This window comes from Patagioenas fasciata, chromosome 15 (genome assembly GCF_037038585.1).
Source record: "Patagioenas fasciata isolate bPatFas1 chromosome 15, bPatFas1.hap1, whole genome shotgun sequence".
NCBI classification, from domain to species: domain Eukaryota; kingdom Metazoa; phylum Chordata; class Aves; order Columbiformes; family Columbidae; genus Patagioenas; species Patagioenas fasciata.
Window position 1 is genome coordinate 16,366,900 of NC_092534.1, and position 287,210 is coordinate 16,654,109.

The 287,210-nt window shown below is 46.2% G+C and overlaps 3 protein-coding genes across 11 annotated transcripts; 2 read left to right on the top strand and 1 right to left on the bottom strand.

The window, feature by feature from the left end:
* Window positions 1–881: 881 nt before the first annotated feature.
* On the bottom strand, window positions 882–24,754 carry DNAAF5 (dynein axonemal assembly factor 5). Of its 2 annotated transcripts, none has more exons than XM_065851151.2 (13): window positions 24,221–24,754; window positions 23,163–23,347; window positions 22,213–22,337; window positions 21,684–21,799; window positions 17,540–17,772; window positions 15,978–16,190; window positions 13,725–13,868; window positions 9,966–10,134; window positions 8,593–8,740; window positions 5,410–5,560; window positions 3,899–4,055; window positions 2,268–2,459; window positions 882–1,880 (listed from the first exon to the last, which is right to left on the bottom strand). In XM_065851151.2, the coding sequence occupies exons 1-13, from the start codon at window positions 24,741–24,743 to the stop codon at window positions 1,741–1,743; spliced, it is 2,496 nt and encodes an 831-aa protein (XP_065707223.2). In that variant the 5' UTR covers window positions 24,744–24,754; the 3' UTR covers window positions 882–1,740. The 2 variants fall into 2 exon arrangements, with proteins under 2 accessions (XP_065707223.2, XP_065707222.2); XM_065851150.2 differs by having other exon boundaries at window positions 24,253–24,411.
* Window positions 24,755–26,885: 2,131 nt separating this feature from the next.
* PRKAR1B (protein kinase cAMP-dependent type I regulatory subunit beta) lies at window positions 26,886–115,053 on the top strand. Of its 3 annotated transcripts, none has more exons than XM_071815049.1 (11): window positions 26,886–26,958; window positions 27,891–28,094; window positions 36,788–36,958; window positions 39,465–39,556; window positions 75,888–75,949; window positions 76,651–76,697; window positions 83,758–83,916; window positions 91,547–91,607; window positions 95,005–95,126; window positions 112,233–112,314; window positions 112,743–115,053. In XM_071815049.1, exons 2-11 carry the CDS (start codon window positions 27,918–27,920, stop codon window positions 112,913–112,915), a joined length of 1,146 nt encoding a protein of 381 aa, XP_071671150.1. In that variant the 5' UTR covers window positions 26,886–26,958; window positions 27,891–27,917; the 3' UTR covers window positions 112,916–115,053. The 3 variants fall into 3 exon arrangements, with proteins under 3 accessions (XP_071671150.1, XP_065706787.1, XP_065706786.1); XM_065850715.2 differs by lacking the exon at window positions 26,886–26,958 and adding an exon at window positions 26,965–27,123; XM_065850714.2 differs by lacking the exon at window positions 26,886–26,958 and adding an exon at window positions 26,993–27,123 and having other exon boundaries at window positions 27,911–28,094.
* Window positions 115,054–138,148: 23,095 nt separating this feature from the next.
* On the top strand, window positions 138,149–174,823 carry PDGFA (platelet derived growth factor subunit A). 6 transcript variants are annotated; one of them, XR_010652407.2, is made up of 8 exons: window positions 138,164–139,148; window positions 140,263–140,359; window positions 147,602–147,706; window positions 149,511–149,698; window positions 157,432–157,558; window positions 159,112–159,194; window positions 160,112–160,225; window positions 160,330–163,427. XR_010652407.2 is itself a non-coding variant. In XM_065850482.2 (7 exons), the coding sequence occupies exons 1-6, from the start codon at window positions 139,086–139,088 to the stop codon at window positions 165,191–165,193; spliced, it is 714 nt and encodes a 237-aa protein (XP_065706554.1). In that variant the 5' UTR covers window positions 138,163–139,085; the 3' UTR covers window positions 165,194–165,233; window positions 172,094–174,823. The 6 variants fall into 6 exon arrangements, 3 of the variants coding, with proteins under 3 accessions (XP_065706554.1, XP_065706556.1, XP_065706557.1); XM_065850482.2 differs by lacking the exons at window positions 159,112–159,194; window positions 160,112–160,225; window positions 160,330–163,427 and adding exons at window positions 165,060–165,233; window positions 172,094–174,823 and having other exon boundaries at window positions 138,163–139,148; XM_065850484.2 differs by lacking the exon at window positions 160,112–160,225.
* The last annotated feature ends 112,387 nt before the right edge of the window (window positions 174,824–287,210 follow it).

The window sequence follows — 287,210 nt, forward strand, 5'->3', positions numbered from 1 at the left end:
AATAGTAATGTCATTGAGCAGGATTTATTTGGTGGACTTTCGAGGGAACTTCACAGTAAGAACTGGGTTTAGGTCACTAATAGGTTTAGATGAACCTGCTGCTCTGCAGCGCTTTGAAACAGAACAGCATTGAATGAGAACTCCAAGGGCTCTGCCAGGATGGTCTATTTCCAGTCTAATTAAGTTAGCTTCTTAATAATTGATTAGACTAAGGAAACAGTCTGATGGAATCACAGAATGGTCGAGGCTGGAGAGACACGCAGGGGATGCTGCAGCCCAGGGCCCGGCCCAGGCAGTGGGCAGCACAGACCTCAGGCTCCGCTGACTCGGCTTCCAAACATCTCCAAGGCTGGAGACTCCAAAACCTCTTCATTCCACAGCTTCTAGGGATTTCTGTTCCACTCACATTGTGCTCTCTATGAATTCCAGCTGACTCTCCAGCTATAGCGAGTTAACAGTTAATAGTTCCTGATGCACTAAAATTCTGCTTAATAGAGGAATGGCCAGGAGTTTGCATGGCTTTGCTTTTAAGCAGGGAATCAGACTTGTTGTGCGCGTGTAACCTCTGTCAAATGGTTCTCTGAGAACACAAGCAGATTTTGCTGTAGAAGAGATGGTGCTTTGGTTAACAATCCCATCACAGGTCTGAGAAAGTGGAGATAGGTAGGAAGGATAAAGAAACACAAGGATTGGTACAGCATAAGGAGAATTAGCAAACCCCACTGAGCCCGGGTTTGGGCTTGATACAAAATCAAGGCATTTGGAATCAGAAGCCAAAGAGCACTTTGCCTGTAATACAGATAATTAAAAAAAGAAAAGCAGCAGCAGGATGCTGATTTTCCATGGTTTGTGTGTGCAATAAACAGCACACTGCCCCACAGTGACAAGAATCCAGGAGTTCGCTTTATTCCATAGCTGAGAGCAGGAGATGACACTAAAACTCACACACCACAAAGGCCTTTTAAACAAATAAATCAATAACCTAATGTTGGAGAGTTTAATTTCTAAGCAATATGCAAACAAATGTTGCTTGTTTTCCAAGGCACAACAGTGTAAACACAAAAACTGCGGCTGCAATATATTTAATACAAAAATATACACACTGTTCATATAAATGACAAACCAGCACATTCCCTCCCATGTATAAACCTTAATTTAAAAAAGTTAGCTTTGTTCTCAGTCATGAGATGTAACACAATGACAATAAAAGTTATTCCCTTAGTGACAGCCACTCGGAACACGTCCCTGTTACACCAGCATCGTGAGTACTCAGAACATCATAACAATTCTGCTGCGTTATGCGAGAGAATTCGGTTTTGTTTTCCTGATAACGCTGACCCTCACTGAGCCGACACCGCAAAGCCCGAACAGCTTCAGAGTCCGAAATGTTCCTGACAGACCGAGTCCTCACCGAATTACATTAAGAACTTTGACATGAGACTGTTACTTTGTTAAATAAATTCTCTTTCTCTATTAATAGTGTCAAAAACCACTCCTCCTTTCAACTGTGTATCTGAAAAACTTTCAATGCAAAGTGAATCGAAACATTGTTTTATTGCTAATAACTGTTCAAACACAAAGAACTGTGCCCATTTGACTTTTCAATAAGCTAATAGTGAACTTACAAAGAAAAACCAATCTATTTATTGCTCAGCCTTTCTTAAGCAAATGAAAATGGGAAAGTAATCCAGATCAGACAGATTTCACCTTCAGTTCACTACAGGGAATTTCAGCATCGATTCATGAACCCGGTTCTGGGGCAGACTGAATGTGGCGCAGCAGCTGGTTACAATAGGCTGGTGTTCGATGCTTGTGCACAACCGCCCCGATCTCTCTCACGAGCAGGTCTGGATGTAGAACGCTTCCTTCCTTTAGAACTTCTGTAAAACAAATAATGTTTTATAAATCCTCAGCCGCTCTGCATCTCTCTAAGGTCCCTGAAAGCAGCTGAAACCAAACCTGGGAGTTGTTGTTCTACAAGGCGTGCAGTCACGACAACCCGGTTCCTGTCTCATTTGTACGTTGACATTTCTGTGCTTGAACACGGACCAGCACACCAATAAATCCTAAAGAATCCACCAAGCAAGCTGGGATACGGTCACACCCTGCAATGGGCAGTGCCTGGGCTCCCTATCCCCGTTACCATCTATAAGGTGCTCTGATACACCTGATGCCAATATTCCCACTCGGGAACGCTGGATAAAGCGTATTTTCATATTACACTTGACGACATGATTGTTAAAAATACATAAGTCTGAAAGTCTTACCTAGGATTGCATTTTGGGTGTTTTCATCTGGGTCATCGAGATGCACCAACAGTTCTTGGTACAGGAACTCAATGTGATTTTCCATTCCGGATTTCACATCGCTGTCCTTAAGGCATTGAAACCAACTGGTTAAGGCGTGAGCGGCTGCCAGTCGAACGTCACAGGACGCGTCATCCAGACACTTCAAAACCTCTGAAAAGGAGCAGGTAGGCAAACAAATAACAATGTGAAGAGTGGAGTTACCTTTTGCATTTCAAAAATCCCAAAACCTATTTTGTCAACGCTGAAATTACTGCTGCATTTGAGACGTGTTTCTGTCTTCTGAACGCTGCGAATACACGTCGCATATTGTTCCTAAAAGCGCACGGTGTGCTGTTATTAGATTGTTACGTTGTCAGTAACATCAAATGTACAAAATTTAGATGAGTTGTGCATTCTCTAGCACTCTTCCCAACAAGGTGCTATCAATGTCTGTTAACGCATTACAAAAGTGTGGAGATTAAGTATTGTTATGCTCTATAAAGCACAGTATTTCTATAAAATACTTCTGCTTCAGGAAATGAGCACGTTGCAGACTCTTTGAACATGCAAGATGCAAAGATACACTTTGACAATTGTCTGATGGCGTACTTCTCCTGAATAAAAATGTTTATTGTTAGATTTGTACGTAAGGAACAGTATCAGTCCGATTTATAACCTCAGAGAACACAAATCCTGTTACACAGCATAGGCTGTACTTCTCCTGATTCATAGTTTAGCATTTAAACATCACCCTTAGGAACATTACAGATAACAGCTCTATTTGGCATTACAGCACTCTAGATTAGTGTTTTCTTCTTCCCTTTTTTTAAATCAAACCCCCAGCCCGCTCCCTATTCAGGTCTATTTATGGCACAATGGTTTGCTCTTGGCACTCTGGAACACAGCAAGGGGAACAATGTGACTACCATTTATATAATGCATTACTGCTCTGCTTTCGCTATAGTTAGAACATTATTTCACGTCGTCTAAACTGGGAAGCAATGCAGATGAAATCCTGGCAAGCCTTGCGAATACCGTAATATTGAGTGAAGTTCCATCTAGTGGCCTAATGCATAATAACGATGGGATGCTGAGTTCTGCCCGTTCGGGAGCGAGGGCATTTCCAATGAACATTAACTTGCCTGCCACAAAACACCTTAACGAAATGTGTTAGAATGTTAAAAAGCTGCTACAGAAAGGCCTTGCGAGAAGCCGCCACTGCTGGAGCCCCATCCGACAGCACCCACTCGGCTGTTTAACACCTTGATTTTCTAAAATGTGCATGTGTACTTTGTACACCTTGAGCAATCCCACCTGCCGGTTTAAGACCACATCTTAGTCTCTGCAGGATTACGATGTTAAATTGCCTCTCATACGCAAAAATGCTGCCCACAGTGTGATTTTGTGCAGGGTTTTTTCCATTTCCTTACTATCTCTAAAATTACCCTGGGGGAGCGTTACCCAAACAGTTACAACACAGAATCACATCCTGCTCCAGCAGGATGCTTTTCATCTGTAAAAACTCAGCTCTGATACTTCAGGTAACAAAGCAACTGTAATTCTTCAACATGGAGATCTTGATTAAAACAAAATTCAACTTTTACACCTACCTGTGTACGTTTTGGTAAATTTATCTTCATCAAAATGCCTCCCACAGGTTTTTATAAGAACACCAACAATACGACAAGCCATCAGTCGAGTAATTTTAGAGTCTTCATCCATGGCGGCAATAATTTGGGGCATTAGCTCATCTTTGACTTTTAAGATCTGCAATTAACAGGGAAAGCACAGAAAACACACAGCTTTTCTGTCACTAATCCAAGATGCTCATTGGTTCCATGGGTTACCATCAGGTTTGGCTGATACTGCACTGCTTAATTCAAAAAGAACAAGTTAACTGTAGAAGTTCACCTAAAATTCTTGAAGTTACACAACTCTATTTTTGCCTCTAAGCAAATTTGGGCAATGAAAATCCACCAGTGGATCATCCAGTTCATGAATGCTCACTACATACGCAGCTGAGCTTTATGTAACTTGTAAAAGCTGCAAATTCACTTGGCTTTTTATTTTTAAAGAGTTATTGGCAAGAGTGTAAGCAATTTGGAGATGAGGATTATGTGTATGTACCAGTAGGTGGTGCTCTTACTCCAAAAGGAAACTTCGCAGTACAGACTGTTGTAATACAATGTTCTAGCAAGTTTCATAGTTTGACTTTAATATGTGCATTTTGTACACCTGAATTACAAGGTATTAAGGCACTGATTCAGAAAAAGTGTTTTACTAGATTAGTTCTCTCTGATATAAATGTTTTTGTATATGTGAAATCAACCAGTTCCATGTGTTTAAGCACTTTGTTCAATTAAGGGCTGTTAAAAAGACTATGAACATCTAAAAACACTTCATTCCATTCATTTTTAAAAATTCCCTTATATTTATCATATTCCCAATGTATCATTCCAAAATGACATTTTTTGTTAAAAAACAAGCTTCAAAACCCCAAGATTCAATGAATCCCTAATGGCTGTGTTGGGTAACATTTCATTAAGTGTACCCCTTGTTAGCTCTGTTTCTCCAGATGTCCTTCGAGTTCCATCTCAAGTTCTCTTGTCCTTTTCAGCAATCTTTTAGGTTTTTTGTCTGAAATGGCCCTGTGGGCTCAAGGCAACCAGCCAACTTGTCCTCAGCACATCACACAACAGCACGTCCTGGCCAGTGCGGTGCTGCTGCTCACACGGGATCACACACGTTAGGGACTGGAAGGGACCTCCAAAGATGAGGTTCCACTAACGTCACGAACCCACGCTGCTGCGCTCACAGCGGTTCGTACTCCGTGTCACAGAACTGATGTTGTGCTAGAACAAAGATCTGCAACGTTTGGCGATGGTGAATCCTACGTCTCACCGTGCTGCAGGCCGCAGGTCTCTCAGCTGGACATCATCATCCCTCCACTATTGATTGTTTCAATTATTAATACTTGATTACAATTAATACATTTTATCATGAAAACTACACCTCCACCTGAACATATTACTTTTAATAAAGATATTTTTCCCCCTTTACATTTATTTTGTCTTCCTAGCCAAGACTTCAAAGTACATTTGGTGAGCAAGAGAGCATTTACCTCTTGTGGTGAAAGCATTTGGGAGCAAACGAGAGCCCCCAGGCAGGACACAGCTGCGGTGCGGATGGCAGCCGCTGTTCTTCCCGCGTGCCACTGCAGGTTGGGAGCCAGGACGTGTTTTACCAGCGTCTCGAGGTGGCTGGGGAACAGCCTGAAGCCAGAAACAGGAAAGCAAAATAAAGGTTCACGGGAAAGTGATAGAGACACTGACAGGAGCAAAAGGAGAATTTTCTTTTATAGAAACACAGGGAGAAAAGGGGAAAAAGAAGACTTAAGCCAACGTGGTTATCATGTACGTGATAAGCTTCTTATAACTTGATTTTTCTAGATAATATTTAAGCAAATACCTAACATTCACGGAAAGGGGAGGTTACACTTTCTCCCATTCCAAACGATGCCCATGACCCAATGTGTTATCTTAGCAAACTACTTACCTTCTCTCTGTCTCATGTTCTCCATCTGTGAAAAGGAAAGAACACCCCATACAAACGCTGTGAGGATTCATTAATATCTGTAAAGCCCTTTGAGACTGTCCAGTGAAAAGCATTTATAACGTGAAAAGTACGAATGCTATTGATGAGACCCCAACTGCTGATATTGCAGGAGTCTACACGGAACACTTGAGCTCACCCTTAGCTCAGAAACTCGTCCCCCTCAAGGCTGAGAGGTGCACAGGATTTTCTGATGGTGCCAGTCCCAATACTACTTTATCTTCATTACGAACACACAAATCTGTTCTATTTTTGCTGACGTTTCTTCCTCCTCCTCTACTGAATGGGCTGTTATGATGCTAAAAGTTGTTGCGAGAGTCAGCAATCGCAAGCGGCGGTATTCCCTCACACCCATTTCATGTCAGTTCAAATAATTTTCAATTAAAAATTAATACAGAAATTAAAAAATACTTCTCTGCATCAAGAAGCCATGTGCCTGGCCTGTGACTATAACTAAGGCTCGGGTTATTCACTGTGCCTTGAAAAAGCAGCTGGCAGCGTGCAAACAGATGGACAAATAACAGGCTCAATCTACCTTGAGTCGTGTGCCCCCTGGTCAAACGTCCCGCAGAGTTGGACTGAGCGCAATCCATCCCATCCCATCCCATCCCATCCCATCCCATCCCATCCCATCCCATCCCATCCCATCCCATCCCATCCGGAAGGAGCTGTCGCTGGCTCTTTTCTGCAAGTCCCACATTTCCAGGGTGATAAGTGGCTGCCATGGAGCTGTGTCCAACCCCAGGAGGAGCAGAATGGGAAGACGTTAACAAACAGTTGTCACTAAGTGCTTTTTAAAAAAAAGGTATCAGTTTAATAAGAAATGCAACTGGCCAAGGCTGCGCGGTGCCCAAGCCAGAGCTCATCGCTGCCTGTCCAGCAGATGGCACCTCGGACCCAGCAATAAACAGGAACCTGCCCTCCCATTAGAGACATCCAAACTGCTCAAAACCCTTCAGATTCACTATTTTAAACCTGTTTTCGAGAATGATTTGATATTCAAAAAGCTGCCAGAAAAAAACACAACTAATGGTCACCACCATTCCAAATTCTCTTTTAGCTCCAAAGCTAAAGAAAGGCTTTGTGCTATCCGATCAGCTGCTTCCAGTTGTAATCAAGCTTTCTGTCAAACTACGAAGAAAAAACACTATCAAAAGATAAAGGTAGATTCCATCAGCATTATGTTAACCATAATGCTATGCTATTTGTGAGAGTATTTGTTCTAGCGCCTTGAAATAGAATCAGTAAAGCAATATCTGGCATTTATCTGACTCAATCACGTCAGACTCAAACACAATCAGATGACCACACAATTGTGTATTGCATAATAACTGAAAACCTTCCTATCCAAACTGTTCGAATGCTTTTCAGGAGCGACATAAATTACTGACAGCAGTGAATGTGATCGTGTAACCAGAACTTAGTACTACTCCACTACACTGCCTCTTATTACCATTAATTTTTGCTGTTGCTGATGCAATTAAATTCTTCCTCTTCCCATTTTCAAATGTTACTGCTCTAAATCTACGTAACTTAATTGTCAAAGCGAGTCACTTCCATGAGAGAACATCCCTCGTGCTATTTGTATTTACAAAGCAGAGTGTTTCAGCTGGATATGATATAACGTAATCTGTGCATACAATACCAGCTCCTATGCAGATTTAAGAGCAGACCTTGGGTTTACATTAAAACTGCTATCGCCATTTTACGGACTTATACACTCAAACTTTTGTTCCATGTTAATTATATTTTACACCTTTTTGTTCTGGCTTGGCTCCTTTACTGCTCGCATGGCACCGCTGCCCTTGGCTCTATACGTTTGTGGATTGATTGAGGTTTTTTGTGTGTATGTTTTTGGTTTTTTCCTAACTTAATATCCTAAATCCAGGTGACTTGACACAAAATCGGATTTGCTTTTACAAATCAAAACGTCCAAAAGTGTTTTGCAAATAACTCTTTGAACACAAGAAGCTTAGGCGTAACTTCGCACATTAAAGCATTTGTTGTGACCACAGAAGGATCACAAATTCAAAGGCTCCTTTAGCTCCCTCTACTGCTTTTTAGTTTCTGAAAATAAATCTACCGGTAGAATTCACAGAATTGCTGCTGTTCTCAGAGGAGAGAGCACCCCATGATGCGCCCGACTGGCCCACCCTTAACCAGCGCTTGTTCTTCTCTTCCTGCAAACAGGTCCATTAAGCTCGCTGGATGTATTTAATCTCGACAAAAGGCCGTTCAGCCCACAGCTGACCAGTTCCCATGCTGCTGCCTGCGGAGAGCCTGTGTGATGTGTGCCTGTATTTGCTGAGTGTAGCACTTCGAAACATATTCTACCCTTTCCACACAGGTAATTTCCCTTTCCTGGGAATCCCAGTGCATGTGGGATAGTTGAAAACCATCCAGATCTGCATGACATCCATTTGGAGCCTCCATAGCGGCAGAGGTAGAAAGACTACAGTGGAGAAAGTCCAAACTTCAATTCATTTCTATTTTTTAAAAATTATTACACTCTGTCCTTCTAATGTTAAAAAAACAGAGAAAAAAAAAGCCACAGAAGATGGTGGGAAAGTCTTTCTTCTTCCAGACACGCTACCATGGACACAATTCTAGGAGTTAAATAACTACCATGCTCATTACCCTCTAATGCCACTGTAGCGTTCAAATAACTGTGTGAAATTAGCACTCTGCTTACCCCTGGGAATCGACGGTTTCACTTGCTCGCTGGAGCAGCTCCGATAAAACAGTGAAAAGTTTTAACCGCATCTGGGGATCTTTGTTTGGCTGAAGACACGTCTTCAGAATGAGAATAAAGCTATTTAGAGCTTCACCTATGACGGGACCTAGAAAACAAACATGTCAGACTTATTCCAGAGTACTGGTAAGTTCTATTTAGACGTTTAATATGCGAGTGCGTTAATATTTGTAATATGCCCGGTATTAAAACAGTACTTAACTTTCCACTCTTGCACAGCAGCTGTTGATGTGTCCATGTTACACCGTATTTCGCGGTGTACAAACACCCAAGCAACCTCTCCGTGGGCTCGGGTACCCACACGGGGCACCGTGGTGCCCCCCAAAGTCCGGTTTGTCCCCACACCTCAGTATTGCTGGGACCAGCAGGACATTTGACATTTTGGGTGGACTAATGCACTTGGAGGGGGATGAACGCTGTTCACTGTGCAGCTCTGCAAGCTCGAGGCTACGCAAAGTTCTGGTTATATCGAACTCCATGAAAAATTCCACTGACTCTGGTGTGACTGTGACACCGCTCGGAACAGCGCCGTTAACTCTGCTTTTTCTTTGTTCAAGTTCGTACAGAACCACAGAATCCCAGAGTGTCAGGGGCCGAAGGGCCCTGGAAAGCTCATCCAGTGCAATCCCCCCATGGAGCAGGAACACCCAGCTGAGGTTCCACAGGAAGGTGTCCAGGCGGGTTTGAATGTCTGCAGAGAAGGAGACTCCACAACCCCCCTGGGCAGCCTGGGCCAGGCTCTGCCACCCTCACCGGGAAGAAGTTGCTTCTCACATTTAAGTGGAACCTCCTGTGTTCCAGTTTGAACCCATTCCCCTTGTCCTAAGTACTGTCACTGCATCCCTTGTGCGTAGATGCGACCTGGAGAGCTGTGCCAGAGGAATGGGATCTGCAGATCCCAATTTTGGTGGAACGTGTGCCAAAGTGTTTCAGTAATCTATACACAGTGATGTGCTGAAGAACGTGAGTGAGGAAATGTTCGTACAGACAGTGTCTGTGAGACTGGCCAATAGATGGAAAACAAATATTTGGACACGTAAGCTGCATCAGTTCATCTCCCCATAATCCTTACTGGTTTCATTTACTGAAAGCCTACTCTTACATAAGATCTTTCCATATGCTCCTTGCAGCCAAGGAGTCTTATGGAATTTGAGCTGCTTCAACATTTTCAGCTTTACTTTCCATCCCATTCGTGTGAAGTTTCTGAAAATGGCATCATTCGTTACAAACCACAGTGTGTCTGCAGGCTCTGGGCACCCTGACTCCGCTCTTGTAGAGCCGGGTGAGCTGTCACACCACTAAACAGATCGTACCTGAGTGGGTTGCGATGACATCGAACTGTAACACTTCTGGAGAATAGCACGTCCAGCCGTCACAGGACACCGAGAGCCATTCCATAAGCTGAATTATGTGCTGTTTGTAGAGATCAACAAAACTATCCAACCGCTGCACTTCGGCTAATGAAGACATTGCTTCCTCTACCTGTTAAAACAGACAGAATACTTGATCTTAACTGAAACAATATGAAAAATAACTAAAAACTTTAAGAACTCATAATTCTACTATAAGAACAGGAAGGACACAAGAAGATCACCATGGTTTCCACTTGGACAATGCAGATTGTCACTTCACGTCTGCCTATTCTGCACCCATTAACTTCAAATCAAAGTAAAACACTTGTCCTGATTTCAAAATGAAATCATAAGGAACACAGCAACGTGACAGCAAAATGAAACAATCGCTAATTGATGTGAAAACCTATCCCAAAACTAACCACATCATAAAAAAGCTCTTATTAGTTTCAGAGACATAGTGATTTCTCTCCTTATTTTAAGAAGGCTTTAAAACGTTAACATGGACGGAATTTCTCACAATCCCACCTGCAGGCTACGGCAGCTTCCAAAACTATTGCTGTTGCAGCTCACAGGAGACGCAGCATTCCCCTCGCCCCCAGTGTTAATACTGCAAGATACTCTCTTTAATGTAGCTGGGCATGTTCCTCTTGACATTCTCAGCTTAGAAGTACCTAAATTCGCTGTTGCATTTGAAACACCTTCTTCATATTTACATTGAGACTGTTCCACGAGTCAGACACATAAAAGGACAAAGGTTATTGTTAAAGGAGATTTGTCTGCTCAGGCACAACAGACTCCTCCTTTCTAGAAGCATCCTACCGGCCAGCCAAAACAACTCAGAATAACTTATCTATAAATTGTTCATTTATCTGTAAATTAATCAGAACATTTTACATGACAGAATGTATCGAGACAGACATTGTGCCCCATTATTAACCCCCCCACAATCCGCAAGATGTTTTTTTCCATTGAAAAAAAGAGATACAAAATAACACGTTGTTCATAAAATCTTTAAGTGGTTTCAAGAATGCAATTAAAAAACAGAGAGAATAAATGAATATGCCAATAGACCGATGCATGTCTTCTCATTAAGAAGCGTCTCATGGCTAAAAAAGCCCCCCAAAAACATATGAAGCATCATTTTCTTTCCTATATTTGAAAGCTAATGAGCTTAATAATGCATTATTTTCAGGCTAATAGCCATCAACTGTGAAAGAAGAGCCGAGATAGCACAGGGCACTGATAATAAACCCCAACGTTATCTTTAGGTCAGCAGTGAAACCACTGAGAAGCTCAACCCATGCTGAACGGACTCTGATCCGGCCTCAGTGTGTTCGGGGCTGTAAACCACCCTGCGAAAGGCTCCGCTGGCGGTCTCGATATTGTCCCTTAGCCCCAAGCAACCAGGAACAGCGATGAACACAATGCCAAGGGGCCGAAAACCAAGCAAGCAGGAGGAGCAGCAACACTCTCAATCAGGTCACATCACATGCGGTCTCCCATACCTCTGTGATCCTCTGTTCCCTTTAGTAAAGCCTGAATTGAAGCTCTATAATGCAAATTTTTGATTAATTTCTGTTTATACTCAAAATCTTTTATCCTGAATACAGATGTCTTCCCTGAACAAAAATTTATACTTGGCAAGCTAGTTGTAAAATAGTTGTTCTATATGATCTCAAGCTATTTGAACAGGGACTCCCTGCTTTCCGCACGCTCTGCAGCTCATTTCGATGTTCTGGAATAGTCGGTAACCAGGGGAAAACATAAAATCAAGCTGTATTTGTCTTTGTGGCAAATCTGAAATATTGCAATGATGTAATCTCCTTGCCAGATTCTCTGTCTTCCTAGCTGAAAGAAAGGCTAATGAGAAAAGGATCCTCATCCAAAGTACTGTCAACTTTAAAAATCGTCTGGAACTGCAGGAACATCTTAAAGGTTTCATAATCTTGGGAGATTAACTTTTCCATTTATGAAAATCGGGCTTTATCTCCATGAAACTGTTTTCTTTGTAGCAGCATTAACTTGTAATTTTTTAAATGGACATTGCTGACTTTACAGACCACCGCAGGGCTAAACGGACAAGGTACTGCAAACCACGGCAGATCCGTCTGTCCGAGGCTTGGATGGGCTGATTGCTGAAAACAAACCAAACCGAATCCCCAAAACCCCACTTTCCCCTGCCCCTCTCTGAGCAGGCTCTTCACGCCATACATCAACCAGCCAAGCCTTTTCAAGATTTGTTTCAAGCTTTGTTCTATTTTACTTCTTTGGGAATAGTTCTGTAAGCGGCAGCCTGTCAGCTCCGGGCCATAAATAGCGGTGCTGAGGAATGCCATGCCCGCGAGCTACAGAACAGGGAGCAGAAAAGCCACCGCATTCAAGGTGTACGCTTGAAAAAAGACAACTTGGATAGGTCACAATTGTGGCACATGAGGACGGCTTCCTGATTTATTTGATATTTAGCCTGGGGAAGAAAGAGGAAGGGAGAAATAAGGGGGTGAGATAATGCTTAGCCAAAAAAGCTCATCTATTATCAGGGTATCTACAGATGTCTTTGATTTTAAAGCATTCCTGCAACTTTTAAACTTTTGGGTCTGGTGGGGAGGTAAAAAGGTCAAATACTGTAAAATCAGTCTGATCTTTGTCTAAAGGTAAAAGAATTGATCGTGAAAGGATCATTTTAAGGTTTGTAGTGCTCTTGATCTATAGGCAAATTGTTCTTTAATAGTCAGGAAATGAATCTGAGTGTTCTCCTGGCCTCTTGTGTGCTCCTGTGTATAAACTGACATTAACAATAATCCAGTGACTTTAATCTACCTGAAACATAAGCATCAACCAGCACAAACTCTTGAACACTTTCTGTCCCAAAATGTTACCTGAACCAAGGCCCAGTAATTAAAACCCACCCAAGTAAAATGTTTTCCCAGACCAACGGCAGCCGTGGTCCAACTGTGAGCTCCCCGTGCTCCAGAAATGCATTTCAAGCCATCTGTTCTGAAAACTCATGTAAATACACTGCTCCCCACTGGCACAGCTCACAGCTGGTGAACAAGCCTTACACGATGCAGCAATAAGGGCAACTCTTAAGTTTCCTACCTGAGGAACATCCTTTCCTATTATGTCAGCCAAACTCAGACATTAACCAGATTTCTGCAGACCACACTTACGTAAGAGTCAGTATTTGCCTTAGAAATGTCAGTGGCCATTCTAGACTTCATAGTGCTTGCAAGACACAACAGACCATTCAGCTCTTCTGGCATCACTGTTGCCCCAGACTTTAACCTCAGCTTTAGTCCCAGCCTAACCCTATCACAGAATCCCAGAGTGTCAGGGGTTGAAGGGCCCTGGAAAGCTCATCCAGTGCAATCCCCCCATGGAGCAGGAACACCCAGCTGAGGTTCCACAGGAAGGGGTCCAGGCGGGTTTGAATGTCTGCAGAGAAGGAGACTCCACAACCTCCCTGGGCAGCCTGGGCCAGGCTCTGGAACTCTCACTGGGGAAGAAGTTTCTTCTCAAATTCAAGTGGAACCTCTTGTGTTCCAGTTTGAACCCATCACCCCTTGTCCTACCATTGGTTGTCACTGAGAAGAGCCTGGCTCCATCCTCCTGACACTCACCCTTTATATATCTGTAAACATTAATCAGGTTTGGATAAAATGTCTTATCAATAGTGAAAAATAGAAACAGAACAAAATATTAAACCAGCTCATACTTTACCTTTTCTTTAAGGTGCTGAGCACACGGTGTTGCCATTACTGTCACCAACACTTTCATTAGCTGCAAGCTGATTTCTTTGCAGTCCTCCTGGCAGACTTCAATCAGTGCTTGTACACAGCAAAGCAACTGCTCCATGTAAAGGGCCTGGTTTTTAATACAAGCACACATTTATTTTTATTTTTTTTTAGAAAAGATAACTTCAAGGGAGAAATACGGGAAGCGACATTAATAAAATCTGAACACTGTATAATCATCTAAATTGGTATTAGTGAAATAATGTTAGTTCTGACTTCCTGCGTTTGACTTTTTATAGAATACAGAGTCTTCCTCCCGCACCGTTTGTATTTACCTTGTCCTGTTACAAAAAGAAATGACCCTGCTCTTACTCACACAACTGCTCCACTGTGAATAAAAACTTCAAAGCATTTTGGAATGCTTACTGATAGTATTTTCTCTTTCTGAAGTGCCATTTGTTAATTAATAACATATTTGCTACAACTCTTTCAAATATTATTCCATGTTTGACTATTTTGAATGGAACAATAATGGTTAAATACATAAACCAAGAAAACTCGATGGCTGCTTTTATCTCAGCCAGTTTATCTCATTTGATGCAGTATAATGCACGTTATCTTGATCCAGCTGATACCAGTTGAAGCCAGTATTGTTGCCAGTCAGTTTGCAAGAACTTTTATGATAAAGTGCAGCAGATATTCCATGAAGTTGTCAGACTGCATTCAGTGAACAGAAGGGGCCATTGTTACAAATTTACTCCAGAAAAAGAAATCCAGTCTAGGAATAGGTTAGCTATAAGCGTTATTAATCTCATGGACATGCTCAATCCTTAGCTAAACAGTGTCTACGCAGCATTCACTGTCTAAAATAGAGAGAGGTTGTTTTCCAAGACCAAATGCTAGTCCAATTCTGACAAACGCTTCGGCTGCAGATGGATGTGTCACTGTACCCAATGCCAAATGGAAGCGGTAAGCTTAAGACCTCAGCAATTTTGCAGATGTACTTCAGGGAATTGTGATTTGAACAATCAGGTTACAGCGCTTCCAGTTAGACGAGTTCCTCATCATCACAGGCTTTGTGAGGATTAAGGTTAATTCCTGCATCACTGGTACTTTTAGGGGAGAAACCTAATGAAGGAAGAACTTCAAACGTGTATCTTACATTGGCTCAAGAAGACAATTACACTAGATTCAGTCTACACACGTGAATGACTGTTTCAAAGGGAAGCCTGTATGGGACATGAAGTCAGATTTCCACGGGCACAGCGCTGGTCCTTCGTTGGTCATCTTAAGAGCAGAGGCTTGATGAGTTTCGGTGGAAGGAAAGCTGGGATTTCATTTTGGGGTGCAGGGAAATTGTAGGGATTCTTGCACATCTCTAACAGATCTATTTCCACATCTCAGCAATTGGAGGGGAAACAAAAAAAGCCCCAAAGTTAAAACACTCCATTGCACATTGAAGAGACTCTCTTGTCTCCTCCTACAACAACTGATGAATATTCTTCAAATGCTGAAATGGAAACAGTCTTCAGGCTCAGCTAATTGGTACACGCACACTGGGAAGCAAATTTCTAATTTATAAAGGTCTTCCTCCTCAATTCTCACTTAAAGAAAAGCAAGCAGGCCCAATAGTTTACAAATGATAATCCTAATGTACACATAAGCGCACTGCCATCTTCCTTTTAAAATGGAAAACAAGAATAATGCCAAAACAAAAAGACAATTATACTAAGAGGGAACCTTTATTGGGAAACCTGACGTGCCAATTACAACGGATTGTGAAAAGCTTTCAATCATTTTTACTCACGAAGATCAAAATACATGATCTTGCTTGGATTGTGAACACAAGGCATTTCAAAACCTGGGTTACATTCTGGCAGCCAAGCCGGTCCTCTATCAGTACAGTGCATACTAAACGGATTCTCCTCCCCATTATGCCTTTTCATTTTCTTTCCACTCTCTGAAGACTTACACAGCAGGTCTCAAACTCAAACCCACAGAGGATGGACTGGTAGGCAAGATTTTGAGAACAGCAGTTTTGACCAAGAGAGCACAACACAGCTCAGGGAGGGCAGGGAAGCTCCTGTTTTGTCTCAGACACACATCCACAAATGTATCCTGAGATAGGGAGGGTTAGGTGTGCAAGGGAGGGATAGGAATGGGACCACTTAGGGAGAACAAGGGAAAAAATAAGTTGGAGAACCATGGGTCTAAAACTTCGGTCTGTTGTGTATTTTACCTCTTCAGATGGTTGACAAACCGCAGCTTGTGACAGTGTGTTGCCAAGTTCGGTCACATGAGGCTGTAAGATTTCCTTTGGGCTGCCCCAAATCACTGCGCTCAGAACCATCAGACAAGACGGCTTCGGCGTCCTCCCGAAGGCTGACGTGATTAATGTCATCCACACCTTGGGGCTGACAAACGTTCCAATCAATTCTGCTGCTTTCACACACTGAAAAAAAGAACAGGAATAACTTGAGGATTTTCCTGGAAACACCAAGACCATTCAATATATCATGGGCTTTTTCTTTTTATGATTCCAGCTGTTATTTTAAATTCTTCAGCAGTTGCCTTGTAGGCCTTTTCCACTCACTCAGTAATGATTATATGCATGAAGAAATTTTCTTGACATGTGTTCAGTAAGCACATAATAAGCCATGCAAGCACTCTTCCCAGCATCAGACAAACTGCCATGAGAAAGTAACGCACAGGAACGACGAGTACAACTTCCAGGGTAATAAAGGCTCCAGCTCAGAATAACCAGATGTTGCAGATTTACTGGTTTAGCATTTTGTCCTCCAAATGCTGTTCCAAGAAATGCTCTCAATGCACCCAGCACCCAACTATTGAAAGCAACAATTAAACCCTGGAAGAGAAATTTGTTTGTTCTTGTACTATATTTTGACACCAATGTTAGAGATGTGGCTTAGTGTGGAAGCACTGCCATGGGGGAACTGTTCCAACCTCTTGCTTCAACTGAAAATGCTTAAATTACGGTGTATTCCCCATGATACTCATGCCCTCTGATCCCACCTCTGCCTTGCACACATATTGGTGCTTTGTATTCCACATGAAACACGGTCACACCAGAGCTGATCCCCGACTGACGGCAATGGTTTACAATCAGGTGCACGAATAAAGTCAACTCCTGTGCCATTACCTGCGCAACAGCAACATTTCTTCCTAACCCCTTATTTAATGGTTGGGTCGTTTCCCCTAACAGGAAAGTTTATTTCCCCTTGTATATAATTTTTAGTCTAGTGATTTAGCCATGGATTTTTAATTGCACCTAGTTAATACTTGCATCATCTTAGTCTTTTATTCTCAATGGAAGCACGCAGCCATGAATTCTATAGTTTAAACTCGCACTATATAAGGCTGTTTCGTTTTGCAGGGGTGAAGACTCCAAACAGTTATAACACAGTCTATGTAGGGAGGAGCACAAGGTTCACATCTATTTGCCTTGTTGCCCCAAGGCTTTTCTACTTTAATCCATTGCTTATGATTTTTTAAGAGATCATTATCAATGCTTCATGGAGTTGACATATAAACTAAATGGTGTTTAAATAACTGAACCATTGGTCTTCATACCAGTAATACTTACTATGTTGAAATAAATGTATTCTTGTAAGTTAATGTTTCCATGTTTTTCACATTCATAAAAACCTGAGCCTGATCCTTCAGTCATGGGCAATTCCCAGAGACCTAAGGTCAGGTCAGTCCCCACGAGACGGACTCAGGAGTACGAAGGACAGGGTCTTTATTCAGTGTACAACAGACACTTGAACAGATCAAACTCACATTTTTAACCACGCTGCTTTCTTCATCCAAGCACGCTTGGTACAAAGTTCTAAGCAGCAGCTCCATGTGTTGGGTTATGTGATCCTCCGCATGCAGCAGTAACGTGTACAGAAGCTGGGACGCTTTTATTCTCGTGCTTTCAACCCAGTCTGTTATATCATGACACAGACCTGGCAGAATTTTGGAAAGGTTTCTTGACACGAGCTCCCGGCAGCCCAGTCCTGGCCGAGCCACTGCAAGGGAAAGAAGAAACAACAGAGAAACAGAAATATCAACGGAAAATCCAGTGCACATTCGTCCTTCCAAAGGTTTAAAGCTCTGAGATAAGAGCTACAGGCGCCTGCTTCAGCGTGGAACAAAATATTCCAAATGCTGCTGAGGAATTGACCTGTGTGAGCTGCATTTCTTTAATACATACTGCACAATTTAAACTCCACATGGGTCTCTGAAAATCTATATATCACTGGATGGTGACTTAAATCTTGTGTTTTGAGATGGTTACAGGAGGGGAAGAGAAAGAGAACTGAATATGGGACATTATCCACGCAGGAAAACACAGTTTCACAATTTCCGTTTCATTTTTACAGCAAAACAAATCCCATCACAAAACTAAACTGAAACACACAAAGGTAAAACAGAAGTAAGACTTTTGCATACAAACATTGCAGTAGCACTGAGTTAAATGTAATTTGGAAGAGGAAAGAAAGGTGGAAGTCACAAATAGTACGGGGGACACACAGTAAAACAGACAATGCCAATTGTGCCCTCTAAAGGAAAAGGTTACAAGTGTATCTAGTAAATTAAAAGTAGAAAGGGAACTGTGACTTGTACAAGTGCTGTTTAATGGATCAAGCCAACAAAACTGACATTCGTTTAAAAATCACAGCTATTACACCAACTCTTTACTAAGGCCTTTTCAGGACAAGTGGCTGCCGCAGACACAGCTCTTCAATCTCTGATTTTTACATCAAATAACACATTTCAAAATTAAGTGGAAGACTATACAGGAGTTGGGGGGAGTGAGGGGGCACTTTTTCCCCAGATTAAGTTTCATTTGTAAAGATCTTGTGGAAAGTGGGTTTTTGTTGTTACTTTTTGTTTTTACACAAATATATATTCCCTACCTCAAGAGAGGCTGCAGATTTCTGGAGGACTAATAAACTTATGTTCCCCAACAAACGCCTACTGTCCTGTCTGATAATCATCACATTTACATCTAAATTCATTTATAAATCACTGAGTCTCAGAAGAGCAACTTGACCAATATCACGAGCAACTGTCAAACCTCTGCTTCTGTACTTCACACGTAAGTTACGGGACCGCTTTCCAAACAACTGCAAGAAATGGTTCTTAGTGATTCTTTCTACAGCAGATTTTCCTTTACACTGCACATCCTCACACAAAATCTGAACATTTGTTCTTTAAGAACCACCAACTTATTATTGCTACACATAATGGTCACATACTGTTTTAAGAGAGAAATGTTACTCATTATGAGGTGTCAAAAACATTGAATGCACAAGTACGATTGTTATTTCTCTACAGTCCTCCTGCAAATGCTGAGACAGGAAATGACAGAGTCGTCTCAGTATGATTTTCCTGCATGGGTCTGTGTAACTACAAATGCTAAAAGGAAAACAGACTGAAGTAAATGGCCTGAAGAATATGAAAGGCTTATAAATACCTAAGAAATACTTAGAGCGGGAAAAAAACAAAAATTCAAGCATCAGGACATGAGCTGCTGCTTCTTTTGTCAGTGGAAGGTAACATTTTGGATTATGAAAACTGACACCGAATAGCAAAAGGTCAAATAAAGAAATCAACCTGAGACAGCAAATGCAGACTGGCATTCTATGCAACCCGAGGCGGAATTTTGTGGGAAGAATTTAGACCGTTCTTTATCAGCAGTTCCTTCATTTCAGATGTTCAAATGCAGGCATTTATCCCTGTAGCTACTCCTGTCAAAGGCTTCCCTGCTGTAAACTCTGCACCTGTGTCCCGAGGCGATGACTGCTGGGGCTCAATGAAAAGCTGCTCGTTGGCTGGATGACACCAGGTATGAGCTCTAACCCTGCTCTTCCTGCAAGATCTGTCATCCCGAGATCAAAGCACGGAGGGCTCATACATCAGGTCCATTATCCTGACAGCCGGGCAAAGATAGTTAAGGAAAACGCACTATAAAAATCACAGTTGTAAAAGGATATCCCAGCATATAAGTCAGAAGAAATGGCAATAAAATGTCTAAATATGTCACGATCATATTAAAAAACATGTGGAGGGGAAACAGAGAGGAAGGACACACATACTAATAACTCACCCATATAGAGTCTGTGGTAAGACACCACAAATTATTACTTGAAACTAAGTTATACTAACGTCTTTGATAAAGTATCTGTAAGGTGAAGTAGCCAATCATCCTTTGATTTTTCTTTTGTCTTTTGCCTGACCTTTAATAAGACACACAATTTGAAAGTAAAGATAAGCAGCAGGAAAATGCATCCCAAAGTCATCATTAAGTTGGGACTTGAGTTGAAAATGATGAGGTCACTTTTTAAAATGTTCTTTCGTTATGTATATGTATACGTGTATGTGTGTGTGTGTACGTCACGCTCAAGCCTTAACTGCATCACTCCACCACGTAAAATGCATGAAAAGTCAATTAAGTGCAGGGCTGGAACGTTGCCCAAGTTTGTGAAGCACATTTATTGTGCTAAGAAGATGATTTCAGGAAATATATATCATTTAATTATGAAGTAATTGATCGATGTCCCTTCCTAAAAAAAAAACACAACAAAAAACCCTCACCAGCGTGCACACACACTAAACGCAACACACATCTAGAGAAAACAGAACAAGACAACAGCATTAGCAATACAAATGGTAACGACTGCTTCAAAGCCCAGCACACGAAGCCTTTTATGACCTTCACTATATCATGGTCATTACAAAGTAAGGGACTGGAGCTCGGACACTCAACTTCAGCAGTTTATCTATGTTAAAAAATTCTCTGACTGCAAAAAAAGAACCATGTTTCTGCCACCAGTGCTGGAAGGAAAAGCATTCTGCACCGTCTACAAACGCCTCAGGTAACACTACACATAAAACAAGGAGGAGAAAAAAGGGAAAGGATAACAGATCAACCTGACTGTCTTCAAAGCTAAACAGCGCTGTCAAAGCAGTCAGCATTATGAAGCACTTCCCCTTTCATTCAAGCATTACTGAGTAAAACAGCTTTAAAAAAAAAAAAGGTATAATTTCAAAGAAGAAAGGACTCCGGAACCCACTGTCATGGAAAGGATTTTGCTGCTGGGTATTCTGTGATGTGCTTGTCAGGTAAGCACAAGTCAAGCACGAACCTGTTCTTTCACACCGAGAGGTTTTGTTCTGTTAAATGTGAGTGTAGAAATCAATAAATGACCCATTTAAATCCTCTCTCTCACCAACACCCGTATGCGTATTTTTAAACATTAACTTTATGAACCTGAGACAGGAAACAAGCTTCAAGCTACTGCAAACATATAGTTTTAAAGCTACCTATAAATCACACAGTACTAAGAAATAATCTACCCAGGCTACATATTTTGGGGTTTTGTGTATAATAAAGGGAATTATTGTTCCTGTTCCCACATTCTTCATGCACACTGGCGGATTTCAGTTCACATGCCAGTGTCTCGCAGGAAGTTTGAAATCATTTCACTTCAAATTTTTCTTCCACGTCAATCCTGTGTGCCATTAATGCTGTGTCTGGCTGTCAGTATTCACAGGCTCTTCCATCCTGCCTTCCTTTCTGCTCTGCTCTATGCCCACTCTTTCATTGTTCACCTGCTTGCTGGCTAATGTGGAACTTTCTGCTGCTTCTGCATCACTGCTTTACCTCTATTCAGCACGGGCATTTTCATTTACTCTTTCTCCAAAATGGATTTTGAGATTAACGGAAAAAATGAATGTAGTTACTGAACAAATTTAAAAAAATAGAAACTATTTAAACAATTTAAATAATTTTATATACATACGCGTTGTATATTATATATATGCTACCCCTATACATTAACTAATATTACACACCCTGCTCTGCTGTCATGACTGCACCGCAGCTCTCAGGGATTATTCAGGAAGCAGAAACCACTTTCAGTGCACCACTTACCGCCTTTGGGATAACGAGAGGGCGGGACACTGAAATCCATCTTATCTTTCAGATCTTCTTCATTCTCTTTCTCCCACTGCAAGCCTATCTTCTCCCAGTAAGTGCAAGCCAGTTTCCTAGATACAAAATAGAAGTCTTGTACCATCATGTCCCCAAAAGAAAAACATTCTAAAATGAGACTTCTGGAAATTCTGACTTCTTAAAATCAGCTGGAGGGAGGGGAAGCATTCCTGCCATTGAACCTGGGCACATTCAGAGTTTATGCTTCTTTGTACTCAGTGGACAGAGGTCACCTCTTCCAAAGGATAATTCTACTTCCAGCTCTGTCTTAATCTCTCTTACTTGGTTGAATGTAGTGTAAAAGGACAATGTAACAAAAGATACTGAAGATATTCCTGACATTTTAAAGTTAAAGAAAAAGAAGAAGTGGGTTTTTTCCCCTCCAAGCAATACATTGTGAGAATAGAAACACTTCCATGTATGACAACTATTTAGGGAGAAAAAAGACAAGAAAAGGTGTTCTGCTTACATATTTTCAGGAATTTCATCAGTAAAGCTGCCAAGTAGCAAAGGGATCAACTTGTGAAAATATGAGTATCTATCTCGCAGGTGCAACAACCATTCTCCAACGACAGCTGTTACGGCATGCCGAACCTGCACAGATACAAGAAGATTATTTTGAATACGTCAGAAAAATACAAAACCAAAAAACAAGTCTTTGCTTTTGGTGTACATATATATCACTTGGTAAAGTGCATCAATAGTCCCAGATGAAATGACAAGAACCCAGGACTTCCTCGCTTGCAGCAAGCATCTCAGGCAGCATGCAAGCTATCAAGCTCCCTCTTGTGTTCTCACTCTGGCTTAGTTAGTCTTAGACTATTTGCTGCACAAAAGCACATCTCTGATGGGAAGACAAGATGTAGATCTGAACAAATCCTCGTGATTAAAACCTCCCTGAGAATGTGAGAACTGTACATTTCTCTGGAATTTGAAGCCTTCCAAGCACACCTCCAGAAGCCAAGTTCTGCTTCTCACTGTAAAGGCAGCCTAAGTTAAATAATGGGAATACATCCACTCAAAAATTAAAATACTTTAGTGAAGTTGCAGATTTTAAAATTACTGCCTGAATCGCATCTTATGAAGGGATTAATACCATAAGTGTTTGCTAAACATGAGAAAGCCACAGAATCAAGTCCCAGAGAGAGCTGACAGAAGAATTTTAGACAAAATTGAAGGCACCCATTAAAATAAAAAGGTGCCTACAAGCTTCAAGAGCCTGCAGAATTAGACAGCAGCTGAACAGGTCAGCCACCTTCACTTTGGATAGCTTACAACTGATGGAGCCTGTATGAGACCTATTTACATGGCTCAATGAAATGACTGGAATTTGAAAATTTGTGGGGAAGGGAAAAGACCAAACCCAAACCAACCAGATTTTAAATAAATCCAGAAATAAAAAAAAGAAGAAAAACACACCTTGGGAATCTCATCAAATAATCTCTGTGCCAGATGAGACAGAACATCATCCACGGACTTTCCATTTCCATACTGTATCACTGTTCCAGTAGCCTGAATTACATCAACACGAACTCTGTAGTGCTGGTGTGAAATTGTCTGCATTAAGGGTTTTATCAGAGATTCTGACTGCATATGGAAGTGCTCTGTTAGGGCAGAGAGACAAACACACCTTCAAACATGCACTTTTTGTGGGTGATTCAGCAACACAATGTCAGCAATACTAATCAGGCTGCTGTTCATAGTGTTACAACATTTACGTAGCATGCAGATTTAATTTTATACTATATTAGAGCCGAACACTAGCACAGATGGACTCCACTAGCCCTGGCCTGGTTCTTCTCTAACACATACTCCAAGGCCTGCAAAGTGCACTCTTAGTCTGTGTGCAACTTCTCATAGAATCATAGAATAGTTTGGGTTGGAAGGGACCTTCCAAGCTCCCACCCCTGCCATCAGCAGGGACATCCTGACCAGCTCAGGCTGCTCAGAGCCCGGTCCAGCCTGGCCTGGGATGTCTCCAGGGATGGGGCATCCACCACCTCTCTGGGCAATCTGGGCCAGTATTTCAACACCTTCATCATAAAGAGTTTCTCCCTCACGTCTAGCCTGAATTTCTGCTCTATTAGTCTGAAACCATTACCCCTTGTCCTGTTGTAACACACCCTTCTAAAACATCTGTCCCCATCTTTCTTATTAAGTGTCTTTTAAGTACTGAAATGATATAATGTCTTCTCGGAGCCTTTTCTTCTCCAGGCTGACCAAGCTCAACTCTCTCAGCCTGTCCTCACAGCAGAGATGTTCCAGCCCTCTGATGATCTTGGTGGCCTCCTCTGGTCCCTCTCCAAGAGGTCTATGTCCTTCCTGCACTGAGAGCTCCAGATCTAGATCTCCCATCCTCTCTCCTGGTTGCATCCCTGTTACCTCCTGCCACCCCCAGCTCGGGCCCTGTCCCCCCAGGAGCCTGCAGGCCCATATCAGCCCCACCACTCCCCTCTTTGCCCAGCCCTGGGCCCCACCTGGCATGGCCTGGGCGCAGGCTGTGGCGCACCTGCAACTTTCGCGCCTGACCTCGGCATAGCTGTCGAGGAGGGTGGCCTGGAGGATGCGGATCACCTCGCTGAGGTAGGGGACCATGGAGGCCCCGCAGCGCCGCAGCAGCAGGCCCAGGAGCTGGACCAGGCCGAGGCGCAGCTCCTCGCTGGGCTCAGCGCCCTGCGGCGGGCACAGGCGCTGGGCCAGGGCCGGCAGGAGGACGGGCAGCGCCTCGCCGGGCCGGTCGCCGTGGCTGAGCCCGTGGCAGAGGAGCTGGAGAGCGAGCTCCCGGCAGCGCTCCGCCGCGTCCCCCGCCAGGCAGCGCGCCAGCGGCCGCAGCAGCTGCGCCCCGAAAACCTCCTGCACCACGGCGGCCGAGAGCGGCCGCTCCTGCACCTGGGCCCGGATGGCCTCCAGCGCCCGCAGCCGCGCCGCCCGGCCGCAGTCGGGCTCCTGCAGACAGCTGAGGGGCCGGCTCAGGGCCTGCGCCACCTCGGCCGCCGCCATGCTTTCGCCGTCGCCGCGGAAGTACGGCGCCGTTACTAAGGACGCGCGAGGCTTTTACGACGGCGGGCGGGCGCTTTACGGTGAGGTGGGGCGGGGTCTTGTGGCGGGTCCGACAGCAAAGCAGCGGGAGATGGGCGGGAGTTCCAGCAGGAGAGCGACCGGTTATTTGTATCACACGGGGAAAAAAACAGATGCAAACGCGAGAGAAACACACGAGTGGCTGTAGATGGTGGAAAGTCTGAGGGGAAAAAACCGGACCCCACAGAGCAGCCCAGCTGCTGGGATAAGCGTGTCACTGTGTGGAAACTTCCACATGCTACCTGTATTGCTTTTCCCTTCTGTTTTTTTCTCTGGAGGGATTAATACTGCAGTGACCACTGGTTTCTGTAACAGCATTATATATTTTTAGTGTTCATTTGTGTCAGTTAATGCATATTTATACTGGTTCCATATTGCACTTACATGTGCTTTACACAACAGTGGTTTGTGTGCTGTTCTGGTGACTGCAGCCAACACACATCAAACCAAAAGGGTCGTCAGGGTCTTTTTCTTGACTAATCATTCCTTAATTTAAAAAAGCAGTAAACCACAGAACTAATTCAAATTATTCTTCTAAAATATTTACCAACGAGTTTTAAAGTATTTACCACCAAGGAGTTTATCCTCTTGTTATGCTGCTTGTAGCTTGACTGTGAAGCTTTGAACTCTTTATTCACCCTTTATTCCGTGGGGACCGCGAGTGTGAATTCCCTGGGCACAGAGGAGACATCAAACATCCGTCAGAGCGTTCCTGGCAGCGCGCTGGCACCCGGCCCAGCACAGGCGCTGTGGCTCGGTCCCAGCTGAGACCACGCTCCTCACCAGCCCTGCAGAGCGATGCTCTGGGTACGACGGCGTCCCTTTAATCACCCAAGTGACCGAGCTGACAAGCTGCCCTGCCCAGCCCCGTAGGATGCAACAGGTGCCAGAGAGCGCGGGGGCCACTGCGCTCCTGCCTCGCCTCAGCAGCTCGTCCTTCGTGGTCAGAACACCTGTTGTGTCCTGGTGGATCAATGTGGCCAGGCCATCCTTCCTGGCCAGCCCCATCCTTCACAGTCGGGCTGTTGTCCTGCAAAGCCAGCACATGCTTTGTAGCCATGTCCATCCTTCATGGTCAGACCAGCTTTCATGGCCAGCCTCTCCTTTGTTACCAGGTTGTTGTACTTCATAAAATCATAGAGTTGTTTAGGTGTGCAAAGAACTTTAAGATCATGGAATCCAACCGTTAACCTAACATTGCCAAGTCTACTACTAAACCACATCCCTAAGCACCTCCAGTGATGGAGACTCAACTGCTTCCCTGGGCAGCCTGCTCCAGTGCCTGACAACCATTTCCATGAAGAAATTTTTCTCAGTATCCAATCTAAACCTCTCCTGGTGCAACTTGAGGCCATTTCTTCTCGTCCTGTCACTTGTTACATGGGAGAAGAGACCAACTCCCACTTGCTCCAACCTCAGGTTGTTGTAGAATCATAGAATGTGCTGGGTTGGAAGGACCCACAGGATCATGGAGTCCAACTGCTGTCCCTGCGCAGGACACCCCACAGGTCACCCCGTGTGTCTGAGGACGTTGTCCAGTCTCCTCTTGAACACTGTCAGGTTGGGCCGTGACACCTCCCTGGGAGCCTGTTCAGTGTCCAGCACCTCTGGGTGAAGAACCTTCTCCTCATGTCCAACCTGAACCTTCCCTGGCACATCTTCCTTGTAGAGAGTGACAATGTCTCCCCTCAGCCTCTTTTCCTCCAGGCTAAACAGCCCCAGGTCCCTCAGCCGCTCCTCACAGGGCTGGTCCTCCAGCCCCTTCCCCAGCTCCATTCCCTTCTCTGAACTCACTCCAGCACCTCACGGTCTTTCTTGTCATGAGAGGCCTCAAACTATCTGTCCTTCATGGCCAGGGCTGTCCAATGTGGTGAGAGACACCCGCAGTGGCCAGGCCCTTGCCCTTTCTGGCCACCCGTCCTCGGCGCGGGGCAGCGGGGCCGTTCGGGGCAGCGGGGCCGTGCGGGGCAGCGGGGCCGTGTGGGGCAGCCGGGCCGTGCGGGTCGCTCCGGTCGCTCGGGCCGGCCCCGGGGCTCCTTTCCCGCGGAGGCGGCGGGGAGGCCGCGCCCGCCGCTGAGTGACGGCGGCGGGACTTCCTGCGGCGGAGGGGCCGGAGCCTTCGTGCGGGAGCGGCGGGGTACGGAGGGGGGATCGGGGGGAGGGTCCCCGCGGCGCCCCGCGGCCCCGAGGGGAGGAGGCGGCGGCTGCAGTGCGGATACCGGCAGGGGAGCCCCTTCCTCCGCCTTCACCGCCGGGTAACGAGAGAGAAGCCGCCGCCGCTCAGCCGGCTCCAGCCGCCCAGGTATTTACGGGCCCTCCCCAGCAGCGCGGAGCCCGGTGGGCGCGGGAAGGGCCGACCCGCCAGCCCGGGCCCGGGGGATGCGCCGCCTCGGGCCGCGGGGTCGCCCGGCCGGCCCGGGGCCGCCTCCCTGGTGCTCTCCCAGGGCCGGCACCCGCTCCCCGCCGCCCCGGGGTTCAGCGGCCCGGGCAGCGCTGGCTGGGGACCCGCGCTAGAGCTGCCCGCGCCGGTTGTGGTGTGGAAAGCAGCGCTGTATGCTCGCTGAGGGAAACCAAGGGGGATTTGGGGTTGTTTTCTCCCAATTACCAAACTTCCCCTTTGCGCAGCTCAGCCCTCTCCTTCTCATCTCCCCCGGGACCGGGAAGGCTGCTCCCTGTAAAAAGGTTGGATGTTAAAATTGACCCAAAATCCTTCTGTTGTAGAAAACCGGGTTTGTGGTGATGGGGAGAGAGTCCCCAGGGGAATAGGAAGGCAAGGCTTTGCGCCGTCATTTAATAGCTGTCTTTGGAACTCATGGCCTTGAGTGATTAATTGCACCGTTATTTCCGAAGCCTGACTGTTGTCTAGGAGTTAAAATGTTCTTTCTGTGTCTTGATTGTACAAAGATGACACAGCTCAGCGTTTCCACATACAACCCCACATCATTAAAATGTTCAGGATCAATAGTTCTTGAATAGGCAACATTACAATGTCTTTGCTCGTTGAGATCTCTCTGACACGGGATTTGGGAACTGTCTCTTATCTCTTTCTTGCACCATTTTCTTACCTAGGTCTGTTTTCTGTTTACAAGCCTGAAGATGGCTGCTGCTTCTTCCTGCAGCGTGGAAGAAGACGAGAGCCTGAAGGGGTGCGAACTCTACGTTCAGAAGCACAACATCCAGCAGATTTTGAAAGAGTGCATTGTAAATCTTTGCATAGCAAAGCCAGATCGACCCATGAAGTTCCTCAGAGAACACTTTGAAAAATTAGAAAAGGTCAGTGATTTTCAGGTGACTTATAGTTTTCCATTTTTAAACTGAAAAAGGTGGATTTGAAAGTTTCAAATATTTTGGTACATTTTTCCTTTTAAATTTTAAATTATCAGGCCACCATTAAAAACCAGGCTATTAGAAGAAAAACCCCAACCCTTTATTTGCTGATGCCTACTATAATATTGGCTATTGTATCGAATTTTTGTGCGTAACACCAAGATTATAATTTCTCATCCAACTGCACTTGTTAAAAATGACCCAAAGAATTATGAGCATGCTTTGTGTGATGATGAATGCTGTCCTGAAGTTTCATCTATGGGAAGAACCTGTCTGTAAGAGCAGAACATGCTTTTCCCTGTTTTTTCCAGTGTTGCATGATTTCAATAACTTTTAGCCTGTTTTTATAAGATATTTGTCATATATAGGTACTCTGAAGAATCTTTAATTGAGTTGTGAATTTAGCAATTGCCCGTTACAGATTTTTGTATGTGGATGAGCAATACACTGATACGGCACGTTTGCTATTAGCTGCTTTAATTTTGGTCCTGTGTAGGGAGAGGAGTGAAAATCTTTGGGTTTAAGCACGATTTTCTAAAGAGTGTCATGTGTTTTTCCACCAAAGTGTGGTATTTTGGAGTTATTTTCCAAAGTCATTAAAATAGACAACACGTTCCACGGAGGAGAGGAGTAGAATGGCAGTGTATCTGTCAGAAATCATGTGGGCAGTTTAGAGATGAACTGTGGGGTATTTTTCAAGTGGTTGGAAAAGGATCTTATGGAAAGCGTAGACCTCCATCCACACCAATGCGCTGCAGCTTGCTCAGCGGCAAATTAAAAAGAGGAAAAAAAGGTTATTTCATTTTCTAATTCTTAATTACATCTTATAAAATCAAGCCAGAAAAATCAAGATTTATTATCATATTCAGGATCAGACCAGATCATAACTACTTTTTGCCTTCTGATGGCATCAGGATGAGGGATGTGGGCTGTATTGGGCTTGTACTCAGGTCCATAGCTGGGCCATTTTTCATTTCACAGGGCAGACATGGCCTGAGAGGGCTGCAGAGTGAGAACTTGAGTAAATACTTAGGAATAAAGTGCTGGAGACTGAGGTTTGAGGTTCGATTCCGCAGTGATTTTCAGCTGGAGAAGTGCCAAGGTTAAAAGAGCCACCTGATGCCTTTTTAAGTTTGCATCTTACTTGTAGCAAGTACAATATAAAAAACCATAAATCTGAAAATATTTGTAGGAGAACTTTAATAGATATTTTTCTGTTCATGTAGTACTGGCAGGGCCTGCTTGAGACGTCAGTAATTGCTAGGAATCAGCCAGGTTTCTATACTGGGAAGTTTGCACATCGGTTTTCAGATGCCGTGAGCTACCAACTTGCAGGTGGCATCTACTCTGATGACATTAGCAGGTACTGCGTAAAATCTCCAACATTCCGTTGAGCACAGAAGACAGTTGAAAACAGTTCAGATACCTGAGATTTTTAAAATGATGTAATGTTGTCTTTTGAATAATTTGTTTTACATTTCCCTGTCACTGTATAGAACTTGGTGGTGTTGGTTGGGGTCCTGTTTACTTGAGGACCAAAGGAAGCAGAGCAGAAAAAACCCAGGGAACCCATCTTTTATCTTCAGTTCTTGTTTTATGTAAAGAAGTTTATTACTAAGAAGTTATAGGCAAAGCTTTGTATTTTCAGCCATACTGAGACTGTTTCAGAACAGCCTTTGCTGGCTGAGCCGGGTGTTTTTTGCAGGTACCTTGTGGACCTGGGCTCCCTCCTGGTCCCTTGTGTTGCTGGTGCACACTATAAATACTGTCTTGCACGTGCTGAACTTGCTCACTGGGATTGCTGTGGACTGGCAGTGGTTTTATGGACACAGGCTAATGCTGTGTGTCTTAAGGTACCATCCGAAAAGAGAGTTTTAGAAAAACCTGGGCCCTACCTATTGTAATTAAATGGAGCAAAATGAGATTATCTGTGTAGCTCCACCTGGTGATATGAGACAGCATCGCACACAGACCCGACCAGAAAAACAGAGGCATTTGTGTGACAGGTTTGCTGTAAACTAGTACCGAAAAGAAAGTGTGTAGTAAACTACAAATTCATTCACTGCTAGTAAAATACAGTGTATTTATTTATCATAAAGACTTTCAGGACCGAAGGTATTTGAGCATCAAAATTTGAGCATCAGGCTTTTCTTCTGCAATAACCGTCTCTCCTAGTACTTACATTTTGTCACAACAGATTTTTCAATCAATGACTTCCACCAGAGCCTGGCCAAGACAATGGCCTTCATTCTTTTTAGTGAATATGCTAAGTATAACTTCTTCCTTTAAGATAACCTGGGAGGGGTTTTCTTGGGACAGGTGGATTTGTAAGACCCCTCAGGCAGCTTTGCCAAACTCAGGAGGTTTAGGGAAAGGTGGAGGATGAAGGGATAAGAGTGGAGTTGTTTTCCTAAGAAGTCAAATCAGCTGCAAGTGAAGCTGTGCTCTTACAAGCTTGTGCAGAACATGTTAGAGTGGTGCTGAGCTCCCTGCTTGCTTTGTGAGTCCGCAAGTGTGAGCAGCTTTCCCAGTCTCGAGGTCAGAAACTAGAGAAAGGTGGAGCGCAGTGGTGGAATGAGAAGGGAGGTGTGTTTGGTGTCATCCTTGTTTCACATCTCAAGCTATCATGTTTTACATTGATCGGGATACTTAATCCATGTTAATCTTTAAGCATCTAAGTGGCTTTAAAGAAGCAGGTTCATAGGTGGCTTTAAACATGGATGAAATACCTTGCCACATTTCAGTTCACAATGGGACCGGGTCAGGTGCTGTCTGGTGGCAGATTTCACTCCATCACGATGGACTTTGGGAAAGCTCTTGAAACTGATGGACATTTATAGCTGGGAACAGGTACATACACATATTTGCCCCCAGCTGACTGCAGCCTTTTATAGGCTCCCAAACATACGTAGGGGCCCTTAAGCCTGATTTTGCTAACTGGTTTTTGAAAAAGAGTTTGTTCAGGCTTAACCCTGTCTGTGTTGGAGCCCTTGGGTGCAGAACTGGCTGCGTACCTGCCCCCTGCTCGTCTGCAGCTCAGCGAATCCCTCACCCGTCTTCTGAGAGGCCGTTAGGACTGCATAGCAACTCATCCCAGATGAAGCAGAGCTCCACATTCAGGGATGGGAGGATTTTGAGCTGCGCTTCTGTGATTCCTCCTCACTCTTCTGTTTTCAACTGTCAGAGCATGGGATGGAGCGCTCTGGCAGCTGCTGACCCTTTCCATTGCTGCTGATTGCTCAGCCAAGGTGGGGCAGGAGCTTTTCTCAAAGGCATTGAATTATCTTCAAAATCGTTCCTTTTATTCTCTTTCAGTTGTAGGAGGTGACTTAAGGCACAGAGTCTGTCTTCCCACGGTAGTTATGTTAAGCTGAGGGGCATATCGAATAGGAATGAGAGCAAGGAAAAAGACTGTGTAAAAAATGATACAAATCAAACCAGCTTTCCGCTATGAAGATGAACCTTGATTTTGTTCTTCAGGTTAGTTTTCCAGTAGTTTCTCATCAATATTCTCCTAAGTGCAGGAAAGGATGCCTCCTTATTGTTAAAAACCTTTTTAATGCTGCAGACCTTCATTTGAATTAGGCACGCAGGGTGAGGGGCTGAGACTATCCAACTGGACACCAATAAGACTGGGTGGAGAACTACATTTTTTGTGGCTGATTTGAGATTATTTGGGATTTGCCCTTGTTTTGATTCAGAAAAGGACCTCAGATTTGGCAATGCTGGGCAGGGGAATGGATTAATGGATTGAGCGCTCCGTGGTTGCCGGCTCGGCAGCCGCGTTGGAGCTGCACCCTGGCAGCTGGGTGAGCTCAAGCTGTCGAGGTTACGCAGCTCCCGGCACTCAGCCCGCCAGCTCCATCAGGAAAACACGTCCATAATTATTTTAGTTGGGATTTTTTGGCAAATTGTGAAGAAAAAAATACTAAATGAGTTCTGAGCATCCCACCAAAGGGTTAAAGGGAACACACGGACTCTTGCCAAAGAGTGCAGTTCAAGTTGCTATCCAGCCTTAGTACCCCTGTTCCAATGAAGGCACTTGAAGCACACAGAGGTTGTTTTGGGTTTCAAAAGGGAAATGCACATGTAAGAGAGGAGGATAAAAGAGAGAAAAAAATTGGGTGCCTACTTAAGGTGGGCAGCCCAGCACACATATTTTTGTATTTGTATTAACATCAGATAATTTCCTAGAAGAGAGAATAAATTCAGTAGAGTTTTCTTGAAGAGTGGAAAATGTAGAGATGTCTTAGGGAGCATTTCCACTCTGAAGTGACCGAGGGAATACAAGATTTTGAATAACCCATCCTTGCCGTCAGCAGCACGTTTGGTTTAAGGCTATCAGTATGCTTCTAAATGTTAAGTGGGCCTACACAACACAAGTATTTTAAGGAGCAAAATGGCATTCTTGATTGCCTCTTTGTTGATAACCTCCTTTATCAACTATCTGTTTTAAAAACCAGAAGTGTTGGCTATGGTTCTCTTTGATTATACAAGCTTTTAAGTACCAAAAATATGGTCTGTGTTTCGTAACATAACCTCTCTTATTTCTCGGTGAGGCGTATGTAAGAGAGTAGGGGAGAGATGGTGGTGGGTTGAAATGCTGCAAGACAGGAAGCGTTGATTATAACGTGTTGCAGGAGGTAAAAGGACGCCGGGAAAGGGACACAGCGAGGCCAGCAATGCAGTCAGGGTGGAACAAGAGCGGGCACATTTTTGGCAGGAGAATTTTGCCTAGATTGGAAATTGGGAATGAACTGATCAACCCAGCAGATAACTGCAGAGTGAATAAATATGTTAGCAGGATGGGTGGATGTTAAAGATATTTCTTAGTGATGCTGTAGAAGAGGAGGTGGCGTTTCATGTTGGGAAGGCAGTGGAACCGTGGCTCGGAATGTGTGAGAAGTCTTTGATTACAAGGCTGGACAGTCATCCAAATAGTAGAGTTGTGCAGTGTGACAAAGACAGGACTGGAAAGGACATTAAGACCTCCCAGATTCCTCCAACTTTCAGCAATGGCATCAGTCAGTCCTGCACTGCCAACAAGCAGAGTGCTTCGCCTTGGGCTTTTATTAGTTGCTATAAATCATTGTGTCAGCCTCCAGGAGTGATGGGGCGGTGTTAGAAACCTTCCTGTATTGAGAGCATCTCCTCTGGGTCAGTTCGAGTGCAAAGACACATTAGTTATGTGCACGTGAAGTGCCCTGCACATTTTCCGTGGATAAATAGAAAGCGGATTCCAGGTCTGTCAATTCAAAAACTTTGAGTGAGCCTGAGGAAAAAATAAGAAGACAAAATATTTCATTGAGAGTGTACTTTGTGTTGTTGCTTTTGAATGCAATGAATAAATTGTAGGAGGAAGAGCAGAGGTAGTGAGCAGTGATACTGAACGGCTGACCTGCTTTTAAAAGTCTCCTTGGAATGTTGTGGTAAAGCTGCACTGTGATTTGGAGCCTCTGAGCTGCTGTCCTTCCTGCAACTGGAACACCTGAGTTTCGGGCGGTGACAAAGCCTGGAAGGAGAGAGCGGGAGGGGAGGTGCTGGAGGCGAATTCTGGTTGGAGATGCTCTGGCTGCTGGAGAACGTCTCTGGGTCAGGAAGCGTGCGTGCTCTTAGTGCTCTGAGGGGACGGGAAACCTCAAAACTGTCTCGGCATTGTGGCTGCTTCACCTGCAGTGTTTAAACTCATTACAGACTCGTGGAAGCACTAATCAGGAAAGGCGGTGACCCCATACGCTGAGGACGGGGTGCTGAATTCCTGTGTTTTCTACCTCAGCCTCTTGTAGCACAGATGTCTTAGCCGAAGGTGAACATTCAAAAGATAAGTGGGTCACTGCAGTTGTATTCATTGGCTCTTCTTTCTTTTAATTTGAGGCAACGATGGTATATTTTCTTTCATTTCCAGTTTATTATCACTGAAGTCAGTGATGGTATTCTAGCTTCACCATCCCACTCCTCCAGATATCCCAGGAAAGACCTTTGTTCACAACTTTTGTTAGGTTTTTGACACTTACAGCATAGTTTCAATAGAAGTAGGATTAGATTATGTATATATGAAATAGGGTGTTACGGTTACACAGCAATATTGGTTTGTAGATTTGGGGGGTGTTGATATATCATTGCATTGGACTGTGGCAGTGACACTGGAGGCTTCATTCAGCGGTGCACACGTGGTCCCCACTGCTGTTTAAGACTAAATGACATGCGATGTCAAGCCGAGCAAGGTCACCCAACAGAGCACTGGCCTTTGGACAACTGGACCAGGCCCTACGTGTCCTACAAGTCAGGAGCGTCTCCACCGAAGCCAGTGCAGATAGTGGTGTGAAGGGAAGAACAAGGTGCTCCCTGGGGCGCGTTGCTCAAAGGCAGTTGCGCTGTTCTGCAGTTGTGTCTTCCATGCGTTTTCTCATTTTAAGGTGGACATAATTGGGCAATGTGATTGTGAATTATCTCTGCCATCCGACTGGGGAGTGCGATCGCTTGTTGTCATGACAACAAAAGATGGTGAGGTGTTTACTTGAAAGTGAGTTCTGCACAAGCGTTCACATCAAGCTGTGTCTGAAGAACTATTCTTCAGACAGTCCATTCCTCCTTTAAAGCCTTTGCTGTGTTTGTGCGGTTTTACCCCAGGATATAAGGAAGATGTCTTTTTGAAAGCTTAACCCAGAACAGAGCATACGCTTTTCTTTTCAAAAGGCACTCTCTAGGTCAGTAATGGAAATCCTACCTAGACTACAAATAGCAGCATATGGAAAAGCCAGCCAGTCAACTATCTGCTGTTTATATAAAAGGAGTTTGTAGCGAAGAGACTTCCTTTTAAAATGAATCATATGGTAACTCACTTTTATAATCCTTTAATATCTTTGTGGCTTTAAAAGGTATTTGGGTTTAAGAGCATGCTTTGTGATATTCATTTTACCTCGCTGAGCTTGCTTTCTTGTATAAATCAGTGCTGGGGCAGAGGAGATGTTATTTATTAGTTCCTTGGAAGTGCCTTTTCTACAATGTGTGCTGAAAAATAAGTGTATATTTGATATTCAAATGGGACCGACTCCTGCTCTTGTCTATTGGTAAATATACTGTCTATAAAAAGAACAGTGGAAGTGCTGCATACCATTAAATAGTTACCTGGCTGCTTGTTGTAGTTACCTGTTAGTATACTTTCTGCTTAATGTCCAGAAAGGTGAAGCTTTTGAACAAGGTGCATTTGGTTGTGTTTCTTTAATATAACCAGAGAACGTTATCACTATTAAAGAGGTACATAAGCTGCAATAGCCAGTAATATTATTTGGAATTCTTCAGTCATAGCTTTGGTTTTGATGACTAGGTATTAAGTATAATGCTAATATGTAGCACACATACTTTTATGTTAAATATTTGTATTTCTATAAGTGCATAACTGTAATTAAGGGAGCTAGAGGCAGTTGGAGAGGAATCGCATGTGGGGAAGAAGTTTATGAGAATGCTGAATAGGACTTGCAGTTCTTGCACAATAGGAAATGTAGCTGAGTCATTTTTTACATGTCCAGTGCTGCTATTTGAAATTTGAATTGGAAATGAAGAAGTTGCAGGAAGGATTTAAGGCACGTGAACTCAGGGTTTTGTCAGGTTTCGTTGCAGCCGCCAGCTCAGCCGTGCTGCAGCCCAGGAGCTGCGCTGCTCTGATCCCGGTTTTAAACAGTCCCAGTCTGGGAGGAACGCGGCACTTTTGGAGGCAGGTCAGGACCTTCCAGAGCTCAATCTTTAGCCAGCCCTCTGCATTTTATCTCTTTGCTCGTCTCTTAAATATTTCAGTAGTCCCTTAATCAAAACAAGAATGTGCGGCTTGTTGCTTTGGATTCTGCAGCATGGGAAATACTATTTAGTTATTTATTTCAAATAGCAATAACACATCAGAGATTGGTGTCAAAGGCTCCTTAGGTTAATGAGCGGGGCAATGTCAGTTATGGTGAGGAAAGAAACTGGAATAAGACCAGAAAAGACAAGTGGCACGACTGGATTTGTCAGACATTTGTAAACATCAGTGGCAAAACATACCTTAATCATCTGTTTTTCTTGCAAGCTTAGAAATGGTGAACTTGAGCCAGTTTTCTGTGCCGCTGTTTTCTGGTGTCGTACCTGATGAGTTAACGATAACTCATTTCCTCTCTCCATGAGACCAACTGGTTATGTTGGGCACCTGCCACGTGGCTGGTGCTCGCAGATCCTCCCTCCTCCTCTGGATCCACGCTTGGCTCTGCTGGGAGAGTCTCCTTGGAAATCAATTGTGTAAGACGGAGGCCGGGTTGGAGCATGGAGGGGGTTGGTCTCTTCTCCCAAGTAGCAAGGCTTGTTCTTTTGCTTTTCTTTTAGCCATGAGCAACTGCAGAGATGTCTGCAGTTTATGATACATTGGTTTCCATTCTGTGTAAGAAAGAATTGAGCAGGTCAAGTAATGGAGTGACGATATCTGTACACATATTGTAGTTAACATCACCCTTCACGCTGCTCACGTGACATTTCAGCAGTGGACATGTGTAGATTGACAGTTGTGTAAATGTAGAAAGGAAGGGGTTGCTGAGAGTTGGAAAATAAGAGTGAAGTGTATCCCGTTAGCTACATGGGTAAGAGATGTTTCATTGTCTCTTTTTGCCTTGCAGGAGGAATGCAAGCAAATCCTGGCGCGGCAGAAATCCAGTTCCCAGTCCGACTCTCACGACGATGAGATTTCCCCTCCTCCTCCCAACCCGGTGGTGAAAGCCCGGCGCAGGAGGGGCGGCGTCAGCGCAGAGGTGTACACGGAGGAGGACGCCGTTTCTTATGTCAGAAAGGTAACGCGTCGCCGTCCATCGATTCTGAGATGTGCAGGACAGCTGAGCAACTCACAATTTGAATTCATGGGTTAGCCCGTAGGATGGTGTCCTTGTGCAGCATGTGCGCAGCCTGACCATCTTCATGCTCAAGTTGTTTTGCTGCCTCCTTGACTAAGCACCTTCCCCATCAATGTTGCTTCAGCATTCTCTGTTCTCCCCCTTTCTGAGATGTGCTGCTGCTCTGTTTCCCCCGTTAACAGGGTGGGTCATTCTCAGCCATTTTCTTGATATTGACAGCTTCTGAGTTGTGTCAGAGCCTCGCAGTTTTGGGAAGCAGCCTTTTCTCTTGCTGTGTTTTCTGCTTATTTTCCCAAAGGTCACTTCTAGTTCAAGTTTTCTTCCAACCTACGTCACTGAGGTTCAGGCTCACGTTGGTTTGGTACCACTTTGGTTTTCAGAATTCTGTTGACCGTACTTGGGCAATTTTATGTGACATTGTCTTTGAAGAAATGCCAATCCTAAATTAGGTCATTTCTTCAGTAGGAGCACTAATTTGAGCTTATTTTTTTTAGGTGCCCTTTTCACAGCAATATCTAACGATGTTATATCTTTGGTATCTCTTAATAACTCCGCATTTTTTTGTAAACTGGCCAAAGCCTTCAAAGGTTATTAAAAGACAGACATGACAATAGTGTATGCCATGTTAGTTTAGGGAGCTAGACTACAAATGCATTTCAGAAGGTTGACAATGCTACTGATGTGATTTTGTGCATGCCTGGAGTGGCTCGAACCCAAAGAGCTTGTTCTTTATGGGAATACACTTTGTCAGTCACTGGTTTTTGGCAGAATACTTTGTGCCTCTGCAGTCAGATGTGCTGTTGTCATCTGCTCACGATACAAACTCTCCGGCTGCTCTGGGGATTTCTTTCCCAAGAAAGAATTAAGACAGTTTCTCATCCTGAAAACAAGTATGGAAGAGTTTTCTTGTGGCAGTTAAATAATGCTTGCAAGTATACGGTGAATTTTAACACCGCTGTGGTCCAGCTATTAATGCACTGCCCTGCGAAAAAATGTGCATGATATTTTAAAAGCCACTTCCAAGTCCTTTTGTCTGTGCAGTTTGCAATATCCCCCTTAAAAACTTCCACAAAGATCACATTTGTCTCCGCTTAATATGGGCTCCATCTGACTCTTCTGGAAACCAAAGGAAATATTCCTTCCCACACCCCTGAGTAATTCTTTGATGTTTATGATGGATCCTGGGGTTAACTCTGTTTTCTTCCTCTTTCAGCAGCGATGCCAATAAGCCCTGACAGTAGCATGGGTAGGCAGGAGCCACAAGAAGCAGCACTGATCATATTCTGTGTGTTCTATGACTAGGGCTGTTATGATTTTAATTTATTTGGAACTGACTGGGCATAAATAATAATAATTTGGGGGATGGTTTCTCATCAGGCTACAGATGCTGCAGGGAATGTAGAACTAGCACTGGGAGGGTTGGTGTCAGTGCTTTGTCTTCTGCCATCAGCAAATAAATCCCCTGGTGAAGCCCATGGATGCATTTGTGACAGAGGTTTCTAGAATACGGAAACAAAGGGCGACTCTGAAAGGACAAATTATTAAAGTAATTTGAAAGCGTAAAAAGCAAGGCAAGGGTTGTGTTCAACTATTGCAGACAGATGGGTTTCCACATAGTAGCCAGGAAGAGCCGCTGGCTTGAATTCAGCGTAGGATAGAAACACATTTGGGTCATAAGCCAATGTAAAGGATCCGTGGGAGGGGCGGGCTGCAGGATTAGTGCCACAGGCAGTGCCATGAGCTGTGTCACCGGAGGGGAAATCAAAGGAGGTTTAGCTCTGTGGTTTGAGCAAGCGCCTGGCACCGCTCCGTGCTGAGGAGCACAGGGAGGATCTGCGGAAGGCTGCTCTGTTGCTTCATTCCCCACACCAGAGAGAGCAGTATTTGTCAACACGTCTGACATAGCATGCCGTCGCCAGCTAACAGAGTAAGAGTCCTGCTGAAAAGAGGGCTATTGGCTGGAATTCAGTGATTGCCTGGAAGCGTGGTGTAAGAAATGGCCAAGTGGTTCTTCCTGACATGCAATTTTAGTCGGATGCCTGGTCACTGTGACACCTGAAGACGCTGCCGTGTCCCTGCCCCAGCAGAGCCACTGCGGTCTCTGCCTCGCGCCTTTTGTTTCCTCAGTCCAGGAGATTGAAAAGGAGACTACGCGGCTGCCAGTACCTGCTAACTGTAGTATTTTATGGCTATCCTTCTCCCCACTCATCCCAAATCTTCTATTTATTTTCTGGTTGTCATATTGGGAACGTAAATTCTTACCCTCACGTTATCAAAACTGTGATTTATTACTTTCTTGGTGGCTTCATGTTACAGCCTAAACATTTCTCAGTGTTTGAAATCAAATTGCATCCGTTATCTTGAATAGTGGCATTTTCTATAGATGTCAAGATCTATAAAGAAATACAACCAGTCGTGTAATTACCCTTCATTCTTTTCTCTACAGGTTATTCCGAAGGACTATAAAACTATGACTGCCCTGGCGAAGGCCATCTCCAAGAACGTGCTGTTTGCTCATCTTGATGACAATGAACGAAGGTATGAGGTGCTTTATGATCTAAAGGAATCTGTAGCTTGACCTGAGGACAAGAAATTATATTCAGTTTTATCTCTGAGATCAGAACTACTCTCACCGATGCATTTGAGTCTTACTGGATGCACCCTGACACACACTTATGGTTTTATGGCAGAGGATAAGATCACAAGCTAAAAAAGGGCAAGAAACAGTTGGAATGTGTTCGGACCTATTTAATATTTTCAAATCAGCTGTGCCTGATGAACTTAATTCCTTAAGAAACTGGCTAAAGCAGTGTCAGAAGCATTTGTAGTTATGTCTGGGAACTCAAGGGAGACAGGTCAAGTGCTGGAAGAGTGGGAAGGAAAAGGCGTAATGTCTATAAAGAGGTAAAAGAGAATTACAGGTTAATTGTTTTGTTCTTTGAAAAACTGGAACAAACAAATGACGTGTAAGCACCTGAAAGAGACCAAGGAGTTCAGTAAAGCCAATGTGACTTTGAAAAACGTGAAAATATCTTCCTGCAACTGAGTAGCAAGTCTTGTAGCTAGGGGAGGCTCAACAGAGGGCAAGCAGCTTGACTTCTAGTGGTGTTTTTGACAATAATGTGTATGGAATCTGTGCAAAACCGATTGGATCGCCATCCAAATAACAGTTATCAATGGTCCATCATTCTAATGGAAAGGTACATTGAAGTGTGGGAAGGGTTGGTCTGTTTTTCATCGTTGTTGTCACCTCACTGGTGGAATAGGGTATGAGTGCTGAATTTTCAGATGACCTGAAGATGGGAAGGGCTGCTAAGGCACTGGGAGACACAGCTAGAATTGAGAAGTGTGCTGACAGGCTCAAGAGGTGTTGTGGTAAAAGCACGATGGGTTGTCACTGAGCCAAGTGCAGAGAGCTATACTCAGGCGGGGAGAACACCTTGGTAACTGTAAGAGCATTTTGCAGTTTTGATAGTGAAGACAGCGTCATTGTTTCATTTAATTTCATGGTTGACCATTTGCTGAGATGTAGAAGGTGTTCAGGTGGGGAAGGATGGATGAGCAGGGCTTAATTCCTCATTTATGTTGGATGACTCTTAGATTTTTTCTTCTCCTCTCAAAGATACTTACATTAGTTTGCTGTGCGTGACTTGTGCTGCGTTTGCTGCTTGAGAGCTGTGAAGTTCCTTATGTCTGACATAAACTCTTACTTATAAAGGCAGTGTGTAGCATATTGTATGTGTCACATATTCCATACGAATGATTAATTGCATGACAAGTAATGCTGAAGTTAAGGTGAACCTTTTGCACTGGTGTCTGAAATGGTTTTGTTCAAGTCTTATTTTAGAGAGCGTCTTTTCACGCGCCATGCTTAAAACAGCGTTGCCATCTATCTCAGGCGTGCACACACACATGTGCACAGTCTCTGGTGTAATATTAGACTGAAAAGTGTAATAAAAGCAAAACTAACTGCATCAGTACTAAAAGTAGAGCTGGTTAAGAGCAACTTTTGCCAACATTTTCATTTCAAGTGTTGCTAATATTATAAAAGCAGTGCGGCTCTGCAGAGCGGTGTGGCCGTCCACTGCTTCCCCATGGGACTGTTCCACTGGCTTCAACAGCACTTTGGTTAAACTCTGGAGTAGGCTCTTGTTTCTCTCAAAGCCAGTGGCAAAACGCCCGTTACCTGAAGTGGAGATGTGTGTTTAACTGTTAGAGACCTGTTCTTCTCATTCACAAAATAAGGAATGTGTGGCTTTTTAGTCGTGATTCTGCACTGTGCACCCGATGTATATTTCCTATGCGTCCTCCTTTGCCTGGAGCTGGTCTGTTACCTGCTCGCTGGCAGCAAACCCTCCAGTTTACATGGGTGTATCACATACTCATGACCCCCCATTTTTTTGAATTGGTGAGAAAATAGTTGTAAAAAAGTTGAAACAACATCAGGGCTTCACGAAATTAATTTATTTCTGTGTTTTAATAGCTGTAGTTTGATTTTGATTGTTTATTACAGTATTGCACGTCTAACAAAACTGCCGGACTAGCTTAAAAATGTCTGTGGAGTAGACACAGGCAGGTTAGGTAGGAGCTGTGGGGAACAGAGGATGTTAAGGGGTGATGGGTTGTGAACTAAACAGCTTGGTGAGTTGCAGAAAGTACACAAATGTGTGTCCATGTCCCTCCCTTTGTTTCTTGTCTCATTATGAACCCGAACTCAATTACAGTCTTCTCCGAGTAGCGTTATCTTGTGTGCTTTGATGGGCTTTGCCTCCCTGGTTGGGATGTGTGGCAAAGCCATTTCACTTTGCTCAGGCTGGGTGTATCTACTTTGTGGTTGGGTTGTATTTAATTTCTGGGTAGCTGAGCTTGGATTTTGGTAGTGCTGTTGTATCACCCCACAGGTCCCCAGGCACGCGTGCTCTAACTTCTCTCTGCTTTCCCCCACCCCATATGATGACATCTTGGCTGGCTTATGTCCACATGGGGGTTTTCCCTTTGTTCTGTGTTTCCTCTGTGCTCCGCTTCCTTCGTGACTCCGCTCGACAGCCCTCGGAAGAGTCGGCTCAGAGGGCTGCAGTAAGTGAGCAGGGGAGGTTGTTAGGCAAGCTGAGGGCAGCAGGGTGTTTTGGAAGAGCACAGTTCATGCTGCTGTGCAAACATCCTGCAGAAGCTATGGAGATGTCCACCCAGAGGACAGTTTCCCAGGTAGAGCATGCTCTGAAGACCCACAGCTTACGGTCACTGCACGATGAGCAGCGCTGTGCCTGTCTGCTGTGACCTGCTGCTACCAAAGCCTCACGGACACACCACAGTCCTTCAGAACAGCTGCTCGTGTGACAGCGTTGAAAGAGCTCCTTGCAGCACAGGATCCCGTCTGGTATGGAGACAGCACTGTGCAGGCTGTGCGCCCACAGGGACGAGGAGGTGCTCTGCAGTCTGTTCAGGGCTGGTCGGTGAAGCTGGATCTGCAGCCAGGTAAGGGTCGTTCTCCCTCTCCTTCGTTGTACCTGGGAAAAGTGAAATGGCAGCATTACCTGTGAGGGATTTTTGCGTTATGAACATAAACTTATTCTTTACAGATGATGTTCTTTGCAACAGCTTCTCTTTGATGTCAGCTGAGGGCAGAAGCCCTCTTGTTTTTCTGCTCTTCATTCCAAGGGGAGGTCCTAGGAGAAAAAAAAGCCTTGATTATGGCATTTATACCTAATAAAAAGAACTCAAAGATGAAATTACAGGCTTTGCAGAAGTGCATGTTTCAGAAAGTGCATCTGCCTTTGTAATGTCCCTCCAGAATGCTGGTGGGAAGTTACACTTAATAACATTCAAGCATTAGGTGGCTTGGGCTATAGATTCTAATGGCTGAATCAAAGAGTTCCTTGCTGACCTTATTCCTCCCGATTCCAACTGATCCCATGCTTCAAATCCATTCTGAAGGCGATTAAGAGTTTGCATAAACGTTCCCCTTTCTTTTGGCCGGTGACACTGAGGGTTTTGCCCCCGGGGGAGATGAGGCGGGGGGGCGCGTGGTGCTGCTGCCCTCTCCGCTGCTTCGGTTTCCTTCACTCAGCAGACACTGAATGATTTCTGGCTCTGCAAAGATAGAATTACACCCATACCCTGGCAGCGTTTTATTTCCTCTCCCACTCTAGGATTTCCAGCAGATTAACATCCTCTAAGGCTTCCTAGTTGTGAAATAGTGCATAAAGTCAAAATTGGTGACAAGGGCTTAGTCTGGTTGTCCTAATCTCTTCTAACCTGGCAATGTAGTAGTAAGAACTTTTATCAGTTCAGCACGTAACACTGGAGCAGAAGTACACCCCCTTGGCTCGGCCACGTTGTTGAATAGTAAAGGGGGAAAAAAAAAGGAAGAGATTGTTCATTTTCCTTCTGTGGATAAAAATAAAGGATATCTTTTCATCATGTCGTTGACAGGATGTTCTGTCTCTGCTTGACGGGAGCGACCACCGAGAGGGAGACACAGAGAAGGCTCAGAGGGGACCTGCTCTGGGAATGAAGCTGAACCCAAAGCAGATGATTGTCCAGGAGGAGAAGGAGACAGAAGTGAAGCGCAGCCCGTGGGTAGGACAGCGGGACTGAGAGCAGCAGGAGGGTCATTCTGGTGCAGGGTGTCAGCAGTGCCCGCCCGCTCTGCTGGGCGTCGGAGCCACGTCCGTCTGTCCCTCATCAGAACCTTGGTGGCCTCCTGACCACATCAAGAAGTGGTTAAATGTTCACCATATCTGTATGTAAATGCTACATTAAAGCTTTGTAAAGCTTGTTGGTCAAGGAGTAAAGAGAGTGAATAAATATTAAACATGCACTTCCAGACTCCATTATTGACAGTTGAGCTAATATCATAATGTTTACAAGCGTTTATTCTTTATTGCTAATGTACAGGCAGCTGTAATGCCTGCAACAGCTTTCAGAATACTGTGTACCTTATTACTTGGATTAATAATAAATCGGTTTGTTTGAACAGTATAGTGGTGTGAAACTGCTTTGGAAATGAGTCAGGAAATTGTATTTAATGGATTTACTAAGATATTGATCTCTTACAAAGGCACAAACCAACAGCAAATGAACTAAACAGTAGATCAAACTGCTGCAGCATACAGTGTTCCATTTACTCCTGTGTGTCGCCTGCATAGCAAAAGTATGAGAATAAAGGACATTTTTAATTTCCTATGCTTGATGAGGCCAACATGTAACCCATGTTCTGCAGCTCGGGCAGTTCTGTAGCCGTGGTTGGTGGCAAAGTGGGGCCCTATAGGGACAAACATCCGCTGTTTGAAAGACATTAGTGTCCAAAATGCAACTTCTCAGCATCGAGACACCATCGTGTTCTTAAAATGTATTAAGGGCTGTCACAGAGGACGTGAGTCACCATGTACCTGAAACCCCTGAACACAAACCATCAGAATTAGGCCTAAATCGTACAAGATGGATGTAAACTAGACGCGTGGTAACGATTTCTAGCGGTAAGGCTACTTAGGGAGATTGCAGAATCTCTAATTGTTAAGAACAGGTTTGGCAGGTCTCTTCGAACACAGTTTAGTTTGTTCTTTGTGTGGATGGGAGAGGTGCCTTAGCACTATTTTTGCAGTTCTTGGATCCTCAGTAGCGAGAAACCAGTATGTTCTTTCTGTATATGTTTTGATTTTCTCTCTTTTTTATCTATATGAAGGGCTATTTTTATTGTACACGTCTTCTGTTTCCTCAGTGAATCTCATTCTTCCATCTTCCTTTGCAGACCGGTTCCTCAGACCACTGACCAGTTTGTTGTTCTCAACTTTCCACCTCTTTCTTTATCTTTTCCACAGCAACAGGATCTTGTTGCCTCCGATTGAACATGTAATCACTGCAATAATGGGATTCTCTCCTGCAGAAATGCTGCCTTGGCAGTGAATCTTCACCATGGATTTATGCTGTTGTGTCTTTATTGAAAGTATATCTATTATCTCAAATAATTTCTTCCATTTTTAATCACTTTACATCCTGGTTTTTTAAGTGCTTGCAGCTCCTTTGCGGCTGGATATTGTCTTCAAATTCAGAATCCACACTCCTTATCCAGGCCAATAATGACTTGGGTGCTTTTTTCACTACAGGCATAATCAAACATGAGAAAAGAAACTAACAGATGAATTTGAATTATTGTCCTGTTGATCTCATATTAAAATATTCTTGAAACTTTTGGTGATCAGTGGATTTCAAGGATGTTATTATTGCTACAAGCTTTATTCATCTCTGCATAATACCACGTTTTATTAAAGCACTGGCTGCAGGCCAGCTGGAAAGCCTCCTATATGTGGAAGAAACCTAAGACGGCACCATTCAGGAGCAAGATATTTTCGAAGCAGGATGCCACAGCGGTGACATATGCCTTACACATCCTGTATTTTCCTTGCATTTGTAACTTAACTCTGTTGTTAAGAAACAAACACAGATCTGGCTTCTCCCTGTGCTTCCTATGTGCCTACAGTGTGCAGAACAGCGCAACAAAAACGCCCTTCCCGTGATCCTGTGGCAGTATTTTGGTATCTCCAAGCGCCCACGTTGTGCTAAAACCACAAGGGTGTTAAGGGAGCATATTTACTGTGCCCGCCGTAGGTGTCTGAGTTAGCTGGGGCTCATGACACCTCAGTTTGGAGCCTTAGGATGTGGTTTCACTGTTGATTTAACTCAAATTCTGAGTTGGTACCAAAGGAAGAAGTAACATAGTGAGTGTCTGACCTCAGCTGTTGCTCTCGTGTCCGCATTTATCAGGTGAGCTCTCTGAAGAGCGATGGTGCTCCCCCTGGTCACTCAGATCAGGTTCTTCCGCCACCCTGTACATCTACGTCCTACATCTGCATCTACATCTACATCTACATCTACATCTACATCTACATCTACATCTACATCTACATCTACATCTACATCTACATCTACCATCTGCAGTGATATTTTTGCTGAGCAAAGGGAGGTGGTGGAGCTGGGAGAAGAGGACAGGGCAGGACCTTCCCTTCTGGCAACATCAAGGACCAAAGTCAAATTACATGATGGCGAAGCTGTACCTTAATTTCCCATAGTAATCGTTGGAGAAAGAGGATGGAAATAGATGACACGAATACCCATGTTATGAGCAATTGTTCCTTGCCAAGAATGCTCTGCTTAGAAGATGAGAGATGAGAAGGAAGAATAAGAGATGAGAAGTTGCCCAGCGGGGCACGGCAGCGTTGGGACAGAGGGCTTCAGTGGGTCAATGTCACGGCTTCTTGGGGTTATTTTAGAGTTTTTTGTGACCAGAGAGTTGGACGAGTTTCTTCCCCCTCCGTTTTGGGAGTAGCAATGGAGGAGGATGCGCTCTGTGGGTGCACGGTGGGACGGGCTGTGTCCATGGGGGTTCATAGAGGTGTGAGTGTCCCTCCTGTGCTGGACCCAGGAGGTGGCCAGCAGGCCGTGGTAACTGGGGCAGAGGAGATGTGTGCGTGCAAGTTCCGTGTATGCAGAACAGCTTTGGTACCCAAGAGCCTGGTGCAAAACCTTGCTGTGTATTTTTGTGAGATTTTTTTCTGGTGATCACTCGTATTGAATGATGAGCCTGGCCTTTGAATTCTACTTGTAAGCAACTAGGAAGAGGAGACTGTCTCTCAGAACAACCAAGGCCCGTTAAACAAAGCTTTCTCCCTTTGGATAACAGCAAGGGCTTTTCCAGGTAAGCTGCCTGGCAATCCAGCTTTTCTTTGTGCCTTTTACACCTTGTTCATGGCCTTGGTCCCTCGTGGTGTTTGAAGGAGCATCTGAGTTGTTCCATTGACTTGCTATGGGTACTGAAGGAACAATTCGTGTGTTTAAATGGAAGCACATTCGCTCCTGCTGACTCGGAGCTTGCCAGCGAGGAATGCTGCTTCAACCAGAAAAAGCTATGATTTTGGAGACAACAGCCATCTGGCAGCAGAGCTGGAAATGAAACCAGGTAGAATTGCCCAGCCTTTTGGAAAAGAAATGTTCCAATTCTCCATTCAAGGATTAGCCCTGAATTTAACAGCGACTTTATTTTCCAGTACATCCAGCTCGTTTATCCGAGAAGCGTTGGTTTTAATTACCACTGTGGTGCTTGCAGGCAGCAGGCTCTCAGTTATTCGAGGTTCAGCTCTCAGCAGTCGTCGGGAGATCGTATCTGCTTTGGGATCAGTCTGTACAACAGCCCGACAGCCACAGCCTTCGTATAGTGATGCACATTTGTGGTGTCAGTTTTTGGCGTGCTAGATAGGTTATTCTCTTAAACATAACTAAAAGCACACACACTTGGTATTGATGGATATTTTTATCTTGGAGAAACAAATGCTGTCGGTTCTTAGCTTTTTAGAGGTTGTGATTCACCCGCAGTGTTTTGTTAGACGGTTTATATCCTTCGGCACAAATGCGAGCGGCGCCATTCCCGATGGCAGTTATTTTTAATTCTCCATAAAGTGGTGGTTCACATATGGGCAGTGTGTCACCCGTTCTGGAAACAGGGCTGAAGCGGAGACGTAATTGACATAAATCCTTTTTAGATCTAGGAGAAAAAGAAAGCCAAATAGTATTCATGCATGCTCATGAAAAAATCTGCAGTCTAAACTTATCTCTCTATATATAAAATAGAAAAATCAAGACCACCGCTGAATTGAAGCGACCTTGTAAAATGTTTCTGCTACTACAAGTCTGCATGGCCGTGACTTCGTGAGCTTCTTTACACAACGATTCGCTGGCAGCGGCGCCGAAAATGTGTTGCTCAATGCTAAGGCTTTCCAGAATTAAACTCAAAGATTGAATGAAGGAACATCCACTCTTCTCCTCAAGCCTTTGTCTTCTGCTCCAGAGCAACAGGAAGCTTGTTGGGGGCAGTGATTTGTCTTCGTGCATGGACGAGCAAGGGTGCAATTCAACTAAAGCGCTTTAAAATGATGCTTCCTTTTGTTTTGTTTTGTTTTTCGCAGCGGGAGGGCTGTGGGGCACCTGTCAGCAGACACTGCTGCTCTCATACGTCTTCATTAGGCGGCTGATTCTGCAGCCTTGCGTGGCTCTGGAAGTCTGCGTCTCTTCCAGTGGGAGAATCAGTACTGGAGGATCAACTGCATGATTAAGTGGCTTAGTTATGCATTTAGAAGAGGATGTTCAGAGAGCTTAAAGGAACTAGATATTCATGTTGATTGATATGGAGTGGGAAGTGAACGTTTAACTCCTATAAGGTTCTCTTGAAAATCCCCAATTTATATTCTGAATGGTTAGAGCTGTGTTTTTCCATTATGAGATGACATCTGCTTAGTAACACGGTGTTTGGAAAGACAGGAAGAAATCGACCTTCAAGCAAAAGATAATCTATAATACTACAAGGGCTAGTGGTGGGTTTTTTCCTTGTAGAAAGAGATGATTCAGCTCAACAACCAGATGAAATTTCTCTTTCATTCCAGTGCACTTAATGGAAATACCAAGTCTAAGTTATTTGGCTGTTAAGCCGCTAACTCTGTTTTAATGAAGCAAAATCTGACAAACCCAAACAATGATTTAGTTCTTGTTTTACAAGTTTCTTCCTAAAGACTTTGACCCGGAGTGCATGGCGTCCCGTGAGGTGACAGCTGGTCTGACATTGGCCTCGGAAAATGCAACGGTTGCTACCATTGCAAGAAACAAAGCTGGTCTTTGAATCTACGGGAGCAGCTGTAAGAGGCTGACACACCATGCGCTGTCAGCTGCTGCATTCGGATATCCAGGCTGCCCAAAGGCGATACTTTAACCCTTTGGCACCGTCAGGTTCCTCTTCTCTCTTCTTTATTTTTATGTTATTTATTTGTAAGCCAGAAAAAATCAATTGGCTTTCCCTGTTGCCTTTTGCTTCCAGAAATTCAAAAAACAACCTCACAAACCCATCACTTTCTTTGTAGAGGTTTTATTTTTTATGTCTATTCGACTTCTGATTTTTCAGCAATATGAAGACGTGCTTGTCGAGAGGTGAAATTTGCATTACAAAGGTATAACGCCTTCCTCCGTGTGGCGCGTTAAATAGAAAATATCATAGCGCACATCCAGGAAACTGCATCGGATGCTGTTTTAAGGCACTCGGCATCTTCCAGGCTTTGTATGTGTAGAGTGTGTTTGGTTTAATGAAGCAGAAGAAGGTGAATGGATCATGTCTGGAAGAGGAGGGTGGGTGACAGCGGTGTCTGTAACAGGGGCCTGTGACATGCAGGGCTGGTGGCTGCACTTGGGCACGCTCAGACTGGAAAAGCTTCGGTTTTTGTCTTATAGAGTACTCAGGGAGCTGATCCATAATCTAAATTAGCTCGGGATGTGGCAGATTTTCCATAGGGTGAGGTCTCCAGCTCACGCTTGGCTCTGCGCTCTCCATCGTTCTTGCAGCGTTTGCTGGAAACTCCTCCAGAATGGTATGGGTTTGGTTTTTCAAAGATGGCAAAATGCGATGACATGAACATTTATTTCGCTTAATGAAGATTCAGCAGCCGTCTCTCGTGAGCAGAGCGCCGGCGTGGCTTTGGTAGGCCTGAAAGCCACGCTGGTACAGCTTGGAGCCCAACTGATTTCTGGAGGCCTGAAATAGGCACATAGTGGGTCTCTTGCTAAACTATTGTTTGAGTTCAATTACAAAGGATGGGATATTACTCTGAGGTTTTGTAGTCTGTGTTAGATGGTATCAGGAAAGCTGCCTTAGCATCTCTCCATGGGTGAAGTCTCGGTGCTGCTGATCCTGCTGCTCATCCACATATGACCCGCTGTCTTGTACCTTGTGTTCCCAGGTCCCGATCCTCTGCCATCCGAGTAACCGAAAGGGTGGCAATTATCAGCACCGTTTGCAGAACCAGGCTCAGTTTATTCTGTTTGGGGACATGACAGCCTGAATAAAGCAGATTTGTATCCTGACCCCAGAGGATTTGGGAGTTGTTTGCTCACGTGAATGAAAGTCCTGGATAAAGGCTGAGAAAAACAGAATGATTTTCCAGATGTAGTGACTGAGTTAGGCAGAAAATCTGTGCAATCTAAAGCTTTGAATCTTACTAGCAGGAGAGCACTTTACTGTCCTGGTGGTCTGTTTTATCTTTACAGTTACAACAAGGTCCGTGTGAAGGCTGAACCTCCTGACATCCCTCTCTCCACTTCCAATGAAAGACCAAATTTGCCATCATTAAGCCAAATTCCAGCTAAGGTTTCCACGTCTTTGTATTTTTCATATAGTCTGTAAGATCTATTTGTCGTGGTCAGTCAGGGAGAAACAAAACTACAGGTTTACATATTTTCTTAATTAATTTCTGTCTTTTGTTCTTTATTTAAAAGACTTGCAAGGAGGCTGCTGCTGCCTTTGAAGCTCTCACTCCTCCCTAACGGAGCCATATCATGGTCTTATGAGGTGAACGGTAATTACTATTTCATATCCAGAAACAGGCCTTGGCCTTTTGGCATCCCAGTAATTCCCAGAGTAGCCGACTGAACCTTCACCACATAGGCTGGATTTGCTGTGTTCAAACACTGTTACTATCCCTGGATTCCAAGCCCTGGCAGTTTCATCACCGCACTCGACCCATGTTCCTTGTGGAGCTGCTTCTGCAACGTGGTTACAACATCAATGTACATTTTTCTTTGCTTTTAGAAGTTTGGTTTAAAACAGTGGTTTGGCATAAGTCGCGTTTCGTGCAAGTTGACTTGCTGTTCCTTAATGGCATGGCCTGTCATGTCTCCTCTCTTAGTTAATAAGTCCCATGCTTTTACTAGAACTTATTTCCAAGAATATGAAATTATTGTTCTATTATTAGAACACAGGGTTTGATTCCTTGACAGGTTGACAAGAGCTTTGCAGCACTTTGTGAGAACAGCCCTTCCTGATCAAAACTGTCCTTGGCAACCTCGAGTCAGTTTACCCTGGTACTAAAATATACCTGAAATAAAGCTGAAATAAAGCTGCTCAACCACTTGGGCAGGGTGTTGTGGCAGCTGGGACTCAGTGGTCTCATTTCACACTCACCTCACCCTCTGCTACCAACATCTTCAGAGCAGGAGCCATCAGCACCCACCTTTTAATGTCTGATCCCGTCCTAATGGAGCTCTTCACAGATGCCAACATCTGTTGGGTGTTCTTGGCCATCGTATAGCATATTAGTAAAGGCTCATGGTTATCTGACTCCTGCCATTTTTTGGTAATAAGTAAATTGCATTTAGACTAGAAAGACGATAAACCTACTGATTTGGTGCACCTTGGGATCTTCCTTACAGTGAAGGGTTTTTTTCTGTGCCTTCAGAGTGTTTTTATTTACTGTGCTTTTTTGGCTGTGGGGCCTCCTTCCTCAGCACTTGAGATCTGATCTTCAGTGTGTTGAATGTAGATTCTTTTTAATTACCTGGGCTACCTCTCATTATGTCAGAAAATTCTGACCTGTTTTGCTGTGGCTTCTTGTTAAAAGAGTTGTCTGACGAATGTGGTTATTGTGCATGTGGATGGTGCGCATTGAGAATAGTTTAATTTTTAAGGAAAGCTCTCATGGAGAACAAGGTTAAATTGTGTTGGAACAGTAGACATTCTGCAAACAGCTCTACTAGGTTGTTTCTTTCTTCTTTCCAATACTTGTTAGAAATCTTATTAGAGCTCCAGAACCACGTTCTGAAAGCCGGCGGGTGAAGTGGTGAACATGTGAAGGTTACATAGGGCTTATTTCCACTAAACTTCTGCACCTTTCTTCTTAATCTTGTGTTAGTTTTGTTGCTCTGCTCTTGTGCCGCGGTGACACCGTCTGGCAGCGGCAGGGCAGGTTCGGTGCCACTGGGCAGATCCGCGAGCTCGCTGCAGAGAATTTGGCGTTCCCTGCGCTGCCTTCCCTCCCCAGACTAAAATCACACGCGTAAAGTCAATTAACGGTGTGCACAAACACAATGGTTAATTGATACGAGTTAAAGTACCATAGCGTTGGGCAGCTTTTTTGTTTTGCTTTTTGGTGAGCAGCTGGAAAAGCCTCACTTTATACTGAAATTAATTTGATGACACCAGCTCCGAATCAGGTTTTCCCCTTTCCGCAGTGCAGCCTCTGAGCTGAGGACAGGGGGACTCACCGGTCCGTTCCACCTGCAAAATAAAGCAGGTTTTTAAAGATGGAAAAGCTCTGCTGAATTGTCTGCCCGCTGTTAATTTTGTATTTTGCACGGATAATGCTTTTTGTTTGTGCTGGTTTACCCCATGGGTCACAAAATGCAAACCGATTGCAGCTGAGCTTTTTTCCAGGCAGTATAATGAGAAAAACCAGGGAGCTGGTGAGGCAGTTAACAGCAAAGTGGGCCTGGAGGAAGCCATTGAGATGCCCAAGTCCTATTAAAATGGAGGTGTTGAAGAACAATTAGTTTGATCTAGATCAATGTCTCGTTTTGAATCATAGAATGTGCTGGGTTGGAAGGACCTGCAGGATCATGGAGTCCAACTGCTGTCCCTGCACAGGACACCCCCCAGGTCACCCCGTGTGTCTGAGGACGTTGTCCAGTCTCTTCTTGAACACTGTCAGGTTGGGCTGTGACCCCTCCCTGGGAGCCTGTTCAGTGTCCAGCACCTCTGGGTGAAGAACCTTCTCCTCATGTCCCACTGACCCTCCCTGGCACATCTGCTGCCATTCCCGGGGCTCTGTCACTGTCACAGAGAGAAGAGTTTGGCACCTGCCCCTCTGCTCCCCTTGTGAGGAAGCTGCAGACCATGGGGTCCCCTCTCAGTCTCCTCCAGGCTGAACAATCCCAGTTAAAAATGGGCCCGGACTAAGATGTTACATAAGAAGTTTTTCCAATAATTGTTATTAAAAATACACCACACTGGTGTTATGTTTGTTTCAGTTCCGTTCCCACTCATTCACAGACCAGGCCCAACGACATTCACACATCATACCTATGGGGACAGTTTTCCAACTCATATTGTGTATAATCTGTGCGAGACCCTTTAGCTGGAGCTGCTATTCCCACGGGTCAGGGCAAAGCGGCCGCCTGGCTGCAGCAACATGGGGATCCAACACTTCGGGCTGCGATGGTAGAGAAACCTCCACGCATAAATAGGGGATAATGGCTCTGAGATGAAAACCGTAGCAGGACGTATTGAGTGACCCCCTGCCCAGTCCTATAGCAGGGACCGAGCCGCCCTGGGCTGGCGCTGGGGACGTGGGTCAGGCCACCAACGCCGCTCAGCCTGGATGAACGCGGAGGTCTGGCGCAGCTTCCCAAAGCAGCCGTGGATTTGTCTGCCACCTGGGGTCACTGTGATCAAGGTTATTAAAAACCAGAAGTGTAAAGTGACAAAATATAAGCAGCAAAAACCAGACTTCCAAACCCTGACCTGGCGGCTAAAATGGATGTTGCCATAAGGGTACACATTGCTTGACATTTTATTGTGTGGGAAAAAACATATCAGTGTATGAGCAGAAGTCTGCTTTAACAAATCGAGAGATAAACCAACACAAGAAAAGCATTATCTCCCGTAGGCCTTTTCTTATTGCATTTTCTCTTAGCTCTTCTACCTGTTGGTTCATCGAGTGTATTACACCCGACTTTACAGATCTTTGTAGCAGTGAAGTTGCTTCAGAAATCTGCAGTGGTCTTGATGCTAATCTTTTTTTACACTGGAATTACTGCACGTATCTCAGTGGCTTTTCGTATTATTTACACATGTGAGATTATAGGTAAGTCTAATACGTGTTTGGAGTTTCACCCATCTTACGGGATTTCCTAAGTGTGCTGTTATTTAATCCTTCGTCTCAGTTAACCCCACATGATGTATTATGGACCTGCAGCACTTCTTAAAAGCGCTTTAGCTGAATTTTCAAGCTGGCTGGGCTTAAAGTTGTCAAAATATGTATTTATGTTAAAAATCCTCAGAACGCTGCATGGATGTGAATCTTGCTCTCGCGGTGCTGCATCGTAAGAGAGAACAGGCTGGGAAAAGAGCAGCTCCAGAAGCCCTTTTCCCACTCTCTTCTGTTCGCAAATCCTTTTGTAAAGACCTATGGGCACCCAGAGCACGTGTGGCTACTGGGTGGCCGTCATTAGAGCTGAAGAAGGTAACGTACATCTATTTAGTGCATGTTTTTTATCCTCAGCTAAATATTGGTGAAGCTTTTAGATCATGGGACTGTACAAGACATAGCATGGAATTCAGACCGTTCTTCAGTATGAAAAATGTATAAACCATTTGACCCTTCTTTGTCATTACTAATTAGAAATGGTGTGTATAATGAATGCTTTTGTTGACGGGGTGACCTGTGGGGTGTCCTGCGCAGGGACAGGGGTTGGACTCCATGATCCTTTTGGGTCCCTTCCAACACAGGGCATTCTGTGATTCTGTGACATATCTGTGCATTTAATGAGATAAGTACTTTAGGTACATGTATAGTTAAAGGAGAGTAGGATGGTGAAACAGCATCGCACGTAGCACTGTTTCTTCTATAGCTCTTTGCAGATGGAAATCATCCATTCTCTGCAGTACCGAAAGGTTATGTAGTTAGAATTGCCTTACACCTCTGCCTTTCCTAATGAGCTTTGCATCACTGGCACCACCTCCAGATAATATTATTTAGCATCTTTGGTAATTACCTGATCTTTAAAGCACCTCTAAGGACCCCATTTTAGTCCTGTTACAATCAGTATTCTTTGGAGTAATTCACTACTTATATCACCATGAGGTCAGCATCAGAACATCATCTTTTCCTCTCTGGTAGTGAGATAGCTCCTCATACGGGGTGTCACGCTGCCGTACACGTAATTACTGCTATATGAAGAATATAAATTAACATGTTAGTTTTGATGGGAACGTTGATGAGCTTGGAGTGGTATCATTAATATTCTCAATAGTGCAAAATAATACTTTTCATTTTCGCTTCCTTTGCTTTTCCTTTCAACTGGTGGAGCTAAAAATCCGGCACAGCTGCTTTCCCTTTACACACGTGGAAACGTGTGGAGTGGGAAGTGAGGGAGGGAGCTGCAACCCTTTGGGTGCGAAAACACGACGTTTGGTGCTGAGACACCAGCTCCAATGTCCCATCAGCCGGTGGCGAGAGACAGGGCCTGGCGGGGCCGCCGTTGGGCTGGGACCCATTGATTATGTCCAAGATTAATTGCCAAGTCCACCCGGAGTTGCCAACCGCACCTTTTCCTTCTCCGTGGCCTGAGCTGTTTTAAGCGCCGTTGAACCTGAGCAGGCCCTCGGAAGCACAACGCCCGGTCCTCAGTTTGGTGGATCAGATAGAGGATTAAGGCAGGAGTGGAGGATCCTTCTGGATGTAAATCAAGACTTAGCAATGACATCCGACTGCGTGAGGTCTCAGGAGAAAGGAGAATCGAGCCCTAGGATCTGATCTGGAGCTCAATGGAAAGTCTGCAGGAGACCATTAGAAAGGATGAATGGCAGTGGAAAGCGAATGATGGAAAGCTCTGTGAGGTATATTTATGTTAATAACAACTTACTCTTAAAAGGTGCCCTTTGCCCGTTGCGCTTTGTTTTCTTTATTAAGAGGGGTAGGTCAGCATTATCTGTGTTGAACACTTTTTGGATGTCCTTTGTGGTTGTGGTTGGTGAATACAATTACAGAGTGAGTATCTGATCCTGCAGGTGGGTCTGTGCAGACGAGCTCTCACTACCTGGAGCAGCTCTGGGGACACCAGTGGGAGCTGCTACAGGCAGGAGGATTAATTGATATTAAATTGACGGCAAAGGAACATTGAGTAAACGAGCTGCGGGCTGGGAGCAAAGCAACAGAAAATAATGGTAGGAGAGAATTGAATTGTGCTCGTAGATAAATCTTTTCTAAAACTAACTCAATCAGAAAGTCACTGATTAGTTTTTACCAATTCTGGGATCGGTTTAAAATAAGCTGCAGTTGCAGGAAGTCTCACATAAAATAAAGCGTAGCTCTAATATGATCAAACTCATGTTTTCTTGTTACTGCCTTTTCCTTTTCTTATTTCTGTTGATTTAATATGCAGGAGTACAATATTTCATCAGCGCGACGCTGCATAGATGGCAAGTGTACGACCTTAATATCAGTACGTTTTCCTAACGGTCAGTTTGGAAAGTTTCTGCATTTCTTTTAGTTTTTTAGTGGTTTTTGGTTCTTTGCTCCCCGATTCAGGCTCTGGGTAGTGAGGTGACCCAGCGGCATGAAAGATTACCATCCTAAAAAGTCATCTATTAAAGCAACTTTGGAACAGTTTGCTTTTAAAAAAATATTTGCTGCATATGTTGCTTGGCAAAACCCATCTATTGAACTTGGAGGTTGGGTGATTGGTGGGATATTGTGTTATTTTTGACTCACCGGACATCTGTAGGTCCTGACTTATATTATTGATGGTATTTCTGCTCGGCTTGGCCTCTCCTCCTGTCTGTGCCCCCTGGTCCCAGCGATGCCGTTTTGCCTTGCGCTCTTAAACCATCAGTTCAGGTCATTTCCACCCCTCCCGCTCCGCAATTTCTGACTTATTGCTGGCACCTGATCAGAAGCAATGATTCTGTCCATCCCATGGATCTTGAAAGACAATAGAAATTCAAATTTTATCAACATTTCTTGATTAAAATCTGATATTATGGAGCCTGTTTATAAAGAACTTGGCTATCCCAAATTTATGTTGGTGTTACCTTATGCCATTCAATCCATATATTAAACCCTCTCCTATGGCAGAGGAGGAGAGATGGTTCTATGGCACTGTATATTTACAAGTACAGGAATAAAACGCATTGAGTGTCCCACTCGCTGTGTGTTCGCTCACACTTGTGTGTGTAAGTTGCTTTGCAAGGTGAACTTGTGTATGGATGTCTGATAAGACAGAAACCCGGAGGCTGAAATCGGGGCTGATCTCTTGAGTTTTGGTCCAAGCCCAGATTCTGGAAAATGATTTGAGTTCTGATTCAGGCAAAATCCCTTGAATATGTTTGTCTGGCAATATTTTTGAGAACAGCTGATCTTTTCACATTTTTTCCATTGGGTTAGGAACCTTAAGAGAGTAACCAAGACGCCACTGAAATTCTGCTGCTTGCTGCTCTGAGAAAGGAGAATGCAGCCCGTGTACACGGTGCCATCATTGTGGCCCTTTCCTCTGGTGTGTCTCAGAGCTCTGGGTGATAGATAATGGCATTAAGGAGAGCGAGTTCAAGTTAATTGCAAAGCATTGCTTATTAGGTTTGAAAGAGATATAATCACAGGGCATTCTAATTTCTTAAGACGCTGATTAATGTAGCAGCTACAGAGGAAAAACTGGCAGTGAATATGTTTCTAGGGAGTTTGCAGGATTGCTGGTTTATGCATTTTCTTTTACAGCCTACACAGTTGGAGATAATTCAGAATCTTACTGTGGAAGAGGAAGCCAAGTATCTGAAATCTTGTGACCATATTTAGGGGTGGATGAAATGTTTTGGTTAAAATAGCTCACGCTCCCTTACACATGCCCGTGCCTGTCTGGTCCTCAGGCCGGTGAAAGGAAGAACCAGGAGACCTTTGCTTGTCTCCTGGAAGAACAGGGGGATAATTCGGAAGATATGGGAATCACAGCGTTATTTGGGTTTGCACTTCTTGCCTTGCTGCCCACTGGTGCCGACCTTTCCCGGTGACTGTGGTTCCCCGTCCATCTGGCGTGTTTGGCTGCATAGCGGCTCGGCTGCATCTCCGGTGGGGATGTGCAAGATATGGATAAAAATAACATTGATTAGCAGATAGATTAAAGGGTGGAGAAGGACGCTTGGTGGAACAGCGAGAAAGGCGGTCCCAACCTACATCTGTGATAATGAAGTTCTTACAGTAGTCTCGGACAATCTGTTCCCTGTATGTACCAGGACACCCAGCTTTACCCATGTGCCAAGAGACTGAACTCCGCACATCTGATCCTCAGTAATTCAGCACAACACGTGCAGTTCGACGGATCCTGCGGCTCTGATTGAAATCTAGGGGATGCTCAAATGACTCCTAAAGCAGGCAGAGTTAAACGGGCTCCTGCTATGTAGGAGGTGCATTCTGAACGCTGCCGGTGGCAAAATGGAAGATTGTTTGTGAAGAAGGAGATGTCCCATTGCTGACCCCGTCACCCTCGGCGCGAGCCAGGGCAGAGCACGGGTGCCAGTGCAGCCGGCGTGCGCAGCACATGGCCAAGGCTCTGCTTTATATCCAGCGATACTAAAGCTTGTTTATAAAGGCAAGACGTTATTGTTTTGAGTGTTTGGCACTGCCTCTCATCTTTTAAAAAGTTGAGAGGAACAAATCTGATGAGGTTTCCAGCTATTTCATCTGGGTTGCCAGAGCAGTGCGTCTTCTCTGACACCGATCCTCTGCTTGGTTTATTCTTCGTTGACCTGCTAGGAAGCATCTTTTTGCTTGTCTATGGGAATACAAACCAAAAAGGTTCTTTTGAATCATTGAGTCCAGCCATCCGATACTGTAGAAAACCAGGCCATAGGATCCCTGGATCAAGATGTTTTTATTATCTCCAGTTTATTGGGCTGCAGTTGTTGGGAAGCTGCTCCGTAACACTGCGGTTCCCATGGCAAGAGAGCATCTCGTTTCCAGACTAAATGCTTAGATGTGTTGATTTTTCATGCCCTCCTTGTCCATCTGTTAAAATAACTCTTTCGCAGCTCTGATGTTCACCCTTGCCTCTCATCTCTATGTATTAATACATTTAAATGGTATCTGTTCTCTACTTATTTTACTACTGTAAATGGTTCGAACTCTTTTCTTCTCTATAGAAGATAGGCTCTCTGCTACGCTTATCACCGCAGAATACGTTTTTGAATCAAATGGATCTTGTTTCTTTGTTTCTTTAGGACGTGGTTGGTTAGAATCATGCACAATATTGAAGGGAGATCATTTACAGAAGCCGTTTTTACAGTGGCATTAACACTTCCTCGTCACTTGGAAGCGTCCCAGGTTATGCTGATATTGGGTGGGTTTGCTTTTTTTCCTGGCCAAGGGTGATTTAATAAATTCAGATTAAAGTAGAAATGGTTGCTCTAACTTCGACATGCATGGCCTTTCATGTTAGATTGCTGAATTTCATTCCAGCTTTATTACTTCAGTCATCAAAAGGATCCATTTTTATCCCGATCCTTTGTGCAATGCCTCCCAACACAGCATCTCCGCCTCTTAAGACCGGGACCTGAAATATTGCTGCTTAAACTACCTTTGGGCTTTTTCTTCCACTTCCAATATCAACTGTTGTTAATCTGCCTTAAATTATCACCTTAAACGCATTATGGTTCTTCTTCCTGATCAACTTGCCCGTTTTAACCAGCAGTGTAGCTCATGGCACTGAACATGCTTCCCTGAAGAACTGATTGGATTATTTAATCTAGAATATTGGTTATCAAATAGAAGGAGAAAGGAGACATTGCAGTGCGTCTCGTTTTCCAATCCCCTCTATGACTTTCGTTAGTCTTGCCTTCAAAGTTTGTTTTTAAGCCTCGCATTGCTGAGCTTGGACTAATGGCGGATCTATAGCTGCACAGTTACCCTGGATGGCATCGATCTGTAGCCATCAAAGTGCCTTTTAGTTCGGTCTTTTCTGAGTCGATTAAGGAAAGGTCAGATGTTCCCACTGCAACCCGGGTTCCACATCAGGAAAAATACACTTTCCTGAGCCTTTTGGAATGAGAATTTCAGAGTGTGGCTTGTCGAACAGGTTTAGTTTTCAGCTGCATGGGAAATAACCACTCGGCTGCCTCCCCCTCAAATGCTGGTGGAGTAGGCGGTGTTTGTGGAGATCCATTGCTAATTAAAAAACGTAAAACGGAAAGAGATTGATGTTTGTCCATTTCCCCCCAGGTCACCGAGTCACTGCCGCTCTCCACATCTCATCCAAAACCTTCGTTATTTCCTCATAGTTTTGCATGCTGTGAAATAATTACCATATAAATGCTTCACCATGTAAATGAATTCACCATATAAAATATACACTGTATTGCGTGAAGAATACATAGTGGGTCTTCACAGCAGCCAAAGGAAGTTCGATTTTAACGTTTGGCACCGTTTCAAAGTGAAAGTGACGTGAAATGTGAATATTGTGGATATTGTAATTGTTCTTCGCTGACAGCCCCTTCTCTGAGCATCCTCACGGGGTAAACGGTTCACAAGAACCCAGATCCACCTGTTGAGGACACAGCTTCTCCCCAAAGGCCACGCCGATCCTTTCACCGAGCATTGCAAAGTTGTGCCTATCACTCGAGTCTAATTTGGCACCATATTTTCATGAGCAGGACTGTCCTGAAATTACCAGTTCTTCTGAAAACCCATAAATGTGGATTTTTGGCTTCTAATTTTAAAAATCTTGGCAATAAGTTTTATGTAGCGATTTCGAGAGAACACTTAACCTGAGACCTCATCTGGGTTTAGAAGACAGAGTACAAAGGCGTTTTGTCTTTGGATGTCAGTTTATTATCTTCCTTCCACCTTCTAATTCTTGTGTGGTTGAAAATCACTTCTCCTTTCTTTGTGAGCTGAGAAATACATCCAGCTTAGGAGTGGAGCCGTTCTGCCATCCCTCCAATTACTGACATTAATAAAATGTAATGAAATGCAAAGCGTTCGTATTAATGAGACTTCAGAGGCTTCTAAAATATTAGGAGCAATAATATTTCATGGATTGTTTTGGAGTTCTCTCCGTAGAGGTCACGTGCGGTGTGATCTCTGGGACCTGTGGCTGTACTGCAGCCTTGGGAAATGTGTGTAAAATAAACCACATCGCTTGGATAAACCAGAACGGGCAGGAGGAAGCGAGGGCAGCACGACGCGCCACCCAACACCAGTGCCATAAGAGGGGCCACTCAGACAAATAGTGTCAATGAGCCTATAAGACCGGCACGGTGATTAATGCCTGTGGTGACAAGTTGGAGGCACAGGGGGAGATTGAAGATCGAGTTAAAGGTAACAGTGCTAACAGGCCTTTTCCTGCCCAGCGCTTCTGATTGCCCTTCCTTCCCGCACACCGGGCAGCGGGGCCTGCGCCACGTTGCTCCGGAGACCTGGGGGGTTTTCAGAGCACTTTTTCTGCCTTTTCTTCCTTTTTTAAATTTTTTGTCTCTTTTTTTATCTTTCTTCCGTGTCCTGTCATCCGCTGCGTGCGGAGGAGGAAAAGCAGCGGTCACGTAGAAGCCGTCCCCGTTGGCTTCAGGCAGCATCCTGCACTGGGACGTAGGTAAATGCTGGTCCACAGCAGCCTCCACGCGGGTGCTGTTTGCGAAGGAGAGGCCCCCAGGAGGCACAGGGCGGGATCACACGTTGCTCTCACCCAGCTTTCCAAAAGCTCAAAGAACAAGGAAAACCGAGAGCATCAAAAAAGCGCGGTCTCCCGAAGCATTAAGGCTTAGTCGGAGCGTATCTACTGCCTTATTTGCAGAAGGTTTTAACACTTGACCCGAAAAGTCAACAAAAGAATCACCATCTCCCATCTTAATAAATTAAGTTCTATCTTCTCTAATCACTTCCTACAAACACACAAAGTCATCTGTTTCCTTTTGGCTTAGATCTGGTGTACTGTTTGGAGGAAGAAGGTCTACTTTTGTCAGCACTCCTGGTAAATTTATTTGCTTTTCTAGTTCAAGGAAAAAGCCTATAACTCTGAAAGTCACCCCGTGCTTTTATTTATTTATTTGGCTCCGTTTGATTGATCCGTCTTTGTTCTGAGCCCGTACGGTCCTGACCACAAGGACGGTAAAAGCGCCTTTGCTACGGCACTTGCAGCGCATCCGCGCGTTCCCCGCCGCGCTCGCCCCGCGTGGGAGGAAACTCAACCTTAGACGAGGGTGCGTTGAATTCCGGGTGCTCCATCGGGAATCTTGCTGGCTGATAAGCCCAGAGCTTGACAGTTATTCAGACTCCTTTGCTGTGTGTCACTGCTTCTGAAGCCGCAAGCCTGGGTTCTCAAGCTAAGAGGGAAACAGGGCAGGGAATTTGCGAATAAAGGTCCCGGGTTCGCTTTGTGACTTGGAAACCTTTCCCCAGCTCAGGGGCAAAGGGAGGCACCCGGACAAGGAGAAACGTCACCCTGAGATACCATCAGTACCAACATACACAAATAGATGTATCCAACACCAGCACGTCATTGTTAGTTGATTCTTTCTAGCATAATTAAGAAAACACGCTGGAAAAAATGATGCTGATAACCATTCTTCCAAATAATTTGTGTAAATATCTCTAGATATACTTGTATCTCTCAATGTATATATACATATATATTTATTTACTTTGTGTTTTCTAGACCACCAAGATTTATTGTCCTTGGTAGTAAATATTGACCTTGGATTTATCTCAGTCAATGTTTACCTCTCAGGCCAATAAATCTTGAGGTTCACCTCAACACAAGTCAATATCTGCTTAGTGTCCAGCTCCATCATTAATATAAATATTTTAGCGACCTTTGCATGGATTAGTCTATTTTTTAAAGTCAACTTCACGTCACAAATCCTGTGGCACGTTGGCAGTTGATTTTTCAGATCTGTTTATTCATTTAAGGTTGTTTTCTTTTGATATTCGCACCGAGGTGTTGCAAAGCCGGGCAGTGCGTTTGTTGAGGGGAATCTCAGGAATGTGAGCCCATGGAACCAGGGTAGATTTGTGCGGTTCGCCATGGGTTCATCCACTCCAGGGTACGCGTGATGCATTGATAGCCGGCTCCTTTTGGTCCTTTCTCAAGACTTTCTTTGTCCAAGCAGATCTTCCTGAGATCGAGTGTTTGCTTTGCTGTATCTCTCACTGAGTTTGGGGTCAGCAGGGACCACCGAGTCTGACCTTTTATCCCCCGCCACCTTTATCTCCTCTATTTAAGAACCACTTTTTGCTGCCTTCCTCCTCCCGTCTTTCGACCCTCACCACGCTGAGATTTCTCTGCAGTGTTCTTATTGAAGTTTTCTTTTGAAACAGCGCTTGATTTGGTGTGATAACATCTCAGTCTAGACCCAAACCGGAGTGTCCCATAGTCTGGAGTGTGGCTTTGTGCGTGTCCCCCGGCTCTCACCCCTGGACTCAGATGTTGCCCTTTCCTCACTGTCTTCTTAGATATCTGAATGTTGGTCGAGCTCTTCAGTCACGGGTATGGTCTCTCTCCATGTCCTCCCCCTAAAAAGTGAGATGCAAAGTGGGGTTTAAACACCTTCCACCTCCTCTGCCTGGTGGAACATGCAAAGGAAGCAAATGATGTGGGTCCACACGTTGTGCAACCCTCTCTTTAAAACCAAGCAGCCTGAAGGATCCAGGACGGTTACTCAATGCAGGCACTGAGCTCAGGATTGTCCTTGTTGTTATTATTATTGCATAACAAAGCACAAATACTGAACTCATGATTACAAGCCCCTCACCAGCACAGGTAAGAGAGATGTTCTTCATCCCAGGATGTTCTCGCTCCAGAACCCCGATTCTACCACCCCCTTTTCATTGCATTACTCCTTTTATTTCAAGTGCTGACTGTTCGCATGGATAGCAGCTTGCAGGGTTAACCCCTTTGTGATCCTATAGAAAACATACTGTGAACGTGCAGAGGTTTCCATTACTCGTTATAAAGGTGCTGTCGGGGTAAATGGTTTAAAAACATTGTGCCGTGGAGAATTCTGATCCCTGTCACGTGAAACGGCATCAGTGTCAGCCCAGGGATTTGTATGAGTATTCCTTGAAGAGAAGGAAAGAGAAGGAATTAGTTGTTCTCTTGTCCTATTTATTCCCTTTAATTGGATTTATTTTTAAGTGGGCTTTAGTATAGAAATTTCTTCTTCATTTCTTTACTGTATTTGGGAATTTCATGTCAACACATAAAAAGCCTGCTTGCCCTACATTAAGAATATACTTCAGCCACAGAATCACAGAATCCCAGAGTGCCAGGGGTTGGAGGGCCCTGGAAAGCTCATCCAGTGCAATCCCCCCATGGAGCAGGAACACCCAGCTGAGGTTCCACAGGAAGGTGTCCAGGCGGGTTTGAATGTCTGCACAGAAGGAAACTCCACAACCTCCCTGGGCAGCCTGGGCCAGGCTCTGACACCCTCCCCGGTGGAGTTTCTTAAACAGCAAAATCTTCTGGTTTGTTTTAAATGTAAGGTGAATGAGTTCTCAGCTTGCAGAGTGTTCAGAGCAGCACGCTCAGTGGGATTCAGGACTCGGAGGAGTTCACCCTGCTGCTCCATCGGGTCTTTGGGGGAGGACGGTGGAGCGCTGGTGTCCGGAGGGGTCCGTGCGCCACAGGCCATAGCATCGCTGCTTTGTGCACGAGACCTGGGGAGGGAGCAGAGCGCTCGCCTGCTCCTCACTGCACGCTCCAAGCCAGACCGAGAGCAGCTCGCTGCTGTCAGCGCTTGATTCATACGGTTGTGTAAATGGGCAAAAAATTCCTTTCTGTCATGCCAGGGGCCAAATTAAACAGAAATCTGTGAGCCGGGAGGGTTGTTTGGTTGGGAGGAAGCAACATGAGTCGTGTGATCATGTACTCCTGCAAGTTTTTTCACAGTTTGTTTCGGGGCTGAGTTTGTCCTGGTTTATTTAAAGCCATAAAATGCAGTTCTCCCTGTTGAGAAATTGCTTGGAAATGATGCCGGCGTGAAGGCAAACATGGAGTTAGCAGAGCCAAGCGAAAAGCACTTGAAGGCTGGGACCGAGCGACCGCAAACGTCGGCGTTAATACCGATCCAGCGGCCTGCCCGAGAATTCTTCATGTTCCCTTTCAACCAGGCATGTAAAAAATGCACGGCAGATATGCAGGAAGGCATATAGCACATCGCTTTCCCTCTCCCATTGCAGCAATGCTAATGAACCCCGGCATAGCTGAGATTTCCAGATTTGCTATCAGTGTGGAGAGATAAAAGCGGACCTGTGCACCTTACATTGCCTTTTAGCTCTTGATTCTTTCCGTGTTTGCGGCAGAATGCAGAAGGAGATCAGTGCCGTGTTTGCGGGCAGGTTTGGTGAGACACAGCGAACTGCTGAGGAATTAGCGCCGCGAGGTTTGAGTTGGCAGGTGTTGCTGCCAGGAGCATTGCTGGGCGTCTTCGAGGCGCCTTTGATGTGCATTTTAGTGGTTAGCGAAGAGTCGGAAAGAGAATTACTGAGAAAGACGGAACAAAGTAATATAACCGCGTCTGAACTTATTTATATAGGTATGAAGAAAGCACGCCCTTAGGCCTGTGTTTGCATAGATTTAAACAGCTCTTCGTACTAAAAGCTCCTTTTCCTTCAGAGCCCTGCAAATACAGATCACTTAAGACAAAATGCGGGTATCATCTGATCTGGGCGACCTCTGTTTTCTTCTCCCTTGAATTAGTGGAGCTGTAAAAAATGAAGCTGCTTAATTGCGATAGTTTGCTAAAAAGCTCCTAGAAAAGGAGGATTTGTTGTCCAGGGAAATTTTATCTCTGGTTTGTTTTGTTGTAAAAGATTCTATCTCAGAAATGCTGTGAATCAGAGATGAAGGGGAGTAATGATGAACTTAGGGGAAACAGAAGGAAAACGTGTGGGTGTAGGAGTTTGCACGTCTGTAAGCCATAATAGACATGCAAATAGAAAAGCAAGTGCTTGTGGACATTTTATTCATCAGCTGTTTAACACTAGATTTACACACTTCAAAGAAATCATTCTGACTCATTCTAGAGAACCTTTATCAGCTATTTTATAAGCATTTCGTTTACTGATCCAATTATAAACCGAACGGAATGCTATCCGCTAACACAGGTTGAAATGTTTTCATTACACGCAGCTGTTTGGTGTCTCCAGGTGTGGGAGGGCACACAGCAGGGATGGGGATTAACGAAGCATTAATGAGGCGAGATGCAGGAGGTGCTCACAGCCGTGTGGTCTGCGCTGGTCAGCGCAGGGGACGGGTGTCCAACGTGATGGGGCGCACAGCCACAGCCCCGCATCCCGCTTTACAGCCAGCCACCCATAGGTACACACAGCACCACAGGTACCCCAGGAGCTCCCTGCCGTACCGAACTATTTTACGTGAACACAATAAAAAAATCCCCCTCTAACTGCATTTATGTCGAGCGCCGTATTCTTTAGCATCGTGTCATTCTGCAGCATTGGCATCTTAAGCGTTTCAGCATCCTGATTTTTATGATAACGGCAAGGGCCACCAGGCACGGAACGGAAAACATTTTAACCTAATTCCTGGTAATTCTGATCTATTTTTGTGCTGATGTAGCTGCTCCATGCAGGTGCTGTCTGGTGGTGCTCAGGCCTTTCTTGTAGGTGCAGAAGCTGTAGTCATGAAGATAGTGCGTAGGAGCAGTAAGTATATGATGCGAAGGAACAATCATAATTATCTAATACAATTTAGTTTTCCCGTATTTATAGAAAACTGCTCGAAGCGATTCTTGCACAGAATTAAAAAAAGTAAAATTAAAGCAAATAATGATAATAAATTGCTCTCCTTAGTGTCCTGGTCCTGCGGGACGGGTGAGGAGCGGCCGGAGCGGCTCTGGAGCTTCGTTGGGAGAGTCCAGAAGAGGGAGCTTGGAATTAAAGAGTGAAGAGATTTAAAAGTACCAGAAGGAATAAATTGTTCAAATATGGGAACTTTGTTATGATCGCCCTTTATCACTGGTGGAATTGGCTTCACATTAATAACAGCAGAGGCTCGTTTTAGGGATGATAATTATTCTTGTCCTGGGGTGTTTCTGCTGCAGTTTTCTTTCAGCTATTAGGTTAAAATACTTATTTTTGCAGCGTGGTGTCCACCGTTGCTTTTGCAGAATGTTTGAGAAAATGACAAGTAATTAATTGCATGGAAAATATAAGTCATATATGCTCATCTGTGGCTTAAAGGGCCATCCGTCTCTCTTGTCAGCTCAGCTGCACTGACCCGGTTTGGTGCCGCCGGGATGGATCTGTCCCACTTTGGGGCACACGGTTCCTCGTTGTGCCAGGTGCTTCCCCAGGTCACTTCTGCAGTGCCAACACATGCGAGTGATGCCTTTGACTTTGTTACTTCTGGTGCTTCTCATAATAATGTGTGTGGAGCTTTCTCAAAGTAGAAGTTCAGTAGAGTATGTGTGCAGCAACCTGTGTTCTTACGGTAAATAACCTCCTGAAACCTTTGCGTTAGAGTCCGGTACCTGCTGGCTGAGAAGAGCCCGTAATCGCTATCCTGTACCTACAAAACCAGAAGGCAGCCTGGGCAGTTTAGAATATGTGCTTCTCTATGTGTCTGTGTATATATAGAAATAGATTTGTACATCATAGCCAGGTAGAAAGTGTATTTTATTGACCAAGTTGCTCTTTTTGGTTCGCTCGTTTGTTTTTCTTCTGGTATTTTTACCCATCTTGACTCTTTGTCCCCAGATCGAAATCTCTTGATCTCTGCTCTCAAACAGAAAACAGACAAACGTAATTAATTGTCATTGAAATATAATTTTCAACAACGTCTTATTTTGGTTTTAACCTTTTACTAAGAAACTTAATTCTGAAGTAATTTCATAGTGTGAAGTAGACCCTCTGAAGATATCACAGCAGGACATTTAGATGGGTTTCAGAACTTTAAAAAGCATTTTAAGTGGGAAATGAGCCGTTTTCCAGAGAAATCTTCAGTTGATTAAACTATTGTTTTTCTGCAAAACAAAGTTCCCTAATTTCTAATCAAAGCCTTCTGATCTGCATAGACTTTGTTGATGAGCAGGGTTTACAAGCGAAGCTGGGACGCGGTTATTCGTGCAGAGGAGCGTGGATACTCCTCCCCAGTGCTCGGCCGGCACATTTTCCATGCGTTACCAGTGGGATCGCGTCCAGCTGGCTCCTGACTCACTCCCCGGTGTCTGCGGCGCAGGGCAGGACCAGCTCATGGCTCCAGGACCAGCTCATGGCTCCAGGACCACCTCGTGGCTCCAGGACCAGCTCATCTCTCCAGGACCAGCTCGTGGCTCCAGGACCACCTCACGTCTCCTTGGGAGGAGCTCGGTGCCAAACCCGTGGTCCCAGTGGGTGGAGGCGGCTTCCAGAGATCCCAGCTCAAAGCAGGTCCGCTCAGAGCTGGCTGCTCTAAGCAAGAGCCTTGCCCAGTTGAGTTTTGGAACAACCTCCCTTCCCTGGGCCCCTCTTCCAGTATTTGACCACCCTCATAGTGAAACTTTTTCCTTCATATCAGATGGGAATTTCCTCTGTTCCCATTTGTGCCTGTTGCCTTAACATCTTAAGGAGAGCCTGGCTGTGTCTTCTCTACACCCTCCCATTAAGCACAGCAATAGGATCTCCCCTGTCTTCTCCCACCCTCTCTGATCTGTGTGCTCCAGGCCCTGGACCACTTTGGTGTCCACTGTTGACTGGCTCCAGTTTGTCAATGTCTTTCTTGTATCGGGGAGCCCAAAAGTGGCCATGGTGCTCCAGGCTGTCTTACAAAGGCTGAACAAAGGGAAATAATTGATTTCTTCAACCTGCTGGCTACCCCCCTGTTGATACAGCCCAGTCTGCAGTTGTCCTTGAACTGCAAGCTACAAAAATGCATGAACTGGTCTGCAGTGATTGACTGTGAGAGCTGCGGTGCGTGCAGCTGACTCTGCTGGAAGAGCTGCTGCGGGGCAGCGGGTCGGTGTTGGCACAGCGGGACGCGCGGGTCGGTGTTGGCACAGCGGGACGCGCGGGTCGGTGTTGGCACAGCGGGACGCGCGGGTCGGTGTTGGCACAGCGGGACGCGCGGGTCGGTGTTGGCACAGCGGGACGCGCGGGTCGGTGTTGGCACAGCGGGACGCGCGGGTCGGTGTTGGCACAGCGGGACGCGCGGGTCGGTGTTGGCACAGCGGGACGCGCGGCTCAGCGTGGGCACTGCGTGGTGTTTTCCTCTACCTCCTATCGCGTGTTGCCACAGGGCTCCTTACACACAGGCTGATGGGTCACAGAGTCACAGTGTCGGGTGGGAAGGGCCCTGGAAAGCTCATCCAGTGCAATCCCCCCATGGAGCAGGAACACCCAGCTGAGGTTCCACAGGAAGGGGTCCAGGCGGGTTTGAATGTCTGCAGAGAAGGAGACTCCACAACCTCCCTGGGCAGCCTGGGCCAGGCTCTGCCACCCTCACCATGAAGAAGTTTCTTCTCAAATTTAAGTGGAACCTCTTGTGTTCCAGTTTGCACCCATTGCCCATTGTCCTATCATTGGTGTCACCGAGAAGAGCCTGGCTCCATCCTCCTGACACTGCCACTTTCCATATTGATCCCCAGGAATGAGTCCCCCCTCAGTCTCCTCTCCTCCAGCTCCAGAGCCCCAGCTCCCTCAGCCTTTCTGGAACTGGTCTTTCTGGTCTGGAACTGGGATGAGCTGAAGGAAGACTGGCTCTTCCTCAGCCTTGGCAAAGCTTGGCTGGAGGTGGCAATAAGAAGTGGACCAGAGTTGCATTTCCACAGGGCCCAGCCTCGCGGGCAGGCGTGGGACAACCAAAGCCTCGGCAGCATGACCTCAATGAACTGATGCTTAGGAGGGGTGGGCAGGAGGAAAAGAGGCCCTGGTGGAAGCGTTGGGTAGGGTGTGGGTTGAACCTCGTCACTCCTGAGCCACAAGGCTTGGCCCCTTTCTCAGGGTCACCCTCTTGTGCCAGTTGGCCGTGGCAGGTGGTTTTCCACATGATCTCCGCACGTGCTCTTTCATTTTCAAAGCTATTGTTAACTTGTTGAAGATGGTGTGAACCATTGACGGGTAGATGTGTAGAGTCTGTAACGTGAATTGATGCTCTGCTCATAAAGTTTCATTCAGCGTAATAAGTCAGAAACCTATAAAAGGACTTCATAAAACAGTAAAAACGGGAATGCTTCGCAGAAATAGGAGTCGACAATTTTCTGTTTCACATGCCTGTTACTTATGTGGACTCGTGACTTAATAAATGTTATGGAATTAGTCATGGACGTTAATTTCGACCTGCCATTCAGAATGTCTTCACAGGTCTGATTTCAAAGACTTATATGGCCATTATAGTAAAATTAATGTATGTCTTAATTGCAGTAACACCTAAACGTTGGCCACTATACTGAAGTAATTAAATATTCTCAAGTGTTAATAGCTTTGTATGCTGCTGTAATTAATTTGTTGGTGTCCTAACAGGAAAAAAGAATTAGAGAAGTAGATTGGAGATGTTTTCATTAAGGCTTTGGTACCGACTCTCCCTCTTGGGTACGCGCCTGTGACTCCGTATGTTTGGTTATAGCCATTGTAAGCTTCGGGCTGTTAGTTTTAAATACCTCTAAAAGGGAGTCTTTTATCTTACCTGTGTGCATTCCCTTTATTCTCAATGGTCAGCAAACAGCAGGGACGGTTTGGTGGTGGTTTCGGTGTTGTACATCGGTGGTCCTGGGAGTGAGCAGGACGCCTGGTGCACAGCACAGGCCCTCGCGTTCATTCAGCGCTGAAGTACCGCGTTTGTTCCTTCACTGCGTACATGTCAATTGAAGCCAGTTGTCTTGTTTAAATTCTGTGCTCCTCATCCGGACCTTAGAACGATTGCTAGAAAGTCGTTATCTTTTCAGGAAATGAATCATAAGAAAATGTCAGACATACACAAGAGGAGACACCTCCCCCCCGACTTTAGGAGCCTTAAAATAGTACCCAGCTATAGGAGCTGCAGCAGGGCTGCTATCAACCATCTTTACTGAACTTTAAAGGTGTGTGAGTAGGAAAGGTTTAAAACACTGGAGCCCTGCTGGGGCAGCCTTGCTCTGAGAAACGCTCAGTGTCATTTGTTGAATTATGGCAGAGCAGCTACATATCTGTAAAGCCGTGCTCAACAACACAGCCTGGCTTTGTTGTGCTAGACATAGCCAAAGAAGAACAAACTCGGTGTGGTGCACACACGAGGGCTTTCCGAGCCTGCCCGCACAGTGAAGCTGTTCCGATTGAACTCTGACAGATTATAACCTGCAGGTATAACAAGGATTTTCCATTTTTGCCTAACACGTATACATTTTGTCTCTTCCATTTTTCCTTTCCTGCAATGCATTCAGCACAGCAAGGGCTGGAAAGAAATCTGATTGTGAAACTGATAAATTGTTTTACATAGTTTCCCTATTTTGGCCATTGCCATGGTCTGGGTTTGAAAGTGCTTGGAATCCTCCTTCTCTCGCTTTGTTTTAACAAGCTGCTTCTTGGTTGCCCATTGCCGGTGCTGTATAACCTACGGTGCACGTTATATTTTTGTCTATCTCGTGTTCTCCGTCAACTCCGAGCAGCCTCGGTGTAAAAGCAGATGAGATGATGTATTTTTATCCCTCATTTTCTCTGGTGAGAAGGAGAACCCCGTGGCCCTGCCCTCTCTCCTGGCTTCCTCTTAGCACAGTCCCTTACATCTTGGCAAAAGGGGCCTAGAAAACACTACTGAATTAAATCTGCAAAGTGTTTCATCGTATCTATTTCGTAACCTCTGTGGCAGACTCTTTTCTGGTCTAAATAGACCCGGTCTCATTGATTCGAATGGAGTTTTCCTTCTTTGCCTGTTCCCCATCTGATTGCAGTCGTTTGCAATTCTCCGGTACACTCATAGAAGACACTTCATGTGTTAAAACTTGCTGCGAGCCTTTGATATCTCTGACCTTTAAAAAAAAGCCTTTTAAATTTTTATATTCCCTAAGAAGACAGATGGGGTTTTTTTTGATTGAATAGATAGAGATTTCGTGTCGAAACGCATTTCTTGGTTTCACTTTGTTGGACTGGTTCACTGCTCTGTGTGTTTTGTGCTGCTCCCAATCTTGTCTTATAATTCGTTTTTGAATGACACTGTAAAAAAGTTACAAAGAGTTAAATGTGCAGAAATCCCCTGGAAAGCATTAGCAGCGTCCTGCCAGTGTCTCCCTTTGGATCCACGTGTGAATATCCAGGTACATCCAGTCCCACCTGCAGCAAACCTTCCAAGCCAAGGTGCCCTTGGGACCTTCTGATTGGAACCAGTGTTTAACCGTGAGTAACCAGACACGGATCCTCTGTGAACAAATGGTGAAGCGTGTCGAAAGCCTTGACCTTGGCGAGGGTGGGAGGGAGCCCTGGAGCCCCGCGGGATGCGCCGGGTGCGCCTCCTGCAGTCCCGTGGAGCAACACCCGAGATGCCAACACCCGTGCGGGTTTCTTCTTCCATCACCCGAGTGAGCCAGCTGGAAAGAGGGAGAACGATGTATTTTCAACAAAATAAGTCAACCCCTCTGAGCAGCCCTCGTTTACAGCGCAGCCACTGAGATGCTGGCACTGGGAGGATGGCGGTTGGGCGCGCGGCGTCGCTGGCACGGCCGCTCTGGAGTTCAGCGCTGGCGCGAGGGCCCGACAGAGGCTGCTGTGTTCTGCTCGTGCCGAGCTCCCCAGATGAAATCATGGCGGTTCAGCATTGGGTCAACACTTAACCAGTGATTTTCTGCCTTTGTGTTTATACTGGAATCAAACCTGCTCGCGCAGGAAAATCATTTGTGATTGTTAGGAATCTGTGTGTGTATGTGGCACTAATTACTTAACAAAACCTTCCAAGCCGAGAAATACACCTGCCTGCTTTTGCAGAGCTGCGGAAGAACGTGGCTTGGCCTTTGCCCGATGGTGAGATGGGTGCAGCGCTCTATTTGTAAGGGGTTTTTTTAACCATAATGGTCAGAGGGTGATTTTGAATGGCTTAGAACCAGGTGCATGGTACAGGAAAAACCAACAGGCCGTATTTTTGGCCCTGGCCGTATTATTTTTGCCTTTAGCAAGTGCTGCTTCTTAACTTGTTCAGTATTTAAAGATCTACTTGCATTCCCTGTCTACATAGACAGACCCAGCACACATGGCTGAGCTGAATATGGAACATAGGACCTTTATTGAGGAGGTGGAAAATATGCTCGCTTATTGTAGTTTGAGATTTTGGCTTAGGTTAGGAACAAATTTTTCAAATTTTTGAAGTATTTTGGCATGTTGATCCTTGGCACATTTGAGTGTTTGTTTCAGAGGCTGCGAGTAAAGACAGTACGAGAATTCTGCTCTTAGTCTGAATTAAATCAAAAGGCAGATTTCACACAGGGACCTTAAGCATGTGGTACTTCAGGAGCTGATGTTTTGCAGAGGGGTGGTTTTCTTTGGTGGTGTTCTCACTGTCCCAGTTTTTGGCTGCCGGACGTGTGGGTTGAGACGCTTTCTGCCTGCTGATCCGTATCGTCTGAGATCTGAGCCTGTTCATGGGGCTCAGTCGCATCATCCGAAAACAAAACCACTCCGAACCATTAATCACTGTGAGAGATCTTGGCCTGACTGTATCAATCAAGACCAGTAGTTCCCCAGTGGAGGAGAATCACGATGCCGTGTTTCCAGTGACAGTTGTGAGATTATTGGTCACTCGCTTTAATTTATGAAAGATAAGCCCTTGTTTCACTTTGGAGTGTAAATCAGCATCTCCATGACTTTGCATCCCGTGTGTGTTTGTGTGTGTTTTAGGTTGATGTTTGATGACATGTCCTTCAGAGCTCGCTCTAAAGGTCCAAGTCTTGGTCTAATAAGATGGAGACTTTGCTGAAACACAGTGGTAGAATATTTACACCAATAGTAGTGTAAAAGTGCCGATGGTGCTCAGGGCTCTTTGTTCCTTGCAGTGCCCGCTGGAAGTTTTAGTCTGTAAGATGTAAAGAGGTTTTTGAAAGAACCTAAAAGGTGGTGTAGAAATGAGAGGTGCAACATCTTGGAGAAGGGTGCAGTGCTATACATAATTTATTAGGCACTCTTTGTACGGTCAATTGTTAAGTTATAAATAAAATACAGCCTTAAAACAAAGGTGAAAGGCTGGAACTGTGGGCAGTTATTTCCTCTGTATTTCTATTAAAAAAAGCCAAACGTTTCCAAGTTTGTTCAGACAGTCACATTTTGGTTTGGTTCTTGATATTCACAGTGTTGTGCCTTTTCTGGATGTACCTCACTGAGGACCTTCATCTTTGCCATGTGGAGGGATGTTTTCTCCAGTAGATCCTCCGCGGGCTGCAGGACAAGTTCCGAAGCTTGGGGAGGTGTGGAGGGCAAAGCACGGGGAGGCACGTGAGCCCCTGTCACCGCGGGTTTCCACGTCCCAGAGCTGCTGGGGAGCAGTGAGACTCGCCTCATCCATACAAGGTCCCTCAACCGCTTTCCCTTTTGATTCATTGCGTTTGGCACCGACCCTCGCCGGACGTTCCCCCAGCCCATCTGAGCCTCGGCTCCCGGCTCCTTAGGCTGGGTCTGCACAGGGCCCAGCGCCGCAGCCCGCCCGGCACTCGCTGCTTCTGCACCCACAGCAAAGCCCCTCGGGCTCCAGAGGTGCGGAATGCATGAGTTCAGTGGATTGAAGAATACAACCCACATACTTTTCGGAATGATTTATTAAATATCTTTGCATTGGTCTTCAGAATGAGGTGAGAAAGAGGTTTCTCCGTAATACCCGCTGAGCAGGTGTGGGTATTTTCTGAGTGTGAGCAGGAACAGCACGGGTGGGCCTGATGGAACAACAGGGGTAGAATGTAGGATGTTATGACAGGTGGCGGTCTGAGCATCCCTTACAGGTACTGCGGAGCACCTTGGAAAAGGGGTTTGAAACCTCCCCATTCTCCTACAAGTGGTGCTGACGCAGACCCACGACACCGAGCAAAACCATTCTGGCTGCCGAAAAGGAAAGACATGAGCAATTCGAACTTAGGAGTGAAACATTTCCTAGAACTAAGCCTGAATAAATTCTGGAACAGCTGAACAGGAAATAAGCTAATAATGGGATTTTACAATATGCATTTCCCATATAAGGCATTGAAATGTAGCATGGGTTTGTTTGCTGATTCTCTGGCTATTTTGCTGTAAATTTTAGGCTTCTTCTCTGCCTGCACTCAGTTACAAGAGTGAGGACTTTGCTGTGTGCAGGCTGAAGTGTTTCATCTCGCTGCTGTCGTCAGTGGTCGCTGCACGGACCATTCCTGGACCCGGCCACGGAACAGACTCGTTAACAGGCCCCCCTTGCTGCCTTTTGTTTGCGTCGGGGAGCTGCTTCCTTTAGCCCTTGAGGCTGATGCATGGGAAGGGGAAGAGAGGTGGGCAGCGCCCGTCTCGCTGCGGTTCGTGCTTCTGAAAATAAGCTCCCCAAAATGCAATGTGGGGAAAGGAAGCCCTGGCTCCAGGGAGCCTGCTGTCTCCCTCAATAAACAAAGGACTGCATTTGGGCAAGTTGCCCACGGTGTTGGTGCAGGGTGCGTTCGCGGCCGCGCCGCTCTGCCTGGCCTTTTAAGGATATGTGACAGTATGCCGGAGAGCACGGTAAGGTGTGTAATTCAGCGGTGATTAATGAGCGCAAAGCTCCTCTGCAGCTTCGGTGTTTCTGTAGCATCGGTCAGATTCCCTTCTCACGAGTAACTCGCGAAGGTTTTCAGCCTCTGGCCTGTTCCGCGAGTGCGATCTCTCGCCAGCTCTTACGCTGCGTTATTGTAGAGCCGTCTACCTCCCCAAACGTGCTCTGTATTGCGGAACAGGTTTTGCTTGTGAATGCGAGGCCAGATGTGCAGGAGAGGAGAGCGAGCTCCTGTTTGGACATCTCGCAGTTCCAGCTGTGGCACACACCGCTCACAGCTGGAAACCTCAGATCTGTCTGCTCAGACAATGAAACACTCAAGCTGGCTAGTTTGTGCCGTGCTATAAGAAGCGATCTATATGCGCTATATATAAGAAGTGGCCCATATGTGTATAATTCAGGAGTTCTTTCAAAATAGCATGCACTGAATCACGGTCTCAGTTTAAACCACAGCTTGTGCCAAACGAGTTGTTTTGATTTCTTGCCCAGCAGGGTCTCACTGTCCGGTTGCACCTGACATTACACCCAGCGTTTGCCTTGGCTTTTTCTGCAAAAAGCTGTTCCTGAAGGCCGAGTGAAACAATGCAGGTGGGTCTGCTGGCCGGGTAGAAATAGATCTGATTCACCAACCGATGTTTCTTTTCTTTTGCAGTGACATATTTGATGCCATGTTCCCCGTCACACACATCGCAGGAGAAACGGTCATACAACAGGGTAATTCTTCCCCTCGTTTTTGCTCTTGTATGTTTGCTAAAAATGTACAGTTCGCATCTCTGTCTGAGGTTTTACCCTCTTTGCTTAGCAAGAGGAATAACCATATTCCAGAAGCTTCTGAGGGTGCAGTTCTATTACACGTTCATAGAGGCAGATCTTGTGCTACTTGTGCAGAGATCTACAAAACCACAGCAGTACATCTCCAGGGTTTCAAGGTGCTACGGTTAGATGTGGATAGATAGAATATTCATTCCTTACCTGAAGATAGAAAGTAAAGTGCAGCTCGGAATGCAGGAGGGTGGCACAGGCCAGCTGGGAGCAATGAGAGATGGGAAGCGTTTTTGTAGCTGTTGGCAGTATGGAAGGCTGCGTTGCGCTGTATCGCAGGTATCGCTCTTGGCAGCTCACCTGCCCACCTCCTGTGTTGTGCAGAACTTCATCGCCCTCGGGCTGTATTAAAGCCTCTCGCGTGTTTACACTGAATGCAGCATTGAATCAATCGAAAGAGATAAATTAATGCCATTGAAAGATATTAATAGGAAGAAATCATAGTGATATTTTGATTGCAAAGGCAAAGAGGCAAGGCTGTTTCAGAAAATGAATCTCTGTGTGGGTAATCTGGAGTACAAACCCGTGCAAATATGGGGCCAGGAAATTATTGAACCTTCGGGAAACAATCACCTTTTGTATTTTGCTTCCAGGTGATGAAGGAGACAACTTCTATGTCATTGACCAAGGCGAGGTGGATGTAAGTACACTCCTATGGTATAATATTTAGTTTGAAGCTCCACTGTAAATCCCCAGGGCTCAATCCAGCCCTGTGCTGCGGTTCTGCCTCCTTCCTTCTTGAAGCAAACTTCGCGGGGTTGCTCTCATTACTGCGCCTTTGTTGTGTTAAGTCATTTGCGCGTAATTTTGTAATTGGCGTGTTTTACATCCCCGCTTATTTGCCTGTTCCAAGCAGGAAGATCTGGTCTCGAAGCCAAGCAGATGACATGATGTTCAGAGCCCTAGCGCGCCTGGGGCTGTGCGGTGTTTGCAGAGCAGGGCGCCGCGCTGGGGCGCCCGCGGCAGCTCTAGGCACTCAGCTCATGTGCTGCTTTGGGTCTGGTTTGCTTCGCTTCGTTTTGTTTTTCCAAATCGAGATACAGCCCGAGGCAATGAGTTTAATCTCAGAAACCTTAATTTGCTTTTAAAATTAGGACCAAGTATATGAACAATGGTGCGTATTAATAAAGCAAGGATTATTGTAAGTGGAAAGTGATCTGTTAGACCACAAAGTGTTTACAGGAGTATGTGGCAAAACTTTGAAGAGAAGCTTCTTTCTGAACCTGCTTTCCAAGTCGCAATCTGTTCACCTCTTATCTTGTAGTCCCATATGGAACTCACCCTTTTGCAGTTTTGCTACGAATTCCTCATTTGACTGCGTTTTCTCCATTTACCTTACACATCCACAGCTGTCAGACAGAAGCCTGCTCATTAGCAACATTGCTCTCCAGGTGCCCAGATGAGTTTTGTTTGGCGTATTTAAAGAAGAAAGTGCTTTATTTTAAACCTGGGCAGGAGGCACACGGTTATTTCAGTGAAAGTTGGCTGGTTTAGCAGCCTGTTTGTGTGGGGAGACCATCTAATTGGTATTGTTGGGAACCGAAACCTCACCCGGTGCCGCTGCCTCTGGAAGCTGCTCCGCAGGAAATCCTCTGACTCACTGTTCCTATCAGGCGAGGCTCTCAGGAGCAAACGTCGCCACATCCACGGGGCCCGAGGAGAAAAGAGCTGTATTTATAGAACAGGGCTACAATTTCGTTTTAAAATAATCGCTTAGGGCCTGATACCGAGCTTAATGAGTTCACTGGCTTTGACTCAGACCCACAAACACGCGCAAATGCGCACACTGAAGTTATAGAGTAATAGTTTTTAAAAATAATTTGTCCTCGCTGAGAACCTTCAGGAAAGCGTCTCCAGCCTTTGGCTCAGGGGTGGCGGGGGACCAAGTGACATCAGGAAAGACTCTGTAAAACCCTTTGCAACTAATCACAAAAAATACAATCTTCCATGTGCACATATTGCAGTTACAAAGCAGTGATAAGAAAAAAGGCAGTTTGTGTATTTTTTGCCAGTGTCGGTTGCCACTAATGGCCAAAGTGGCTGTGGCTCTGCAGGCGTTGAGGAGGGCTGGTTCAGGCCACCCGTTGCTGTGTTCTCTGTTGGGTAAGAGCATCTCATTTACTCATCACATTACGGTGTATCAGACGTTCTGCTTGTGTTTTTATGGGAAGCTGGAATTCTTTCCTCTTGCCCACAAAGAGCCCCAGAAGAGACAAGCGTCCAGATCACTTTGCACTGATGGTTTCTTGGGTTCATTAAAGTCTTATGCAGAATAATCGTACATTTCCCAGAGCGTTTCAAGGGCCTTTGAGGTTTCTGAGATGGGATATGGGGTAGATTCTGAAAACTGCCACAGTGACTAAATGCCCTCAGTGTCACTGCAGTGCAGTTACACACAGGCTCCTAAGCTGTATAAGTGGTTTTGAACATTTTATCCCAAATCCCTGATTTGACACGCTGCATAAGCACCAGTGGGCCTTGAAGCATTAGAGCAATTCTGTAGAATTCAGTGGAACCCACTAAAGGCAAAGCACAGTGCACAGCTTTGTTTGACGCTGTTAGAGTTGAAGGCAGAGGTTTTCTTTGTATTCCGAGTAGTTCGCAGTCCTCCAACCACTTAGGTATGATATAGGATATACATTTTTCCTGCCTTGTCTTTGAGACCTGCAACAGCAGATTTTCTGAGGAAAGAATGCAATAACTGGGTTTCTTTGAGTAGATTGCAACTTTGATTTCATGAGCAATCTCAATCCCTACTCCCCTCATTGCCAAAATCAGCTTGTATCCGCTGGGCAGATCCCAGTAACGTCATCCCGACGCTTCTCACGCACACGTATGGGCAGTTTTCTGACATGAGCTGTGCCACAAAGGCGTCCTAACAAGTCTTAAGAGATGTCATTTGGGCTGAGCTTATTCCAGGGGCAGCCCAAGCTCATGACCTTTGGAAGTTTTGGAAATCCCTTCCGTGAGCAGCTCTCCCTTCCACATCCCCTTCGTTCATCCCGCACCCCACCACGCTCTCCCCATCTCCTCAGCCGGGCGCTCTCTCCTTCCTAAGCCTTCCCTTTATCTCCAGCCAAAACACACGCTGAATTCCTTTGCAAGGGCCTGTGCAAAGCACCAGCATCATTCTCTCATCCAGGAACAAGTTGCTGCCACAGCCTGGTAGCTACAGAAGTTACCGCCACTGGGGAGCTGCAGGGAGGGGACCCCAATTTCCCCCCGCGGAGTGAAGTTGGTACCAGGGCAGTCAGTGCATAACTTGCTCCTGGAGGAGGCGGCAGCTCCCGGACCTGCTGGGTGTTCACCCTCACCCCGCATTCAGTGCTGCCCAAAAGGAGTTCTGCCGCTTTCCGAGCAGCAATGCTTAAATCCTGCTTGTCTGAAGGAAACCCAGGCCGCTAGTAAGCGAGCCGCAGCTCATTTAAGCCTTGCCAGAGAGTTTTTTGGCACGCTTCCACCCTTCTCCAAGAAAAAAAGCAACTTGGAGAGTAGGCAATTGACCCCGAGGCTTAAAGCCTGGAGCCATTTTCTGCCTAGTTCAGCTGGTGTTGGCGTATGCACCGAGGCTTTGAAGCCCTGGCCTGGCGAGCTGCAGTCGTTGTGTCCCCAAGCTGCAGTCGTTGTGTCCCCAAGCTGCTGTCGTTGTGTCCCCAAGCTGCTGTCGTTATGTCCCCAAGCTGCTGTCGTTGGGTCCCCAAGCTGCTGTCGTTGTGTCCCCGAGCTGCCTCCATCATGTCCCCGAGTGCTGTCATTGTGTCCCTGAGCTGCCTCCATCATGTCCCCGAGCTGCTTCCATCGTGTCCCCGAGCTGCCTCCATCATGTCCCCAAGCTGCCTCCATCATGTCCCCAAGCTGCTGTTATCGTGTCCCTGAGCTGCTTCCATCATGTCCCCGAGCTGCTTCCATTGTGTCCCCAAGCTGCTTCCATTGTGTCCCCGAGCTGCTGTCGTTGTGTCCCCGAGCTGCCTCCATCGTGTCCCCAAGCTGCCTCCATCATGTCCCCAAGCTGCTGTTATCGTGTCCCTGAGCTGCTTCCATCATGTCCCCGAGCTGCTTCCATTGTGTCCCCAAGCTGCTTCCATTGTGTCCCCGAGCTGCTGTCGTTGTGTCCCCGAGCTGCTTCCATCATGTCCCCAAGCTGCCTCCATCATGTCCCCAAGCTGCTTCCATTGTGTCCCCAAGCTGCTTCCATTGTGTCCCCGAGCTGCTGTCGTTGTGTCCCCGAGCTGCTTCCATCATGTCCCCAAGCTGCCTCCATCATGTCCCCGAGCTGCTTCCATTGTGTCCCCGAGCTGCCTCCATCATGTCCCCAAGCTGCTTCCATTGTGTCCCCAAGCTGCTTCCATTGCGTCCCCAAGCTGGCAGAAGCAGCAGCTACACCAGGACTGGTGGGTTCAAGGAGCAGTTTGCTCTGAGAACACCGTGGCTGATAAGCACCTGGGTTTTCCATACACATGGAGAGAAGGTTGCAGTTGCCACTGTCAAATCCTCATCCTCTGTAAGAAAGTCATGGCAAAACTAAGAATCTATCAGCCAAACAACAGAAACCAAACAGAAACCACCAACGAAAGCAGAGTGTGGTGTTTTGAGCCTAAAGAACCCCAACATTTACTGGTAATTTACTGTTATTGGTGTAGGCACCCCAGACGGTGAGCAAGAGCATTCTAATATTTTCCATTAGAAATAATGTGAGTGAAATTAGAAGCACAATAAAACATTTTAAGATATGATAGCACCATATCCTCTACTGTTATACTTTCTGAGGGTATAAAGAAGCCCCATTAATGTATCCATAGAATGAAGTATCTGTACATTTCTTGCCTGGTGTGACTATGGCAGCCAAAGCAGAGGCAGCACCCTGCAATCCCACTGCTCATGGACCGCGAGCCGAGGAGAGGGGCACAGGTTGTCATACCTAAAATACCAATATTCAGAAAGCAGGAAGAGGTAGGTCTGGGAGAACCATTTATTTCCCTCTAATACCATATATTCTCCAAACCGGGGATAATTGACCGAAGCAGGCGTTGGATGGGAAAGGTCACGAAGGCGTTATCGGCCTCCCCTCGGCTGCCGGGGTTGGGAGGGTTGTTCACTCGTGGCACGAGGCTCCAGGTCCTCGAGGTCGGTGTCTGCTGGCAGCGTTTCTGCTCAAACCACGGATGCCAAAAAGCAGCTGGCAGGACTTAAATTACAGTTTCCAGTAAAGATGTCGAAAGTACCTGCTAAAGTATGTGTCTTGCAAAAATCTCTAATCCGCATTTCTAAATATAAAATCACTTCCTGTTGATTATTTTCATCTCGGAACCTCACATTTTTTTGCTTTAAAAAGCACCGTCAACTGCTCTTTTAACACAGATCTATTTTTTTTAGACTCGGTAACTTCCAATTCTATTTAATGTCACAGCGGCTTTTTCTACAGTCGTTCTCAGGTTTTCTTCTTGTCAAACAACAGCAGCCAAACTGTAGCATGGTGGAAATCAAAATGAGAACTCTTAAGGATTTCTTCTTATATACCTTCCTTATTTACTATATAAAGTTATATTTGGCGCTATAAATTAATATTATGGTCAATAGATAGGATTATTTTTGATGGTAGGTCAAATCTCCTTGAAGTCCGTATTTGTATGTATGAATTGCCTCATTTGTATATACGAAAAAGAAAATCACATGGTGGTTTATGTGAGAATGCTATTGGATTTTAAAACTAGTTATATTTTACTGTTAGATTCCGTAGATTGCTTTTCGTTTGAATTCTTCCATCGCGAATGTTCTTTCTAATATCAGAAGGACGCTTTTTGAAATTTGGAACAGAACGTTTTGAAGTTTGGACTTTTTCAGCTGGAATTTTTAAGGGCTCTCAAGGCAGTCCCCAAGTTCATATCTTTCCATTGAATAAAAGCACATCCATACTAGAAATAAAGCGCTGGCATCATCTTTGTGCTCTCGTTCTCTTCACTGTGAGGAGGATCAAAGGCGGATCCAGCGTTCTGTGAGATTCGCTGAGGCTGGGGAGGCAGCGCTGTTGTTCCTGCTGTGTTTCTCCCCTCCGTGAGATCCGTTCTGCTGCAGCGAACGCACGGAGCCGCAGCTTTTGTGGCTCGACCTCTTTCTTGGCATTTTGCTCCCACCTACCTATTTGGGATGATTTTTACCCTTTATTTCAGGCCCTGTGTCCTCAGATGCTTTGGGACGCGGAGAGCCCGGCATTGCTGGGGCTGGGCAGCGATGCTCGTCCCGCTCCCCCGAGCCGATACGCGAGCGGTGCCGTTTCCAGCCCAACCGCTCCGTGGCCTCATCCGTCTCCCCCTGAACCCCCGTTTCTCTGACCCCAGTGCGAGCTGGATCACGTCTTAATTGAACATCGGGAAGATGAATTGGGATTGGTTCCAGCTGTAGTTCGTAATACGCCTTTTCATCACGAGATGAAGGCAGAAGTGAAATTAATACTGACAGTTGGTTGAGTTTTGACCCCGGTTCATTTATTTTGGACAGTATCTTTTCTCGTGCCCAACCCGAACACAGCTCTAATTCATATATTTTAAAAACTGCTAGTCTCTCAGTAACTGGTCATAGGTTATGGTCTTGTCCTTTTCCCTGCTTAAGGTGAGAATATGTGCATATTTTCTTCATATTGTTCTTCACAGAGGTTCCAAGAAAATGAAGTTAATTCTCGTTCTTTTCTGGTGTTACCGGTCTGTAGGAGATCAGAATCTATTCTGCAGTGGATAAATGCACGCAGTCTTTCCTCCCTCTGTGCTCACAGCCACATTACCAGGATGAGAAGGGTTTCTTGTGCAGGTTTGTAGCAGCAAGCCCACGAGCGAGCTGCAGCACACACAGTCCAGCCCGGGCCGTGTCTCGGGAGCCGCGCTGAGCAGCGAGGAGAGCGCAGCCCCGCAGGGAGCACCTGCACCAGCTCCCCGAACCAGCGGAGCTTTCACATAGCGCTCGAGTGTAGGAATTCATCTCAAATTAGGTGTCATGCAGGAAAAATACCGTGGTAGCGGTATCAATCCATACCGCGTGTCAGAGGATATCTTATCTAAATAGCCTGCGGGTCAAACGCTGCTTCCTAAGTTCTGTGGAGCTTATCTGTTAAACAGGACCGATAATTCTGCATAGAGCTTCTCAAGTCCAAAGCACTTAGTAGTCTTCACTGATGGAGAAGGACATCTCAGTAGTTGAATATAAATGCTTGTTGGAGGCACCAGGCTTAGGGCAGGAAAAAATGTTCCTTTTCAAAAGATGTTTCCCTGTTTTGACTGCTTTTCATTGCATGGCCACGGTGCCTTTCAGCAAACCTCATTTACACGTATCCACAGATCTCCTTCCCTTCAAGTCTGACAGTGTTAACAAAAAGCCAGAGTTGTGACAGTTCTGCTTGTTGCCCGTCTGAGCCTTGAACACAAGAGGGAAAACACGATGCCAGTTATCCACAGGAGCCGAGAACGCGGCGGGTAAATGCAGCCATTGTGCTGCAGCAGGGCGACTTGAAATTCTGCACACAGAGCGGGTCGTTGTCCTCTTTGGGGGCCGACTGCGGAAACTGGTACGCTTTTGTTTTCCTTCTGTGTCCCCAGCACTAGCGATTAGAAAGGAAATTCCTAATAGCTTTGTAGGTAACTGTCAATAGGAAGAAAACTGCCACTAAGCCCCCAAACTGGTTTTGCTTGTCGTTTTGTCTCGTGCCATGGTAGGTTTATGTCAACGGGGAGTGGGTCACCAGCATCGGAGAAGGAGGCAGCTTTGGGGAGCTGGCGTTGATCTATGGAACACCCCGGGCCGCCACCGTCAAGGCCAAGACAGACCTCAAGCTCTGGGGCATCGACAGAGACAGCTACAGGCGCATTTTAATGGTGAGTTCATGGAGAAGGGCTTGCTTGTGGAGTTGGTGTTGCTGGTTTTCGGTCTGTGTTTAATGGGCTGAGTTCTGTATCCCATAAACGAACATCACACTGACAGCCAGGAGAGCACACCTGACGAAAATACACTCTGTCCCAAAATAGGCAGCTTGATCGCTCCAAGACAAAATGGAACAATGAAGCCGAGAAGTGTACAGTCTTCTCTCTCATGGATGAGCAAGGTGAATAGTTCTCGAGTGCTTCCAAGTGCGGGGAATCAGACAGAAATGACTGAGACCCTTGTGCAAGGTATTTCTAAAACCTAGAGCAGGAGGATTGCTAACAGGTTTAGGAGGCACACTCCATTTACTTGCCCCATGTCCTGCATGGGTGCAGCGGAGCGGTGTCCGGGATACCTGGTGTGAGGAACCTGCATGCTGCAAGGAAGAATCCAACGTGTAAAAGAGAAGGAATGCAGGAGGGAAATAAATGTCGGGACAAGACACATATTCCTTGGCTTTTTAAGCGCAGCTTTTTAGAGCTGACTCTAACCTTGCTACTACAGAGCTGAAGGGACAGATGCACAGGCCTTGTAGCCCAGAGGCAATTCCAGTTTCGGTGTTGCTGGAACAGTGGTACCTCACACCATTCAGGCCTGCGAGCAGTCCAGGTTTGGTCCTTGTCCATTACCATCGATGGCAGCATTCACAAGGTGAATATTTGATGCAGATTTTACTAAAACAATTTAAAGTCCCAAGTGAAAGAGACTTGTGCTTTTAATTCTAGCTTTAGCCATACATACAACTTGAATACTACAGATATACTTCTATTTGAGTCTAATACAGTGCGACATGCTTTTCAAAGTCACTTACACCTGAACCGGTGACCGTGGTACCTTACCTAGCAAGCTCAGTATCTGCACATGATGAGACCTTTCCCTTAGCACAGAGTTCTTTTCTCTGCGTGTCTCTCTTTTTGACTTTTCTTTTTACAGTTGTGACCATTAAACATGATGTTCTGTTGCATTACGTTAGATACCCAGACAGTGTAATTGCAGTGTTCTTAGATAGGAAATATTGCAGGTAGCGTGGTGAATGAGTTGCTGCAGGTCTAGATGTCCCATGTTAAGCGCTGCCCACGGTGAGTGCCATTTACCCACCCAGACTACTCTGTCATCTTTTCATTTACTCCTAAGAGCAGCGTGGATCATTTCATTGCTGTAGGTGAAATGAGGCACCTGTCTCGGTGCGTTCATGTGAGGGCAGGTTGCGGTGGCTCTCTGCACATTTCCTCAAGCCTAAGAATTAATTACATCGCATTTCAGTGGCTGAGTTTCGTACCTAAAGCCAACTCCACCATTCCGGGCTGGTTTTGCTGGGCTCAGCTTCAAGATGTAGCAGCAGCTGCCTTCCGAGTCCCAGAAATGTGGTTTCCTGCCCTTCAGCCTCTAACTTCATGTTTCTAGAAAGCTGCTGGATATTTTGGATGTAGAAATGATTCTACCTTTAAATAAGAGGTAGGAATGCTTAGAATATCTTTTGAAAAATATAATTTAAGATGGTTTTAAAACTTGAGAGCGAGCAGGTTTTTTTGTCCAAGGGATCAAGGACCTTTTCCTCCCCAAGGTGTGGGTTTGCTCCTCCATCACCTGAGATGGTTTCTTCTTTCGTCTCCATTGCTTCCCAGCCATGACCACCCCCGTGTTTTCTCTGCCTGGTGTTGAAATTCTATTCAAGTTGTAAATATTTATTTGCAAATCATGCGCTCTGATCCACACTTGCCAGAAAGATTTGATCCTGTCCTTCCTCCTCGCAGGCCCTGTTTTGCTTCACATTTCTACTCTTTACTGCTGCTTAGTGCATTTGCCCCACTTACGTGTCTGGCTGATCCCGACTGGGCTGTGCTGTGAATAAAATGCATCTCAGGAAGTTTGGAAATGTGAGTTTTCCCTTTTTCTGGACAGACAAAGCCTGATGCATAAAGTTCCTGCTGGCTTTCAGTGACATGTGTCATTCATTCATTATTTAGCCTGTTAAAAAATATACATTTCTTTCTATTTCATTGCCTCGTCAGGTACCCTGGTGGCTTTGAGGTCCCGTTCGGGTTTGTCGCAGCAGCTGTGGTGCTGTCCCTCTCGGGTTCTTTGTGTCGGGATGTGCGGTGAGGCTGGTTGGCTCTCGCTGCCGTCCTCTACAAAACATCACACCGCGAGATTCCTTGTGCTAAATGGATTACAAGAGAACCCTTCAACATATTCCCACCTCAGTACCCTCACAAATTATCTGCCTATCTGTGTGTTCCATTTATTTCATACAATTATCCATGCTGAGCTGCATACTTCTCACTCCGTTGCAGTTCTTAATGTATATGTTCTGTGTGCGCACACAAGCACACACACACATTTGTGTCTATATGCTGTATTTATTTACTGAACATTCTTAACATTTACTTAACACTTCACATTCTTCTGGGGGAGATGCAAAGGAATTTTTTGCTCTAGGATTCTCATGTAATTTAGTTACTGAAATATCGCTGTTTTCTTCTTTGCAATTGGGATTCAAGAGCATCACGGAACGGGGAACATCCCAGGGTAGTACAGTGTTTGTATTCTAAATATAGCAAATACCACAAATACCAGAGAAGCAAATGTCTGTATCCCAACATCAGATTGATCCCCCAGACAATTCAGTTCCCAGACTGAGGAAATTTGAAGTATTAATTTCTTGGAATTTTTTTTAAGAAGGCTCGATTTGGGATCATTGAACTACCCTGTGGTTCCCATGGCCCGAGGTACCTGGCTGGGACGGCAGCGTTGCCTGGGCTGCTTCTTGCCTATCTGGCAACTTTGCTTGCAGAAAGTGAGCTGTGATATTGGGATGACAAATCAAAGTTACTCAGTTCCTAATGTTATGCCTCATTTTGGCTTTGTTTTACCATCTCTTACTGCTTTAAACCTAAACCCAAGTTCTTTAACGAGTGCCTTTTTCCAAAATAGACAAAATAAACCAGCAGGACTTTGTGTTTCCGTAAAACTGAAGTTGCGCGGTGGCCAAAACACAAAGCGAATCCAGGCTGCGATCCGTCTGACGTCCGTGCGAGGTGGCACCGGCGTCTCGCGGGCTGTTCCGTTCCCATGGCCGGTACGCACGGTGACTCTTTCATGCTCTGTAGGAATGTACAGCCAAAGCATCACTCAGTCTCAGGTTTACACAGGGATTAAGCGGGGCTGGAGCAATCCAGAAGGCCGTTCGGCACCTCCTGCCAGCACAACTCTTCTATTTGAAACTTGAGCCGGGCTTTGCCCTTTGGTCGCCGTTTGTTTGGCTCCTTCCCAAAGGTGGGGATTTCTAGGAAGGACCTGATCGACGCCAGCACAGCCAAAGACATGGAGCAAGAAGAAAGATGTGGAGAGCACCCGAGGGACAAAGCAGAGAGGCAAACAGAGAGCAAGAAAGGGACCGGACTGAAGGAGAGGGAGGAAAAGAAATAACAGTCCTATTCAACAAGACCTGTTCTGATCTCTGGGGCATTCACTTTGCCAAGCCTGGGTATTGCTTAAGCTGAGCCTAGGGTTTGCTGCGTTTTTAAGTGGTCCTAAAACTGGCTTTGAGCTCTTTCCTGGGTGGATTTGGCAAGTGCAAGTGATCCTGTTGCTCCCCGGGACTCTTTCAGGGAGGAGCACTGCAGAATGTTAACGAGTCTTCGTAATTAGTGGGAACCGCTGTCTTGAAGAAGATGAGCTTGTGCATGACAGCTCAGAATGGGGGAGAAAGTGAACAAAGGAAAGGAAGGAGAGGGAGAAGCAGCAACTATTGAAATAAGATATTAATAGGTTAGAACAAGCAGAATTAATAAAGACTTTTTAAAACACGTCATCAAGAACCCTGCCAGGGCAGAATTATTCATGTACATTTACTATTGTTTTTATCTGGCTCAAGCAGTAAGATTTCCACTGCTTCCCTTGGGAAACGTTCCAGCAAGAGAATAATTCCTAAGTTGGGAAAACTTTTTTTGATATTCATCCTAAATTAGATTTTCTTCATTTTCTCCTGTTACTTCGAGTTATGTCAAGTAATGCTGTGCTAAATTGCCTTCTCTTTCTGGCACAGGTCTGTAGATGGTTGTCACTGTCACCCTTGCACCGATGCACTGTGATCCAGCGTTGAAGTGACCTGTGCAGGCTGATGTTGCAAACCAGGTCTCACCTACTGTCTGGAAATCCAGCTCAGCTTTCCAGGCTTCTTCCATTTGTCAAACATCTGTGCTTAGGATTCTTTTTCCCTTGCATTTCTTAGCTACATTTTCCAAACAGAAGCTTGTTCTATTATTTTCTACTCCCATTTATAATGTCTCTAGGTCCTTTCTTTTTATTTCCCTGACCTGGCAAGCTTCCGTAGTATCTCCTAGTCTGCAGATATCATTACTGTTTGATTTGTTGCTGCTTCTAGGAGATCTGGGAAAATATTGCATAAGAGCTGACGTAGCAGGTGTCCCAGGGACTGTGCTGCTTGATACTGCGGAGGTGGCTTGAAGAGGTTACGATGGTGTTCATGCCTCAACAATTTGGATAAAGCGGCTCGACCAAATAAAACAAGCATAGAAAGGACATCAGGTGTCAGAGGCGTTGTGTGGCAGGGGAATATTGGGCTGATCAAGGACGGTGGGAAATAGGCATGTTCTCTCTCTGTTTCATGGGGAGGAAAGATGATTAATACCAATGGAAATAAGCAAATGCTTTGGTTGGTTGTAACATTGCTGCTGCGTTCTTTTTGGCTGATATTAGTGTTCTCTCCAAATCTCTTCCTCTCACTCTGCTCCTGAAAGCTTGCGCAGGAAAACGCTCAGCTGAAAACAATGTGCAACGAGCCACGCTGCTCCTTCCTGGAGGAGAAACTGGGGTCTCGTTGTGCTGATCGGGATCCAGCGTCGCGCGCTCTGGAAATGCAGAGACGGCCTCTGCCTGGGCACCCTGGGGTGCAGCTCGGCTGGGGTGGCTCGTGCTGGAGGGATGGAAGGTTGGATGGAGCCCTCCCGCAGGTCCAGTTGTGAGCCATCCGTTGGGCCACGCTGGGTTTCAGTGCATGGGAAATGGGACCCTTAAGCCTCAGCCACTAGTTCGTGTTCTCCCTCACCTTTGTGGTATCGTTCTGAGACGTGGGGTGGTTAAGACAGTGAAGTTCTGCATTAAGTGGAGGTTCTAGATACTGTCACTACACGAAAAATGATGATAGGACATTTAATTAGTTCTTTCCACTTCAGTTTTGCTTTGGCACTTGTCTTCATGTTGAATTCTGTACCGCTGCCCTGGCTTAGCTGAGCCAAGAACCAACACCCCCATCTTTCCGTGGGAAGCGATGGGCTCCCGCTCCCCGGCCGGGTGCGATGCCGGCACTTCTTACCTTCCTGGTCTTGTCTGCGTCTCTAAATACTCGAAGCTGTGGTCAGGCGTCACTTACAGCCACTGATTACTGCTTCTTAAAATTCATTTGTGTCCGCAAGTCATTTAAAAAGCATTTTCCACATCTGTCCCTGGGTGCCCCAGCCCATCAAACTAAACCACCAATCTGGTTTTCCACAGCTGTCAATTTTGCCGGTCTCATTTCCACTGGATTGCAGGGAGAGAAGCAACAACTGCGTGGTGTCCAGTTTTCCGTCCTTTGTCTCGCAGCGAGCTCTCGGGCCTGGCGTGGTTTGCACAGCCTCCTCCGTTTGAAGTTCTTGGGTTTTTTTCCTTCTTTCTGGCACTTCAAATGCTCCTGGGGGCCCCGAGGTTGAGAACCGGGTTTGTCAGACAGAGAGGTCAGCCCAGGGTTATCGGTGCTATCGCCGAGAGCTGAACTGTCAGCACCGGGCTCGGCGGCTGTGAACGGGGTGCGGAGGAGACCCCGGCAGTGGTGCTGCGGAGGAGACCCCGGCAGTGGTGCTGCGGAGGAGACCCCAGCAGTGGTGCTGCGGAGAAGACCCCGGCAGTGGTGCTGCGGAGGAGACCCCGGCAGTGGTGCTGCGGCTGGTCCAGAGCTCCCTGGGAACTGTGGCAGCTCTGGCCGTGCTGTGGCTGTTTCGGAGCAGGGTGGCCCAGCAGAGGGGTGCGAGTGGTCCTGTCCCCGAGCGGAGCACCCGGCGGCTTCTGCTGACGCTGGAGCCCAAGGCTGGGGGTGCTGGTGGACGGATCCGCTGCCTTGGTGGCTGTGGATCAGGCCCCACCTGCACAACACGTGTGGGAAGAGGGACAGTGTTTCATTCTTCGTTAGATCGTTGTGCTCAACTACACCAGCCTTTCCCATTTTCATACATTCATACTTGCTACTGTTTCACAGCACATCATCAGCAGGGTAAAACTAACCCATCTCACGACGGTCTAAACCCAGCTCACGTCCCTATTAGTGGGTGAACAGCGCAGCGCTTGGTGAATTCTGCTTCGCAATGATAGGAAGAGCCGGCATCGAAGGATCAAAAAGCGACGTCGCGGTGAACGCTTGTCCGCCGCAAGCCCGTTATCCCTGTGGTGACTTCTCTGACACCTCCGGCTTAAAACCCAAAAAGGCAGCAGGACCATGAGGCCCCGCTTTCCCAGCCTGTATTCGTACTGAAAATCGAGGTCAAGCGAGCTCTTGTCCTTCTGCTCCGCTTTGACAGCGGAGGATGAAATGGTTCTTCTCCTTTTCCTTTGTCTATCCCCATTTTCTGCCTCTGCTTCCCTGGGGAAGGGGGAATAGAGAAATGGCTTTTTCTATGGCAGATACTGGCATTTGCTTCTTGTCTTTTCTGCCAGACTATAAGGAAATGCCATCTTTATTTCCCCCTTCTTCAGAAGATGAGTGTGTGATCTGGTTTTATCTTCAAGCCGTTTGTGTCACTGCAGAAGGAGTTAAGCATGAATTCGTTGTTTTTGCATTGGTAAAACTGCGTTGTATTTATTCACAGCTGAATCTCTCTTCGAAGACACCTCCTGGAATGGCTACGAGTGATTTCTGCCTCTGGTGATCAAGCAGTATGGAATTAGAGGGTTTCTCAGTAATTTATCACACAATACGATCTTACTGGAGTGGGAGTGACTGTGGTGGTGGCTGCACAGACATTGATGGATTGTCCAAACTGCTTAAATCTTCTTAAAGTATTAATATGAATAGGTTGCTCAGCAGTAACAATACATACAACACTGTACTGAGTATAAACCAGACTTACAGATAAACGCTCTTGGTGTTAAAGAGGTTTTACCCTAAAAGGATGGGACCCACGGTGGGGGACAGGTCAAGCTTTTTCTTACTTTGTGATTGTAAATTCCCTTCTCGCAGGGCCTCATTGGTAACAAGATATATATTGAATTAGCTGGAGAGTGAATTGATGAAGCTCTGGCTTTAAAACAAGTGCCTGTAAAGAACGGACACAGTTCGTCGGTGGGGTCCATAACACCAGCGGGGTCAGAGAAGTGACACCGGGGTTGCCTTTGATTCCGTCTGTCTGTGCTGATCAGCAACACCACTTGCCCAGACACTTTATGGGGAAACCTGTGCTTTGGGCTGTTTGTTCTGGCCGTGCTTTAGAGTTGGAAGGAGCGGGAAAACAAAAGAGCAGCTGTAGGAAGAAGTCACAAAAATACTTTGTGTAATGTTCTGCCTCCTCTTTCTCTCTCCTTTAATAACAGGGCAGCACGCTGAGGAAGCGGAAGATGTACGAAGAATTCCTGAGCAAGGTCTCCATTTTGGGTCAGTTGCCCTTTGGACTCGAGTGTTATTTCCTCTGTTATGGTGTTGGTGGAATGAATTTTGGTCTGTGATGGAAGCAGCGGTGCTCAGACAAGAGGTCTCATGGTTGCCTCATTTCCGAAGGAATGAAAGTGTAAAGGGCCCTTTTTAGGACTTGTTTTTCTCAATCTTTAATGTTTGAAGGGCAGATCTTTCCTTACATACGGGAGCAGGCGTGCACCGGTAACCTTTGGCTGGGTGCTATTGCAGTAGGGATCACAGGGCTGGAGGAGAAATCAGTGCAGATATGCGTTTGTTATAAGGTCCAGTTACATCCTTCCAGGTGACCGGTGAGAAGCATTTCCTGTGAGAATACTGTACTTATGTGCGCTAAACAAACCAACCCCACAAATCAAAACAGACCGATATTTTTTCTCCTTCTGTGTATTTTACAGCCCCTGTCTCACATTCTTAAAACATCTGTTTAGCTTCTTGCCCGTGGATTTTGTTTCCCTTTGATTAATGCGATAGCCACGAAATTCGGACGTGTTCTTGATGGCTTTCGGTAGGAAAAACAACAAACCCATAATGCCTGCCCAATCAATCACCATTAGGAGAACAAAAGCTTCTAATAAGGAGGACAGTGTTAGACAGGACAATGAAATGTTGATGCCGTAGGAGAAACATCATGTTTCTGCTGAGGCTGTTTTGGACGGAAAATACCCAAACAAACAACAGCCTATTATTAACTTGCTATATCATTAAAATACCTCTATTTAAACAACCTTATTTTATTGTTTATGGTGCTCCTCTACCATTTGAGCTTGTTGAGCTGAACTATGAGACTTGAACTTCCGAGAGCTGCTATGCGTGACATTTTCAAACACATTCATATGCTTAAAGAAAGGCCAAGTATGTTGCTCACTTATTAATGAAGTTTTCGTCATTTAAATGCCTTGTTTTATGCTTAATTTAAATCTTCCTAAATTAAGAGCACGAATTATACCAAATTACAATGAGTATTTAAAGAAGAAAGGATCTCTGCACCTGCACTCATGAGAAGCAATTACAACAATGAGACATCTCAAAACAATTTCGGAGTAGAAAGGTTATTCAAAGATCTGTTTCCTTGAACATGCGGTTTGAAATGTAATTATATCCTAGTTTGTCGTGCGGCTTTTCAACCTGGGGGAAAAAATGAGGCAGGACTTAAAGATTTAAACCTTTTTTGAAGTATGGAAAAGCACCAGATGAAATAACGCGTAATTTCAGGAGCATCGGCAGTTTAGATGCAGCGTGAAGACCCTGTTTCCCGTGTCTGAAAAGCAGATGGCAGCTGGAAATCAACAAAGTGTTTTAGACCTCTCAACACAGGCACCGAGAAGCCAACTTCATCCCGTAATGTGGTCATAACTTGGTGATTTCATGCTGGAAAAACCTCTACTTGTTTCTTAGATATCTATGTTTTCAAGGCTTGCACAGTGTCTGTAGCGAGCCATGGAACTGGAAGAGCAATTTACTTGTTATTAATCTAAGGATTTTTTAGATTATAGTGTGTTAAGCTGTGAGAAAACTGATTGTTCAAAATCTTCTGGAATGGAATGAAATGCAAACCCATGAGTTGATAACGTACAGTTCAGAAATGATGAAAAGTTGCATGTGCTCTACTTTGTTCGATGCTCGACTTTAACTGTGCAACTGAAACTCCAGGGGTCTGATCACGTACAGCCTTCTGTCCAATGCCCTGTTTGCAGGGACCGTTAACCGGGGTGTTTTAGGGTACGGTTCCCGCAGACGAAGGAGCCACACGCGGTGCCTGCAGCTGGAAGTCGCTGGGAATCTTTCATGAAGCCAACTGAAGAAGTTTCAAGAGACTTTTTCTTTTCACCGTTAATTACCGTGTTCTTTAAAACAGAAAGAAAGAAAAAGCCTGCTCTAGTCTGGGTGAAAGGGCTTTGTGCTTAATTTTAGTCAGAGCTCTTTTTGAATGTTGCACTGACGTGATGGGCTTGGTCGTTGATGTTAATTCTTCTGCAGCAAAAGCCCCAATTACCCAGGGAAGTGCATTAGTGGTTATAGGTGAGGAAGGTGGTAGAAATAATCATTTCCCAAACAGCAGCAGAAAGTGGCATAAAACCACGAGGATGTAAGTATGTTAAGCAAATCAAAACTTACCTTTGGTGCATTAACCCCTTCGATCTGGTTTTATTACCAGGCTCAGTGTGCAGTTCTGAGCTCAACCAAAGGGCTTTTTGGCTGTGGAAGGACAACTCTTTACCCTCACACAATACTTTTGAGCAATATTTTGAACAAAATGGGAAAACTGGAGTCTGAGAGAACAGCACAAACCTGATCGTGGTGTCAGGAGACGTGTCTTGACGATAGTTCAATAATTCATATTAAGTAAGAACGAGCAGAGCTCTAGTACATGAATTTTAGCCCAGCTCTTTGAGGCGATGAAGGTTATAGTTGTATTATGTGTCAAATTTACTAACTCTGACACCTGTCACCTCTTCCAGTCAGATCTGATAAAAGTTCAGAAGTTCAAGTGCGATGCATTGCCTCCAATTCTCATGTGAACAGATGGAGGAGAGAGACACAGGTTGGCACCCCTCCCCTCCCCAGGGCAGGACCATGGGGCAGGGGGAGGAGGAGGAGGAGGAGCAGGAGGAAGGCAGCAGGGCAGGGAGCAGCCCCGCAGGAGCCCCTGTTGTTTGTAGGTGTCACAGGGGTTTTGTGGCAGCTGCAGGTGTGTCCTGAGGACACCATGCCCGGGATCCAGGCTGTAGCAGCTCCATCACTCACAAAACAGTTTACTGAAGTTTACTTTGAACTTTGATAACTTCTGTCCCTAAGCGGGGGAATTCAAAGGAGCAGAATGGTGCCACTTTACACGTCAGTCCTGAGCCACCGGTCCCACGGCCACCGCGCTGCTCTTGCCATTGGTGTCACCCCCGGGGAAGAGTGACCCCGTGCCTTGTCAGTCCTGCACCGCTTGTCGGGCAGCACATCGGGAACCAGCTGAGAGCAACTGAGGCCAAAGGACAGCAGGATGGTTCCGACGCCTGGCGTGGATGTGGTGGGAGAAGACCTCGGCGCCCCCGCATCTCCAAACAGCTCCTGGGCTGCTCCCACCCGCTGCAGCACCGGGCAGCGGGATCGGATCGCAGGCATAGGCACCCGGAGCCAACTTCTGTCCAACTTTTAAGATTATTATCTGGGTGATTACTAAGGTCTCAGACACAATGAATAAATACATTCATGTTTCCCAACTGGAGGTTCGTGCAAAGTGCCTGGATGAAAGAAATGTTTCTGTTATAGCAGAACCAGGCACAGCAGAGCTGTCAGTTCAGATGCTGATCTTCAGCCAGAGTTAGAGCCTTTTTATAATAAAGCTTTATGATCTTCAATATTTCAGAGTCCCTGGACAAGTGGGAGCGGCTGACGGTGGCTGATGCGCTGGAACCTGTCCAGTTTGAAGACGGAGAAAAAATTGTTGTGCAGGGAGAGCCCGGTGATGACTTCTTCATTATTACAGAGGTAAGATCGGCATCGTGATAAGCTCTATCATTTCCTGGTAAAGGCATTTGGGTTCAGTTTAATCTCTCATAAAAAATTGCTCAAAATGCAAATGAATTTAGTCACCAGTTCCATGGAAATATCAAGCGGGACGATCCCTGATTTCCTGTCAATTGAAGGCACAGGAATTTTGAGGTGTGTCTGGTGTCTCTACCATTTGGAGCTTTGTTTTCTACATGAGATTTTTCTTATTTAAATCACCGATACTTTAACACAGCTGCCCAGCCACACACAGCATTGATCATTGTTCCCAAAGGGGTAATCACAAACGAACATCTGTAAACTGGAGCAGGAGACCTGATCTGAAAACAGATAATTTGCTCTTTGTTTTGCCTTAAGCTCAGCGCAAGCGGCTGAGCCGTTTTCTTGTTTACTCGCACCCGGGCAGACGGCCCTGGCAGGCGGCTGGAAACGCTGGCATCTTTTTGGGACATTATCTGACACTTCGGTCCCACCAGCTCACTTCTGCAAACAGATGCCGATGGGGTTTTTCCTCCCTCTCTGACAGAAATATTTGGATCGTTGGTATCTCACACAAATAGGCGCTGTGATGTAGCAAGTTATAAGAAGGAATTAGACTCAGACTAGGAATAACAGGCCGGCATTAGGATGTGATCGTGTATCTATTGAAGCAGCAGCTTTTCAGTGCCAGCTGTGAGCGTTCATACACAGACCTATAGACAGGGAATGACCAACATATGGGTGTGCGGTGGCGGCCCAAGCGTCGGATGCTGCGTTGTGCTGTGATTTAGGAGGAAGGAGACCCTGCCCCGCTTGGCGGATAAAGCGGTTGTGCAGCACCCATTGCAAACAGCTGGGAGCCCAACGGGTTTTCTTTCGCTTGCTCCTTATCTGTGAATTTTTGGGTAGGTGCCTCTATCCGAAGCAGCCAGAATCTGCTTCATAATCCATATCTGACACTTAAAATTTCTTTCTCTCTTTCCTCTGGGCTGCTGGAAGCGGGTGCTGACATGCACACTTGATTTATGAACACCGTTTCTCTTCTGATGCTCACAGAATTGATAGTGCAAGTAACTGCGTCTGTATATCACACAGCTTTAGGAACTTTAAATATGTGACGAGCAGTGCCCTTTCAATACAATCATGTCAGAATAAAAGAGACTAATACTAGGTAGGGTTTTTTTTCATTAACAAGATACTTAGCATATAAGAAAAGAAATACCTCTCCTGGTGTTACAAAGTGTCCTGTTATTCCCTGCAGCAGCAGACTGGGAAAACCTGATTTTCTTAGCCATCGAATCCCATGTGGAAAATTGGCAGCTTGCTTGAGAATTACCAAGGGCCTTTTTTTCCCCCCTGTCTTGATGGAACAGCTGTTAAGAATTGAACGGGTAGAGAAGTATTAACACTGCGTAATGCGTGAGCATAAAGTATCTGCTCACCTCACCCTTCCACTATAAATCTAACGTACTTACTGAAGAGTGAACATCCAGTATCAGCCATTTCTTGTGCTGCAGTAGTAGTTGTGCCTGCTCCAGCTTTGTATTTTAAACCTGATATCGCATGAGTTTACATCTTTGATGTTAAACTTTGCTGCCGATGCGAGCTGCCAGGAACACGTTATTCTACAGAGCAGTTGAAAGTAGTTTCGGCTGGTTTGCTGTCACAATACGTTGAGAAGCCATTACCTTCTTTAATGTGTTTTTTGGTGCTTGTGGCCTTATAATCAAAAGCACTCAAAACGCAGCCAATTTGTTTGGCTGCTAGAAACGCAGAAAGCATTTTGTGTAGCCCCGGAGTGTCCTTTGGAGCACCCTGTGTCCAGGCGTACAACGCTAAGCTCTGCCCTGTGCTCATTTACCATAAACCACAGTCATCCCTGGCACGCCTGACACAAATCCCTTCCCAATTTACAAAGCTTTGGTGCACCGGTGTCACAAATACTGGTTCCAGGTGGGATCTTGTGACTCCCGTCATAAAAGCTTCTCTGAGATACCCAGGACTCACATGGATTTTCAATCGTTAGCACGGTTTTGTATGAACTCGTTAAATGAATTGTTCATTTCTGATTAGCCTGCAACGCTGCCTTCCTCTGTGACATCCTTTGGGATACCGTCTTTAGGTATATTGGTCCTGCAGAAAGTCGTAGCTTGTAAGCGAGTTGGCACCCTCCGCGTTTTCAGAATGAAGTGCAACCAGTAAACCCTTTGAAAAGGGAGTTGTCACCTTGGTGGTGGCCGGAACAGCAATTCCTGCTTTAAACCAGGACACTCATCCTGGTTAGTATGGACAAGGATGTTTAGCCTCACCTTCTGTCAAGCAAGCACTTTCACCTTTTCTCCTTTTTTCTTGGTATAACCTCATTTTCGGTGCCTTTCTGACCACTGCTGTGTCTCAGCACAGCACAGACCATAGCGGGGTGTGTGTTATTTGGGGTGCAGCCCCCCGTGGACAGCAAGGCTGCAGCAGGAGCTCAGCCCAGTTATCAGAATATCAGAAAACGTGCCCAGAGAAGAGTCACGGGAAACCAGGGCTTTTGAAGTTCGCTACCTGCAAAGCTCTTTATGGTGCATTTCTTCTTAAAAACCCCGGTGATAAATGCATTACCCTGGGATTCCAGGGCAGCTACTGGTGTTTTGCCACCCCACATCCTCACGTGCACCAGTGAGATGTTCACTTGCAGTAGGTTGGGTGCTTTTCCATTTAAATTTCAAGCAGCCTTCAACAAGATTTAGTTTTAGTATTTAAAGGCTGTGATTTTTTCCAGAGATAGAATCATTTTAATGCTTATACCATATTCTTTAATTTGAAGATAGGATCAGAAGCGCAGGTCTGCTTATAAAAGCAAAGTAACCGCTCCTGTGAGGTTGATTTACTGCACTTGAACCTGGTCATTAAAAACAAAGGAAAAAAGCAGCAGCCCTCCAGTTTCTGTATTTTCAGATATTTCCAGGTCTTATTTTCCCACTCTGGGTTTCACACAACAAACTCGGGCTTTCCCAGACCAGACAGATGTGGAATGTATCTGCTGGATTCCAAGGTCGTGGAATTATCCCATATGAGGTTCCTGGCACAGAGGTGAAAAACTTTAAGCACCATGAAACAATTGTTGCCATAAAGAATTATATTTTGGCAAGCGCAAATCATAACAGATGTACAGTTTCTAACAAATACATTTGCAGTTGCATTGTGCGCTGCCACACTGTGTACCCAGCAGCAGGGAGGATTTATTCATCTGACTTCAGATAACGCAAATATTTTTAGCTAGGATTTTAAAGTGGTAGCAAAGGCATGTGAGCCTTGCAGAGTTAAATGTCCCAGCAGATCACAGAACCACAGACTGTCAGGGGTTGGAGGGCCCTGGAAAGCTCATCCAGTGCAATCCCCCCATGGAGCAGGAACACCCAGCTGAGGTTCCACAGGAAGGGGTCCAGGCGGGTTTGAATGTCTGCAGAGAAGGAGACTCCACAGCCTCCCTGGGCAGCCTGGGCCAGGCTCTGACACCCTCACCAGGAAGAAGTTTCTTCTCAAATTTAAGTGGAACCTCTTGTGTTCCAGTTTGAACCCATTCCCCTTGTCCTATCATTGGTGTCACTGAGAAGAGCTTGGCTCCATCCTCCTGACACTTCCCCTTTCCATATTGATCCCCATGAATGAGTCACCCCTCAGTCTCCTCTTCTCCAGCTCCAGAGCCCCAGCTCCCTCAGCCTTTCCTCACACGGGAGATGCTCCACTCCCTCCAGCATCGTGGTGGCTGCGCTGGACTCTCTGCAGCAGTTCCCTGTCCTTCTGGAGCTGAGGGGCCACAACTGGACACAATATTCCAGGTGTGGTCTCGCCAGGGCAGAGCAGAGGGGCAGGAGAACCTCTCTGACCTACTGACCACCTCCTTCTAACCCACCCCAGGTACCATTGGCTTCCTGGCCACAAGGGCCCAGTGCTGGCTCATGCTCATCCTGCTGTCCCCAGGACCCCCAGGTCCCTTTCCCCTATGCTGCTCTCTAATAGCTCATTCCCCAACTTACACTGGAACCTGGGGTTGTTCCTGCCCACATTCCAGACTCTACACTTGCCCTTGTTCTATTTCATTAAATGTTTCCCTGCCCAGCTCTCCAGCCTTCCAGTGTCACCCACTCCTCCCAGCTTGGTGTCACCAGCAAACTTGCTGATAGTTCACTCTATTCCTTTGGATCTACTTGTCCTGACCGAGCGCCGTCTACAGCACACGGATATTGTCCCGGGACCCACCGACTGCGCCCAGCGAGTCTCTTGATCTCAGCTGCACACCCAGAGCAGCCTGAACTGCTGCCATATGGCCCTAATGCTCCAGAAAGTTTGACATGGCTGAAGAAAAATGTGTGCACAGACACAAACGTGCGCAGGTGCGGGAGGAGAGAGCAGCAGAGGTTTCTAGCAGTGCCCTCGTGCCTGTCCTTCGCTGTGCTCTCCGCAGCTGTCGTCTCCTCAGAGGACGGTTTGGTTTAAGTGGTGCAGAAAGCGAAGAAATAAAACTGCACGAGGAGCAAAACATTTCCAATTAATAGCTGGTCGAGCTGCCCAGCGATAGCATGCCGCAGCCTAAAAATAAAAGACCTAAAAATAGCTGATAATTCACAGGAGAAAATTCAAGGAGAAATGGAGCCATTGTTTCACACTGGATTTTGTTTTTAACTTAAAATTGTGATGTTTTTAATTGTAGATGAATGCTGAGTTACAGGGGATAGCGGCACCCTCCCCTGTAACTCCTTTGTGGAAAGCACAGCGAAAAAGCTGGGGATTTGTGTTCCTTATTATTATCCCGCTGGTTAGAGAGGGGGCAGAGTCACGGCCTCTCCTTTCAGCCTCGCCTGTATGATCAGTCTGGTCTGTGGGCAGGATGTTCCCCTCCCTGCTTCCCCACCGGTGGGAGGGATCCTAATAATACTTCATGAAGGTGAGAAGCAGCTGCATGGGGAAATGCATAAAGTATCCGTTAGTACTGAAACCAGGCACTGAGAACAGCAAAATTGACAAGTAAGAGAGAAAAACAATCAGTGATAGTGCAGGAGTCCTTCCAAGATTGATGCATAGAGCTGCCTGATTGATGAAATTAAATCGAATTAATTTGTCCAGCGCTATTCTTGGCTGATTACATCGAAAGCAGCCCCGTAATCCTCGGGGCGCCGTTCGCTTTCATTCCGCTGTTGACATTTCAAGCCAGAGCCGCAAACCAGTTCCAGTCTGGGCAGGATCCTCTGCGAGTTCTTGCTGAGAGTGTACTTGAGATATTGAGATAGTGGCCTGTAGGTGAAATCAGTGTTTCCAGCCCCGCTGACACTCTTGGCGCGCTCGGGAGCGTCTCTGCTCACAGCCGGGTAGGTGGAACAGTGTTTGTAAACTCTTTGTGCCATGGTAACGTGCACCGGCCGGGGAGGTCCTGGGCTGGCTTGGAACCGCGCTCCGCTCCTCACAGCTTGGGCCTTTCTGTAGGAAAAGTCGACTTGAGGCTTAAATAGCCCAAGGAGCATCGGAAGATTTATGATTTAAAAGCTCCTTAAGAAGGAAAAGACAAAAAAAAAAAAAAGGAAAGAAAAATAATAGCCCGATTGTTTCCTGCTCTGAATTGTTGCTCTTTGACTTTCTAACCCAAGCGAGACCCCTTTGGCACCCACCCCTGCGACAGGCAGCAGAACTACAAAGTAAACTCCTTCCGTGTGGTTAATGAAGTCACTGCCTTAGGCACACTCTGCTATCACACCCGATAATCTCTTTAAAAACACAGTGTGATTAATTATTAATTAGGAAGATGAATGTTGTCTAGAAAAGGAATTTCAAAGGCTACAGTCCAAACTGCTTAGTGTTATTAGGATTTTGTTGATACCGAAAGTGTTTGTCAAAGGCAGTCTACAGCGACTCCTGCTAGACCTAATGAACAAAATATACCGGCTAATCAGAGCCGGCCGTCGCTGAGGGCTCTGCACTTTGCTTATTTTTAACAGCAGACGTCGTTTCCTGCGGAGCTGTTACAGGAAAGGTACATTTCATTTTCTTGATATCACCTTGTGTTGGAGCGAGAGCGTTTCCATGGGCCCCGCTGCAAAGTTCAGCCGTGCTCAGGACGGCGCTTTTAGAGGCCACCGACGTCAAAGGTGCGGGTGAGCTGTGCGGTTGGGTCCCATCCTGAGCAGGGTTCGAGGTGAAGTGTTTTGTTGAGTCACAGGGACTAGGACGTCAGCTTAATCCAGCTCTTGTTAAACTCAGTTTACCCTTGGCTTCCGTGGGCAGTGGCTTGGGCTGCGTATACTTGCAGTATCCGTATACATGTGATACGGAGCATTTTCTTAACAACCTTTTGGAACTTTAGATTAGCCAACATTTATAGTCTATTTTAGGACTTTGCAGATTTTGCTCCTCATTTGTGGCAGAAACCAGGACAACTGTATGTAAATTCTTTGAGTTGCTACGAACCCAGAGACTGCAGAATAATGTAAAATAGTTTTAAAATGTACAGTTAAAAAACCACTGTCAAACCCAGTCATGACTCAGTCTTGAGTCCGTGATCAAATCAAGTCCTCTTGCATCGTTCTTCTCCAAGACCATTAAGATCAGCTGGATTTTACATTATGAAAATGAAGCTTTTTTAAAAGAAATTCTGATGAGTAGGAAAACAATGTATGAGCAATGTACGCAGACCATGGCTGGTTATGAAAAAACCTGCATTGGCACATCCATGTGCCAATTTTGGGAGTTGTAATGACCGTGGTATATAACATATACCACCATATACCACGGCTCATTTTATCTTAGCTACTTACCTGTCTCACATGAACATCTCATGAACTTCGTGGGATTTATCCTCACTATGCCTGCGTGATGGTGCGTGAAGCAACCTCCGTGTTGCTTGTTGCTGGTTAGAAGCACAGGCACAAGAATTAATACAGTTCTTAATTCCTGCTGGGGACAATCCCAGGGAACTGGGCACTTTGAAGGTCCGGACCTTCGTGGTATCACTCACAGAAGGTCTGAGGCAGAGGAGCAGTGTTACCCCATGCACAGGATCCCATCAGCTGGCCATCCCTTTTCCTTTATGTTCAATTTAACCACTCAAAATGACGGTGATATTTTCTGACTGACTGAAATGTGTTCGTTTCTGCCCTTGTTTTTGTATAGAAGTCTTCCAAATAACAGAAATCCACTGGCTATATTTGCAGTGTCTTTGGCTACAGAGCTCAAAGGGTTTGTCTTCTCTTGGAAAGCAGCCCTAGGACTGCGGATCCTCGGCCGTAACATGAAAGCCGTCCCCGAATGATGCTGTGAGCGGTCCGGGGGCTGAGATGGAGCTGGGGAGGGATGCGCTGGTGCTTTCCAGGACATCGCGGCAGAGAACGCTGCTCATGGATCAGGAGGTGCATGCAGGACTTGTGTGCTGCCCCTTGTCTCTGGGACACCGGTGACCTGGGGTTTTGAAGCAAGACCAGTGGGAGGATGCAGTGTAGCCATAGGGGCTTAAAAGTAGTTTTCATAACTTCTATAACGTGCTATACCCAGCGCAAAAAAAGAAAAGGAAAAATTATGAATGTTTCCCCAGTTCACTTGTGACATGACAACTTGTGTAGGAGTCTCCGGTCTCGCTCGGCTGTAATTTAATCCAGCTGATTTTTAAACCCATAAAATGGAAGTTTATGCTGGAAATCCAGACACACCCTGAGCCTCTTACCGCTGTAGGATACATGGAAAACGGGGACATCGTTTGGTGTGCAGAGAAGTAAGACCTAAATTTAGTAATTGACAGTTTCATTCTTCATATATACACGCTCCATTTGAATTTTCGTAAAAATCAGAAGGCTGGGTTTTCTCGGTGTTCAACAGGCTGTGAGTTTTTGTTTAGCTAATACTGGCTTTAATGTATGGTTGACACTTTGGCTCTTCTCTCTTCAGTCTTGCCCAGCGGTGTCTTCCCGCCATGGGAGGCTGCAAAAGCACTGGAGGTTCCAGCTCTCAAACACCTCCTGTGTGAGCAGGGAGAGCAGAACAGGCTCTCAGGGTTTCCAGGAGGTTCTCGGGATCCTCATAAGCTCTTTTGGCATTGAAGACTGAGCTCACAAGCCCTGATTCGAAGCACTTAGTCAATGTGACCAAGAATTTTATGGCCTGAGGCATGTTAATCTGAACTGGATTAAGTGCATCTGCTGTGTCAGGAGCCAGGAGCTCTGTCCTGAGGCTCACCTGAGGACTGTTGCTCTGCTTTTAAGCAAAAACACTGCAGTATAAGCCAAGGCATGAAATACAGTGGTGTTCAACCCGCTGGAAGAGAAATGGAGAATTTGGTAATCTCTGCTGGAGCTCAGCCCTTTCTCTGGATCGTGTTTAAATGTCCCTTGCTGGGGTGGCTCTTGTCCCTCCTCTGCAAAGGTGCTGCTGAGAGAACTGCAGATTTAGTGGCAGAAAATGCCCTTCAGGGCTCGTTCGTCAGCTGCGCAGTGCGGGTTTTGTGGAGCGTGGGGGCTCGCTCTACAAGAGGCAACCTTCAACACGTGAGTTTTTTATCCTTCTGCATTGCAGAATTTGGTGCTTTGAACACAGAAGATTCAACAACTGACCCCCTGATCTCCCTTCTCCCCTCCTCGCGGTTTGCTCCCGGTTTCTCCCTCGCCGTAGCTGGGCAGAGCTGCTCGCCCGGCCCGGTCACAGCACATCGGTGACGATGTCTGTCTCAGCCTTTTGCTTGGTCTGGTTACTCCAGCATCTACAGAATGTTTTCACAAAGGAGCAGATGGTGGTAGGAGTAATTGGGCCATAAGACGACATTAACAGCAAAACCCGACTTTCACCAGGAGGGATCTTGCGGGCAGGGTGAGGAAGGATCAGCGCTGTTTTCTCGTTTTCTCCCGTCCGTTCAACCCCGTCCGTTCCGTAGGTGGTGGCGCAATGCGCTCTCTGCTTCCAGGGGATGAGCCCCGTCAGGTCAGTCCCAAATACGAACCGCTGATGAATAACCCATTATGGAGTCACTTTAATGTTGGCTCTGCGGACGTTTCCTGGCTTCAGAGAGAGTGGAGATAATGGGTAGCTTTGTAGAAAGAAAGAATCTCTAAAATGCAACGTTTTTTTCCTTTGTGACTTTTATTGCTTTGTGTGCTGACATGTCTGAGGGAGGAAAACAGCGCCTTGTTGCCAATAATCCACAGCGCTTGGCACGGACGATCTTTAAAATCTGGCACCGGGATGAGTATTAATTCAGTTGTTTTCCCACAGAAGCTGCTGATTAGTCAAGGCCAAGTGTCACTGAGATGATTCATTAAAACCCAGCATCTGAGCCCACCTTTACTGAGCAGATCTGCTTTCCGTCACCACCCTGACAGGTGGACTGTGAATGTGTAATAAAAGGGGCAGCTAAAACCCTGGAACAGAGTTAAGATAAAAAGGCAGAGGGACCCTGACGGCTGCTCTGTGGTGCAACCGCTTCCCAGTTTTCTGGGCGAGGAGCCAGGACAAACTGACACCCCGGGCAAGAGGCTCAGAGCTGGTGTCCCCGTCCCTCTGTCACCCACCCCTCGGTCCAAGGCTTCCCAGTCCCGCTTGGCAACTGGTAGGAGGAACTGAAGCACTGGGTGACCGTGGTACCCAGGCTGGAGCACCGAGGTCACCGCGGTGTTCCTCTGGTCATGGGGATGATGGTGACGGTCGCTGAAGTCTCGAGTCCCCCGGCACACGGTGACATGTCCAGCAGACACCCGCCCGCCCTCCCCTGGTGTCAGCTCTGCTGCGCTGGCGTTCCTGAAGTCAAAAGACTCCGAAACTTCATGTTGTGATTCCGAAAAGCCCTTCAGCTGAAGAGGCTTAATGAAAAAAATCCCAATCTTTTATTCTTTGTGCAAAACCCACTTTGTTTTGCCCAGGTATTGAAGGGCTCTCCATGCACGACGTAAATTGCAGCTGGTATTCTGCTTCTTCTGGCTTTGCACTGTGTTTTCTGGTCTGTCTCTGCCTGCATCTCGTCTTCTTCCATCTAATAACATCTCTTTTACTCCAAGGGGAACGCATTGGGTACAGCACAGTTTAATGCAGACTGCATCAGAAGAGCACTGAGGGGGAGGTTGTCTGAGATACTGCAACAGGAGGGTGAATAAAGTGACTGGAAAGGGCTTCCGATGTCAAACGTCTATGATTTTAAATACTAAACGATCAAGGCAGAGGCGTTTCCTGGTGATTAATGACGGGCTGGGTGTAGTCATGTCTGGGCCTTAACCCTGGCCTCTCGCATATCCCTAGGAAATGCCCCGTGGCTCGGTCGTTTCTGCTGTTTTGAGCTGCGCTGGGTTTATGATTGATTTTCATTTTTAAAAGCACCTTTACGTCTGTGGCTATTTTAGTGGCTGCTCCAGACAGCTTTCTTCCTCCTCTCTGGTCCGGGTGCTATTTCTGGACTAATGTAACTGTGGGTAGGTAGCAGAAGCGGTGAAGTTTAGGTTGGTACAGGTGTGATAGCGCTGGCACACGTGGCGAGCTGTGGATTGTTTGATATCAAGCGTGGCTCTAGCACTAATGTACAGGATCCGTGCCAGCTGGGCAGCGGTGTTTGCTTTCCGTCTCTGCCACACTCCCGTCTGCGTTAGTGGTGCTGAGGATTACAGCCAATAAGAATGTGACGCATTGAGGTTACAAGGTTATGATGACGAAGAAATGCTAATAATGCACAGTGTCGCTGTGGTTCTTGCGGTGCTGGGTGCTTTCTCCAGCACTGCTCGCTCTCTAGGAGGTTAATGGGTACCACAATGCACCCAGTATCACTCTAATGTTGCATTTTGAGCTTATTTAACATTGCACTGTTAATCCTAAGGATACTCCCAAGGTGGTGCCTTTCTGAAAATCCCCTGGAATCAGTGGCACTCGAGATTTCCGGAGTCATGGCCAAATCTGCAAAGCTGGATGCATAAAATGTTAGATATTCGTTGTCAAAAGCTCTCGGTAGTTGGTTCGTTTGGGAATTGTCTCGCACTGTTGATCTGCAGTGAGACCTCACTTGCTAGAGATAAGCAAACCAAACAGGCACCACTTTTGGGGTCAGCGCAAACCCGGGCCTGGCCTTGCGCCTTTATACCCATGACCGACAGTCAGGGAAGTTTGCTGAACTGGACCAGAGTTGTTTGGAGTTTCCCATCAGGCAGCTGAACTGATTTAAATCATCACTTTTTAAAGCGGAGGGTGACACTTGAGCTGGCGGATCTTAGCGGGTCTCACAGCTCACCAGGCAATCGCGATTTCCAGGAGCTCTGTAGCATCGGGAGCTGTAGCTTTTGACTCTCCTTAATTTAAGGTCATGATTTGGAGACGCTTTATGAGTGATTTAATCGCCTGCATGAACCAGTAAGAGGGCAGATGTGATCAAATAAGGTGGAACTTGTCATAGTTGCAGCTATGATAGGTGAAGAACATTGCCCAGACAGCGTTTGTAGATGGTTAAATGGTATCTTTTATTGGATATATCCGGAGAAACAGGCAACTTGGAGAAAGTCGTGCCCAAAAGCTCCTATCCCTTTTCTAGCTGTGCCAGTTGATCTAATAAAAGATATCACTTCCACAAACCTCATCTTGCCCGCAATTAAATAAAATACTCCCAGATCCATACTGTGCGGGAGATCTTTTTATCTCATTTCAGATCCGCTGCCGTTGAACCCACAGGAGTCTGTCCCTCCAGCCCCATCGTGCGAACGGGAACATTTTACACCATTTCACAGCTTCTCCCGTCATCTTTTGTAGTAACTTTGCAAAGATTTAACAGCCACATATAACGAGGGTTTGTGCCACTGTGGAGTGAGGGGAAACTTCTCTTGTGAAAGTGTGAATTATGGAGCGTGCAGATTAACAAAGTGGGAAAGAGCAAAGGTAGGTTCATAATAGCAATTGATAGAGTTAATAGCAATAGCACATGGATCTGTCGGACCTTTTCCATCGCCAGTTCTATGGACTGTACCGCTCTTTTCTAGCGGATGGTGAAGAGGAAAACAAAATAGGCTAGAAAAAGTTTTCTAAGCTCAAAACTAGGATAAAAATGTAGCACTTGGAGGGCATGGGGAAAAAAGTGCTTTTCTTTAAAAAAGCAGAAAGTAAAGTATGAAATAAAAATGGGAATAGAAATAGTAACTTCCTGCTTGTGAAAATTTAAATTGTTTACTGTAAAAAGCAGAAGTTTATCCTGAGTACTGAGTGTATGCAAAGAACATAGACATCGACTTCGCATACGCTCGTGGGAGAATAAATACTCTTCAGTTTTGATCATGATAAATATGTCCTGTATTACATCATGAACATTTGCCTTTTGTAGCCAGGCTGCTTAGGCCAACTGCTGGCTATAGGGTTAATAATTAGATATAAAAATAGGGCTGCTGAAGCAATTAGTGCTTATAAGTACCTGCAGGATCAGGCCTGGGGACCTCGGTGTTCCTCCAGATGGGACACTGGCCGTACCGTCCCCTGGCTTCAACGTGGAGCATCTATCAGAATCTCAGTACTTTGGGGAGGGTGGGAGCTCATGGATTGTAAACCTTAATTTGTTTTTTATATCTCCAATTGTGGTGCCGTATCTGATGCGTTTGGAAGCGTTGAATAAATACTCTTAGCACCGTGACGGGGCAGCAACAGAGGAGCAGGTGGGTGGTGAGGATGGCAGCGGGGATGGCACTGGGCTTTGGAACCGCCGCTCCTGTTGTTTTTGCAATAAGATGCCTGTATTTCCTCGGAGGGGAGGAGAGGTTAATGATACCGGTTCCTGGGGATACGGGCACTGAAAGGGAATATTCCCGGATCCGCCGAGGGTGCTGGTTTCGCTCCCGAGTGTGCTGGCAGAAACACAGACCTGTCTGCTGTCAGTTTTGCATCATCGCAAGGTGCTGATTTATTAGATGGTGTCGAACTTCCTCACAGTCTCTCGGCCTTCGCTCCGTGGGTTTTGCTCTTGGTGGTGCCGAGGCTGAAATGGCTCTCGGTGGACAAGACACTGCTTTAAATTGAGCAGCACTAAATAGGCTGATCCTGCACATCTGGGGTCGTGCAGTTCATTTCAGAGAGACTGGTCTTGCCAGGTTTTGTGTGCCACGTAAAGGGAAATCTCTCCCACCAAGACCAAACGCTTTTGGGAGTGAGAGCAATAAGCCCCTTGAATCCTTCCTAGATAATGCTCGTACCTCCCAGGACAGGGCTCAGGGGATTTATTCAGTTGTATCATATATAAGAGGTCGGGTTTGCTAAAGGACAAGGAGGACAGAAAGCTGAGAACTGCGTCAGAAAGATTTGATAAGTAAAGTAAAATGAAACACAGCCATGAAGCTTGTGATGGGCGCAGGCGTAGTGGCCAGCACAGAGCTCATTTAGTATGACAGCTTCATTAAGTATGGGTTATACAGGATTATTTCTGCATTATTTTATTTTATTCTGTATTATTTTTGCCCTGGTTACAGTGATTGAGTACAATTGGACTCTTCCTCTAATCCAGTCACAAAGCATTGTTTCCAGAGATAAGATACGTAAAGCGAAGATAGATAATTATAAATACATCTTTGTTTGGTGGTGTGGACGGTCTTCCCGTGAAGGTCACTCGGACAATGCTCCAGGATGTACTCGTGGAACCGGTGACTTGTGCAGCCAGAGGCCAAGCGGCGTAATCAGATCTCACATCTGGGTGCTCGCTGTCGGGCCTTCAGGAAGCTTCTTCTGCTCCGTGATAGAGCTGTTGTCACTGGGCAACGGGAAGAGCCTATGTGACTGTGAAACAAGAGTGGAAAAATACGTATCTGGAATATGCATTGCTTTATCCTGCCAAGCCAAGCGTTTATTGTGGAGGCCAGACACATCTGTCCTCCTCCAACAGATATCGTGGTGTTTCTTGGATTAAAAAGGACGACTGTAGTGGAGCAGTGGAAGAAATTGCTTCAGAAGACTGACTTATTGGAGTCCTATATCATAGGGACCCTGTCAGAAAAATATTAGCCACAATAAAAGCTGACACTTGGGGAGATGAAAGCAATATTGCTCAATATTGTGATGAGGTTTACGGCAACACGCTCGAGGTGGGCAGTGGGGAATCGAGTCCTTTCTTTGCCTGACCTGGGCACTCGGTATGATTACTTTGGGGATTCTTTTTGTTGTTTTATGTAATGAAACATCCGTAATAAAGGGGTTTTTGGAGGCATGGCCTGTGCACAGCTATTCGGGTGAAGGGGTCAGGGTTTTGCCAGGCTCCCGATGGGGAGGAGAGCAGGACACGGGCTGCAAGCGATTCTGAGCTGATCCCATATTGCACAGGCAATAGGAACAGCATCAGTTCAGAGAGCTGCACCTGATCGGACATTTGGCGAGAGAGAGGTCGATATCCGGGCCAGGTATTTCCGAAAATGCTGCTTGTGAGTGCGTGTTTGTTCTGAAAACTCGCAGTAAGTGCGAATAACAAAACTCATGACACTACCTTTGCATTTTCATGCCCTCGAAGATTTACTGGAAGGTCTTGGAAAACGGCAGCTTTGGCGGAACAATTTAGTTATAGCAAGGATAAGGAATTTTTGCTGGAAAGTCGACAGGCACCAAATCACTTTGTTAGATCCAGTTCTTGCAGTTACTTCTGCGGATAGCACTGCACTGGCTGTGGGCAGTTTTATGTGCATGGTGTGTTTTAATGGTAGATACAACCCCAAAAAAAACACCACAAAAGACTAAAACCAACCTCCTCTTGTATGTTTGGCTTATTTTGAACAACCTTGCTCAGCTCAGGTGCCCTTGCTCGAGCACCTTTGCCATGTTCATGTTCCTGTATCTCCTGCCATCGGCTGCCTGGGGTACCACGAGCGCAAGAACCGGCGCCAAGAGGAGTTTTGCGATTGTATTCAAAGGGATCTGGATTTACAGCCCTGGTGTTTCTTCAGTGTTTTGTGAGCCTGATACGGCATGTAGCTGATGGGGTGGAACGGTAAATTGTCATGAACAACGTAACGTGTTGACAGTCTGATATCTGGGGATTTCTGTAATACAGGTTACTGCGAATGGGCAAAATGAGGAACTATAACTTTGGATGTGCCAGATAATTTGATACACATCCAAGTCCATATAAAACCCGTCAGCTGCTTAGCGTGTATAAAACAATACCTGCACCTTATTTGAGTTTTGTTGCTGGTTCCTGGCATCGGAAGAAATAAGACTTACCTCTTCGTTTATACAGCACATAAGTTAACCTCGGGGGTGGCCCGATGGTTCGTAAAGTATATGGGCTTATAAATAACCCGGTTATGAAATAGGGCATGATGCAATACAATGGCATTACAGCCGCTTGTTGTGCCAGGGTGTTTCAGGGTGCTCGGTGTCTCCTCAAGCCCCGACCCTGTGTGTGGGCACCCAGGTCCCTCCTGGTGGGAGGAAGCTGTGGGTTTGTGCTCCGAGCTGGGGCGGTGACAACCGAGTGACACCAGACTTGGGTGTTTGGCCGCAGAGCCAGGGCTGGGATGGTGTCCAAGAACTGGCATCAATCTTTGAGCACAGTCCGCGTTACTGTGGCTCCTCCCGTCCTGCTGGGACAGGACCAGCCCTCACGTGTTACCTCCCAAGCTGAAAGTCTTCCCATCGGAACATCAACGCTCTGACCGCGCTGCCTAAAGGATGGCTCTCCAGTCTATTTAAAAATATTGCTTTTAAGAAAAATCTTCTGAATTTCAGTTAAAATAAAAATATGTTAACATTTTGCCTTTCCCTACGCTTCTGGTTTGGAGTCAGAAGATAATTTCATATGTTACTGTAATTTTTTTCCAGAAGAGCAGATGCCTTCTCTATTCCTCTACAAAAGCTTTATGCCACGATAATTTAAGATTTCCTCCAGGTTAGAATATTTGTGCATGTAAAACCTCTTTGAAGGTTTAAACAGACTGTAAGTGAGTTTTGACATGTATTAGCATGTGTCAAGCGCAGCGGTTATTAAGGATAGAGGAGACGAGACGCATTCCATCTCTGCAGCGGCTGCCTCGCAGGTGTCCGCGTCACCACGGGCCACAGCGGGCAAAGCACTGAGAACAGAAATCACCCTTTGTTGCAACAAGCATTAAAAACTCCTTTTACCGAGCATTTCAGCAATGGATCCAGTGAATGGTCAGCTGAGGACTGAGCTCTGGTTGCCGTCTTGCAAAGTCCTGTCCCAAAATTGTGACTGGAAAACTGCCTTTTTATTCCTTTTGATGTAAATGTTTTCTGCATCTCTTGTAAGGTTCTATATCCACCCAAGAGCATATTCTTCTCTTCTCTTCTCTTCTCTTCTCTTCTCTTCTCTTCTCTTCTCTTCTCTTCTCTTCTCTTCTCTTCTCTTCTCTTCTCTTCTCTTCTCTTCTCTTCTCTTCTCTTCTCTTCCCTTCCCTTCCCTTCCCTTCCCTTCCCTTCCCTTCCCTTCCCTTCCCTTCCCTTCCCTTCCCTTCCCTTCCCTTCCCTTCCCTTCCCTTCCCTTCCCTTCCCTTCCCTTCCCTTCCCCTCCCACCCCCCCACCCCCCCCCTCCCCTCTCCTCTCCTCTCCTCTCCTCTCTTCTAATTCTATTCTATTCTATTCTATTCTATTCTATTCTATTCTATTCTATTCTATTCTATTCTATTCTATTCTATTCTATTCTATTCTATTCTATTCTATTCTATTCTATTCTATTCTATTCTATTCTATTTCATTCTATTCTATTCCATTCTATCCTATCCTATCCTATCCTATCCTATCCTATCCTATCCTATCCTATCCTATCCTATCCTATCCTATCCTATCCTATTCTTCTTATTCTATAATTCTTTTATGTTATTATATTCTATGATTCTATTCACGCCTACATTTGCACAGCATGATGTGCATGAGTTAAATAGGAGTTACTGAGTTCTGTTCCTCCTCTGTGGGAGCTGAACCTGTCTGTATCCAAACAACTCATTAGAGAGAAGTCATTTGCCATACTGGTCGATGTTTTATTATCCTTTAATTCCCTTCATTCCTATATAAGGAACTGACTGAAATTGTCATCTCTCCCATAGCGGAACTAAAGGAGTGTGCGGTGCAAAAGGAAAGTACTCAGGCCTCAATGGGTTTAAGCCAAGCCCGCTGACTTTCTGCGCTTCCTCCCGCAGGGCACAGCTTCTGTTCTGCAGCGCCGGTCCGACAACGAGGAGTACGTCGAAGTTGGGAGGCTGGGGCCCTCGGATTATTTCGGTAAGAAAATTCAGCCTGAGCATGGTTCAGAAAGGCGGGCGCGTGGGGTCGTGTCAAGCAGTTATTGTTTTAAATAGCGTTCCGCTCTCTCACGAGCGCGGGGTCACGCGTGGGTCAGCGCCGCTGTCAGCGACACCGAGACTGCAGTGGAGCTGAACCCGTTCCTTGGTTTGCACCAGCACAGCTGACGGGAGACGGATCCAGAATCAGCACAGCAGTCTGAAAGCATTTGTTTTCAGAGGCATTCTACACGCATGCATTATGCATGTGTAATGCATTTGTGCTGTCAACAGAATTATGTAAAGTGTCTATCAGGAGACACGTGAAGGGAGGTGTTCCACAACCAAACAGCTGGATGGTGGGTTGAATGTGCACCCTGTGTAAAAGAGGCCGAGGTTGTGTGACAGCGTCTGCGTCCCCGTTTGCAGGTGAGATCGCGCTGCTGCTCAACCGGCCCCGAGCAGCCACGGTGGTGGCGCGCGGGCCCCTGAAGTGCGTGAAGCTGGACCGGCCCCGCTTCGAACGCGTGCTCGGGCCCTGCTCCGAAATCCTCAAGAGGAACATCCAGAGATACAACAGCTTCATTTCGCTCACCGTCTAAACGATTCCTGCTGCAAAGCTGCCTTGGTGTGACCTCTGCACTTCAACTTGCTGTGCAGCTCATGGCTTGACGAAGGAAAAATAAAAGATGCGCATTTCACGTGTACTTTTTCTGTTTGTGTCACGTACCGGGTGTCACCTCACATCGCATGTGTCATGTAAGTAGGAAGACAACTGTTTGGGTAAGACTGGCCTTGGGAAGATCAGGCTCTTGGCTTGCAGGCAAGACTTTTACCTATTGTTGGATCATAGAACGTAAAGCTGTGTTTTTAACTGTTTAAAAATCTTATGAATTTCTGTTTCACTTACTATCTTTGAAGTTGGTCGCATTCACCTTTTGTCGAGCTGCTTTGATCAGATGGTGCCCCTTTATCCGTCACTTCTAGAAAACTCTTCACTGGCCGTGGACTCGAGGTTTGTGAGTGGCAGTTGTAAGAGGGAAGATATTGTTCATTCCAGTGAACCAGCGGAAAGTAGCGCTTTGGAGTCCTTTTGTTCGTGTCTTAGAGCCAGGGGCCATACTCCTCCGCGGTCCAAGCCCTTTGGGGTCTGCTTTGCAGGATACGCTAAACCAAGCAGCCCGCTCCAGGCCTCTGGGGGAAGCGGTCAAGGAATGATGTTTTGTGAGGACCCAAATGGAGCCTTTAGGACCCAAGTTATTTGTCCTCAGCTTTTTTTTTTAGATGAGGTTTGCATTAAATCCCTTAAAAGTCCAATGGGAACTTCTCTGCTGAATTAAGTGGGCTTCAAAACATATTTATCAGCAACAGAGCGTCCTCAGCCGCTTCTCTGAATACTCTAGGAAATGCTGAGGAGGTGCCAGGTGCACATGGGGAGCAGCAACAGCAGGTTGTTTTTAATAAGGTCAACCTAGTTAAATCCAAATGCCTTCTTTTAGAATATGACTAAATTTTAGGATTTTTTAGGATTTTCTGAAAACCAAATACCCGCTTCAAAACGCCGCCTGTCCTCCAGAAGATGTTATTGCGTAACGAAAAGCAGCAGGGGCTGGCGGCCGCCGCTGCGCTGCCCAGATGTGGGCACCTCTGGAACGGAGCTCATTGCAGATCCTGACCTTGCTCTGTTGCGCAGCCCTCAAGGATGGGATCACTTGGGTTATTCTTTGTGAAGCTTTTCCTTTGAAGGAAGACTCGTCCTTGCTAACAGCAGCAAAGGTCTGCATCTCAGCTGCCCGAAGCAGCGCTGCCCGCTTCTCCTTGTGGCAAAGCTCTGTTTATTCTTGATAACATCTTCCCAATTAAACACAAACTTCCGGTACCTTTCACCTGCCAAAGGTACCAATGAACCAAGGCAGCGATCTCCCTATTGGCAGTAGAGGTGTGGGTGAACATGGCTCAGGTTACTCCTGCTGCCACGCGATGTGCTTTGTGCTTTGGAATTAACAAGAACTGACTTGGGACTTTGCGCCGCCACCCGGAGGGCCCAGCGTGGCAGCGGTTGTCACAGAACTCGCTGCTTTGGGGCGTCGGGCTCCTCTCAGCACCTCGAGGGGTGTAATTCAGTTCAGCACATTTGCAGTGGTCCTCCCAGCCTATATTCATCGCTATTTATTACCATTATGTTCTGCTTCTTGCACGTGTCGCAAAATACGACGATTCACATTCTACAGCCTGGCAGTTTTTATCGTGCACATTTATATAGGCAGACTCCCATAATCTATATATATAGATAAATGTATATGTGTTTGCAAAACTTTTGATTTGCTTCACTGGTTTTGTACTCTCTTGTGCGTTTTTTAAAAGAAATACTTTTTAAAGGTTGCCAGTCACTCCTGTATGTTCCTTGATCTATTGCATCTCTGTTGTAGTGGGAAAAAATTGTGTTTTGCATAATATGCAAGAAACATCTCTTGTTAAACACCAAGTGTTAGCCACACTCTTTACAAGTCACTCACACGCAACACTGATTCTTTGCTTTAAACCTTTACAGCTCATGGAAAACCCATTTGAATTATGGTTTTGTTCTAAGTGATCTCAAGAGAAGTGTAACCGTTTAACACCAGGATTCCTATGCTTTATTTGGAACAAAATGATATTCAATGACATTTTCAAGATAATTGTAATATTTGCAGTGGATGATGGGACACGATTACAGTGCGAATAAAATTCTTCCACGTTACATGCGGCCATTGTGGGTTTATTAATAACGGAAGTTTGTGTGAATAGGAGTCATGTTCTAGTTAAAATCTGCATAGCATAAAGAGTTTGAACTCTACTGAAAATAATCAGATGCAAAGGGACAAAAAATAGAGCAAGAATCGCAGCGCTATATATAGTAATGGGAACCAAACTGGTTTTCTAGATGATTAGCATGGAGAAAAAAAAATCTGTTTAAATGTAACCATATATGTCTATATGAAGCAGTGGGGGCTCAAGGTGTCCCTCGGACCTTCATATCGTTGTTGAGATGCCACTTCAGCCGGGCATTCAGGTGCATGTGGATCATGAAGAACATGAGCTGGCTGGCTGCTCGTAGGGACCGCGTCTGGCGCTTCAGCCCCCAGGATTGCTGGTGAGTCTGCCGTTAATTCCCAAATACCGACACTGCTCGTTTTCCCCCAGTATCACAGACAAAGCCCACGGCCCCGACCGCACTGGGCATCTGTCCCAGTCATTCCTCTCGCATCCTGGCCATGCACCAGAGCTGCGCGGCTCCCGTGGCTTGTGTCTGTGCAACGGGCTGGCCAGGAGCTGCACTGAGGACAGAGCTCATGGAGGAGCCAGAGCCTCCAAGGAACCACCCGGATCTCATGCGTCGGGGTGAGCGCCTGGGTAGGGCAGCTCTGGGTGAGGAAGGTTCAGCAGTTATAGAGGTCATAGAATGTGCTGGGTTGGAAGGACCCACAGGATCATGGAGTCCAACTGCTGTCCCTGCACAGGACACCCCCCAGGTCACCCCGTGTGTCTGAGGACGTTGTCCAGTCTCTTCTTGAACACTGTCAGGTTGGGCCGTGACACCTCCCTGGGAGCCTGTTCAGTGTCCAGCACCTCTGGGTGAAGAACCTTCTCCTCATGTCCCACTGACCCTCCCTGGCACATCTGCCATTCCCTGGGCTCTGTCACTGTCACAGAGAAGAGTTCGGTGCCTGCCCCTCCTGCTCCCCTTGTGAGGAGCTGTAACCGCAATGCGGTCTCCTCTCAGTCTCCTCTTCTCCAGGCCCCCGCGCAGGAACCCTGGGCGGCTCCCGACATCCACGGGCCATCCAGCTTTCCATTTTTGGAGCGTGTTATTTCCCCCCTTCGCTATGATTCAGGCGGGAAGGACTCGTCTTTCCAGAGAATTACTCACGTTATGTAGTAATCAGAAGTGACCGCTCTCTCTGAGGTTCGTCCAGAAGGACATTGCCAGCCCACGCTCCCAGAAAAGAGCATCTCACCACTCCTCATTGTCATTCTTTTTCCGCTCGGTTTTAATTGTGTCGCAGCCATTTCAGGGCTCCCAAGACAAAAGAAAATACTTCTCTTTTTTTTTTAATAGGATCTAATTGTACCTCCAGGTGTTTTACAAGGCTCAGGTGGCTGAGCAGGCTTTGCTGTGTGTATGTGGTTACTGTCAGCTCTCCTCAGCACTCCCACCGCTTTGTGGCAACGGGCGCCTAAAGCTGTGGAGACACATGGACCCGCGAATCCTCGACCCTCAATGAGCACAGCCTGGCACCGCGTTACCGCTTCACGTGGGGGTGGGAAACAAAGAACCATTGCAGAGAACCAGGTAATCCCAGCGCACACCGGTTTGGTTGTTGGCTGCTGGTTGGTTTTGCTTGCGGTAAGGTTGGCAGAAGCGGAGTCAGCACACGAAGGGTGACATTTCTTCTCTTGTGAAGGTTGCACATGGCGTGTGCATCGCGTTCAGTGTTAAGTCTTCACTGACCTATTTATGGAAGAGCTCCTGGTTGTCCTTTGTGCACATTTGTATGTAGCAGTGGAGAGGGGGAACGGTATCTTGTGCAGAGGCAAAACGTGAGGATCTCCTTAAAGACAGCCAGAGATCCCCTGGCCTGCTGTGGGTGGCGGTGCCACAAGGATGTGCAGTCCCACAATGGCCGTGGTGTCCCCACAGGGCCAGGTGGATGGGAGCAGAGTCTGTGTCATCACACCACTGACCCGATGAGCACCAACCAGTTTAAAAGCTCACACTTGATATTTCAGGGACCAGCTCACCATTTAGAGACCAAATTATCTACTCTTACATTCCCAGGCATGTTTTTTTAATTTGTTTCTAATGATTTGGCAACTCCGCCTGGAGCGCATTTTCGCCTTCAAACGCACCCGGCTGCTCAGAAACTCGTGTTTCCACAGCCGGAGTCGCTTCTGTAGGTCCCACTTCCCTCTGGGGAAGGAGAACATATTTGGATATAAGCGTATGCGTAGCCTTGAAAATCCGATGTTACGGGAACGCATTGGCTTCGATCCTCCTCGTCCTCGCAGGGTTTCTCTGCGGCTTCGCTGCTCGGCAGAGCTTGATCCGGGATGCAGCACTCGCACAACACGCTGGCCAGGGGAAGTGGCATCTGCAGCCAGCTGGTACCTCTGCGAAGGCTCAGGGTGCTTTTTGTGCTGCAATGCCGGAGCGATTCTTCTGATGTCTAAAAATCCGGATTCAGCTTTTAGGAAAGAGGCTGCGCTTTGCCTGGGAAAGGGAAACAAAGCACCAGCACCTCCTTGGGCACACTCCGACTCTTATCTCACGAGTGCAACTTTCTCCTCCAGGTGCTCCAGCCGCTCCCCAGCCGTGGTTTAACCCGTGTTTTCAAGTCGCTGTCTGCAGAAGCATTGCAGGGAACCTCTGCTGCCCAGACAAGCCGCAACACACGTTCCGTCCGGTGCTGGGGCAACTCTAAGTGTGCTGAGTTCTCTTTAAGAAAAAAAAAGAGTCCTGAGCTCTCATGGAGGAAAAAAATACTCATTTTCCCCAAGAAGACTGCTCCTATTCCAGTATAAACCGTCTCCAACCATGGAACAGCGCCGTGCCATGCTGCCGCACGGGCCAGCAGCGCTAAATGAATTGGCAGATGCTGCGCTGCTGCCTGATCTCCGAACGCTGCTCCTCGCTACTCGGCGCTTCGGTTCGAAGCCAAAATGGTTGATTTGCCAAAAAGTGCCCCAAGCCTGAGCCCTGGTGGGATAAAGGGAGCCTTGCGCTGCCAGGACCTGCCGGGTGCGCCCTCCGTACCCACGGTGGGTGCTGACAGCCGACGGTCTTTGCGAGAAGGGGCGGTTGGCGAGGGGACGTACAGACCGAGGACGAGGTGGGGATTTCTCAGCACCGCTGTTACTGGCGCTCTGGACGTTCACACTGCTGGCTCTGGGGAAACCGAGCCTTTCTGGGAAGTGGCTACTCCCTATCCTCTTTATACAGAAAATGTATTGTTATTATTTGAAAGCACTTTTGTATTGCCTTTAGACTACAAGCATGGCGATTGTTCCATTAGAAGACATCATGGTGCATAGCAGTGAAATACGATGTACAGTACCATGCAGTATGTATTTTCCAGATCAACTAGGAAAATAGTGGCACGGATCTGCAAAGTGGGGGTACAATAGCCGCTTTGCGTTCCTCCATGTGCGGAATTCGCACACGCTACAGAGTGACTCTGTTTCGTGCCCATGTGTTTACGATGATCGGGTGATCAGTCGCATTTCTAAGCTGGTTTCATTTTCTCAGTTGTGTTTGTGGGCCAAGCACAAAGTCGCAGCGACTTCAGATCGAACGCGGCGATGAATTAGTGCTGGCTAAACCCTCCCACCGTTTATTTCCACTACGGCAGCGAGGGAGAACAGACTTAGCAGCTGAATAATACAAGAGATTATTTCTCCTCATCATCCAGGGGCAGCTCAAGCAATTTGCCAGATAGAAGTAGTTGGCTGCGCTTGCAGACTCTGGGATGTTTGATTGAGAGTTTCCAGCCCGCGGTGCATCCCTGCGCGCCGCCCTGCCCGGCGGCTGCGTCACCGCTCAGCTTCGCTCGCGTAGCGGCGGCTGCGGGAATCGCTGCCAGGGACGAATCCGCACCTGCAGAGATGGAAAACCCCGGGTCCTGGTCCTGCAGTCGTGCCCCTGCGCACGGCTCGCGCGGCTCCTGGCGGGGCCGAAGGGACCTGGGAAAGCAATAGAGCTGCTCCCAGCCTGGCAGGGCCGTGCGGCGCTGCGAACGGCCGCCGGCAGCACCGCGAGCTCCGCCGCCACCGCTGCAGGCGCTCCGATGCGGCCAGCACGTGCTGCCACGGGCCACGTTCCCATGAGATGGTAGGATGGTTCGTAACCTTGACACGCATGCAGGAAAGCATCACGCCCTCTCCTGTTGCCTTGCGTTGACTCTTAGCCTGGGGTTTGGCTTTTAGAGAAATACAGGAGTAGTCGAGGAGGGTTTTTCAAAGCTTGGATTTGCGGGGGGCGGGAGAAGGTACCACAATGTCTGGAGGTTCCTGAAGAACACAAGAACCAGCCCAACAAAGGCGACCTTGTGCGAGCGGGGAGATGCAGCAGGACCTGTGTCCGGATGAAAGCTGCCCTATCAAAATAGCCATAAACAAACCCGTCTCCTCTGCTACAGAAAAGCTGTTGTGCCAGGAGCATATTAAATCGTATATGCTTTTTCTCAAGGCAGAAGAATTGCAGCAGTGACGGCAGCTGTGTGCGCTGGAGCCGAGCCACTGCAGTCAGCTAACGAAGGCCTCGCTGAGGACAGGGTGGGGGAAGGACTGCGGATGAATGTTTTATTCAGAGGGACCCGCACTGAAATAATCTACTGGCACTGGGGAGATGTGGTAGGGGAAGGAAAAGTGATTGCCCAGACACCGAGAGCAGATGCCTTTGCCAACGGGCAGCACAGGTGACGGGCCGGATGCCCCCCAGCCGGGCTCTGCGGGCGTTGCTGTTTGCAGGATGAGGCAAGATGTGTTCTTCTCTCCCCGGGTTTCCCTGGGGAGGTTCTCGGTGCCAACCCCCAAGACAGCGGAGCCGGTTCCAAGCGGGGTGTGCAAAGGATTTAAAACCAGAGAGGAGCGGGGAGATGTGGGCAGCCCCATCCTCCACGTCACTGGTTCTGCTGATGGCCACCTGGTCACTCCCACGTGTGGTGGGTAAGTGGGAGATGAAGAGGCCTCACACCCACAGGGAAGGTGATTTCAGCCTGTTTCTCCCAGCAGAGCTGCTCTTTGTCTGGTTTGTGCTGGTGTCCTGGAGATGAGGGGTGTGGAGGGCTCAGGACTCACCCAGCAGTGAGGCCACCTCTGCCTGAGTGTCCCCACACTGGGGACAGGGCTTGGATGGATCCCTCTGCAACCCGTTGTTGTGTTGTAAACAGCCCCGAAAAGGGATTTAATCACCATTCACACTATCTCAACCCAGTGTGAAATGAGCTTTGCAACCCAGGTTGTTGCTTGGTTGGAGCAGGATCTCCAAGTCTGCTGCCCAGGCTTAGCTCCCAACTCCTTGGGCCATGGAGGTCGGAGCCTGAACCTTGCGGCCCCCACATGGAGGTGACACGTGTGGGACCCCAGGTCAGCCGGAGACCTTCTGTGAGCTATGGTGAGTATCTAACATCTTTTTCCACCTTGAGCTGCAATTCCCTTGTGAGCAAAGCTGCATTGTGAGTGAAGGACATGGGATAGCTTCCTAGTCCTCCCAAAATTTAGAAACATCAGGAAAACTAGCAAGATGCTTTCCTTACTAACTCAGGAGCACACTAGCGTAGAGGTACCTTACACAGATCCTCCTTGGGAGTGAAATAAACCAGAGTAAATTCAGAAAGCGTGACTTCTGTGCAGACACCTTGCAGGTGCCTCATCAAAGATCAGTGTATCCCCAGGCGATGCAGTTCAAACGCTGCAGTGGGGAAGTGGGATGGGAGAGCCTGACACCCACCTCAGCTTAAATTCGGTCCCTGCAGCTGCCCCCTTCCTCACGGCAGAAGAGGAGATTTATGGCTCCCCTGCGACGCGCGATGCCCCGGGCGCCCGCGAGGCAAATGCCCTTTTGTGCTTGAATCCGTTCCCTGTCTGGAGTCACTGCGAACATTGGGCGAACGTGATTCGCTGAAAGAAAACCCACTTGGGTTGCTTTTTAAGCAGATTACAGCAGATTAGCTGACTAATCTATATGGAATCCTCTCTCCGACAGTTTCAAACTGTAAACAAATCCAGCCACTTTTGTATTGCGTATAAATATTTACTGTGGATTATATGAAGATTAACTTCAAATTATACTTGCAACAATGGTTTTATTTTGTGATTTACTACCTTTGGTAAAGTAAAACCTTTTGAAAGCAATGTACCTTCAACAAAGAGTGAATTTAAGGCCTATCAGCTGCACAATGTCATGTACCGGAGCATGTACACAAACAGAAACTGAATACATTAGCACCCACAGACGAAGGAAACCGAGAATAAAAGCTACTGGTGCAGAATAAAAATGCCTGGGATGATCATAACATGGAAGTAGAATCTTCCCTGTAAGGTCTGACTTGGTGTCAGTCGCTGACACCTCCACTGCTGCTCACGGTTGGTTTTGGCAGAAAACAATTGTGCATGGTTTGGTGGGTGTTGTTTTGTGTCTTGAGGTGTCACTGTCCTCGGGTGCTCCGTGTGAGTGACGCTCTGCTGCCCAGGTGGCTGGTAAGAAGTAATGAAGCAGCTCATCTTCCTGAAGTTCCAGGGGTTCCATCGTATCCCCAGCCAAGAGCCACCAGATGGACTTTGGGGGGTGCTGCTGACCCCGGTGAGATCCCAGCAAGCCCAGCCACTCGTGGTGTGGGAGCTCCTGGGTTTGATTCCTGAATTGAAAGCGCCACAGGGAGGGCTGGGGTTGCTGGTGGTGTCACACAGCGCCGCACAGGAGGGGGGGGAAAGGCTGAAGGCATCTCTGTGCCTGGGGCTGAATCACGGTGGGAGGAACCGGCAAGCAGAGAGAGAAGAGGGTCCATGTGCGGGGGTGCCCGGAGCAAAGCGCATCCTTCCAGAAAACAACAGGGCAGAGGCCGCTGGGGAGGGACCGTACACACCGACCGGCGCGGGCCCGTGTTCGGCAGCACATCCCAACGGGTGTTTTGGGGCAGGCGGCACCAGCCCACCCGCACCCCCGTCGGGTGCCGCTGCTCCCCGGAGCGCCGAGCCGGCCCTGCGCGGCGTTTGGTGGGACGGGAATGTTGTGTCTACCGGGCCAGCGAAGGAATGCTCGGTTTACAAGACAATGGCTTTTTAGGAAGCCAGAAAAAGTTAAACAGCCTTCCCAGATGGCAGATTGTCCCATTCCACCCTTTGTGTAATTAGGGCAGCTTCATACTCCTATAAAGAGACAATCTGTTTAATATATGAGATTTCCAAAGTCTGAGCAAATGAGTATCTGAGAACTGGCTTCTGATGTGGTTTATGTTCTTTTTGATAGATTTAGGTTATGGGAATGTTGGTTACAGAGGCAGTGAGTGATTCATGCTGAAAGCATCCGGTGCCATCTGATACACGCTGTCCACCCCAAGGTGGAGGGAGGCTGCTGCCTGGCTCCCGTTGGTGCCTGCAGCTGAAGCTGCTCAATGCTCACTTAGAATTAAAGCGGAGAAAAAGCAAGGGCTGCATTTTGCAGAAGAGAGGTAATCCCAGATCACCATTTCCATAGCAAACTGGGGTCTTGCAGTGACGCCTGGAGACCTCAAACTCAAGTGCCCTGCGTGAGGAGCAGGACTGGCACCTTAGAAAAAGCCGGTGCCCCAGGAGAGCCTCTGGTCACTGCTTTATGAGCCCAAAGCAACGCAGACAGAGCTGATTGCTCTGTGCTTACTGCCCTGGGAAACATCCTTCCCCTCGACTGCAGCTTTGTCTCAGTAGTACTTGCAGATGTGGGAAAGAAAGGGGAGAAATAACATTCCCCTCTACATTTTTTTCCCTATAGTCAAGATTTTGAAATCCCGTCTCCATCTCTAGAACATCAAAGCAAGCAAAGGGGGGGTCTCTGCAAAGTCTCAAAGGGGAGCTGCTCTTCAGAGAAGGGTTGTGGTTCTCCAGCTCTGATGTGCTCCCTGGAGCCCCTGTGCCACCAGGTGACCCTTTTTTGGCTGCCAGCTGGAAAAAATCACTCACCTTAGTGCTGGAACAGGAGAGCGGGCACGGGGCACAGAAAATGGGGTGAACGAGGCCGTGGGGTGCGATGTTGGGCAGCAATGGAGTGGTCGCTATCACCCACTCTGCCTCCCAGCGCCAGGGCAGGGGAGTCCTCCTCAAAGCTCGCAGATTCCCTTTGGGCTTTCATAACTCCTGCAGGATTTGTGTGAGGGCTGGGAGAGGCTGTGAGCCAAGAGCTTTGCAGCATCACATACCTTTGTTGCCATGTAATAAGCAGAAGACTCAGGATTCTATTTTTGTTTGCAGGTTTTTCCCCCTCTGTTGCTTGTGTCTCAACAATGCGTAAGTCTGGAAGGAAAGTTTGTGTCTTCTAGCAAATTTGTAGCTGAATTATGGGGGGTGCTTTGACCACTTACTCTGAGTTCATTAAGGTTAAAATAAATCCAGGGTCACCAGGGATCCCTGGCTTGTGCGGGCATCGAGAAAGCCCTTGAAACGGTGTAGGAAACTGGTACTGGAGCAGCAGCCTCCAGCCCACCGAGGCCTCTGGGTGACACCGGAGCTCCAGGACTGTGCTGGGTGGCCTTGGAGCAGCTCCATAAGGGATTGTGTGCCCTTCCCCAGTCAGTCCGTGAACCCCACTTCGCCTGCAGCTGTTTCCCCATGCAGAGCATCTCTGATGAGCAGAGAGAACAGCTGCGGCAGCAGGGACACTTATCTTTTCCCACTCAGCATCCCTGTTCCATCGCGAGCCGGTGGCCTTGGCCGAAGCCACCGAGACCGAACGAAGCCTCCCCGGGCTGGCGAAACACTGGCCAAGAATAGTGCCAGCAGCTCCTGCCCGAGATAACGCAGCGCGCTTTCAAGGTTTATTGCCTGTATCCCCGTTTACTGCCAGCCTGAATGTTTCTATTATCTCTTTCCCCCCTGTTCTGGCATTTCCCTAACGAGCAGCGTTATTTTGTTGCCTCTCTTTCAGCAGGGACAGACGGGGCCTTGTTTTCCAAACATGACACACATACATTGGAAAGCAAGGGGACGATGGCAAAGCGTATTTGGTCCACCTTGGTGATCTGAAAGGTTATTATCTGACCTCTTTCTCATCACCTTAGCGCCATAAATATAGTGAAGGGGCCATTCTTAGTCCTGTTTCCTCTGCAATGGACTCGTGATTTCTTTGCTGACCATACCAATTAATTCCCATAATTCAGTCATTATCAGTTCCTTAGAAGTTTATCTGCTCCCCAGTTTGACTCTCTTGGGGCAACTTGACCCACAGCTGGAAGTCACATCAGCACTGACTTTAGCCCACGGTTCCTGCTTTTTGGTTCTAGCAGCATCTCAAGTTGCTTATTGGCGTCAGATGGTTGTTTTCAAGACCTCGCACAGCTTCACCTCTTCCTCTCCGATGCTACAGACACTGAGAAGGAGCCATGTGAGCTAATTCCCCATCAGGATTTGTAATGTCAGGAGAAAAACCTGGTAGAAAGAATGTTCATCCCAGTTTGTTCTGCAGTACAAAAGGTCGTTCTGGCTGAATAGTTTGTCAGAAAATTTCCATTTGGTGTGAAAGTTTTCAGGGAAAATTGTGAGCTTCTCCTACGCAGCGATCAAAACATTTCGTTTTTCCAACAGCTACCAACTGTCCCCTGCACCGAAGTGCAGAACGAAACGTGAAAGGTCATTTTCTGCAGAAGCGCTTGTGAAAAGCTCTGTGCGTGCCTCCAACGGCCCTTTGTGTGACCCCAAACCACCCGTTACCCCCTGAGACCCCTCAGATGTCCCCAGAGCAGCGCGGTGCCCGCGCCTCCCCAGCTCCCACGGGCAGCACACGGATGTCATGGGGCACGACCGAGGTGGTGTTAACTGGGGGAGGATCATCCGCATCTGGATTCCACACAGTGACGCACAAAATCAGATTGTTAAAGGGAAGAAAAGCAGAAGTACAAACCCATGAGAACTCCGCTCGTGTTGCTGCCAAGTATGACCCTTTCGCATCGGCAGATTGACCTAAAAAACCCCTGGCCTCTGGTTTTTAATCCGTTTGATGTCCCACCCATCGTGACAGGCGAAGCTGTCAGCAGGCGTGGACAAGTGTCTGAAGGGATAGGACCAGTGTGTGTATTACAGGGGATGTGTTTGTCACACCCTTCCCAAAATGAGCCTCACCTTCCCACCGAGCAGGTGTGATGGAGACAGGGTGCTGGGATGGGAGGGGATGAATCTGAGCTCCCATTGCGGCCCAAGCAGCAGGTGGGGGAAGAGAAATGGTCCACGCGAGTGCTGCTGTCACTGGCACCCTAGGGAGCGAGGGTTACTCTGTGTGCCCCAGCAAAGCCACACACCACCCATTGACCAGTGTGCGAGAGCATCCCAGCAGAGCCCCAGGCAAGACCTGTCTGTGCACCACCCAGCGTACACCCCTGGAAACAGCTTTGCAACAGCCTCCGGGACACCAAGTTCTTCATTTTACCAGCAGAAAAGCAATTACAGATGAAACCTTGGCTCGCAGGAGGGCACGAGGAAAGGAATGCGCTTTGGCCAAAGGGTGGAATTGGCTCATACCTGCACCTTTGCACCCAGCGGGCTGTTGGGTGCTGCGCAGGTAAGGGAAGGGCTGTCTGCAGAGCACGGTTCGCCCGGAGCTGCTGCTGAACTCATCTTTAATGCAGCATTTTCGATTATTTCCTATTCGCTTGATACACCACCAAAATAGATCCAGTTCTCCCCTGTTTTAGCCTCTGCTAAAACCCTCAGACCACATCTTCTCCTGTAACAAAAAGTATGTGGAATTGGCTAAAAAAGAAACATTCCTGTTCTCACAACACTTAAAAAAAAGAATCCACTCCTTTCCTAAGAAAAAATAGCACTTATAAGACTTTATGAAACTGCTTCTGTCCAGAAGGCTCCTGCATCAGATCAGCTTCGGCCCTTTAACCAGTGCTGTGCCAAGCCTCGCTGTAAATTATTAATCATCCCAAAATAGCTGCTGAAAATAGAGGCAAAAGGGAAGGCTTGATAACAGCAAGGCGTATGACATAATTTATTTTGATCTTACTGAGACTCTTTAAGAAAATCTTTAAGAACTTGGGGCAGGATAAAGCTGTAGGGACACAAGCAGGCATGCGAGCTCCAGACCGTGTGGTCTGCTGGGGGGGCTGAACGCGGGACCCCTTCGTCAGGCTTGGTGATTAACTGCCAAAGGGAGAACGAGAGAGGGAAATCAAGCAGCGAGCTGAACTTGCAAATGTTTTTGGCATGAAATCATGAGGGCAAATGCAAAGCCATCCGCCCACCAGCACACGCGCGGAGCTGCCACTCTATGGGGACAATCCTATATACATGTATATAAGGGAAAAATTGAGCTGGCAAGGGATTCTTCACCTTGGAGAAGACTCGCGGGCCACAGACCCCGCTCGTGAGTGCAGCACAAGGCTCAGCGCTGCGGGATGGCAGAGGCTGAAAGGGCAATGCGGGTCTTGGGGTGAAAGCTGCATAAAAGCAGCCCGTGGCTCCGGGCAGGCAGCCGGTGGCTCGGGGCAGCAGCCGGTGGCTCCGGGCAGCAGCCGGTCCCTTGTGGGCCAGGACAGGCCCCGTGGATGGGACAGCTCGCGGGTGCTTTGCGTCCGGCCACGGGGCGACCCTGTTGCTTGCAGTGCCAAACAGACTCAGCGTCTGCGTTGCGGGGGAGTGTTGGGAAAACCGCACCCAGGCAGAGCTGCTGGGAGAGAGGAAGAAAGAAAGAAAGAAAGAAAGACATTTTGTTGTGAAGGGGTTTTTCTTCTTCTTAGATAATTTTTTTCCAAGCTGTATTTCTTTGGGAGGCTTTGTGGACAGTGTGGGCAGAGCCAAGTGGAAGGAATTTAAAGGGAGAAGGCAGTTCAGGGTCACAGCCCGATATGCGAACATAAACCAAACAGTTGCTGGTGGTACAAAGCAGATCCCCAGAGCTGATGTGGGGCCGCAGATGTGTGGTGTGGGACCGGTGACGGGGACAGGGAGCAGCGTCCCGCAGCCAGGAGCACTGCGGGATGCGGGGAGCGCAGAGCCAGAACAAGGATGGAGGCACGAGGTGGATCTGCATGGGGAGGAGAGATGGGGCAGAGACCTAAATAACAAGCCTGGCTTGGCTGTCTTGGTTTTGGCCCTTAAGCTGGGGAGGGAGTTTCTGGGCAGCTTTCCAGGGGGGGCAAGGGGAGCCCGGAGAGAAGAGCTGAGTGAGCATGGGCTGAGCAGGGGAACACCCAAACCAAGGAGCCTTGCACGAAAAACAGTCATTTGCTCTATTGCCTTCACATACAGTTTGGAGACTTTACCAGTAATGGGTCTGATGGCCTATCAGGTTATTATGGCTTTTTAGCAAAGGAAACCTGGAAAGCTGGATTGCTCTTCTCCTGCTCTGTGTGTAATGACCTTAGTGCCACCTCACAGTCACCTCTTCTCTGGCATCTGCACAGCTAGGTTAGAAAATAACCATCATCAGGGAGGAAGGCTGTGCCGCAGCCTAGGTCAGTATGGCTTTTGGCTCCTGTGTGCATGGCTGGGTTTTGCTCTCACGCTGGTTTTATCACAGGGATGCCCCTCTCACAAATTCCTCACTTGTTTCTACTGCTACTTTGCCAAAGCGTCCCTCACCTCTGAGAAGTCTTTCACTGGGTACACGTGGGGCCAAAGTCAGAGCTCTGGGACTGCAGAGTTACAGTCTCCATGAGGCTTAGCAACGAGGCTATTTTCAAAATGGCTCAAAAGGTAATTTGGGAGAGAAGAGGATGTCTCTCCTGCAGAAGCCGGCCGGGTGGGCAGCGCTACAATCGGCACTGCCCCTGCCACAGCCCATGCGCGAGCACTGCTAGAGCCACCGTGACCGTGTCACCCATGTGCAGCAGGTGACACTTCACTCTGGTTTGAGGTGACCACCACACACCTCTTCAGGCCTCCCAGCCCAAGCAGGTGCTGTTTTATGGGGGAAGATTTTCTGACACAACCAAACGTACACTAGAAATTGGACCAGATCCACAAAGTTCACTGCGGACCGGAGCTGCATTTTGAAGCAGTGATGCAAAAGTTAAAGACTCCATCGCTGATTCCCAGTCTCTTGAGCCATCTGGCTCCCTATCACTATTTTATCTTTCTCAAGTGCTGCGAATGCTGAGGCCCTGTTCTGGTGTAATGGTGTTTCGAATTAAATCGACAGCCAGTCTGGATTATGCAACCATGAAGCAAAGAAACACAAGATGCAACGCAGAAAGTCCCTCCCAGCAAAAGTTTCTGATGACATTTATGGGAGTAGGTGGTGCAGGGGAAATTCCAGATGGATGGGAAAGTAGCAGTGATACAGCAGACCCCTACAGAGGGTGGGATCAGGGCACATGGTGAACCACCCGAGAAGATGTGGTTATGAGATCAGAAGGACGGCCTGGGGAAAGTCAGCGGAGACGTGTGGAAAGCCAGTGGGCAGCTAGCAACGTGATGCTGAGATGAGCATGAGATGGGAAGGGTGTGGTGAGGCAAACTCCAAGAGACCGGGTGCTTGCCCAACGCCAGGAAAAGAAGCAGGTTCATCCTAACGACGTCAGGAGAACACTGCACCCTCCGGGTTAGTCATGCTTTGAAGTGCTGGGCTGAATCTGGGCTGTGTCTGACCCGGCCTCTGCATCCCTCAGAAAGGCAGAGTTGAGTAAGACCACACATCACACCGCACACCTCCGGAGGGAAGTGATTAAGCCATGAATAAGAGATCCAGCAGCTGTTGCGCTTTGTGTGTGTGCACGCGCCGTGGAAGCACCGCAAAGAACCGAGCCTGGGACCAAGGGTGAGACCCCCACGGAGGACCGTGACAGCAACCACAAGACTAAAAGCATGAGCAATGGAAACGAACACCACACTAGTGTGCTTGTTTGAATTTGGCATCTTCATTTTAAACAAAGGAGGATGATGGAAGAGTATTTTTCAAATCCTCCTCATTAAGTAATTCCCCCACCTCCCATTTTAGTGGGAGTGGGACATGCACACCTCTTTGGGAACTTCTACCTAACTACAGTATGAACCCTACAAGACAAGTGGGTTGATTTTTGGTAAAGTGATAGCTTGCTTCAGATTCAGCCCCTCCTTGTTTCTGAACGTGTTTCATGCCTGGCCACAGAAAATATTTAAAGTCGTTGATAATTATGACAGAAGACTGATCCCCAAAGACCTCTAGCACTGATTTCTGTAAAAGCAGGATTTCGCACTGGGTGTTGCTAAGGGCGCGTGTTCTCCCCAGAGGCTTTGGACTGGCACACGGATCCAGCAGCTACGCTGTTTGCTTTCAGAGTAGAAGCGGAGCAGGCGAACAGCATCCGCAGCCACCAAGAGCACCCAGAGTTGAAACGGTGGCATCCCCAACCCGCCCTTGTAGCGCTTCCCGAGGCAGGAAAGCCATGGCGGAAGACGGAGAAAACAAAGAAGTGATCTGGAAAGGATGAGCAGGAACAAGGGAAAAGCGCAGAGAGAGGAGGGAAGAAAGGAAAAGTCATAGGGAGAGATACAAACAGAAGAAGCGCAAGCAGTTTGACGTTTGTACGCGTCGTGGCTGGGCTGTTGCCCGTGGTATTTAACTTTGCAAATGAACCCAGCCATTATGCACCGAGCGATTGTTAATGCAGCAGATGCAGCCAGACATACGTAGGAGTGTGTTAATGTAAGGCCTGATGTAAAAAACACCTGCTAGTTTGGCAAGGTGTCCCAGGAAAGTTACATGTGGCTCATGTGATTGTGCAGTATTTACAGAGGTATCTCTTGCTTTCTCATCACTCCATGTGTAATTCCCATTTGCCTTAACGGGAGCTTCACACAATGACGGACACGGGGCTGAAGTGAAATGGAGCTGGTCCCGTTTACACCGGCAGGGAAGCTGACGTCTTAAATGTTCTTTTTCTTCTTCTTTTTTTTTTTTCCATCTGAAATATCTAGGACATGGAGAGGAATTCTCTCTCGACAATACCTCGGCTCCAAGGCTGCCTTGTTTACAATGGCTTAAGCTTTTATAAGCCTGAAGGAATTGCGCTGGTGCCATGAAGTTATACAGGGAAGAAGCACTTTTGGAAGATTATAACAACATGGCCTGCCTTGTCCTAACCCCCAGTGCCACACCACTGAAACAGAAGTGTGCCAGAGCTGCAGCCTTAGAGGGACTGGCACAAGATGCTCTTGCAAACCGAAGGCCGGGCTGGTACCTGGTGATTCAACAGCAGCACGGGGCCAGGCTGCTTCCAGGAGCATCGCGGGGATGGGAGGTTCTGACTCACATGCGGACAGCAAACAGCTGCAGTGGGTGAGACGTCGCCCCACGGCTGTCTGTGCGGGCTCTCTGCAGGAGGCTGCCCACGAGCACATCCCATCCACCGAACGGGATGGATGCTGGAACCTCACTGTCCCAGCTCAGCGCCCAGGGGCTGCACCGAGAGGGCAGATGGAGAACGGGGGCGGCTGCAGCGGAGGCACCGACACCTGCGCCATGAGCTGGGGGCCACCTCTGGCACAGGGGCAAAGCATGAAGGAGGGAACACCGTGGACTGTCCCAGCACAATGAATTAGATCTCATCTGCTAGGAGCCTCAGCAAACAGGCTGCTTCTCTGCTTCCCTGTCGTTCCATGGGATTTGGAGGTTGGAGCATGGAGGGGATTGGTCTCTTCTCCCAAGTAGCAAGTGATAGGACAAGAGGAAATGGCCTCAAGTTGCGCCAGGGGAGGTTTCGACTGCATATTAGGAAAAAAATCTTCCTGGAAAGGGTTGGCAGGTCCTGGAACAGGCTGCCCGGGGCAGTGGTGGAGTCACCATCCCTGGAAGGGTTTAAAAGGCATTTAGACGAGGTTCTTAGGGACATGGTTTAGTGCTGGGGTTTGGTTGTGTTTGGACTCGATGATCCTGAGGGTCTCTTCCAACTGAAGCTATTCTACTCTATGATTTCTTCCTGGGGTTTGCCCCCTTTTGCCCTCTCCTCGCTCAGCCGTCCTTGCTGGAGCTCTGGCGTCTCCCGCGTCCCAGCTCCCTGCAAGGTGCCCGCAGAGAACGGCCCCGGCAAGGGCAGCCGGAGCAGCCGAGACACAAAGCAGGGATGCAGAGGGAGCCGCTCTTTTACGCCCTGGCTCTTGACTTTCTTTTTGGTGTTTTAAACCTTCTCTGCTCACCTTTCTCTTTTTTGGATTTTCTTCTGGCCCAAAGTAACTGCAGCAACACAACCCACTGCCTTGCCTTTCGTTCTCAGCCTCGCAGTCACCACTTTATTTTGCCTTTTCCCAGTTTCATGAAAGAACGCAGTCGCATGAATAACAGGATTATTTATCATCCTCTCCCTCCCCTTTCAGGATGACTTGCTGTTTATGGAAAGCACTGGAGTGCAGGAGAGATTGTGCTACAGTTAAACAGACAATGCTTAAAGGGCCATTGCCTGTGCTCTGGTTTAACATTGTATTTCTCACTGATTTCCAAGAAATAAGGAGTTCTGTATCCAGACTGATGGGTGCAGCATCAGAAATCACTGCTGAACGGTAAACAAATGCTAGGCTCAATAGGACGGAGATGGTGGCTCTACACTTTTTGCAAGAACCAAGAAATTCACTTCTGCTGTAACTGCGGGTACACGTCCCCTTTCTAGCCCAGCGGCCGATCACGGGAAAGAACGCGCTCCTGGTGAACACACGATGGTGGCTGGCAGGTGACAGACCAAGCTATGACATCCACACGTGACACAGCCAAACGATGCGACCGCTGCACGCTTCTGGGAGGTCTGTTGGACCTGGAACGTGGCGGGACAATGGTAAAACCAGTCCTGAGATGGCGGGTGGCTGAGGGAAAAGGGCTTTGGGAACGGTTCCTGCCGGCTCCTCATCTGCAACTTGGCCACAGTCACACGGCAGGGTCGCTGCGTCGCTGCACCACGTCCCCTCTGCATTTCTGACTGCTGCTGTGCCTTGTGTTTGTGGAGGATCTTTATCAGCTTTGAGTAAGAAGCTGGATAAGCACAAAGTAATGAGAACAAACAGCTGGAAAGCACTGAATTCCCTGGGCATTTCTACCGAGGAACAGATGCCACAGCATGGGTTGCCTGCTCCGGTCTGGCCACCAGCATGAGTGGGTCTGTGCGCAATGGCGCGGCCCGAAAGGATGGAGGCACCAGAGAGGATAGGATGGAGGTACCAGAGAGGATCAGGATGGAGGCATCAGAGAGGATCAGGATGGAGGCACCAGAGAGGATCAGGATGGAGGCACCAGAGAGGCTCAGGATGGAGGTACCAGAGAGGATCAGGATGGAGGCATCAGAGAGGATCAGGATGGAGGCACCAGAGAGGATCAGGATGGAGGCACCAGAGAGGATCAGGATGGAGGCACCAGAGGCGCTCAGGATGGAGGCACCAGAGAGGATTAGGATGGAAGCACCAGAGAGGATCAGGATGGAGGCATCAGAGAGGATCAGGATGGAGGCACCAGAGAGGATTAGGATGGAGGCACCAGAGAGGCTCAGGATGGAAGCACCAGAGAGGATTAGGATGGAGGCACCAGAGAGGATCAGGATGGAGGTACCAGAGAGGATCAGGATGCAGGCACCAGAGAGGATCAGGATGGAGGCACCAGAGAGGATTAGGATGGAGGCACCAGAGAGGCTCAGGATGGAAGCACCAGAGAGGATCAGGATGGAGGCACCAGAGAGGATCAGGATGGAGGCACCAGAGAGGATTAGGATGGAGGCACCAGAGAGGATCAGGATGGAGGCACCAGAGAGGATCAGGATGGAAGCACCAGAGAGGATTAGGATGGAGGCACCAGAGAGGATCAGGATGCAGGCACCAGAGAGGATTAGGATGGAGGCACCAGAGAGGATCAGGATGCAGGCACCAGAGAGGATCAGGATGCAGGCACCAGAGAGGATTAGGATGGAGGCACCAGAGAGGCTCAGCCTGGGGGGCTTGGCTAGTGTGGGCGCCATGAAGCCCTCTGGAGAGATGCTGCACTGGACCGGGGACTTCATGCATGGTCCTTTGAACTATGTGCAACCACTGAGTTCACGTGAGCACCAGGCTCACGTAGCTCTAGATGTAAGAAAATGAAAAATGAATGTACAGAACTCCACACTGGAAAAACCCCTGAAAACAATCCTTCTGTTTGCTCTTGTCCTTCCCCTGTATTAACTGGGTTTCTGTGACAAAAAGGGTCAGAAATTCAATTAGAAAACTTCACAGCCATTACAAACATCTGCAGCTCAAAATAAATGAGCAATTCCACTACAGCAGGCTTTGTATCTCCTGTGTCCTCTGGGCACTGCTGGATCCTGCGGTCTCTGGTGTGTGCAGAGCCGAAAATGTGTGTATCATTCTCATGAGTTTTTATTGTAAGGGAGGGAATCTCGCAGGACAAATGTGTAATGTTGTAAAAGCAACAAGGTTGCATGGATACACGAACACAAACGGGGCGGCTTGCACTTTGAGGATATGAATTCTTTGGAAGGACAACTATCTCACTGTGTTTGGATGGAGCTTAATAAAATGGACCGCTCCAAGCTAGGCCTCTACAGCCTTCCAAGCTACAAACAATGAAGAATAATATCACAATTTTATGGTGCTTCGCACGGCTGAGTTACATCCTGGATGGTCTCCACGGGATCGCTGCAGTGTGCTCTGACTTGGGGCAGAGGACAAGATCTTTACACCCACACGAACACACTGAGCGCGGGACCCCGGGGCCGAGCCCTGAGCGCGTTGCTTCCATTTACAACGTATATCAGTATACCTTAAGCTGGGCTGGTACTTCCACGGTGATTCATCTGGATGAACTAAGTATTACTGACAAAACACAGCCTGTTTCTAACAGCTTCACGCACCGGGCAGAGGCCATCCCGTAGCTCCCTTGTCCCACAGGGGTGGAGAGCAGGGAGCAGCTCCCTACACCCACTAAAATAGCGGCCTGTGCTGGTATGCAAGTGCCCTCGGTTAATGCCTAAACATGGTATCTCGCTACCCAGGCTGGCAGGGCTGCCAGTTCGTTCTCCAGCCCTGAAGGTGAACTGTGTGTCACTCAGCGGTGGCTCCCGCAGCGGGGAAGGTCAAACAGGTCCCAGCGCTGGGCTGCGCCGCTCAGGGGGAGAGGAGAGCACGTTAACAAGGGCGCTGCTAAGCACCCATCTTTGCTCTTCAACCGCCTCTCCAGGAGAGCTGGGTCTAACCCCCACCGAAGTCAGAGGGGCAGTTTGGGGGGGTGGATCAGCTCTAGTGGGACCCCGCGCCATCTCCGGAAATGTCGCGGCTCTACGTGTCAGCCCACGCAGGCGGCGAGCGCCGTGGCCACCCGCTGTGCCCAGGGGCAAGGACAGCATAAACACATTGGAGCCCCTCCTGCCACTCCACTTAGCCGAAACCTCATAGCAGGTTTGCATCTTATGACTATTTAAGAAAATTATCAACCGTGAAAGCATCTGGAGAGCTGCACCAACAAAAGTTTCAAAGAAAACAAAGCTTAGCCAGACGGACGGAGCCAGTGCAAGGATCCAAAAGGAAGATCTGGAAGAGGAGGAAATAATGTTTGTAGGTGTACCAGCTGGAATAATAACTGTCTTGCTTGTTCTTGCAGCTTTCCTTGTTGCTCTTTATGGGCCAAGTTTCAGGGAAGGGAACAGTTTGCCTGCCATCAGTGCTTTCTGCACTTGCAATCTGTTGGCTGTACTTCACCTGCACCTGCGACAGCTTTGTGCCTGCTGCTGGAGGCAGAAGTGACCTCCCCCACCATGAACACGTGTCCTTCTGAAGCTATTGGGCAAAGAAGTGTTCAAAATCAGAGGGAAACCACCCAAAGTGCATGAGCTTCTTGTCTAGGTCTGTGGGTTTAATGTTTTGAACTTTTATCCTTTGTATTATACCGTGTGGCACCAATGCTGAATGGTGTGGGCCCAGATCACCGAGAGGTCCCTTTCTGGAGACAGGACACTCTTGGCTCTTGGTCCTTTTTCAGTCGTGGGGGCAGAATGTATCCCACAGAACACACCAAAGCACTTTGGCCAGCCCCAAACAGCCACTACAGGAAAAGCAGGCCACCCGTCCAAAGAAAAAACCCGTTACCCAAACTCATTCTGTTTTGTTAATTTTAACATGGTTATCGATGAGGCAAAATCCACGCTAAAAATCAAGTCTGAGAAAGTCTCAGGCAGGTTGCCCAGGAATGGGATCCCAATGGAACAACTCCTCTCGCAACTTTAAGGCTTGTCAGGAGGGCCGAGCACGCGTTGACGTTTCAACCCGGCCGCTGAGATAGTTGCCAGGGTTGCAGGCACCACGGCGCAGCCAGCCCAGCGCCCTGCGTGGCTTCAGCCGCGTCCCGACCACCACAGCGCCCGCCCCGCTGCGCCCCACAGCCCGGCTGCTCTCCCGCATCACGGCCCCGCACGTTTCTCCGCCTCGACCTGTGGTTATAACCCAGCCAGCAGGGATTTAAATGAGCTTCGTAGCCGGTGCCGGCAGCCTGGTTTGGGGCACCCTGGCTTCACGTGTCGTCGTCTCCAGAAAGCACTGGTGCCACTGAAGTAGTTTAGTTTTGTGTCACGGAGGTTCTGCGTCCCTTCCCCCATGCCAAGTGCTGCGCAAACCCTGGGAATCCTCCCTCTCAACACTCTGTCACAGTATAATTCTATTAGAATTCACGACATTTGAGGGGCTTCTAAGAGTACATACTTGCAATTAGGCGAGCAATATCTTGCTTGCTGCTCTCATACAAATAGAAAAGCGCAAACCCTAATTTTCTGGTGTTCTGTTCTTCGTACTGATTTTCTGTTAAACCTATAAATACCATCCTGTCACTCTTTCCACATGTGTGGCTTGCGGGTATTACATAAAAGATGATGTTTGATGTTTGATGCACACGTTTAATAGACTTGTAGACTGGCGGAGGGTGCCACGCTGAAGGAAAGATGTGCTTGTATAGTGTTTTCAATGCAAATGTATCTTTGCGTGCTTGTAAGGACTTAAATGGCACAAATGCATTTTTAGATCAAACAACAGACAAAGAGAAAATGTGTTTTGTAAGCAGACAGACAACCCAAGTGTAAAGCTGTTTGCAGAATCTGTGTGAATTGTATTTACGGTCTTTGGTCTCTTCTGGGATCTTACATATTTTGCATTATTATCAAATATTTGCAATGATCCATATAAGCAGCCTAATGTTAAAAGCTACTCCGAGTGTAACTGAACCCAGAGGAAAGATGCTTATCTGAGCTCTGCAATGACAGATCTAAAAAAGATGCTGATGCAGTATGTTTCTCATAAAATGAGGAAAATGTAAGAAAAATCAAAACTGCATAGATTTTTTTTATTAATCAAGAGATAAAGCAGGCGCTACCTCTAAGTTGGCTTTTGGACTGGAAAGAGCTACAAACACCCAGCACTTCTGACCCCAGACACGCTGACCAATGAAGGAAGGAGAGAAGTAAGTGCTCTGCAAGCCGGTAATGTCAGAATCTATTTCACTGTTTGGTAATTATTTTTTTGATTACTATGACAACAGAGACCATAAGAATTGTGTCTTTAAGCCCAGCAGATGAGACTGGTTTTTTTTTTAACTAAAGTCATCACTTTCTACTTCTGTGATGCCAACCTCTGTGTAAGAAAGCGATGGCAACTACCAGGCTGCCCTGCCCTGCTCCATCTCCTTTTTGCCCCGCGCTCGCCAGCGCAGCCTGTGTGGATGGGGCTGCTGCACTGTGCCACTCGGACCATTTCATTTATATCAGGAGACGTTTCAGAATGGCTCCACACTGGCTCAGCACTTCTTTTTGTTTTAAAAAAAGAGCACCATTCTCCTTTCTAAAGTGCTTCCAAATCTTTTACATCTCTTTCCCTTTTCTCCCTTTTCAACCCCCCACCTTTTTCTTTTCCCCCGTTGTGGTCCTGGAGACCACCCTGTAAGTCTACATGACATCATGAGAGAGAATTAAACGTACTTGAAAGGCCACTTCTGTTTTGGTGGGAACTTCTATGCAATTGCAAAGTGCCCATTAAAGCACAGGTTGTTTCCTAGAAGCATGTCCAAGCCAGTAGCGTGCAAAGCCCTTCAGGGCTTCTAGAAAGCATTCGCTTTTGAAATGCTGAAGGAAATTCAGAGATGAAAGGATAAGTCTCCCTGGCTGTGCATTTACAGTCTATTGTCTTCCATGAAGGATAGTATCACTCCTCAGTTGTGTTATTGCAGTTAATCCACTTAAATGCTATTGGATTTTCAGATGAGCTGAATTCTTTGCATCTGCTATTAAGATGCTTTGTTTAGACGAGAAAGGGCTGTTATTTAAATCACAATGAGTTCAGGGAGATGTCAGGGTGCAGCAGGCACCTTGTGCCAATCTGTGCCGGGGGAAAGGGGGCATTTTTCTCTCTGGGGCGACGGGGAGGGCGGATGCGAAAGCAGAGCGAGCTGCCGCCGCCCGGCTCCGGCACCGGCGGCCGCGGGCCGGCTGCGGGGGCACCGGGACCGGCTGCGGCGGAGCCCCGGGGCGCAGCGCCTCCGCGGCCGCGGCGGGGAGCCCCGCACCCGCGCATGCCGCAGCCGCCTGCCGCAGGGCGGAGGGCGCGCACCGGCACCCCCAGCCGCTGGTTATTTACTGGGGGGGCTGGTGTATTTCTTAAGGCGGGGGGGCGCTTTTCTCCTTTGCAACAGCAGCGAAGAAGCTACATTAACAAAAAACAAAACCACAAACCAAACGCAACCTATCGCCAGCCTGCCCCCGCTGCTGCAAAAGGCGACTCCCCGCTTCCCCCCCCCCCCGCCAAAAAAAAAAACCACCACCAACCCACAAAAAAACACCCCCTCCGTGGTCATGGCGATCTCTTCCGCCTTATATAAACGGCAGGGGCACAAGGTGGATCCCATAAGGTTACACGGTGGCTGTTGCGCAGCAGCTCCAGCCCTTCCCCGCTGCTCGGCGCGGCGGCTCCCCCGCCCCAGTGCCGCAGAGGGCCGGGGTGGCGGCCGGGCTGCCCCGCTCCCCCCCCCCCGGCCCTCCTCCGGCTCCTTTTCTTTTTCCCTGCCCTTCCATGTGGGCAGAGCCCTCTCGCCCTGCGCGCAGGGGCTGCAGCTGGCGGCGGCCCCCACGACTTGTTGTTTGTGGGTTTGGTGCCGGGAGTACCGGGAGGAGGGACGGGGGAGGCGCATGGCAGGGAGGGGAGCGGTAAATGCTGCTCCTCGCCGGAGCCACGCTCCAGACAGGCCACCGCTTCGGAGCGAGCCCCGGAGTCCTCCCTCCGCCAGGAGTTGCAGTTCGTCTCCGATCCCCTTGGGATTTAAACCTTCTTGCATATATATATATATATATTATTTTTTTTAAATTTTCTTTTTTCCCCTTCTTCCTCCTCCTCGCTTTTTCTCCCGTGCAAAGTGGAGAAGGAACTGCACCAAGGCAGCCCGCGAGATCTTGCAATATTGCTCCGATTTATCACTGCTATTATTCGTAATTAGTTATTATTTTTAACCTCACCCAGCCGGGGAGGGAAGCGGGACCGTTCTCAGCGAGAGGAACATTTCGACCCGTACCAATAAAGATTTTTTTTTTCCCCTTTTTGAGAAAGGGGCAGAGGGTGGAGGGCGAGCACAGCGGGGTGGGGGAGCAGCCGGCAAACACAGAAATCCCTGAGTCCCGGCGCGGAGCGAGAGGCCGCGGCGGCGGGGGGAGGCGGGACCCAGCGCCGCCCGCCGCGAGGGGGGCAGCCGCCCCAGACAGGTGATGGGCGTTTCGGCTGCGCTCCGGATCGACTCCTTGGGTTTCACTTTGGTCTGATCTAAGCAAATATGCAGAAGTACCGGCTGGTCTAGTCCTAAGAGCCAAGAGGAGCGAGCGAGAGCGGCAGAAAGGAGAGCAGCCACGCTCCCGTAGCGAGGGGAACATACAAACAGCGGCAGCGCCGTAATTAAACCACCGCCGCCCCGAGGCAGCCCCGACCCACCCTGGATGCGGAGGACCCCCGAGCCACCCCGCTGCCTTTCCCCTGAGGGATGGTACTGAATTCCTGCGCGGCAGGAGCCGGCCTGCAGCTCCTTTCCATCAGCGTTGCCTTCCCTCCGTGTCTAAAGTGCACTAGACCGAGATGAGGACCTGGGCTTGCGTTTTGCTGATAGGTTTTGGCTACCTGTCCTTTACCTTCTGCGAGGTAGGTGAGAGCGGCTTCCTGCGTTCTCGGTCTCCGGGGCACGCCGCAGCCGGGGTCGGGGCGAGCCGGCGGCGGAGGGCACGGGGGAGCGGGCTGCCCACCTGGGCTCCGCGGGCATCTCCGCGCCCCGGCCTCGCCGAGAGCGCTCGCCGTGCCCCAGCCCCTGCGCGCCCCGGCCAGAAAGCAAGTTGCCATTTCATGCATGCCAGAGATGAAGGGGAATGACTGTGCATTCCGCTCCGGGGCTGCTGGCTGCCCTTAAAAATTATACATATAAGATATAATGTGTATATATATATTACATATTCACGCCCCGAGGGTGCAGAAGGGCTGCGGCTATTTGCAAACAGAGCGGAGCGCGGAGCCGCCTGGCAGCGGCCGCCCCCGCGGCGCACGGCGCTGCACGCAACCGGCCGCAGGCACCGTTAGTGCCGCGGGCAGAAGTTGGTTGGATCCCCCCGCCCTAAAACGCCCCTCCCCGGTGTTCGAAGATCACCCGGCTGAGAGCGGGCGAGGGTCGGGCTCCAGCGCGGAGCCCCGGCTTGGGGTTGCTACAGGTGGCCCCGGTCGAGGCGAGCGCGGTGCTCGGCGCTGCACGGCGACTCTTTAACTTTTCCCGGGACCGGGTGTGCTTGGCACTGGGAGCCCCGGCGTGGGCGCTGGTAGGATGGCGGTGGCCCCGCGGGACACGGTCCCCCTCCTCCTCCGCGGGTCGGGGGAGTCCGCGCCCGCGGTGGGCTTGGGCAGACTTCCGCAGCCGGCTGCGCGGGGTGGGTTCGCAGCCGTCGAGCGGGGCTCGGGGAGAGGAGGCGCAGCTGTGCCGGGCACAGGCCGGAGCCCCGCGCAGCCGCCCGCCGGGCCGAGCCGTGGCGCAGTTCCGCAGGCGGCGCGCAGCTCCCGCGGGCGCGCAGGCGGGGGCGGCGGGGAGCGCTCCAGCCCCCGGCGGAGCGGGGGGCGTGGGTGTGTATTTTTCCCCTGCTTTAATCCAAAGATATCCAACAAACACCCTGCACCCTCCATAAAACCCCAGTCCCCCAGGCCCCCAGCCCCGAAGCGCTAAATCCCCGGCGCTGCGCGGGCTGCGCGGTGACCCGCGGTGTGTGTGTCTTTGAAGGAGGCCGAGATCCCGCAGGAGCTCATCGAGCGGCTGGCGCACAGCGAGATCCACAGCATCCGCGACTTGCAGCGCCTCCTGGAGATTGACTCCGTAGGTAAATTAGTCCCGTCCTCCTTCCTTCCGCGCCGTCGGCCGCCGCCGCCCCGGGGGGGAGGCACCGCGGGCGGCCGCGGCGCAGCGCCCCGAACGCCTCTCGCCGCTCCGGTGGCGCGACCCGGGCTGCCTGGCCCCGGGGACGGGAGCCGTGCCGGGCGCAGCCTCCAGGGCCAGGCTGCCCTGGGCAGGGGAGCTTCAGTTCAAAGGGAGGCGGCGGCCAGGGGGCCGAGGGGGAATTAAAACTTCGCGGGGGGCTCAGGGTGGAGAGGGACCTGGTGACCCTCCGTGTTTTCAGACCTCTCCGGTTCTCAGCGGAGAAGAATTTCTGTAAGGTTTGTTGTTGGTCTTGCATTGCTCTGTTATCTTTAAACTACTGTCCTAGAGGTATTTAAAATATTTGAAACAATATTTATGAATGAAGTAATGTCTCTTCAAGCTCTGGGCTTTATTAAAAGGAAAATAAACCGTCCACGCTGACTTTAAACAGGAACCTGCATATGAAGCTTACCCTTAAAACCACACTTTTTTCCCAAAAGAAAATATTGCAGGGTTATTTTCTGCATCATTAGGCATGCAAATGGGTGTAGTGAGAACGTGCAGTTCAAACAGATCATTGCAGCAGTAAATCAGGTCTAGAAGCACTGTATTACTGCGTTTCTTATCATTTGGTTTCACTTGGTGCACTTTGTTCCTGGTGATTTCTTCCCTTAGTTGAGAGAGAATAAACCCGGCACCTTTGATGTGCCCAAGGGAAACCTGCATCTCTCTGAAGAGCAAACATGGAGAGAAATGAATGAGTTCTTGCTTGCGTTGGTGCTGGGCCATCTCCTTTTCAACCGTGTGCTGTGTGTTTTTGTAAAGTCTGCGCCAGGTTCAGTCACCTTCATTCAGTGTTGCAGGATCCTTCTAGAGTTTTAACTCACTGCTTTTTGCACAGTGCTGTATTAATGAGCAGGAATGGACTAGGAGCGTGTTTTACAGCCATAGCTTTCAATTTTCATGTTGATTAGGGGCCGAATGGCTTCCCATTACACTGAAGATGGGAATATTTCTCTCTTGCACAATACTTTACCAGAGAGGCTAATTACTAATTACCAGATTTGTTGGCATTGGCTTAGTGTTTTTGGAGAGCAGTGCTTCATCGTTATTGCTTATCGCTGCAATTAAAGAGCTTTCACAACAGGGAAGGGGTGTGCAGGACATATTTCCCCACCGAAGGCTGGTTTGGAGCAGACAAGTGCGCTGCTGAGATTGTGCTCCCAGTGAGCGCGCTGGAGGGCTTGGTTGCTGTTGCAGAAGGGCTGGGGCTGGGCGCTGCCGTTCTAAAACACCGTGTGTTCCTGCTGCCTTTGAGTCAGGAATCTGTAGCTACCAGAATACGTTATTTTTTCAAATACCCCAGCGTAAGCAGCACATGCTTCATTTTTAAATACCACTTAGAAAGAGAGCAAAAGTTCACGTGGCTCCATTGCAAGAGAACGAAGCAGACGAGTGAAGCAACGGCAGGAGCTGAATAAATCAGGAGATGTAGCAGAGAGAAATTTATTTCACAAAATAATGATTTACCTCGTGGCAAATATTAACCAGGGGGTGCATGACCAAAAATTGAAGAGGTCGGCCACAAGTTTACCGTTTGATTTTGCTGCTTTCCTGCAGTTTGTCAGTTTAGAAACCATTAGAGAAACAAGACCCATAAATATTTGACTATTTCAACATGAAACAGTAATGCTTTAAGACGTGAGCTCAGTATTAAACACTAAAAATATTCAGCCTTTCACCCTTTTCTTGCTTTGTGCTCCTTTGCTGAGCACAGGCAGGATTGGATCTTCATAGAGTAACTGGTCCTTGCTACCCACATTCGCATTTACTGAGCACACTGTCATGAGTAATTCTTATTAAGGGTTTATCAGAGTGGCTAATTGAACATTGAAATGAATATGTTTTCTTCATTAAACAGGATCGGACCTGTTTACTATTTTTAGTATTAGCTTGGATTAGCAAATCGAATGTATTCTGGTTGTCCCTGGTAAGCTGATATTGCTGACACGCATTTCCTTAGGGCTGTAAGTGCGTTTAGCGCAGGGCGAGTTCGGTGGGGTTTGCACGGTAGGTTCAGTTCTGTGTCTGAAACTGAGGATGGGAATAAAACCACTCCAGTGCTTATTTTCTCCCTGGTTTTAGCGCATGGTGTTGCCGGTCCTTCTGCGTGCGCGTAGCCCTGTTTAAACTCAGTGGGTGGACTCGAGAATTAAGAATGATCTTGTAGGGGAAGAGTTTGCAGGATCAGGCCCGCTTGCAGAAAATGTCCGATATTCCTGAGCAACAAGGCAGAATCTGCGGAAAACGAAGGGAGAGCAGTCATTTCTCTCTCCCGCAATGCAAAGCTTATATTTTTAATTGGAAAAGTAAGTTTTGTAAGTCAGAGTGGGCAGGTTTTTCTTCTATTCTGACAGATTTGGTCTCTATATTGTAGCGCAGAGATGACTGATAACCCCCTTCATAAAATTAGAAACCACACCCCCAGACCATCTGGCGTATTACTTAAAGAAAAACACAACCCAACATGGAGCTGATCATTGTATTCAAAAGGGAAAATCCAGGCCGGTCAGTCAGCGCCCAGCGCCGCGTGTCCGGGTCGAAGTCCCTGTAAAGGCGACAGAAAAATTGTGTTTATACCAGAAAACAGGTTAATCTGCTGCGGTTGGGATCCATCGTCGGCGATGGTTTCGTTGGCGTGACAGAGAGCAGTGTCTGACCCTATTTAAAGCAGAAAGCGTGCGTGATGCCGGGAAGCGGCAGCTGTAGTGTGCAGAGTACAGTTTACTACTAACAGGCTCAGTCACCGAAACGGGGGCATTTCCTCGATGCCGCCTGTGGAGCTCTCCTTGGCTTAGCAGCGCCGTTTGCCTCCCCGCTCCACCTCTCCCATCTGTCCCGTGGGAGGCAGAGTTCATTCCATCACCTATTATGTTTTCCTCCCGCTGGGAACACATTTTCCCCGCTCCTCTCCCTGCGTGGGGAAGTTCAGGGCTGAGCGTGCTGCTCTGCATGGTTTGAGGGCATCAACCGCAGGGTCACCTTAGGCCATGTGAATTTAACGGCCTGTGATTAAGAACTGGCAGAGCAGCTTTTGTGAAGTGGAGAAATGTCCTAAATTCGCCGTAGCGGTTTTGCGGAAAAGCGTGAGATTGCTGCAGAGCTCAACCTGTTGGAAAATCTTCTGGTGGCTTTGTGGCGCTTGGTGCGGCGCTCGAATTAAGGGGGTGATGGTGCAGTGCGTTGCCTTTCCTTGCACCTCTTCAACATTGCTATAGGTGGGCATCTGCCATGTGTGTCCCGTGTTTCCCCTCAGGCAGACAGAGCGAATACTCCTCCTTTACAGCTGGTTGATCACATCTAGGTAAAGGGGAGAAAAAGCTAAACAGAACAGGATCTTGCAGGCTGCTACTTATATTTCCTTTAATAGATCAAAGTTGAAAACTTAATGACATCGAGCTCTGCATTTGGATGTCAGAAGGGCATATTTTGCATCAGCCAGAAGGAAGATCAAACAAACAGATTGACATTGCCTTGGGCTTTCTGGCTCTAGGACCGATTTGTAAGGCAGACCATTTTGGTTTATTGTACCTTACGTTGAATTCCTGAAAAAAAAAGAGATAAAGAGAATTTGCTAAGCTGCTGCTGTTGGTACCAGAAGTCTTGGACCTATACTTCTTGGATCCACATCAAGTGATATCCCTAAGGGTTTGTCTTAAGACTGCGTATATTGGAGGTTGTACCTGACATAAATTGTTTGGGAAGGAGACGGCAACGTGAAAGTACAAATCGATAAATATAAACTAACAGTAGTCTTAGGATACTTTCCACATGCGTATTTAGGGAGAAGAGTAGTCACATATTGGCAGAACGTCCCAGGAGCTCTGTGATTTGTGCTCCACGACCCCGTGGCAAGGTGCCAGTTTGACAAAAAAGAACAATTTCAGCTACACTAATGGATTGACCAAGGCTAATGGCAAGAGTTTTTCTACCCATCGTTGATATGTTGTCAGTACATAGAAGATTACAGAGAAATTTCTTGATCGTCTGCCACGAAAACATTTTTTTGTTATTAAAATGTTAAAAAAGAGCTACATTAATCTGGCTCTGTGCAACATCTTCCTTAGTGACAAGCAGTGCTCAGTTCTAAACTAAGAACCACCCGTGTCTAAGTTTTCTGCTCGAAGCCTCATTTTGTGAGGCGCTAAGCGCCAATGAACACCTTATCCTGCAATTTCATGCTCTTAAGTCACTACAGCTGATGCAAATCAGTTACCAGGCTCCTTTAAGGTCAAACTAGAGAGTGTTGCTTGTAATTACTGTACTATCATTGTTTTAATGAAATAAATGGAAGTCTTCTGGCCACACATCCAGAGTCAAGCGTGGGTTTCAAAGGTGACTTTCTGATTCCTCATCCTGCTTGGGCAAGGCTCCCGTTGACCTCAGGATTGCTTGAAGTGCCGTGATTTTCCCATTGACTTCACGGGGATATGGAATTCCTTCCAAATGCCGGCGAGGTCGGGGGACACCAAGTGCCTTTAGCATCGTGGTGTCTTCTGGCACCAACCGTGTGCTTCGTAGTTCTGTTTATTTAAAAAATAGAATCAATGCTGTGTTGATAGAAATGGTACAATTTGTGTTGCATAATGCATTGGGGTTTGCCTGGAAGTCGCTTTGCAGTCTGCTGTGCTCGCTGCCTAGATCTCTTCTCTTAACCCTCACAACGAGATGTGAACTCACAAAATGATACACATGCCTAAGATATGTAGCGAGACAGTGAGATACAGTACGAGCCAGAGGCCTTCTTCACCTTAGAAATCATCTTCTAAGCAACACATGCTCCTCGACGTGTCATTTTGCATTATAAACATGATGATAGAATATGGCTAATTGCAGCCGAGTTGAGCAGTTATATGTAAGCACATGGCTTAACATATTGGTTAGCTGATCATACTATTCCTTTTAGTCTTCCCAGCTTCTCTAAACAAGACAGCAAGAAATCAGTGACGTTAGGAGGGAGCGGTGCCAGCGCGTTGGACGCGGGATTAGGGCCGGTGGCTCGGGCCGTAGCGCTGGCATCGGCCGTGGTTTCTCTTCTCAGCAAGATGTCTGTGCCCACCAAGCAGTTCGGATTAGAGGCATTAGTTTTTTGTTTAATCTTTTTCAAACACTGCACGCGGACAGGGATACTTCTCGCTCTGAGCCTGGCCTGGGTCTTAGGCTGAGCAGAGCTCACGCTGCTTCCTTTTGAGTATCGCTTCAAACCGCCTTGAGCTCAGGGGGAGGTTGTGACAGCGCGAAGCTGCCAAAAGGAGCTGGGTATGAAGGTGTTGGGTGGCTGAGCTTTAGGAAGAGGGCTGGAGGAGGACCAGAGCGGATCCTCGTCTTGCACGGCACCAGTTGGGGTCAGGGGGTGGCCCGGTGCCACCGCAATGGGTGCGGGAGCCCTGGCCCGGTGCCACCGCAATGGGTGCGGGAGCCCTGGCCCCGCGCCCCAGCTCAGCGCAGGCTTTCCGTGGGGTCTCAGGAGAGCTGTTTTATTCACCCCACGGATGAGTTTTATGGAATATGGGGTACAATAAGAGCAGAAATAAAATCTGTTAGTTATCGCTGTTGTGTTACAGGACTGGGACTGCGGGTAAGGCCTGCTGTCTGCTAACCAGGTTCCAAAATTTCCCATTGAAATCAGTGGGAAACAAGCACTCTACGTAGGAAGCGGGAGCCAGCTTATTTGGGTAGATGGAGAGCCTGGATTTCACACTGACTTGTTTCAGACAAGGATCCGTTCAGCTGGTGAGGAGAGCGGACAGGACCCGCGGGTGATCCTGGCACTGCCTCTTGGACCTCTCATTCATCTTCTCTTAGCTACCTATGATAGTGTTTTCCAAGGAGTGAAGAGGGACCCCAAGGCACAGAGCTCCTTCCGAGGTGCTGAGGGTACCGCTCTCTTCACATCCTACCAGGCTCTGCTGGTGGTTCCACCAGCTTCATGCTCCTCAGGGCAGGATTTCCTGCGGGGAGGAGGAGTTGGTTGGTTTGTAGAGCAAACCCTTATGATCTGCGTTACTAATACAGCTGGGAATAAAACCAGTTCCAGAGTCACAATCAGCTGTGGATGCAGAATGAACTGGCAGCAGTGCAGAAGACAGAGGAGTGTGGGATGTTGTAGCGCGTAGAGAAGGTAACTGAGTACTGTGTAATAACCATTTCCATTTGTAGTGTACATCATAGTTTTCTTCGGAGCCAGCAGTGAAACCCTGAGGCTCTCCCGTGACGTTGCAGAGGGCACTGCGAGCAGAAGTGTCCTAAGAGTCTTAGTTTTGGTGCACTGGAATCTGCTCGCAGCCCTCGGTTTGCTTACATTGCCCTGATCCCCTGTTTGCAGGCTGTGCTGGTCGCTCTCGGACCCCACGGCACGGGACGCGACCTGGACCGCTTCACTTAACAAAACCAAATAGTTGGAGCGGTTGTTTTGTTGTTTTTTATGATAAATGAAATGCCAAGTTTTCCGTCCTTGCTTTTTCTCATGGCCCTTTAACCCATGTGGTAGGCTTATTTAGGGAACAAGACAAGCCTGGATGCTGTCCCAGAGTTTGCAGTAGCTTCAGATGCCCCTCCAAAGGTTAGGATACTTCACAGGGGATTTGTTCTGCAACAGAGAGGCTGAAAGGAAACCCATGCTAGTTACTTTTTGCTTTTGATTCTGCCCTAGTACTGCCCTGAAAACCAAGCAGATTTACAGAGGCAGCATTGTTGCTGTTGGGTGTGTAATGCCATATTTTCTACCATAGCCTCATGCCAGAACTTCAAAAACCTTCTCGCGAGAAACATTTCGAGTGCAATATTATTGTTCTTACTTCTGCACCTTTCCAGGAAGAAAAGCTTTATTATGCCTTTCACATAAAAATGCAACTGTTCTGCTTTAGATACGGTTTTGTGTCACAGAGTGCGCGCTGTTTCTGGGGGCTTGCACTGACACGGGTATCAGAATTAAATTGTGCATGCTTATACATGACATTTAATGTTTACGTCTTCCTCGCCTTCTGCCCTTGCAGTTGCATTGACAGGAGTTACCTTACACTAATTGCAGCAGGATTTGGTCTTGTGCCTACGAGCAGCACAGATTTCTATGTATGGAGCAGCGCTGTAGTGACCTTCATGCGAATAACGTACCTGAGGTTTAATATTTTGTTTCCTGTTCTAGGATATGAGGATGTTTCAGAAACAAACTTGAGATCCTATAGTGTTCATTCTGCTAAACATGTGCAAGAGAATCGTCCCGTGCCCATTCGCAGAAAAAGAAGCATTGGTAAGAAAACAGCTGTTTGTACCGGGGGGAGCAAAAGCAGGGGGTGCTTGTGGTCGGCCAAGCGGGACAGTTCACTGGGAAAATGAGACATGCACAAGGGAAAAAAGGCCATTTCTAGTTCCTGCCCTCCTTTTAGCACAGAACAAGCCGTTGCCTGAGAAGCTGTCTTCTGGAGGGTGTCCACAGCAGGCAGACAAGCACGAATTCTTTACATTCACTTTCTTGTTGCAGCATGTTAGAAAGCTAGACCTTGGTTAGAAAATGCTGCGATACTCAATGTATAATTCATAGTGTGGGGAACAACTACAGCAGTGTGCTTTAAAAAACACCAACAGTTGGTAGAGTTTTCAGTACAGAAGCTCCACAAAAGGAAACAGCTTGACTCTTTATTCCAAAGAAAAAAACCAGTTTATCCAAAAAATTAAAAGCCATTGATTGGAACGCTGGCGCATTCATTTCCTTCATTGCACGGGGCAGCAGGCGTGTTTACAGGGGGATATTTTTCTTATTAAACAATAATGACGGTGATACAACAAAGCCCAAATATACATTTAGAGGGATGTTGATGAATTTTAGGATAGGACGCCTGTAGAGAGCAGCGGTTCCGACACAGCCTGCTCCACGTGGCGCCAGTGCCTCCCATAAACAACAGTGAGACCTGGATACGCTCAATAACTCGCAGGAGTTGCCATCTATCCTGCAGTATTTGATCCGTTAGTTTTCTTGAGTTTGTGGCACTGAGAACTGAAAAGAACAACTCACTCTATTTAGCCGACTGAAACTCATCTCTTTCAGAACCCAGCCTAGATTTTTGTGTTGCGGGCACTCCTTGTGCTTCAGAAGTGAGTGAAGAAGCGCAGGCAGTGTTCCAGTCCCTGCCACATCCACCCCAAAGCTGTCCCTGCTTCCACTGCGAGGCAAACAATCCAAGCTGCCCCCAGAGAGCTTCCCATCGAGCGAGCTGTCCCTGCAATTATTTCCTGGACTATTTTGAATTATGGGCTTGACTTCTTAGGCAGTCCCTGAGCTGAGAAGGATACGTGGTGTGGATTTTTCACGGCAGCAGTGCAGAGTTACTCCACGATCCCTGTGTGGCTGAGACCGTTCTTCACAAGCTCACCTTCCCCAAGCCCAGAAGGGTATTGTTTTAGCTGCAGCATTTTTGGTCGTACCACTCTTGTGGTTTTGCCTCATTCAAGAAATAACGAATTAAATGCAACCCACCGCGTACAAAGCTTTGATAGCTGCACTCAGAAGAAGTTCCATTGGCCTTTGGGATGGCAGATGGACGGACTCCCAGAGGTGGGGATGTTAAGGAACTGGGAGTGGAAACCCAAGACTTGGAATTTTCAAGCTGGTGCAGGTTGTTTCCCTGCTGAGCCGATTCGGGTGTGATACAAATATCCCCAATGCACCTCTGTGGTGGCGTTTGCCAGGTGTCGCGTGTTTGTGTGATAATAAGTGTGCAATGATGTCCCCAATGTTGTAGAACAACAGCTGCAGTTGCACAGTCACCTCGGGGCTGTATTGGAGGATCATCCAACCTGGGGAGGCTGTCACTTCTAAAGAGCCAGGATTGTCTTATCTAACGGTCTTTGCTCCCAGCTGTGTCGGGAGCCAGACCCCTTAACTCAGGGCTGGGTTTTGGGAGTGTTTCTCTAGGGTAGCACAGCTGGTTTAGTGATGGGCGGGTGGTACCCAGGTGGAGACCATCATCTCAACCCGCCAAGGGTGCCGCTCGTCAGTGCCGTTAGCAGTGTGTCCGGGTGCTCACCTGGTGCTGTGACTGCTCTTGTGTCCGCAGAGGAGGCCATCCCGGCTGTCTGCAAGACACGGACAGTTATATACGAGATACCTCGGAGCCAGATCGATCCCACCTCCGCCAACTTCTTGATATGGCCGCCCTGCGTGGAGGTGAAACGTTGCACGGGCTGCTGCAACACCAGCAGCGTCAAGTGCCAGCCGTCGCGGATACACCACAGAAGCGTCAAGGTGAGCAAATCGGGGCCGCATGGCCCAAAAAGGGTCCTCTGAAGTCTAGAAACCCCAGGTATTCTTGTGGCTGTTCTGGGGGAGCTGGATTTTATGACCCATCCTCGTAGCCGCAGGGTCCGATACAACGCTCCTCTCCATTCCCAGTGAGCACGTGGCCTTTTCAAGTTACACGAGAATCTTGGGGTTGGATTTGGTTTTCACAGGATTCCCTTTAGGTTTTTATTTTTTTAATGAAAATAAAGTTGATGGTGTCTTTCCCATGATCTTGCACAGTACAAATCTGAAGAGTTAAGAAGATAAAGTGACTCAGGGGGCATTGGACTTAAAAAAATAAATAAATCACAGTGTGGAATGCTGTTTTCTTAATTAAATATTATGCAGCCTAAATTGGGCTTTTAGATTTGACAACGTAACACTTTTGATCTGAAAAAATGTGTTTCAAATTATCTTACCCCGGGGATAGAAGACTCAGCGGCTTCATGCTGTATTTACTCATTAGACAAAATCCCTGTTGCAATTTTCCAGTAAATACTACGTGAAATATTTCTTATGTTCATTCGCCTTCACTGTGTTCTAATTTTTATCAGTCTTTAAACAAGTACTGTTGATTTACATCTGTGTGTAGGAGATTAGACTTACTCTGAGCATTTATATTGTTAAGACTGTGGGTTCTTGTTGCCCTAAGTATTTTAAGAGCGGAATTTAAGAAAACCCCAACACATTCTTGAACATAAAGTTGCCCGGTACAGCACCCAGATCACTGTGCTTGCCATGGATTTCCTATTGAGAAAGGTGCTGTTAGTGTAGCCCTGGGTGTCCTAAATACAAAATAAGGCATCTAAGCCGTTTAGTTGTTTTTCATACACACAGACATGCATCCGAGCACATTTTGGTTTAATTTTCTGAATATCTGAGAAATGTTTTAACACCCAAATAAGCTGCATCTGAACATCTGAACATATTCCCTCAGTCTTTCCCAACATAATTATACTCTGCTCTTGCTTGCTGCCCTTTCTTAGCGGGATACGCTTCGCAGAAACAAGTTAAAATGAGGAAAAAGGTTGGGATCAATAAGTTGAGGGCTGAAGAACAAACTGGGGGAGTTGGAGCACCACAGCTGTAAACCATCCAGAGCAGGAGCTAAACAGCAAGTGCCTCAGGGTTATAATACCTAGTGCTGTTTGCCTTTGGGTTTGATGCCGCTTCCCGTTAATTTTGTGTAGCAATTTGTGCTTACGAAGCAGCTCAAGGTGCCCAGCAAAGAGCTGAGCTGCGCGTTGTGAACGTGCTGTTGGTACCTGTGTGTGACATCGCGACCCTGTGCCTGTTCACGTCGCGACCCTGTGCCCGTTCACGTCGCGACCCTGTGCCCGTTCACGTCGCGACCCTGTGCCTGTTCACGTCACAGCCCTGTGCCCGTTCACGTCGCGACCCTGTGCCCGTTCACGTCGCGACCCTGTGCCCGTTCACGTCGCAGCCCTGTGCCCGTTCACGTCGCAGCCCTGTGCCCGTTCACGTCGCGACCCTGTGCCCGTTCACGTCGCAGCCCTGTGCCCGTTCACGTCGCGACCCTGTGCCCGTTCACATCGCAGTCCTGTGCCCGTTCACATTGCGACCCTGTGCCCGTTCACATTGCGACCCTGTGCCTGTTCCCTGCCCCTGTGGCGATGGGGAAGGTCATGGGCAGAGCGGTCTGGCTGTCACCGTCCCTTCTGCTGGGGACACCGAGGGTTCCCTGGAAGCCACAAACCCCACAATGTGCCCCAGCACGCCGCTGTGTTAAATCAGAGTTTCTCATTCAGTCTGCTGATAGCGGTTTTAGTCCTTTCAGGTTTGCAGTCATTTTAGTAGGGCGCAAACTAAAAGTAGGCTCAGCTGAGCAGCTGCTCTTTGTGGCTGTGTAAATATATTGCCACCAGCAATATCAATATACGTCAGCCAGCGTTGGAGGACTAGTTTACTTCCAAAGCCCCAAGACTGCCCCAAACAGTCATTAAGTAGAAAGGGGAAAAACAGACAAGAGGTCAAGCAGGAACAGGGTGTTCATTGTGAAGGTTGTAGGCTGACCCCACTGTCACACCAGAAATTTCTGAACGGAATCCATATTTATGCCCTCTGGAGTCAGATCCTCTTGTAGCTTGGGTATAACTGGTGGTTTTCTGAGGCTTTTGCCAGTCCTGCGATCAGAGCTGGGTGTCTGCTCGTGCCGGTCAGTACTGGTCGGAGTGGGGGTCTCTGCAGAGGTAGGGGGGCGCGTTTGCAGAGCCTTCTCAGCCAGTCCTGCGGGGCGGCTGCACAGCCGGCCGGTGTTTCCCCCGATGTCAGACTGCATAAAAGCCCTCCTTTGATTAAACATTGAAAAGGCTTTCCCCGCTTCCTCCTCATTGACAAGGTAGTGAGATCATAGCTGGCCCATTCACACTAGAAAAACGTTCACCCAGAAAGGTCAGCAAGTGGGTTTGCATCATCCGACGGGTGGAAGCAAAGGGTGTTTTCTTTGTCTTACTGAGGGCCACTGTAGTCGAGGTTGAGAGACGGTTGTGCCGTGCGGGAGGAGCGGCGGAGGTGTTTGTGTTGGGGCATTTCTTGGGAACGTGGTTCAAAGGCTGTGGGGCTCGGGGATGTTCTTACTCGGCCTTCACTGAGCTTGGGAACTGGAGCTGTAGGGAGGATCCGCGCTGGGGCTGCTGGTGGAACAGCTTCCCCGAAATGGATCCTCCAGGGTTTCCCCTTCGTGGGGTAGATGGGTAAAGGGTGGGTTTCCTCTGCACCCTGAGAGGGTGAGACGGTGAGAGCACAGCCTCCTGGTCCCAAAGAAGTCTCTGCTTGGTGAGCTGCACCTGTAGAATCCAACAGAAATAACACGGCTGGGTGGGAGTTGCTGTTTGATCGGAAGGAGAGGATTGCGTTTCTGTCCGGATAGAGAAGTGGTGATGAGGACTGGTGAGTTAGAGGTGTTGGTGTCTGTTACACATATATTTCCTTTCCTGTCTGCAAAAGCATTTCAGTAACATCTGCAGATTCTGTTGCTTCTGCTGCTTGCGAGATCAAGTATTTACCAAGTAGCAGACCGTGATTTATCTGGGGCGTTTCTGAACTGAGCCATCCCAAAAGGTTTCTCATCGTGTTGAGCATGATGTTGTTCACGTATTTGGTCACAGCAGTGAATAACAGTTAATGTTATAGAGCAAATCCTGCCTATACTGCTGATTTTGAACAGCCAAGCTGAGTATCGCGGTTGTTTGCAGCAACGCTCATTTCCAAACTAAGAAACAGGAGCTAAAACCACTCCATCTACTTCAGCTTTGCCTTCTGCTTGGCCTTGAGCCATAGCCCTATCAGCTTTAGCCATTGCTGAATATTCGGTGTTGAGCTGATTTGGGGAAATTTAACCCAGTGTGTTCTTACAGTAAATTGAGGCAAAGACCCAGAGAAAAGGAGCTGGAAAGGGGGGAGTGCAGGAGCGTCTCCTCAGCCGATATCTGGGGTTGTCCAAAGGGGTTTTGACGAGAGATGGGAAAAAAATGCAAGAATTCAGAGGGAGTTATTGAGCAGCCACCAGCCCCTGACGAGGTTAAAAAGGCCTTGCGGAGCCAATTCCGTGTGTAGGAAAAGTGGCTGTATATGTAATGTTTGCAGGCTTAAGAACATTTTTCTTCCGTGACTGTTTCTGTCATTAGGATAAACAGCACTTTGATTTTAGCTGTGACTTAACTGGAGATTACTGCCAGCACTTGGTTGGGACCTGCGGGCAGGACCAGCCGACAGGTATCAAAGGTCAACTTAAGAATGGGGGACAAGACAGAAAACCAGAAAGAGGGGCCCGCAGAGGCTGAGAGGAACCCAGCCAGGCCACAGGGGACACAGGGACCCCACAAGAGCCGTCTCTCCCCGGAGCGGGGTGACGGGTTTGCTGCAGCACCCTCCAGTTGTGCCCATACTCCATACCCCACCCCAAATAACTGTGCACCAGGTTTGCTGAGGAAGGGGTTTTGCCAGAGGAGCACGCCATGAATGTCTTCAATGGGTGTTTTGGGATGGGAGGCTGCCGGGATCTGAGGTGGCAGGGCTGCCCGCCACTCGCCGTGCCACCCATGCAGGGCAGGCAGCACAGCTGGCAGGGCAGGCACAGCTGGCAGCGCATGCAGGGCATGCACAGCTGGCAGGGCAGGCACAACTGGCAGCGCATGTAGGGCAGGCACAGCTGGCAGGGCATGCAGGGCATGCACAGCTGGCAGGGCACGAACAACTGGCATGGCACGCAAAGCTGGCACGCCATGCACAGCATGCACAGCTGGTGGGGCATGCACAGCTGGCACAGCATGCACAGCTGGTGGGGCATGCACAGCTGGCACAGCATGCACAGCTGGTGGGGCATGCACAGCTGGCACGGTGTGTCCTGCGGGCACGGTGCCAGTCGTGCCCTCCTGCCCATGGAGCCGTGACTTACCAGGCCCCACAGAATCCCCAGTCCCTATCTGGTGCCTCTCTGTGCTGTTGGCTTACATCTTCCTCGCAGACTTGATGGCTGTGAAGGTCATGGTTGCAAGGTGAAGGTGGATTTTTCCTCCACTGTGTCAGTTTGTGTTTATTTCAGTGTGGAAGAAAAGCGTTCAGTTGCTCTTTGGTTTGATTTCCCGGCCTGTATTTAGCTTATCTATCCATCACGAGTTTTTGCTGTTGTGAGGAATTTTCTGTGCTCAGACTTCTTCTGCAAGTTCCTGCCCATGATGAATATTGGCTTTGTGCTAGGGGCGTTTTGGCCATCTCTGCTTACAGTCCTGTTCTTTTCCTGCTATTATTTAATCTCTCCTGGAGAAGCTCTAGGAAGGGTGTTCCTATGACATTTCCATTAGGCCACATGTTTTTATCAGATTTTATTTTCATTTTTACTTAACCACCACATCACACCTCACGATAGCACATAGAGTCCACAGTGATGCAGGTATGGTGCCACTGATCATACGTAGTTTAACTAAGCGGGTCAGTTATTTCACTGCCTTTCTTTTAGAGAGTTTTTATGTAGTGACACTTTGTGTTTTTAGAGGATTTGAGGATTTTCAGTTTTGTTGCGTTAGAGACAAAAGAAGCTGATGTTGGCTTGTTGAGGACCGAGCATCTCCAAGCGTGTGTAATACACTGAAACTGTGCAGGATAAACACTGGGGAGACAAATTCAAAGAAGAAAGATGCTAACACAGGGCCAAATCCTGTGCTGTTCGCATAGCTGTCCCTGTTCACACCCACGAAGATGTGACCTGCGCGTGTCACTGTTCCAGATGAGCATCGTGTGGCAGGAGGTGTTAATGGGTGACGCGAGCACAGCGACTTAGCCCGTTTGTGCTGCTCCAGTTGGAGTGTTCGCAGCATCTTCCAAAACTGCATTCCTTCAACTTGTGCAGCATCAAGTAGGGCAGTGGAGCGTGTGTTGGATTGTACTTTAACTACAACAAAAACCAGCTTTGAATTGCTGTGTAAATTCATTACGTTCTTCAAAGTGTTATCTTTTTTTTCCCCTTTTGTTTAATACCAAATAGCCACAGAACTGCATATATCGTTATGTTTGGAAAACCAAGCAAAACAAGGACAGACTTTTAAAAGCTTGATTACAGTTTATTTTTGTTGCATGTAGTTTTCAATAAGACTGGCCTGTTCTAACAGCTGTAATAAGCATGGCAGATCTGAAAGCTATTTCGTGGTTCCTGGGCCTCGTTCTTTGCCTCTGATGATGGAGGTGTCTTAATTACTGTTTGTTTTTGTAAATTTTAAGGATTAGTCATCCTTTGATGGCAGATGACTCAGTTGTACCCTGCATTTTCAAATCTTTGTGTTCCAAGGCTCGATGGAGTTGGGTTCTGATGGGAGATTTGACCATGGTCGGTATTTCAGCAGAAGTGTTCTTGTTTGTCACAGCCAGCTCTTAATTTGTTTATATGGAGATGTGATAGTTTTGGAAGGTACCTTTCAGTGTGACACTTCAGTTATTGCATCTGTCTCTCTGCAACTTTGGTTTGCTGGGTAAATGGGAATCGTCTCCAGATCCTGTTGACGGAAGAGCTGGATCTGAACTGGCTCCATGAGCACCAAGGCAGATCTCCCATCAGCTGCAGTGACACCAGGGTTTAGCTTCTGTTCCTGTCATTCCGTGGCCCTGGGTAGTTGGTGTCCACAGAGCTAGAAGAGTGATTCTGGAGCTGGAATGTGTTTCATTTCGTTTTTCCCCAGCCACCACTCTTGTTTTGTGGCACTGTTCCCGCTTTGGGAGGGCCAGGGAATGATTTTCAGAGCATAAAGATTCATTTGGAGTATTAAATCCCTACCAAACACACAAGTAAACCACTACCGGAGAAGTCTGGTGTAGCTGTGGATGCTGGATTTGGTAGTAACTGCAGCTTTTGGTTGGCTCAGACTTTGCAGCTCTGTGGTGTTGCTTTTGCAGAGACCACCAGCCTCTCCTGTCCTTCTGCTCCCCCATCCAATTTATAACGCACACCTGTACTATGTAGTCTTCCCGTTTGCGGGCACAGCCACATCGCAGCCCCCTCTTGTGACAGATAAATCACTGATAGGACTGAGAGGCCATGATTTAATGTCATCAATTCCCATTTCAGGCAAATGATGATCACCTATTCATGCAGTGTTTAACACAACTGTAATCTGAACACCGGGCCCCCTGCACACTGTCTAGCACTCTCTCTGCCCACATGGTGCTGTATTCCTTTGCACGACCGTGATTATCGTGCCCGTAACACTTAGCGCAAGTCTACACGCAGTGTCCCACAGCCCATCTCAGCACCCAGCTCGTCGGTGTTCTCAGCCCTTGTTCCATTCCTCCTCTCCTGGCCGCCGAGTTGGTCAGGATGTCCTCTTGGTCAGTGTCCCCACACCCCAGCATCCTTCTTTTCCACATTGGTTTCCTTCGGATGGGAGACCCACGTGTATCCGGAGCTTCTTCAGGATGCTCCTTCCTCCAGCCTCACTTTGTCCTTCAGACTTGGTTGTTCTAAGGATGCTTTGACCCAAAGTGGAGCAGTGCAGTGGGAAGCAGTTGGATGGATGGATGGAGAGGAATAGTGTATTTGCCAGCTATCCCAAATAAAATCAAACATCGGATCCAGTTTGCGAATGGTAGTTCCCTTGGACCTGAGAAGAGTGCATGGGAACTCCTGCAAACGAGTCCCAGGTCATTGCAAGGAGTGAGTAGGGTTGAGCTGCTGCTTTCTAAGCTGATACTCAGACCCTGGTTCTAGAAAGAGTTGGGCACTTAACTTTCAGAGGGCTCTGGAGACACCAGTTTTAAATGATAAAACCTATTCCAAACCAACCTAATGACTTCCCTGTGAGCCTGCAGCTTAAGAGCAATGGTTGGGTCAACACGTGCACAAGATGATGCTGGAAGTGGTGATCTGCAGGAACAACCGCTGATGTGAATCTGTATACAAGTTTATTGTGATGTATGTGAAAACCGAGCTGCTTAAAGCTTCAAAATGAACGGGAAATTGTTTTATCTCTTGGGGGAAAAGAAAATTGTTTCAAACTGCTGAACTTGAATAAACAAATAGTCTGTGCAGTAAATGGTTACACGATGCACAATTAAGATAAAACGTGATTAGTATGCTAACATTTTATATTGGTTTGGCTACGTTAAAAAATAGATGTAGTTATCTGTCTTCAGCTCTGAACTATGACTGTGTTAATGTGTCTCAGTACGTACCTCATCGTATTTTATAGGTGGCAAAAGTGGAATATGTTAGAAAAAAGCCAAAATTAAAAGAAGTTCTGGTGAGATTAGAAGAGCATATGGAATGCACCTGTACATCATCAAATACTAATTCAGATTATAGAGAAGAAGAAACTGGTATGTTTTCCTTTTATTTTTGCATTAATGCTGATGTCGTATGGACTTTATTTTTATATTAGTAAAGAATGTAAAGCAAACTTTGCTTCCGGTGAACTCAGCGGAGGAGCTCCCGGCTGCTTCTCTGGGTGCTGAAGATACAGAATTAGGGACAGTTTGTGCTGGATGGAGTTGGGATTTGAAGTGTAAAGTGTGTCAATTCTCATTAGGTTAGCCTTTACATAAATGCAAATATCCAATAGGATTGAGGTCTTGCTTAACTAAGTTAAAGTTTGTCATGTTGCAGCTTATTGGTGAACTCTGTTGCCTAATTTCTTCAGACTGTGTGGAGACAAGGCTAAGCCTGAGATTTACTTGACCTTGGGGAAAATATTAATGAAATGAATATAAAGCACTTAGGAATAAATTCAATATTCAAGAGTAAGGAGTTTTGAAACAGCATTGCCCGTTCCCGTTGTTTTCTTACAAGAATTTATTGTCAGTTGTCACGTTAAACCCAAGTTTGCCGTATCAAGTTTGCCTTATTTACGTTACCATGGGGGAAGATTTATGTGGGAAAAGATGTATTTTCAATCTGACTTTGGTAAAACCACCTAAAATCGTTAGCTCAGATCTTCTTAGTAGGGTGCAATCAATGCAGAACTTGACACGTATTCGAGAGACCCCCTATAGGAACCTCCCTTTGTCCTCAGTCTGTGGGCAGCAGCCTCAAGTGTGTTCACATTTCTGCTGGGAATTTAGGGCTGCGGGAGACCCATCCCAAACTTAGGAGTCAGTGAGGAGCAGGTAAATATGGGAGAGCTGCCCAAAGGTGATGGGGTTTGTCTGCTGTACGGTGTCCGCCCAGCATGGAGACACAAACCTGGTCTAAGCAAGTGTACAGAGCAGAAGGATTAGAATTGGTATAAAAGCAAAGTTAAGCCTCTGTGATTTTGTGTGACATCGATTTATAGTCTGAGCTGAGCGTTTTAGCTGAAACTAGGTTATGAGTAGATAAAATCACATTTGAAGTTATTATTTTTATGTGTGTATGGTTTGGTATTTTTCCAATGTCTTCTACTTGGAAAAACAGTTTTTCCGAGATCAATTCTAGTTTTTCCCAATGTCTTTAATCACCACAGACGAAGCAGTTCAGATTTTAAGGTGAAAACCTCTTTGTGATGTGTGTGGAAAATGGAGTAGAATTGTGATGGAGGAATTATAGATTTCTAGGATTTAATTACAGATAGGAACGTAACTCGCACGAGCGAGTGGATGGTGAGCTGAACATAACTCCAGAGCTGAGAGCAAATGTCGAGTACTGCATGGGAACAGGAATCGTAGATGGATCTTGGAAATGACGTTTGCAACGCCAACTCCGTTTATTATTTCTTTACTTTTGTATAATTACTTTGTAAAGGGAATGTCCAATCAGATGTTATAAAGTTATTGCTTGAACGCAAAGGGTAATGAGATTTCTTTTAAATGTGAACGGTTTGAGTGTTTGTGACTTCAGTGTTCAACGAAACGCGTTACCTTAGGGCTTTTTACCAGCCCTGCCCTTATGTTAACAGGAAGGCCTAGGGAATCAGGTAAAAAACGGAAACGAAAAAAGTTAAAACCAACATAAAACCTACTGGAACTATTTGATACTCAGGTAGGACCTATATGCTGAACACCCTAATGGCACAAGTACTGGAAAACTTAATCAAATGTCATCACTTCAACTTAATCACTGTTCGAAATCTTGACACTTGCTACCTCAAGGCTGCAAAGAGATTAGATTTGATTGGCTTTGATAATTCTACTTGCTGGTATTTTTCCTTTAAGCTCCACATCACCATGAGCATCTTACATTCTTCAGCTACTTCCTTTCCTTGCTTTTTTTGTTTTTGGAGGGTGCTAATACTTCAGCTTCTGAAATCTCAAGTTCCATTGCCTCTGCTTTTGTTTCATTATTATTGATTTCTGAGGTCAAAGCATCACATAATAATGCATGAACGAATTTCCAGGTTCCAAATTGTCGCTTTCCCAGTCGTTGGCTTTAAAACGTTGAGTGTACATAGAGAAAATACCATTATATGCATGGCCATCAACCCCATATTTTGGCACGAGCTGGGGTTGATGGTACACGCATCTGCGAGGGTCTGATGGTCTCCCTTCCTGGCAAGGAAGATGCTTAGAAACGCCATTTGTTGTGCAGGGTTTTTGGTCTGTTCTGTCTCATTGGGATGACGGCTGTCATCAAAATCCATGAGGTTTTCAGTGCGGTGAAAAACCCTCTCAGTGCAAAATTGACTGAAATCCTTGGGCCAACGTATTAGCAATGTATGATGATGGCGATACAGCTTCCAAATTAAACATGGAATTCCCATTTCCTAATGACTCGAAACGATGCGAACTGCAGCTCTTGCAGTCGATTCAGGTGTTTGGAGCGGGAAGGATGTGGAGTTTGCGGTGTATGATGTGCCCAGCGCCTGGATGATGCTGAACTCAATTCCAAGCACCTATTTTTGCACATAAACTCCCGATTTACCATTTCCAAAGAATGCTAAACTTGCTATCCTGTTTCAGATTAACAGGTATTTATTGGGAGTAGTATGATAGAAGCCCAGATTTTCTAAAATTCAACTTTAAAAGTGAGCATGTAAACTCAATCAGAGCAGCATTTAGAGCTTCTTGTCCCAGGTTAGTGACTCTTCGTGCAGAACAGTTTTTCTTAGTCATCTGCTTAGAGGATGGGCCATTTGATTCTAATCATAGAGTTATTGTATCTTTTTTCTCTCCTGCAGATGTAAGGTGAAAATAAGCTAGAAAAAAAACTTCTCTCTGGGACATGGATGTACATGGTTTGTTACATTCCTGAACCTACTATGTATGGTGCTTATTGACTGTAGACGTTATTTGTTCTCCCGTGTGAAAAAAACTGGCTCAAAAGAACACTTAATGAGAACAAAGAGACAATGTACATTTGTTCAATGTGACATCAAAGCAAGTATTGTAGCACTCTGTGAAACAATAGGAAGCTTCCCTGTCCAAAAAAAAAAAAAAGAGAAAAGAAATGCAAGAAAAAGAGAAAAGAAAAAGAGACAGTTGAATGAATGGAGGATACCAAAAGTACTCAAAACATGACAAAAATCTGGGTGAATAGTGGATTTCTGTCTGAGCAGTCAACGGTGCTTTACGTCAAGAAATGTGCCTGCGTTCTTGATGGAGACGATGGACGCTGGTGGACTTCAGGCACAAAGAGCAGGAATGTATGAAACGATCAAATGCCACGCAAACACTATAGAACAATACATCCTGGCTTGGTGGTGTTTCAAAGTCGATACAAAAAACCTTCTGGGGAGCCTTAAGTGGATTTTATTTTATTTTATTTTATTTTTTACACCATAAAGTGATTATTAAGTTTTCTTTTTACTCTTTGCCTAGCTTTTTATTATCTCTTGGACTACATTTGCCAATAACACGTATACAAGACTGGTGTAACGATAAGCAGAACACAAAACATTATGGTATTTCTCCTAGTGGGATGCGAACTAATGAGATGTATTAAAATAAAGATGGTATACCTATGCATAATTTTCTAGACGTTTCTTGGTTTATGTTCCCCAACCTCCCCCATAATTTAAAGCATTGCTTAAAAAGAAGAAAAAAAAGAGAGATGTGCGTGAACAAATCATAGGATATCCATGCAAAAAGCCTTTTCTTTTCCTTTAAGACTTATGCCAGTTGCCTACTAGTGATATTGTGTTAGCGGTTGTCATTCTTCTCAGTATACAGATACCTTTATTTCACATGTTGGAGCTGTGTGAAATGTACAACTTCTTGTATCTGCATTGTACAATGTCATGGTGGCATGGGAACTACCTTGCTGCAAATATTTGAACAGAACCTAAAATTCTTTATTTTTGGTAAAATGTTATGCTTTATGTGTATTCAACAGAAATATGTGTTTTTTGTAAAGGTGAAGTTTGTATTTTTATCTAAAAATTAACAGTTTTATATACCTGAGAAAGCCTGCTATGTTTTCTTGAACCAAAAAAAAATAAGAAAAAAAAGAAAAAAAAGCATTTTGTGGTCATATTTTTGTAGTAGAATAGCCCAGATAACATCGAGGTCTATTTTGGCTATAGCAGGGCAGCTGGGGCGCTCCGGCAGCCGCTCCGTGCTCTCAAAGCAATGGGCCGAGTCCCCTTGTGCTTTGGGAGCGCGGGGCCGTGGTTTGGACGATGTGCCCTTTGCTTTGTTCCAATTACCACATTGGACGTGTAAAACGAACCACTGGACTCTTTTGTTCCTGAAACGCCTGCAAAGAGGTGAAAGGGTTTCCTTGTCTTGAAGACAGTGTTTCGACTCGAATAAAACCTATCTTAAAATGTGAATGGACTGTAGAACCTTAAAACAAGAACAGCGAGAGAGAGATTTTTCCATGTCTTTAACTATAGTTCAAACATTCCCCTCTGTTCCTGTGGCTATGTCTGATTTCAGCCCTCAGAGCAGTGGTAGCTCACAGGCCTTGTTGGCTTCAGATGCTGATGCAGAGATGGACTTAGTCCCCGTTCTATTTTGTGATCATTTTCCCAGTGTATTCGTGGAGCACCAAAACTGGAAATACATTTAACTAAGATTGTCTGTGCTTGTTTTCCACTAAGTGTACTGTTCACAATGTTATGCACATGAATGTATGTGTCTGCGTTTAAAAAAAGTGTATAAAATGTAATTTATATATTTATGTTTCAGTGGGATGCCAATAATGTTGCTCCGGTCCTTTTTTGTCTAAAAAGGTATCTAATGAAAAAAAAAACCCCACCATATATCCATTAAAACCATGTAGATGAGAAGCGTTATGTGACCCACTCAGACACTGTGCAGAAATGAAAGGATCTCAAAGTCACTTAAGTGGAATAATTGGCAAAGCAGCTTTTGGAGAGTCCTGTGGTAGCGCTGGCCTAAGAAGGTTGAGCTCAGATCTGTGGGCCAGATTCCCCGGAGTAACTCCCTTGGGTATAATGGAGCTCTGCTGATTTACATCACGAGTAAGTCTGGCCCTATAGTAAAATCTTGGAAAAAATAGAAAAGCCAGCTGAGAGGCTTTATTGGTGCCAGCAAATAAACGTGTTATGCCAAATTCAGCACACCGGGAGAGAATGGAGACTGAATGGAGTCTTTTCCAGTAGTTGTTTGTTTGAGACTTGTAGTCTCGAGTTGATTTTGTTACCAGGAATGAGATGCACAGGAGTCTTTGTTGTCAAGCACAGTGTTTATATGGCACGCAGCAGCAAACACCGAAATCTCAGGGCTATGTTCTCAGCTCATACAAATTGGCGAATGTTTTTGACGTGGCTGCCCTTAAGCTCGTTTACATCAGATGAGGATCCAGTCCGTGGTTTTTAAAATCTCGGGAGCCGTGTCACAACGGGAGCGTCATTTACTGTCGTCCAGCTGAGATATTGCCTGCCAGCCCTTGGAGCATCACGGGCTGTAATCTTAGTCCTGCTCCTGCAAAGCGGCAGATCCGCCCAGAAGGAACAGTAACGTTAAAGGTTGTGACGCGGGAGACGTTAATTCAAAGTTAAGTTGGACATTTCAAGGGCCATATCCTCAGCTGGTGTAAATCACCGCCACTCCATTGCCTGCAATGGAGCTGTACCAGCTTACACCACTTGAGGGGCTGGTCCCTCATTCTTGCTCATCCCGTTCACTGCTCGGTCCTGCAGGGATCTCAGATTTTCGTGTACTGTTGATGTAATCCTGTGTTCTCTAATACTTAAGCACAATAAGTGAATATAAGAATGAGTGTCAGACTTAACTTTGAATGTCCAAGCTCTGAATTGGTTTGTTTCACCATTGTGGCTGTAAATTAAACGGTTCTCTGTGCATTTGTGAATGCCGTGTCATATCTTCTTCCGCTGTCTCCTGGAGGTGGGCTCCACCTGGATCTTTACAGCGTTAGAGGGAAGGGTGCGAGCAATCGGAGCCGCAAGGGATCCAACTGACAGCTCTGTTATTTGCGGGGTGGGGGGCGAGAAGGGGGCTTAATGAAGAAATTGGAGATGATTGATAGTTTTGTGAGTCACGTTTCCATGCAATCCTTTGACACCTCGTTGTTTTTGTCCTGGGTGGAGATGTGGGGACAGGACGTTTGTCTGGTTTGCATTCTGCCATCACTTACTCTGTCCAGAGATTTGGAAGTTGTTGGTCTGACTTAAACTTTTTTGAGGTCTTTTCTGGTGAGAAAATGTATAGGGGACTGCCCAAAACCAGTCTCAGTGTTATAATACGGTACACGATTACTGATTCGTCAATTCATTACATTTAATTCTGTGCTTCGTCTTTCCAGAGCTGCCCTTCGGTTGCTTTTATTGAGTGGAATCGAGGACTGTGTGCTAGTTTGCTTTCCTTTTCTCCTGTCCTCCGCCCTGCTTGGCCTCTGCTTTGTTAGACAGCCCCGGAGGTTCTCAGGCAGCACTTCTGTGTCTTTGAGCTGAGGCTCTTTACTCTGCTTGGAACAGCATCTCCTGGGTCTGCTCCCTGCGGCGGCTGCCGTGTCCAGCTCTGAGGTTCTCGGGTGTCCTTTCGGGTCCGCGTTGTCTTTTTGTGGTCTGCTTTCCAGCTATTTTCCGCCTTTCCCATCCCTGTGTTTCTGCCTTTCAATAATGATTTTCCCTTCCTATGTCTCATCCTGTGTCTCTTCTCTCTCCTGCCTGACAGAACAGCCTGCGACCTGTTTATCTCCAAGTCAATTGCTTTATCTAGGTACGTTCCCGGAGATCCTGTCTTCCAGGCCTACAGCTGACCCCCACATGGAAGGCGAATGCTGTTGTGTAGACGCACGGTTGTGGAGAGAAATAATTCATCTTTGCATTTGGAGAAACGCTCCTTGCTGCTAAAGCTCCGGCCCATTCAGCAGCAGCGTTGAAGCTGTTCCAGACATCTGACACTTCAATTAAGATCAGTGGCCCCATTTATAATTTAATTTGAAAGCGTACCCAAAAGCAAAGATGAAGTTTCAAAGCTACCTCAGATTTGCATGCTCATATTTTACTGTAAATTGAAGCAAATCACGTTCGTAGGCCCCTTTCACGGCTTTGAAAATCTCACTCTGGTTATTTATCTGACCTTCTCTTGGGCTGGAAATCGTGGTTTTGCTTTAAAACAGAAAAAATGGGGGGGTTTTCAATTAAGTAATTTTCTTGGTGTTTGTAGTATACAGGTTCTAGTTCTAGCAGATCTCAGAAACAGAGTCAGGTGAAAATCGTTTAATCCCAGTTACGTTTGCTTTAATTTCCGGTAACAGAGAAAAGCCTATCAGTGTCGCGCTCCTCAAAAATCAATCTATGTTTTGTATTTATTATTCCTTTTAATTGCTGTGTGTTTTCCCACATTTTAACAGCAAGGTATTATGTCACGTCAGAGCTTTCTGTGCCGCTCTTTGCTGTAGCATCTCCGCGGCACAGCCTTGAACTGCTTAGTGCTTGTATCTCCTCTGAAATAAAGAACTATTGTTATCCCATTTTAGGCGGGCCCGAGGCGTGGAGAAATGACTGTGCAAGGTCACACAGCAAGGCTATGGCAGAACCAGGGCGAGGACTCAGGTCTGAGTGCTCATCCAGTGCCCTAAATCACACGACCATCTTCCCTTTCCAAGAATGAATCCTTGCACCCTTAGAGCTAAATACTGAAAAGATTGGGGGTAAGTCATTTTGCCTCATTATTGTGCATCGGATACGTGATCAGAAACCACTGCCGTGTCGGCAGAGAATGTAGTGGCTGATGAAAATCCAGCTTTCTGCCCATGCAATTACGCGGCTTTTTGTGCTATCATGAGATAGTAATTTCCTGCATCTCTGAGGGGTCAACCTTTTGTGACTTGCAGTGAAAATTATGCACGTAGGACAAACCAAGGCTCAGATTTTATGGGAATTTAGGAAAATTCAGTAGACAATTTTCGTTGTACTTCAGTGTCATTCATTCCTTTTATGGTGTGGGTAACAGTTCCCAAGGGAACTGTTTTTATCATGGGTCCGATCCTGATCTTTTTCTTCCCAGCCCCTAATATGGAAAAGCACTTGAAGAGGTGCCTGTGTTTCAAACCAGTGCCTGAGCACGCTGGCAACTTTGGGCAAACGTGCCATGGACCTCGGGCGAATGGAGCAGCATTGGTGCTTTATCGCTCTGTTTCGGCGGGGGGTGCCATCCTGACACAGCATCCCAGGCGTGGGATGGGGTCCTCGTGTTCTTAGAGCGTTGAAGTGTGTTGTAACAACCCCAAAGATGGTGTAACGACCGGAATATACAACTAGAAAAAGAGCTGGAGAATTCCACTCTCTTATACTCCCGTGGTAGTTGCCGTTTTGGAATTAGTATTTGTTCTGTTTTGGGAAAGTGTTTTCCCGGCATGGCTGGGTTTAGGACTGCAATTGCTAGTGCCAGTGGGCCCATTTAACATTATCGCCTAGGGTACCTCAGAGAATAGGATTTGAAAACTCACGGTCATACCCATAGCAGACAAATTTGAGATGGGAAGAAATAATGAGAGCAAATTTAATGAGAAATTTGGCAACTTTTAGTTTTTTTTTTTGAGGTGGGGGAAGGAATTAGAAAATGAAATGAACGAGATCAAAACGTGATCTTTCGTTTTTCAGTTGTGGAATGTTACCTATCGCTTTAGTCATTCGAAGTATTTGCTGCATCAGGCTAAATTATGTGCTGAAGTGGCTCAGGATCAGTACAGCACATAAAAAGTTACGACCGGTTCGTGTTGAACTGCTGCCTATTATCACAGCATATGATTGTCAGGTGGGGCCGGCAATCACAGTCGTAAATCAGAGAACAAGTCATAGGTTAGGTACTGTTTTCCTTAGATATTGTCTCTAAGTTTGTTCTCCGTATGCTGGTCTCTTGAGTGACGTTCGGTGAGCTTTTCATTTAGGTGTAAAGTCAAGAGTACGTAGTTCCCAACCTGAAACTAAGGAAATGCCAGCTCTTAGTCCTGTTCATCATCAACAGATGAAATTCTGGCAATGTCCTGGTGATAGGGTTTCTGTCACTGGAGGCTTCAGTGTCACGTTCTTCCAGTGTCACTTCTTCCCCCAGAGGGGAATCCAATCATCATTATATTTGACTCGTTAGCAGGCCATCAAATCTGACTTGCTTTGAGTTATTAGCATCTAAAAATTCCTGTTTGGACTGATACTTGTTCCTGCCAAATGTCTTCCAGGAGCTTAGATAAAAATACACCAAGAGAGGTTGACTTGTGTGCTTCAGCAGAAAACAAATCCACATAGGAAGGCTGGAGTAGCCCCTCAAACAGGGAAATAAGGAGCCCAGTGTGTAACAAGTGTTGCACACTCACCTTCCCAAGATCAAACCTAATGTCTTGGCCTCTATGACCATCTTTGATCTTGCACGATGGAGACAACTGGTTTTACTGTCCAGCTTGGGAACTGAGATGAGCTGTGAAGATCAGGTGTGCAAAGACCAGAAGCACCCGGAGGTGCAGTTGAGCCCATAGTGCTTGAAATCCCCTGGGGATTTTGAAAACATCTTGATTCTTGAAAGCAATCACAAATAAGTAGAAGAAACGCATTTTAAACACTTTTGAAAATCCCACCCTGGTTTATTTGGCAGATGAAAAAAGGATCCAGGAAATATTCTGTTATACATACAGTGATAATTCAGTGAGAAAGTAGGTTCATAGAAAATGCTCATGCTTAAATATTTCAGCGGTTAATGATCATCTTTACAGACCATAATACTTGAATACTTCACTTATCGATGCATCAGGGCTTGGATGGACTTTGAGATGTATGAAAATAGGACACTCCTTAGGCCCATGGTAGCTCCATGTTCTAGTAACTGATCAACCAATTACATAGTTGGCCAGATCAGTTACTTGCATAAATAGATACAACTCCATTGACTTGGCTGGAGGTGACAGTTACCTGAGAATTGACCCGAAACTCTTGCCACGAAGCAGATAATGGTTTCATGTTTTGCTGTTTAGTGCTGTAAAAACAGACTCATTTCCTGGAGCAGTTAAAACAAGAAGCTCTGGAAAGGCGATTTCCCACAGAGACTCATCCGCGCTGGAATTCGCTGGGGTCCCCGGATGTGGACATGTGCTCTTAGAAAACATAACGCAGCAACTTTGTTTAGGGAAGCCTCTGACCTGTCAAAAATGCGAAGCATTTGTTACCAGACTTTTCCTTGGCAATTAGTGGGCAGGATTACTCATAGAAATTGTTTTGTTTGCTCACAAGGGGAGAAGCAAGACATAAATTCAAGATATCCCCTGTTTGACCACAAGAAAGAGGGCTCTGCCCAGAGGGGCCTGTGAGCGAAGCGCTGAGCGGCCCCGCGTCCCGTTGGGGATGAACCCAGCTTGAAGACCTCTGTGAAGCATCAAGAGCCCTCCAGAACTGCTGGGCATCCTTGGCTGGGATTTTTTTCAGCAGCCTAAGGGATTTCAGCATCCAATTTTAATTCATTTTTATAAGGTTTCCAAGAAACCCCAGGTGACTGCAAAACCCCTCTGTCCGTGTTCTGCAGCGAGGCCAATTTTGAGCCAGGGATGTCACCGTGAGCGTTTCCTTCCTTCTCTCGGTAGTGGCACTCAGCCTGGGGTTTGCTTTCTGCTGTTGGGTGTAGGTGCTCCCCAGTAGTGACTTCGAAGTGCCTGTTGTGTGCCCCGTTCGCTGCTGGACAGCCTGACATTTCGGATGGGGAGTCCTCCTCACTCCAGCCATGCGTCACCTTTGCCTTAGCACTTTGGCTTTACGCATCTTTTCTAGACAAAGGTGGTGCTGATTTAAGCTTGGGGAGTTTGAAGAGGCCGGATTTTCTGCAGTGGACCCTGTTCTGCTGGAGTCTGTTGCCCAGCTGTGTGCAGCTGGAGGAGGAGGGAGAGATGCCGCAGCGCTTCAAGGAAGCCAAGATGTGCCTCCTCGTGCTCAAACAGCCCTGCCCGAAGACACGTCCTCCCTGGCTGCCACCGAGCACTGCGGTGTCCCCCTTCCCCCTTGCTTTGAGAGCTGACGTTTCCCTGATGCTAGCACGTCCCTCGTGCAAAGAAGGTCTGGTGCTGCGTTGTGTGGTTGAGGTGCTGTGGTACCCGCTCATCAGCGAGATTCCCATGCAGACTGGGGGCTCTGTGCTCATGCATTTGGGAGTGAAGACATCTCTTGGTCCAAACCTGCAGTGAAATGCGCTGCTCACAGGTCTCCTTGGAGCCAGGAAGCTGCTCAAAACCATGCAGGATCTGAATTCCCCCTGACTGCAATGGGCTTCCACAGCAAAAATGACAGAAGCAATTTATCCCAGATAGAGTGGTTTCTTCAACGTGCCACGTATGAGTCCAGCAGGTTAATGCTCAGCTCGCATACTTTACTGATTGCCACAAATGCGGCTTTTGAGTCAAATTGTCACTATTTTTTCAGGGCTGTGTTTCTCTTACATGTGCTTCAGAAGAGCTTGCCTAACAGCTTGTATCCATTTGTTGTGAGCAGCCTGCTGGCCGGCGCGAATGGTTCGGCTGTGTCTGCGTATCTAATGGGGGTTTGGGGACTTTGCAGCTGGGGTTGGCGAGTGCAAATGTTTCCCATTAGCTCCCTGCATTCCCCCAAGTTGTGATTCAGCAAGAGCGTCAGTGGAAAGCTGAACTTGAGGCATGCGAGATGTTTCTTTGAAGTTACTCCTGCTTAAAGTTAGGCATGGTCCAAGCTGGCTTGCTAAAGCCGAGGCCCTGAAGAGCCTACCGTGCTATCATAGTCTCAGCTTAGTCCTTTCCTTTTCTGTGTTGCCTGCAGTGATGCTGGCTTCAGAAGCGATCTGCAGCCTGTTCAGTAAACTGTTCCATCGTGTGGAGGGAAAGCTTTAACTGTTCAGTGGCTTTTCCACCAGCAAGCTCAGCTCCACTAGCAAGCCCATGGCAGTGCCTGCCCTCTCCGGGCCTCTAAGGTCTCTTCCTTCCTTATTTTCTTCAGCACGTTTCCTTTCTAAGCCAAGTGAAAAAAAATTAATCTTAAAAATAGTACCTTAAAAAAGGTGGGAAATTAAGCAGTTCATCTAATCTCGATTCCTTTATCTCGCTTAATTAAGGAGAAGTTTGCCAATAGTGATCTGGTATTTCCTAAAACAAGCATACATGAAGAACACTTTGAGCGACTTCAAAAGAGTTTTTGGGCTAGATCAGGAAAAGATAAAACCAGAAGTGGAAACTTCTAATGCACTTTATAGCTCATTACTTACAGGAAGTACATTGTTGCATAGGATACTAATGAATTCTGCAGGGTGAGGTTTCCAAAACAAAAACAATTATGGCACCTTCTGTATCTTAGAGGAAGGGTCTCAAGGTTTTTGCAGTTATGATAGATACGCAGTGGATGTTGTTGGTTGTATCACCCAGAGAGATTCTGCCTCTGGGAAAGGGCTTTTTGAAGTGTGTACACTATTGAATTTCTGTAGCAACTTCCTGGTGTAGGTGTGAAAAGCGATCAAGGGAACGGTAGAAGTGTATCTGGTTTCCAGTTGCCCTGTTGGGCACCCGGAAGGCAGAACTGCTGCCCCGTGTGTGTCTGGCTGCAGGGAGGACAACAGGCGCGCATTGGGATGACTGAGGATGAACGTGGTGAGGTTGGTGCTCATGTTCTCAATCAGGCAGTGAGGCCAGCGAAGTGAGAACGGCAAAGTGTATACTCACATTTACCAGTGACACTTGTCTGGAAGATTAATATTTGACAGACTCTTAATTAAGTCAACTGAAGAAGTAATCCTGAAGTCCTGGTTTTGGACAAGGGCCTGAGTCCCGTGCTCCTGGATTTACTGTTAGTGAGTTGATGCTGTCAAAATTGTTGTGAAACAGGAATATTTCATATTTGTGAAGCATCCTGCGGGTGGCAAAGAGCAGTTTCTGCTGTTCAAAGAGCTCCTTGGTGTGAGCGGGTCCCTGGGTGGTGACCGCAGAGCTCAGGGCTTGTGCCCCAGGCTCAGCTCATGGTCTCAGGTCCAGGTGTGCTGTCCTCAGGGCTTGTGCCCCAGGCTCAGCTCATGGTCTCAGGTCCAGATGTGCTGTTCTCAGGGCTTGTGCCCCAGGCTCAGCTCATGGTCTCAGGTCCAGATGTGCTGTCCTCAGGGCTTGTGCCCCAGGCTCAGCTCATGGTCTCAGGTCCAGATGTGCTGTTCTCAGGGCTTGTGCCCCAGGCTCAGCTCATGGTCTCAGGTCCAGATGTGCTGTCCTCAGGGCCTGTGCCCCAGGCTCTGCTCAAGGTCTCAAGTCCAGATGTGCTGTCCTCAGGGCTTGTGCCCCAGGCTCAGCTCATGGTCTCAGGTCCAGATGTGCTGTCCTCAGGGCTTGTGCCCCAGGCTCAGCTCATGGTCTCAGGTCCAGATGTGCTGTCCTCAGGGCTTGTGCCCCAGGCTCAGCTCATGGTCTCAGGTCCAGATGTGCTGTCCTCAGGGCTTGTGCCCCAGGCTCAGCTCATGGTCTCAGGTCCAGATGTGCTGTCCTCAAGGCTTGTGCCCCAGGCTCAGCTCATGGTCTCAGGTCCAGATGTGCTGTCCTCAGGGCTTGTGCCCCAGGCTCAGCTCATGGTCTCAAGTCCAGATGTGCTGTTCTCAGGGCTTGTGCCCCAGGCTCAGCTCATGGTCTCAAGTCCAGATGTGCTGTTCTCAGGGCTTGTGCCCCAGGCTCAGCTCATGGTCTCAAGTCCAGATGTGCTGTCCTCAGGGCTTGTGCCCCAGGCTCAGCTCATGGTCTCAGGTCCAGATGTGCTGTCCCCAGGTTCGCAGCAGCCTTGTTGGGTGCAGCTCCTTCGTTGCACACACGTTGGGTACCTCGCTGTCCTCCCCCCGGAATGTGTACGCACACCAGCTCTCATGTCTCACTCAGATTCAAAGGGTAGTTTGCTGTGTGTTTAATGTATTTTAGGCAGCAAGGCATTTCCATCAGGGCCAAAGCACACGGGTAGTGAAGCCTGAGCATTTTTTTTTCTTCAGGCAAGACATTTAAATATCGGGTTAGCTGTTCTTTCTATCTTTAGGCGCTCGGATTCTTCTAAACGTGTGGTCGCTGGAAGGCTGTCTGATTGAAAATCAAGAGGCGTTTGCCCTTGTGAAAGTTCCTCCTCATGCCCGAAAGTGAGATTTGGACTCCTAAGTCACAAAGATGCTTTTGCAAATGTTCTGTCTGTGTTTCTGCTTCTCTATAAATCAACCTGCTTGGCCTGAACTGAATGTTTAAGTAATAAGCAGCTGAAGGACAGTCTGAATGCTTTTTGCTGAGTGTTTCTCTTATGGAGCGCTCGGGGTCGCGTGGCATCTGCTCTGACCTTAAGGACCTGCTTTCTAGAGGCTTTTTGACGCCGCTAACAAACCCCACATTTTAACGAGCCCTTGAAGAAGCCCGTCGCTGGTACCGATTCAGGACAGGGGTTAGGAGAGGATTCTTGCTGGGATACAAGATGGCTCTGTCCATGTGCTGGCCAGGGATGAAGGGCTGGAAAACTGCGTGGTGGAAGAGACTATTAATGTGATTTTCCACAACTTTCCTTGCAGCTGCATTTTTGAGGAGAGCGAGCGAGAGATGGCTAGGCTTGCAGTAACATGTTGTGCCGTCAGAAATGCTACAGCCACCATCTGTTTCCAGCCCACGACTTGAAAGAGAACTGAGCAGTAATCTCATAATTCACATGAGCGTTTTACACTCGTGAACCCTTCCCAACCTTTGTCTGGTAATGAGGGGAGTGCATGGTGCTAAGGTTTGTATTTTTCCTGTGCCTGTTAGTGTTTATTTGTATGTCTCTTTCTGTTTTGTTGGTTTGTTTGCCTTTTTTGTTTCTTTTTCCCATTAAAATAATTTCTCTGGGAGGAAAATCAGACCGGTTCCACCATCAAAAGAAACAGTAAAGGTGAAATCCCGGTTCCGTTGGCCTTGCTGTCGGAATTCTCCAGGAGGAGGTGCGTTTAACATTCCTCTGTCGTTGTCACTTGTCCATTAAATAAAGACAGACATTAGAAAGTGAAGAGGCCGCCTGCTGAGCTGCCCTTTCCCCGCAGAAACGGAGCTGCTAGAATAGCCAGACATGCGCGTTTTAAACCCGCACCATCGGATCGGATGGTAACGGTGGGTTGGATTTTAATGAAAACAAATTCTTCTGCTAATCTTCGCTTGGGGCTGGCCACCCGTGGGATTAAGGAAACCACCTGCTGTGCCAAGGACACGCTCAGGTTGGGGCTGCCGGCGGGTGGGAAGAACACGGACATCTGAGGGCGACTCTGGTGGGCCGTGGCCGTCTGTCCCGTTGCGGTGCCCTCAGGGCAGCCGAACAGTTGAGATCATTTAGTTGATGGAAATACGCTCCCCTCGGCCTGCAAAGCGCGGCTAACGGCGTCGCGGATTTCGGCTGTTCTGCCAAGCCAAGGGCTGCTGCTTCTCGGGGCCTCCTCTCGCCTTCGGACCCCGTTTGCCTGTGTCCTCCCAGCACAGCCGCGCCGGCCGGGCCATCTCCTGCTCTCCTCTGGCCTTACAAACAATGACTTCCATCATCTCCACCAGACTGCGGAGCAGTTTTAAGGATGAAAGGGCTTCTTATTTCATATATCCCACTGCTGCTAGAACTATAAATCCTTTATGGACTGAGTTTATAGCAAACTGCTACTGCAAGCAAGTGAAATTTATTTTGTGTTGTCATATGTATGGTCAAACTGTCTAGGAAGATGCCAAAGAATTGAGCTGCTGATGGACAACCAATTCATTCTCTTCTCATTTTATTTAAAAATAATAAATAACTGTCAATCACGTGAACTTACTTTGACATGTGCTACCTGTTGGGTGATCTTCAGTGTTTCCAGTACATAAGTGGAAGAACGCTGCCAGTTCTTGCCAGGTTCAGCAGAGATGGCATGAATTCCCACCAAGCGAAGGTTTGTGGGCTCACTGGGGTTGGGGACCATCTCCTTGAGCGCTATAGGCTGTTCTGAGTGTGTTAGCTCAAATAGTGAGGGAGCACCCAGTACAACTGCTCAGCCTTTTGGGTCCTTTGTCCCCACAGGGGCCACCTCCGGCCACACTGGCGTCTGCTGCAATCCGTGGTGAAACTTTATCGACAGCCGTGGGCCTTCTGCCTTGCAGGTTGATCAAACATGGGTTGCTGGTGGATCTCTGGAGTCTAGAAAGCCGGCCCGTGTCTATTTTGGTGCCTTGTGATGGTTCATGAGCTAAAAAGGAGGTAGTAGAAACTCTTTGAGCCGATGGGGTGTGAATCACACGCATTTCTGTCTTGTTCTCTTAGAGAGCAAACAAGCCTGAAAAGTTACTTTATTTTTTACCCAGGCTAATCAGTGATAGCCGGGGGTGTTGGGAACTCTGGTATCAAACGGCCTTTCCCCACTTGCTCGCCGGTTGCAATCCCTGCAGCCTCCCGCCCCCACATCTGCAGTTTACGGCCACATCTGGAGCGTCTGCCCCACACACGCGGGCAGGAGCTGCTCCCCCTGCCCCGACACACACGTCGTGGCTTTGGTGTCCGTGGAGGGATAAGCATCTTGTTTTGGCATGAGAGGGAGAGAGAGAGGGGGCACGGGAAGGGCAGCGCAGGGAAGGCCTCGGTCGTGGAATTCCCAGGAACAGGATTTGCACATTTTATGACTGTTCAGATGGAAATGCAACCCAGCTGAATTATTACTCCTTAATCCTGCTTTCTCGCTTTCCTCCCGGCAGCCTCCTCCCTTCCAGCTTAGGTAATACAGAAACTTATAAACAAATCACAGCACATGAAAAATAGCAAAGGCCGGGTCGGGGGGGGAAATAAAGGACCTGGGTTAGGGCTGTGATGGACAGACAGGTGGAAGGCAGGCACCAGAAGGGAGGATGAATGGTCAAAGCCTTTGATGGGAACACTAAAGAGCTATTGAAAACCCAAGGGGTGGGGGGAGGGAGGAGGAAGAATAGCAGGAGGAGAGAAAGCGCGGCAGCCGTGCCCCCGGCCCCCCGCCCTCTTTCTCAGGATGTTGAAAGTATTTGTCCCTCGTTACAGAATGATTGAACTGCCGCCAGCCCGGCCACCCTTCCAGCCTCGGCACTGGGAAACTGGCACTTCTGAAAGCCTCGTCGCCTCTCCAGTTTTATAGCTTTCCCGTTTCGTGGGGGGTTTTGTGTTGTGCTGTTCGCAGGGTTGTTTTCAGATTTGCCGCGCATCAAAGAAACTATGTTTTGTTGCTCTGACAAACACAGAATCCAGGTAATGAAAGGAAGAATTAAAAAATAAAGGCCCATTTTTATCAGAATACCCAGCTGTCTGCCTTTTATTGAGTAAGAATTTCATGCATTCGGCATTCACGACGTTGCATTAATATTCCTTTGGTTTATCTCTAGTGCTTTCTGAAGGAGGAATTTCATCCTGTAAATAAAGCTTCTACTTTATTGATGTCTCTGCGTGCGCAAAAGCAGTGCCTGTTCTTCACAGTCAGAGCAATGGAGATGATCCTGTTATATCATAATTAAAATGGTTTTGCACCAGACGAATGCAGACAGCAGTGGAAAAAGATAATCTTTCCCTTTTTCAGAACGGTCCCTGAAGCTCTGCGGTGTCTTTGCCCCGCAAGATCTGCAGATGGGAAGAACTCTTGAAGATCCACATATGAGATTGCTATTGCTGCCAGAGGCTGTATTTATATAATGTATTTATATGTGTATGTATTTATATAAGCCTGGTGTTCCGAAGGACTGAAGCCGTGCATATTGTCAAGATTTGGATCTGGGCGTGTGTAGCTGCCTCTTCCACCCAGGCTCTTGTCAACCAGGGGGTGACCCAGGGCCGTGTGTCTGCCCGATGCCACCGTGTGCCGTCACTGTCAGAGAGGCCGGTGGGCTCGGGGTGCCCTGTGGGGTGAGCAGGGTCCTGTGTGTCCAGGCAGGAACCTCTGAGCTGGGTCTGCGTGTCTGTCTGTCCGTGGCGCCCGCGGGCGCTCCTCCCCATCAGCCCTGCAGACAGTCAGCTGTCCTTTGCCTCCAAGATTAGATCGTGGGATTAGGTCTCTAGACGAGCTGGCCATGCCGTGTAATTAAAATAGGCCTAGGAGAGCAGAGGGGCAATATGTGACCTGTACACAGCTCAGTATCAGGGGGGCTGTGCTTGCTCACAGACCCACTGCAGCTGAAAGCAGATCTCTCCACTAACAGAACTTTGCAATAGCACTTTCCCCCTGAACATCTCCAGTGCCTGGTTATAGTCATTAATGTTTGCAATGCCCCACGGGAGGTAACGCCACCTTTATCCCCACCTCTGAAAGAAGAGAAAGGGTGAGAGGTTTGCTCAGGGTTAGATGGGGAGTCGCTGGAGATGGAGCTCCAGCCTCCTGCCTTCGCAGGGATTTGCTGCAGTGACCAAAGCAGACAGCCCCTGCCGCTCCAGCGCTGGCTGCTGCGTGTCATTCGCACTTTGTATCTGAGATGCTGCGTCTGGGAAGGTATCGCTGCCCTCGCGAACTGACTTTTCGTTCTTGAGCGTGGGTGAACACTTGTCATCGTGCCAGGATGACACAAAGTCTAGAAATTATGATGGCAATTCAGGTCATGGTATAATGGGGGAAAAGTGCTGCCTCAGAAGTGTCCCCGTCTTGTGTCACCGCTAGTGAGTCTTTAAGCTGCAGGACATGGCTGTGGCAAAGATCAGGTTGTAGCTGATATGAATCATGCCTTGAAATAACACTTTCCTTCTTACATTGTGAAAATTGCAGAGGTATGGGAAGTGAGGGAAAATGGGATTTCCCTGGAGGTTAAAGATTTTCCTTTAATCAGCTTTCATAATGTTAATTAAATGTTTGGAACAATGGCTGGGTCCCGGGATCCGCCCGCTCTTGCATAACCATCTCACAATGCCGTTTTCACTTTCATGTTTGTTTGCCAGCACGATTCAAAGCGAGAGCCGAGCGAGAGTCCCGTACCAAGGAGCTGCTGGGGTTTGGGGAAACTCAGCTCCCTCTCTTTCCTCTCCCAGAGAGACCAGACCTGAACCGTCCCCTCCGGAGGAGCAGCCCGGAGGGATCACAGCACCTCGTCTGTCATCGTCACCCCATCTGCAGATGGGGCCCGTAAAAACTTGCTGGTATTTTGAGACTGGTACATATAAATATATACCCACCCATATGGAGAAATGGGTGTGTTTATAGAGATCATCACATGGATAGATGTATTCCGGGAAGGTAAGATATATCACAGTGCCACTCGTTCCCTGAAGTTTTCCCTCTTTCTGTAGCGTGGTTGGTGTGTGCCCAAGGGAGCCACCGGTTCTGGTCCTTTGAGCAGTGGGTTTAATACAACCCAGGCTTGTGTCACACAAACACGGAGTGCTCGGGGGATGAGAAGATTTGGGGAACGGTTCAGAGGCAGGGGCTGACGGGGATTTCCCCAGGGACCTCCTGTCTGTCCTGGAGGTCTGAGGTGTGTCTGTGTGTCCCAGAGCTGGCCGGTGATGTGCTGGGAGCCACAGCCGGGCCACCTTTGCTCGCGTTAGAGAAGCCTCTTTTCGGAAATAAGGTTTTAAAACTGAAGAATGTCAGACACTATCAGAAAGAAAAGAAAATGAACCTATTATATTTTAGGTTAAAATGTTATCCAGCCCAAGATTTTTAAATATGTTCAAAATGCGGTTTGTGCAGAAGGACCATTAATCAGCCACGGGAAGAAGTGCCTTTTTTAAGCCGCAAAGATGAAAACAAACAGCGGCGAGGGCCGCTCCGTTTCCCCATTGTGCGGATGGCGGGTCTGGGTGCAGGAGGGCACCTGCATCTCGCTTCCCTGGCAACACGTTGACATCTCTGCACAAGCTGTTTAAATACGCCGAGCCTCACACAAGCTCTGTACGGCTGTTCCCTGTTGACGCAGCCTTTTGTCTGCTCCGAGGAGGTGCTCTGTCAACACCAGTGTTAGGCGGTTTTTATGTTACTTATTTCTGATTCATTGGTTCTAAGTTAGTAGCTCAGAGGCACATACCTTTGGCACAGGCGGGGAAGGGGTTGCCTCTCTTCTCCCCACCTTTGGAAACTTTGACCTGCTAGGATCACAAGCTGTAGGAAATCTCTGAGGCGAAGTCCCAGGTATCGCCAGCAGTAAAAGCCTGGAGTAAACAGATTAGATGTGTTTGACTGGCCTTTTAAGGGAACTTCCATGGTCTGGCTCGGTTTGCATATACCACAGGCAAGATTAATTTCAAGACTGATTTTGATAGCGCGGAGACTTCTTCCTTAAAATAGGAATTGGCTGTGTAATTAATATAGCTGTATGTGTGTGTATATATATATATATATGTATAAAAAAATATATATATATATTTTTTGTTTGGCAATGTGGGACATGAGAGATTGAAACTTCCTTTCCACACCCCTTTGATTAGCACAGGAGTGGCAGGAGGAATTTTTTCGCTCTTGGTCATTCCAGGCAACCTTTGAGCCCGTTTATTCCACTCTGTTCCCATTAAGGAGCCGCAGAGGCCACGCGAGCGAGTCCCTGGGCAGCTGGGAGCCGTCAGCTGCCTTCAAAGGCTCAGCCAGCCCTTTGAGATAAACCCATGGCGAGGTGTGCAATGCACGTGGTATCAGCCCTGTATCCCACATGGTTCCTGTGCCAATCGGATTCCAAAAGGGAAAACTCATTTCATTAGCTTCTAAGTCACTTTACAGGGCGGCTGAGGGTGTTGGGCTTGGGTCTTGCTCATCTCTAACCAAGGGCTGTTGGCTGTGGGTTTTATCACCCGTTCGCAGGCCTGGGGTGGCAAAGCCCTGAGCTGGTCCCTCCTGAATGCTCCCTTGCCAGTGGCAAAGGACGCCTTTAATCTACACACGAAAGAAACGCAGAATCCTGTCTGCACATTTTGGGCTGAGGCAAATACAAATTTTGTTGTCGGTCTGGCTTGGCATTACCTTTCCAATTCGCTTTTGTTTTCTCTCTCTGTGAATCATCTCCCCATTTCACTTCTGTTTTGTTCGCTCCTTTATTCTGGCTTAACCTGGAGGCACAAGGCTTCCCTGTGGAAACATCGCCGCGCCGTCCGTCAGCGATGGAGAGGTGGTACAGCTGGTACAGCCCTTCCTCCCGCTCAGGAGTGGATGAATCATCTCCTGAATATGCAATATCATCCAGGACAGGAGCCAGGATCCTCAACAGGCACATGAATTCCAGCATCTCTGGAAACATTATTTCCACGTTTTGGGCAGACTAAGAGACAGTAAGTAAATAAGCAAGCTGTGGCATTTGCGATCTCTGTAGTTTTATTAAAAGTGACTGTTTGTGCTCTAAGTGCTCGTGTGGGTATTAAAAATACAAAGGGAAAAGCACGTATCCCTGCTCTGATACTGCCCAAGGCAGCTTCACAGTATGGCCCATTTAATGCCATTGAACAGTCGATTGAACAATTACGAACCCACCAGAAACAGTATCTGTCTGCTTTCCTCTTGAAAACACACATGAACTGATCCATTCCAAACCCAACTGATGCATCCCAAACCCAACCAACGCATCCCAAACTCAAATGACACATCCCAAACCCAACTGACACATCCCAAACCCAACCGACCCATCCCGAACCCAACCGACCCATCCCGAACCCAACTGACCCATCCCGAACCCAACCGACCCATCTCGAACCCAACCGACCCATCCCAAACCCAACCGACCCATCCCGAACCAAACCGACCCATCTCGAACCCAACCGACCCATCCCAAACCCAACCGACCCATCCCAAGGGAATGAGGGAAGATTCACTGCACGATCAGGTAGCGATCAGCGTTTTATACTGATACAGCATTTTATAACATCAGCTTGTTTCCTTAAGCTCTCATGTGCTGGGCTCATGAATTCAATAAAACTGCCCCTGAATGAATATACAATTAGATTTCACAATTGAATCTTTGAGAAATACAATGGGAGAGGAACACTGATCTGATTGAGCAGAGAAATACTAGTCAGGAAGGCTATGATATTGTTTTCTCTACTCTGTTATTAAGACCAATAGCTGAGACTTTTTCTGCTTTGTTTTCATGCCAAGGTTGCAGCTACATGTTAACCTTCATCAGTCCTTCCGACGATAACGCTGAAAGCGAAATACCATTAAAATTATCTTCCTATACATTTAAACAACTCTGTCACTTTTCCAGGCAGTATTTGTGCCCCTGTTTATGCTGCAGACCCCGATGACCCCAGAATACTTTTATTTACAACAGCACAAGCATCATTTCCATGGCAACATGCTTTTCAAGCTGCAGATTGGGGATTGCAATTTCCTAAGCAATAGAAGAAGCAATGGTGGATTTTTTTTCCTAATCAGCCAGTAGCAACTTTCATGTGCAAAATGACCAGCCACAACAAATCATTTAAAAGCTACATTATAATCAAGGCAATTTTAAAGCTCAGCATGGTTAGCCTAAAAATAAAAGAGAGTGAAGTCCAGTTATTTAATGGAAATGAAGATCATGTAATGATATCCTCACTGCTGCTCTAGTAAATTGGCTTCAGCTTGCTCTGCGATGCAGCCTAATGAGGACCAGGGCGGTTTACTTCACTGCAACAACACATCATTTACAGGAAGACTACTACATAATTACAATCCTATATATTTTCGGACAATGCTTTCCCATATTGCAGGAGAAGACTGTTTGAAAGCGGTCCAAGCTATCAACAAAGGAATGTTATGAGCAGATAAGTTGGTTAGCGGCTCATGTGAAATTGCACTTAGCGCTTTCTGCCTTCAGAGAGCACTGGGGTGGAGCTGATCTGCGCCGTGGAGAACCCGCTCGTGCACACACGTCCGCCAGCCGAGCACTGCCCGTGGCCGTGGACAGAAACCCAGGACCGAGTCTGTGGGGAAACATCACTCAGCAGTGCCGCAGTGCTGCTTCCCTCCCCAAAATCCGTTTTCAAAAACGTTAAGTGTTGTCACTCCACAAATGGGGCAGCTGAAGTACTGGAAGATGCGAAGCTGTGTCTGAGGTTGCCACGGGTGATGGTCAGAGGTGCTCCCTGGAGCCCTGGGACACCACCTTGGCTACCAGGGCCGTGACCCATTGACCAGAGTCAGGTCTTGGAAGGCTGGACCCATCCCCTGCTCTGCCGGCTTGGTGGACACACCACTGGGACACCGCTGGGACACCGCTGGGACAGCGCTTCTCACGGCGCACCTCTCGCCATCGCTCACTGCCACAAGATCTGCATTAGAAATGCAGCGTTAAGGGATTCAGAAAAAGCTGAGGATCTTTCTCCTGCTGGATTGTCCTTGGGACGAGTGAAATTTCACTTCATATCCAAGCAGGATTTGCCGCTTGCCTGGCTGAGCCCAGGAAGCTGGTACGGACCCGAATGGGTGGGCTTAGCAGAGCTGACACAGACCTCTCTATGTTATCAGTTACTCATGCCTCTGATATCCAAGTTAGACCTTAATGGTGAGGGTGTCACTATAGAATTATCAGAAATAAATTATCTAAGTCATACTAGAAATTATTTTAAAAAAATAGCCGTTGCTGTTGTGTTTTTTTTCCCCAGAATTACTTGAGTTGACAGGTAAAGAAATATTAAACTACATTCTGTAATGGTAGAGGTACATTCCTCCTGGATAAAAAACATGTTCATACTGATTTGCTTTGGGCCTCCAATAGTTTTCTGGGCAAAACTTCCACTGATTTTGAAAGCTTTAGGACAGCAGAGGGGGCCTCCAGGTTTGGGGGACCCCCACATTTTGTGAGGTACAGCTGGACATGAAGTCTCCCCGGGGAAAATGAGTAAATGCTACTTTTAAACACTAGATTTTCCGTACCAGGCACAAGTTACATTAACATTCTGGGATGTCAGATATTGGGCCAAGCACACTGCAGGTCTCGATGTCAAAAGCTTTCGGGACGTCAAGCCCTGGACTAGAAGACCTTTAAAGGTCCCTTCCAACCCAAACTGGTCTATGATTCTTTGGCTCCACGACTAAAGGCCCTGCATACTGGTGTGTAACGCCAGCCTCAGCACCCCAGCATCCTCCTCCCTTTCAAAGTCGGTTGTCAGACTTGATTTGGAGTCTGAACACCTGGGTTAGGAAATGAGAGAACCACGAACTATGTTCTGCCCTGGGGAACACGCTCATCCTCACGTGGGCTGGAGATGGAGGAGCAGGAGGGTTTTTCAGCCTGCCCTTATGGTTGCAGACTTGAACTTGGAACTGTTTGTTTTTGCTACGCCGCCCCTTCCGCCCGAGTTAATAGTCAACTTTGAAACCCAGCTTTACGTCCCATGTGTTTAATTTACATTTCAAATGCTGGGCCAGCGGGGCAGGCTGTCTAAATCACTTGTCAGCACAAGGGAAGGAGGTGACACAGTGGGAGGAAAAAGTGAGATGCGGCTCCAGCCCAGTATAAACGCTCTGGCAGCTGGGCGATGCTGTTATGGGAGAGTCCCCAGCAAGTGACAACGGCTCACCTTGCTCAAAGGCTGAGGTCTAACCCAGGCAACACACAAGGCTCAACTTGTCTCCTTTGATTTACACTCGGTTTCTCCAGCTCTACAACCCTGCATCCTGTTTTCCTTATCCGCCGCGGCTATACGTGGAGGTGAGGGCTTGGAAAGACCTAGAGAGCGGAGCTTCTTTTGAAACCAAAAATAGCCTGTCGCGGTGTGGTTTTCTTTTTGGTCAGCGTGTTGCAATCTTAAATTTATCACCAATCCGTAGCTGCACTGACATACAGGAAACCTCTCTAATTCTGAGTCGGAGGGCACAGGGCAGAGCGAGTTCACCGGCCGCTCTGCAAAACTGGCTGCAAATATCATTTTCAGCTGCTCTTTGATGAGGTAACATCAAGGAGAAAAGCGGCTGCACACACCGCACGGGCCAATGCCAAAGGGTTTGCAGGGCCAGTCAATGCGGCATTGAGGAAAGGGGAAACGTTTGCGAAAATCGGTCAAAAATGAATTAGATGTGTTTTAAAGCAATTACTTTCCAGACTGTTTACTCAGAGTGACACAAGTATGATCAGCCCATCCTGAGAGACCTTCACGGGTTTGACCTGATGGATGTGGTGATGCCTGATCCTGCCCTCGCTGATGCCGACCCGAGTCGGTACAATTAAATTAAATACAATTAAATTAAATGGTATTCCCTGAAAATAAAACAAACTAATACTGCCCGGAGTTTCGACAGCTCACGAGCAGAGTCTTGCTGGCTGCATGCACTGCCCTGATGCATTTGTACAACACAACGACCTCTTCCCTTTCATCGCTTTAAATTAGAGACGAGATCCTTGGGCCGCAGAGGGAACGACCCCTCGTGGAGGTGGCGGGTGGAGGAGCCAAGGTGGAGCCGCAAGCCCGGCACCATCAGAGGCCGCTGTGGATCTCGTGCCCTCCAGCGAGCGCACACCTGCCACAGCTTCCCAAGGTTTTACTGGACATAGCTATTGCTGCTTCTTGCAAGCACGTTCAAAACTACCTGACAGGTTCACCGACATAAACCCCCGTAAGTTCGTTCACCAGCCGTATTCCTGGAGAACTGCTGCTTAGTGCTCTGTTTATTCATAGGTACAATCTCTCTCCGTTTAGTTTAACGACGGTGCCTTGCTCTCGGCTTCACCACACACATCCTCTATATTGCTAAAAGGGCACGGATGAACATGAGTTGTATTACCAGAAATCATATTCCCGTTCCTTGGCTCATTTCTCCCCCATTTCCCATTACCTTCCTATTCTAAGACTGCATGCATGAGATACGTGTCAGCTGGATCCACTCAAATATTTATCCAGTAATTTAATCAGTGAATTTCATGCTAGGTTGATAACGACATTGATGATTTTCTCCTCCTTCACATAACTTGGGTTGCAGTGTGTTGGGGAGCAGGGAGGCTGCAGGTTCATGGGGATGTGTTAACTCAGTGGAGTTCATAAACTGTAAAGAGTTTATTCTCGCAGCCCTGGGGCCGTGAGGCTCCTCAGCTGTGTGCTGTGTTGGAGGAGAAAGCACAGGAGATTGCCCGCAGCTGGGGATCAATGAGACCCTGCAGCAGCCCCAGCTGCGGGCAAGCTCTGGCACACCCGGGGAGAAGCAAACAGAGAAGGGGTAGAGTCGGCTGAAACAGGGTGAGGGATTTCAGCTTTAAATTTTGGAGGGCACCCCATTCCACCTCTTGCTCCCCAAGCTGTCTGAAGCCAGTCATTCAGGAGAGGGAAACTGCAGCTTTTCATAGGGGGCTTGTCCCTGCAAAGTAAGCTCTTTCTTAAGACAGTCCCAGCTTTCAAGCTAGAGCAACTTTAGGAGATACACCAAATCTCCAGACTGTGCTCTTGAAGCCCACCATGATCCCAGACTGGAGGATTCTCAGCCAGAATGAGCTTCTCCAGCGCCAGCACCAATGCTGAGCCCCCACAAATCCAACCTGCTGTGTGCCCTGGGCTTCAGAAGACTCCGGGTCCTGTGCTTTGGTCAGTCAGCCCTTTCCTCACCTCAAAACGGGGCCTCAAAGAAAGGGGGGAGTGAGAAGCGACACCCGTTCGTAGTGTGAGTAACAGCTCAGCACCATGCTCCCCTGGGGCAAGGTATGCTCCCCACGCTGGGGTTTCAAAAGAAGTTGAAGAAAGAAGGAATGAGGAACTAACTCAACACGCCCTGTGGGTAAGTTCTGCCTTCCCCGGGAGAACGGTGGTGTAAACTTCCAAATAGTACCTGTTTAATGTGTTATAAACAGCTTGTCATTTTTCTTATTCCCCCTCCTCAACCCTGAAACCACTGCTTCTGGACCAGATAACGCTCTGCCGTGACGGGATGGGAGAGATGTTGTATGTACATAGGTATAGATACTCCATCACCTATTTCCACTAATAGATGTTAAGAATGGGGACAGAAATCATCATCCTGCTCTGTTGCATCCTGTGCCTGGTCTCCAGGAACCCTGTTACTTAATGTTCGAAACATCCTTCGGCGGTAGATGAATACAATCGGCCCCACTCACTGCTGGCTCTGGGATGGCAGCGTGCTCAGGCACTCGCTCCCCGCCAGCACGGGCTGGGGACACTGGGGACACAGCAATTCTGTGCTTAACGCACGCGTGCTCGAGGGCTTTGCCGGGCTGGTGTGCTTGTTATCGTGCAGGATAGGGTAGGAAGGCAGAGAGAGATTAAGGATTTTATCGTGTTCCCAGCAAAGCCCAGTACAGAGTTTCATTGATTTCCGTGGAAGGGAGGCTGTCCCTAGATGGTCTGCACAGCTGGGAAAGAAGCCCAGGCGATCCCGCTGTCCTGTGCTTTCCTGTAACCATCCGGCTACACTTTCTACACTTATTTTTTTCTACTGCTTTCCTCTGAGAAAAATGGGACATGTGGAGACTTACGCTCTTGTACAACCATCCAGGTTGCTCCAAAAAGAAGCAACATTCTTATTTAATAACTACTATAAATCTAGAATAATTGCATAATGACCTAATCCTGCAGCAAGCCCTGCAGAAAGGCTGCCTGAAGTGTAAGTCTGGAGGCCGTGCCTTTCAGAATACCTTGGCAGCCTTAACAAAGCAGCAGATAAGCGGAGATTGATACAACCTTGTCAGAAGAGCGGCTTTTTTCCCTCCTGTAGGACGTGTACTGAGCTGAAATTCCAGAAGCAATTGCGTTTTACTTGGGTATTTCTCCTGCAGAAGTGGCATGAGCTGTATTAGGAAATAACTTGGAACTTAGTGAAATTCAAGGCATTTTTAGTGTATCAGTAACCTCGAATAGTTCTTGTTAATTGCTGAAGTAATGCTGCCTCAACTTTTCAAGCACCATTAGCTGATTTTGACCAAGATAGAAATATGAAAAAAACTATAGGCTGGAATATGTCTTCTGAAGCCTTTTGTAGGTGCAGTCAGAGCAGGTAGCCTGGTGAGCCCTGGTGTTCTCAAAGCCATCTGAAAGATTGTAATAACAATTGCAGTGTATTAGTTAGTCCTCAGGGGTAGCTCCGTTTTCCATGCATGTAACCTTTACTGCTTTGGGATGCAAGCTGTTTGTTTTGGCAGCCTGAGACAGCCCCATAACTTCACCATGATAAACCTTTTTAGTTTGGCCTGTAGATATTTTTTCTTTCCCCTTTTCAAGTCCATCTGTCCTGAGAAGTCAAATTCCTGATTTTATCGTTCACCACCCACCCTCCTCCCTTAGAAAAGGGAACCGCAGAACAATCTCCCATCCTCTTGCCTTGATCTCTGCTTTTCTCTTCCCTCATTCTCAGAGATTCGTGTTTGTGTTTCACCACGTTGGTGTTAAATATTTCTGCCTCTGATATTTCTGGACTCTGAGGTGGGGAGGTTCCGTATTTATCTCTCTGCAATAACATCTGAAATACTTTTGTTGAATTTACAAGTTTTAAGAACAAGAAAAACAACCCAGAAAGAGATTTCCCTCCTGCCAGCTCTGAGTATTTCATGTAGGATTTGGATTGTTAATTATTGGGTCATTACTGGGAAGAGAATTCTGTTCTTTGGACTTAGCGAAGCTGTTGACGAGGGTGCGTGCGTGAGAAGAGAAACAGGCTCTTCCCCATCCTTTTCTATCGCTTTCAGAGGAGAAAACAGCAACAATATCTCTGCAAGGAAAATGGTTCAGTCTGGCTGGCAGCGGTTTGCCATTCAGCAGGTTCATTCAGGCTATTTTCAGATGTCCAGCATACAAATACAGCAATGTGGGTGTTTTCTGGCTTGGAAAAGAGAAAAATAGCCATTTTGATGAGGACAGTGGGACTGACGCAGAGTGGGACCCGAGTACCTGGTGAGAGCCCTCACCTGATTTTGATCTTCACATCGTCCTGGAGGCTGTAATGAAGTTATAGGAGCCCATGGGGCCATTCCATAGGGTCTGTCTTTGCCTGGTTCCCATGGAGCGTGTCCTCCACGAGCTGCGCAGCCTTTGCACCGTGTGCTCTCAGCAGCTGCCCAAGTGCGGTTAGACCCGAACAAACCCAGCGATGAGGGGAGGAACTCTGTTCAGGAATTGTCTGAGTGCTGGGGCGAGTGGCAGAGGTTTGAGAGACGCTGGGAAAATGCCTCTGGTAAAACACGTTTTTCTTCACCAGTAGTTCCGGTGTAGGAACAAAATGATGTTGAGTGTTTCTTGCTTCCCGCGGAGTGAAAAGCCGTTCCTCCAGGTTCATCCCAAATCATCTGTGTGACTAATTCCTGTTGGAGTTAGCAGGGAGAGACACGTTGGCCTGTTGCAGAGGGGGTTAGCGGGGATTATTTGGTTTATTATTGGTTCCTACGCTCCAGAGCCACTTGTACTCCCAGCCAGATGTTCAGAGGTGATCCTGGCATCTGTGTGGTTCTTCACCAGACCCTTGGAGTCCTCACCGACAAATACCTGCAAAAATACTTTTAATCCGCTTGGCTTGTCACGGGAACCACACAAAACCACTTCACAGGTTGGATTCAGCTACTTGGACTCCCCCTTGGCCATATGTGGTGGGTGGTCAGGGTCTCGTCTGGGTCCTGAACCTCTGCCTCATTGGGGGACTTACACTGACAGTCAAGGTTGCTCAACAGCTGTGCTGCTTTTTGGGACCTGGTTATAGATATCGTTTGTAACATTAATGGATTTAGTCCCATGATTAGGAAGCGATGAACTTTAATTATTATTAATATATTAATATATCTCATAATGTTTCCAAGTACATATATTAATGAACTAGTGTAAATTCCTAGCTAATTAGCATCAGGTTTCTTTGCTTATGGGCTTTGCTCATTTGGAGTCTGCTGCTTACGGGGGTTTGAAATAGACCTGCAGGATCAAAACCTTTTTTTGTAATTGCCATTTTTTCCATAATCTGAGGAAAAATAATCCATAACGTGAGGAAGCGCTGGACCAGTCTCTCCTCGCCATAGCTGGAAGGTGTCCCATGTCATTCGAGGGTTCCTGGGTGCGTGCAAACAGCCGCACCTCAGGCTGCCCTGCGTGCGGGCCCCTCCAGCCCTCCCGTGGTGGTTTCTTTGCTCTTTGGGAAAACCACATTTTGCCCCTAAAACTTAGAAATGACCCCATTTTTATTTAAATCTGTCATCTCCTATCCCTGTGGCTCGTTCAGCACGGCAAGGAATTTGCCTCCTCCATGATGTTTAGGAAATGTCTTTGTTCAAACGTGCTCCGCCAACCCAGTGACATACCCTAATCCCTCGGATATCTGTTTCCTTGCACGCAGGTGTCATTCCTCTGGATCTTTTTAGTTCTACTGCTAAACTGTATCCCATTTTTTCTGGTTATCTAAAAATTCTCCCTTTCCCTCCAGCCCAGTCCACCTTTCATCCCAACCATCTGGAAGACTGCTGTTAGGCAATGCTGCTTTAGTCTAATTTGTTAGAAATAATTGATTTATTACTGCTACATACCTTTCCTGATTTTCCTGGGCATGGCAGAAATAACAGGCTGTTCTAGTCTTAAAGAACTTCATATAAATTGCATTCACATACAACATAGCGATAAGGGGACCTGAGCTCAAAGGAAGCCGCATCATATCTTAACTCTCTGGAGTTTTGAGAGGTTTATTTTAATAATATCCTGACTTCAGCATATACAATCCACGGTATTTGCCGAGCTTAAAACCACAGCCACAGGAGGATCCTGTCGTACGTTTTGCAACCGGTTCTCACATCAACAGAGCGCTGATCCTGCATGGAATTCATTCCACATTTCGCTCATTATCTGGAGGAGTTATCGAGGCAGCTCTGCCTGGCTGGAGGTACCAACATAGTGCAGACAGATTTTTTCCCACAGAACTCTCCGAAGCGATACTGTCAGCATGGCTGTGTTTAATGGGCTCTACCCGTGCAGTCAATCTCTCAGTGCAGGAGGAATAGTTTACAATCTCTGAAACCCTACACTGCGCTCCGCCACGGAGCAGGGAAAAGTAACATCTATCGTCATTCCTTCTGCATGTCGCTGGATCCAGGGGGAAGGGAAAGCTGCGGAGACAATGAGGACATTGAAAACAATATTCCAAGAGGCAGAGCAAGGAAAGAAAGAAACATCAGTAGTCAACATCTGCAAGCAAGCTTTAACCACAGCTAAGACTGCCTTTAAACTCACGTGTGTCGTACCCTACTTACCTTTGCTTTAGGCTTAGTATTAGCTTAGAAATCACCTGTGATCTTCTGTATATCATTGCTATTGCTGAGTGAAGAGTCAGGACAAAGGCCGTTGCATGCAAAGAGGTTTCCCTCCAAGTTAAATGCCATTAGGCAGAAAATAACTGACATTTTGGGAAGATAACGTAGGGCAGCTTTATGTGGCCCCTGAGTTTTCTGTGACGTACCCCCATGGCGTGCCTGAAAGAGCTTTGTGCCACCCGCGTTATGGTAAAGGTCATCTGTCCTAAAGCGATTTCTGTGAAATAAAATTGCATGTTTCTCCCTTTTTAAAGAAAGGTCTAGTTCATGAATGCGGCAGAGAAATGTCAGCACACGCTGGTCGGGGGCTGAGGCGAGCGGTGGGGGTCGCTATGACCTTCACACCTGAAATCAAAGCCTCTTGGGGTGCGGAAGAGGGGTCGGTGGGTGTCGTCTGTGAAACCTGGGGCTGGGGTGCGGGTCTGCTCCATACAGAAGCACCATAGGAGGGGAAAGAGTCGTATCAGGGTGCTTTGGCAGGATTTAGCATTGGAACACAGATGAAAACCAAAATGAGCGGAGTACACAGCCCAGACAGCAGCGACAAGAGGGATGGGGAGCGCCCCACCTGGGCATGGGGAGCGCCCCACCTGGGCATGGGGAGCGCCCCACCTGGGCATGGGCAGCAGCGCAGCCCCGCCGGGCAGCTCTTCCTGATTGAAAATGCAACGTGGTCATGACAGGGAGAGGGTCAGGGCCTTATGTGAGACATCTTCCCCCTCTGCAAGCCAAAAAACCTGTTCCCAGTGTCTTATTCTTCAAGTGTTACTGAGTTGGGAAGTGCGGAGGTCGTCTTGAAATAGAGACATTGAAAAACTACCTTATAGCTCAAAGCTTTAGGATCAATGTTCATTACGTCTTACCGTGCTGTATGCGCTGTGTGTGTTAGTCCTCTTTTTAAAGTCATAAACTACATCAATTTTAATTGTCCAGCTCAAGACTTTTCCCTTCTACAAGGTATAGGTATAAAGTTGGCTGCTCTTGGGGCACAGTTTAATACTTAATTCTTCAGTTAGACTGGAATAACTCCAGAGTCGTCTTGCCCGCTGTGTCTTCCTCCTCCCCCCGTTATAAAAAAATAAATTACCAAATGTGCAGGTTATAAATAACGCAAGTTATCTAACATTTCACCATATAAGGAATGAGCAGGACTGGAAATGCTGGTTTCTTTTTTGCCTTTAGCATTCAAATTAAATGGACAACATAGCAAATTGAATATTCCGAGCAAAAAATGGCTCCTGTGTAGTTCTGGTGTTCTTGTTTCTTGCTCCGAGCTTTATTGGCCCATTTGCTGGTACTTCAAGGGCCAAGAACCATAAGTTTGACGTTATATTACTAAAACATAGCAGTCTCTGACCAAAAGCAAGGGAAACCAGGCTCCTCTGCTCCTGTGTCACGTCCCACGTGAGGGCAGGGAGCACATAGGGACTGTTTGTGAAAGCCTATGGGACGTGTATCTGCTCACCAGAGAGCATCACGAGCTCAGTAACACCATCTCCATCCGTGTCTCTAGCCAGAGAACAAACGTGTTGAGGGCAAGCACGGGCAGGTAGATCTGTTGTCACACAGATTAATCTTGGGGCCAGGACTGAAGCTGATCTAGGGCTGAAATTGGAGCCTGAAGTAATTGGTTGGTTTACACCATTTTTGTCCTTATTAAATAACGGGTATCCTTCCAGGCCCCATTTCCCCATGAACAGGAGCTGATTCAGCTCTGGCAACCAGTCCCCTTCCCTCTGTGCTTCTCCTCTGAAGCCTGAGCTGGCCTCCAGTTAATTCATATGCAATTGAAGAAGGAACAGGAGATAGGAAGCTGTTCTGAGCCTCTCCCTCTCGTACAGGGTGATATCAGCTACTGAAAAGCAGTTTTGTATCCCCTGGTAACACCAGGCTCAAGAAACATTTCACAAATAAAGAATCTGGCTACCTGGTTGTTAGCAGCCCGGCACTCACTTCAGGTATCTCCCGCTCTATTTCACACAACCAGGTATGAAAACGTTTCTGCAAGTAACTGAAAATAACGGAAAAAATCACTGATTTTGGAAGCAAAGTGAGTTAAAGCAATGAACCGCAGTACATGTTCTTTATGCATGTACAGCAGCATAAGGAAACTGTGGGAAGCTAATTTGCAAGCCTGTTTACTGAATACCTGGAACAACTCCCATTTCCCATTTAAATTAGCTACAGGAAGCCAAGTGTCTAATTTGATTCTCCAATACCTGCTTGTTCCACTCATTTACGTCCTTACCCTCATGCATTTTAGTAGACCACCTCTCCTGCTATTTCAGATGTTTATTGCTGCATCTATAGTCTGCAGCAGCCTCTCCAGGGAGAAATAAGTGCAGACTGCCAGCACACCGGGCTGGCTGCCTTTGGACCTGCTTTGCGCTTCATGGGCACGAGCAGCTATTTAGAGTTCAGGAGAACAGCAGGTCAGGTTTATAACATCCAACAAATCCCTGGGCCAAGACCAGTATGCAGCTCTTGCAAAAAGCTTTGAGGAACAGAGTCCTTTTTTGTGGTCAGTGCTAAACCTGTTCTGCGTTCGGAGATGTCTGTGTTAAAATAAGCAATACCTAAGCAATATAATAGCAGTATTTAAAGCGATCCCTTCTGCACACAACAGCATCTCAAAGCTTCTTCACAGCAGCATCTGCTCAGGGCTGTGAAAACAGCCTCCCGTGTTACTGATTTTACCATCTCCTTGGAGAAGGAGGGGACGTGGCTTTGGGCGTGAGAAGTGCTCATGGAAAATGCCCTCGTTCTAGTCCCTGGGCTCTGTTCTCCGGAGCCTGTGAACTCGAAAGCTCAGCTGTGTGTCTCTAACCAATTAAGGGCTGTGCTAATGTTGCTGCTTGCTTTTCCAGACGTAGGTTTCTCAATGGAAAATTGTGAGGAGTGTCAGTAAATAATGACAGTTTCGAGAGCGCTAGTCCAAGGTTCCATCTTGCCCATGGTCATAGTGATATAATGGTTCGTCATCTGTGGCCTTTCCTTAACCAAAAGTCAAGTTGGAATATGCTGGTAATGTAGGCAAGGGAAGGTAAAGGACTTTTGTTTAGCAGCTGAAAGCTCTTGTTTACTCAGAAATAAGATTTGCAATGGCACAAAGCGTGTTGAGCAGTGTTTTAGATGCCTTCTCCAACCGCTGCTGGTAAGACGCATCCACCAGCCAGCCTGCCCCTCGATTAGAGGCTGGCTTTCCAATAGACCGATAAACGCCAGCTCTTCCTCCCACATTTTCTGCATTTATTTGCTATTGACAAGAGAAGAAAATTCCTTTATTCTTTCCTCTCCCTCAAGAGAGGTCGGGATTTATCCCTGAATGATTACGTGATCCGTTTCATGCTAATTAAACAGAAAGCGAGTAAGAGCTATAGTTTATGGAGTCCTTAGGCCCAGAGGTCTTACTTTACATTTCAGTACAAGACTGAAGGAAACTGAAAACATTATTCCTTAGAGAACCGAGATATAAAAACACTGGGAAATATTCATGTAAGCGGAGCACACAGAAATATTTCATTTATGTTCCCATTTGTTAAAACAAAACAGTACTTTTTTAAGCAAAGGATGAAAATGGAATAGTTTCCTCACAGTAGGAACATCGCTGGTATCAGTCTTAGAGCCAGAATGACCATCTCCCCCTCCCGGCCTGGAAAACGTCCTTTACAATGCAGTCAAGCCAGAATTTGGTTCTGTAGGTGACCTGTCTTCTCAAAGCCATGGTATTTTGCTCGACGTTCTTCTTTAAAAGAATCATTTTGGGAAAAAGAACTGTCATTCCTCAAGTATCAATGTTTGATCCACTGTTTTGACTCTTTTGAGCACATATCATGTCTTCCTTAAATACTGTACATAGCGAGTGAAATGCCTAACCAGTAGTTAAGAACGGCATATTTCTAAATCAGTGCTGAACACTAAGTAGTTCAATAGAGTTCTAATGAAAAAAAAACCCAACAGCTAGCAACCTGGAACCTGCAGCTGCCTCTTTTGCTTCCTCCATGATTTAGGGTTAATTTTACAAGCTTTATTACATTACATGATCTCACCCTCTCCGTACTCAGTGTTCATTGAAATGATCTTCCCGTGAAGCCGCAGGACGCAGTTTGGTGCAGGAAGAACTGGGCATAGGTGGTAAATGTTTCTAGGACTGAATCACCCAGCTCTTGATAGTGTTGCTAAATTAAATTACAGTTCCTATGGAACCTGCCTGGAGAGAACTGTTTTTAAGCAATGCTCATAGTGAGACAGGTAATCCGTGTAAGGAAACCTTGTGATCAATCAAAGTACTGCTGGAGAGGATGGATTATGGAGAGAATTTGACTTTAATTGGCTTTGGATGCAGTTATAGGTAAAATCCTCCTTCTGCCTAAGGTCTTAGTTGGTGTATATGAACTAGCGGTTCAGTGGAAGGTGCGTGGGGAAGGCAGCAACAACCCATGAGTGCTACACGAAATAGCCGAAGTAATTCATTTTAGCCATGGCCATTAAGGAGAGACTGGAGAGGGCCTTTTTACCCAGTGGATGACTCAGTGACCTTTGGGCTATCGGTGCAGTCACCCACATCATCCCCGCAGAGCCAGCCGAGGGTGTTCTCAACAACACAGGGTTGACTGAAGCCATTGCCGCAGAATTTCACAGGGTTGGGAAAACCCGACTGCACGAATGTCCTTCCTGCAGATGTGGGAAACACTAGCCCAGCCACACTATCCTCCGTGGCACCTTCTCGGAGGATTGTGAATGTACCTATCAAAATCCCTTCGATTTCATGGGTTTTCGCTGGCTACTGACACCAGGGAAGTTGCTGCAGGAATCCTCCCATGCCCAAAGCAGCTGTTTTGCACCTGGTTTTATGGGAAACTGTGAAATGAGATTTTCTCAAGATTTTTTGGGGGTTGAGGGCGGGCCGAGACCTGCTGAATTTAAAACAACTATATGGAGCTTTATTACTCAAGGAAAATCATACATTCTGGAGGAATTCATTGCTAGAAGTCTCATGAACTAGCAGGACCTCAGATTTCATGTTTTGATCTTTTACTGATTTCCAATGAATATTTTTAATCAGGAAAGCTAACTACGGTGACTAATCTTGGAAAATTTCTTCATACCAAGAGTAAGCCACAAAAGATTTGCTGTTTTGTGTATAAATAACTCACAGAATAAACATAATACTGTAAACTGATTTCCAGTTATACAAAACACTGTGCTAAGGCTGCTGCAATTTTTTCCATGTAGATGGAAACTGGATTGTTAGTTGAACGTTTTTATTAGTATCTGCTTTAGTTACATTTCCATTTTCTGTTAGAAAACTGATATTTTTTTGGCTGGAAGCTCTTCCCTCCTCCAGCTCCTAGTGCAAAAATGTCCAACCATTTTCTACTAAACAGGTTTTTGGCTTTCAGGTTTCCAAGAAACAAGGCGAATATATCCACCGTACCTCATGTCTAAGCCACTTGATTTTACTACAGCGCTGGGCAGGCTCACAGCTCGGTAGGACAATAGTGCACAATGCATGCCAACGGATATGCGGGAAAATCGTGTCTCTGCCCCCACAGCTTGCAGTGTGCGAAGCAGAAAGAGGAAAGATGTGCATAAGCAGACCTTTAGCTATATTTTATGAGCCCAGTCATTCTTTCCTGCATAAAAGCTCCAGTGAAAATATACCTCGGGGTGAAGGTTGGAAGAGGATGATATGGGTCATGCAGGAGGGAAGAACGGTGGAAAATCATGGAAAGGAGAGAAGGAAACGTGTGAAGGGGAGAGAGCTCATAGAGAGAAGCAAGAGATCAGAAGAGGCCAAAAGAACTCCACAAGTGAGGAGAGCGGCGGCAGGAGGTGGGTGACCTGAACACATAGGAAGGAGCAGGACAGAGGGGACCCCACAGTCAGTGTCACTGCAGGCAAGGGAAAGCAAAGCCTGATGTTTCGGAGATGAGGAGGTGGCAGGGGCCCAGAACCACAGCTCTCCCCATGGCAGCTGCTTTTCTGTGTGTGGGGTCACCCTGTTTTGTGTCCTGGCCAGGTTTCTCTTGGAGGGAAAAAGGGGAATGAGCAGGCTGTGGTTTTCACCCTCCCCATCGCGGCTGGGACAGCGGTGTTGATCCCAGGGCTTTTGCAAAGGGGTGGCTGGGACCTCTCGATGGGCTCCTCGGGGGGAGCAAAGTACAATGTACGGTGTGATTAAACTGCTAGCTGCAGATAAAGTATTTACCGCAGTGGAAAAACACACACAGATGCATTTCATTCTTCTCCTATTAAATCGGCAAGAGGCAGCAGGGCTGAGTGAGCCAGGCGATCCTATTACATTTCAAAGGTAGCTCTAAGGATTCATCTTCCCCTCACTCCGTGCTCCCATATGTTGTGTGAATGAGATGGCTTTGCTGAAGCTACTATCTCCTATTGGCAAGATGGGTATATTCCAGGAAAGCTATTAAGTGAAACGTCTAAGTCTGCTGCTGATGGTATTTTTCCTCCCCACCCCCAAAAGCCAACTTTCTTTCCTCTGGCTGTCTTGTGTATTAGTACAGATGAAAATTTTACTGATATGAATTATATAAATCCATGGCAGAGGCAGTTCTGTAGTAGCACGGGAAAGAGATGCTCTGTTGTAACACAAAAGCAGATCATGGATGAATGGATATTACAGAACAACAGAAAGTCATTAACAGTCCACAGGCCAGCTAAGTGTGCTGACCCAAATGTATTCATATTTGCTTAGGTTTCTCTTCTGATTCTGACTAAACATAAATTAGAAAACCTGTTCAGCCAAATCGTGGATGCCAGGGAGAAATGCACCTTAAAAACTGACGATAGAAGTGCCTTCTCTTCAGCAGTCCCCACTGGCTTCAGAAGGGTGACAGACCTTCTGGTGAGTCACGTCCCGGTGGTGTAAGACGTCACCACCTCTCCGGTAGCAGGAGGTAGCACCATTGGTCAAGTAGCCCCCAGACCTCCAGTGGCCTCCATCTTCTTCTTGTTCATACTGACAAGGCTCAGACGTGGTAGAGCAGAGTGTGGAGGAAGAGGGTGAGACCTTCACCTGGCAGGTTCGGGGGTGCTTGAAGTCTCAAGGTCAGCACCCAGGTCTTCATCATCCCCTGGCAGAGCACAAGCAGCCTGAGAGACTTGCACAAGCAACAGTGGAGGAAAGCCCCATCGCAGTGGGTGTTTGGGCAGGGTGCCCTAGTGGTCCCCACGTGCCCAACCTGCAGGAGGAAGCAGAAATGCCAGGAATGTGCCTCATAGCAATGATGAGCCAAGTCAGAGGGACACCTGGTTTCAAACCATCTCCCTGGAACAGCTTGTGGGGTAAAGAACAGCCCTGGCTCCCACCAGCGCTCCCTGATAAGTCATTGAGTCGCTCCCCAGCTGTCCCCAAGCCATGCTCACTCAAACACCATTAGACACACCATTAGGTCTGTTCCTCAATAAACATTTCCCTCTTTGTGAGGAGACAGAGCCCACCCAGGTCCGGCCAGACAGGGAAAATTTGCACTGTGCTTGGCCACATGAGTCAGATACAAGAAAAAAATCATTGTGTGCATGAAAGTCCTTTTTGTCTTGTGTGTGGGGGTGAGGGGCCCTGCTGGTATTTCAGTGCGATTTTCTGTTGTTTTGCTGAAGTTTTCATTTACGTGCTGTGCTCTGTTGATAAGCTGAGGATGCTTCTGAGGAGCCTCATATGGAGATGGTCCCATTCATTTCCTTCAGGGTGATCAAACACAAGGGCTGCACCATCAGATCTGAGATTAACGTTTCCTGAGACATCTAAATAACTTAGGGGCCTATTTTCTGGTATTAACGTTTTTTAGCAATTGCAGCTTAGATGATAGATCATTGCTTCTGATTGAGAAATGACCTATGTAAGTCCTCCAAAAAGCTGTGCAGCTGCTGTTCCAAACCACTTCTGGATTTCCAAGGGGTTCTGCTCCAGTTTCCTCTGTGTGGGACCTGTGGTTCCCTGGCCCCAGGGTGCAGGGGATCACCCTTATTTTCTTGATAGCAACATGGATTTTATCTCTTGAAATATGGGGCCATGGTACAGAAGAGGCTGAGATCCACTGGTCTGTATTTATAATTTCATATTTTGTGCCAACCCTGCTATTGTTTTCCCAATATACAGCGCTTTTATCTTCCCAGGGATCTACTTCCTCTGGAATATTTGCTTGGTCTTTTTCTTCTTTGCATTTTTGCACTGACATCATCTGATTGAAAACGAACTTTTTCATTTTGTTTTGTATAAAACTGGCATTTTTGAAGCAAGATGTTGCTACATTTCCTAGGACTTAATTGTATTTAGGTCTGATTGTTCTTTATTTAAAATCCATGGCTAAATTCCTGTCAACCCAGTAAGAGCAGGTTCTATAGAGAAAGAAAAACATATTTATTGGATTATGAAAAGAACGGATTATTACATAAGCTCTTTCCAAAATGGAAAGAGGTAATTAACCAATTGGACTGGGTTTGCACGGCCTATTTGTCTATCAGGTATTGTGAACATTTCAATACGTTTCCCTTATTCATTTCTAATTCCCTGCTGAACCAATAACACTTCCAAAAATACTGAGGCGGGGGAGAATTCATTGGTGTCCTACTAAATGATAGCTTGCCTATGTTTTCATGATCTAGTCACAGTAGGAAAGTTAGCATAGTAAAAAAATACAGATATATATATATATATAAAAGATGCTGAAATGGATGTGATTGTTCTCCCGCAGTATCTAGGGCAGAGAGTGCAAATCACAGGATACAGAAACCTCCCTGGAGAGCCAGGTGGAGGAGCAGAGAAGCAAAGTGCAGCTGCGCTCCACTGCACCCAGCGGTGGGGCTGATGGTGACAAGGGCTGTGGGGACCTCTGCCACCCCCAGTCACTGCCAGAAGCGCAGTTAGTCAATATCTATGGTTAAATCTTTTGGCCTCATCAGGGCAAACAGGAGTTGGCCTCTGCCATGCAGGTTTGGGTCTAAACCAGTTTGTCATTAAGCAGGTTGCCATGAATGAATTTGCTGTGAAAGGGTTCTTGGGGGACACATTTGGGCTTCGGTGACATTAAGTGTGTGACTGTAGGTGCAGTCAGCTGGTTTGCATCCTAATAACCAGGGTAGGATTAGAGGTAGTTACAAAAAACCTTTGGAAAATGCCCAGATGGCGAATAAGTATCCATTTTCTTTTACAGAGGAATTTTTTAGGAGACCATGATAGACTCTGTCTCTTGCCCACTAGCCATTCAGGCTTGGTTTTGGGTGCAGAGCTATCACTTCAGGGCATGGTGGGTCCCTGCCTTTGTGCTGGTCTCCGTGTGCTGCCCAGCACCAGTGGTTCACAGTGACAGCAGTGAGCGGGATTAAAATGGGTGCAGCCCAAACGTGTCTCTGGCATCAGTGACCCTGTGTCGCAAAGGGGATCCCAACACATTGCTCAATGTCCTTAGTGACCGTCGGCTTTTAGAAAGTTGTAGCAATAGTCAGCGCTTGGAGGCCTGAGCTGGCGGCTGATTTACCCTTCCCGTGTCTGGGGACGGGTCTGTCTGTGTCTTTTGGTCTAAATGTCCGTTTTTCTCCAGTAGCGTCACATTTGGGTTGCCAGGACACAGCATGGCAGTGCAGCCCTAAGGACACAACTGCTGCTGGCCCAGGGCTGAGCAGTCCTGGTTGTATTTTATCCGAGGGTGACGCTGTAGGAAGTTAATACTGAAGTCACTTCACTGCGTTCCCCATAAGTCCTTCAAGCAGGCTCTGTTTATTCCTCAGGGAGATGCTCACACACACAAGACCGTGAAGTTTCGAGATGCCAAGGCTGAAATGACCTTTCCAAACCATCTGTAGATCGTTCATCCTTTTGTCCTCCTCCCTTCTCCCACCCCTCACCATTCCTTGAACCTCCAGAGAAATGAGGCTGAGAAAGATCGCTTGGAAACCAAGCACCGTTTGCACCTGCTGTGAGGTGCACAATAGCCAAAGGGACTTTATTGATTCTTCTAGGGGGAAAGTCTCTTGTGAGCTCTCAAAATAGGACTTCAGCAAGCCAAAGCTGAATCTCATCCTGGTCCCACTCTCCACCGAACAAGGCAAAATTTGATATTATTACTGCAAGAGGTGAGGTTAGCTCAGGAGTCTGTGCCAGAAGAGGCTGAAATCCCCGCTGCACATTTTGGAGCTGGAGCACGATGGTTGCAGGATGGGGTAGGCGCCCAGTTCCGTGGAGTTTCAGCTGGGACCAAACGGCTGATGTGCCCTTGGAAATCCCAGCCTGCAATTCCTTCCTGCTGCAGTTACAACAGCGCAATGTGGTAATGTCTGCTGCGTTACAGAATCCCTTTATCTGGGGAAAAAACAAAGTCCTGTCAGGCTAATCAGGGAATTAGCAGCATTACAAAAGTGCTTCTCACAAATGCTAAAATGCAGACATGACTCAGATTAATTTTCAGATCAGGAAACTTATCTATCTGGTGTGCAGCGCTGGCCTGTAAGGGAGGTTTCTGGCTTTAATATGGATTTGTATGGTGGCACTTGGCAGAGAAACAGAGGGCTTTTTAAAAAAATAATAAAATTATTATTATTTCAAAATCTACTGGAAAGGATTTAGCAGCCTTTTAGAAACATTATATTTTCCCTATTCTGGGGGGATTTTTGACCTTTCTTAAAGATTTTAATTGTCCAGGGTTGTCACATCTGATTTCTTTAAATACCCATAAGAGGAAAAACTCACAAAGTAAATGAAAGGTTAGTGAACTTTGCTTTATTCTGCTCACAATGCGAACTTTCAAGCGATTGGAAAATAGTTTCCTTTTATTCTGAGTGATAGAAGTTAAAGATAGGAATGACCTATTAGATCACTGTGAGCATTTCCTTGACAATGTGGTTCTGTTTCATTAATCGGAAGAAAGGAACACGGGTTTCGGCAGCTCAGCAGTTCCAGGGGCCAATAGTGGTGCATGGAGACCCTCATGGTGAGGAAGACCTGAGCCAACTCAGCAGGGACCGGATGCCTCCACCACCCGGCTTCTGTTTGGTGGCCTTATGAAATGAATGAGTTGCGTCTGTCCGATGCAGAGCGACCGGGGATGAATAGCACACAAAGCATGACTATGACTGCTCCATTTATTGGCTGTTTTGGCAGCATGGCTGAATAGCAAATGGACGTGGAAACTGCTCAGAAACTCCCAAACAGGGACCTAGCTATGTGGAGGAACCTGCACTTCCTTCACCCTTTGACATTTGATTATTAACTACTAATTTTGAAATACACAGTCCATTTGATGAGCACAAAAATCATCTTGTTGGTTAAAAACACCCGTCTCTGCTCCAGTGCTCACATGACAAAATCTGTTTTCCACAATGTTTCCTGGGCTGGAGAAGTTTTTTAATAGTCTTTTTTTTTTCCCCCTCCCTAAACCAGTATTACACTAATAGAATGCGTTTCAGATGGCAGGAAAAGACTTGTTCTTATCCGGTTTGGAAGTAATAATGGAAAAGTCTCTTAGCATATCTCAGACCTGGAACAACCTTTTTGCTCCGCTTTGTGCGGCTCCTGTCCTGTCCCCCAGCAGCTCCTTGGGACAACCTCATTCAGTCTGAGGGTCTTCCAGGGCCACTCTGCCCTGCAGATTAAAGGTCCTTAAACAGTATCAGAGGGTTTTGCTTTCCCTACATCTCCAGAGGGTGACAGGCACAGTTACTGCTATTCCGGTTAAAACTGATCCTGAGCCTTGATGGCGCTTTATTGACTTTGGCGAGGCTGGCTCAGTGCTGCCATGTGGCAGGGGTGATATAGAAGGCAAATATCGCAGGCTCCAGAAGATGTGATGGCACCTCCTCAGTGAGCTGCTGGTGTTAGATATCTAAATGCTATTAAAGTTAATCTTCATCAAGCTGAGCTGTATACCATAAACACCTGAAAAGACCTATCTCTTCTCATGGATTCAGAATAAAGCCTTCCTTCTTTTGGGATGTGGGAGAGGAGCTGGATACCATCCCAAGTGTGACAAGGGTAGGGAGAACTTAGTGGGAGCCAAACTGTCATAATGCACTGGTTACAGCCAAATGCAAGAGTTGCAGAAGCCGCTGTTTCCTTATCAGAGGCTTGAGTGTGATATGCAGAGTTTGCATACGTCTGACAGCTGTAGAGGAGCACATCTGAAATGTAATAAGATCTAAAGAGGCCAGGGTTGTTTGGGCATCGTTGTGTCACTGGGAATGTCCTTTCGGGTCAAATCCAGATCTGTGGCCCACGTTACATCTGGAAGCATCGAGGAGTGAAGTGGAAAAGAGGAGGAGGGTGGTGTCCAAGTGCAGGGCTGTGTCCTTGCTCAAGTGGCCCACCGGCTGGGACACGGACATGCTGACTCCACACGTCCCTCATACGGCCTCCACCATGGGCCTTTCTCGTTTTCAGAGCAATCTTCCCTTGGTGGCTCTCACTTCGGTGTCACTGCTTGCTCTGGGTGGGACAGTTCCCCATGCCATAGAAGACACAGCTGACGTGGAGCTTTTCCCAGCAGCTTGATAAGAAAGCTGATGCCAATGCATGTCCCGGGTTCTTCTCCCTGGTGACCAAATGCAGGTCATGGTTGGAAGAAGAAACAGATCCATGTGTGCTGAACCCTGTGAGAGCTGCCAGGCTATGGGAACTGAGCAACGCAGGGCTGGAAGGTCCAACCTACTCCTGTCTCAGGTGTCATACCCAGTAGTCCCCCACTGATTTTGGAAATAAACTTCTCTCTGTCCCCTCTGTCCCTCTTGAGTGTGGCACCAGGGAAATACACTAAGACACCGTGAATAAGCAGCTAGCTGAGCTCCTCTGGAGCTGTATGTCTTGTGGGTGTCAGTCCAGATTTATTCTAAGGTTAAGATGACATCTCCACATGTTATCTAGTGCATATGATGGCCCTTAGTGGCAGTTCCCAATGTTGTGGGGTAAATGCCACGCAGGCGAAGATTCATTTCCATGTGTATAATCCCTGCTCAAAAGACTCGGAAGAAACAAACATAACGACAGAAAAACCCCTTTTAGCTTATGCACGCCCATTTATATGCCTGAAAAGAAGTGCCCAGTGACTTTTGAGATGCCTTTGGAAACCTTGGCCAAACCATTTCTTAAAAGACCTTTAAAGAATCCAGTTTGACTTGGAGTTTTCCCAGCATGGTCTTAGCTGCAAAGCCTTTCATTTAAGTAGAGCTCGTTTCATCCTCCTGTACTGGTGGAATTTTGGATGTCCTGGAGAAACCCCTCTACTTCCCAAGTTTTGAGAATGCTCTTCTCTAATGAATTTCTTCCGTATTTATCTCATCATTTGTGTTTTCTCCTTGTAATTCTCTGCCCTGACGCAAATCAATTTTCTGTTTTTTCTCTGTGTTTCATTTGAGATGATACACGGGAGCGTACATTTCGCCTTGGCATTCGGCAGCCCCTTCCCCTCTTGTCTTGTATTCGTGAGCTTCCAGAGGTGTCCCGCGGTAGCCTTGCCTGGCTGCTGGGTGTCTTTTAATAGTTCTGCTAAGTTTAATTTTACTTGTTTTTCCTGCTTCGTTTTTATATGCATGCCAGACAGCTCATCCCCTCAAGAATGTCCTGAAGGCATCCTCTGCCATAATAAATAACAGAAGTGATAGTTGAAGTATACATATATAAATAATGTAGTGTGTGAGTTTGCCTTGCAAATACGAAAATGTGACTGAAGGCCTGCACCTCTGCATTCAAATCCTTGCTGCACAGTGGAATGAACTGGAATGTGCTACAATGATTTTCTTTGATAATGTCTGGCTTATAATTTACTCTTGGCTGAAGCAATCACTGAGGGAAATCCATTTGAATGGCTTTGTAAGGACACTTTATTTTTCTGGTGCTGCAGGCTGCAAGTTTCACACTTTGAGACTAAATCCCTTTTGCATCGTCCAGGTCCTGGGGAGAGACATTTATTTAAAAGCAGCTGAAACGAAGCACAGAAACAAACTGTAAGTGATTTTTGGCATTAGAAGTGCAGTGCCTGTAAAGCAGTGGCTCAGCTCCATATTTTAATAGGCTTTAACGTATCAATTATAGTGCTGAGTAGTAATTAGGGCTATACAGCAAAACACAGAGTGACCTCTAAACTGCTCCAAAGTTGTCGGAGCGGGTGGGAAAGGGGGATTTGGGAGCAGACTGAACTCTGGTAATCATACCACAGGGTACCAAGGAGAAAATGTGACTACTAAGATTTGAGTTTAGTTTCAACAATGCAGGCAAGCCTCTGAAGGTGAACTCTCCCTGCAGCAAGAAGCTAAGTAAATGGGTTGAGCGGTGCACAACTCCTCTGGGACCCCGAGCAACAGCGTGTTTGTCCTGCCAGCCTGCACAGCCTGCGCCTGCTCCATTAAAAGAAATGCATCTGAAATCCCTGCGCTGCTCGACTGTGCTCAGCTGCTCGGGAAACCTCTCGGGAGGGTGAAAGCTGAGAGCTGGGGAATGCTGCTTCTCATTTCAGCGTGGCCTAAAGACACCCTGGACATTCCATGGCACAAAGGGACGCCGGGCTCCAGGTACGCCCCTTCCACCCTGCGCTCAGCTGTGACACTGCGCTGCTTCTGGGTCTAAAAGGGCACGTTAGAGCGACTTTGGAAGACAGGGGCACTGCAGCCCCTTAAAAAGAATTAAGACCGATGCAAACCACGAAATGACAAGTTTTCTTACCTTATGGTGGTTTGCTGCTCAAATCACCCTGGAGACAGTGAATTGTCCAGCGGTACCGTGGGTGTTTGGTTGTAGGGATGGCAACCTGTACCCGTGTGAGTCTGCCCGGTCGGTCCCGTAATCCCGAGTGAGCCAGGGCCCAAAGCTTCCCTTGTTTCCAGGGTGGCATCGAAGCCACAAAGCGCTTCTCCAACCTTTGCAGCCCGTGATCAGTTGCAAGCTAAAGAAACATTTGTTTTAAAACGTAAACTGAGCAGTGCGGGGTTTTTGCCCAGGATATTCCTCTTGATGTTGCTATTTGATACGCCTAAGTTCATTGGTATAAATAGGGTGCAGTTGTCATCACACTTAACTAAAAAAAGCCCTCCTCAGTTGACAGTGTAGGTATCATAAAGTCACGTCACCCCCCGCTAAGTAATTTTCGCTTGAGGCGTCTGTGAGCCTCTGAATGACAATTCTGCTTTTCTGGCCTTGGCTGGCATATAATTTAGGAGCAAGGGAAGGCTTTCAGAAGCAAAGATTTGTAGGCTTGACACAGAGCACCGATGAATCATACACTTGAGAACTTTATCCACCATAGCCGAAAACAAAAATCACATAGAAGCCAACAAGGCGAAGTGGGCCCCCTGGATGTGACACGGGCTCGCTGCCAGGAGGCTTCAGCAGCCCCCGAGCGCGGCTGGAGAGGCGCCAGCGAGTGTCCTTCCCGAGGGCGCGTGGAGCGAAGCGCTCGCAAGAGCCGATTTCTTCATGGAGGATCCCACAGAGAGAAATGGCTGTGCTGTCCTCATCAAGAGCGAGATGAAAGTTTATCCCATTTTAGGACTCCATTGCCTATTCAGCGAAGTACTTATATGGGCTCCTTTACTGTCCTGCCTGACAAGCCGTAGTCTGTAGTGCATTTATTCTTGTGGGCAGATACTTGTGTTTCAGATGGTGAAGACATGAGCAAGAATTATGCCCCTCGCTGAGAGAATGGATATCGGCATCGCCAGTCTCAGCAGCAGTGTAAGCTTCTTCTTGAGTGTGTCTGAGCATAAGAAGCTAAAGGAGAGGAGATTCAGCCTGTCTGAGGGTAGGGAGAACTGCCAAGGCTCAACTGGATAAGCAACACGTAGTAAATGCTCAGAGTCACCTTGCCAGACAAATATTTGCCTTTCACTTTGAATGAAGACCAAATCATGTTCTAACTAGTAGGACCAAGAAATTCCACAGATTTTAACAAGTTGAGTGTCCTGCAGAAACTCCCGTGGTGAGTGCACGAGGGCAGGCGACAGGAGAAAACAAACCCGGCAACTCAGGAAGATATGTCAGCCTAGGAAAATATGACAGTGAAATTAAACAGTATTCCCTGAAAATGCAACCGTTTCAGAACAAATATGAGACCTGAGTACTTATTTTAAAAATGTTCTTTAAGCTTCAATGATTGTTTGCTGCTACCCTTATCTACAGTCATGCTGAGTAAAGCTATAGCTAAATGGAAATGTAAATGTATTCATGAGGTGTTAATGCCTAGGAAAAAAATCAGAGGGAATCCTGGAGGCTGGGAACAGCGTGGTAAAACCTTTGTAAATGGTGGGTAGTCTTCATATTTAGTGATGGTCGGAAGGGTGGAATCCAGGAGCTGAAGAGGTCAAAGTCTCTGGGGACAGACTGGAGAGGAACTATGTCATGTCCCTAAATCAGATTAGCTCTGAAAAATATGTTACGGGAAGAATTAAGATCTAGAGACCACAGTCCCTGGACATTTCCAGTCGTTTCTAATGGCCATGTAAACTTCCTTCTCTTTTTAAGTGAACCAAATGCAGAAGACCACGGTAAACAAAGGACAGCGGTAGAATTGTTCTCTTTGTGACAGATGTGACCTTGGTGTCATTATTTAAAGACTACACTTAGGGGCAATACTCGTTCTTGGGTCATTTACTCTGTCTTCTGTAACAGCCTTTTATGACCAACTTTTGGAAATCACTGATTTTATCTGTTGTTACGGGGTGAGTAGCTCTGGCTGGACAACAATACAGCTAATTCAATTTTAATGAAAATATAAAAAATAAAGGAGGAAGGCTGGGACAGACCAGCTACTTGATCAGTGGGCTGAGCAAGAGCAGGATTCAGACTCTGGTTGTGATCCCTATTCAGTGCAGGATTCTCTTCTATGGTTTCTTTTTTGTTGTTGCTTTAAAATGAGCCAGAAATGACACCTTCGGGGTTTCCCTGGGGAAACCTGGGATCCAGAGGCCTCCTCATTCAGTAGGAATCTTTCCATTGGCTTTGATGGCCTTTGGACCAGACCCCGTATTTCCACGGCGTTTCAGGAGCGCGTGGCTGAAATTCACTTGCTTTCCTTGAGCTTTCTCGTGCATCGCTCTGGCTAATGTCAATGCATCCCCTGCCACAAATATATCATGGTGCGCAGTTAAGATGTTGTCCAGTTCTTAATTAGGAGGAAACACTGTCTCATCATCTGCCTGATTTGCTTTTCCAGTTTCATCCTATGACAACCCTTTACATCCCCTTGGGCGCCTCCCGATTCATCTCCCTCCCAGCACCTGCACAATCATATTTCGTTACCTTGTATCCTGTATGTAAACATGGAAAAACTTAATTAAAATGAACAAATACATCAAATTGTTTCACTATACACAATCTAAGTGTTTATGTACCCTTCAAAGGCATATCTGAACCACCTGAATAAAGCACTGTTTAGCAACTATTAATTAGGTGATGTTTATCCGATGCTTTGAACGTGTAAAAGGGTGAGGGTTTCCAAGCGTATCACGAACATCATTATCACTGCTTTACAAAAACCAGGAATGTACTGAGCTTCTGTGAATCCCTCCCAATTACCAAAGACTTTGTGGGTTGAAGAGAATCACCCACGACAAACTAACAGATAGTCTTTCTTCCAGCCCAGCTGCCCTTTTGTCTCCAGAAAATGGCATAAAGTGTAATTTTTCGGGGCGCTACCTTGTTTATTTTAAGCAACTTTGTCAAAGCCTACCACAGGATGGTTATTCTAGCTTGAAGAAATCCTTCCGGGTCAGAAAGTCCTTTGGATGGCTCGGATCCAACCGCTCTCCCTTCCCATTCCTCCCTTTTAAGCCCTGAGGGTCCGTCAAAGTCCGCGCTGAATTCCTGGGGCCGGTTGGAGCGTAGCTCTCCTTTTGTTCCCCGCTGCCAACCGCACAGAGCGGCGCTCACCGCTTTTTGTAGTCGCCAGCTTTAAAATCCCCAAGTCCCATTTCTTCCTGTGAATGGCCAGATGCAAAGCGACGCTTTAAACCCGGGGATGGCTTTACAGGGCCCTTCCCTCGCGGTGTGGGACGCACTGCTCGCTGTCTCTGGTTACAAGGAGGAATGCCTTAAGCAGCCTGTCCGGTTAAGACTATCAGAGGTAAGGCTAAAACTTGCAGAATAACAGCTGGAAAGCCCAGGTCACTCTCTGATATAGAAATACTATTTTCATCCATGATATCTGAAGGCTATAAATATAGTTCTATCAACGTAATTAATCCAACTTAAAGGGATGTCTTCCATTTTTAAGGTATACATGTTTCTTACAGAACATGGTTTAAATGGAGAACTGCTTCAAGTGCTGTAGGGCTACCAAGTTTTTTTTGCACTTGAAGATATTTGGTTAATTTTTGTCCTTTTACTATCAGTGAATTAAATTACTGTTCTGCTTACGGATAGGAGTACAATCCAATTCATTAATCATATTGAGATTTTTGAACCTCCACCGGTCTGTTACGACTTGTTCTTCATAAGGCTGAAAAATATTTCTTTCATCAAAACGGCTTCATGCCCATAAACATGTTCTAATTATATTTTCTTGGAATTAATCAAGTTCGTTATGTTAAGTTTGGGATCTACATCTGAAGTGAATCTGAACTGTGAGTGTCTGCCACATTCCCTTCAGATATCACTGATAAAAATAATGGTGTGGGATTTTCAGAAGCGTTCATTTTTGGTCTAATCCTGTTCCTCTTGAAGCCAGTTGGAGTTCTACCCTTCCTTCAGTGGTGTAGAATTCAGCCAAATCTGAGCACTTCTCAAAATCTTATAGTTTTGGCAATTTTTTCAAACAACCTAAGAGAAAAAGTCTATACAAGATGTCATTTGATTTAGAATGCATTTAGAATAAGCAGTTAAGCAGTAGTTATCAGAGCTCGGTTGTGATTGTTTTGTCTTGTTTTTCTTTTTCTTCCTTAAAATAGAAGCTTAGGGAGCTTTGGGGATGAAAAGTGATGTAGTCTGCTATCAGAAGTTTGGGGGTTTTTGCATGAGAAAATCCTTCAGAAACCTACAGAATCCCTGCCAGACTCAAAATGACAATGGGCTTATATAAAGAAGCCCTCCTTGCACAGAAATTAAGACAATAATTTGATTAAAATCCCTCTTGGAGGGTGATTTTTATTGCATTTGTCTCTATTTTGGTTTATTCACAGGGACCAAGTCTTGAGGTTGTTAACCCAGAGTATGGTCAGGTCAAAGGAAGCTTTTTCCCAAGTAATGACCCCAAGATGCGGCCCGTTCCCGATATTCCCACTGAAGACAAATGAAATCATACTCTCAGCACTGTTTAATGTTAAGGATTGTCCAAAGGGAAATGGTTGAAAACAAAGGAAGAAGCTCTTTACCCACCAACTCATCATCAATGTTATTGAATTCCATGTCTTAGCAAGCCCAACCTTATGACGTGGTCAGGCAATGTCCAAAAACATGCAATCTACCAATTCAAATGTTTCTTGCCCTTCGTTCTACTTGGTTTAAGCGCTATGGAGCCAGCAGTGGAAGTGATGCGAGGAGGCGCAATTCGAGGAAGTCAGGGAGCCAAAAACTTTCATTTCCCACAGACAATTGGACCCGTTGACATTTATGAATCTTACTAACTACTGCATGACAGCCACGTTGAAGGCTCCTGGCTGAAATCAGTGTCTGCCACTGTAGACAGGTACGTGGGGTGGGTTTCCTTCCATTTCACTGTCTCAGGACTGGCTGTCTGGCTGCAGATAGGTGTTTAGACCCCATTACAAACCATGGAGAGTAACACCAGCCTCCAGAAGTCAGCGAGGCCCCGTGGAGGGCTCACACATTGCTAATCGCATTGACAAAAAGTCTTGCAGATATACCTATATTTAAAATAGCCAGCTCGGGCACTTCAGGATAGACAAGGGGATGTGGGGTGTAGATTTGGGGAGCTGGCCTGGCACGAGCAGTTGTTGCTGTTGGAGACAGGGGGAATGTCCAACTGATCTTCCTCAAGGTCAACGTGGACGTGTCACCGTGAGCTCGGTGGCTCTCCCAGCTGTGGGGCTCAACTCAAGAGAGCGTTCCTCTGAACCATGGCGGAGGGGACAGCAAGGGGGGAGCAAAAAGCTCGTACATGTGAAGGTGACAGTGGCATCAGCATCCAAACCCCTCAGCTGTAGCCACCAGAAAAGGCTTTGGCTTTGCCTAAGCGGCAAAACAGTTGCAATCAAACACAAGAGCTCCCAGGACAAAAACTCTTGTCTTGATCTTTCTAACACATGGACTCTAAGTGGCTTGGCTGCGGACAACTTGTGCAGCTGATGCATAATTAAAAAGCCATTTTCATTCATTTCACAGGCAGCATACAGGTTTCTCAAGTGTCCATTGGTTACAGACTATCACTGATAGATCATTAAACTTGGCCCCGGGCTTTACTTTTGTGCTTGTCTTTTTGTTAAGCACATGCATTTCGAGAACGGTCGGTTGATAATTACGAGGAATTGAGTTTTGGCTCTTTTATTCTGGGAGCTACCCCGCTGCTGGAAAAAATCTAACAGAAACATACCAGTGCAGTGTTCAACATTATGACACTGCTTGGCATCACAGATAGCTCCTTCTGACAAGTTAAATGCTAATTTTTATTGAAGGTAACAGTAAAATGTGCAATTGGTCTCTGCACTTCACTTATGCAAGAAATTAAGGAGAAAGCTGCCAGCAATTGCTGTTTCAACATTACAAACTTCACAACACGCTGCTGAACCAGAGGAAACCCTTTGATTATGAGAAGTCCATGTGCATTGCTGATCAGTGGGGAAAATACATTCCTTTTTTCCCTCCACAAGGAGACAAATACACATTTCTTTGTGGGGAACTGAAGTAGTAATTATAGCTCTTTCAAGAAAGGAGTGGAGTAAGCCTGGGCCAGCGATCTCAGATTTTAATCAATCAACAGCAATAACTTATGCAGAAGAAATCAAGTTTAGAGGAGCAGTCCATACCTGGGAGTTTGTCAACTCTACCTGCCCCAAGCCCTTTGAAATCAATGACCATGGGTTGACTTGTGTGGTGCTCCTGGGTTTCTGCTTGGGTGCTCAACAAACCCAGGAAGACTCATCCAAAGCCTAACGTCTAAACTGTTCATTGCCCCCATTTATTTTACTTTGAATGTTCATAGTTTATGATGAATGATAATGTCTCATCTTTCAGGTCTCCAAATACAAAGAGATGAGTCTACAAAATGGGGGCAATAAACACAGGGTGCGAAATATGGGACCCCTTTTATTCACCTTCTGGCTTGTTGGAAGCGTTGTTCAGTTTTTTCTTCATAGGCACCAGGAGATAAAAACTTCCTGTTTCTTCTATTTTAAGGAAAAGCTCTGATCCTCGTTCAATCGCTGGTCTCCAGGGAGACCATTTAAGAAAAACAAAATACCAAGAGATGAGGGACAATTCAAAAGAGTCAGAAGCAACGTATTTGTGTTAGATATGTTTGTGGGATTTTTGGAATTCGGTTTTCCGCTCAGCACTCCGAAGGCCTTCGGTGCGGAAAGGTGCTCCATTACTCATTTATCTGTAAAGCTCTCCTCCTGCAAAAGCACTCAGGGTGTTGTATGGTAATTAAAAGGTGATATTAATATTTCCTGACATGCTCTATAAAACCTCTCCAATCAGCTTCCTGTAACTATCACACACATGAAAAGAAGAGTAATATAGTATAAACAGAGGAAGAAAATGATTGTGGAGGTGATTCTGTATCAGCCTCTGCAAAATTCTTCTTTCTGCTTGAGTGTCATTTGTTTTTTTCCACACAAAGTAAATCATCTTCCGCCTGCTCTGTCTCTGAGCCCAAGACAGCTAAAATCTCCAGATGCTGATGTTTTTCAGGCTTCTTTCCCGTTTGGAGTCTCACGGGCAGATTACCTTGTCATTCAAAGATTTTCCGTAAGAAAACAGGGGGATTCACTCCTCAGAGTTCAGATTTCTCCACCTCTGTGCCGTCCCATCCGCTGCCATCTGAGACGCCTCATTTGAAGCGCAGCAGTGATTTTCTGCGCCCCTGTTGTGACTCCTTGCAATCCGGGCACAGGCGAGGTGACCGGCCAGGTGTTTCCATCACTTGGCCCTTCTGGGAGAGACCCAGGTCCCAGAGCAGCGCTCTGCATGAAGCGCATGATTATAAAACACGGTCAGAAACCCAAATTGGTAAAAAACCCACACTTGCGCAAAGGTCCTTAGGCTGTGCAGTGCAATTGAAAGATATTTCGCTGTGGGATTTGATTTTCTGCGTTCACTTTGGGTCTTCTGCTTGTCTCCCTTGCCTTCTCTGATATCTTTCTCCTGACACTGAGTTTGGTATCCGCTGCCCTCCTTTCCCCACCCTCTTCTATGGGATCTGCATGCCATCTATCTGCCAGCAGCTTGCGGGCAGAATGATGCCAAGATTGGAAAAATAGATGCTAGGAAAGACATCTCGGCTGGACAGACCCAAGGATGTTGGGTCACAGATACAGATGCACGCAAACCTGAGACGTGCATCCCCATACAGACCCCCCCCAGCTACCGGTTTTGTCCCGCATTTCAATAAATAGTTCAGATCTTGCTTTTAGCAGCAAAAAGAGATCTTGAAGGAACAAGATGTTTTAAAAGGTGGGGATATCACTCAGGGTATTTTATAGACGTTAATGTTTTCTCACTGGGCTTTACACTATCAAACCGACCTTTTCTAATGCAGTGCTGTGTTCCAACCAACACCCATTTATTGCAGGAGAAGCTTGAGTTTGAAATTCATACTCAGGGGATTTATTTAAGCGCTGAAGTTGTAATAGGATTTTTTACACACTGAGGTTCAAAAGAATGGACACAGGGATGGCTCCACACGCCAGTTCAGCATCCACCTGACAGTGGTTGGTACCAGAAGCTTCAGAGTGATGGGAGGGATCTGAAAATATGCTGCCTTGCCATTTCCTTGTGGGCTGGATCTTGATTTCTAGCCATTAGAACCTGGCTCAAGCCCTAGAGAAGGATGCTGAGTAATCACACCATAATTTCACCTCTTGCTGTTGTTTTTTTTGACACCCTTTGCATATCCCCAGAAATATTCATCCTCATTTTTGATATGGTTAAGACCCCTGTGGCTTCCTGTGGTGTTGATATCCAAGAATTAATTGCACCTGGATTTAAGCTATGTTCCCTTCATTGGTTTTAGATCTGCTGCTTTTCCATTGCACCGAATGCCACCTTGTTCTTCTGTGGCAGCAACATGGGGAGTAGAGCACCTACTCTTGGCCACTGGGAATTTTAGAGATGTCAGGTACCCACACAGGGTCATTTCTGATCCTTCCAGTCTCTTTTATTCACCTGGGAGTGCCAGCTGTCCCTTCAACATTGTCTTCCTTCCCTTCACCCTTCCCTTCACCCCTCTTTCTTCTGAGTTTAATGCTGTGTGTTTGCTTTCTGCTCTGCCGTGTTTCATCACATCAAGCCCAACTCCGTGCTCAGCAATTCAAGGCACAAAGTTTAAAGTGATCTTTAAACTCAGAACATGCTGAAGTGCTCCGCTTAACAGAGATCAGATTATCCATGTGCTTAAAGATAAGCACTTGCTTAAGTGCTTTCCAGAATTCAGGCCTAAACACACACATTGAATTCATCAACTAGGATCCTTAACGAATTTTAGCACAAAGGTGCCTCTCTCTCTCCATTGACTATAAAGAGAGTCTAGACATGGAGTTTAGACCAGATAGCTGATTTTTAGGCAGCTAAAATTAGGTGAGAGGAATCCCACCCTTTGTATCCATCTATGGCACTGATCTCTGTTGGGGGCCCTTCATGTTACTGCGAGGCGATTAATGAGCATCACAAATGGTGATGGACCCAAAAGGTTGTGGGGACTGAATTTGTGGTTTCCTTCCTTCAGCAGAAGAGCACCCAGCTGCCACAGCTCAGGTAGGTAATGCTTTATTTCACTCTCAAACCTGCGTTCTGCTCTGCAACAACGTTGAGCAGCTTTTAAATGCTCCCCTGGAAGAGATGGGATGTTGGAGCCCATGTGCTCTGCAGTCCTCCTGAAAACTCCCCCAGGAAACGTTCAGCCTTGACCTAGTGGTTCAAAGTTACAGAGAAGGAGGTGAAACGTGACTTTCATGTTATCTAAGCTTTTTGTTTCAGTTTTGATCATTAAACTCAGGGTTGCCACATAGTCGGGAGTGCTATTGGGTTTCTGCCAGACCTGCCGGTGGCACAAACATATGAGCCATCACATACATGGTAACTCAAGAGTGTTTCAAATGATGATGTGCCTGCAGAGTTGCCATCTCTATAATGTAAAATGCAAGCGAGAGCTGCCAGCTACATACTTTAACGTCCCCATGTGAAAAAACGTGGGTTTGCATTTACCAAGATTTGCATCTTGAACCCCAAACTGCAAGTCATAGCATAGCTTGGGTTGGAAAGGACCTTCAAAGCTCATCTAGTACAACCACCCTGGCCATGAGCAGGGACATCTTCACCAGCTCAGGTTGCTCAGAGCCCCGTCCAGCCTGGCCTGGGGTGTCTCCAGGGATGGTTCATCCACCACCTCTCTGGCCAACCTGGGCCAGTATTTTACCACCCGCAGTGTAAAAAACTTCTTCCTTGTCCTGAATGTCCCCTCCTTTAGTTTAAAGCCATCACCTCCTGTCCTACCATAACAGGCCCTGCTAGTGATGGATGTGCGCGGATTTGCACACCCTGGCTGTAGGGTGACCCGCTGCACTCGTGAAACTGCTGAATTCATGTGTGCTTCGTTTTCTTCCTGAAGACATGGTGAGTGACTCCTTGCTTGGCTTCTTCTTCCCCCCACTTCTTCTTCAGCTGGTTACCCACACAAAACAGCTCTGTCAGCTTGGATCTGAGATTGTATTTTTACCTCCAGTAAAGGCTGCCCTTCTTTTGCGATGCTCAGTGTTCCCTCACTACTGGTCACTGATAATGGCAACCATTGGACTGGAAAGACTTGGGGTTTCCACCATGCAATGGTTCGTTTAAAAATAAAAATGAAACAGAAACTCACACTTCTTGAAGCCAAGAACATTGTGTTGGCACTGGTGCCTAAGGAGGGAGCTCGGGAAGTCCCTCCTGGGCTGGCGTGATTCCCGGCCGATCCGTGGGATTCCTGTGTGTTCCCCACTGGGTCCCGCTCCAGACACAAACGGGGTGATCTGACAGCCGGGGATCAGATCATTGGGTCTGTGCCCTAGAAAAGAAAGGCTCGTGTCCTGATGATGGATTTGCAGAGCACGGACCGGGCGATGCGTCGAAGTATTAGGCTGTGCAAGAAATGGTGTGTCATAGCTACTCAGATTTAAAAAAAAGCAACAGGGGAAAAATTAAACCCCCTTCTCCCCCCAAAAAAAACCAAGTCATTTTTTAACCGTGCCTCTGAAGTGTTAGTTTGCTTTTGGCACTTTTCCCCTTTATCTAAACCTCTCGCATAAGCCATAATGACAGCATGAGTTGCATGTTACTTCATGCCTTGCAAAGCGCTGGAATTCCTTAGGTGTCTTAAATTATGGGCTCCTTCACGACAAAAGACCTATATTCTGCCTGATATTTACTAATATGCTGTGAACAGCACATATATTGGATAGAGTTCATATCATTATTGCATAGGCACTCGTTAGTTTATGCATGGTTAAAGCCTCACATGTTTTATTGAAAACGGATTTAACAGTCTAATGAACTCTCACATGGGACAAATGCAATGAAAATACTTGTAGAGCTGTACGTTAGAGCCAGCAGAACTAACTACATAAAACAAGGAGGAATCTCTCTACCAAAGCTTTTCCCGTCATTTAAGCTCAAACCTGAGTGAGAGAATTTTTGACATGAAGTTAAAGTTCTCAAAATTTCCTTTAATTTTTCTACTTAGATAACTTTTCCTCACTTCATGGAAAAGTCTGCCAAAAGCTTTTTTCAGCATATTTGCATTGGGCTGCGACCAGAATTTATTAGAAATAAGGCAAGAAAAAGCTAATTTTGGGGAACTGCTGCTGTTACGGGGCTGGTTCTCCCCTTCTCCCCTGGACTACAGTATGTTTTGTCATTTCAACTTCTGGGAACGGGGAAAGCAGGAATATTTCTCTGCTGCAATAGAAGTTTATCCCTACTTTGCACGTTTCTCAGTGAGCACGGGAGGGACAGCGCTGGGAGTCTGGACTGGGGATCTTGCACAGTCTGGACCACTCAGCTCATTCACTGATTCCCAGAGTGAGGAATGATTGCTCTGACATTTTTCCCCTCCTTTCAATGCTGAAATTCTATGAGCAATCCAAAGCTGCTATTTTTGGCAGTCATGACTCGTATGATTTTTGGTACCTTACTTAGGAGTGTAATCATTTTTATTTAATTGCCACAACAGCTTTATGGTCCTTGGCACTATTGAAATGTTTCAAGTCTGTAAACTAACGGAGAGGGCCCTTAGCATAACATCCTGCTCTCCACAAAAGCATAGTCACACACAATATGAAGTCCTAAGAGATCATAGACTTAACACTTTTGCTGATACAAAGCCAAATTTTGCTCTTATTTGAACTACATGAAATTCAGGCCAGTGTACATGAAAAATACCCCAAACCTGTAGCTTTCATGCAAATGCAAATAGGTCATAATGCACGAGCGACCTTTGCAAGCGTGAGTCTCTGGGCACTACTCCTAAACCTCTTCTTTTGGGGTTCAGTCCTCATTCAGTAACACTGAACATGAGCTTAACTGTAAGGAGTTGCCAGCTGTGCCTTTAAGAACTTAGATCATGAAAAGTGCTTTCTTCTTTTCTTTTTCCTGGGTCTACATATTTATTTCAAAGAAAGCTCATTATTTGAATGGAAGCAATTGCATATGCACTGTGCTGTGCTGATTTCAGGATAAATGGGAGCCTCAGGAACTTGTCATTAGCGGGTATTGACATTTTCTGAGGTATTTGGAGGTGAGCTTTTATTAACAGCTCTGTCCTTCAATAGTGGTTAATAAATCACCGCTGAATTCGCAGGCACTCTCAGAATAGATAGGAAACCAATTGGGCTCTGAAAGATTACTCTTCTGTTTGTTTAGCCACCGGCTCTTTGCTTGTAACCAATAGGTTTAAGAGCTGGGAACGCTGCATTTCCCTGTATGCTTTAGTTGACTTGTTAGAGATAGTTGGTTGTGTTTGATAAATGAGAGGATGATGAAGGGCTGGCTAAACGCGAGAGGGTTTTGTTGTTTTTTTAATCTGCGAAGGTTAGGGATGGGAATTCCTCAAGGAGGCAAAGCCGCTGGCTTCTGGCAATGAGTAATTGTTTTGTCTTGGATGCAGCCTGAGCTGTTAGAGCTCTCTCTCCCTTTCACACATGCACACACACCTCTTGGGTCGGGCCCAGATCCGCGTGATGGCTCAGGGGCAGCCAAACCGTTCCTTCTCTTCACTTGCCTTAGAAACCTGTGTAAAATGCACGGGTGTATCTGAGAACGCCCGACTGCTCGAGAACACACTTGATTGCACCGGGAAATGTGCAAAATTGCAAATGGAAATGTTCTAGATGTGCGAAAAATGGGAAGCACGGGGAAAGAGACCTGTCTGAGGGAGCCGCTGCGGTTTAGTGAGGGGTCAAATGGACCGGGCAAGTTTAGCGGCCAGATTTGTGTTCATGTTTGGTAAATACATGAGCAATTACATGCAGTTTGCTGCAACCGTAAACAGAGAATAGGTATCTGGGCATAAACTGTTGTGTGCGCTTGTCTCCTGTGTCTTGGCTGCCTGGATGGGGGTTCACATGTGGATACCTAACAAAACAAATCGTATGGACAAATTATTCCAAGGAGTAAGTACCCCTGGCTTTTCTGAAAGTCTGTATGTAAGTGCACATCGCAGGAAACATTTCAGTTTAAATATCCCACTGCAAATCCTGCAGATTTATATTGATGGCATCTCTCAGCAGAGCTGATCGTAGGCATTTGCATTACACTGGGTGATACACAGGGGTGCAAGCCAACCTCGACTATTCTCTGATCCTGCGGCCCTGCCCTTGGACTCTGCTGTAGTGTGAGATGGTTTGAATTTGAAAGTTGTACTCAGTTTGGTTTTCCTGGCTTACACAGAGGTTATTTTTCATAAGTGTGTAATCTAAAAATAACTATTTGAACGCAATGATTAGAAGTGGGTCAGAGAGGCTGGGGTGTGAATCGTGCCATGGGGGCGTTTGGAGCTCGCACGTTAGCTGGGAGCTCCCCAAAGGCTCCTTGAATAAACAGGCAGCAACTGTGGAAAGATTGATAGGTTGGCAATTGAAGTGGCCAGCGATCAGGAATTGCCCCCTATCATTATTGGCAGAAGGGAACGGTTTGAGTTGTGCTGGGCTGCCTCAACTGCAATCTGTCTTAATGAAGAGTAAACGCATAGTGTGGAAAATGAAATAAAACAGCTTCTTTTCCCTTAGGGTTATACAAAACAGATTATTTCCCTGTGGAAAGCAGATGTTCAATTGCCCAAGACCAGAAGCAGAATGACACAAGGCTGGTCTATCCATGTAGGTTACAGCTGCATGTGCTGCATGCTTAAGCTGCCGTGTTACAGCGGATGGCTGCAAACCGGACCTGTCCATAAGGTAAACGCCAACATTTCAGCAGCCCTGGATCTCTTCACCCCCAGAACACCCCTCAGGTTTGCAGGGCTGTGGAGCAGTGCTGCCAGACTCCTAAAACGTGTTAAAGCAGGTGAAGGAGCAGGAACGTCTTTGAGACAAGCAACATGGGCAGAGCTCAGAAACCCCTCCATCGGTTAAGATTCACGTTGGCAGTCTGCTGTGGAGTCAGTCTGATAGCGGAGCCGCAATCACCGCTGCTACTGTCTGTAACGTGCAATGGCAGCCGGAGCCAGCACAGCGCTTTTTGAGACAGCACTTCCACGCCAGATAGATTCCCCCTTTATTTCTTCTGTGTCTGTCAGTGCAGGGACGGGAGGAGCAGCTACGGCACTGTCAGTGCAGCTGGCGGGGACATTACAAGAAGCAGAGGGACATCTGGGATGCCGGGCACCCTGTGTGACTCTTGCAGGGACCGAGCCAGTAAAGATTAACACCTGTTTCCAACAACCATGTCCTTAACTAGCAACTTCCTTCCACAAAAGCTAACTTTAATTTTCCCCCCTCTCTTTCGATTTTGTGTCTAGTAGTGCACAGCTCTGTTGCCAGCAGAGGCCTGTGTGTTGCAGCAAAGCACAACCGGTGTCCCAAATGCCCTGGCGAGTCTTTCAAACGAGCCAGCAGACTCGTTTCCCCTTGGAAACTCCTCAAGATGGAAGAGCCAGGACTCTTGGGATGTCATCACGACACGTGGCTTGTGAAATGGGATCTCTGAACTTCAGGTCCAACGTTAACAGAACTCCCCCAAACCTCCAATTCAGAAAGCAACCACGAATTTGTTTGAATCTGCTTGATAAGATGGCTATTTTTATTGGAAAAATGTGTCCAGCTTGCTTGGGTCTGAACACCTGGGAGAGACTCAAGAAAAAAGGCAGCAGGAAGAGGGAAAAAAACAAGCAAGGGCTTGCAAAAGCCGCAAATGAGGGAAAACACGTAATATTCAATTATTTCTGGTTGCAGAGCTTATTTTTATTAATGCACAGTCCCAATAGCCGGTTGCCATGATACAGGGCAGTTGCGAGAGAAGGTGCAGAGTAAGGAGGGGAATAGATTCAGAGGGCTCCAGGGAATTATAAGCTTTTTATGGTTTTACAATGTCTGACCTCTCCAAGTCTCTCCCTTTGTGTTGCCTTTGATGGATGGACACGAATCTCCCTGTAGAGCTGAGATGCCGCTGGCATTGCCTGGCACGCAGCTTGGCAACTGCCCTCCCAGCAATTAACAGTGATCATTAATATTGGGATTAATATAAATACCACCAAACCTGCTGAAGAGCGGTGGCTGTTACAAAGAGCATCTGCATCTTGAGTGTCTTGGCAGGGCGGTGATGGGAAGGAAATGGTGATGGGAAGGGAGAAATGTCTCGAGGAGCTCATGAGAGCACTGCCCTGCCACACTTTAATGGCATGTACATTGTTTCTGAAACAATAGGATGCTTCGGCTGGCATCCTACTAGACTTATTCCTGTGTTTTTTAATCCTCAGGAGGCATTAATGGTGAGGAAGGCAGCTCCTCCTGGCTTGCCATTAAAGCCTGCAGTTTCTGTTTAGGTGAGGATCTGGCCATGGGACTGGAAAATTCCTCACAGCTACCCGGTACACTCATAGTTATCTGGATTTGGAAATAAAGGCAGTGGCGAAGAAGGAAGCTTCAGAAATAATGGATGTTGATGCCTCACTTCCTCACCAGGAAAGCGCGAGAGCAGCAGAGCCTCAGTGTCCTTCTGCTCCCTCCCAGGGTCACTGCTGGTGGCGGCCCAAAGCCTGGACCGCGTTCTTGAAGCTCTTGAGTAACCTGGTCATCTCAAAGGTTGCTCAGGTCCTTCCTACCCTTTCACAAGGCAGTTTTTCTGTGGTACAAAGCGGTTCACCGGACTGTGAGGAAGCTGAGCTGCAGAGCTCTTGGTGCTTCACAGAAGCCCCCAAATGTGTAGCAGTGACAAGGAAAGCACGGCAGAAGTCCTGCCTCACAGTAAATGAGATTGTAAGCATGAAGACAACAGGAACCTCACAGCAGAGCTGCCCATGTCAGCGAGGGATGCTTTGTGCATCTTGCTGTAGGTACCCAGTGAGCCAGCTGGAGCGAGGCAAACAGAGCTCCTGGTCACTTTGGACCCTCAGGCCACTGGGGCTTTTTTGAGTTCTCTTTGTCTCCCCCATTTTTCTCTTTTTCAGGCTGAAATGCCCGATTCCACCTGGATGCTCCTCTCAGCACAGATTTAGAAAACGAACATTTGTTGCTCTGTTTTATATTCCCTCCCCTCCTGCGAGTCTTTGGGAGAGAACTGCTGAAGGCTATTTTGCAGACACGCTCCATCACCTGACAGTAGTCAATAAAGAAAGTGGAAACATCTTGGTTACAGAGGCCAACCAATATCCCTTTAACAAGAAATGGATTTTCTGTTGCTGCCTTGCACTATTCATTGGTGCCCATGCCCATGTGCAGCTCTGTCTCTGCGAGCTTTGGCTGCAGCCAGAAGACCTCATGGGGCTTGCGTGTCCCCTACCAGAGCAGGTTGCTCTCAGCGAAACCAGGACGCAGCAATCCCCTCCTGAATGTGACCTTTCAGCTTCTCCCTGGCGAACATGTTTGCAAATGGCTCAGTTTCCTGCTGGCTCAGTGTGAGTTTTTCAGCGTGGGGGTTTCTGTCCGGTGTTGCTTTGCAGCGTGAGGCCAAACAGGAGTTTATGACTCAGGAGGGGCAGCGGCTCTGCCAGGTTAAACCTTACATGTAAGATCCCCCCCGAGTGGTGACCAAAATAGCTCAGCAGAGCGGCAATTGATATATTTTCCTCTTCCTTGATGATGGTGATGGTTGTTGGTGGTGATAGTTGCACCTGGCCAGACAAGCACCTAGAAACCCCTGTATCTACAGGAGAAACCAACTATTTCTGCCAGTTACCAGTGAAGCTGAGGAAGGGCAGTGCAAGCAAATTCTGCTGACAAGCTCGACTCATTGTGCAATTAACTGGCATAGCCTGACACCTTGTATTCGTTTGCATGTGTTTAAATGAATTAGGCAACTACTAACGCTGACACTAGCACCCATGCTTTCGTATTTATACAAACACACCCACCTTTGCCTAAAAGGTCACTGTTTTCAGCATGGACTCCATCTGTCTTTCGTTTGATAATACGTATCTCCTCACATAGAGTGTTGAAAATTATTTAAAGAATATGCCTCGATCCTCATGATATTTCAAAATTAAACGTAAAATCAAACATTGTCTCACATATTTTAAAACACACAAGCTCCATTACTGTTTTATAATTGCTAATTAGCAGATAAATGTTTCATACTCCCACATTTTTTATCCTGCAGATACAGCAAAACAAACAGATTAACACAGGAAACCTGAGAGCTGCAATATCTGTTCTATGATAAGAGCATTTAGTAACTAAATCCCTACTATGCTCAGCTCTCAAAGACAATGTACTCGCGGTTATATGATACAGAATAATGAACCAATACAGAGGTATATTTGTGTTGTTCTCTGGTTGGAATGGGAACTGAGATTTAGACTCCCTTTTGTTTTTTTTGCCCGGCAGTTGCTACTAATTTAGATGACTCGTCTAAGGCCACAGAATAACTTCAACCATTTTATAGGTCTTGCACTGCAAAATTGATAAAAGACATAAAAACCGCTCAGATGTGCACCCTTGTGTACCATTGCATGGGGGTATAAACGTTATTAGACTAACACAGTAATCTGATGCAGAAGTCTAGTATAAAAAATAATGATAATTAGCAGTAACACAGGATATCAAATAATCGTCTTCAGGTGACAAACACAGGAAATCTGAGAAGTGCTGAGGGGGGAGTGGGACTTCTTCAGTTGCTACTTAGGACTAAATTACCTAATAAAAACAGGATGTGATTGTATGATACTGAGTCACAGATTCAATGTGAGACACCGTGCTATATTAGAAGATGAAGTAAAAAGGTATTTTGAGTGTCTCTGGCTAGAAGTAAATTTCTTATCTTAAAAACCACGTACATTATGGTTTCAGATATCTGCATTTTTCTAGCCTAATTCTTGCTTATTGCAGAGGAGGTATTTGTTTGGCATGGGTCTCTTCCCAAAGCATCACCATTTAAATTCTCCAGCTTCCAGCAACAGACTTTGTATTTTGGCAAGATGAATCTCCTGGTATCTGCATACCTCTCCTGTTCCTTCCTTCCTGTAATTAGGGCTAAATCTGCTCCGGGACCTGTTCTTTTGTAGAAGGCATCATTTTTAGAGCAATACATCATTGGCAAGTCATGACACTAACAGATCCTTGGAGAGGGCTGCCTTGCTCAGTCTCCCCTTGAGCAGCGCTAGACACTGCTTGGTAAAGAGCCCCATCAGTTGGTGAAGAAGAAGGAATAAACTCATTTTAGCTATGAGGATGAAGGTGGAACCTGCTTATCAATTAAATAACCTCAAAAAGGTATCTATATCACCCTTTCCTATTTCCTATCAACATTCTCAATAACCCTACTTTGATTTTAGGGATTCAAGATTAGCTGATTCCCCCCCCCCCCCCCCAGAAGCATTTATTTGCACCTGAAAATAAATCACTTCTATTTTTGCACTTCCTGTGCCTTTTCTTTGCATGAACATTGGTGCGATAGTTTGGTATTGACACAAGTGTTGGCAGAACGCAGGCATCAGACGGAGTTGTGTCTGTGACTCCTTTCATGGGGCTGAGGAATTGCTTATGTTTACAAGGCATGGCTCTTTTTCCCAGTCTAAGCCCTTGCCCGTAGAGAGGTTTGTGAATTGGTTACTGATCCCAGCCTCGTTGAGCTGCAGATGAGAAGCCAATGGTTTTAGAAACTGCTGCTTCACAGGCAAGTCTGGTCCCCCGAGCTTGTTTTTCTTTATTCAAGATGAGGATCAGCTGACTGAGACGCTGAAAATAAACCACATGACAAAATGGAGCCATTGACCAGCCCAGTGTCTCTGGGGAGACAGAAACTTAACATGGAAAGAGATTCAAGCAAAAACCTCTCTTTCCAGCCCGTTTCTTAGACTTTTTGCAGGACCATTATAGGAATAAGGACAAAACCATCAACGAATCCAAGAGGAGGGAGAAGGAATATTATTGAAGTGTAGGATCCCTCACACAACTCAAGTGCCTCTGGGTTTTTGGAGTGTTTGCTTATTTTCTCTTATGATTTATAAAATGCCTAAGCATCTGCTAAGGCCATCTCAGAAGGAGCAAGACCTTTTGATGTATATCCAAGTGTCGGCACCATGTAAATCCAGTAGCTGAACCTCCATGGGTTGGCTGGTGGTCACTGTTCCAACTCTGTTGGGTTGTGAGGGAGTGCTTGGGGAGCCACATTAGCAGTGAGACCCCAACCTGTCAGCCCTGCTGCTCCTGGCACCCATTGCTCATGAAGCTCTGCTCCTCCACAAGCTGTCAGAACTCTGGGTTTGGGAACTAATCTGGTAGACTTTAGCCACTTGCCATCTGTAAAGTCTTTATGGAACCTGCTTCACTTCAGGTGAAGATCGACTGTGTTGCTGGGCCAAGCCTTGCACTCTCTGAGCGTTGGGTAGGCAGCTTAATGATTGCGGAGAAGCCAAGGAACTTAATTTCTTGAATTATTCTGAAAATCCAGGTCCTGCGATTCCATCTGGGAACACACTCAGGGAGCGAGGCTGTGTCCTCAATGAAGGTTGTGACTACCACCCAAAGAACTGAGAAACAGGAAACCGTGCTCCAATTAAAAATGATCGTGAACACTGGAAAAGGGCATTTTAATGTATGTCTTCCCAAGAAGTAGGAGAGGTGAGATTCAAATGGTCTGTTTTTCAGAGAGAAAATCCCAAATCATCTTCTCTAAAGTATGCGTTGAGCTGTTGGAAGTCTTCCCCTTCCTCCTCCTTCCTGCCCGTCTCTACAATAAGTACAATTGTTAGACAAGGCAGGTCTTTGTGCTCCAAATTTAATACATAGTTTTTGACCCATAGAGTGATAAGCTGGAAAATAAATGGCTGGATTTTCCCCAGCGTTGAAGAACGCCTTTCACATTGACTTGGGAACTTGCCTATTCTCGTCTGCCCACCTGGCTTTCACTTTGATATCCCTAACATCATAACTTTTATTGTCTTTTCATGTCAGTCAAACCCTCTTCACTAAATTACTTTCATTTATACATCCTCTCCTGCTATTTGGTCCCCCCATCATCTAAGGTGAAGAATTTCTTCTATTTGACAGGGTGGGAGGTGGAAATGACTATGTGAACAGTAAACTACAGGTTACAGAAATAATATGTCATTCTATATCACCCGGTGGAGCCTTAAATCAATTCATTAGTTTGTATAAAGCTATTGTGTGCTCTTTAACTGCATCATAACCAAGTTGATTGCACATTTGCTCTAAGTTCCTGTTTTTTTTTTCCCTTTATGTCGTCAGCTTTTAGGATTCTCATATAGTTACGCTGAATGTGTTTCTAAGGAGTGTTTTTCTTTCTTTAGAGCCTTGGTGCATGTTTTGTCCTCCACTTCTCAGCACATCCCTAGCCCGAGGCCAAAGGGTGCATTTTGTTGGTGGAAGGTAGACACAGGGATATTCTTCCCTGTGCAGGGAGTGAAAGGCAAGCTGAGATACGCTGGATTAATGACAGAGGCACTGCAAAGAAGCCGGTGGATTCATAGCGAGCCATTCGCTTGCTTTCATGCTGCTTCATAGCAAAAAAATCTATCGGCTGAACTGTACTATACAAATAATTTATCCCAATGCCAAGAAACCTCCTACCATTTTCATAGGCTAAGTTTTCTTTTACGGGCATGCCAGGAAAGATTGCTTTTTGCTTGAAATTCGGGATATTAAGGCAACCCAGGAAACTTTGTTCTGGAAGAGGACAGAATTAGTAGAATTATATATATATGTATATATGTATTTTTTTTTCAGTGTTCAGTGGAAAAACTAAGAAGTTACTACTTTAGGGAAACAAGGAAGAGAAAGACAACATTTTCTTACATTATCAGTAACTGGCTATGCTAAAATACCGATCCAACCGGACTGCAAAGTAAAACCAGACATATTTCTGATACAATGATTGATTTTATTATTCCAACTGAGATTTTTCTCTTCACTTTTCTGCAGATCTCGTCTGCTCAGTAAATCAAGAGCTGTACAAAGGTCCTTTACAATGCAGGCTTGATGTACAACAATATTAGCCAAGGCAATATTCGATAAGTCATGAAACAGTCATCAAAAGTGCTGTTCCTCGTCTCAATCCCTGCAAGAAATCAAAGCCTTTCAAACAGAGCCAGATTTTAATGAAGGGTGGCTGTTTAAAGCGAAGTTACCAAAAGCCTTGGCCATGCCTGAGCTTTTATTTTAAGCGTTCATACCATTAAATATTAATACAGGTCAAATAACTGAACCCCCTGAGCAGATGAAATCTGCACAGTGAAAACAAACACGCTGTATAACATGAATCAATGTCACTCACAATGTTACTGGATAAATACGCAAATACAGAGCAGGATTTCCCCGAACAAGTTTTCTTATTGATGTTCTGGGAGAATGAGAAGGAAAATATAAGAATTAAATAATCATCACAACACTGAAACTTTTAAGAGCTGATCCAAGGCTCATCGACTTCAGGGAGCTTTGTCTTTATTACCTTAAGGAGCTCGCAGTGCTGCGAAACACAGTGAAAACACCAAGAGGTGCCTCGCAGACAAGGCAACGTCAGGTTTGGCGGTGAATGTGTGCTTAAGCACATATTGCTATGGGGATTAAAAGGGAAAATGTGGAACAGATCTGCTCGGTTTTTACTGGGATCTCCTGCATGATTTTACTGCAGGTTCTCCCTTTTTTGCAGAGGTCCTGGCTGCAGCTTGACCCAGCCGGGCAGGCTCTGCACGTCGCCTTTGGAGCCAGGAGCTGTGCTTTTACACTGCAGATGACTTTAGCCTTAAGAACAGGAGCTGAGGGGAGATCTTAGTGCTGTCTGAATGGCCTGAAAGGAGCTTGGAGCATGGAGGGGTTGGTCTCTTCTCCCAAGTAGCAAGTGATGGGATGAGAGGAAGCGGCCTCAAGTTGCACCAGGGGAGGTTTAGATTGGGTATGAGGAAAGAATTCTTCACTGAAAGGGTTGTCAGGCGTTGAACAGGCTGCCCAGGGCAGTGCTGGAGTCACCAGCCCCAGTGGTATTTAAAAGGCATTTAGACGAGGTTCTTACAGACATCCTTAGTGCTAGAACTACGTTAATGGTTGGACTTGATGACCCTGAGGGCCTCTTCCAACCAAAATAATTCTATGATTTTATGATTATGAGGAATATGGGAGGTCCTACAAGAATGTGGGATGTGTCCTTGGTCTGGGACCTGGGTGAGGTCCAGGCAAGGTCTGCTCTTTGTCCAGCTCACAGTCAATGCTTTGAGGAGTACTGATGAGGAGCATGCGATAACATTGAAAACGAAGAGAAGCTCGTCGAGGACGGAAACTGAGAGCTTCTTGAACTGATTACTTTGTTACAAGATCACTTAAAATTATATAACTGCTTTTCGACTTACAGTTCTAAGGCTTTAAATTACGCTTGGTAATACCTTTTGCTTAATTCAACGTTTTAAGTTTTTCTTAAAAAAAAACCCGATGGCGTGAATCTTGCGTTCAGCTGCTGAAGAGCTGAGAATAATACTCATACCTGGAAACTTAGAAACCTTCACACAGGGAAATGTGGATTCCTATAGCCAGAGTGTTCTGATTAACACACACAACAGTGGATGTAAAAGTCTAATTTCAAAGTTTAAAAGTGAACCGTTCTGCCACTCCAGCTGTGATTTACCAGGTTTTTGCCTGAGGATCGTACTGTTATTCAGCAGAAAGGCTGTAAAAGTTACTTTAAATTATTCCCCTTTTAACTCCAATTTGACTGCAATAAGAGATCATGTTTTAGAGCAAAAAATGCAGATGGGGACGTATTTACTTCAGAGGGGTAGAAAGTAGATTTTCAGCTTGCTGCGATGTGCTGCAGTCGTGAAATGTTCTCACCCACTGAAATCAAAATCATGGAAATATTCCCTTCAGAAAGGACATTTGGGGTTGCTCAAAAGATTTCAAATATTAAGTAAAAAATATTTCAAATATTAAGTAAAAGCATTGGAGTAGAAAAGGAATACTTTTTGTTCTGAAAGTAAGCTCTAAAAAAAATGAAAATGTTCACAAAAATGAAAATGTTCACAAAAAGTCCATCCAATAGAAACTTTCTGTGCCGTTTAATTTTTTGATACAACCTTCCCATCTGGTTGCAATATATGTTTGAGGGAATTTTTCCTCATTTATTGTGTATTGATTAACATTTTTAATCAGGTTTTGTAATGGCGTGCACCATCTCGGAGGCTGCTGCTTAAAATGTGACCCAAACAGCTTAAATATTGCACATTAACGTGCTGATGTGAATGAGACAATGCACGCCTGGCTTGAAACCAAGCGCTCGGCCCTTCCAAAGCGCACTGGAGTCATAACCATCCAGCTAAACTGGAGCTGGTAATTAAAACTATGCAAAATGCTTTGGAAATAACGTGGATCTCCCTGAATGCGGATTTTGAATATGGGTGTCTCTCACATGGGCAAAGTGGATAATTGCCTGTCTATCCTGCTCCTATTCATTGCGAATAATTGAGTTGTTGTCAAACACTTCTAACGCTGCCTATCACAATAAATATGAGAAGACAGAGAGGCTTTTGGAACGATCTGGTTTTTTGTGGCTGAGGAAGCTGTTTCTTTTGTATTTGCCTGAGAATGGCATAGCAACAGGAAATGAAAAAGGCAGAAAGAATGGAGAAAGCACTGCAGACTTTGCCTTGGTTCTGTGTTTTATATCAGTACATTGCATATAAGACTCTGGTCCTACACCTCTGTCCCTCCAGGACCTTCTTTTGTGCAAAATCCCATGGCTCGTTCATCATTGGAGCGGTAGCATGAGCCCAATGGATGGAAGTGGTGGGGCAGGGACCCAAATGCTAAAAATACATGAGGAGCTTTGCAAAAGCACCTGTAAATCACACGGTATTTGCCAAGGAAATGGGGTGTGCTTGGGTAATGACTGAACAAACACCTACACAGCACTCTCAGGCTGCAAGGTGCCACCTTCCACTGCTGCTTCAGCAGCATTTCCTGGCTCCCATTTCCCTGCACTGCCTCAGCTCTTCATATGCTACTGCAATTGCCTTTTCCCCATAATTTCATGTTTTCCTTCCTCCAACGGGCACATTTCTCACCGGCTTCAGCAGGTCTGTAAAGTGTCCTTTGTGGTGCTGTTTTGACGGGGTTATTGTATTTTGCATGTTCGGACTTTCGCACAGGTGATGCAGGTTGGGTAGCTGGAGCATTTAGAAGGTGAAAATGATGCCCCCAGAGATCCGAAGGAGATAGGTGTGGGGCTTTTTGCCTTTGAGGCTTGCTGGCACACAGCATGGGTGACGCCTGATGTCTCCAACCTGCTCTTTCTTGTGTGCTTCCCAGGAAAACCATGACATTTGCCTTCCCCCTGCTTATCCCACATTTGAATTTTAGTTTTGCTCTGAGGTGCCTGTTCTCTGAGTCTCTTTCGTATGGTTTCTTAAATGATAAAGCAGGCTGAGCCTCAGGAACAGCCCCAGAAAGAATCACTCCCATAACTACATCCTCCGATTTTCCTAAGAGGATCCTGCCTGGAGTATTTCTGGACACACGGTGATGAGATTCACAAAAATTCCCTTTCTCCATTAGGGTCTTGACATTTCTGCTCCTACACTTCATATAACGGAGAGGTTAACCCAGAAATGCTACAGCAGAAATCTGTTGCGCATTGCGGCAACCAGAGCAAACCTTTGATATCCGGGAGCTGATTCAGTCGTCGTCTTCAAAGGGCTCTCGCCATCAGAAAAGCTTTTGCCACAGTAATAATGAAGCAGTCTGAGGGCTTTTGTCTGTGCAGCATCGCTTTTGTAGAGAATAAGATGCACTTGGGACCTATTGCAGTCCCTAGCAATTAGACAAAGTGCAGCATCTCCAAAATGCCACTGTCCACACAAATTAATTAATCCTATATCGCTGAGAGAAGTGTTGTTCGCTGTGTTTTGATGGCAGTGTTAGCAATGAGCAGCGCGGGCAGCGCCGAGCTGACCCAGCTGGTGTCCTCAGCTCTAAGTGCATCAGCAGCCCGGGGATGCTGGAGGGAGGAGGGGGGGCTGAGGCCGCCTTTCCCCTGGGCACCTCGATTCCTGAGCCCAAGTGGCGTCCAGAGGCCACACAGAGACCCCATGGCTCTGTCAGCCCTGGGGTTCAACCAATACCTGGCCGCAAGCAGCAGACCACAATATCTCTTTCCATGCTATAGTTGTTAGTGCCTTTTAATAAATGCCCCCAGGGCCGTGTGCCATATAAAATGTGTAAGTCAAACAAACCGGAAAGCAGATCAGCTTTGCACTGTCATTTATATTGGAAGAGCAGGCACGTTAAATCCCTTTTTCCACAAATCCTTTTCAATAAATCAGTTTTGGAGCAACGCAGCTGTTTGTTGGGTGCTTTAATGGTGCCGTGCTTTTCAATGACTCTCTGTGCTAAGAGGTGCTCTTGGAAGTTATGCTAAAATAGAGCAAGCAGTTTTGGAAAAGCGAGATGTGTATCCAAATAGCTGGAGTGAATGAATTCATTCTATGTACCAGGGAAATGCACAGCAGGCAAAGGGTGGCCAAAATTATAGGCCAGGTAATTTCAAAATGTTCTTGGCTTCCTCCACAAACAGGTGTAAATCCGCTGTATGCGTTAGAAGCGAGTGCAGTTCAGATGCGAAGCGGGAGCCTTTGAGGAGCCCTGGGTGAGAGATGGGAGGAAAACTCAGCTCCTGGTCCCTGCAATAACCGCTCTTGGGAGCTGGCTGGCTACACCTGCTCTGTCGGAGCACTGGCAGAGCCGGGCACAGGCTGTGCGCTGCCTTTTGAGAGCAGCTGCAATGCTCAGAGCACCTCCCAAAAGGATCACAGGCACAAGGTGTCCCAGGTAGAGCAGAGCACACTGGCGGGGATTTGCATCACTGGGTAAAAACGCTACGAGCAAAGCACGAAATGGAGGTGATGAGAAAATTGGGCAGCCCAGTGTTGTCAAAACATCTTTCACTGGTTCTCCTACCCAATAACCCGTCGTGGCTGCTGAGCTCCGTCCCTTTCCACCGCCTTCATTCCCTTAGTTTTGCAGGGCTTATCTTTTCACATGGTGGAGCTGAGTCCCAGGATTTTGATTTGGCTACAAATGATGTGGGAACATTATCAACCCCTGTTAATACCCTTCAGGGCAAAATAATTTGGTTGTCACTTGGTCCTCCAGCTTGGCTTAGAGGATTTCAAGCAAGGGGAAGGAGAAGCCAAAGAGCTCTAAGTAAACCCCGCAGCATTTTTTTGAACGACCATTTTCTTTTCTCCTTTTTGAACATTAAAAGTCTATGTTGCATTCAGTCACGTAACTACACAAATTAAAAACTCAACTTGGCAAAAATCACCCCTGAGTCCTTTCCTGGCGTCTTTCCTGGAATGCCAGCTGTTTGAGCAAAGCAGGGGCCAGCTCTGCCGATTCCCTGCCCCTGCAGATACCTGCTCCAGATTGGTTTATTTAAGCAATAATTTAGCGTCCAGGTGGGTTTTGGGTTGAAAGTCACTGCTTTTTTGTAGATTGCCAAGACTGATGCGACATCAGGTTTGGATCCAACCGCGAGCATCAGGGAGCTGAACTCCGTTTTTAGTAAGGATGTGGTTTGAAGTCCATCTTGGAATTCAGTTGCAGGTTTGTGGGAAAGGAATAAATCCAAGAAATGTTTTCTTCTGAACTGTAGTTCAAATTAAAGAAGTTTTATATAATGAATGGTGATTAGCAGAAATGATTTTATTATGACCAAAAAAACCAGCAATAGAAAGTGCCAGCATCAAAGCCTGTGAGCATCTTCCAGTTTTGCATGTTAGAAGATATACATATTTTTAAATGTTAGATATTTAAAGAGTTTGTGGATTCCTGATGTACAGCAGAAGACAATAAATCACTTTGGTTAGTTAGCAAGACCTCAGTTCTGACCGCCACAGCACAAAGTGTTGGGGAATGGAGGATGCACAAGTTCAGCAGAACTGATCGGGTGAGGGCATTTAGTGCCAGTGGACCAGGACCACCAGCCTGGAGGCACAGCCAGGGCCCTCATCCGCTTTTTCAGAGGGACTTTAGCACAATAGCTTTTAAAAGGAGGAAAGTTTCTGTTGTCCCCGACCAAGTAAACACTTTGCAGTGCTTGCTGTTTGTGCCTCGCAGATGCGAATCCTTCTTTCCATACGCAGCACAACCAAAACGGCAAGAAGACACCGTGAGAAGTGGACAGCAAAACGGTATGACATTGTTTTTTCATTCCTCAGGATACTTCTTCCCACTTTTAAAGTTACACTATGCTTTTAATGAATGCTTTATTGCCTCTGGGGCTGCCCTGGATAGGAAGGCAGGTAAGGATTAAACATTAGACTACCTGTAGAAGGTCCTTGATGTTGACAAAAATAAAGGCTTTCAAATCTGAAGCTCGCTGGAGCAACCCGGTGCAGACAAAGGGGTGCACCAAGTTCCCCTCCAAATACCATGTCAATGTGGGTGTGAAAACCAGAGAGGTGACCCGTCCCATAGGCACTTCAGGCTGACCATTGCAAAAAGATGCTTGGGTGGGACACAGAGCAGCGAGACACAGCCCCAAAGCAGCTGGTCCCTGCAGAGCCCCGGTGCTGCCCCAGGTCCAGACCCACGCCAGGTTTCTCCCGAGCGCCTGCTCTGCGCCGCTGCCACCCCCCGCGGCTCCAGCAGAAGAGCTGCTCTCTGAGCCCAGCTTTGTGTTGTGTTTGGCACGCAGCGAGGCCCTGAAAATAATCTCTTGTATTAGCTGAAACCCTCTCATGCCAACTTCGTGATCCCTCCAACATATTTGCTGCCAGCTTTCGGTGTCAGTGTGTTGGCCCGTGTCTCAAAGCGGTTACATTTCTAATGCTGCACAACGCGTACCTTCTCTCAGCGCGTCCCTCTTTTGTGGATGAGCGGGACTCGGAGAATTTGGCTGGGTCGTCGCTTTCCCCAGTAAAGATTGGGGACTGATGGAGAAAATGATCTGTTCTCCCCCCCGGTGTGTACCAAAATGGCATGTGGTGAGTCTCATTCTGATTTCTGAGATGCTGGATGGCAGCCACTGCCTCTGCTCCTCCAGCACCACACAAACTCCTCGGGACTGTCAGCTCTCCAAGGCCTTATTTGAACAATTCACTGGCGAACTGGAAGGGATAAGGTGATCTGAAAACACAGTGAAATTCTCCAAAAAGCCCAGGAAGTCTATTGTTGGTTTTCACCATATTAAGAAATAACTCCAGTCCATGGAAAAATAGTATCAAAATATTGAAGATAATTAAATAGCATCCTTATATATATAAAAAAAATCTTATAAACATAGTTGGCTGATCACACCTTGAACTAAAACCTGAGCAGGTGTAGGAAAGCAAATGGTTCCATGTCCTCCTGTAATCTTCTGTTCCCTGTGGCCAATTTTCACTCCACCTTTAGAGAAGCCAAACTTTCTGCCCGGGTAGGTTTTGCTGGGAATTAACAGAGGGTCAGGAATCCTGTCCCTGCTGTGGACCAGCAAAAAAGGCCCTTCTGGGAGGTAGAAACTGATTTGGGTCCTGCGATGGAGAGCATTTGCACGGCAGATGTTGGAACTGGGGGGCTTTGAGCAACCTGGTCTAGCGGAAGGTGTCCCTGCCCATGGCAGCGGGTTGGAACTAGGTGACCTTGAAGGTCCCTTCCAACCCAAACCATTCTATTATTCTATGCACCTACAGAGGAACCCAAGCCATTTATGAGTTGGAAAATTACATAACATCTGTGTTTTTCTTCAGCTCGGCCTGCTTGCCTGTATTTGAGCCATCACCGAAGGTTTTGCTACAATGGATAAAATATCTCAGGTGCCATTTCACTCATACAATAAAAACAGTGCTACACCTTAGCTGTCCTTCGTAGTGTTGGTGTTTTTCTACCAAATACTGCTTGGTCTCCTGAATTAAGAGATCAATCTTCATTTTGGGGAAGTTTTGCTGTTTCCATTTTGTCTTCATGCACAAAATAGAAGCAAACTGCAATTTATTTTTTGTGGACAAAATGAGTTTGGGTTCTTTCACTTTTCTTTTGGCATTCTTTCCCGTTGACAGCATGATTTGCACAAAATTACATTCTGATGATAAAAACGTGCTGAAATGTCTTTCGGTTTCATTGACTGAATGATTTGCAGCAAGAGGTTCGACAAAATGTACGTTGTTGACAGAATGAAATGGGGTGGGTAGAAGGATGAATACACTTCAGACATATGGAGTGAGCAGTTATACACTCTCTCGGTTTGTTAAAAACTCTGCTCAGAGTCTATTAGAAAGGATTTTGTGGGATTCCGAGGAGACAATAGTTACTTTGGAAAATCTCATTTGCACAGATACATCTGGCAGTGCGGAAAGGCATAAAGAAAGTTAATGGGTGCAGAATTTGGCCAGAGATCATTGCAAGTGCCGTTATGCTTCTTTAGATGTCTTTCTATCCAAATAAATTTCCTCCATTAAGTTTACAGATTTCCTCATTCAGCTTTTAAGGGAATACTTGTACTGGAAATGAATGAGACAGGGAAAAGAAGTACTTTAAAATTTATGAAAACATCTGTTGGAAGTTCTGAGAAAGATGCTTTTGTTTTAATCATATAAGCAAGATTGATGGATTTTATCAGAGCTAAGTACCGAAGAGTCCCAAATGGGCTCTTCATCCCAAAGGCAAACCACTTCAGCATATGCCTAATTTTAAGCATGTGAATAATGGCCTCATTGACTCCTGTGGAAGACTCAAATGCTACAAGCTGAGTATCTTGGAATCCAAGGTACTTTGGACTAGTGTTGAAATCACGACCAAAAAAATAATCTTGAGCAGCGTAACCTTACAAAATTGTTAGAGTTGGGTCCAAGTGTTTTTAGTAAAATAAACTAGATTTGGTATATGCAGCTTGTTTTGATACATTGAAATGCATTAGGACAGAAATTTATGGAGATTTACATGATATTAAGCCTCAGGTGTGGTAGCAGAGAGGATCAATCTGGTGGATAAGCAAATATCTGTTGTCTGTAGTGATGTTACTTCCATCCAAACTTGTTCGTTACACGATATATTTACTGTTTTAAGCCAATTCTGAAGAGCACTTCAGCAGCTTTTCTTTTTCTCAGCTGTTTTCTCACAGCAGCATCCTTTTGTTGAGCACCAAGCCTGGCTGTCAGTTGGAGAGGAGGAGGAGGAATGAGAGGAAGATCTGTGCTCCTTCAGCAGTGGTTCTGTAGGTGTGGTAATGAGCTGCGGCTTCTTCTGGGAAATTTGGGTTGTGAATTGGATTGTACACGGTGCAAAGTTTCCGTTGCAACGTCCAGCTCAGTCTTCTTTAAAGGTTGCTATGGGTATCACAATATGGTGCCAAACTACCTCAAAACATTATTCCAGACCATTATTGACATTTTAGGATGAAAACGCCTTTATTCCACCCTCACACTAAAAAATCCCATTGGCAGGAGACAGATCAGGGAATAAACAATAGTGCTTCATGTGCACACACACAGTTCATTTTATTCTGCTGTCGAAAACGATTGCATTTTTGTGTTTGAATAAGAAATGTATCAAACCAAAGGAAATGCGTGTAAAATGCAGCTTACAAAGGGATGAGCTCCTTGGGGCTGGATGCACCAGGGCACTGCAGAAGCTGAGGAGCAAAGTGGAAGGGACAGAGGGTCCATTGAAGTAGACTGGGTTACTCTGACGTTTGCACTCCCCAGAGCTGATCTTTAGGAGTTTCAGTCTGAAGCTGGGGAGACGAGCTGAGGAAAGACCAGACATACAAGCTAAGAGCAGCTTCATGGCACCTATCGTCTCTCCTCTGATGAGGAGGTCAATGTTCATGATCTCTTCAGACAAGCATTAGCCAGGCGACCAAATGCTATCACACTTGACTCATTGCACACTTGCACCTGGTGGCTGTTGATACCCGTTTTTGGAAAGCCTCAGTGCACATGCCCGTTTTGAATGGAAGTGATGTTTGATGACATCTAACAGCACAGGAGTCACAGCCGCAAAACAAAACATTTCACAGACATTTTGGAAATTGCCCTTTTTTTTTTTTTGGCCATGAAAAAGCTTTTTCTATTTTGTTTGAATTGTATCATCATTCTTTCAGCTCTTAAGCAGCAATTGTCATCCAACTAACCAAGAGTTGGAAGTGCAGACTTAGACTCAGGGTAGGATGGTGTTTTAAGAAGTTGTGCAGCTCTTTCAGCTGAAACATTCGTGTGCTTTTAGGGCTGTCCCTGCATATTGGGCAAATGTGGGTGTCTGTCTCAGGAAAACAGCAGTCCAGGTAGGTTGCTGTCCACAGACCCATGAAGAAGTCAGCTGGAGGGAGGATGGAATGCAGGTACTATTGTCAAACACATTTTCTCGAAGGAAACTTGCATGGCGAAAAAGGTTACACAAAAAGGCTGGATTTTCCAAAGCCATGGAAAAAATGAGAGTAGCAGAACTGAAGTGAAATGGAGAACTTAGGTCAAATTACTTCAAAGTGTGTAAGCTATAAGCTGCCAAAAGAAGTCCATCAGAGTAGAATTTACACTTGGATTTGAAACACAGCCTGGCAGATTTTGCTGGAAGAGGGGGAATGCTGGAGCACAGAAACCCAGCCCCGAGCTGGGGCTCACCTAACCGAGGAGCAGGACAGAGGCTGTCAGAGCATTTGCTAATTCTGTTTCTATTATCTGAGAGCACAGCAGATGACAAATCTGTTAGTTCAGAGTGTTGACACAATACACTTTTATCACTTTTTGTCAACAGAACATAATTGTGTTCAGATTACCCTGTCACAAGGGAATAGCCATAAGATCATGCTGTCCATAAAAATAAATGTCATGTTCTATTTCTGGGGAAACGAGGGAAATAGGAAAAGCAGTGCAAGAAAAGAAAAACCTTGAACAAACTCTGTTCTTTGGGCAGTTTTTGTTATACAGACACCATGAGCAGTTGTTCAGCCACATCTGGATCCCTCAGGCCCTATGTTAGATGCCAAGCTCTTGTGCTTCTAATGTGTTTCCCTCCCCACCCCTCCTGCCCCACTGAATCCAAACACTTTAGTGCTTGTTTCTTCCAGTGCTCTTCTGTAATTGACACCAACTACGAATCACAGAGTGTCAAGAACAAGAATTACAGAAACCCAACAAGGATGGGGAGCGATGCTCTGTGGGGCTTGGATGTGGTCAGGGAGTGGAGCAGCGAGCCTGATGGAAGGGCTGAGATGACCAGGAGGTCTCCAGCTGGAGTCTCCCTTTGTTGTTGGTCTTCAGGGGACACCCTGCCAAAACCCTGAAGCACAAGCCCTTTGGGGAGATGAGATGGTAATGGTGGGACCACCAGCTTCTCTCTCCCAAGCTGGATGCCCATGGGAGGGAAGGCACCAAACTGCACCGTGCTCTGTTCCCACACAGAATCGCTCTACCTCAGGCGTCCATTTCCTACACAAAACACAAACTCAGCTGCAGAAACATGTTGTGTTTTTCAAGATCAAGCAAAGTGAAAAGTAGTATTTTTAAGAAAGCAGATGGAAATATCCAGTTGGCTCCGTTCTAATGGAAATAGAATTCTTCCCATCCATCATCTTTTCTTGCAACAGCCTGGACACAGCTGTAAGTGGAAGTCTGAGGGCTGAAGGGGTCTGGGGCAGGTAGTGGTGTCTGCGCACAGCAGACAAGGGGGATTAGTCAGTATGGGGAGGAACCAGCATCGCTTTGTGCTCCCTCATGGCCCAATGCAGGTGCGGTCCCTCCTGATTTCATGCAGCAATTCATGTAGTGATTCGTTCACATTTAAAAATAGAAACAAATTCTTTGGGGGAAGAAACAATCATAAAAATTAAATCCCTCGTCAAAAATCTAAACCCCATCTCCCTTTTCTCTCCAAATTTTCTTTTCTTGTAAAGTCATGTCACGTCTCACACCTTCCTGTCAGTTTTGGACATGCTGCTTTACCAACTAAGAGGTCCAGAGGGGATGTGGATTGTAGAAACCTTAAAAAAGAAATAATTAATCTCTGCCACATATCACTCAGTGTTTCATCAGTAGCCTGATGGAGCCAGGAGAGGTGGCTGAGAAGGAAACAGGAACTGGCTTGCAATGTTTAATGATGAAAACTGAGATATTTACAATCTCCAGTGCCCATTTGCTACGCAGTCTGCTCGGATGCATTCAGCGTGACTACAGCGCCTAGACAGAGGAGTTTTATCTTCTTGTGCTCTCGATGCTGCTTTTACCGCAATTTAGAAAGTGATCACATGGAGATGGAAGCACTCACTAGTTAACACACGTAGCCTTCGTGTGTGCTGCTCTTGCAAAGCTTTGAACTCTTAGAAGCTGTCGTACTGAGGAAACGTCTATCCCGGAGGTAGCTATGGTTATATTGCTGTCTCTGTTTGCTGAGTGACACTGTATGTAAGCTTTGTGCATGGCACAGTCTCCAGCCTCACCTTAAGTTAGACACAGAGGAGGTGCTTATTAAAACAAGAGGCTGTTGGAAGAAAGCATCTGCTATTCTCCTGTGATTGCTGGCAGCTTTGGAAAACAGGGGTTGATACCATATCTAAGGCTAACGCCCAACAGGGCTGCAGTTTTGGCTTGAGTTTTCACTCCTGCAGCCTAAAAACAAGTCCTTTAGGCTGAGATCCAGAGCGAGGACTGACCCTGCCAGCTTCCCATGGGTTAATTGTGAGTAGGTACCCAAACAGACTGTTCTCTCCACATTATTCAGCCTCCCTGACCCTACCTACGTCTCTTTTACAATAGCATCACACTGTGCTGGATCCTGGGCTCCTGTGCCATTTTCCAACTCACCCAGATGCACTGAAGCTGCTTTAGTGATGGAACTATTTTTTGTTTGGAACTGAAACAAAGCAGGAAGAGTACAAAACACACCCCAAACCTCCCAAACCTGGATAATTGGCAACTCCCAGAGATAAGGAGCGGTATGCGTTGCTCTAAATGGTTTGCAGGAGGCACATGGCCACAGCAGGAGGACAGCAGGTTGCAGCCCACTGCTTCCAGTACATTATTCTAACTGGCTAGTTATCCTGTCCTGGTGTCTCAGCACACTCGCAGTCAGCGGGACACCCAACCTTGGAGCTTCACTCTGGGACTTTTCTTTTGTTTGCTTGTTTGTTTGTTTGTTCCTCCGCAGTTTCCATCAGCCACAAAGCAAATGGTCTAATTCCCCCTTGATTTGGGTGCTGTTTACATGAAAGGACGGGATCATGGCCATATGCACAGGTAGATATCCAGAGGAATGCCACTGGTGGTGAGGATCCAATGAGAGAGTAACTGGGCGTCAAAGTGACATTTCAAAGAGAGAAGGGGATAAGGTGTCGTCTGGTCACAGCTGTCGAGCTGCTCAGAGGAGACACGGAGGGTTTTCAGGCGAGCAGGAAGGAGTGAGGCCCTGAGACACATTTCCATCTTTGCTTCTGGAGAGTTGAACTGAGATCACAGCTGAGTAGCAGCAACAGATGTTTGTTACAACATCCAAAAAAATCAGCATGACAGGTAGTACCACCCCCTGAGGTATCATATTTGACAAAGTGGCCCTGGAGCAGGTGGGTAGCTTCAGATAATTGTTTTTGCTCCATGACGGATGAGAAGTGTCCCAGCTCTCAGGAGATGCACTCAGGAGTGGCTGCCATCTGATCCTGATGAATTATGGCTGAGTCTTAGATGAAGCCCTCAGAACGACACGGGACAGAAATGTCATCGAGCAGATCATGGCAGCTCAATGGAGAGACATAAAAAGAGTGTGAAGTTCTGAGGTACTAACTGGTACATATTGAGAAAAAAAAAAGCAACATTCTCTATCTCTTGCTTTGCTACTTAGATGGGGAAACTTTACTTTTAATTCATGAAACAAATGTCCCTGACTTTCCAGTAAGTTTAGCTTATTGGAAACTTTTAAAGAAAGTTTTAGCTCAAAGTAACGTCTTGAATAATGTCTTATTTTTGCATAATCACTGGTGCCAAGGGCTAAAATACAACACCTTTTTAAAAGTTGAGAGCTTTAAAAATAAGACATCAACATCTCTCTCCAATTTCGCAGTCACCATTGTCCTTCTCACCTAATTTATCTCTTCATTAAAAAAGGACCGATTAGTTGTTCCTACTTGATATGAAGCACAACTTCCCTCTGTGAACACCCCAGTGCAAAAGAAGAAAGTAAATGGGGAGAGAGAAGAAACTAATAAATGGTTCTGCTTGACACCTTGGCAAGAACCATGAACGTCAACACAGCCCCAGCTCAGTGAGACACTTACGTATGTGCTTATAGTTAAGCACGTGTTTAAGTCTGCTTGGATTCATCTTCCTGCCAAGGACACACTTCACTTGCGGGACATATGTGACTTAAGGATATGTGAAGTGTTTCAGTGATTTGGTACCAGACCAATAAACGCCCTTCACAAGTAGCTGACTAAGTATGTGCCGTAATTTCTCAGATAAAGGGTTTTCACAACGGTTCCATTTGGTTGCTGGGCTATCAGCCCTGCTGATCTTCGAGCGTTGCTCTGACTGAAGGACAACTAAGGGATAGAAGGAGCCTCTGATAATCTGTCTCTTCTTTTATCTATCTAGATTTTGCTTTGTGATCCCTGGCTATCTTGCTTTGATATTTAAGAAGAAAACCAGCAAATCTATACTACCAATTTGTGAGTTATGGATGAGAATGAAGTGCTCTGACGTGATGGGCTCCAGCATTGGCCAAGCATGCTGTGGAAGGGCAGAGGGAAACGTGAGCTAGACACGTCAAACAAGTGCGTGAACATCTTCACATGTGGTCTGGCATTTTAGTAACGATATTATCAATGAAGACGTCAAGGATCACCTTGGGTTTTCCAGAGGTTACCTGCATAGTTACGACTATGGTACTCTGGTAGGAAAAGTAAGAGCTGCCCTTGACGCAGCAAAGAGAAACGATGTTCTGGAGCCATTCCCAAGAACTCAAGGAAAACTTTGGAAAATCATAGAATGGGCTGGAATCTTACAGTTTTGCAAATGACATTGCTTTGTTTGTGGAAGTCATCCCAAGCTGCACTTTTTACATCTTTTTTCCCCTCGAGTGACTACATGCACGGCCTCGGTGTTGCGTATGCGAGGGGCCTTGCTGGGCAGCTGTAGGTGGTCCTGCTGCTTGTTCAACATGACAGTTGAATGTGTGCATGAGCAGAAAATGAGTGCAGCTCATCATAGCCTTTAGAAAGCTAATTGGCTGCTAAGCTTTTGAAGGGTCAAATACATTAGTATCCAGCCCCATTCTGCTCTTTGAACAGCAAGTGGTTGGGAGCAAGTTTGATTAGCATCCCTCTGCGCTGTCTTCCACCGCTGATAGATACTTACGAGTGACCTTCTGCTGCAGAGTGTGTGTGAAATGGATGTAGAAAGACACAATCGCTATAAATAGTTTGCAGACAGAGTTAAAGGCTGTGCTTAAAACAAAGTGCATAATGTTTTTGAAGTAAATAATTAAGGCTGGGTTTGTGGGTCTCCACTTCAGTGAGAGTTTGAAGGAGATGAAAAGCATCAGATTTGATTTTCAACCCTTCTTTCAGCTCGAATACGAGCCATAGACAAGTCTCAATTTGTGTGCATTTGTACCCAGGCTTGTTGGGTCTGTCAGTTGCTGACAATCCATCAGGACTGCTTTTTGCAGGATTTATTTCTCACAGTCCCAGACTTTCTTGCCAAATGATGTGTTACTGATCAATCGTGTAGTTTCAGAAATGTATGTTTTGGGGTATTCACCTGTCTTAACGGGACAGATATAGTAGAAACAGTAGGTGAAATCACTTACTTGAGTGTTTTCTGAGAAGATGCCAGAACCTCTGATTGGCTCCAGGAATGCGAGATGTTGTTTCAGTTTTGAAAACGATTTCTTGTGGCCTGGCTGCAGCTACATGAACTGCTGTCTCGAGCCTCCCCCACAACTCAGACAGATACTTATGTATTATTTAAATACAAGCTAAGAGCGGGAAACTCTTAAAATTCCCCAAAGCTCTCCCCTAAACATAAAGATCCATTAGTTCATTCTCGATAAATAATTCTTAATCATTCCCCCAAGTGAAATCAGACTCCTAGTTTCTACCTCCCTGAGTTTTCTCCTTGGCTTTCTTTGAGTGCGGGTGCAGCGTTTTTGCCTTGTTCTGCCATTGACATTCATGTGTTAAAGCCAAACCTTGTGAAGCCACGCGGAGGGCAATGTCCGTTCCTGATGTAATGCGCGTTGTAGCCTGGAATGACCCCCATCCACTCATGGTGACTTCTGTTTGTTTTGGCCGGTGCCTAGAGCTCCGTTTTTCTCCCCTCTCTCTGGAAAGATATCTTGCATATCCTCCCTGTTTATGATCATACTCGCCTCTGATGTTTCCTCTTTAACATTATTATCCATCTTCTGGATTAGACATAAACCCAAGGTCCTGAATGCTCTTAGTCATTGAAGAGCTGATGGCACTTTTCACAAAAGATGACTAACCTCCATGTCCTGGCCACGGGCCAGCTTGGCTAATTACACTCTGCCTACCAGAAATTCCTCCTGCAGTTTCAATGGCCATGTTGTTTTTCATTTTCTGTCCCAAACAGCTATTGAATAGATGCTATTTTTCACTCCATGCTACAGCTCGGTAGTGAATGACACTCTAAGCTGGTAGCACTTCTTTCTGCTTGTAAAATGCTTTGAGCCTCGGGGACAGGCTGACACGCTCCATTTCTATTTTCAGCAGAGTGTCCACACAGCGATGGTCCCCGGTTGCTCCACACCTTGCTGTGGAAGCATCCTGTGCCAGTTCCCCGTTTCTCCTTACTAGCTGCTATTATCTCTCTAACATCTTCTTTAATGATTCCAGTATTTGTTTGTTCTCCCATCTTGCTTTTCTTGCTGCCTTTAGAAAGAGGCGCTGGGGAAGGTGCTCAGCTACTATGGAACAGCCTATGGACCAAGAGAAGTTTTGTGTGTTTCCAGTTGCCGAGAAACCCTGCCAAGGACTTTTTCCATATACGGGAGAACTTCTAATTTAAATGAATACAATTAACTCTGGTTGTCTTCTGGTTGGTTTTTTTAGTCTAAAATTAACTAAACATCTGACTGGATTTTTCTCAGAGTGGGTTCCAAAAGGATCCGGGGGACAGGAGGCTGTGGTGGGAGCTGGCAGGCGGGAGGGCTGCCCGCGTGGAGCCCGTTATCTCAGCCACTGAGCTCTCTCACACTCAGCCTATTACCAACTGAAGGATATTTTCAGATCTCAGATTTCACTCGATCCAAAAAGATGAGCTGCTAAACAAAGGGCACCAGGTCATGCCAAGATGTATTTGGGAAGGGTAGAGAGGATGTGTGGAGCACCAAGAATTACATGCCCAGGGATAATCAGATTTGTACCGTCTTTCCTATTCTTTTCTATTCTATTTGATCGCGGTTTGCCAAAATCAACAACCCTGATTTTAATACAGGTGCCTTTGTTCCCAGAAATGCTCTGAATGAAACCTGGGATTATGAATTCTTTCCCACAGTCCTGCTGAACCTTGGGAAACCTTCCGTGCAGTGGGTAATCCTTTTATTATTTATTTTTGCTTGCTCTATTTGCTGTCATTAGCTTCCCCTACCCAGCTTTGATACTGCTGCTGTAGTATTTTGCTCCGCTACACCATGGTGTGAGAAGGGGGGCAATACCCATTACAGATGGATCTCCTAAATGTGCCTTTGATTGCTAATGTGTCTTGGAAGGTCCAATCCAAATAATAGCGGAGATGTTAGTATTACGAATGCTGGATGGAAGGGTTGCCAGCCATAGCTGAGTCAAAATTTTGAATCAAGGCTGAAACAGAAAAAGGCCTTGGAAATCTATAAGTTGCCTTCCATGCAACTACATTCAAACGTAGAATATGAGAACTAAGTATGAAAATCCAAGCAATGCAAAGAATTGCCCTAGTTTGACATTTCCTTTAAAACCTGAATCTCAGCTCAAGATCACGAATAGGTCCCCGCAGGTTTAGAGACCTATAAAGAGAGCCTGGGCGCTGTTTTGAGTAAACCTGGACTAATTGATGTCTTAGTGTTGAAAAAAATACATGAAATCTCTGGTTCAGCACAGTTCCAACATGAAAGCTGGTGGAACGTGTTAAAATGGAAAGGTGCTTGGTGGTTAATCACATACCTGAGACGCAAGTGATAAGAGTCCCTCATAGGGAGGTTTTTTGGGACAAGTCACGTCACATTTCTGTGTATCAGGTTTTCCATCAGTAACGACAGGGTGGGAAGACTTATCTCCCCTACCTGCCTGCCTTATTTGCAAAATGGTTTGAAAATCCCTGAAGATGGTGTAATAAGTGCTAAAATTGCTTCATTCGAAGCCATTTGAATTTTCTGTCTCTGGAGGTGTAGGAAATGTTACCTTTTCTACAGTGGGGAGCCAGCAGCTGACCGATTAGTCTGCATCCTATATATAGTGATCCATCAACACCGGGATCAATTTCCCGAAGGTCGCTTGCTCTTTTAATCCTGCCATCCTCTTTGAATTCAGACAGCGTGGATTCGGCTTCTCGCTTCCTCACGTGCATTCCCCTCTTTCTCTTCTGACAAACACAGGCATCGCAGCTTTACGATTTTAGGACCTTTCCCAGATGGGAAAGGTGGTTTGTCTTTTGCTACTCAACACTTCCTCCACGAGTTCATTTAAACATTGCCAGACATCAGCAGAGCAGAACTCAGCTGTAGGGTTATCTACGTTGTATTCCCTTTTTGTGTAGGTGGCAAAACTGATCTAGAACAAAACTGTTTGGTTCCCATAGCGATTTACAACATGTAGCAACCATAATACTGCACTCTTCCCACTCCTTATCTACACCTGTTATTTCTTCCTTTGCCACCCAGCTAACAGCTATAATGCTGGCAGTATTTTGAATGGCATTCAGCAGGCTGCTCCCTAAGTTTCATGCAGTTTCTCACTGGTTTTGGTAAGGACAGGATGTACTTTTAATCTAAGTAGTAAAAAGTGAGCACTTCATTAGTCAGCCACTTCCAGTCGGAGTCTCAATGAAAAGTTAATTAAAGGAGTGGAATGAAGGAATATTGCAGTGCGTCTACTAATCTTGGTGGATTATTTATATGAAATCAGTCATCAAAATTAGTCATATGCATTATCTTGCTGTGTGTGGTCTGGTTTGAAATGGTGTGTTTGTTTCCATTCAGCTCCACTGGATACAGCTAAGATACACATTTGATATGTTACGCAGTTGGATCATATTTTGAAAGTTTATTATGCTCTCTATCTCTCTGTATCTGCAGGCTCAGCATCAGGGGACCATTAAAAGCTTTCAGCTGAACTTTGCAGCGTGTCTGAGATGAGACAAGTGACAAAAGTCATCCTTTCCCATAAGTTCACAGGCACCGCTGCTGGAACGCCTGCTGGTGCGGTGCTGGCTGCTGGGATGCCACCTCCCAGCCTTCTCCCGCGTCTCCATGTGCCGGTGGTGCATGTGGCAGAAAGCGGCTGGGACAGCGGAGCCACGGCTCCTAGGGCCCCGGGACAACAGTGGCTGTGGTGGGAACCAGGTCCCCATTGTCCTCCCTGGCATCGCTTGCACCCAGACCTGAGCCAGCCCACAGAGAGCAGGATCGCCCTGGCTCTGCTGTTAGATACTGGTAAACTCATATCTAGTGCAGGTATCATAGCTCCTGCCTTTTAAAACTTTTTCTCTCACTTTTTCTCTCACTTTTTCTCCCAGGATGTGCAACAAGAAGGCTCTTCAGGGTCTTCCTTCATTCTGGGTGGTCAATGAGCTGCTCCTTCCCTCCCCTACTTGCATCATCCTCTCCCGCAGAGGAAGCAGATAGAGTTACGAATTTCAGGCAAGGAGAATAGTTTAATGATCCCTCTTTAAGGTCACTGTCAATGCTGTTGCATAAATTCACCTACTAGGGGCTGCTGTGGGAGCAGTGCCGTTAACCGGAGACGGAGGGGTGTAGCATTACAAAGTGGTGCATGGAAGTTGCCCACTTAAATCACTGAAGCATTTTAATTGACATTCAGTAACTCTCCCCTTTTCTGAGGGCTGCCTTTAATAGAGTGAGCGCCGCTAATGCCGGTCATGGGGTCATCTGTGCTCCCTGCCCCAGCGCCCGCCCCGAGCGGCAGCGGCAGCGCAGCCCCTGGGAAGCGCGGCTGCGAACTCCGTCTGTTCGCTGTGAAAGGGGCAGAAATAAAAGCACAGCCGCCCGCTGCAGCGCAGCACGGCTGAGAGCAAGCGCAGCAGCCGTGGGAAGAGCTGCGCTAAGGAGAAGCGGCTCCGTCGGCCGTGGGCTGGGCTCCCGGGCTGCGCGGTGCAGCGCAGGGTTGGTGCCTCCTGTGAGTTTTCCCCAGAATCCGTGGGAGAACTCGCCTGCTCATTCCGGTGGAGCAGGGAAAGCAATGCGGGGAGCTGGGGAAGCATTCCAGCCAATCCCCTTCCCTTCGCTCCCTCTTCACTTTTCCTCATTCACGTCCTTCAAATCTATTGCATTTTGAAGTCAGTGAAGGATTTCTCAATTTCACATCAGCATTTGCCTATTTGAAGACAATGTCTTGTTGCATTCACTTTCATAACATGGCAATAATTTCGCTATCTCCAACTTTCCTCTGCACTGTTAGCAGGCAAATACTCTTTCACTACTTACTGCTTTGCTTAGTTGTAGGCAATTTAAGAGCTGATATAGGGACATGATGGGGAGTTCATCTTGCAGCTCCAGACCAAATATGTTGATCCTACAGAAGGAGAACCTGTGCTCTGTCCTCTTGAACATCTTCTATTAGGTACACAGCTTCTCAGCTAAATAGAACAGAGAATTTGCCTCTAAGCTGCAAAAGGGCAAAATGGAAGAGAGCAAATCCCAGGAAAGGGCATGGTGAAAGTCTAAAATGTGTTTGAGACCCAGATCCTTTTCTGCTCTCTGTGTATATATTGGAAATTTGTTATCCTGAAACAAATGAACGTCTATAGCTGAGATGCACTCTTCTCTTGAGGGACTGCAAAGTGGCTTAGGAAACCTAACAAATCCAGTGAGTTAGATAGGGCCACTCTTGCTCCTGTCAGCTATTGCTTCACTCTGTGAGTAGTCCCATCTTTTTCCAAGGCTCACCTGCCTAATCTCTTTCTCCCAGTTGACAAAGACTGTGATCCTTTATGCTATGCTTCCTATACATGAGGCAGCTGGGGTGAACCTCTTGGCTACAGTGTGAGTGAATGGGGAGATGCCAGACATGAAAAATCTCCTTGAAATTTCAGTACAGCATCTGGCAAAGTTAGGAAGAAAGACACGATCTAGACTATTTTCCATATTTTATAACCTTTTCTCATTAGCTTTCTAGCTACAGAGACTACGAACAGGGTGAATAGCTTCGGATTCTCACAAAGGCAAGATTTGTCCTATATTCCAGAATGAAATATAGCAGTAAGCAAGAAATGGATCTCGCTTGGTCAAGGTTATATCCCCTCTGACTTTTCTCATAAGATATTAATATGAGAGAGTCATTATCACATTCCATTTAACAGGTGTGTGGAAGAAAGGGAAATCTCATAATCATTTAATACCTTCTACAGTAACATCCTTCGTCAGCTTTTGCTAATTATGAAGCGGAAGCTATTTTCTGTTTTGTTTTCCATTTAAAGCTGAAGATGTACTTCAGCAAACACCAATAGCAATTCATTTTCTGGGGTTTGCTTTCTTCATGCGAAGGAATGCCAAGGTAACCTCACCGGGTTTCCTTCAAAAACAAGAGTTCAGAGGAAAAATACCATGGCTTTAGCCCACTGCCTCTGTTAGTTTAGTAAAATATTAGTCTTGTAGGTGTGTTAGATTTGCCTTCCGTGGCGTTCAAAAATAGCTGTGAGAATAATGAGCTTCATCAAAAATCATCAACTGGGATGTTACTTTCATTTTTTAACCACAGAACAAAGTGTCACAGCCAGATTAAACAAGCCAGGAAGCATCTGTAGCACACACACACAGCTAGCAGTATGGATATATACCTTAACCATGGAAAATCCTGAAAGATATTAGCCATCTTGCACTGCAGATTGGTCAGAATCCCCGAGAAAGGTCAGATTGTTCGAAGTGGCTGGTATTTGTACCAGCTGGCATGAAAAGGCTCGGTTATTTATAGGGGTTCGCCTGCATCCCCACAATGCTGGGGACTGAATGAGATTGCGGAGATGAAAGGACATTTCATTCTAACAACTGCAAATAGCTGTAGCTCAGCAAACTTCTAAATCATGGCATTACCAAGCAGGAGAGTTGCCCAGCTTAAGCACAATTTTCAATACTAATGGAAATAACAAGATCACATAGGATCCTTATTTTTTGGAGGGGGTGCATTTTATTTTGATAATGTTTAACTGTCTGTGTAGTGCAATCCAAACTTTAGGGCTTCCCTTCCAAGTTTTCCGTATGAGCTGTGTCGTCTTTATCTGGTTGTGTCAAATAGCCACTGTGATGGGTTGGGTTTTTTTTAGCTATAGGACTTGGACAGGGAAAACAGAAACCAGGGTCATATGAGGAGAGTGGTGGGCCTGGGGAGAAATGTGGGTCCAAGTTCATTTGGGTGAGCGCTCACCCTTTTGCTGAATATTTGGTAGGCGAGTGACCCAGCAGAGAGCAAGAGAGAGGAAAAGAAGACATTTCTGGTGAAAAGAAAAACACGACAACACTTACGGGAAAAGATAAGAGCAGTGATCATGGCCAACGGGAGATAAGGCTCCTGTAGACTGAAGAAAGCCAACCACAGCTTCCAGTGTTACTGGGCTTGTCAAGTCAATGAAGAAAAGGTGATTTCTGCTCACTGGCAGGTCTCGAATCAGCAAGGAATTAAAGAAATGGAAGGTTGGACCCAGCAGCAAAATGGAAGAAAAGAGGCCCTTTGAGTCAGTTTAACAGCGTGGGAAAATTCCCATTTTGCACCAGAGGCAGAAAGACACGGAACAGCTCAACTCTTTTTTCCCTTTAAACCAGTGCTGTGGTTTACTGTGGGATGCCTTTTGGAACATGGCTGATTAGGCCAAATATGAACAGGGTATTATCTTGGAACAGCTCATGAGCCTTCCTGAACAGATAGCCTGGAAACAGCCCCAATGACTGGCCCTAATCCTAAAGCCTTCCCTGCTCAGATAAACTCCGTACAGCTAGAGGGATGAAGGAAATTGCTGATATTCACTCATCTATTTATATTTAGACAAAAGATTAAACAACTTGGAACTGTAGTCATACGTCCATGGTGCAGGTCCTGCAAACATGTAGGCACTTGCTAAACTTCTCTGCACAGGCGTAACTGGAAATGGACTCGACACTGTGCAAATTTTTGACAGGGTGTACTTTACTTACTCAATGAAGAAAAGGGATCATCAAACTGATTTGATTTTTTCAGTGGGAAGTTACCGAAAAACCACCATTTTGATGAAAACAGAAGATTGTATTTTCACTCAAAAATTCGTGTTGCATTTGCGTTTTTATAAAACTCTAAACAACTCCATGCATTGCGACCTTTCGAAAACTGCAGACATATTAAATAAATCTTTGCGATAGGATGTTCTGATGCTATCAGAGCAAAACCACTCAGGATTTCCATTTCATAGGAAATTTCAGTTTTTCCTGTTCTTTTTCTGGTAGGGTATGGAAAAGTAAATCGGGGGTTATAGCATCCCTGGCTTCAAAGGGAAATTCCAGATTTCAGCCAGCTTTGCTGAACACCCCTCAGCTGTTGAGCAGCACTGGGCCAGTGCCAAGGTAGGTACCTCAGAAATTTTCTGGCATCACCATGTTATTTCATGTTCCCTTCTCCCGCCTCTTTCTTTGCGTAGACATTTCCTTGCAAATAACACCTGTTTTGCCAGGTGACGAGAAGAATGCGCGAGAAGCCGCACGTCTTCAGCTGAGCCCTTCCCGGGGACACGGTGCGGCAGAAGGAACCGCCGCCTGGTCACCTGGAAATGCTTTGCTTTTCACCCTCATATTATTCAAGTCAGGCTTAGCTAGACAGCGTGGTAACCTGGGCTTTGATTGTGTTTATGTGGTTTTGAGGTGTATCTCCCAGACCCAATTTCTGGCCATTGCTGCCTGCTCTAAGAAGAGATTTTGAAGAATTTTGGTGTTAAGGAAGACGACAGTAGCGTTTGTTTTTCAGATATCATTTCCTGCTGTCTTGCAGGAGATAGGACTGCCTTCCTTGCATTACTTGCACTGGTAAAACTGTTGTTATGGTCTTAGTGTAGTTCCCAGCCTCAATTTTCCTGCCCTTTAGACCAAGAGCTCGTGCCTGGGATACTCAATATATCAAAATGAAGAGTGACAACTCCCACACCATGGGACACTTCAACTACCAGACCTGTCTCTGCAGGACAATGAGGAGCTTTCTTAGGGAGGGTCTGAAAGGGTGAGAAGAATCTCTACAGGAACTCAGAGCCATCACAGACATCCCCAGTTTCTACTCCAAACGTCTGGACTTCAAAAATATCAATACTTAGTGAAATCACACTGAATCAGCCATTCAGGAATCCAGCCCAATAATTCAAGTTTGCCCCTGGCCTCGTGTTTCACGAGGCCACACCGTAGCTTTCTTCCCCATGAAGAGATGAGAGAAGAGACTGGTGACAGATGTTAATGAGGCTGTAGAAATCACCTCTGGAAAGAGCTCAGACATGATGGGGAGCCTCCCGCATACGTTTCTTCCCTTGGAGCGTACTTGGGAGTCCTGCAATTAGCACGGAGCCCGGCTATGGAGCGTGCAGCGTAGGAGAGGTGGCATTAAGGAGTGCCTGTTTTCCTAGGCTATTTATTTTCCTCCTTGCTTTCTGCAGTATATACTTCATGTTAATTGTAGCAATACATCTGTCCTCAGAATTTATCAGATTCGAGGAGATAAGCTATTGCCATCAAAGCCTGTTTTGAGCTAGGAGCTCCCAAGTAAATCAGTGTTACCTGGATGAAGATTGCCTTGAGATCGCCTGTATAGCACTTCAGCTGCCCACGTCTGGAAAGGGTTTCTGATCAAAGCTCTTTGTAAAAGGTGGCTTTAGGAATTCTCTCATGTGGCTTACAAACTCTGTGGCCATTCCATCTCAAACAGTCTTTAACCACCAGGCAGCAATTTTATGATTCTTCAGAAGCAAAATGGTTTATACTCTGGTGATAAGGACTGAACAGGAGCCAATCAAAACCAAAGCCCAACTCCACAGCAGGGGATGCATTTTTTAATGCATTTTTACAGATAATTCCTAGCCCTTCCCACCAGCAGTGAAGAGAGAAAATGTGTTAATGAGCAATTGTGTCATCTTTATTTGCAATAGTTTCACCTGTTACTCCTACCTTTCACTTTGTTTTTATACACAATTAAGCACAATCCTGTCCATTTGAATCTGAGAAATGCCAAGCATACTTAAACCAAACACAAAATCTTCCTTTTCTTGCAGACCTCCTGCAGAGAAGCCTTTCCTTGGCTGCAGAGGACAGCTGTCACCACAACACTGACCCTGCCACGGTTCACAGTGACTGCCATTCTCCACTCACACCATGTCCACAGCGGAGGATAAATATGGAAGGGTGGTCTCGTGTGTCAGAGCTATAAACATATGGTAGGGTTGGGGTAGGCTGAGATTACCAGTACATACAGGAATAACTTCAATTATCCAGCGCTGCTCAGCTCCGGACCTCTGGAAGTATAAACATTTACCACTCTAAATGAAATATCTATGTCACATGGGTGTTTATGGCAGTCTATAGGTTCAGGAAGACTGCAAGTTGTATAGCTGTCAATGGTTCCTGAACTAGAGGCTTTCCTTAGCACAGAGAGGTGATATTTTGAAGTTCTAGCACCTGAAAAAACCTTCTTCTCAGTTAGATTCAATCACACCTGAAAAGCTCAGGTTTACCTAAAAGGCAACATTGTTCTGCCCACAGGCATTGGGGTCCAGGGCAGAGCCCAATAACCGACTCCTCTGGAACCCCAGCTCCTGTCCTTGCCTTTGCCACCAGTCTGTGGTGTGAAAAGGGGTGAACTGCTTGTCAATGTGACACCTGAATCGCAGGTCACGCCTGCACTTAAGGCCTAAATTCTCCGAGAAATTTGAATGTTTGTGCAGAGGAGTCCAAAGCACAGGAAAGAAGACGAATTTGACTCTCTGGACTGACACTTCCTCCCCTTGCATGGTGAAATGACTCGAGGAGCTACTACAAAGGAAATAATGATACCACAGCTTTTTACAGTTTGGTTTTCGTTTGCTTGGAGGAGTAGATCTGACCTAGTCCCAGCCTAGACAAGCCTGTCATGTGAAGGTTGCTTTGATTTATGTCTGCGCTTGACGGAGTCCAGGTGGCACAAGGAGGGTGTAAGCGCTGTTCTCCCCGCTCCAGATGAGTGCCGGGCGATTCTCAGCTGTATCCAGGTCACTCGAACAGCCATATAATGTTGGTCATTCCAGAACATTGTAAATCAGGCTGCAAAACCCCACATTTGGAACAGTTAATGTCATTGCCTGGGGCAATACCGCAGACAGGACTTTATTTGCTTTGAACAAAATTAAAATGAGAAATAAAACCGCTGCTTTTGACAGCAGTTTAATTTTAGATAAATCACATATTAAATAGTGTTTATTAGGGCAGCGGGTTAATTATGCAACCTCTTTCCATTGCATCTTGTTTATAGGAACAGGCTGAATCACCCCGGGTTGTTGTGCCTCACATCTGCTAGGGCTGGCTTTCATTTTGGAAGAGCTGTCACCTCTTTGCCGTATTTTTATACACATCACAATGTTTTTGTCTGTAAAGCCACATTATCAGACCAACATTCTCAGGCAGCCTTTGGGCTGAGTGAGTTTCTGAAGCTTGAAAACACAGACATCTTTCTATTTACCATCTTCCTAAAAATAAAAGTTGTTGTAGTGAGAATAATTAACTGGGCTGAAGAAACACCCTGGTTTACTTCTGCCACAACTTCCTTAACCCTTTTGCTGGCTCGGGCACTTCTGTAATCCACAAATTGTCACGTTTCCATAAAGTGAGTGGTTTTTTAACATCCAGTAACAGTCCTGGGGGGAAGATCTTGGAGCTACGTGCTGATTTTCTTGGCCAATGTCTTGCTCATTAGTATCAAAATTTAGTCAATATATCTGGTCATAGCATTACAAAAGCTGTTTGAAACAACAACAATGAAACGAACAGAACCACTAGAGAGGTGGAAGCCAATAGAAACACCTGAAAATCATACGGCTGTTGGCCATCCCAATGGACATATGTATTTCTAAAATGATCTAGAGAGCTTTTCTTTAGTGGCAGGAGCAGTAACACGGTGCCTGTGTTCACACACCTGTGTGCACGGGCACATACACCGACTTGTTGGACCCTTTTCACTGGGCACGTCTCTTTTTTGGGAGCCCAAAGCAGGTTGAAAAGGCCCCGTTTTCACTGTATTTGCACAAAACAGCCTGTATCACAATTTGGCCCTGAATAACTCTTTTTTCCCCCCAATGATACATAATAAATCTTCCTTCTGAAAGGTTTTCAGACACGCTTCTACTTGACTCAGGGGGAGGATTCATTGGGAAAAAACTTTGATGGAGAAGGGTTTTTTTTTTCCCAAAAGTAAAACGCAGTAGCTTTAAAATAATAATAATAAAAAAGCAGTTTGTGAGCTCATGTAGCTTTTGGGGAAATTTCATTACAAAAATAATGAAAAAGTTCCAATAATGTTGAAACATCCTAAATTAGCTCCATACTTGAAAACAACCCAGATTATTATTTTCTTTTGAAATTGTCATTTTTTTAAAATTGATACTACATTATATATTACTTTAAATTAGAAAAAAAATCAGTGAAACATAACTTTTAATTTCTATCAAAGCAAAAGTTCTCCATGTGAAAGGAAATAAATTGTGCTCTAAAAAGCTATGATAGAATTGCTGAAATCCCCAGATCTCTGTGCAGTGAAATTTCAATTCCCTGCTTCATTTTGTTCAGGAGTAAAATTATCAGCGGTGAAAAAGATGCCCCAAAAGAAACCAATATATTGATTCATCAAACAACCCATTTGTTTTCCTGAGTCCTGCAGTCTGTTTGGTTCCAACCTCACTCGCTGTTCTTGGAAGCCCCTCAACCTCCAGTTGTCCCCTGTGGGTAGGTGTGGAATAGTCCTCTCCACACCTTCAGTTTCTCCCTCTTCTCTAGCGGAGAAAGAGCAACACCATGAGAAGGAGAGCACACAAATGAGGGCTTTGTGGTGAAAGAGAAGTCCAGACACCACAGCCAACCTGCACCAAGTGGAGGTTCTGTCATTGCCGTCTACGCAGCTCCAAGTCAACCGATCAGCCCTTGGAGTGGGGTATCAGCAGGTCACAGCAGGCACCTCCAGTGCATGCCCGCTTCTTCTGCATCCAGTTCCCTCCTAAATAACTTGGACAGAATAGAGGATGAAACTCCACAGCTTGTCGCCTGAAAGTGAGCCAGTTTTCTCTGCCCATGTTTTGAGATGAGTAAGGACAGAAGAAAAAAAAAAAATAGAGAGCCATCTACACGTTTAATCTAGCAAAAATGCATAGGGCAGAGAAGTGTCAGTGCTATGGGAGACAGAGCCAAGAACGAACGCTGAAGGCAGGACCGCCAGCCCCAGTGCAGCCCCTCTGAGCTGTGGGAGCTGCAGGAAGGGACCGTCCCCAGGGGGACCAGGTTTCCAGCTGCACCTTGGTTCGGTGGTGCCGACAAACCCACGCTGGAGGGGTGACACGCGTTTCTGTTTACTGCTCGGTCTCAGTCCTCCCAGTCTTCCCAAAACGACTTCACAGGGAGAATTTCAAGGGCAAAGCATTTGATTTTTCCAAGTACTGGAGTTTTCTGTGATCCCGCTCCAGTTTGAAATGGTGTCAGTGGACGCATTAAAACATTCCCTTTTTTGTGTGCTTTCCCGTTCTGCTTTGGCAACAGACCGGCTTAAAAATCCAGAAATGATCCTTCCAGTTGTTTTTGGGCACACAATGCGAGCATTGTGCATTGCTTAAATGGAGCAGATTCCAGTTGTTTACACTTCTTCATGTGGCATTGTCAGGCTTAAGCAATTTGTCTGCTGATAGCCCCATATTAGGAGTTCTCATTTGCAGTATAACTGGAAGATATGATCAGAAACAGATCCGTGGTAGTCCAGACACCATTGCCAACTATGTGGAGCGATAGACAGCTTCATAAAAAGGCTACAGGGTGAGCTGAACCAGAGATGTTTTGCTAGTCTGGGTGACACCGTTGTGTATGAACGATTCATGTTTGTCACGAAAGCAAGCACAGAAATGTGTCAGATGGCATCTGAAGAGAAGGTAGATAAGGGGAAAGATGTGACAGTGCTCCCAGCTTGTTTTTTGGACTTAAGAGTCTCTGGGCTGAAATGCACTTGACTGCTGTAAGACATGGTAATAATAGCAATAATAATAATAATAATAATAAGTCCTTCAGCCATTTCAGGTGTGTTGGTGTTTGTCTTCTGCTTTGAGCTCCTGATTTGACTTCTTTCTCTAGAGAAGGGCATGCTGTGAACAAGGGCAACTCGATACGGCTTTCACTTGGAAAAGCTTTCTTGGAGTTTTCCAGTTTCAGGGAGCTGTCTGTGGAGCTGTGCGGACGGTCTAATTAAAAGCTTATGAGGCCAAGGTAGATAAATAAGGAGAGGTTTTATTTGAAAAGAACGCTTGCTGCATTTCAGGGAGGCTTTTAGCTGAGAGACATTTTGGTTTGGCACATCCCACGAGTGTTTGCACCTTCACGCTGGCCTGCAGACCGGCTGCGCCGACTCCTGTTCCCAGCCCGTTCTGCCACCAGATCTTGCTGCACTCCTATTTACATTTTATAAACTCAAATTCTGGTTCGCACCAACATGCGTCGCCTTTAATCAGTCCCTGCTCGGCATCCCGTGATGAAGACATCTCACCGTGAGCCTTCAGGCTCTGGTTTGTTGACCCTGATCTGCAGGTATCCAGGTTGCTCGAGCACAGCAATCCTTTCCAGGGAAAAAACCTCCATGACTTTGTCATACAGATTTCCTTGTTTAGTTCCATCTTTACAGCCCATTACAGATGCAAAACCACTTATTTAAAACACAGCTGTGGTCTGGCTCGTTACTATTTCCTAGGAAAAAGTTCTGTTTTCTGAGCACTAGCAGAAGCAACATGCGGCACCGCTCAAGATCAGCTCCTGGTGTCGTCCCCATGGAGCTGACACCAGCAGCTGTCACTGCACAGCCTGGCCCTTCCTGTTAGTGCTTGGCAAAATTACAAGGAGTCGGTAACAAGGTCTTGTAATGGTCTCTGCTGAAATTTTCCACGCTGGGTGTATTCCTCTGCCTGAATATTTTGGGGAATGTTCTAGCAAAAATAGTTCCATTATTTTGAAGGGATGAAACATGAGGAGAAAATAATTTGAAGAGCTTTAAAACACTTTCTGCACCTATTCCATCCAGAAGTTCGCGGTGTTGTTTTGCTTTGGAATAGGAGCTTGAAAATGAGCTGGGGAGATCAGCTGAGGACCAGGATATGGCTTTTTAAAGGAGAACCTTTGAAATCACTTAGCATTGCTGTCTGCACATCCTCAGGCTGTTAAACTCTTGGGGACACCACAGTGATCTCGAAGAGAGTGCGTTCAACAACTTCATGTTCAAGGCTCATGAAGACCACCCAACGTGGGGTAAGGAAAAAGGAGGTTTTTCCTCACTCTCTCAACTTACCCTACAGCACTGAACACAAAATGAAGATGCTGGTGGGTACCCAGGGGCAGCGAGAGGCAGGCTGGGATGCAGCAGCGGATAAAGACTGGATAGGTTAATAGGTCTTTGGGATGACATTATATCCCTTTCCAAATGTGGAGGCCAGCTTTTCCACTTTTGTCTGCCGCCTTGCAGAGTCTCTGACAACTTATTTGCCTCATCTCCCATCAGGGCTTGCCCACAGAGGAAAATGCTGCGTATAAACTGGTATTAGTTCCTCTCTTAGCTTGAATGGTAGAGGTATACCTTGTTTCTCTCCAAGTCAAGTCTTGCCGGTTGGGTAGGTGAAACTCAGTAGGTTTCCACCAGTAGGAAGCCCTTGTTTTTTAAATTTTTCTTCTTAAAAAGTAATCTAAGGGTAATTTGTTAGCAAACATTAGAAGAACTGAATTGTAGCATCTGGCATTTTGGCCTCCAGCACTATTTGAGAAAGATAGCAGGGAAATGAATCACGGTTTGTCTGAAGGAGGCTGTTGTTAGCCAGGCCATCGCCTCACACGTCCCAAGAGCTGGAAGGCAGACAGTAAATGAGGCAAGGACCTTGGTGAAGAACGTAGACGGTGGTGAGGCTGAGGGTCCTGAAGCCCTGACCAGAATCATTGATTTTCTCCTGGAGTCTGCCATGGAGCTCCAATGAGATGCAAGGTAAACAACTTAGAGGAGATTTTCCATATGACCTCACTCATGGTGAATTCATCCTTTTCTAAATTCCCCTGATACACAGAAGGATACGGCCTCTCAAAAAAGAAAACAAAGAGAATCTCACCTAGAGCTGGAACAATAAGGTTTGTATTTGTACACTTGACACTTTTGTTCTATCAAAGCGCAAGCTATGTAGCTCGTCAGCCCCTACGTGACTCGCGTTAGGAAATGTGACAAGTTTGGGCTTAATCCTGGTAGGCCTTATCTCACAAGGGTGTTGTAAAGATTAACTGATGCTTGTGGAATATTCTCAAACTATAGTACTAACATAATTGGAAACTCAAAGAATATATGTACACACCTTAGTTAAGTACAAGGCTTGGATACAGAAAACAGCAGATAAGACCTGAAAACATCGTTGGAATTGAAAGGTTACAAGAGAATACAAACCACACACAGATTCAGGGAGCCCAAACCATCCTTTGTGCTAAATGAAGTGAGAGAATTCATAAAAACTCTATAATGGGTAATGAAAAAGGGCAAATGACAATTGCACATGTGACTTCAATGGGAATTGCCTGCTGTGCAAGTGTGAGATCTGCCAGCCTTACCTTTTGGTGGCATAAAATTACATGTGGGTGTTGTAGAAAAAGTAAGGATTTTGCTCCGAGCGGTGCAGAACACTTCAAGGGGACCTGAATCTGCTGGCACACAGAAGCCCGTCCCACACCACCAGGATCCGCAGCCCTCAGGCATTGCAAAGCGGTGCCTGTGCTTCAGCCCAGCCTGGATGGAGCCCTCAGTCTGTGCTCTTGGGAGCCATTGGTACACGAGACATTTTAAGGGAAGTTTTCTCCCTTCATGGAAGAACCATCACCCCAAAGCTGAACGGCTCTTCCATAGCAGGCCAGAGAAGCTTCGTGGAAGAACAAGGAAGGGCTATTAGAAGATGGCACTTAAGGAGGGTCGGTATGATTTGAAGAGGGTTTAGGAAGTCCTTTCCAGAAAATAACTGAATTCTTTTTTCCTTACGAGACTTCCTTGTCCTACACTTTTCATTCACCCTGTGCCAAATTAGACCAGAATACTAACCCTCAAATTATTGGCAATTTGTTCAGCTCTCTAGAAAAATGCCTCCAATAAACACAGACCCAGCGAGTCAGCGTAGCATTAAATCAAACCTTAAAAGATGAAAAATGCTTCTCTCACTGTTTTATCTGAAGCCAAAAAGGATATTGCTTTACATTTTTTTGAAATAGAAGTGCATAGCTTTACTGCTGCCTTCCAGCATCGAGAGATGTTCCCCCCGGTAAGAGCTCATTAATTTGAGAGTAGGCTTGATTAGACTAGAACTGAACAAGACCGAAACATTTCATTTCGTTTCGCTTTCACGCTAATCTCTTGGCAGAACAAACCCCCTTTTGCCCATCGCCCCCTCTCAAAACACAAACAAAAATAAGAGCTCCCCCTCCTTCAAAATCCGTATGGACCACAAAACAGCCTGAAGGCCTCTTTTGTTATTACCATAAAATGCATTACACAAGTGAATAAAATAGCTGTTGGTAGCTCAGGTCTATGGGATACTAGTAATCCTATATAATTGCCAACTTGTGGGGTGATTGGTGAAAGAAACCTTAAAGCCTTTTTATTTTATCTTAGTAATGATGAGGGAGTTACCCAAAACATATGAATGCACCTCTCCTCCTTTAGACCATCAAAGGTTCAACAATGAATTCCTTTCTTTGAGAAAGCTGGGCTTTAGTCTGCCATGAAACTCAATCCATGGCCCTCTAATTAATTTTGCTAAATAGATTAGCCAATTGGAGTTGCTGCTTCAGAGGGAAGCAACCTCCAAAACAAGATTTTCCCCATTCTCAAGGTGAGATGTTTTACTCACAGGACATCCTTTCAAGTGCACTGGAGGACTTTTAGACTGGATTAGCTGAGGCAAATGGATTAGTCTTTGTAGGTATTAGAACCAAGGGCCTTTAAGAAAGGAAAACAAGGTGCCTAGTTTCACCAGTATGGCACTAAAAGCTACTTAGTGCAAACATCCGTAAAACTGTCAAGAATGAGGACTTGTAAAAGCAACTGTAAGCACATCCTCAAGCTAATTGTAAGACAGACATTTACACAGAAATATGCAAACCGCAAACACAGGTTGAATAGGGACCATCACACATGCATCTGCTCTTACTGAGTATAAAGAATTTTTGCTAGTGTTTTGTAGGACACTTGAAATACCGCAGCCTCTGCTAAATTTTCTTCCGAGCAAGTGATTTGATTAAGGCATTAATCCTCTCACAAAAGTAACCCTTAATGACACTCCTCTTTACTGACTTTCTGAGGGTCAACCCGCAAAAGGGCCAAGCTTCATGGAATGCGGGACTCCATATATCAGTGGCAAAGTGCAACCATTCAGGATTGGGTCCAAGACACATTTCTTGCATTCACTTCTTGCCCAAGTGTGAACCAGTAAAACAGCAGAATGCTTGTGTGAAGCTCAGAAAGTGACTGAAGAACATAGGAATTTAAAATACTTCTTTCTCCCAAATGGTTCCCAACAAGCATTGACTTGACTTAGAATTAATGAAGGACATGTTCCTATTTCTATAGAAAAAGACCCCAAACCTAAACCCCATAATTTAGATGGATAGGCACTACATACCGCAAATAATAAAACACACATGAGTAGAGGTAAAATACAGTAGCTGTTTGACCTGTTGCTCAAACATCCAAAGGTTATTAATCTCTGTAGAGGGTTCAGACACTGAAGAAGAAACCTTGGCATGCTAATAAGCCAGTTGAATCATATCCAGTGTTTGTATTACGCACCTCTCCCAGTAACTGCTCCTCACACAGGCAGCGTCTCCTGTCCCTGGTTGTAAATGAGGCAGTCACCCGCATTTGCTCCAGGAAAAACACACCTCATGCGAGGAACATCTTACTATAGTGTGTTGAAAAGAGCTTTTTGCAATTATTCAATTCCTCACTAGAAATTTCAGGAACCACTAGACTTAAGAAACCTGGAGTGCAGTTCCTCTCCTGCTTTCTTGCAGTTGCACAGATGAAGAAGGGCCTTCATTTAATTACTGTTCGCATGCAAAGGAAGGCAGTTATTGAATCTTCTCTAGTTTTTCAGAACTTCCCTCTTTTCTGCTTTGTCAGTTGAAATACGCTTTTTCCGCTGATGCTGGTAATCTTTCTACTGATTTTATAAAGCAAAGAATGGGGTGAAAGCCTGTCTCATCGCCCAGGACCATGGGTACTAGCCTTTCTCCTGAAGGGGTATGGTAATATCTTACTTAAATTATAGGACCAAAGTTGAGACATGGAATAAAAGGAACTCTTGTGTAGGGCAGCTAATCCTTGGTCTTACTGAACTGATTGAATAGGGACCAAATAACTAAAAGGTTGAGAGCGAATGGTAAATTCTAGAAATGCATGTATTAAATATAAAAATGCTTGAGAATTGCTCTGCAGCAGTAGATATTCTACATACAAATTCAGTAAGCAATCTTGCATGCTAAGATGGGATGGTAACACCTCATTAGGTATCCTTTAAAAATCTCTCTTCCGCCAGCTGGGTGAGAGCACACAGAAATGACACATACATTGAGAATGTGTTCAAAATATCATTCTCCTTATCTATTTCACGAGCACTGTAGAAATGCCTATAAATTCCACCCAGAGGTAATGATCTACAGCTCAGTAGCACCTTCCATTCAAGGTCTCACAACTTATTACTGTCCTTTGCAGTCTTACAACGGTCTGAAGAAGGGGGTACCCATCTCTGGTATAAATACGTCCTTTTGGCAGCTGCACTGGGAACAGTGAGCTCTCCAAGGGTTGACATCGGCCCTTTGCTTTCAGAGCTCAGCCTGCAACACTTGGTGGGCACAAGGGAAGCTCTAAGTACCTAGAGCCCTTCCAGAAACACTGAGACAATATTCAGGCCTTTTATTCATGTAGATATAAAATGCTGATCTAAATTGTAAACGTGGGTTTCAGAAACACAGAGCACCTCCAAAACCCACTGTGAACAGCGGCGGCCTCAGGTGCTCAGCACCTCTGAAAACCCAGGCCCTCGGGGTGGGTGTTCCCTGGTGTAACCTGCAGACAGCTCTGCCGTCCAACACACAGCACCTGAAACTGGGAAATCAGAAGAGGCCTTTGCTGTCTCACACTGCAGAGAGCAGAGCTGCCATCTCCCAAGTGTGTCTACATCTCTGTTCTCTCTAGGTGTGAGATAGATCAGGTAGCTGGACAGTGAGCATCTTCCTAAAGACAAAGTTGCTTTCATGCAGACCTGTAAGCCACCACAGCTCCTGGAAATCCAAAGGTACCTTATTTACATGCCTTTGTTTAACATGCACGCTGTTTGTTTTTGTGGTGTGAAGGACAGCTTCCCACTAATGACATATCAGGGTTTATGTTTATTCTGATTGCTGATGTCAGTAAAAGAACAGGCTTTTGGCAATACTCTGAAAACAGCCATGACGCTGTTTGCCCCTATAAGAAATTTTAATCTGAAGTGTATCAGCTACACTGCAGGTCAAGGAAAGCAGAAGTGCCACATGCAAACTGATGAACATAAACCCACTGCAACAGATCTGCTAATAGATCTGGTCATAGATCAGACCAGCAAGCAGGGACAAGTGGTAGCAAAGTAACGTGAATGAAGGTAATGAAAACAGACTGGAAGCAGATTTAGGATGAACATAATTAGAGTTAATGTTAGCACTGAAAGCAGAGATTTGGGGGTTGGTGGTGCCTGGGGCTACTTGACGTTTATCAGCATAGCTTGACTGTCTCTCTAAGTGGGGTTTTGTACCTGGGAAGGGATTCTGACATTTTGTTCACAATTGGACCACCTGCTCATGTCTCATCAGCTAAAAAGAGCTTAAAGGCTTCTTAGCACATGGGAGGTATGGATCAGGCATGCAAAAATATTTAAGTCTTGGATGCAGCATCTCTTAGCCATAGCCACAGGAATAGGTGACTCTTATTTATGCCTTTATTCAGCATAATCAAGGCATAAATATCTAAATAAAGCCCATGTCTAGCTAGAAGTACGTGAAGAGTTCCTTCGTACGTCTGCAGCTGAAAACATGACGAAGTGCTGGGATGTATCCAGCTCTCTTGATCAATCGTCTTCCCACGCTTTTCACCTGGTGGTATTCTGGTGATCAGCACAGACCAAGGGCCCCACCACGTGTCTGGTCTGACGTGTCCGCTGTTGGTTCAGGGAATGTGTCACAACCCAATTTGGAGTGTAACCGTGACCAGTAGAGGTCTGAATATACTGGGCTCGCATGCACGTTTGCTTTGCTGTCAGGTCTAAATATCCAGCTCGGTCCCTGATTACTCCTAACCTGATGTGGTGGGCAAATATTTCTGGGATGATGAAGGTGTGTGTCCCGTCACAAGGCCGGTGGGAACAGGGTCTCCTCTGTGACACACACAGGACAGTTTGGGGCAGGTTGGACACTACCTGCTTTTGGGACCAGACTGGTTTATTTCACTTTTTTCACCTTCCAGGGTACTTCTTACTCTTTCCACTTCAAGCTGCTGGGATAATCTTCTTAACGAGAAGCAAGTTATAATTTCAAAAAAAATCATTGGAAAAATGGCGTGGGATAGCAATTCTAGCCTTGAGACATTTAACAATTGCACTAGAGCCCAAATGGACAGATTTGGACATTTATTTCTGCCAAGGGCTGAATAAAAACTTCCAGCTGAACCCCTTGAGTCCCTCCCCTCCTTCTTTCCTCTCCTTTCTCCCCCACCCCCCGCACCCTTTGCCAAAGTTCAGCTCAAGCTGATGAAGAATGTATATTTTTTGAATGGTAAATGCCTGGCAGGCCTAGGAACCATGTACAAGACAGGTGTGTGGCTCAGGCAGCTCCAACCCCCTGCGCGGGACTGATGGTGCTTTTGTGAGCAAGCAGCTTCAATCCTGTCCTGGAAGAAACATTCCTGCCCGGGGGGGACAAGTGATTCATTCAGTCAGTGAGGTCAGTTCTGCCGCAGATCTGCCTAAGAGAAACAGCCGGCTATACTGAACTTAACTCACACTCACAAGCCATTATGGAATTTGTGCTTTCCACTGTTTCGCAAAATGGTAGAAATCGTGACCTTGGACTAAGCTCTGGTCTAAAATTCAGTGTCACAAGGATAAACCTGAGAGGAAAGCGTATGCAGCTCTGACATTAAGAGGCTTGTTGCAAAGAGGACAACGCTAATCCTAAAGCCAGGTAAAGATGGCTCTGCTTTCTAACTGAGGTTAAATAATCCAGATGAACAAAGACACTGAGGGAATAACAAATAATAAAACTACTTAGATCCCTGAAATTATACAGAAAAACACAATCAACTTCAAACACAACCACAGGGAGATGTTTGTCCCTCCAGCTCCACTTCAGTCAAGGAAACTTGCCCCATCACCATCTTGCCTGACTTCCTGGACTCATCATAGCAACCTGGTGATTTTCTTGCAACAGAGGTTTCATTGAACATCTTGGACAAACTACCCGATGAGTTTCGACACTCTTGCTTAGTGAACCTGCAGGTAGCAAGCTGGAACTCTTTTGTGATTGCTCTCCAAAGAGACAACATTTGATGTGACTTATGCAGAAGGCAATTTTTCTCTTTGGTGCCTTTGGAAGATCTTACAACTGCTTCACACTCCTCCCTTTGTGCCCTTGACTAAGAAACATTTAAGATGTCTTTTACAGTTTCTTATACAAAACCAAATGTGTCAACAGGAAAACAACTGGGTAAAAAAAGAGTACAAATTTCCAGATAAATATCAAAACTGTGGATTGCAACAAATTATGGAGGCTTCCTGGTTGAGGAAACTGGCCAGGCTGGTTTGGGTCAGAGGAATCTTCATCTTGTGCTTCTTTGGAAAGGCCACATCTCTTGTGTGAAAGAACATAAGGCTTCCTTGTCCTTTTGACCCCATTCTTACAGCTGTGAGCCTTGCTTGCTTCATCTTTTTGAATAACAAGGAACATCAGTGTCTTTGTGTGTTAAGTCCCTTGGCCAGATGTAGGGTGGCAGTTACACAGTGGCTGCTGGGTCATCCCCTGCTCCTCTATTGTCTCCCAGGGTCAGAGATCGATAACTATTGATATTTTGGAATGTAATTGGTATGGCTAAATCCAAGTCAAATGACACTGAAATTAACAGCACTCTGGAAAATTCCCTTCTGAATTGGCCATTTCATCAAGATGTGAGTCATTGTAAGTCACATGTTTTGCAAAACCCTAAAAAGAATGGAAATGGCAAAGAAAAACAGGAACTGGTTTTAGGGAAGTTTCTTTTACCCACATTTCTGGGGTAGACAACCACAAGACGCTGTATGACATCAGTTTCGAGTGTGGGGCCTCTACAGGTGTCTAAAAACAAGCAGCTGCCTAATAAAATACAACCTTTCAGACAAGCTGCTCATGCATACCTGCAAATTTCTTGCACCACTATTCTTTAATCCTTCCACAGCCTTCAGGTCTGGGAATTGGTACATACACATTATCAAGGTGATGAAGACCATTAGGAACAAAGTTTTGTATTTCTAATACACGTATAAAGGTCAGAATTCACAGCACAAATTCATCTAAAACAAAAATAATGCAAATGGGTTTTACTCTGTTCTTCCTGCTGGCTAATTCTCTATTGATGTGCAAGACAATTTCCATATCATTGTGCAGGTCACACTTCATTCTACCTTCCATGTGGCTTCCTCCAGACTCTTGCATGGTCCCAAGGCTTCAGAAGGGGACATCAATGGTTCGGTGCACAATGGGATGAACCTTTGGTAGATCTGGGGTTTGATCATGCCAATGTGGCTACCCAAGAGTGTTTATAGAGCGGTGGCCAATGTCTGTTCCAAGCTTTAAAAGACATTTTAGATCTAGTGATTGTAGCTTCTCTATATTAAATTTTGAACAGTTGGTGGGATTGAGCAAGTTTCAAAGCACAAGTTCCTACATGTTTATTCTCTTTATCTTCCATGACTCACATCAGTAGTACCAGGCCTGACACAACTGAACCACCATCAACCCTGGCAACATTTCCTGAGCTGTTTTATCAGCACAGGGCAGGAAGGTTTAGTGAGGGCAGAGAGCAACACGTAGCGTGCCACACTTCACAGCTACCTCTGGTCCATGTCAGCATCAGCGTATCTACAAGAGAGCTCGGCACTCAGCCACGACCACCAGTCAGCAGCTCTGGCCCACTGCAGTTCTGGCTAAAAACCTGCTGCTGCTGCCCCACAGGTGTGCTGGGGTCAGGCGATGGCAAATACAGGTTCCAAATGTGACCTGCTTTCCAGGAGTATCGCCCATCAACCCGAATGCCAAAGCCTGCAGGGAGCCAGAGGAGATGCAACATTGAGAATTTCCACTCTCCTGTAAATTTCTCACACAGTTGGTGAAAAACACATTGAATCTGAAGCTGTCACGCTCCTATCTGTTCTCCCACACCCTCCTGCCGTGTCCTCAAAATGCCAGAGTTTCTCCTCCGGTAACTCTGCCAGTTCAACTCCCAGGAACAACGCATGGGAACCGCTAAACATTGGAAATATCGATCGGCATCTGAGCTCAAGAGCAACATTTCACACGTGTCATACAGCCCTTGTATTCTGTGTAAGCTGAAAATTCAAGAAATTACATACACAGAGCAATAAAATTGCTTTGGAAAGCAGGGACCTTTCTGATTCAAGTCAGTCAACTTGCTAATTGCCTTCGGTGTCTCTCAGGAATCCAGTCCAAGGCAGCCAAAGATTTTTGGCTCAGACATGGAGAAGGTATAGATCTCTGTCTGGAAGGTCTCCTAAGCTGTTTCATTCAGGTATAAACTAAAGAACAGGTCAACAGATTCAAGAATAATTCTGCTTAAGCACGTCTATGAGACAGGTGCAGACATTTCAGTGAAAACCCGATAGTAGCCTGAGCACTCATCTGGAAAGCAGTGCTACACAGAGATGGTATAAGGAGTCTACTCAGAAGGAGCTGTCTACCTCTTTCATGTCTACCCCTCTTTTATGTCTCAATAGCTTATTTTTTATATTTAAAAAAAAGAAAGGCTTGGACATGAACCCTTGTGAGGAAGATGTAACCATGATGAGGTCTCCTCTCGGTCTTCTCCAGGCTGAACAAAGCAAGTGACTTTAGTTGCTCCCCATATGGCTTCCCCTCCAAACCCTTCACCAGCTTCTCAGCCTCTTCTGGACCCTCTCCAGTAGCTTAATGTCCTTTTTATGCTGTGGTGCGCAGACCTGCACACAGTGCTCCAGCCTTGACCTTATCCTTCGAAGACACCAGGAAATCTGTCAGTATGGGCTGGTCATGATGGATGACGATGGTCCAGTCTCCAACCAAACCCTATGTGAATGTGGAAGTGTGTCCTTCCAGGGATCGTGGAACAAACCCTGGCCTCCAAGCAGTCAGCTGAAGTGATGCCATTGATTCACACAGAATCCTATGGGGCGTGGTGAGAGTTAAGAAGACTCTGCATCATCAGTCAGTGAGAGATCCCCTGATCCACTAGAATATTGTGGGTGTATGGAGACTTGTCCATGCTGTACAACAGTGAGGACCGAGGGACCTCATTGGATATGAAGGGGAAGTTTCTTCTTGGCAATGAAATGCATTTGGTTCCTATCAAAGTAAATATCTAATGCAAATGTCTTCCTCAGAACAAACCTACAGCCGAAGAGGAGGATAATTTAGGAGCTCACTGGATGACAACAGCCATGATGTCTCAGCCACAGAACAGAGAGGCATCAGAGCCCAATAATTTCTGTAAAATCGGGCCCAATTGTGACTTTAAAATAGACCCACTCCCCCTGGTGTCTGCTGTGTTCTGCTGGTGTGCAGGAGAGCAGGATCTGACCTTCAGCTTTTCAGCTTCCCAGGCACCCCTCTTCAGCTTTGTGCTCCCTGTTTCACACCAGTGCTGATGAAGGCAGCCCCGTCACCCTATGGAAAACTTACGAGTGACACACTTTGCAAAAAAAAAACCCCAAAGCGAATTTTTGCCTGAAGCCCAGGAAGGTTATCAGCCCCCAAATTCCTCCCCTCACCGCTCCCTCCTGCGCACACACTCCTGTCCTCTCCAGCCTGTGCATGGAAAATGGTGACTTCAAAACGAGAAAAAAGACTGAGTCATGAGGTCATACCATTATCACATTTCTATTCCAGTGCTTTCTCTTGCTGCCTGCAATTATCACTCTTTCATTCTTGTACTTGGCTTCTTAGACTTTGATCTAGTCCTTTGCCTCATAGCCTTTGATGCATTTTAGCTTACATTGTCTGTAACCTGACCCCTTGCCATCTAATTCCACCAGCTTCTCACAACCCATATCAACCACTCTCTCCCCCCTTTCATCTTTCTTTTGTATAAATGTATACAGAGCTGTAACAAAGAAACTACAGTGTAGTTGTAGCACTTCCAGAATCCTTAGAAGTGCTGGATAAATCTCTGTGCATTTATTCTGGCCCTCATTAGGTCATTTTAAAACATCTTTGTTTATTCTATTTTTCCCTTAGACAAAATAAAATGCTAAGGAAAGAAAAGCTAAATATGGATATTTCTCCTGAATTTGTTATGAAATCCTTTTGAAAATTATTTTTATTGTAAACCTATCTTCAAGTTCATTCCAATGACATTAAGACTGGAGGGACACGGTACATTTTCATCATTAAATACGGGCAGGCTTTGATCATGTTTACCTTCATTGACAAAAAGGAAGGAAAGACCAGTGCTTACATTGCAAACACCAATTAGTGCAGAACTACAGTGCGTGCATGTGTACTTATAAACATATATTTAAAGGAAAGAAAACAATTTGGTTTCTGCAAAGTAAGAAATGTGGGCAAAAGTATATGACCATATTTCGCAATGTCCAAGAAATGCAGAAACAGACTTGTAATTCTCAAAGGTGGTTCAGGAGCCTGATGTTTTTTTAAATCAGTGGATTATAGGACTTGACCACGTCTGAATATTTGGGAATATTGTTAACTGCACCTTCAGGTACCTACATTTGTTTGTCAGTTAAGCTCTAAATTCCTTTAGAAATTGGATTCTGAGTTCAGAGTCAGCAAGGCAATTTTATACACTTTCATCCTATACTCTGAGTGTATATTTAGCAGTGAGTTGGAACTGAAGGAACAGAGAGTGAAAAGAGACTTTTTTTTTTAGATGTCTCTGCATATTCAGAAAGATATTTACAATAATATTTCTCTCTCTGCTTGATGATAATAGACTCGTAAGGGCAAAAGAGGTAGCTGAGCTCAGCTTTTCACAGCTGCTGTGACTTAGAGGTCTAGAGAGCTTCTTTTTAGCTGCTGGGAAGCGGTGAGGAAGACAAGGCGCACTGGGCTTAAATAGTCTTGATACCTCCCCAGCAGCTCAGACAGGTCCCATATATTTAGGCAAGAAATGCTGCTTCATACTTAAATGTCCTCTGGCCACCCAGGTGCAGGTGTGATCCTGTTGAGGTCTGGTACTCCATGGGCTTCGGTCTCTGCTGAAGACCAATTCTGCTCTTCCCCTTAATCCAGCCCAGTGTGGAAATAGGGTGGAAATCACGCTTTGAGCGGGTGCTGCTACTCCCCCAATTCGATCCACAGTTCTCAGGTAGGACACTGGAAAGGAACAAGAGCCCCTGCCCATTTTCTCCTGCCCTCCTCCCCCAGCAATATTAGTCTGAGACTGCCCTGGCAAAGCTGCACATATGAAATGTACTGTGTTGTGTTCTATACACAGTCTGTCCATTCAGACAGTCAGCCCAGCCTCAGAACCTGAGTATTAGTCCCTTTCCTCCCTACAAGTTCTTTTCTGTCTGAAATGTTGCAATTGTGAATTTTCTAGCTAATAAATTCATCCACTGCCAGCAGTTCCCAAGGATGCCAGGCAAGAAGCATTGCAGGTGCTAGGGGGAAAAAATAGCAAACCCAATAAAAATAAATACAAAGAAGACCTTGGCTTTTTGCTTTGTCCTGCAGTAGCCAGTTGGTTAAACACCTTTTCTTGTCAGCTGATTTCAATCTCTAGAATCACATTTTCCATTACAGAGGGCCAAATGGTTCCTGGGTAGTTTGAACACCTGTGAACCTGGCATGCTGAGCCTCTAAATAATGCAGACACTGCACTTCGCTCTGCACCTCTCTGGTTCATACCCTTTCCTAGTGACAAAAACCTCTGACAGTGACAGCATTTTGCAGCTGGAAAATAGGTCACCTTCAAAGCTATATATTTATACACACACACACGTGTCTGTGTGAGTGTGAATGTGCCCTGAAGTTGAACAAGTAAGCAGAATAGTTACATTAAAGGGAGAATTCCAGTTTCGCCCCCCATGAGAAGTCCTGAAGGGGTAGTGGGATTTAGCTGGACATTCAGGGTTGCAAATACAGCAGATAAACTGCTCCCTTGGATTAGAGCCATTCAAGAAAGAGGAGTCTCAATAGATTAAGGTTTGTTTTCTGTTTCATTGAGGTTTGGGGGTTTCACCAAGTGTGTGTTCATGGTCATGTGTGTGCATGTACTCCAACAGAAAATACGTTCTCGAGATGAGCTTCAAGAATTCCACCTCTGAATAATCAATTATTTTATTTAGACTTTCTGCGTACTGCGGTGAAGATGTTTCTCATCCATAATTGATGCCTAAATCAGCTCTGGTCTTTCATGGCCTGCAACTCCTCTAATGTGGTCATGTGCACGAAGCAGCTCTGAGTTCAGCATGAATTGTTTGCTTACAATCAATTATGCATGTGGTGGATACAAAGGCACTGTTTAGGAAGCTTCTCCTTCAGTTTGTAAGTTTTCATGGGCAAACAGTTCATTTCACAGTACTCGGTCTCAGTCCCCATCTCCACACACCTTCCTTTACAACACTTCATTCCCCGTCTATTCAGGAGCTGCTGCTAATTCAGTAGCCACAAGGTCCAGGAAAAGCCCTTTGGCTCATAGTTTCAGAGTTAAGAGGGAGGTATTCAGTGTCGACCTACCGCTCCTGGTGGGAATAGGGAGTTATATTCAGAAATACATTGTTTAGTATTGTTTATTGCTTGCTCTGCTTCAGACCACCGCTGCCATTTCAAAAGGAACACCGTTCATGTAACGACTCGCTGCCAAATCCATCTATAGTTATGTAAAAACAAAACATAACCTCAGCATTGTTTTTACAATATGCATGAGGCTATAAATATTTATGCATAAACAGTGTAATGAACTAAGCTTTTTCTAGAAATTGTCAAAAGTTTTACATTTCACTTCCAAATAGCAAGAAGACCCTAACTCCATGTAGCGTGGACACCACCAGCACTCGTTCAAATGTGCATTTGAGCATGGCTACTAAAACAACTTGCAGTTAGTGAAGGGAATAGGAGCTCAAAGCATGGGACCTTCAGCTTCAGCAAATCTATCCATAGGTGGTTGGTCCAACTCCTGAGACCTGTGCCAACTTACACCTCAGAGGTCCTAGTCAGAACCTTTCCTCTGCATGACTGATGAACATATGGAAAACTCCTGCATTTGTTGGGTTTGTCTTTGATCCAGGTGCACTTTTTTGTTTGTGCATCTATCCTTCATTTTATCTCTGCGGGGAATAGTCTTGTGAGGGAAGGAGAATCAAACCACACAGAAGACATTCCCGGTTTTCTAAATCCCATGGTGTTTTTTAAACTCCTTTTCTGCTGTCTCTCAGAAGCGAGCTCCTATTCTGCATCTCAGTCCTCATGGACCGGGAGGTCAAGCAGCATGCTGAGCTCCACAGGACCACTGACACTAAGGGTCTGTTGGCCACTTTCTTTTCCTGGTATTAGAGAGGATTGAACTGAGCTGTGGCTGCTTCACATAAAGGACATCTATACAGCAATAAAAACTTGACTGCCCCAGCCATTAAATCAAGGAGTATCAGAGCCTTTGATGGAAATATGAGTGTCTCTAGACTGGAGGTAATCGAGGACCAAATTTGACACACAGGGCACTGACATCTCGTAAAATGTCACGGTCGCTTGACCTGAGATTTTCAAGACACAGCTGGTTCCGCAGGGTGGGATTTATGTGGTGGTGGGAGGTTGGGAGGTGATGGTTAATGTGTCTTGGGGACTTGGTGAACCATTTATAATGCTCAGGGAAAAAAAATAATCAGTTACTCATTTAGATGAGTTGGGGTAGCACATTACGGTGTCTGTTACTGTCTGGGCCTTGCCATGTGGAGTCCACCTCGAGTTCTTCTGGGGCAGTCAGTGCAGAAGTGGAGGGTTTTTTGTGTTTGAAGTAACGTATTAATACTCGACAGAACTATGAATACAGACAATTGCAAATGGCATATAGAAATCTAGGCTCATATTTTTCCCCTTTTAACAGACAGCGCTACATTTCTCAGTTAGATGGCAGATAGCAAATGTTTCCATTCAGAGCACCTCTGCCTTCTTGTGAAAAAACAGCCTATACATGACCATTTCTATACATCTCTATTTTTAACATCTGAAAAAAGCAGCCCCTTCTATTTTTAGTTCAGTTCAGTTCTGTAGGCTGGCTGGTTCTAATAAAAAAATTCCTCACTCTCTAAAGAAAACCCTGCATTGAAATCCCAAATCCAGGGGAACGTCCTGTTCTGTTAGCACACCGACTAGGACGAAAACCTCAGCTTGTTAGCAAGCCCTCCAAACAAAAACATTAATCCAGGCTTGAGAGGAAAAACAGGCAAGGAAGAGGCAACAACCCCAGCAAGTTTTCTACCTTGCTCACACCCTGCCATGAAAAGCAAGAAGAAAACACATCTTCAGCAGTTCAGAAAGGAGCTCAGGGCTTTGGACACCTTTTGGGTCTCTTTCTGGCTGGCTCACTTGTTTTAATTGCCAGCTGTGTCTCCAACAGCTGTTTCTTTTTGGGGGTGGTGCCGTGCTGCTCTCTGCTGCTGGCTTCACCATCCCCATGGACCACGGGCTCTGAAATTAATGTCCCTTACTGCCTACTTTTTGGGATGGATAGCAGGTCTCCCTGCTAGGGGGGTGCAGCTTTTAGGAGGACCCGGTTGTTGTTCGTAACCAGGTCATTGCAATGACAGCCATGCACTGCTATGGTCTTAAGCGCAACTTTTCTCCCACCTGCTTCTTGCAGAACAAGGGTTTTCCCCATGGCCATGAGTTGGAGCTACACACCAAACGCAGCTGTCTTGATAGCTACAACCTGAAACTAAACCAGCTGTAGCAAACCTCCTTCAGTCAGACATTATTTAAGGGACACCCTGTGGAAGAGCAAATGTACAGCCTATGGGCACTGGCCACTCAAAGGGCTCACTGAAGCCACTTTGGGAAGGGTTCACCTGGCCCTCAGTGCTCTGGTTTCTGCAGCCTGGGGTATTCAGGGTTCCTCCACCTATTTAGTTCGACTTCTCGTGCACACACTATGGAAGGATTGACAGTCTTCTGCTCCACATCTTTCAGAAGCTGCAGTTCAGGTCTCTGCTCTCCCTCTGACTCCTGGTGTGACCTTGTGAAGGTCATTGAGATCTGGCTATTCAGTGTTTTCAAAGTAAACTAGATAATGCGGTGTAGAAACCTCAAGGTCTTTGAAACGCCATTCTTTTTCGAGTCTTAGTTGCAAAGGTGTAAATCTAAGGCGCTGTTAATAAGTAAGCATGTACTGCAGGGAGAAACATCTTAAGGAATTTGTGAGCAACTCTGAAACTGGAATTGAAGACACTACGAATACAGAGATGAAGAGATAGCTCCTTGATGCACATGCTGTTCCCCAGGGTACAGAGCAAGGTACATTGTGTTTCCCTGTATCAAAACTGCACTTCAGGGACATGAACGGGAATGGGGGGTGATTGACAAGTGATTGCCCTGCAAAACCTGTATAGCAGAGAGAAAGCAGATCTGCTCTTCCTTTGTGCGAATGTGGTCATATATATTCATCTTTCATCTCTAAATCAAGCGCCAAGGAAGCCCACCAGGAACAGAGGGAAAACTGTTTCAGCAGCCCTGCACACCTGGTTGCGTAGGGAGAGAGAAAAAGATCAAACTGAGCAACAGCATCTGCGTATTATGGTGATTGACGACACAGAAACACCTGAGAGAGATACCTGACCTGTCAGGGTATCTCATGGACACACCAACTTCCACTGTCGTTTTCAGACAACTAAAGTTCTCAGAAGATAAGAAGGTCTGTAAATAGCACCTTCCAATGAACACGTGTCTGGCACAATTATATCCAGTTTCTTACTCTATCTTCGCACCATCAGCCTGATCAGTGTTTTGCTCATGCTGCCCACCAGTTTTTTCCCCTACTGGGAGTACAAATTAAAAGCATTTTGTTCCTTTCAAAGGAAAGAAAACAGTGATTTTTTTTTCAGCTTTTACAGCATTATAGCAAGGAGCAGGAGAAATGGTGTTTTTTGCTTTGTGTGGGTGAGAATCAAGAGCTCATATCAAAATGTATCCCCTGTCCGAAGTGGCACTCTGCCCATTCCTATTTACACATGTTAATGATGACTCAATAGAGCCCTTTGTTTCCAAAACGTACAGATTACTCCAATTGTGTGTGTGTGGAGCTTGGGTTTGTGTGTTACTGTCCACTGGGGGCTAAGAAAACACCCAAGACGTTATCCAACACCATAACTAACAGAATGGCATGAAGAGGAATTCAAAACCTGTGAGCAAGAGCAGTTTTTTCACTCTGACCCTTGGACTGCTCTGGCTTGTGTTTCAAGCATCCACATTTTTATCTAAAGAAGGAAACTGCTTCTGTTGCCTGCAAACTTGCTCATTTTCAAAGCATCACACACAAGGTTCACAAGCACTTGATTACAGCATGGTCTACACTGTAATTTATAACATTAAGAAATTAGAGTTAAATAGTACAAAGCACTTTTCAATAGCTGCTTCATCAAAGATCTTAAATGCTTAAAATTGTGCTGAGATGAAGCTACCCACCACCTCAAACTTTAACTGTACTTGAAGCGGTCAGGATGTGTCCTGAAACTGGTAGGTTTGTATATTTATCTCTGGAATGAAGAGTATAATCTTGCTATGTCCATAATTCAGACTCACCTGGGCAGTCTTCCACTTGCACCGTGGGGCAGGAGCAGACCAGGCACGTGGAGGAAAGAAGGTGCGCAAGGCATTAACCTTTTAACTTCTCCCAGAGCTGCAAGGCTGGTGCTGAAAACATGTGCGGGGACTTGGCACTTCTGATTGAGGTGGTAATTAATTAGGGACACACCCTCCCTCCCCACCCTGCTCCCATTTGCTTAGCCAGACAGAACTGGTGGTCAAGGTGATGAAGCCACAAGAGGTGAGGAACATGCTATCAGGTAGAACGACCTATTTGTATGTTGGAAGACTTTGTGAATTACTTGGATTTTTAAACAAATTATGCTCAATTGCATTTTGAAATGGGAGCTGGGCAAGGGCTTGTGTGACTGAGAACCCTTCCTGTGCTGCTGCTTTCAGTGTTTGTAATGATCTCCCTTTACAATGGTTTGCAAGTGAAGAAGTGCTGCTTTCCTTGTGCCATGCAGAGTGTGCAGTCGTGCTTAAAGGCACTAAAATGGAAGTTTTCAGGATTACGGACAAAGGTAGTTAATGGCTTGGTGTTTGCTTGGAGGACCAGACTGCTAAGAAAAACCAGTCATGCCCCAACCTGTACGTTTAGCTGGCACACATAGGGATGCCTTCCACGGCTGAAATAGTAACCTGAGGCTTTACAAACAGCTCCATCAGGCAGTATGTTGGTTAAGACACCTTGTTCCGTGCTCTGTTTCCAGCCTTCCCTGCCGATGGCTGTCTCTAACAGCATGCGTCCAAATTTTGACCACAAAAAACCCCGAAAGCAGGGAGGTTGGACACAGTGCACGTCTTGGTCTGCAGAAGGAGGTGTGTGTGTGCTCTGTGCTATCGTGCCTTCCCACTGAACAATGCTGAATGGCCGGGCTCACTGCCAGCGCTTTGACAGACTGGAACGATAGAGGATGCTCGATAAGCCTTTGGAAACGCATCTACCTGAAGGTGAGGGTTAGTGGAGGTGTTAACACTGATGCCGTATCTGAAATCCACAGTACAGAGAGTCCTACTTCTTGGCACTTCTGTTTTCCCATCAAGTAACACTCGTTTGTTATCATATATACACACCACAGATTTACATAGCTCGTAGGGGTGAATCATGCATAATTGTGGCTTCTTACATGACAGTTCATATATTAACAAGTAACGTATTTGTGCTCTGCGTTGAATGAATACAGCAGGAGCGTGTGGACCTCTGGTGTTGGAACCATATTCATCATTATCTGGAGATAAAACAGCAGTTCAGTAGTTAAAAATGGAATGAGAAAATAATTGCTGGTTTGATTTGCCTGTGCCACGGGAAACATTGCTTTGATTTATGTATGTATCTCTAGGTACCTAGTGAAAATATGATAGTAACCAGGAACCAGCCATTCTTATTCAGAACATAATGAAAAGCATTAAGAAGCAGGCTCATGGCCGTTTTCTCCGTGTTCTGCAATGCCTTTTTGGGAGGCAACAGGAGACCAAAGAGAACATATTCTTCGTAAATTAGACATTACCACATGGCATAGGCTTAAGGAAGGTCAGAAGGCGGTGGTGTTACGTGATGCTGGGGCAGTCACACCACACTGTCCTTCAGAGTAGCAGAGGATGGGGACTTTGCCTGGGTGCAAGTGTCTGGCACCTTGTGTGTCAGCATCAGCTTGTTATGGGTTATCCTACCCCAAAATGTCCCAGAGCTGTGGAGAGTTATGTTCACAGCGAGTCCTACACCAGCCTCCCCAGGCCGCGTGGGACTCATTTCACAGGTACCTCTGACATTCAGCTCTCCCTGGGGACGGTAGCCTGCAGGATTCCTGTAAAAGGGCTGCAGACCGATGGAGCTTTTCCCTCCGGCAGCCAAGCGATGCTGCCAGCTCTGCTCCCCGCCAGCTCTGACACCTTGCGCTCCCGGCTCGAGCAGGGGGGTGGCACAGCCCCTGATGAGGTGTCCAGAAATGACACAGCGTGCGGGACGCTTGGCCAGAGCACCGGGAGGAAAAAGAAACAGGTTCGTTGTGGAAAGAATCGGTTCCAGGACAAGCAAGGGGAGACACCTCTGCTGTTCTCCGGGTAGGGCAATTCTGGCCACAGCACACAGCATCCCGGGGAGCAGGACCCCTGGGGTGTCGAGACGAGGGTTGTTAATGGATCTCTAGGGGTTGACGGATTTAATGGGTGAAGTAAGCCTGCTTTTATTTATTTCCTTTTTTTTTTGGCAGCTGCTGCAAGTGGAATTTTATGCATTTTTCTGGTTGTTGCTGCTTGTCTGAGTTATTTAGATGTTGAAGTGCACTTGTTTCCTTCGTGGTGGACCTTTTATCAAACCAACAGAGACGCCTTCTACGATGGCACATCATGGCACACTTCCATTTATAAAATGTTGTGTGCAGTCTTAGAAACGAGCTCTGAAATGCTTATTAGGCACTCTAAGTGTGAGTAGCATTTGATGAGAAGCTCAGCAGTAGATTAGAGAGGCTGTAGAGATAAGCTATTGTTATATACAGTCTATTGACCTGTTAGCTGCACAGCAATCCATCTGCTGAGGGTTATAGGAAAGAACTGTGAATACCCATACATGTGAGTGCTGCAGACCTCATTTCCCCCCTCAGTCTGGTATTCTCTTCTATTCTGCTGTGCCTTTTCTTGCTTTTGTTGTCACTGAGGGATTTACCTATGTTTCTGCTGCCGGGTTGACACTTGTATTAGACAAATTAGGTCTAAGTTGCATACCTTGTTCAACCTTTAGCCTGAACAGTTCTCACTCAGGTCACTGAACCTTATGGTAGAAAAACAACTGCCCTCGATTTTAGGTCTTAAACAATTCCTGGTGTTTGAGAGCTTAGCGGACACTTCTCTGCCACTGCCTACAGCTTTTTGTGCTTTGAAAACCAAACTGACTTCTTCCTGTTGATAATCTGTTAGAATACTGTTCCGATAGAAGGCAAAACATTCCCTTTGACTTCCATATAACCAGCCAAGGACCTAAATGTTCTGTGCAAAGTCAATAAGGATATTGGAAGAGAAAACCTTCAGTAATACAAAGCGGTGCAACGCTATACGTGTAAAGCTTTGCTCTAGGCACAGACCTGGCCTAGGGCAATATTTCATTTTGGTTATAATCTCTCCCTATATTTCACCCCCCCTCACCTTGCTGCTCTCGGCTGAACACCCTCCAACTTGACACTGTCTTTCTCATCACTAATTACCCAGGATACGGGCCAGGCCGGACACTCCAGGTCTGCGGTCTCTATCAGTGGTGGGTTGGCCCCTTGGCCAGGTGAAACCAGATCAGAACTACATCCAAACAGCCTGTTTATTTTCTGCCTCATGCCTGCAAGGTCTCTGCTGAAGGAAAACAGCTCTCAACAGATTCGCCTTTTCTGCTACCTCATCATCTTGCACATTCTTATCCAGGGTGAAACATAGCTATCCATAAATCTCTTTTTCCTACCAAGATTTCTCCCTGACCTCCTTTCTAAGATCGTGAGATGGTTTATAAATAGACAAATCAGTAGATAACTTCTCTACTCTTGGTAAATATCAGAATAGAGCACATATTTATCTCCAGACTGTGTAGCAGTATCAACTAGCAGTTGCAGTTTACAGCATGTAACATCTCTTCTGCTGCTTCAGTAAAGGTTTAGAAGGCAGAGTCACATCTGTAAAGAGTTATATGAAAAGGTAACAGCCTTTTCTGATATTATGAATGCAGTAACGCCCAAAATGAAAGCTCTACTGAAAATTTATATTTTCTCACTCAGGGCACTTAAGAAATTGCTGTGAGATTGTGACCTTGTAGTGAAATAATGGTCTGGAAGACTGTCTTCCCTGTGCTGTTGTGCTCCGCTGAATGCTACTGATTTTCATAGTTACTCATAAATGCTCGCCCTAAGTTAATTGATGTCCTCATTATGTCGTACTCAACTGCAGCTTGGGAGAGGTTTTTTTCCATTAACTTCTACACCAGTTAGCCTTATGGCGTCAAGCAGCAGAAATAATGAAGAAAGCATCCCCAAACCAAATTGACCATCAGTACGACCACCACATCACCATTTACATTTGCAAAGGTCAGGAGGAAATGTTCCCATCAGCCTTCATATTTCTCACTCCGCACATTTCATGAATACCACGAGCTAGAAAGATCTTCACAGACACCTCTGGGTTGTAATTAGCAGCAAACCAGTGACTGCTCACCAATGCCAATTAAAATGTTAAGGTTTGGGGTTTAGTATCTAGAAATGCCAAAGAGCTGAGGTTTTCACATAAAACTTGTGAGTCTTGGAGCTAAGAGGCATTGGTGCTTTCATGATAAAGCTTCAGATCCTTACTTTACAGCTTCTTTGCAGGATTCCTTGTGCTGAAACTCAAGGATGAGGCCATAATTCCCACTGATTGGGCTGTGAGAGGCAAAGGAAAAATGACTGACCCTCTTGCTGAGTGCTTATTCTGTTCTTTCCTTTGTTATTCACGTCTTAATCCTAGTTAAAAGCTATTAAAAGGTTTGATCTTTGTCAGCATTTTACCTAAGGCATGATTCCATCTCAAGCCTTAATCCCAATCATCTTGGAAACCAACCTGTCTGACTGACCTCCTAAAAACATCCCCTGTGTAACAAAATGACATGGACACTGCAGACCTGCATCCCTATGGACACCTGATGGTTGCTCAGAGGAGTCAGCAGGGATCCTGGCCCAAGGCTTCCCAGCAGAAATTCCACGTGGTTACCCCAGAGAGAGTTAAAGCTGCATTTTGAGGTGTTGCATCAGGGTGCAGTCTATCACTAACGTTATCTTTCCAAATTCCCAGCCTTACACATCATGATGTGTCATGTCTGGTGAAAAGCAATACTTGATTTGACTGATGTGCTGTAGCTGGGGTGAACTTATTAGTCATGATGAGCCTATTAGTCATGTTGCATCTGCTTCAGTGTGGGGAGGTTCCCATGCGAGTACAAGAAGCAACTTCTGTGTATGAAGTACAGTTGAGAAAAATCTTCCTTTGACAAGAGGCATCTTCAGTTTTGAAGTAACTTCTGGATATTTGAATGAATGCCCTATTTATTAAGATCTTCCCAATAAACTCGCCAGAATAAAAAACACAAAATCAAGCTATAAATCTTTTGTCAGTTAGTGGGAAATACATATATACCTAGTAACACGTGAAATTGTCATCCCTGTGGTCTAAAATACCCCTCTACAAGTTGAAATGTCAGCCACAAGGGTATGGGCTGTCATTTAAGGGTATCTTTGCCCAAGAAAAAATTAGGCTGAATTTCATGGATCAAGCATTTTGTCACAAAGACCATGTGAAACAGCTGAAGGTTGAAATGCAGCCCTGGCTGGAACTCCAGCTTCACTTCTGAAAGCACATTTCTGTGAATCTGGGTACATCATCAATGGATCGTTGTTTTTTGAACTGTCTCCTAGACCCTTCCCAACTCAGATACCAGCAGGTAGCCAGAGGAATGTGTATTACAAGTCTACTGATACATAAAGAGCTCAAGCTAAGATGTTCCAATGGTTAACCAGCATCAGATAAGAGTTTCATTTTTAAATCAGATTTCTCCGGATTTTATTTCCAGCTGGCAATTTTTAACTGGCTGGTAGCTGCACCCTTATCACATACCAGTGGATCGTGCTTTTCAGCAGTGAATCAAGGGGAGAGGGAGAAAGCATTGTCTGGATTTTTAAAATTATTAGTATTATTTTGGCAAAATTTCTCACAGCCTTGTCACTAACCAGTGGAGACCGGTTCCGTTGTGCAGTGCGAGGGCTGCTCAGCATCGGTGTCTCACAGGAGCCGGTGCGGCAGTGGGAAGCACCTGGTGTGTCCGAATGGCAGCTGCCTGGAAAGCGGCACTCACGCTGTGCGTTATCCACCCTGTTCAACCATCCCCAAAAGACCGAAAGTGCTGGTTTCCCATGGCCAACACTGACTCTGGTGGGAGCTCAGCTTCTGTCAGTCTGCTGCGTGGCAGGTCATTGATATCAGTCCTGCCAGGAAACCCTGTGTGGTTTAGTATCAGGTTCTGCTGCCAGTTGATGGCTGGTTTTGGCCTGGCTTTGCTATTGATAAACCTTTGCATAGACAAAACTTTACCTGACAGCTAATTGCTTTCAAAATCTTTGCAGAAGACATCACTACTCATACACCTGGGAAATCTGAAAATTAGACTAATGTAAAATCATCTATCAGCAACATCGTGCTTTTATTCCTTTAAGATTTATTCTCCCCAGGTGTAGATCCATGTCTTAGTCATTTAGAGACCGATATAAAGCCCATCCTGGTGATTAGAAAGATTCTTCTTATCTTCCCTGACTTTAGATGCTGTCTTCAAAGTTTGATCTTACTGCTGTTCAAGTCATTGGAAAAACTCCTGATGATTTGAGTGATGCTGGCTTAGGGCTGTCTATTGTCCCGGGGAGCACAGCACTTACATGATGCAACGTGACCTTTTCTTTTCAAAACTTGATCTTTAGCTCTGCCGACTTGGCAATTTCAAGCCAGCGAGACAAGCTCATCCTCTCCCTCCTTTGTGAGGCCATCTGGGAGGATGTTGCTCTCGCATGCACTACCTCTGTAACAGCTCCACCACTTCGAGCTGAAAATTCTCGTGCCAAATATAAACGTGGGGAAACATCCCCCTCCAGCTTGTGATAAGTGGTTGAACCTGGCACAGCCAACGGGAGGGAGAATCTGCCAGCAAAGCTTTGGAGTGTCTGAAGAGGAGACAACTTGGATCCTTTTGATCTTGGAACAACGTCCTCCCAGAGAGATGGGATGTGGTTTTTCTCCCTGAATTGCTTGCTTATCTATTTCACATCAGTGCCTGGATGCCAGTTGCTCCTCCTGCTTAAGATGGTCTTCGTGTACATGTATTGCACCCAGCAGAGCTCCGGATTTCCTCCATAACCAATGACCCGCTCCAGCTCCTTGCTTTGTTTAATGAAGAAATATTATTCCATCTTTTGATCTAGCCCTAATCAGGACAGGCGATAAAGTCCTATTTCCTTACGCCCATCCTTACAGACTTTTTCCAGCTGGCATAGCAGTCACACTGGTCGAGATAGGTGTAGTTTAACAGCTTTATTTGTGGGGTGTTGATGACGCACTAGTTGAACTATTAGCAGGTATTTTTGCATTTCATTTTGTTCCTTATAGTAAAGTTTCCCACCTGGACTCTTGAGGCAGGATGTGTTAAGTCTGGCAGATTACTCAGACACTGCGCACTATTTCAGATAACAGCTCCTCCGTCTGACTTCGCAGATCAGAAACTATGTGCCTTTAGTGTCAGTTTTAAATCTGAAAGCTTGGACTCATTTTGAGCCCTGCCAGTGAGATCACTAACCCTCAAACAAAGATGCTTTGTTGGGTGACGACCAAGGTGCCATTTCTTATGCTCTGCGGAGGTCCAGTTCTTGATTTGGGTCCTCATTCCAGTGCCATAAATGCAATAACTTATGCTCTTAACTACTTGCATTTTCCTTGTAGGGCTATGAGATGACTGGCACCTAGACCAACCTGTCATGAGTTGTTCAGTGCTTCTTGTAGTAACATATGCATATGTAATTGGGGTGAATTTAATTTTCCTTTCTCAAGGAATCAGAGACAGAAGAGCCTTTTTAGAGCTTTTTTTTGGTAATCTGAGCAGTTCTTTATCCTTTCATAACGCTAGATCTTGAGACTCTAATGGACTATTTGGAATGAAGTGTTTTGTAAGAGACCCAAGACTGGAACAGGTTGAAGATTGATGGCAAAAAAACGTGGGCTGTTTCACAAAAGATAGGGTTATGATTTGATTTGTATTCCAGCCAGGTTTTGAATTCATGAGGAACTGAAACTGGCACCGGTGGTTGCTCTGAATATGTAAGGAGCATTGAATTTATGTATTCTATCCATTAGCGAAGGGAACAAACAATTGGGATGTTGAGATGCTACACACCAGTATGGCACTCACGGAGGATCCTGAAATTGCCACGGGACATTCTGAGGATGAAAAATTATAATAAATAACAGGGTGAGTTCTCCACTTCGGAAAAATACAAATGAAGCACAAACAAACTAAAAAATCCCTCTTCCTTCCTCCCTTCCAAAAACAAAGCCAAAATTCACCAGTTCAGTAAATTTCACATTTGACGGGATTATTGCATGAATGACAAACTGACAAGTTCTGTCCCTCTTTACTTGTTCCAGCCTCGCATTTGCTTGCTAATTCATGCGAAGTTTTTCTAAGTGCTCCATCCTGGAGGATGTTGGCTCTTCTGTGAAAAGCAGTTTCTCAACCAACCTATTTCCTTCCTCAGACTCAGTGATCCGGCAAATGAGTGAAGCGCTGCTCACTTCAGCTCAAGCCAGGGGCTCGGGAAAGCTAAAAGCACAACCTCCCCAGCTGGTGTGACGCTGGTTTCTTGGTGGCACTGCAGTGTCCCGCTCTGCCTCTGTCACCTCCTCTTATTTCATGGGATTGCACAAGATCTGTTCCTGCCATCAAGTAGAAGAGGACTGAGCAATGAAATGTGCTTAATTTAGGAGCTAATAACAAGTTGTTTGCAGGGGAGCGCTGGTCTGCAATGCTTCCCATTGCAGACATTTTTGCCTGCAGCTCTCCAAGGGGCCGCAGGTCGCGTTACATTCCCTGCCGTGTACTGAAGGTTCTGCATCCTCTCAGCGTGGTTGGCCCTACCTGTACGGCCCATCAGCACATTCCTGGGTTGACTTGAGGAGAACCACTTGAAAATGGCTGGAGATAGTCAGTGCCCTTCAGGAATGTGCTAAACAAGCGCTCTGCTCTGCTCCCCGCAGCTGCCTGTCTGCAGATCCTGGGCTCCAGCCAGGGCAGTGGGGAACTGTAGCTCCCTTGACCTGATTTAGATCCCGCCCAACTGCCCAGACTTACAGACGTGAACCAAGCAAAACACTGATGTGTACTCATCACAAAGGCAGAGGCTGACCGTCAAAATCAGGCCACCACAGACGTGTGAACCGGTGTCTAATGGCTCACCCCTGCTGTGGGCAATCAGAAACCTTGGTATCTCTTTTTTACAGATACCCTATCTCTTCTCTCTTTTCTTTCTTTCTTTCTTTCTTTCCTTTTTTTCTTTTTTCCCGAGAAAACACACGTCTGAGATACAGTCCTGATACCTGCCTGCCCAAGAAAGGTGGATTAGTCATTGTATTCTCTATGTGCTGGTCAACTCCTTCCTTCACACATTCTCTTCTCAAGTTTGTGGGCTTTTCTTCTAGCGCTCACCAGTGACCTTTCTCCGTCCTGAGTCAGCTGGTTGTTCTCGGAGCTTTGGCCATGCTGGTTAAGGACACTTTCTCACTCAAGTCAGAGGCTCCTCTGCTCAAGCACTGGGGCTGTTAATACACATTAATACACTTCAGACCAGTCAGCATATGGAAAAGGAAGAGAGAGACCAATGCTGTGTGAATGCAGTTATCACGCCTTCAGTAATTTGTTGGTGACTGGGTGTACATAAAAATTTGAGTTGACGACTTTCTTGCTGGATACTTCCAAGAATCTTTTCTGTAAGGGTCACTCTTAACCAACCTTTTTTTCTTGGATCTCACTGTTTCCTTAAAGCACCCCCTCTCCCATGCTTTTAATGGAGCTGTGTTCCATTGTATTACCCTACTGCATTTGATTTTGGTTTGGGGTTTTGGTTGGTTTTTGTTTGATACTCAGGCCCTTCAGTCTGGGCCCCATCTGCCAATACAGAGCCCCTGTTCTGCAGTTAATGAGTAATACTTGCTTGGGAACGAAAGCCAGACTGAAGTGCTCTTGACAAAACCCTGGGTTAAAGGAGGAGTTTTTCAGTGGCTTGTTAAGCAGCATTTAGCACGCAGATTCTCAACACAGTCTCTTCACACTCTCTACATCCTCCAGATCAAATCCCCTATCACTTGGATGCATCACTTGCCTTTTGCAAGATCCCGATGTGGTCTTTCAGTCACCAAATCTAATATTTTCTGCTCCTTTAGAGAAGGGATCGCACAGAAACAATTTGGTAAGATTCTTCCATATTAAAAATCAGGTCTGCATTTCCACCTTTCCATTTGTACTTCTAGTGAAATATCCAGCTTTGGCCAATAGAAATTCCAGATTCCAGTATGTAAATGGTAATATTTATTTAGTTATCAAAGTCAGCCTTTGTTTTTATAACCTTGTCTTGATCGTTAGCATCCCATAGTTAATGGAGTTGCTCAAAACAGCTTGTAGTATCAGACAAGCGTAGGAACATAACAGCTTGATCAATACCTTTCAGTGATAATTTTACTCCCAACCTGTGTTTTGAACATGAACCTTCAAAATATTTTATTGGCCAAGACAAACGGTGTCTGTGCACAGTTATGTTTTTACAGTATTTTAATTCCAGTGAATCAGTACAGTAAATATTGATACACTGTTTTGCCTTCAGTATTTTTGGACTTCTGTCAAATTAATTAAATAGTAAATAGCAGAGTGGATATCCCAACACACTGTCCTGTTAAATGCGAAGCAAGATTAGAATGTCTGATAAAAAGGTCTTTATGCTTCTGCAAATAAAGGAAGGACACGGTGTCATACCAGCCTTTGTTGGCATTTCCCATGTGGTTTTCTGAAGCGAACATTTACTTTGTGTCCTTTAACAGACGAGAAATCTTCACTGCTGTGAATGCGTGCAGCATACTTTTACAATTACCTTTCCATCCGTGGTGTTTATTTTCTCCTTTTTCACTGCGATCCCTCCATTTTACAGGTTTGTTGTTTTGTTTGCTTGCAGAACTGAAAGAGACACCCGCAGGTTGCAAACCTCCATCGGTGGTGGTGTCTGCGGAGTTTGCAGCTGCTGTTTATCTGCCTGCACGTGGGTCGCTTTGCCTTTCTCTGGGATAACGTTCAACCACACGTAGAGGGAGCTGCCCTATTATCCTCATTATTGTCCTTACCCTGTTAAACCCTCTTATGTCAACATGCACAGAACATCGAGCAGAGATGGTTTCTCTAGATGCTGGCTGTCTACCTCCGGGTCCTCTCCTGCTGGCCAAGCCACAGGTATGAGTTTGCTTCAGGGCTCGCGCTTCCTCCGGGGCGCGAGCAGACACCGCGAGCTCCGACACCGGGAAAGCTGCTGTGCCACAGCCCTTCTGGGATCAACACAGCAAAACATGTTTTCCGCAGCATTCTGCTTGCTCAGCATGGGCGCTGGCGGGCCAGCAAACCCCGAGGCTGTTACGGGAGAAGTTCACACTTTCCAACCTGTTTATTGACTGCATTCCTGCCCCTGCGGGCATCTGCTTTGACCGGGCATGTGACCAAGGAAGCGATTGAAATCCGTCCTGTTGCATAGTTGGGTTTTCAAAGCTGATGGCCTGGATACCTCCATTTCTCTTTCGCGTTTCTCTGTGTATGTATTCTGCGCTTATCTCTTGTGTTGGTTGGCTTGAGAGGTGGCAGAACTCCAGCTTTGGCTTTGCCGCTCTGACTTCACAAACTCGGAAGATTTAAGCACTTTGGTGCCAGGTTTCTGCAAACTTGCTTTTTTCCTGGAAGATTCAGTATGATTCAGCTTTTAGTGCATCTTGCGAGCAAAGCTGAATCCATATTGATAATGAAGAATGAATTGGCTTTTATTGACAGATACTTAAGCTCACATTCATCACATCACAACGCTCCCAAGTCAAATTTGTTCATACAAGCAGATTGAAAACTTGACCCAGATAGACTTCACCAGAAAGTTTGTTGTCACCAGGAACTGAAAACAAATCTCATGGAATATGAAACAGAGTTTTAAATAGATGAGAGACTGTTGGGTGTCTGGATCAGCGGAGGTTTGGTAATTGCATTATCCGGTTTCCGTGGAGGTCAGGATACCTGGAAAGCAATCTGCTTACAGAAAGTTTACGATAACTTCCATACAGGTATGTAGCAGGACATATACTCTGGTGGCTCCAGGTCTCACATAGTAGTTCTCATTCGGACTTACAGTTTGTTTATAAGCAGTACATATGTTCCCCTACAAAATCCTGCAGGTTTTACCCCCCCTACCCCCAGTTCCTCCTGGTTTGGAAGAGAAGCCTGTGATCCAAATTCAAGGGCTATTTCCCCTTCCTCCCCTTGCACACAAGAGCTTCTTCCCCATTGTTCGGAGTGAGCAAGGCAAATACTTCTGCAGAGCCTGTTTGAACATGCCTGTTTTTTCAGAAAGGAGCATAAAGCAATTTGACGTGGTCTTGTTATTTTCTCTTGGAACGCTGGGCCTGCCTATACCTTTTTCTTTTGTCTTTTCCTCTCTTTCTTTTTCCACATGAACTAATTCAGGAGCGAGCGAGTCCTCCAGGAGAAGGAGGCGCAGTGTGTGCTGCAGTGACCTTGGGGACTTTGCCTTTGTCACTGCCCTCGCCAACTCTTGATAAACAGCGAGTGAAATGGATTTACAAGCTTGCAGAAGTAATTTCATTTTCTCTCATTTTATCAGCACAGATGGAAAGCAGGTCTGTATCTCATCTCGGTCCAGGATCATCTAGAGTTGGACTGATAGTGTGTAAAGACAGCAAAAGCAGCAGACTTACAAATTTACTGAGCTGTAACTTCTGCTGGGTAAGAGAGCGTTTCGGTAGTTTATACTCAAGGAAGATAGAGATACAAAGACCTTTATTTTGACATTCCATTTCTTTAAAATACTCCCTAGTCCTGTACCAGATGCTGCATTTGGTGACATTTCTAGTTTAATGCTCGCTTTAAAAATTTCCCCTGGAAATACAACCTAGCAGGGCCAAATCCCAGGGCCCTTCCTGGGTCAAGGTGGGTGTGAGTGCGTCAACATCTCACTACTGACCCTGTGCCATGAGATTCACCCAGATGGTCCTGAAGTTGATTCCGCAGATGATTTTTAACTTTCTCCCTCCTCCGCTTATTTCTCTTTTCATCTTGTCTGTATCTTCCTTCTTTAATTTCTCAAATGCTGCACAAGTTCAGTGAACCCAACTTAGTGCTTTGCAGGCAGCCAACTGCACTTCTAAAACTCCGCCCAGGTATGTGCTTGACCACATTTGGCAGCGCTCGCTGCAAAAAAGGAGCTATTAAGCCTGGCTGAGGACCGGGGCTGAATTGCCCTCTTAGCTCAGACTGTGGTTCCTGTGAGTCAGGGTTAAGTGGAGGGGGATGTCGAGCATACCCATTAGAAGTACATTGTTAAGTTAGACATTTTGTCTTTGAACAGGACATGCTGCAGAGCTTTCCATTGAAATTATGAAGGTGAAGGGGACACTTAGTGCAATGTGTGGCTTCTACATGTGTTCATTCATGCACAGCAATTCAATTAGCACAATCCCTCCACAATGTAACCAAAGTCTCCCAACAGCAATGGCTTGTCTGGCACATTACTGTGCGGATGAAGAATTGAGGATCGTGTACAGTAAAGAGAAACATGTGTAAAGCAGCAAGAAAGGTCATTATTTCTAGGGAGCAAGAAAGCCTTGCTGGATTAACTAGCAAACCGTTCAAGCCCTAACAAATCAGTGCTACATCTACACCAGTCAATTCTGCATTCATTACTAAATTATTGGATTGAAAATTAATAAAAAACCACACCTATGAGTTTTATAGCGAGGTTGTTAATGTGGGGGCTTTGGGAAAACATTCCAGCCATTGCCTTCTAGACACATGGATTTAAATCTAGGGTTACCGTGCAATGGAAATTAATCCTGCAACTTGCACACTTGCTGCCCAAAAACACCAGTTAAAAAACACAAAACAATCGGTGCAATTTATGGTCTTTGTATGGCCTGGATGCTATTAATCCAAATTCTGGTAAGACGCCTAAGTAAAAAATGGGCAGCTATGTACCCAGCCAGGAAAAAACATGGATGGTATTGCATGGAGGAAAATCTTCGGTTCTCTGCCCGCTGCAGGCTCGTGCGTTCAGTAGGTCCAGCGGGTGTTACGACACCAGGCACAATGTCTCATCTGGTAGCAAGACAAAGGTGTTGTGGAGATTTGGGGTCCTTTCCTGGCTCTACAAAGTGTTGGATGCCTCTGAAACAGAACAGCTGAGCTGGAGAGCAGAGACGCTCAGGATCCTCCATCTCTTCCAAGTCACTGGGCTGCAGGAGCTCTAGCGCTGGTGCAATTCAAATAACAGCGGTACAATAACTTGCAAGCAGAGATTTCTGATGCTCAGGTTAAGCTGACTTCCTTTCAGAAGCTTTAAAGCTTCACCACGTCTTAAAAGAAAAACGTATCACACAAGGGCTTGAGAGCTTTTCGTTAAAAGTTGCAATGTTTTTCTTCTTTTCTAACTTGGTTGTATTTAGAAGAAGAAAAGAAGAAGAAGAAAAGCTAACAAGTGTCAGGAGGTTTCA

What these genes read in the sequence shown, in the direction of transcription:
- PDGFA (XM_065850482.2), top strand. Translation starts at nt 139,086, where the DNA reads ATGAGGACCTGGGCTTGCGTTTTGCTGATAGGTTTTGGCTACCTGTCC. An exon ending in TGTCCTTTACCTTCTGCGAG is followed by an intron (nt 139,149 to 140,262) that starts GTAGGTGAGAGC and finishes GTGTCTTTGAAG; the next exon opens with GAGGCCGAGATCCCGCAGGA. An exon ending in CCTGGAGATTGACTCCGTAG is followed by an intron (nt 140,360 to 147,601) that starts GTAAATTAGTCC and finishes TTCCTGTTCTAG; the next exon opens with GATATGAGGATGTTTCAGAA.
- PRKAR1B (XM_071815049.1), top strand. Translation starts at nt 27,918, where the DNA reads ATGGCTGCTGCTTCTTCCTGCAGCGTGGAAGAAGACGAGAGCCTGAAG. An exon ending in CTTGATGACAATGAACGAAG is followed by an intron (nt 39,557 to 75,887) that starts GTATGAGGTGCT and finishes TTTCTTTTGCAG; the next exon opens with TGACATATTTGATGCCATGT. An exon ending in GCTACAGGCGCATTTTAATG is followed by an intron (nt 83,917 to 91,546) that starts GTGAGTTCATGG and finishes CTTTAATAACAG; the next exon opens with GGCAGCACGCTGAGGAAGCG.
- DNAAF5 (XM_065851151.2), bottom strand. Translation starts at nt 24,743, where the DNA reads ATGGCGGCGGCCGAGGTGGCGCAGGCCCTGAGCCGGCCCCTCAGCTGT. An exon ending in TTTGTCAACCATCTGAAGAG is followed by an intron (nt 13,869 to 15,977) that starts GTAAAATACACA and finishes ATTAAAAACCAG; the next exon opens with GCCCTTTACATGGAGCAGTT. An exon ending in TGTCATCGCAACCCACTCAG is followed by an intron (nt 8,741 to 9,965) that starts GTACGATCTGTT and finishes TTTGTTTTCTAG; the next exon opens with GTCCCGTCATAGGTGAAGCT.